This window comes from Pempheris klunzingeri, chromosome 20, assembly GCF_042242105.1.
Source record: "Pempheris klunzingeri isolate RE-2024b chromosome 20, fPemKlu1.hap1, whole genome shotgun sequence".
NCBI lineage: Eukaryota > Metazoa > Chordata > Actinopteri > Acropomatiformes > Pempheridae > Pempheris > Pempheris klunzingeri.
This window is the reverse complement of record NC_092031.1, coordinates 8878281-9166638: the sequence shown is the minus strand read 5'-3', so window position 1 is coordinate 9166638 and position 288358 is coordinate 8878281. Positions and strand designations below refer to the sequence as shown.

The window sequence follows — 288358 nt, the reverse complement described above, 5'->3', positions numbered from 1 at the left end:
TTATTTAAGCCCTGCTGTCCATTTGTCTGTGTAAAACTTCATTAGTTACTGGGAAAAAGAACTTGTTGGGCAACAAATGGTGCAAAATATTGAGTTAAAAAGAAAAAAAAACTGATGCAGAAGAATAATGAAAGCTTGCTCAAGAAACAGACTACTCCCATAATGTGATATACTATTTCATCATCATCATGCACTTGATGTGGACAAGGCTTCCACCCAAAACTGTCAACAGCTGTGAAAAAATATTGTGAACCGGTCCCTCAAGTAGTATTATCTTAGCTATTGCTGATGTGGGAATTTTTTGGTAGTCACTGACCTTAAATTGCACATTTGTATGAGATTCTGACTTTTACAATGTTTGCATATTACATATTCAAGTGTATACATCATCTCTAACTACATAAAATCAAAATAAATATAAAATTTATGACCAGGACAAAAACGTGGGGTATTGGAAAAAGAGATTTTTCAAAATGAAAAATGTACAGTTGATACAAGCAAAGCAGGAGAGGAGAAATAATTTACAGTTAATGCCCCTGACTTGTTGCTCGTTAGTGTATAAAATATTCCCCTCCTGTTTAAACAGCTATTAACAATTTAAATAACCCTGGCCCAGAGGCCTTGCTCTGACTCACTTGTTAAAAAGATCCCCATCCCCCAAGGTCCATTTAACAAGCCCATTATTCCATTACATTACACTCACACCAGCACCACAGCGCCTTAATTTAACTCATTCCTCTAATGTAACCGTAGAAAAGAATTAGTATAGAAAAGTTGAAGGCACAAATTAGATTGAGGGGGAAATAGGAATTAGACACACTATTGACATAGAGTAGTAGATTTCAGCTCTACTTTATTCCAGCACAACTCTTCACCATTTTGCTAGTAATGATAAGGTGGACGGAAAATATATTTACCGGACAATTAACTTTACTAGTGCATGCAGTAATGTAATCTGTAACACTAGAACAAGCACAATACAATGAGCCAGACAAAGTTGGAGCAACACATTTCTGCTCTGACTCTTTAGTAGAACTGTGGTCAATCAACAGAAAACTAATCAGCAACTATTCTGATAATCAATTGGTTATTTTTCAGCAAAAATGCAAAACTTTCCCCAGTTCCAGCAAACTGAATTGTGAGAATTTGGTGCCATCGTCCTTCTTTTCTTCTTTATTTTGTTGTCTTACGCGAAAGTAAATTGTACATTTTTGCACTGTATGAAGTTGATCAAACAACACAAGCTATTTGATGACATCATCTTAGGCTTTATGAGGCTGTTGGGCAGTTTTTCACCATTTTTGGACATTTAACAGATGGAAAAAATGGATCAGGAAAATGAGTGGCAGATTAATGTAAATAGTTGTTAGTTGCAGTCCTACTCTTGATTAGTGCCAACAACAGGAAGATTCACTTATTTCTTCTAAAGAAAGGGCTCAGGTAATATCATAAACTGCCCATGTTTGACCAGCCTGGCTCAGGACAAAACAGGTCAGAAAGCCAACCATTCTGGTCCCATCCAAGCCTCCATAGCCTTCAACTCTCTCCAGTCCATGGACACCTTTAATTGGAGGCATCATCAATTTTACAGGAGCTGTTTCAGAGCAGTTACACACTGTCTAAGGGCTCTGTCTCTCTTTCTGTGTTTCATTTTTGCCTTGCTCCCTGTGTCCCCAGAGCTGAAAGGGTACAAGACCTGACAGTGGTGTGCTCTGAGGCTCGGCACAGCTCCTTTTCATTAAGCAGTTGAGACCACTTTTTGAAGGTTACCACACACACTTGTATCCGGACACAAGCCACACACACTCCAACAAACGGGGTACGGGAACCCATGAGAGGGTCAAGGGGAAGTAAGGAGGAGCCTGATAAATGTTAGACCATACATTTTCTTCCTCTCAAGCTCTCTATCACTCACGCACACAGTGCAGCAGTCAAGTTATATGCCTGTGACTCCCAGGTGAATAAAGTTACCTATCTTTGTACACTTCCAGAGAAGCTTTTTTAAGGACTTCTCAAGTCTACAACCGCCTGGTGACACACTTTCATCACCTCCATCAAAGTTGTACCCACAGTGGGATGTATTTGTAATGCTGAGCCCACAGGCCATGAGGCTAACGCCTTCGCACTGAGCTATAGCTCAAAATAAATAGGTGCCAAGCGCTAGGTCATGGGGGGGGGGGGCATGTAGCATCTGGGGGCTCAGCTATGTTATGACAGGTTACTTATAATAACAATAACAATGATAATGATAACTCCATTGCATGGTAATCAGGAACTGTTATTTCGCAGGATGGGCAATTCAAATTTGTGATTTTTCCACCCAGTATATTTAGCATCAATTCCTCTTTCATAGCACGATGTTAGTAGGTGGTTTTTAGATGGTGAACTAACACAGTAGGTGAGGCACTGGTCTGTTCGTGCAAGAGTCAAAGCACTTAGAAGGCTCAAATCAAGTAATATTCTGGGCAGGGAGAAGCGGGGCCATAACAGACCGCACTGACTTAGTCCATGCGTCTGCGCTTTCTTTGCATGTGTATGAGTAGGGGTGGGCAGTCAGAGAGGATTTCTGGGGCCTTTCTTCACTCCGCCAGGCTCTGTTTTATTCATCGCCTGCGCCCTGACCCCGCAGAGCTCCTGTTCTGACAAATCACTTCTGATTAAGACAGATCTCTGTTAGTCAGCCACTCAACTTGGCCTATTCATCATTCCATAGAAAATATCGCTCTCTTCTCCCCCGTCCCTCCTCCTCCGGGCTCGTTTGCCTGTCCGTCAGACCGAAGCAAGGCGCAAAAGAAATTTCCGCTACTGTTTTAAATGGCTGATTATAGACAATTGGTGGATGGAGGGATGTAAGAGTGTCTTATAGGTGATAAGACGCAAGTTTAATGGGTATAAATGACCGGGCCTGTAGGAGAGCAGGTGGTAATAGAACCATTTGTTTAAAGCTGAACCGGGGTGGAGAGAATTGAAAGCTGCATTTTCCTTCTATTTGAGCTCCCCCTCCTCTTTTCCCTTCACCTCAGACTCAAAGTCAAATTCTCAGATCACTAGATTTACATTTCTTTTAAACAGCAAATCCCCCTTCACCCTCATTCAATGAGAATTGATGAGGCTTGGAAAGGAATAGTTTGTTTTACATTTATGAAATTACCCATACCTACAGTCCCTGTGGACTTAGCTGCAGATACGCTGATGTGGTCACTCATATATCACATTGCTTTCTATGGGTAAGTAACAATGTAATCAGAACATTTATTGTAATTACCAATACAGTCAGATGTCTTAGAGCATTCTGATGCAAAGTTATGCCATAATAAACTACAGCAAAGTCCTTATACTGTGCCAAGGCATCTAAACAGGCACAAAGCTATTGTGTTAAAATTTCTAACAAACCAGATTAAATTAACCTGAACGTCAACCCTGCTGGTAGCAGAGGGCTGAGAAGCAGGAGGGGTGAGTGGAGAATGAGGGTTCCTACAAGCAAATTGCTTGGACTTAATCAACCAGTCTTACTGAACCATCCAAATGAAAACTAATGGACTTGGGTGTTTGCTGTGATTGCCCCACATGCAACAATGTGTGGGCAAGAGCATTGCTTTCTGAGGTCTTCAATTAAAAAACAGGGAATTTCTACAGACGGCTGGTCAGCCTATACACCTATTCTACATGTATCCCGATTGGTCAATTGTGAAGCTCATTCAGAGCAGACTTATTAATTCCATTTCCTGAGCTGGGAAAATTATTTTTTTATGTGTTGATTAAACTTGGTCAAAATCGTAAAAAATGTATGAAGTGAAGAATTAAAACTCATATCCGAATGAGCTAATTTGTGTATGCATTATTCATAGTGCTGACATTTGTGTCACACAATTGTGGGACCACACTGCCACTAAAATATAAAAATATTAATAGTACATGAATAAAAAAATAACAAACACTAGTACATCAAACTTTATTCAACCATAGTCAACCTAAATAATAATACTAGAGTTAAAGTGCTTAATCTACAACTTAAATAATTTGATTTTATAATCAACTGAGTAGCTGTATAAATTATGGTGCCATCGCGTATGAGCATTGTAATAACATAATAACCATATCTAAGCTGAAGGTCAAAGTTATGTAAAAATACAAAAGACCAAATAGAGGCACATTCTGTTGGATTTGGAAGATTGGTCAAATTTGAGCTCTACCAATGATGAAGACTAGAGACGCTTAAATGTAGGAGAAAACAACATGTCAGTTGGTCCTAATCAAATACAACATCTGATTTAACAACCCCTGGTGGAACTGACTGTAGAGAAAAGTTTGCCAATTTGTCGGAAATGGACTCAGGGAGAGATTTATGGAGGAGGAGGGAAGAAGAAAGAGAAAACTTGACGTTCCTCTGGTTCGTTTTCAACAGTTTAGGAGCGTTAATCATCACATTACTGTTGATTAAAGGCTTTTACGTCTCTAATCAGAATGTTGACAGGCAGATCAAAGAGCGAAACACAAATTTCTTGCCTTTTAATTATCTGTACAACACCACACCTCGGGCAGCTCTTCCCTGCCTATCTCCTCAAACTCAGTGAAGGACTGCGTAAGGAGATCTAACATTCTACAACAGTTCATTATCCAATAAAATGGGAGATGGGGGAGAAAAAATACACACAAAATCACACACGTACACACATGTACACACACGTACACACACACACACACACACACAAGAACACAAAGATTTAAGACTTTATGATTAGTGAAGACCTGGGGGAGGCCTGCAGTCTTCTTTATTAACATGTCCCGAATTGGAACTCCTTAATTATGTTTGTCAAAATCGGACTTGGCGTTAAGCTCATTTGCATGTTTTGACAAGGCCTGTTGGGAGCCTCCTTCTTTTTTTCTTCAGAGCGTGTAAGGAGTATTTAGCACTTTTCAACACCTACTGATAATGGGTTTTTGTTGCTAAATGAATGAAATAACCTGTTAAATGTGCTTGTTGGATTTGCCCACCCATCCCCAATGTTTGTGAGTTAGAACTGACGCAAACACTGAGTGAAGTACACACAAAGGAGCCTCTAGACTGTCTTGATCAATGCTTGATCACCACGGCTGATGAGGATGTGATGCCTTCCACAGCCTGACTGTTCCTGCCAAGCTGTTCCCTGTCAAATGGTTTGGAAATGAGAAATCTGTACTACTTTTAGAAAAGATCTGGCACCACTTTGGAGGTTCTCAAAAGTCCTACATGTTCTTTAGCTCATTCAGCGCTACAACAGATTGCTACCTGACTTGTGATCACATCCCATTTGAATATAAGAAAGCAACAGACCACTCCCTCCCTTCCCCCATTAACAGCTCACTAAATTAATCCTCGTTACGTCGATGATATGTAAAACAAGCATGGTCGAAAACAAACAAACAATCTGTGGGGACACAGGACTGTCGACAGCAATTTAGCAATGGAGAAAAAGGAGGGCATGAAAGCAAGACATCAAACATTAGCCTGAATGGAAGGCGCAGACCATTAGAAGTGGTTGCACTGACAGGATCTGACAGTTGGAAACACTTAAAGATTATTTTCTTCAAACTTTGAATTCATTAATACTCATGAGCCGAGGAAGGGCTCCAAAAACACAGCAATAAAGGAGAGAGTTGGGCTAAGTGTTGAAGCTGGCTGTAGAGTGACAGGTTGCACCACTGAGGCCAGTTAAGTCTCTGTGAATGAAGCTCATTTTCTTGGTACCAATTAGAATTTTAACTAGTTTCCTGGTTACGTCTGTTCTGCTTCATCTCCTCTCAATGAAATCGGATGTTGGAACATAAAGCCCAGTTTGCCAACACTGTTCCTTCAAGATTTAGTACATCAATTAACTATCAACTGATGATTTTCCAAGAGAAAATGAGAGTTAATTATGAACCGAGCCAATGTAACAATACATTCCTACAGTGAAGGTAAAGGTCAGATTAATAATCAAAATGCCTACATTAAAGGCAACCTGTTTAGCGCCCTCTAAAGAAAACATCTCTACCTTTGTCTGGTGACTCCAACAGGTCTTTTGTGGGTCTTGAGAATGTCTGGACTGGGAATGGACTTTTTGACCAAATTTTAATGCATTTCCCTTAATTACCATGCCCTACCATGATTCAAACTAAAGGTTTATGCTGAGAAATTGTTCAAGAACTTTCTCATCACTCTAAAGGACTTGTATGTTTCCATATCACCCAGACTGCAGGTACTAAGTTGTTGAGTAACTACAACTGCTAATACTACTTGCCATGTAGTGGTGAACTGAATATAAATCGCTCCTTTATTGTATCACAGGTCATCTTCAGTATTTCATGGTAATTTTGGTGGCATGCATTCAATCTTTTAACAATTCACTGCAACAGGCATCGTTGCCCTCTTGTGCACAGATGATATATCAAATTCTCTTTAGCAAATCTAAGGTGCTCTGACAATTACATTTGACTAAGCAACAGTTGGAGCCTGTTATCAGAACACTGTGTCATTGTGTCTGCTCTGACAGACAGGACAAACACAAGTTTGTGTTTTACTTTAGGGTAACACCATTACACTTTCCTGCTCTGGTAAAAGGAAAATAATACTGCTATTATAGGGGGAATACGAGGCACAGAGGGGACTCACAAAAGAGAGACACATCATGCGTCTCATTTAACAATGACCGGAGCCACAGAGTTGAAGGCAGATTATTGTCTGTGAATACATGCAACGTGGCACGGCATGTCAGGGTATGTCAAAGCTCTTGAGTACAGTGTACATTGTTTATTTGTGCTTATTTGACATCGCTCCTTTACAACAAACAGTCATTTCCAAGGAACAATTTCGAAGAATTCAGTCTTTTAGGCGCTCTCATTGAAACCCTAACCTTAGGAAGTTAATGGAAATTCTGTAAAATATAAGGCTTTACTTATAACAGTAATGCCTTCAATGATTAACAGAGAGAACATTGCAAAGCACTAAAAAAAGACAGATCAGAGCAACATATCTCAATGAGCACAGTAACCATAATGATTTTCTGCAATACATAGGCCTACATATGGTCTTGCTTCCAGTGGCTTATACACAGAAGAAACAACACATGTAGAATTCCTGAATTTGTCTGTTAAATGACATAAAGGTTGCTTAAAACTGCATCACAGCTGGGGCGACAAGGTGTCTCCTGTTCCTCATCATGAACTAAAACAGGCTAAAATGAATACCCAACACGCCTGCCACAATCTTCCACACTAATGAAGCATGTCTAAGTTTTAAGACATGGCAGAACTAATTTAATCTACTTTCTAAGGGGCTTTAGCACCATCAAATTAATTATTCATAAAGGACATGATATTATAACTCAATTGTCAACTCAGTAGCTGGCCCTTTTTTAACCTTCCCCTGCCTGTCGCTTTCTTTTGTCTTAGACTCTCTTTCTTTTAAAACAAGTCCTTTGCTTTTAATCTATAACTGGGCAATACACATTGTCATTTTAGCAGCTGAACGAAATCATTTCCTTTTTTTGTTTTTTCTGAGTTTGCCGATGAAGGTGACAATAGGGTAGGGGAGAGTTTTTACAATTACTGCAGTTCCCTGTGGGTTTTACAGTATTCTGATGGGGCCAGCTTCACCATAGAGAAAAAAGAAAGACGCATAGAGAGAGTCATCAAGTCTGTAATAACACAACCTTAGATACATTTTTTTGTTCCTCTCATGAATAATGTATGCCATCTGGCAATGCTAATCTTGCCATAATGTTGCTAGACAGGTTGGCCACCAGGAGGTGGGACAATTTCTTTTACACACAGTGGTTCTTTTAGCCAGGTGTCATTTTCGTTTCATGGGTAGGATGATGGTATGCGACCCTGTCATGACTGACAGGAACAGCAGCAGCCAGGCATGGCTACAACACCCTATAGAGAGAAACTAATACTAATATGCTGATTCCTCATATAAGTATGTGGATTCTCTGTGCAGATCAGCATGGGGTCCACACAGCCAGGCAACCAAAAGAAAAAATAACCGAGAACATCTCTTGTTCTATTCTTTCAGGATATTTATTGTGACAGAGTATCCATGTGCAAGTACAAACTTGCACACAAGATGCCACAAGATCAATCCACCCCACAGAACACTTGTATATACATATTATATTTGCACCTCTGCCCCATAAATACACATGAAGACACACATACACACCACATGACTGTAGCGGCTCTGCAGCTAGTCACAAAAGAAGATTCAGTTTTCACAATACAAGGCTGGAAGGACAATAACCAAGTACTCTCACAAACACAGCCTTATACCGTTTGAACTGCACTGGTTGGAAACATTTTTGGATAAACCAGCAGGTGGCAGTAGTCACAGTTAGCATCCACCCAAACTGTTTTTGCTGTCTCTTGAATAGCAAGCCTATTTTGTTAGAAACAAGCTAGTGAAAGTCAAGGCATTTGATACCTAATGGCATGAACTGAACTGTACAACATTAAATGTGTACGTAGGCAGCTAATGAAGCACCTGGCCAAAGTTCCAATTCAAGTCATTTTTAACCACTTGAGGTAGAAAGAAAATCATAGTCCTCATGCAGCTAAACTACCGACAGTTTTATTATATATGAGTAGTGGATGGGAGTGGTGAGACACAAAAAAAAAACGTTCATTTGCAAGCTAGAGAAACAAAACCCATTCACACATCTCACTGAATGCTAGACTTAAAAAAAATATATCACTGGTTTCATATTCTGCCAAACAATGGTTGGTGGCGGATATCACTCAAAGAAGCATAGTGATGCACCAACAAAGGCAAGGATGACTCATGTAGGAAATATAATTAAAATACCAAAAAAATATATAAACATAACTTTTGTCTTCAAGAAAAATCTACAGACTACTCTTAACTTAAATATAGACAATTTTAATGAAAGTAGACAACTACAGTATGTGGGCTATATCTAGGTTAGCCCGCATGGGAATAATTATGACAAACATCAGAAACCAGCATGCTTTAATTTAAAGTTATCTGCTATGGTTTTATCACATACAGTATGACACCCCACCTATCGTAAGTACACTTAATCTAATAAAATACATTTAACAAGAGCAAACAACTTGAAGAACTGGAAAGCAACCATGACGTTAAGTGGAGATCAAATCTTTTGAATAGTTATCAAAACACAACAGTATGTATTTCAAAAGTTAAGATTTTGAAATAAAATGTTGTCAATTTTGAACACTAATCAAATATTAACTGCATAGGTGCAAATGTAAGGTTCTCTAGGTTGAAAGAAGAATAACTGCAAAACGAAGAGAAATTCCCAATGGCAGTACAACATCATCCGCCTGGGAGATGGGATATGATACAGTGCAACGGCAATATAAGCCGTGACAGTGGGCAGCCTTTGCATGCACCATCCCCTGATTGTAATTGAGGCCGACGCGTGACAGCCCCCTATGTGCCCTCTCTGCAGTGGCCTGGGGCATAGGGCGTGCTGACAGAGGAGGCACCGGAGACAGTGGCACAGGGTCCCGGCCTGGCACGGCCATGGCATGGTACCCTTAGGGGCGCTGACCCTCCCCCTCTCAACCCACCGCAACTTTCGCTGCCTCACCTCTGTCACCAGGCATCTCGGAGGCTAACGAGAGGGCAGCCGAGACTGCTTAACAATTCCACCACATCCGTTGGCTGGGTATGCAAGCAGCTCTTTTTTCCTCTCTTCCCTCAGTGTTCCTCCTCCCCCCTCCGCTCTGAGACCTTTGGTGAAATAAGTGTCAGCCTGAGGAGACAGGCACTCATCAACACTTTATACCTGGGAGGTATATTAATGCTGTGATGGTTTCCTGGAAGAGGAAAGAAAAAAAGCTTTGTCCTCGTAGAGAGAGATAAAGGACAAAGCCTTGGACAACTTTTGAGGATGTTAACTCCGGCAGTGTTTTTGTGGACATTATGTGAAGATATAAAAGCACAAGGCAGAGGCAGGGAGTGAAATTGATCGTATGTATAGTGGTATCTCCAAAGACACTGGAAATACTAATACTCAGTCATGTGTTTTTAAAAGATGCTATATCTATATAAAGTTTCTCTTGATCAATGAAGCATCCAAGATAGGAATAACATGATGTTGGAGAGAGAGAGCAAGGGATTTCAGGGAGAGAACAAGAGTAATAGAAAGAACGAGAAAATGTGTTAGTTTCTCTGCACAGATCCTCCCCACCAGGATCCAAGTTACAAATGAAACTTCACTTCCACAAGTTGAGCTGGAAGCCCACAGGGGCCTTCTGGTATCCAGTTGGAGTTAAATACATACTGTAATTAAAAGAACATGGAGAGGGAGCATGTTATTACCAATGTTTTCATTAGGCCAAGTTAACACATTGGTCTCCCTCAAGACCCACGGACAACAGGCAAGGATGGGATGGAATAGGATGCTGCCTATTGGGGTCTCGTGCTCTGTTCAAGAACTGCTCATATTAGTGCTGGTTCTGCATCTCTCCATTCTGACTAGAACACTACTCTATAAAAACATTTAATTTTGACATCAGAAATATGAAAAAGCTGCTTTTTTCATGATATTTTTACTCTTTTCCCCAACATCCAGGCTTAAATTAGCCAGGATTTTTAAGATCAGGGGCTGTTTTTTAGGCTATGAAAAATGGATTAAATGAAGAGGAAGTCTGGCCTAATGAGCTCCCTGGGCTATGGAGCAGCAGGGACTGTGAGGGGAAAGAAGGGAGACGAGGCAAGCCTTTGAGGAAGAAGGGGCCGCAGCCATGCCCAAAGTGTGCCAGCTTCTCCTCGCTTTAGCGCCAATGGCACAGACGGCACCTGGGCAAAGCCTGGCCACCCTTGGTCTGTGCCAAAGGAGAAGAGAGGCAGAGGAGCAACTTTGTGCTGAACCTGAAAAGTTCTATTGGCCATCTTGTTTTTCTTTGAGGAACTTTTATATTTGTATTTTGGCCTTTTTTTTTGCTCGTGGCTAAGTCCTTGAGTGTTTATTGTATTGTATCTATATTGTATCAGTGTATATACTGTATGTAATTTCATTAGGAACACTGTAACAAGCAAACTTGGGATCTTCAAAATAAGAAATGTCTGCAGTAGCACTCTCGCTGAAAACGGCTCAAGAGAGTTTTGAGTCAAATGGGTCAAATACAACATGAACATGATAACAATAGTGCAGCACAGAGGACAGACCCTCACAGAGTTAGTGTGAAGTTGTTTCTTAACCAACTTTTATGGGTTTTTTTTTTTTCAGATATTCTCTTCTGAGTCTGATGTTCATGACCTGATCTCTTTTGTCTCTTTAGCCAAACAATGTGGAATTTAGGCTACACTCCAGCTGTGAGTCATCCACAACCGAGACACAGTGCTGCTGGAATCCTATTATTAACTGCAGCCAAAAAATGTCTCAAAATGAGACATATTTTTAAGACAGTCATCCTGAGTACAACCTTAAGTTCCCATTAATGGTAAAAGAAAGTAGAGTTTGGTTCCTCTACACCCTCAGAGATTGCCATGGCCTTAGTTTGAATATAGTTGAATGAATCTTTTGGCACAGTCTGAACAAAAAAGTGAACACTAAGATCAAAACCTGTGACATTTATTGTAGAACTGTAATGGCTGCATTGTATTGCACAGGTGTCTACCTGTTGTAGAATACTTTATATGTATCTGCTGTTTGGTACAAAAATGTTTTTTTTTCTTAAAATGTATTGACATTACAGCCTTGTGTCACTGTGGTCATACCACACAAAAGCAGCTGATGACAATGAACTTAAACTGTAAACTGAACTGAAATGTATTTTTATTATTTTCATATTCTTGTCTGGTGGCCATGAAGATGAAAACCCCTTGGCCTACATGACAGGAGTCACCTCATGGCGTATCAAAACCTCTGACACAACTCGGAGATAAATTTAAACATTCATCTCTCATATCTCTCATGATAGAAATGATTGTACATTTCTTTATGTGACATATGATAGTTTAAGAACAGAATGCATCAGGGTCTCATGTCATGAAAATGATTTGCGTACTACAAGAGGAAAGTCATGGAAGTTCTCTAAAAGTTCATCAAAGTCCTATTTTCACGGCAATACAACATTTTGAATCCTCTCATTTATCATATATTGTCCGAATTGCTTTCACTAAACCAGGCAAGTTGCCAATGGCCATTGGACACACAGCGACGGGCCAAGTCTTTGCCCAAGGAATGTCGACAACTGTCCACAGCAGTGGAAAAGAGGAGGTGGGGTCTATGGAAGGGGAACAGAAAGGGGGGAAGAAAGAGGAAGGAATTACACTGGCAGGTAGTGGCTCCTGGATACCAGCCAAAATAAAGAAAGAGGGGAAGAGAAAACAAAATAGGAGGAGACAGAGATCCTTTACTCACCTTTAAGAGGCAAAAGTCAAAAGGAGCAGACAGAGAGACAGGGGAGAACAGCAGCTCTGGAAGAGGACAGGAAGGGGAGGGAGGTGTAGCTGGCACATTCTTCAGCTACTTTTCCTGACAGCGATTAGAACCTGTCAGAGCCTCTCAACCTGCCACTCCTCTACACTCATAGGAGGCCTGTCATTACAAATAGCCCAGATTAAAATACCACACTCCTGGGGCACAGGCCTTGACCCCCAACTACCCCACATTGCCACATGTCTACCCACACAGTCACCCAGGCTGTCGAAAGGGAGGGAGGAGAGCAAGAGTGAGAAAGGCTGGCAAGGCTGAGAGGTGCTAAAAGAGAAAAATGGATAAAGAGTAATGGGACTTTTTTTTAGGAATAGATAAGCCAACCTACATAAAAACAAAATATGAGAAGAAGGGAGAAAAGAAAAAGGGTAAAGAAGTCACAAAGAAAACAAAATGAACATTACAAGTTGAAGACTGGCATTAAATATATGTCTAAGTTCTTGCACTGAAATCTGGGATCAGTCCCGCATGTGCTTTCTCTTCTGGGACCCCCTATGCACTCATCCTTCCTACCAAGTATAGAGAATGTCTCTCACACTGTTAAGTCTGTTGTATTTGTTTACAGGGTGTAAGTTTTTGAATTTCTGTCAGATTTCCATGTTAGTTAGTCTCCATAAAACAGCAGAACAGAAAAAAAAAAATCAACATACAGCTCTTGATTTGTGTGGATAGTTCTTTCACATTTGTATTGCACCTAAGATGCACAGCAATGCAGCTTGATTAGGCTAATGGTAACAAAGCACTGAGAAGTGCTGCAGGTTTTCAGCTCAAGCCTTCTGTACACGTCGACTTGTATTTCTGTATGAAGCAGACATATGCAAACAGAGAATAATGAGTCCAACGTGTCCCGGAACTATCTGGTGCCAACGTGAATCGTCTGTCCTGACACTGAAAAATGACCTATCTCGGCAAGATTTAGAGGGGGGCCGGTGTGTGTGACAGTCACCAGCACCGCGCTGACAGCCCAATAGAATAGAGGAGGAAGGCATCATTAGGATCACACAAACACAAATATACGAATACACACATCAACGCACAAATATTCATGTACAGAATACTCGCATAAGCTTCACCAGGCATGTGAGATTGTGTGCATGCCTGCTTGCACAGACAAAGGAAAGAAAACATCTCTTGACTGATATTTTCTACCTCAAACAGAGCATGACTTTGTGGCCGCTGTCATGTCAGAGTGGCATGCACACTGTGGCAGAGCCAGACGAGTCTAAACACAACCAAAACAGACAGGAGAAACAGATTATATGACATACCACATCTTAGTTGTACGTCGCCTTAATATACACGTAAACACATGACTGAGCATAACTCCACGGGGCATGACATAACGTAATACAAACATCATTGCCAGAGTTTATTAAAATAGATTAGCCTGAAATTACCTGACAGTCTTGCAAGCTAAAAATCAATGTCCATATGGTGTCATAAAGAGAAGCACCTGCAGTGGGTTAGAAACCTCTGGGGGCTCTAACAAAAGACAGAAATGAAAAAATTAACCCACAGGGACTGATGCCAAATACATAAAATTAGATTTTGTCCTAAAACTCCTCCTTTATTTTTTTTTAACTCTAAATAGAAGCAAAATAATCTTTGATACATGAACAGCATGTGAGAAGACAGGCCTGACAACAGCATTCGCTCACCATGATGAATTTAAATGAGCAAACTTGTGTAGACAGACAAGTTTTGTCTCCTGAGAGGAGACGACAACTGAATGATGGGCAATTAGGCCCATCTCTTGTTTAATTGTCCAAACAAGGGCTGAAGGAGACAAACAACAGGGATAAAAGCAAACCAACAAGGAAACGTTTTACATAAATGCTTCTACAAAGTCAGTGATAAGAAAAAATTACTGCAAGACCAACCAGTAAACTAAAGGACTGCACAACTGCCATTCAACAAAACCTTTTCTGAGACATTTTCACCCCCCAACAAGCACCAATTTAGTTAGAAAGATTTTAATGTCTAGAATGATTTTTTGTTGGGCTGCAGTCTTTTATTATTCTTGCCAAATACAGTGAGAAACTTGGATTTCTGTGTAAGCTTTTTTTTTTTTTTTTTCAGAAATAGCTTGGGTTTCTATCCTGTTGGCTTGTTCTGTATTCCTCATTACAGAGGAGGAAGCAAGGTGTGAACAGAAGGAAGGAGGGATACAGGGAGGTGACAGAGAAAGACAGAGATCTCCAGTGACATGTTGAGACATAAACAGCTGATAGTTATCTGTGCACCAAGCCCAGGTTATGTTGCTGAGAGTTAGGCTTACAGCAACTATGTCTGAGATGGGGAAAAACAAAATCCAAATACATTTTATGACAGACAACCAGACAACCTTCACTCTGCTACAAAGTTGCCAGGTGGCCACAGCCAAGGAGTGGGGCATTTGATTGCTGACCTTTAGCTAACAACTTGTAGCATACTTATTTCTAAGAATATGTCCCATACAGCGAATATTATATCATGTTTATCACTGGACAAAACAGCTTAAATTGCCCGAAGCATTTGTTAAAAGTTGTTTTACCACTTTGAAACTGACAATATTCCAAAAGGACCAAAATGGTGGTTACTAAATCCAAAAGTAACATGACCTGAAAAGAGGTGTGTCTCAGTTTGCAAGTCAGATTACCTCAAGACAGTGGGAACACAGCAACACTTCCTACACCCTCTTTTCTCCACTCGGGTCATGCTCTCCAAAGAAGTACAAAAAAAGCCCCCCACCTAATTAAAATAACAAACAAAAAACACTGGCTGCCAGCTGCACAGTATTCATACAGTATATCATACCTAGACGGAACAAGCATATAATGTATAATGTATAGCCCACTCGCCCACCACACGTGAAAAATATGTACATATTCCAAAACAATGAGGTGGTACACAAGTGCAAGTGGCAAGAGGGAGAGTGTGTGTGTGTGTTTGTGTGTCTGTGTGAGTGTGAGTCTATGAGCGCAGACAAACTCCTGATAGTGACCCCATACCTCATCTCTGGGGCATAAATAAACATGTGTGTGTGAGCGCGCCTGTGGATTATAATCAGAGAGAAAAGGGAATCAAATTTATTCTGCAGCTGTCATTAATATTTCAGGGCTGTTACTGTAGCCCATGTGAAAGAGCATGAATGATTAATTTAGACATCACCTCTGTCACAATCCCTTACCAGGCCCAGCCCGTGATCCACCTTTTGAGAATAGTAAACAAAAGGTGGGTTCTCCCTCGTTTTTGTTGTGGTCTGGTTTGGGCTGTTCCTGTCTGGCAAGTAAGGGACAGCAAGGTACTGTGTTGTGTCGTTGGACAAGTTGGCTGCCTTTGTGGTTCGCTTGTGACATTCAGGTGTTAAGCTAACAGCAGTTGCAAGGTGTGCGGGACAGCGCCACGACCGGAAGGAAAAGTTATTGTAGGATCATGCATGAGTAAGAATTTATGTGCATAACAGTGAGCGTGCATGTTTGACTGTAGCGGAGGGTGATGGCTGGTTTCTTAGCCACTACGACCATCTCTGCCACTTAGTCCAATAAGTCTGCTTTTGTGTGCTGATCCAAAGAAGATCAACTATGTTTGTGTTACTCTTCTCCTACAGTGAACATTGAGACAAATAGTACAGAACTCTGGCCATTCCAAAACTACTATTAATGGCCTGTTTGTGTTTCTCACTGACAACAAAGCTCAAAACATAACAGCCCTAACAGCACAAACCAAACACAAGTGTAAAACCCATTAGTCTGCAAACCAGATACATCAATAGCCCAAACACTCTGACAGCCCCACCGTAACACCCTCATTCCAAGTCAATGGATGAGCATCTTAGATGCTGATGGATGGGGAGGCATCCGCGAGGTCCTATCAAACTGACATGTGCCCCATACCTGTGTTTTTGATTTGTGTTTGGGCTTTGTGTGACGCTTGTCTGACAAGTGGAGATCACAAGGAGACAGGATCCATCTATCAGACCGCTGATGCCACTACTGCCGTCTCCAGGGCCCGAGGGCGTGGTACATATACGTGTGTGTGTGTGTGTGTGTGCGCAAGAGTGAAAGTAAGTTTGTGTAGTCTATATTTGTCTATCAGAAAACTACTGACTGTGTGTTTTTTCATGAGATTTACGTATGTTTTATAATATTATGTAGTAAGTGCTATTGTTTGTGTGTGTGTGTGTGTGTGTGTGTGTGTGTGTGTGTGTGTGTGTGTGTGAGTGTGTGTGTGTGTGTGTGTGTGTGTGTGTGTGAGTGTGTGTGTGAGTGTGTGCGTGCGTGCGTGAGTGTGTGCGTGAGTGTGTGCGTGGCTACCTGCTGAGCAGTGAGCCCACAGGGGCAAAGCGAGGAAGGATGACACTGATGCGATGTGTTGGCATGTGCCCTCGGGTGGTTTTGGTGTGGTTGTCATTTTGTTGTTTTCGTACAGCTCCCCCTTCGTCATACCCCGCATTATTCAAATAACGCGCTTTAAAGTTCCATAAATAAATAATGAACTCACAACTAGATGGATTGATGAACAGTGATGGAGAAGTATTTGGTTTTTGGGTTTTTTTCCACAGATTTCTTGTTGTTTGGACAAAGTCTTTGACAGGCGCTTGTCCCTTGGGAGATTGAGCTTATCAGAAAAAAAAGTGCTGGGTTAGAAGGATGCTGTCTCGCTGAGCTGTGCCTGTGTGTGTGTGCCTGTGCAGGTCTATTCTAATTCAAACCATGGCTTAGCTTTTTAAAAATAAAGAAGTTCCACTCTCTAAAATAGTTATCTGGATAAACTGGCTGTGTCGGTCAATAACTTGAAAGAAACAACCAAGTGTGTCAAGAGGTCAAACTCAACAACAAGAGCCGAACGACACATTATACATAATAATACAATGGTGCACAAAAACACACTGTCTCTCTTTCTGTCAAACACATACACAAAAACACACACACACAGAGCGGAAATTAATGATAGAAGATTACGTATGGGAACATAGACTCTTGAACTTTTTTCTAACACATGTACACGTTACAACTCCCCACCCCTTTCTCTAAACAAATCTCCATAGCTTATGGGACCCAAGGAGGTCAACATGCATCTAAAAACTTCCTTGTCTTTCCCCAGAAAAAAATGTGTGGGACTTAAAAGCAGCGGCAACTCGCTGACTCTCTTCTCTATAGTTCCTAAAGCCAATGCAGATCAATACGCAGCCATACATACCACAACTGGAACAACTCCTGTCAAAGGTTACTCCTTTTTCTCTGTGTTTCTCTCTTCATTGTAGCCGGGCGGAGGAGGATGAGGAGACGGAAAGAGAACAAATGAGAGGGGGAGACGGCTGCGGAGAAGTAAGAGGAGAGCAAGAAAGATAAACCTAAAATGATCCCTCTCTATAGTTGCGGAACGCTGTGCTAATGGGTTTTGACACATCGCCAGCAGGCCAAAGAGAGAGGGGGCTGGGGGTGAGTCGATAGTGGTGCACGGCGGTGGCCAGAGGCTAGCAGCAGCGGCTAGGCCAAACCCCTGATACTAGCATGGGCTGGGGGCCTGACCGCTAATCATTAGAAAGTCAATGAGTCCTCTAGCGCTTGCAGCTACACTAGCCTTCCCAGGGAGCCACACCACCTAGTGAGGGCCCTATTGTGAACATTCATGTACACACATACACACACTGTAATACTATATATACTGTATATCCTGCTTACGTGCCAAAAACAAAAGTGTTACTCACACACAACTCCTCATAGGTACACATAACTGGGCACACATACATGTGACACCACAATGTAAACTTGCATAGAAATAAAGTGCACAGACAAAAAAAACTTGACACACACACACTGGAAAACACACACACACACACACACGTTTCATGATGTATGCCATGTCAGCCATCAGTAGTCTAGAGCCTTTGATGCTGTGGCTCTATTATAAGCGCGGTCCCTTCTCGTGCCCTACACTGGACACAGCCTCTCCTGAGACGCCACTCAAACTGCTCCCAGGTCACACTGGGGCTCAGGCACCTCACCTGCACCCCATGCATTTTTAAATGCCTCAAACTGATCCTGACACGCAGCTTCAGACTAGACTACTAAATGAGTTTCTCTAATTGGCAAAGACTTAATTTACAGAAAAGTTAACATGTATGTATGTAACATGTATGAATGTAAAAAAGTGTGTTTGTTTAGTGTGCTGTGTTTATATCTCATCTATGATTGAGTGTGTACACTTGTATGTTAATGTATATGTAATTATGTGTGTGATGGATGACACTTTGTGACAATCTGTGCTTGAGACATCCGTCTTCTCTACCAACCTATAATGATGGTTAAGTAAGTGACAATAACCAAGGCAAGATGCAGGCTCTTGTTGTTCCAATAAGTGCTAAGTGGTAGCTTTGCTGCTGGGCTGGGTGATAAAGCCTTGGCACACATAGCAGGCCACTTCCTGGTCTAAAAGTGCCTTAAATGATGACCGTGAAGGGTTGCATGCAACGGCACTGTAACAGTCTCAGCTTAAAATATATAAAGTAATATGTAAAGAACGAACTGTAGACTGAAAGTCAATGCAGGTGAATTGATGATTATCACAATACTTTTTCATGTCAGAGGACATCAACATGCACTACCGGTTGGGGCACTCTCCCCATGCATACAGTATGTAACACTGACATTTTCAAATGCTAGATCTATAATGTAATTAACAGATTAAGATTTCACACTGGCATTGCGTGTGTGCGTCTAAACCAGTGAGCGTATTCCATCCAAACATGTAGACGAATGAAATGAGCTAAAACAGCGCAAATCCAAAATAAAATCAATAGCCTTACAGCTTCTTAGCCTCACTCTGATCAATATGCATGCAGTCAAACTTTTGGCCAGCATTACCTCCACCACTATGCCCATCGATTGAGTCCATTGATCCCTATGCTCAACCTCCTTTTAGGAACGGAAGGTATGGATGTTTAGCACTTGAGACCCCATCTGGCCATCTTTGTGAACTTTGACCTTTGTGTTAATCCTCAAACAAAAGATAGAACTTATTGGGACCTATATAGTCTGACCTGGAATCGTCCCAGGAGCTTAGACTCAAGCAGCAGGGTGCCTAATCTGACTATAAAACTCAGACCAATGCCCCCTTCTGGGGCCCAGGCTCTACTGCAATAACTGCAACCTGACAAAAATTTGAGTTTTGTAACACGTAGGCTTTGTTATTTGTGTGATTTGGAAATAAGGAGATTCAGTTTCACTTCGGAGCAAGTTTGTCTAGACAGTCAATTGAAACATTGGTTGAACATGACAGATAAGATCAAGGACAAAAGACATGAAGACAGAGCAGGACAGGGAGAAAGAGAGAGTGACGGTGGGTCAATGAGGGTGGGGCAGCCAGAACCAGGGTCTAGCGGGAGATTGGCGTTCACTGAGGCTTCTCACTGATGTGCCGCCAGGCCCTTTGAAGGGATTATTAACACATTTTGATTACTCTGGTCCAGTTGTCACAGAAAATATAACCTCCATCAGGACTATAAAATGAGTCGCCCTTTTCTTCTCTAGCCTCCCCAATGTTGTTGCTTCCTACACTCCCCAAAGTCCCTCCCTTCGCCCTGAGCTGGCCTCACTCAAAGCAATCCACTAATTACAGTCTTAGACATCTTGAAGAATGGACTGAAACACTATTAGTCTGATAGAGTCTCTTCAACACACATATCAGCAGACACATACACTTATAACCTGTATTGGAACTGCACCTGACGTTTAAGAACATACAGTGTGTGGGTCTGTACAGATATGCATTAATAAGGAAGGTGAGAAATAACTGAATGATGACCTTTAAGTTCTACATAAAAGGGGCTTTACCAATACTATCAGATCAATTTTAACATTTAACAGGTTTCAGTCTCTATAACTCTATAAAGCCCAAGGAGACTGATGGCTGAATTACCACAATGCTGCAGTGTGATGGGGTGTGAGGGGGGAACTTTCTATAGAAACCATTAAATCTGAGACATCCACTGTGTCCCATTAATTACCAGGATGCCCATGCCACCAGTAACAATGGTGGGTCATATCCTGCTACACCTATTAAGACCAGTTTGGATCAATTAGGTGTTAGTGTTGACCATTGACAACACCAAGCCAGTCTTAACTTTCCAGTAGGTCAACAAGTGCTTGTTCAGAGGAGAAGAAACCAACACACTGATTAGAGGAAGGTAAATCACTGTAATGCAGAGTATACCACCTTGGTATACTCTGCATTACAGTGATTTACCTTATAGAGTCAATGCTTGTGTGTGCTGTCCTTTTCCCAAAAGGCAAAGTGCTCAAAATAAAGGGTTGACAACTTCAAAGGTATTTTATTACCAATTGTCTTTTACAACTAGAGCTGATAAATGATCAAAATGCAGGCACTCCAATGTCATGATCAATTTGAAAAACTATTTTAGTGTTTAAATGATAATGGTGCTGGACCTTTGTATGAAATATTACAGTTAGGTTTAGTTTACTCAATTGTCAATTCTGCATTTGAATATGAATTTGAGGCTTTTTGCACATACTTAAAGTGCCTGGCATGGGAATCCAAAACCTGATGACACAGGTTACCACTTGTGTCCCTTAATGGCAGTTTTATAAATCTGCTTACACGCAAAGAAACTATACAAAGAGGGGCTGACAAGAAACTGCCATAATACAAACTAATAGAACTGAGTGTAGGAAACTTGAGGTGACTTCATCCAGGGCGTGCTCTCCTCGCAATATGATGATGATGTTGCACAGCTGTGGTTGCAAAAGATGACCAAAAATAAAAAGCCAGTAAATATGTCAGGAACTGTGTTGAGCGACAAATGCAGTATTGCAAGTTGCTAAGATGGGGAGGTGCTGCCGTAGCTAAATATTGAGGGTGGACTTCATTTTCATCAACACTTCACCTAAAACTTCAGTCTAACACTATCAATAAATGTATTCTTCTAGCAAATATTTGTATGTTGTTACAACCTTTTCAATTCATAACATACTGTATTTGTAATAAAAACCTTAAAAAAGACAAAGAATACCAAAGATTCCAGTAATATTGGCGGTAACTTCACAGTTCAAGACTGAATTTCACTATCAAGAAATAAAGTATTGTCTATTTTTCTGTTTGGATCAAAGCTCAAGTCCTTCCATCTGAACCAATGTGGACTGAGTGCTTCTCTGTAGCTAAAGCCAAAGTCTTATCTCTAGGATTCTCTGAAATCTGCTATGATACATTTACATCATGGGCTAAAATCCTCTCATACAGCGCCAAACTGACCAGAGAAATATGAATCCAGTTGATTTTGAGTTGATTTTACCTTCAAAAATAAAGCAGCCAACTTGGTGTCTTGTTAGTGTTTGTGCTTTTGACTTCTGAGATGCACACGCCTACCCAGCTTCACACCCTGTCACTTCAATACTAAATGAAAAAGATGCTAACAGACAAGCAAACACACATTTCCTCCCTGAATTAAGTCTCTTTTCTAGGAACTGAGTTGGGAGATTCGTATGAAAAAAAAAACAACAACAACAAAGGGAAACAAACTCAGCAGTGAGTGAAAAAGAAAGGGGAATCAAGTAAACGGAAGAGCGGTTTTCACTGCGAACCTTAGCATCATTTACTGTGATAAGCACAGCTAATACATGAGAGAGAATGCTTCTCTTTGTAGACCATTAACTACATATCCTGTTTGTGAAATGTATATTCATAAACAGACTGAGGATTGAGCAAAGGGGCCATTTCCAAACATACACATGATCTGTGGAAAAGGCCAATATAGTCGACATCAAAGGGTCCAGAGTGGGAGAGGTAAAAGTAGGCCAGGCCATGGCCTGGGAGAGAAGCAGCGAGGATACCGAGGGTAGAGAAAGAAAGAGGGAGAAGAGGCTGTATGGATGGAGAGAGGAAGAGAGAGAGAGAGTGTGTGTGTGTGTGTGAGAGAGAGAGAGAGGGGTTGGTCCCAGGCTGGGAGGAGCTCAGGTGTGAGTTGTGAGGAGGCACCTTCTGTTCGTGGCTCTGAGGCCCCACTGCCCAGACAGACATGGGCCTCTCTTGTTTGGCCCAAATAAATCCAGGTGGCTCAAGACAAATGCCCTTGTCACTCAAAACAACTTCACCCCCCACAAACACGCACGCACACACGTGATGACATGTACACACTGAAAGACACTTGTGCATGTGCAGTTTACTGAAATTTGATCATTTTTAAAAGGCGTCCTGAGCATGGCTGACAATATCTGTTTTGCAGGAGATGAAAAGGCCATCGGAGAGTTTAGGATGTATCAAGTTAACTTACGTTTAATCAAACATAAATGAATTCTATCGATTCATTTAAAAATACTTACAAAGCCATCCAATGGCAAATTTTCTAGCTATATTATTATCTGAATGTTGTTAGTTTTTAACATTATAAGTCACTTTAATGCACTTGTTTTGTTTTTGTGTATTGCACTGATGTGTTCATTTCACTGCAGTAAAGTGGTTCCTCACTTTTTTTTTTTTTTTTACAAAACAGATGCAACATCCAAGCTTAAGGTGTTGCAGAGGCAGTAAAAACATCAAAGACAAGAGCAAACAATAGATACACTGTACTTGAATCTCATCAAGAAAAAAGCCCAACTAAAAAATGTCCACATTTACACTAAAGCCCAGCCCACGGAAGGTCCAACGCAGACATTAAACATATTGAAATGCAAGATTTGCTTGTACAGTGACCACCTTCCTAACAGTTTTGTATCAGAGGGCTCTTTGATTTCTGTTCTGCTGTTGACATTTATGATCACTGTACAACAAGCAGGCCTGGGCAGATGGATTGTGCTACTGTCCTCTGCTACTGTTTAGAGACCCGAGTACACTGCGGTAACACGTGCCCACCCTGATGACTGTGAGTTTTCTGAAGGGCTACACTGTAGCTGACATACAGCGGTAGAGGAAGCTCTTTTTATGGAGGACATTCAAGCACAAAAACAATACAGTGCAGATTATGTGAAATATGATAAAAGATAGCAACTTTTTTTTTTTAGTTTAAAATGTGACAGAAATGACCTGCATCCCTCTGAAGATCATCTTGACAGATATACCAAAATTTCAACTTCTCCACAAGAAATATGCTCAAACCACTTAAATCAATTACATCAAAGATGGAGCTCACACATCGAGACTTGTTAAGTTAACTGTAGTCATATTGCAAAGGTAGGGTGCCGAAGCCATTGCTGTCACTTGACAACGCTTGTGTCTAAATTGGGAGTGAAGGCCTCCCCAGGAGAGATGGGTGAACCTGTCACAGAAGACTGAGGGAGCAGAAACGTTCAAAAAAAAAAAAAAAGTCACAGCCACACATAGACGTACACACACAAACACTAAATCAACACACTATCTCCATATGCTTATGATCTTAATCATCATCACCCTCATCTGTTCTGTCCTTTTAGTGTGTGTGTGTGTGTGTTTTACATGAAAGAAGGACATCTGGAATACAATTATTCTTGGACACCCTCACTCAAACACACACACACACACACTTTCCCTTTGCTCTAAATTTGCATGAATTCCATACATCTGGCCTTTAAGAGGCAATAACAATTATTCATTGAGCTGGTTGTTACAGCCCAAATGCAACCGGCCACTAGTCTAAACAGCTCATTAAAATAGTACAATACCTCACTTCAAGCACACATGAAAATTGGCATGCAACTCTATCACTGCAATATCGTATAGTTCTGAATGTCCATTCTGGATAATATAATGAATTCTGAGTAGCTTTGTGAATGAAAAGTGAATGTACTGTATATTTCTTTTTGATTCTCTAGAACTGATTTCTTGCACTGCCTTCTTTGTCTGCTTCCTCCGTCCATATCGTCTGAAATTTAGGCTTCGCATTTTTCAGGTAAGCCTCAGTCTGGATGAGGTAAATTTGGTGAGAACATTCGGAACAGTGCATCATCAGCAAAAGATTTTGCATGTATATTTCTCAGACAGACCTTCCCTGTAGCAGAAATTACATTTTCTTATGATAATGAAAAATTATTCAAAATACACACTGGTATGAGGTAACAAAGAGTGGAATTTGTCATACTTTTAACAAACGCTATTTCAAATAAATGCTTAGTTGGGTAATTCACTACGTAGCAAGGAAATAATACATATAAACTATTGGGTATAAAAACAAAAGTTTCTACTCTCTGAAATAATGTTTTTTACTTCCTCTTCTTGTTTATTTGCCATTCCTGGATTATGCAGTTGAAGATTGAAAATTACAGCAGGAAAACATCCAACAAATTACTGAAGAAATACTGAAAAAAAAATCCACGAAATTTTTTAAAAATGACATCCCTACTATCAGGTGGCCCTCACCAAACACTCTCAAAAAGTCTACATCAATGAGTCGACTCTGTTCTGTATGTAGTCATAACTACGCCCATATTCACATCAAACCTGAGATGGGCCAGACCAAGGAAAGTGTCCCTTAGGCCATCTTAGCCAGTCCTTCACAACTGAGCTTTAAAAGATGGGCGACAGTACAGTACGCCGCAGTTGGCCTTGATTGATGATTGAGTAACCCAAGATCATAGATGTGCTCAGAGAGGACTTGCCGGTGCAGAGCTGTGCATACATCAGCCCTTCAGGACTAGCACTACAGTACATACATCATGTGGTGAGACTGACTGATGTGAGCATGGGGACTATGTAGACCACTTAAGGGAAGCTTTCTACATGGCAGTCAACAGTCAAAGTTGACTAAAAATGATTACAGCACAGGAAAGGGATGACTTTGTTGTTATAAATCACATTTTATCTGAGTCTGAAACTACTGAGGTGCAAAGCATGTGCAACATGCACATGTTACTAGAAGGCACACATACATACAGACACAAACACACACACACACACACACACACACACACACACACACACACAAAGGCACACATATTAACTTGTGCTGATATCCTTGACAGGAACAACTACAAAAGCATAACTCAGTGGTAAATAAATAAGTTCATGCTGTCTGCGTGCATTTTCTTTTTAGGAACTCTTGGGCTCACATAGACCCGTCCAAAGGATTATGTACGTGCATTCGTGCGTGCACAGAGGCCCCCTTTCAGCACCTTCTTGCCGAGCGAGAACAAGCGGTGCCTCCCTCCTAAAGCAGCTCAAGGGCGCGGCCTATCTACCGAACGATAGAATGCATGAGTGAATTTGTGCTGCATTTCAACCAGCCGGCCAGCCTCCATCCACTCGGTGCCTTGGTTCATTTATATGGGAGTCAAACTGTTTGTACTGTCAAGGTTATGTTATTTAACAGGGGAACAGGAAAAGGATAGAGACATGTTCCAGGCAATTTAAAATTCTGATGAGTGCTCTACCAACTGTGGTACCCATAAGAAGTGAGCAGATCTGAAATGAGACCAATTAACTTCAAACCAGCCGAGGACAATTCTTTGAGACCTAAACATTTTATTCCCTTGAAATCTCTGCCCTTCAAAATTTGTTATCGCAGACACAGCAGTTATTTTGCCCTGATCTGACGACAGAGAATCCAAACTCAAATTTTGGTCAAAATGTGACAATCGTATGTGCACATATAAATTAAAAGGAGAATGTCAGCATGTTGTTTGTGGCTAGCTTTCCTCAAAACTGTGATGCAGGGTCTCCTGTCCCAAAGCAACACGCACACATGCATGTGCACAAACACGCTTGAGCAGCACACAGAGCACTCCTAAGGTTACCCCCCAGGAAAAAAGCTTTACCATCCCACTGACTGGCAGATGGGGCAACCAGCTGACATCTCGGCCCGACTCTGTTTCATGTTCCCTGGGTGTCTTAAACGGGCGGGCACCCTGTCTGATGGGCACAGGACAGCCAAGGAGGAAGCTCCTTTGACAGGGGAGGGGGGTTGTGCTCCTTGGGGCCACCATTGAGGAAAAGAGGAGCAAGGACAGACGGAGATGGCTAATGTGCTTCACTGTGTTTGTACAGTATAATTGTGTGTCTTGCAGGGTGGGAGGCTCAGAGAACTTCTACAGAAGATGCAGATTAATAAAGAGCTAATGACGGCATTTAGCTCGATATGGTTTTCTAACACAGGATCAAATATTTTTCTCAAGGCTAGAGCCAACACTTACTGTTGCAGGGTTCATGAGCAGTTGTACTCTTTTTTTTAGGTTTAGACCAAGTAATCTAAATCTAACGAATCGAAAGCATGAATCTTGCTTATTGTAACACAAAAGGTTCCACATAGCAGTTTGCAGGCGTAAGGCTACAGGGTCCCTATCTGTGCAACTGAAAAACATCTGTGTGAATATACGAGAAGTGACACACGGTGCATTCACTAAATGACTCCGGCAACAAAGCACCAGCTACACCATCTTAAGGTAAAAAGGAGTCGTCGTTGTTTGGTTGTTCCTTCACAGACCTTTGGATGCAGTCCTCAGCTGATAAAGTTGCTTTCAAAATATCTACAAATAACTTCTTTAAAAGTAATAATAATAGAATAAGCATCAAAATGCTCTAGATTACTCGAAACCGGTAATCTTATGACCTAAAATATATTCGCACTTATATCAAAACACATTAACAGATGTAATGTCACTCTTGTTATTGCTATCTATTACTCAGCTATGTTTCCACAGGTGTAAAACTTTTATCTACAATGTAACAAACAAAATGCGTCACGTCAATTTTTCATTTCATTTCATTTAACAATGAATTATTTTATCATTCATAACTCCCCAGTCTGCATTTCAAATACCAGTATGTGAATGATGGGATTATGAGAATCCTAAATAAAATAAATGTACTGTGTTAACACTGGCATTGCAATGAATTCTGTTTCTGTGTATGATAACTAATGTAAATGCAAAAGTCACTGATTATTTTTTTGAGGGGACAAAATAAACATAAAAACAAATCTTGAGTTAAAAAAAAAATGCATGTTAAGCATCGCAAACAGTAAAATAAACATAAAATCAAATCTTGGGTAAAAAAAAAATACATGTGTGCTGTATGTAAATTTAAAGTTATATTTACTGTTAAAAGTGACCAATTAGTGAAAACTGAAAAAGAAGAATATTAAAAATTGTTAATTTAGAGTAAGGGCAATGGCAAGAGAAGATGACTGATTTAAAAACCTCATTTATCCTATGTTTTGGTGAACTAAGTTTATTATTTCTTACTTATTTCCATGTATTGAATAGCTTATTTTACTGTGACAGTAAGACATAGGCCTAAATATACATTTTGCAAACTCTAACTTTTATGTAGCTATCTAGAGTAGGTGAAGCACAGCAGATTACTTACATTAAAATGGCATCAGCAGTCAGCTGGGTAGCAAGCTACTATTACTAACTTTGCCTTTGACTGTCTGCTTACTACTGCTAAATCTGACACGCAGTTTCACCTGCACTGGGAATGTGATTAAGATCTTTATTTTTATTTTTTTTTGAAAGATTTAATGTTTGAAAACTGAAGTTCATTCTTGTGTCAGTATGAGGTAAGTATTCTTAATCTGATAAAAGTTCATACTGGCTGACAGTCATCGATGAATTACATATTGGTTCCTCACTTCTGTCAGTTTTCCCTTCATCAGAATGTGCTATCTGTTATAAATATCATTTCACTTGAGAACAAACAAAATTAAGTAATTTATTACATTCAATAAACGCTGTTGCTGTTGTAGGATCTATTTAAAGCATATGTGCAAAAGGTTATCGCCGTGATGTATCACAGGTACGTGGCTAAAATACACAGATTTTATTTTACACCTAAGATTGCCATTTTACAAAACTATGAGCAAAGCAAAGAAGCAGTAATAGCACTACTTTCTCCTTTACAATTACAACCCTTAAAGCTCTGTTGGATCTGTATTAAAAAATTGCTAATTTATGTCGGCCAGCTTGACAGAAGACTCACTGTGAGCACACACTGCTAATGGTAGTTGTCATTACTCAAGTCTTTTGTAGTGGCTTGCCTCTCGCCTCTTTTTAAATTATTTGGTTGTCACTTTACTACATTGTAAATAAGAACATATGTTGGGGAGGAGATTTTTTATTGTAAACAAATGAAAAATGTAAAAAAACAAACAAAAAAAAACATTTTAACTGGTTGTTTTGAATACGGTCATCTCCCTCCCAACATCTCTGTCTCTTGTTCCTTTACAGCAGCCTATCCGCACTCGCTCTGATAAAAGTCTCTTCATTTTTTAGTCCTTTTAGGGTTTTAACTGACATCAATCCTCTTGTCATCCAGTGCGTCATTCTCATCACTGAATTAATATTTTTGATATACGTCCTCGGGTGACAAGGTGGCACAATTCTCTCTCACTGCCGCTCCTTTACTTTATTTCTCTATTTCAATTTTTTATTTATTTTTTTGGTCCTCCCTTTCTGTTTTTAATATTTCAACGCCTCAGATGTAGCGGCTCTTTAAAGCGCCCATGGGGGCTCCAAGTCCTCGCTTTTGTCTCCCATTTCCTTCTGAAACAGTTTTTCTTTAACCCTATGCGGCTCTTCACAGTTGTTGTCTTAGCTCTCTCCACTCTGTCGCGCTTTCTGCTGCTTTCTTTTTCTTTACCCCCCCCCCCTCCCTCCCTCAGCTTCTCTGTGTCAGCCAGAGGTCAATGCTACACTTTTTTCTTCTGCATGCAAGATGGCAGGGGGTATCTTTTTAGTTATTGTAACCTAAAAATAGAAAAAAAAAATCTGATTTAAGGTTGGGACGAAGGTGTCTTTTAAGATTTAGTGGCGTACCACTATCTAGCTATTGGAGGGTGTTTCATATCTTGAGATAAGGATTAGATTATATCAATAAATGATCTGGATGAGGTTTGATCGAGAATTCAGACCAATTTCCAAACTGTGACAAAATGACTTAATTTTCAGGGTTATTACTAAGTGACACTGAGCATCATTCAAAGCTGAAATCAGCAATATTTTTTTTATTCAGTACTTTGTTACTATGTTGATGTGTAGTGTAGTGGACATCGTTACATTGGGGACGTCACATCGTCATGATCTGCTATTGAGAAATGTCGATCAAGTCGTTGGGTCACACGTGTTCAGTTAAAAATTCTAATGTCGTTGGCTCACTACTTGTACTGTCTTGTACTGCACTGTTATCTGGTCAATTTCGGGAAGTTTTTAGTACAATCGCAATGACATAAAGCAGTAGTTTTAAATGTGCGGAAACATATGGATGACGCTTTAAACCCATTTAAATATTTGACTGTTTGATTAAAACAGAACAAAGTTTTTTCTTGAATTTAAAATCAAGCTTACAAAGTTTAGTTTAACAACGTAATAATGTACATATGCGATCATTTCAAAATGGAAAACCAACATTTTTCCTAGCAATGTTGCCTCAAGTTTTACTAAGCCTGACAGCTCCAATGAGCTCTCTAGTCAGATCATTACTTCCAAGAGTCTCATTATGTTGAGAGCCTTGTTGAAGCTAATAACTGACTAAGGGTCTAATTATTAAATTTTCCCATAATTTTATTAATGCTAGCTAACTAATGCAGACCTACCAGAGGGACACGAGGATGCTAATAGTTGCTGTAGTAGATGGTGGACTCAACTGAAGACTGAAGACTTCAGTCAGGAAATCTTGATAGGCAACTCCCTTTGCTGTGAGGTTCATTTAATTGTACACAAACGTGCCACTTCTTGCTATCTTTGTAGCTCAAATTAAGCTAATATTTGGGTATTTGCGACAACACCTGTCGATACAGAGGGAAACACAGCCTGCCCACACACAGGGAACCAGGCGGACACACACAAACACATACTCGAGTCTGTTGGTTCAGCTCTTCCATTGAGGGTACGTATGCTAGCTGGCCATTGTGCACGTAAGGCCTTTTGTCTGTGCAGCCTGAAACTGGTGATTGCACCTTAGCTACCGCAGTTCAAGCGTAAACAGTGTTTTCATGCCCTACGATATACACTGTTGCCAGTGGACCCCTAAATCCCTGGAACAGCTGAGTCCTAGGGTGTCAAAGATAATGGCGATTTATTGCAGTGCGAGGCTTTCTCATTGCCCCTCCCGCCCCCCTTTCCAATCGTCCCTCCACCCCTCCCCCTCCCTCAAACAGATTAAAATTAAGCCTTAAACATGTGAGGATGGAATTAACACATTTAGCGAGTCTCCTCTTCCCACATCCCATTTTCGCTCCAGAGCGGCTGATCCCCGCTGCCGAACGCGGGTGCAATTTTAATGACTCGCAACGTTTTTGAAGTCCACATGAAAAAAGCGTCGCTCGCCGTTTGTGGCGGCGCTAGATATGGCTGGGCCACGGCCGGCCATGATTGGGGGGGACACACGCCGCCGACTCGGACTCCAGGCTCTTCGATAGGATCGGTGTCATTTTCCTCTCCACGATAAGACGCCTTGCTGACAAGGTCCGATTAGGAGAGAAAAAATCATTATTGCTATGCCTTTCATCCACCAGGGGTTTACCGATAAACAGCTCACCCATGGCTAGATTTTCTGAGAGCGAGATGTTATGCGTTGAAGCATATATATTTAGGAAATATGGTTTCAAGCGAAATTTTGTGAGGGTTTTCAATAATTATTTTCTTTTCAAATAGCTATAGTAAAACACACTTTTCCTTTACAATGTTTTTTTTTTTTTTTTTCAAAAAAGGCCTGCTTTCTCCTTAGCTGAAAACTCAAGCTGTGAAATATTTAAGTCCTAGCTTTCAGCTCCAGTAATCAAACAATTATCAAATAACTTCATATTCTTTTTGAACACAATACAACATGCTGATTGTATCAGCCTATAATAATGTCATTTATTATGCTATACCTAAAGGAAATCCACTTTAGCAAACTGTCTTTTTTAAAAGAGAAAAGAAAAGGAGATGCTTAAAATATTCAAACTACACTGTAGAACAGAGAGAATAAACTAAAAATAAAAGTAACAAAAGATTTGGCTACATGTGAATAAGAAAAAGATTTAGATTGCATATATACTGTATATAATTCTACAAATCATTCATGTAGTGAGTATAACAGAATCACTCACAGCAAATATCAAGTTGTGGTGTATTAGCAGGTCACACAAAATTTTAAATTAATAATATAAAGTTCATTTAAAATCAATCTGTTTAAAAATACTGAAATAAACAATAATAACTAAATACTGCTTAAATTAGTTAAGGTGACTACATTCATGCCTTTTCTGACAGTTTCTAAAAAACATTTAATTTTTCACTTTTTAATTTGTAGGAATTTGCAGTAATGTCTTTCATTAACATGATTCAAAAAATGTTTTTATATTGCTCTAAATTAACCAAATATTGTTAAATATGAAAGAAATGACAAGCTAATAATAGCATCTGGTAAAAAAAAAAAAGAAACACCACTTGAGCTTCATGAATGTAACTGATTATGTCATTTGCTAAGTGTTTGCTTATGGATTTGAGGAGCGAGCACCACTTTGGTGGCCGAGCACCAAAAGAATGATCGAGTCTGATCTTTAGAGGGAACAGGGAGAAATAAAGCGAGTGGGAGAGAAACAGAAAGAGACGAAGATGGAGGGGGAGAGATAGAGAGTCGGGACAAACGTGTGCTGTGTTACTGGGCCACTCTAGCGCCCATGGACTCTCAGCAAGACTCAAAGCCACACTCTGCTTCAAAAGGGAGCCATGAAGATTTTTTTTTTATGTTTACAAAAACATATTTATTTATTTCTCGTCACTCTGTCATTTATCTATTTATTTCTCGCTGTCCCAGCACCCCTTGCTCTGCCACTGGAATCATGTTCGATGACGCCGACACGCTCGCCCTCCCTCCTTTTACCCCCTCTCTTTTAATACCACTGCAGTTGAAAATCAAACTGCTCTAAAACAAATTGATGTACTCTTTAATATAGTCGTCACATCATCACAGGGTCCCCACGCGTCTGCCTTGGTGACAACTGCAGGGCTGCTTAGCTTAGCCCAGCGATGGCTGCCACTTTGTTGGTCGCTTCAATGATTTATCACAAAAAAGAGAGGGAGATTGTGAGAGTGGGAAGAGAGAGAAAATGGGAGAGACGGAAAGAAAAGTCCCCTGGATCATGATTGAGTCACTGGCACCTTTGATTGACATTGTCTAATCAGCTTATCTCCATCCTAATAAAGTTGATAGCCTGCGGTGCTGCTCTCTACCTGGCATGGTGTGAACTTTGGGCTAGGCTGGGGCCCCTGGGGGCCGGCCCCAGCCATCTCTGCTTATCTAAACGGGACTGAAATCAATCCCTAATGAGCTGTTTTCATTTCGCAGGATTGATTACAGGCCCCTAAACACCAAGAACACTTGCCTAAGAAGTGTTCTCAGCCTCTTGCTGGCCACCTTTAAAATGCAGAGTAGCGACTCTTTTGTCTGTCTCTGTCTTTGTTTCAGGCAGCTCATTTTGCTGGCATTGCTAAGTTATTTGTGTCAACTGAACAAGTATAAAGGGGAATGAATTTTCAAAGTAAATTCATTCCACATTTGCTGGTTGCTTTATTGAATTGTACAGTTTTTAAATATTGCCTTCATTCGTGAATGATGGTAAGAAATTCAAAGCCTTTACATTTCATGTTAAAATTCAATCCAAAAAATTTGAATTGGATTAAAACTGCACAAGTCATGTCTCTACTAGCAAACTACAGAGGCTTCAAGCAACCATAAAACTATTGCTGCTACAATGACCCATAATTCAAGTTAAAATTTTACCTTTAAGTTTACAGTTATTTTAAATGTCCTAAAACGACTGCACATTTACAGTAGCATCAGCAAAGGCTATTCTATGTTGACACAACAAAGCCAACTCAATTTAAAGCATTTCATCATTAGAGTAGTCAGTAAACAATTTTTCTAACCATGTCTTGTACGAACTGTCGATCACCATGACTCAACTCTCTTCCCCTCATTGAATAATAATCAAAAAGGTGGAATAGCTAATCATTGCAACTTAGATGTGGTATCTGACATGCTATTTATTTCTAAACAAGCAATCATAAATCATTCAAAATCTTTTCAACTGTGGAGGGAAGGACTAAAATCTGGCATGTCTTTGATTTAACATCAGTCAAGCCTCCACATTTGGGCATTTCAAATGCCCCTGACTCAAATGTCTTTAAATTGGCTAACTGCATGCCCTCCCTCTTTATTTAGGGCCCACTTTAACTGGGCTAGCCCCCGTGTCTGCTTGTTGCAATGCCTGGGCTTTTAAGTCGATGCTCTTCACTAATGAAGTTCTATACTTTATTTATGAGACAAACAGAGGACCCTGGTTCTTGAGGGTGCGTGTGGTAAATAGCTCTGCATGTCCAAAGACTCTCCTCTATATCCCTCTGAGGGCTCTCACTGCTTTTGGCAAGCCTTTGTTTTCCCTAAATACACTGGAGACATTGAGAATGGAAGAAAAAAAATGCTAAAATCTGATAAAATGGTACTGTGTGAAGATTCACTTTTTCTTAGAACTAAGAGTCCTCTTTTTCCCTTAAATGTGACCTAGAAGCATCCTGGCTTTTTTGTTCCTGGTCATTAAGAGATATATTGTCGACGCTGAAGAGAAAAGGGGGCAAAGCTGAGTTTCTACGCCATTTCTTTGTTCAGGATCCATCTCTTTGAAATAAAATGTCTTTTAGCTCCACTTCCCCCATTGGTCAATTACAGTTCTTAAGGGCTACTGTGTCATTGTCGATGGAGAATGCAACTTTGAATTACTGCAAAATAACAACGCTAAACTGCTCTTCATAGAAAATGCTGCTTAGATGTCTGAGGAGAGTTGAGGTTTGTGGCAAGAAAAGTATTTACAGTATGACTAGAGAGTGTCTGATTGGAGAAACACTTAACGCTCTAATTATTCTTGTTTAACGTCTATGGGTGTCACACCTTCGTGTTTTAAAACTCAAAGCTTATTCCTCAACAATTGCCAATGCCATTTTCATAATGTGCATGAATAAAGTGCACTTCCTGCATTTCTATTTCATTCTTTTGTGTTTATTGGTGTGAAAGAAGGAACTACAATAAATGGTGCTTTTGTTGGACTATAAAAATACACAGTTTAGTGTTAACAAAAAGACAAGTCCCAGTCCATAGTGCAATGTGTCTGAATACTCTAAGAACTATGGCAGGACTATGATCTAAACAGTGCAGGATTTTATGAAGATGTCTGGTAAGTGTTGTGACGGCCATTGTGGAACCACAAAGATGAATATATAGTTTGATATGGATGAACAACACTAAATTAAAGACTACAGTGGATCAGATGGTGAACCCTGTCAAACCTTAAAAACCACTGGATAAATATGGCTACCTAATGTTTGTGCCCAGTGTGTTTGTGAAATTTGAGAGCTTGGCATAAATAGTAATTAGTCTGGTGGAGGAGTCCATATTCCCTGTGTATCTATGTTCTTTGTGCAGATGTACTCCCTGTTTGACCCAGAGACACTGCCATTTCAGGTTGTGCATCTGAGCGGAGGGTTGGTATCGACAGTGGTGTAAAGGAAGGGGTCATGGATTAAAGACGCAGGGCGAAGCTTCCCCACCAAACCACAAATACAACCCCAGCTGGTGTGGACCAAGCCAAGTGTGTGGGACCAAGGCAGGATAAACGAGCATTGTTCTTAGCTAGCCGCACACACAGTGGATAAGACGGCCACCAGTGACACAAGGTCAAGGGGCATGTGGCCGACTACGGCAGGAGAAGCCGTCGGGCCCAGTAGGTACTGAACACTGTTAAGCCATGGCCCACTTCTTTAACACCAACCAAGCTGTGAGGGAAAACATCAAAAAACGAGCCACTCTAGTGCATGGTATGACTGGGGAGAATTAAAAACCTGTCGGCTGTCGCAGAATTTGACACAGTCGAGAAACTCGGATAACGGTAGGATCATTTGAGGCATTTGAATCAACATTTTTAAGCAGAGAATGTGGATTGTATTTATGAATTTGTGAATGCAAGTTACAGAGAACATCAAAAGCTGGTGGTCTGCATGCGAACCTTCCTTGACTTGAATTATTAAATCTGTCGGTGTCGCACACGCCAGCCACCCCACGATTATAGTGTAAATTGACAAACTTTTTCAAAACTACAACGGAAGCCACAGAAAGCTGGTTGATACTTCAAGAATGAGCTTTGATACATCTCTGAGGAATACACTCTGCCTCAATAATGTGGTGACTGTCAGGAAGGAAGACAGGAAGAAAAAAAAAATGCTAACTGGTTAAATCTATTTAAGATCCCAATGAGCTTTTTTCCTATTTTAAGATAAAAACCATCCTTGATAATGAGGAAAAAAAGGAGTTTGTGTGTTTTTTTTGGATGGTTTATTTAGAAAGTGATATTATGTTTTTTTTCTTCCTTCTGCACTCCTGAATTAAGAACTTCAGGAGGAACGCTGACGTTGTTTATTTTCATAGACCCCCTGTCTGTTCGTGTAAAAAAAAACACACCACCACCCACCCAACACACACACACACACACAACGCACACAGCCATAGCGATGCACGAATTTTCTTCGGGAGCAGAGCAAGGAGAAGCGGCACCCGATCTGTCGCCTGTACACCTCTCTCTCCCTCCCTGGCTCAGCTTTGATGTGCTCCCGAAAATGTCATCAGGCGTCAAGGAAAGAGGTTTTTTTTTTTCTTTTCCGACCCCCCCTTTCCCTCCACCCCCCAAACACACACAAACACACATATCCACCCACCTCGCATATGAGCAAGACAATTTGCTGTCGCTCACTCATCCTCACCACTATCTTGAACCCCCGCCCAACACCACCCCGCTCCTTCCAAACCCAATCCAAAACAGAATATGTACCAGTTTCTACTGCTATCTGGTAGCCGGCCTCCAGTCTCCGTGATGACCTTTCCAGTTTCTCTGTGTTGTCCAACAGATGCGCTCTCTGCAACAAATGGAGAAAAAAAAAAATAAAGTCAGAGAAACAAACACAAAAAAAAATTGATTGAGAGGGCTGGGACCCATTTCAAAGAAACACATCAACACCGTCACCCAAACAGACAGACCACATCCACAGCGACAACATAATACAGCCAGGCAATAACCTTCATGGATGACAATGTTGTTATATGCTGATGGAATATCAAGCATATGCATGTTGAGGCTGACAATATAAGAGGTGCTGCTCCCTCATCTTGGACATAAAAACAAGAACGACTTTGAGGTTTGTTGCGTCCTCGTACCATTTCACAGCACAGCCTTCTGCTGCGCACAGAGAAAAGTTAAGGCAGGGAGGTGGAGTGAATTAAAACACAAAAAAAAATGTATTTGAAGGCTTCCAGTTAAAAGAAAATCCTGTCCAGGTGATAGCTTCCAAATGGAGGAGAAATTTAAGCCGAAATCAACAATTACCTAATAAGTTTTGAATCGCAATACAACAAATAAAATGTAAGGTGATGATAATTATAATAACAACGTATTATTATCATTACTATCATTATTATTATTAAAGACTTTTCAGATTAAATACTGTCATACACGTATACACAATTAACATCATTTTAGAGGTGTGAAATGTTATTATTATTATACATAAAAGCATCAAATTTGTTTTCTGCTTCTTGTTTATCCACATTAGACCAAAACAGTATTCATGATGTATGAGTTTCTGCGCTCTCCGTTGGCTTACTCACAGCTATCAACAATTGACAAGGCTGCCCACTGAAAGCATGGGGTTCACACAGCATATCAAGAAAAGATGTGTTTCATAAATAATTAAGTAAGCAACTTGATCATTTTTTCAAAGTGGATGTTTATGAGTATCAAGGTGTTAGCTGGGGCTTGAGCATCATGCGCACACATATCAATTGATAGTGTTCCTTAGATACCTAGAAAACCAGTGATTTTGGTTTCTTCTCTATAGCTAAAAATTCATGTCTGACTAGCAAGGCAAGAAAAGATCTGATCTGTTGACTGATGGCCTTGAGTTCAATCTTAGGGGCTCTTTCAAATGATATGTCAACAAAATGAAATAAAACCATAACGGTGGTTGGAATCCACCATTATGGTTTTATTTCATTTTGTTGACATTCAATTAATGCACCCCGTATTAACAGATATACTTATGACTAAACTTATGGAATATATATTTATATATATGCAGTTCTATGGAAAAGGACAAAGGGTATTTTGTTAGCTTGTTAAACATTTTCTTCTATCCAAATAAAAATAATGAGGAATCAATTCTTGTTATCTATTTACATTTAAATGCTTACAGTGCTGACAGTGCATGATGATCTATACCAGACAATTTGTGTAGCTGGAGTGGGATTTTTGTAAGTTTTGTACACATGTTGTGAGTTGATGTTACTCGACAACGTCTGAAATGTTTTCCTGTTTGGTTTAAACATCATTATTTCCACTGGCACCATCAGGGGACCATGAATTTCAACTCAACCAACAGCTACAGGTAGTCAATTTGTCAATGAGTACTGAAAACCATTTTTTAAGAAAGCAGAAAAACTCTAGCAGGGAATACCTACTTTAATGCTTTAGAATCAGTGTACAAACCAGGCTCACCAGTAATGTCTGATCTCACTTGCTTTGGTTGTGGTTGCGATAATGGCCTCAAAATGACAATATTAGATAATGGCATTTTTTTACCAACGTTTTCCCATGGAGGTTCCACTCCACTTCTTAATCATGTGTCTATGTTTTGGACAGTCATGTAAGATTTTCTTCAGAGAGGATTGTACAGTTGACCTGTAACTGTCCAAGGGAAACCATGACTGTGACCTTGTGTATGTGTTTTCAAAATGATTTCAAAGATCTACTGAGCTATGTCTCTCATCAAAAAACTCTTGTGTTTGACTTTGTTTGGCGTGATGCCTTAATCAAGTTTTGTTTGTTGTCTATATAAGTTTTCCTTACTAGTCAATACCATTGTGCAGAGGCATGGTGTAATTTCTGTAAAGTCTATCGTTGTCTATGTTAGTTCAGTGCAGTTTCAACCACCTGTCTAACGTACAAACACAGCTTCAAACAACATATACAGCATATATATATGTATATATGCATGCCCACTGTACAGACACCCTTTATGTGGAAGTCCAAACTAAGACCAAGCTTTCATTAAATCTAAACTGCATTCAGTAGGGATCATAAAAGAGCATAAACATGGAAGATTTAAATGTTTACTCGAATGTTGTTGGTTTTGATGGCCTTTCTAATATGCTATGTTAAGAAACTGATCAGATGTAACATATTTGACACTCAAAAACAACCTGACGAATGACATCCGCCTCTCTGACAAGGGTTTATGCCCATCATATGAGCGAAGAGGACAGGGGGAGAAGTGAAATCTCTAGTTTTGGTTAGGCTGTCAAAATGTGTACCAGCTAATCACTCAGAGGAAATGAAAAACGTGGAAGAAAAAAAAAAAAAAAGCCAACGACACACTTTTCAAAGTTTGACAATAAGAGGGATGGGAGAAGAGCAGGGAGGAGAAAACTCCCTCTGAACTCTTTTCTCTCCCTCGCTTCCTTTTTCTTCGTGCCGCTGACAGATGTCATTTAAAATTGCAGAGATACTTTTTAATAGTTAAAGGGAGGGCAGGGGGAGGATGGAGGGATGGGAGAATGGGTGGGTGGATGGGTGGTAAAATGGGCTGCTGGTAGGAGGAAAGCGATCAGGAGATGGTGAGTGGGACAGAATGCAAGGTGTGGTGTGTTTTTGGCGAAGGGTGTGGTAGGGGGTTTCAGGGAGGGGTTACATGGGTGTGGAAGTGGTAGTGGCACCAGCAAAGATGGTGGCAGTGTGTACGTGGGAGAAAATGGATACCAAGCTTGGGCTATAATGAGCCCCTATGGATCAGAGGGGATGTATTGACATGCAATACTTAAGCTAATACACCTAGACCATGGCTGCAGTGTCTGTGTGTGCCTGGGAGCATGAGGCAGCCAGGGATACTGACAGAGTAGCACACTCCCTGGGTTCTTCAAAGAACTCAAGTGATTAGTATGTTATCATTACCATTCGAAACGTGATTTTCCTATTCCCTCTCGGCAAAGGTGACACGTCTCGGGGAGACGGCCGGTAGACTCACTGCGATGGAAAGCCACTTCAAAGCTTTCTCCTCCTGAATTTCTCTCACTCTCTCTCTCTCTCTCCCTCCCTCTCTCTCTCCTCTCCCTCGTTCTGTCTTCTTTTACGGCCGGGGGGAGGGGAGGGAGAGTGTGGGTGGGTGTGCGAGTTGGGAGGGGGGTGCTGGGGGGTAGTGGTGGCAGTGGCGCTGTATATGTGTGTGTGATCATTAGAATAATGCGCCCTGAGTTTGACGGTGACAGAACCTGAAGGAAAGGGTGAGAGTTCAGCCACTAAGAATCCAGTAATGGCACACTGTGATGGCCCTAATAATGAAACAATCCAGCCACAGACACAAGATGATACCATGGAAAATAATGAAAAGGAACATGTACAATTAAAACAAAACATCCTAGACGACGCAGTCACAGTCGAGGCTGGTAGGGAGATGGCGTCAACAAACTTATTCTAAAATGAGGTGATTGAAAAGCAATTTTGTTCCAATATTTGAATTTCACACAACAACCACAAAAATGTGAATGTATCGAAGTGCTCAGCTACGGTTTTATTCTGCAGTTAGCAAGCAAAATCCAAGACATCCTTGTCAGCATTTTTGTCGAAGGAAATGTAAAGTGGCTGCCAACCCCTACCGTGCTACAACGTCCCATATCAAGGCTTGACCCCTGTGGTTCTGATATAACCATCGTGAAACCTTCAGAATAAAGCGAAGATACACATACCCTAACATCTATTCAAGCTCAAATGCTGGCTTGCATTCAGATCTGCCATTAAACTAAGGATCTCATCAAAATCACGTCCTATCGTCTCATGGAGCCTTCTAGCAGGGATTTAAATACAATATATGATAAATATTGTGCATCTCTGAGTGCACTGATGCACCCTCCACCACCACCACCATCATTTCTGCCTATGCATGTATGCCTTTTCATCTGACACCTACATTTTGAACAAAGATCTTCTTAGGAACCACGAAAATGGTGTTTTTTTGTTGTGCTTTTTTGCGTCAAGAAACACTCTTCAGTTGTAAGTTATTAACAGGGAGCCCCAGAACAATGCAGCTGTAGCTCAAAAGAAATCTCTCCCCTCTTCTTTCGCTCTCCTGCCTTTTTTCAATATCAAACACAGACGGTTACTATCACCATTTTCCAAAGTTCAGATGATTTCCTTATTATTTCAATAAGGGTGGGGGAGAGTCAAAGTGAATAATGATGACAGCTGTGATTCAGACTGACTGTGTGATCTTCTGTGCCGTTTGTTTGGGACTTGTAAGACGAGGAATTACAAGTGTCAAACAGCTGTGAATATGGGTGCTAAATATTTAAACATGTTTTTCAGCTGAAGAAAAAAAGTATAGTTTTTTTAAAAGCAAGGCTTAAGTGTGTATAAGCTGTACCAGCCTTTGATTCAAATGCAGGAAGAGCAGAGGGGTAAAAGACTGCAATGGAGAAGTGCAGTGGCGAAGAGGGCGCAGAATCAAACCTGATTACATAGATCTGGCCATTCCAAAAGAGGTAGACAGGTGAGGTAACTCATGATGTCTTCTGAACCTCAGGCCAAGAGGAAATGTACAGAAATGTGAGAAGAAGAGGAGGAAACAAAAGTACAGCTAAATAAAAGAAACGTGTGATAACATGGCATCTGGGCCAGGTTGCCATTCTAAATTATGGATAGGTGTGAATGGTGAGGCTTTGATAGGAATTGAATTACTCTGCTTCAGCAGAAGCCCTCTTGAACAAAGCTTCACTCAAAGGCACATTTAACAACATATTGTAAGTACCTCAGTTATGCTTCAAAGCATGTAATGTTAACTACAAAATCGGAAGATTCTGAAAATCTGAGTCAATTGGAGGTAAATAAACTTTCTCTAAAATCTGATCTATGGTTGTAAAGTGTGTATTTGATATTTACTGAGCAGTCCAGTGTTATCAAAAACTGACATTACGCTTAAAATATGATAGCATTTGAGCTAATATTGGCAATATTGCTGGACGTTCAAAAACCAAACGCTGAAGTTTAAAATATAAAGGGCTGTTTGTGTTTTATGCAAGTTTACATGCTGCTTTTGCATCTAACTTAATAAATCACAGGATTTTTTCAACTGATGATTTGAATTATCATGCTTGCCTCATGACTTCATGACTAAATGATGTTTGGAGTAGAAGTTTCAGTCATAAACGAATCTCGATAAATGGATAGTTTGTCATGGCAACGCAATATCATATTTGAAAGATACATTTACAAAGTCCATTTGTATTTAATTAGGAGTGGAGCAACTCAATTAGAGTATCTGTATTAGAATTAGAGCTAACACAGATAGTACAATGACATAAAAGTGGATGGAGCCACAATTTTACTCCAACATTTTATTTGCCACCTAAAAGAGATAAAGTAATAGTGAAGACAGTAAAGCCAACTGTTGCTAATAGAGGTGGACACAAGAAACTTCTGTGAAAAGTTATAGGAATAGTGAAACAATCATTAATACCAAATAGCTTAGTTTCGTACATGGTAGCAATAAATTCACAAAACAATATGGTAGCATTCCTAGTTAGGTAAGCTAATCAGCTAAGTAAAAAGCTATGATTCTTCTGATGGCAATGTATTGTAGTTAACTTTATATGCCAAACCAGAATAAAATGTTTTGCATGTTCATAAATTGGTGTACTGGGGAAGAGTTGTGCAGCATGTTTTCATTAACTAACATGATGATGTATAGGGCAGCAATAAATGTACAGTACCTGACAGTTGTAAGAACTGTTTCTTGACAGTTGTTTGTTTGAGCTGATTTCCAACAATAAAAGTGAGCACCAACAATAACACTTGAGACAGCACATCATATTGCATAGTGTGCATGGTAGCTTACACTGTACATTATATAGTATAACCCATGAAATACATAAAAATGTCATGAGTTGAGTTCAGTAATCTTTGACAATGGTGGTGATGTTGATGCAGTGGTGAACGACAAAACAATGTCTACCTTACAGTCGGTCATCACGCGTAGCCTAAACACAAATCACTAATGATAACCTCAATCCGACTTATGACAAAGGACAGAAAGTAACTAATATGGCCCCATTCATGAAAATTAAGAGGGAGTAAATCTTACAAGCAGCAGTTCCTTCTTGAAAGTGAGAAGTTGATCAAATTCTGAACTGTGAGGAGCCCAATAACCAAGCTACTCTGAGCCTTGCTTCATTCCCCAATATTTATCTTCAAAAAGGCATATCAGACATAATATCTTATCTTTACTTTCTGATATTTAAGGTAGGGGAAATGGGAGGAACTGGTCTTCAGTGAATAAATTACCTTCGGCTTGGCCTGTAAGCTGTTCAATCAGCCATGGAAAAAAATGTGTCCAAATGAACGAAATTTAATTTTCTATGAGAGAGAAGAGGGCAAATTGAAATTTTAGTGGGAAAGCAGAATTTAAATTGTTAGAGCAGAGAAGCACTTACCTCTTCACGTAACTTTATCAACTGCATCATGAGAGCAAAAGAGAGAAAGATAGAGAGAGTGAAGGAGAATTAAAAAAAAGCAGAAACATGGCAGGAAGAAGATCAGTCATGTGGCTTGATACAGAATTAACCTTGACGATTTTTCTGTTTGCATGTTTAGCATTTGGAAATCACAAGACAAAAACATTAAACGAAGCTAAACACGCCGCTCGGGCTGACTTTTTTGAACAAACAAAGATCAAGTCCTGGTGCTGTCACATTAAACAAAAAGGAGGGAATGGATCGCACCACTTGCAATATCAGCTAACATTATCAAGGAAGTCACATCACAAAAGCTGCTATAGCAAGAGAGAAGGAAACATGAGTAAAATATAGTCTGCACTGTTAGAGTTTTAAATGTTGAGGAAAATATTTTGTATCTGTCATTTTGCTGAATTCTCTGGAAAAGGATAAAAAGAAATGTGTGCCCTTTGGAACCAAGTTGGAGAAATGCTGAGCCACTCCATTTGTACCGCTGTTTATCAATGCTGATATGCTGTCAATATTTCATGTAGCTTATGCATCTCAGTAAAAAGGTACGTGCTGTTTAGATTATGTACAGAAAGCCATGTGAGGCTACATCTGTATATACATATGGTACAGCTTATTATTGGGACAGCAACAGATCATGAAAAATGAATCTTAGCATAGCAATACATTTTTGATGAAAGAGAATAACAGATTTAAAGTGATGTAAATAAGAAATGCTATTCCTATTCCCTGTCCTGGAAAACTTTGGATCCATTTGAGGAAGGGAAACAATCTCATTTTCCATCAATTATACTTAATCACAATTAACAAGGTTATTTCCTTGGTCTGTTCTTGAGTGAGGGCTGTAGAGAAGGGAAGAGAAGGGCTGGGGCACATCGTGGGAAAGCAACACGTTTGGCTGAAAAAAGGGGAAGTGCACATTTCTTGATTTGCGAACCTTTTAGAGGTGTTAGGTTTTCTTTTTCATGGCCAACATTAAAGATTAGCAGATCTTAAGGGAGGCTCAGGGCCACTATTACTTTGTTGTTTATTCAGAGTTTTGTCTGTATTATTTTGTATCATACAAGCAGAGATTTTTCACATCTTACACTACAAACTCAATTGCTAACTTTAAGATGAAAAATGACATCTTCATGTTTGATTAATTGAAAATAAGTGATGAAGAAGAGATAATGAAGCATCAGCTCCTTCTACCAGCTCTTATAAATATTTAGAATTCGCACTTTTTATACTGAAATCCTAAACAACAAGTGTACTGCATATATTTACCTCTATTTATATTACACCACAAGTTAACCCACTCTAAGAAATTTGTCTTACAATGATAAATAAATGAAGGAGGAATCTATACTACATTAAACACAAACAAAAATACCAGGTTCTTCACACTTTCCAATCTTGCATTTGTCACAGCACTTCCCCCTGTAATTTTAGAAGCATTATAAAAATAGTTCCTGTGTCACTGTGTTTTTTCCAACAATCAAAAAATATACTTTCAACAGTTCACTGCATTATTGCAAATATAAAAAATATTGTCAATATCTGTAATGTGGGGAGGTAAACAAGTATAATTGCATGTTTTTCTGAAGAGCTCTTTTCCTTGAAAATGTCGGCAGCATCAAGACGCACATAAGAGTGGAAACTGTCTTTTCTAACTTAAGCGACAACTCCCCACTAAGAATGCATTATTGAAGAGGCCAAAGTTTAAAACTACACTGTGGATGTGGTTATTTGAGGCTTGAAAAAACCCCAGCAAATCCTGGGATCTCTCACCCCAGCTCTGCCATCAGTCAATGGGTACCAAACAAAACTTGTTCTAGCTCATTTGTGCTGCCTGACTGATTGCAAGTCCTCGTGGAGGATTTGTTAAAACTATACGGGAGACATGTTGAGCTGTGTTTCTTGTTTCTTCCTCTTTAGCCTTATTTTTCTTTGGCATCCATTCTTTAGTACAGCCAACGATGCTCGCGTTGCTCAAGAGATATAGAGCAGTAAATACAGAATATTGTAAATGTTATAATTACTCCTGCATGAGCGCCTTTCCTTGTGTTTTTGTGATGCCAGCCAGTATTCAAAATTGCACTGCTGCAATTTTTCTGTTATGATAATCAGCAATTTTTTTTCAAACAAAAGATTTTTTTTATCCAATACGGAATTCGATACAAGTGGTAATCTGCTTCCTTTGTAGCCTGTAAAATCTGGTCCATGCCGGCTCAAACCAGCACAATCTCTTGTGGCCAAGCCTTCTGCTGTGACTGAAATCGAAACTATTCCGTATAGTGTTCGTGTGTAAAAAATGTGTGTGCATTTGCTGCTTTGTGTGTGGTGACTGTGTGTGTGTGTGTGTGTGTGTGTGCCCCAACATTTGTGCGTGTGTTGCAGGCAGAGGAAACAGAAAGAAAAAATGTGCAATAGTAGCCTACCACATTATTAAAAAAACGAGCGATAGTGCCAATTCAGTCTCTGTCCGCATACAGATAACGAATAAATGCCGAACTCTATTAAATCGTCCTTTAGCCATTATCGCAGGGCCAACACGCCATTTTCAGAACTTTTGACGGTTCCCTATTTACTTAGCTATAAATCCTTGCCATGTAACCAACAGATTTGTGACTGGTAATGATCTGCTCAGCCAGGGCTATATGAAATGATCCTGACCTCTTTCAGATCGTCAGGAATTAAATTGACCGACTTGCCCCGGCCCCCACCATCTTTTCCCCTCTCCTATCACCGCCGTCTCGTTAGATAAAAAACCCTGAAGTTCCGAGTACTCCACTCACAGCAAGACCAAGACAAGTATTATCTCCACAAGTTTTAAAATGAAAATGAGGTAAATACTGCACCTGGGAGAAAAAGGGAAAACGTATATCATCTATTTACTTTACTTTTGCCCCCAGCATGAACTCTTTCTAAGGGTTTGTATGTGCGTTATAAATATACTGCATTATTACATTTTATTTTGTTTCCACATACATTTTCAAGTTTCACATGAGACATTATTATTGCTAATTATTGCTGTGTTTTTCACAATTCAATAAATTATAATGTATGTTTTACGTTCCTGCTGATCTTTTTGCCAAATAGAAACTGGGAGAATAAAACAAAGACTGACAACAAAAAAGGAATATGTGACTTACTATAGCTTAGAGTTTTTGTTTTGTAAGTGCATCATATTTCGACTAAATTCCCAAAGATAAATAAGTTTTAAGGTAAATATATTTTATACCCTTTAACATAACTTGTGATTGTAGTGTTAGATTACATTTCATAATTTAATTGACAATTAAGAATCTCTATTTTTCCAGACATGTGTGCATGCATGGATTAAAGAACCACAACATTTTACTATTTGTCATTTAGTGATACAATCTCTTCACGTACAAATATGATAATTATTGTCAAGAAAAATACATTTTAAAAATAATAATTACAACAATAAACAGCAATTTCCTAAATTTAGAATATAAGTGTTCATTCCAAATCATTCCATAATATTAATTCTACACTGATACATTTACTTTTTTCTAATTTTCTTTGAGATGTCGGAATTCTAGATTTATAAATATTACTTTTGAATATTTTTGGATACATTTTTAATGAAAGGGAAATAAGATTTGAAACGAAATATGATACGTTTTTTTTTTTTTTTTCAGCTGTTCCTTGACAGGATTCTGATAGAACTCATCAGAGTCGCAAACGTGACATTTCTGACAGCAAATCTCCTTCCAACTTCTGCATAAAATGTCAGAGTCACTTTTGTGTCTCACTAATTTGCCAGGAATATGCATTTCAATTACACATCGTGGCTAGTGATACATATGTTTCTAAGATGTGCGGTTCATGGGTCATCATTGAAATGGTAATAAGAAAACGTTCAAAAAAAAAAAAAAAAAACACACACACACAGGCAACTTTATTTAGCTTTGCTTAGCTGTGAATCATCTAAATATACTCACATAAAGCACTGTGGGACTAAATGGGCAAATATGCATTTGAGTATTCATCTTTGTCTTTTTTTCTTTTTTCAGTGTGCACCTTTGTAAATGCAAAGTATTTATTTGCATGTGAGTGCATGTGATTATGTGTGCCTTGAGACACAGTAACCCCTCCAAGTTGACAGCCGATTCTAAAGGCAATATATAATTAGTCAAAAGACAGCTGGTCATAGTTGAGAGTGGCTGTGAATGAGTGGCAGCTGTGCAGGTAAGCAATAGATAAGTGCATCTTAAATGTTAAACTGGGTTCTCTGAATCCGTTGATGTATGACTGTTTTGATGCAGTTCTACATTTCTTCAAAACAACTTACGTTTTAAATAACATGTGGCATATTTTGGCCAATTAAGATCACAATTCTAGGTAATTGTTTTTTGTCTTCATTGCCACTTTCATTACTGCTGTGAATGAATCTTTTTTAGACATTATTGGCAATGAATGAAAATTGCTAATGTGGTCTTTATCTGTTGTTTACATCCCTCCAATTCAACAGGCTGAACACTGATATTCAAACAAAATGTTACTCATTGTCTTTAAATAAGCAATACACCAATTGTGACTATGTTGATAGATAATAAATCAAAACCATTAAGAAGTCGAACAGAATTTCAGATTTTAGATTAAAGGCTGATATTGGCTAAAGGCTGATAATAAATAAAACTGTTTGGGGGCTAAAAGATCATTAATGTGACGTACTGCACCAAAACATTTCAGAGATTTTTTATTTTATATCACTTGTCGACAGATGAGAACCTGCACTCATATTAAGTTTGAGTATCTGCGTTATGCATGGCCGCCACCCTTGGAGCTTAAAGAAAGACCAGAGAACAAGATTTAGCAATTCTGCGTGTGCGCCTGTGTGTGTGTGTGTGTGTGTGTATGTAGACCTTGATGGAGGATGGAGGATCTATTATTGGCCTAAGTCCACACCCGGCTGGAGAACAGCTGTGGGATGGTTCGAGTGGGGAGCCCGGGATTTCGGATTGAGATTTGTGTTGGATTGTGCGTTTGTGTCAGGCGTGTATGTGTGCGTGGGTAACAATCTGGCTTTGGCCAGACACTGGTCCCATGCCCTGAGCCCACTCACTGGCAGCCCAGCTTTGCATTAAACAGTGTTCCTTCCACATGACTTGGTGACAATACCATGGTTTCAGCTCTCGATGGCCCCTATGAGGGGCCCACCCTCTCACCCTGGGGGCCAGTCAGCCACCCACACTGGTGTCGTCTGGGCCCCTGATTAGCACCTCACCTGGCTCTCCGAGGAACCGGCGTCATCCCCCAGGAGCTCGTTGCGCACCTCATCACTGTAGGCAATACGTGACCTTTTCTGCAGGGGGAGGAGGATGAGGAAGAAGGACAAAAAGAAGAAAAGAAGGGAGAAAGAGAGGAGAAAAAGAGAAAACAAGTGGGGAAATATGGCTTAGTACTGTTGTTGATGCAAAAACACAACAGGCATTCCTTAAGCACGAGAGCCCCCTAATGGAACTCGGTGACAAGTCATACACATGCAGGTTGTCTGTATGTGTGCGAGTGTGTCTTTGTGTGTGTGTGTGTGTACCCTTACAACACATGTACTGAAAACAAGTATGTCTGGGTTCGTGCCCATGCCTCCCCACTAAGGTGATCTACTGTACCTAGTGCACTTGTGCCACAGAAGTGGTGGCAAAGAGCCCCCCCACCTTACCCACTTAAACAAATATAAGTTGAGGGATAAAAACCCTCATCTTGTGTGCATGGAGAGGATGTGGAACAGGGGGACAGGGGAGAGGGCCAGGGAGATGTATTATGAGGAAGTATCACTTGTCAGCACTAAATCTTTTCTGGGGGCTGTCACTGCTGTCATCCTAGTGCAGTGGCAGGCTCTGTGATAACACCAATGCTGAGACTCAGACAGGGAATAATTCATCACCCATTGGCGCCCATCGGATTTGGGGTTGCCTCTCTCTCTCGCTCTCTCTCTCTCTCTCACACACACACACACACACACACACACACACACACACACACACACACACACACAAACCCTCTCTCACTCTCTCTCTTTCTCTGTCTCCAGATAGGCTGGAATAAGAGGGAATGCCATGTCCAAAAAAAAGAAAAAAAAAAGACAAACACTCAGACACACACATTTCATACACACTTCAGAGTGTGCCACCTCCGATTGTCGAAGAGTGGGCTGCCGTTGTACCGCTTGTTTACAGACGCCCGACCCATGGAAAAACAGCCTCTTGGCATGCCCTCTAAACTAAATACACACCAGCAGCAGACACAGAAAGTGTTTACTAAGCCTCCTTCGCTTTCTCTCCCTGCCTTGACAGGGTTTCTAGGTGGGCTGCAGGAGGTGGGCAAAATCAAAGACAAACACCAGCATAGGAATGAAAATATCACTTTTTCTCAACATGAATTCTTTCTATTTTCAATATTTACTTAGTTCTCGACTCTAAATAAATAAAACAAAGTAAGAGAATCAGTGAAGGAACACCAATTACCTGGTGGGGACATTTTCTTCCTCAAATACAGTATCCTCTTCCAGTATCTTTCTATTATCAGTAAAAGTTTGAAGAAGCTATTGCACAAAGTACTTTGATGTTACCTTCCATAAGAAAAGCACAAATCAAACTTGAAAAAGCCAATTCTAACCTCAAGAGTGATGATATCAAGTTCCTTGATTGAAATAACTTTGGAACCAATCACAATTGAGCCAGTTGATTTTTTTTTTGTCTCTCCTCATAATCTGGAGCACTGAGTGGAAAGTCATGGCTGATGTGATTTGGTTGTTATTATCGTGATGGTGAGGGCCACAGTTCTCTGGAGTAATTACTGACTAGACGGAGGGCCTGATTGACCCAGACCACAAAAACCCATTAGATAAAGAGCGCACCCAAACAATACTCAACCACAGGGACCTTAGCTAACCACAGAACGCCTACTGTGGGGAAAAGAGAAGATCGGCAGCACTGACTCAAATAAAACATTCCCCCAATCCCATTACACAGGAGCACTATGTCAAAATGTGCTGTTTAAGATGTTTTTGTAATCGTTTTGTGATTGCACCATACAACACTTAGCTTAATTATCAACTTTTAAGTTTGTAATAATCGTTACAATTTCAAAATATCTAGAAAAAAACATGTGAAATCTAGAACAAGTATGATGGATTCATGGATCACATGTGATTTTTTAACCACACATATCACTTTGCAATCTCAGCTCTCATATGGCACTCCATTGTAAATATAGGTGACTCAAAACGTACATAATACATTAATTACTGCTTTTTTTCTTACTTAAGAAACGCATCCTTTGTTGAAATGTCTACAGAAAATGTATATGTGTATTGCAAAACTGTCAATATAGATCATATTTTGATTATCTAAAAATTCAATTAATGTTTATCTTTTTATTTCAATTAAATGTCAGGATTTGAGCCCCATCCTCCCTTCAGGGGTAAGTAAGCGGTCACTGTGCTGCTGTCAGGACATTAAACAGGAATTTGAGATTTGAGTAAAACCAGAAAGACAATAAGCATCAATTTGAAGACAGCATGAACACTTGTACACAAGGCGCACACACACACACAATAGTTGCCAGGAAAACACCCACATATTCCATTTAAGTCGAGTTTCATCTTAAAGAGCTGCACTGCAACTTAGGGGGAAAGACAACTTCACCAGTAATTGAGATGAGGAAGCCTGGGAGAAGCATTGATTTGAATGTTAAGGCTTACGTCGCCTTCAAACCATATGCAGGGTTTTTTGGTATTTCTAAATAGCTGTCTGTTACAGATGAATGTATGAAGCGTTTCTGCAATGAGAGCAGCGTAGATAACAAAGAAAGTATAAAGAATGAAAAACGTCATTGAAATGAAAGTGTTGCCGCTACTTCCCCTGTACCTACAGTATACACTCCAGTTTTCGGATTCCCCCTCTGGAGAACAACAGATTCCTGAATGATTACTGCCTTCCCATTTGATGTAAAACATAAACAGCTGTGCAATATTGACTGCTTCATACAGTAACAGATTTTGATTATAAGTTCAGGGTTCAGGATGTTCAGCAAAAAATTTCTCGGTGACTACAGGATCACTGTTGAGGTCAGGAAAGCAGATATCAGACACCGGTTTCATAGTAAAATCTTCTAGAAGGAAAAATGCACTGAAACTCTCTCATTCTGGTTACAGTATGTAAAGACTGAGCTCCGCATCTTAAGACGTAACCAACTAATCAGGCTTTGTAATCTAAAAAAGAATGAGCGCTTTCAGAAGATACCTTATTGCTCAGAAAAGAAAAAAGGAGCTTTTTTTAATCCTTTTGAAAGGTCTATCTTTTGTCACTTTTTTAATCTTGGGTGAGAATTTGCTTCTATTCCCGGAAGCACAGAAGAAAAGTACAAAGGTACATCTTAACTTTATGCAAAGTGGCCTGCCTTTAAAACTCTACGCATCCCGTCAAATGCACCGATGGAGGTGCTGGTGTCCTGTCAAAAACACACGTTTTACCTCTGTTGACATGGATAGCAGACAAAAAAAAAAAAGCTATTCTTCTTTACCCATCAAAATGTAATTACATATGCATGCATAACAATTCATATCAGATATGCTAATCAGTTCGGTATAATCCTCTGAGCAGCAAATGATATTTATTTAATTACAGCAAATATAAGGATCATTCCTTTGTGTACAATTTCTTTCTAGTATATGGGCACGCATGGGTATATATCGTCAAAATTAACATGATGATTTTTTCCTACAAGAAAGAAAAAGAGAATCTTAAAAACACCGATTTATAGAAAATGTATTAACAGTTATAAAACAATGACCTTTCCTAAATTTCAAGCAGTATACAATAATGGTCTTTGTAATGTAATAGAAAAGTTCCCCATCTACAAAAACAAAAATCATTATAATTAAAATCAAATAAAGTGAGATTCATATACACATTTCAATGCCCTCCAACTCTCCCCCTTGCTTTTTGCCCAGTGCAACGAGTGATACAAGCGCAAATTATTGTGGCGCCTGGAAAGCTGCAAAATGTAAACAGTTCATTAGATGGGAAATAAAAGGCGTAAAAATACCCAGGGGCAGGGTGTAATGAGGGGCCCTGAAGTTCCTCTGCAGATGCTTTTTCCCTCCTCTTTCCCAAGCTTTTCCTTTTCGCTCTGCACACGCAACTGGAGGGATAGCATGAAGAGTAATTAACCATATTCAATTTACAATACTATGTTCCATTACAGGCTTTTTTGCCAGTAGGAGAGCGGCTGGGCATTTCCAAATTTAGACCTAATAACACTTAGGTCCAGCTCCATGTGCTTCCTATGAAACTGGCATTTAACCTTTTATTTTCCCAACTGTCAGAGCTGCTCTGTGAATATGGAAATATATCAAAACCACCATTTTACAAACAACTTTCAGGTGGGCATAAAAAAAGAATACATACACAGAATTTAACATTTTCCCTGAGTTTAATATCCTTGGATATCAAATAAAAACTGAAAAATAAAAAAGTTTAAAGTAACAGTGACTTGACAATAAAGTGGGGTAATAAAGTGTCTCTATATTCACGAGAATGGAAGCTAAACTCAAAGGTTATCTATACCACTTCCTTTCCTCCACCTGCTGTGATATTTTCCCAGGTGATGTGTGGACCAGTGGCAGCAGGTCCCACTCTGGTTCCCCCCACAAGTGGGGGCAGAGGTGAACTGATGCGGCACGGCGTTAAAAGGAAGCTGAGACCTTTAAGCAGGCACAAGTATCACAACAGCATCTTAAATAATGCATCTCTGCTTGGCAGGGGGTTAACACACACACAAAGGAAAACACACACACACACACACAAATTGTTGTCTAGCGTCTTCGACTCTCCTTTAACACAAACAAATCGGTAGAGGTGGTTCAATTAAGTAACTGCTCTTTTTAATGCATTTGATATATTATCAGACAAAGGCGAGTAGCTCCTATTGGATTGTCACAGGAGGGTGTCATTTGTGCCTTTGTTTTATTGTGGTCTTTGGTGCCATCGAATCCCCCACTTCTGACTGGTGTGTGTGTGAGAGTGTGTGTGAGAGTGTGTGTGTGTGTGTGTGTGTGTGTGTGTGTGTGTGTGTGTGTGTGTGTGTGTGTGTGTGTGTGTGTGTGTGCGTGCGTACGCGCGCAGGAGGGCTACTGTATGAGAGACAGAGGCTTCTGCGAGCCTTTGCATCCCAGGGAAACCTCCTTTAGAGAACGTACGCACGCAACATATGTGAACGGTAGCCCGGTGTGTGTTCTCTCCCCTAATAGAAGTGCAGCAGTGGTAGAGAAGCCGGAGCCTTAGATAACAGCATGGGGCCTCTCATTAGCTCACAGGTTGGTGCTTTGGTGGCTTCTACGCACACGGCATTGTGTTCCACATCCATGAAAAACCTGAAGGAGTCTCACAGAAGCGGTTGTCGAAAACACAAATAAAGGTTAATGATCAACCAAGGCAAGGTAATAAATGAGCCTGCGACATATCTAAACAGGTATGAGGTGAAGAGACTTTTTTAGGGTGACAGAGTGTATCTGCTTCAAAAAGATCTTATGTCACAAAAAAAGTCAGACAACTGTATTAAAAAAAAAAAAACTTCTCTTTATTAGTTTAATTCAATAAAATGCTAATTCCTATTTTAACACTGAATCACTAAATCTATCAATTTCTTTTATATTAGACCACAAGTAAACAGGATTTTATCTCTGGGGAAAAAGACTTGGCCCTTTCCTGGTGAAAGAGTATATTATTCTGATAGGGGCCTTTCATGCTTGTACCTCTGTGATACCGGTGGTGTATTTCCCTGTCAAAGTCATTTCTATTGCTAAGTACAGCCGAGATCAGTCAATAAGCCTAACGACTGTACCCACAAAGCGAGAGGCCGAGAGGCGGCAAGAGAAGAGAGGAGGGGGGAAAAGGATTGCAAGTGAACTCCAAACAAAAGAGCAAATTTGAGGAGGGCTTTGATTGAAGAAGCGCCATATACTTTTTGAAGGCCGAGGGATCATCTCTCAATGGTTATTTCTTTAAGGCATGAGGGCCCGATTAAACCCAATATTAAAATATGGAGGCGCTTCTAATGAAAAATCAAAGACCCTGTTTCCCCTCTCACACACCCATCCTTCCATCTCTCTTTCCCCCCTTCTCTAATGTTCTGTCAGGTTTTCTTCCCTAGCCCATGGTTGTGTAGGAGGGGACAGGAAGAAAGACAGAAAGGAAGTATGAAAAGAAAGAAAGAACAGAGCAAGAGAAGGAAAGAGAGAAAATGGGGGAAGAGGGAGGGTTAGAGAGATGAGGGACCTAGGTGCTGGTGGTGCAAAACAGAGACAGACAGCATTGGTTGGAGGAGTAAATCAATAGAGCAGAGCCGTCGGGGAGGCGGGCAGCCAGGGCAAGGAGAGAGGAGAGGAGAGGGGGAACCAGCACAGGGGCTCGGGCTCCGATCACAACGCTGGCTTCTGGCGTGCAGTGGGGAATAAAGCGGGCCTCCCTGGGTCAGCACCAGAGAAAAAGGTGAGATTAGAGGAAAGTGGAGGAGGGATTTTCACAGAGTGAAGGTGGGAGAGGTGGGTGTTGGAGGATGACGAGGAGAGAAAAAGTGTGTGTGGAGAAGGGGGGGTGGGAGAGTGGAGGGGGGGTGTTAGGAGATGTGCATTGCAGGATACCTGGCAAGCCAGGGACCAACCGGCCCATTAGCCTGTGGCTACCTACATATGGTTCACTGAACCCTCTGCTGAGAAGAGCTCCTCTCCTATCAGTCTTCCCATCTTTTTTAAAGAAAGAAATACCTTCACTTTTAACCCTTTCTCTGCTTTGGAAAGAGGTTCACTCCTGACCTCGATTTATGATTCATTTTTGTTTGATGTCTATTCTTGGAGTGTTATCTAAAATTGAAAAATGTAATAAAAAAAAAAAAAAAACCCTAGACACAAAGGGAGAGGAGTCGGGCCTGCTGAGCATGTGCGTGTGCACGTCCATCAGTGGACATGCACAGAAGACTATCTCCTTCAGTGCTTTGCCTTTTCTTCTAATGTGACCATTGTTGGTGCTGAATAGCCCACTCATTAGCATAAGAATACAGCAGCACATATAGGGACTTAGCCAGATCATTATCTCTATATATTTATGTATACTTTGTTATTTCACTTGCCAGAACACATTCAAATGCTGATGAGGCCAGTAAGGCCCCCATCCAAAGCCCTTCCAACATGTGCCCTCCTGAACTTCCTAATACACTTACCAGTTTCCTGGGAGCCTGCAGGTTTTGTACTGGAATTTACAACAGCAGTTCAAAAATTATGAGAAACAGCCAACTGAAGTCTAGACCTGCTTACTCCTCTGTATTGCTATATTCAAGCCAGGAATAAATGGCGAAGTTGGAAAAACAACAAACAACAGTGAAAAACCATTATCTGCCGTTCATTCTTTAAAGGAAAAGTGGGAGAATACAAAAACGGACCACTGCAAAGTAAATAACAACAATAAATAACAATTTAATAAGCTGTTTGATATTTATGGTTTTTTGAGATTTTTTTTCTCCTACAGGGAATTCTTTGCCATTTGATACAATCACTTAAAGTAGAGAATGTTTTATATAAAATAGACCATCTCTGAATAAAAATGTACAAAGACAAAAATTTACAAAAAGTTTGACAATGCAGAACAAACAAGTGCTCTTTGGTGATGGGGGAACAAAACTAAAGAGTTTAGTCTCACTGCAGGAGTAGGCTGATGCTCTAATGGTGGCCAACCTCCGGGATAATTGAAAAAAAAAAAAAAGAAAAAGCCTAATTCATCTTCCACAATGTAATTCTGATCAAGGCCACAGCCAGATTCCACTGCAGGCTTCAAAAACACCAGAGAAAAGGCAAAATTGTTGGTCGCTGAGAGCAAAACACTTTCCTTTTCTTTCTGGCACGCTCCCTCATTAGAAACACTTAGGATGAGAGGAAGAAACTAAGTTTAATTGTGTGTCTGCGTGTGTGCATGAAGGGGGTGTGAGCAGGGGTTAAAGCATTTGTAAACACGGAGCTTTAACTATGAAGAAACACCACTAAAGATGCAATGTAAAGAATCCTTCCACTATTTACCCCTTTCCTTATTCTCGCCTTCTCTGAGGCTTACTTATTAAAAAGCAAATGCCACTGCCTAAAATACAGAGGAAAAACACAGACCCAATGATTCATAATATATTTCATAAATACTTCATGAATCCCTTCACCATACTTAAGCCAGTCTGACAAAAAAAGAAAACATTGTCACCTATTCTAGTACCCGCTTGTCAGCACATCACTGGGGAGTGGGTGTCACATGTCACTTCTGGTTTACACTACTGCGTGGGACAGGCTCAGTGCATGGAAATCAGGGGTAGGACAGAAAGAAGAACAGAAGGAAAAGTGAAGGGGAGGTGGAAAGGGGAGTAAAGAGAGGGAGGAGGGGAAGGAGGAGGAAGGGGGTGTTATCATATCATCGCCCTATGTCTTTATATTTTCCCCCTTATTATCTTTGGCCCCCACTCACTCCAGTCACTCAATCACACAAGCCCTGAGGACAGCGAGGGGACCTGGGAGGGCCTTCGCTTCATGGCAGGCTCAGCCAGACAAGCGTCTGAAAGCTATACTGATCGCTGTCAGTGTGTGTGGAAGTACGGCGACTTTGGAGGGGCCAGGAGAGATAAGCGAGAGAGGAAACGATCGCGTGGAAGGATAACGGCCGAATTTGCACACTGCCAAACAAAACCTGTGCTCCAGGCATAATGCAGATACCCCATCCATACAGACAAGTGTTAACATAAAGAGATAGAGAGGGAGTAGTGGGTGATCTGCTTACAAATTATAGGCTATGTGGTTTCTGAGACTCGACTACTGACAGGACCTCATCTTGTTAATGACCGAAAAAACGGAAGGATGACAGTAAAGCAAATGACCCCAAAACGTATTCCTGCTTCTCTATCTGGGACACTCTACTTAACATTGTATCTATGAAGTGGTTGCCAAACATATTTCACAGATGATTTTTCACTTGTATTTCCTGTAACTTCAATGTCAGGTCTGATCAAAATAATATGCCACACCGGGGTCAAGGCTTGCTGTTTTTCCAGCAGCATTTTGGTCTTGTCTGTGTAATTCCTGTAATGCTTATTAATAGTGCTAACTTACATAATTGCTTTAAATTGTTAGGTTGAAAATAAACTATAATAGTGGCAGTGGAAAATGGAGATGAAGACTGTCAGTCCCCTATAAAGGCTTAACTACCACCACATCTGGTTGACAGCTCTGTTATGCTATTCAAGTCATGGAGTGAAACTGATTATTACAATGACTTATTAATGATTATTCACTGTGTAGGAATGAGCATATGAACCACCACCTTTCAGTGTGGCTGGTTAGATATCTGTGTTTTCTATGCTTTAAACATGTAAATCATAACATATCCATACATTTTTAATCACAAAAAGTATTTAAAAGAATTCCGGTATGAGTCTGCCGCGCATTTTTCTGATAATGAAATATGAACACGGCACTTCTGGACAACACGTCTTTTTGTCCTTATTGTGACACTGTCCTTCAACCCTGATTTGACCCACTGCTGCCATTACTCCATCAAACCCATAAAAATGGTTTCAGCATGAGTGACAAAAGGCTAATCCACAAATGAATTCCATCTTCGTTTCCATAAAGAGGACACGGAAAAGCCTCCAATGCCACAAATCCACAAAGAGCTTGAGGAAGACACACTGTGCACAACAACTTCCAAATTAAAGACATTATTCATAAGTACAGAAGAAGATCTATTTGTTTACATCTTAAATCTGCACTCATCTCAGAGGAAATATACAGAAAAAATCCCTGTCAATAGAGGGACTCTTTTTAAAACCGGTTATGAGTGATTAGACTTTGGTGTCATTGATGGCTTGTTAAGCAACAAACCATGAAAAGAGTCAATCTGCCTTTACTGCTCTGTGTTTAATAACAACAAGTAAGCCAAGGCAACCTAAGGCGATTTAAAGTGTCTTACATCCAACTAATGTTGGTCTGTCATGTTGTCTGTTTGCAACAGTCACTATAACGAGGACAGGGGGCAAACAACACGAACCCTTCAAGATGGATTACAACAATGCTAATCTATAATCACTACTAGTGTAGTTCTAGTGTGGGAAGAACAGTGGTGTGAAAATCTCCCATCAAAACCTATATCTCAACATAATTATCACCATCTGGTTTGTAAAATGACATTTATGTGACATTTATGATGTCAGAGCTTCTTAAGACGAATAAACAACTTTCTTTTAAATGACTTTGCAAACTCTTTCCATTTAGGTTGCTAATTGTAACAAACATAATGAGTTTATGGCCACCATCAGCTAAAGTTGTATAGTCCCCCACAACCTTGAATTGTCCATGACCACTAATTAAAACATTCAACATGAACATTCATATAGCACATAAATGAAGGACACCCTCATCTTTATCTATTTGGCTTGGTTATATCTGGGGTGCTCTCTAAATAAATACCAATATATTAGTATGCTTAGAGTGAGGAGTAAATAACAGTTCACAGACTACTGACTCCATCTCAGATCAGAGAGAATTCACATAGAAACAATACCCTATACTTTATATGGCATTTGAAAACCCTGGAAAAATGTTAACTCATTGCCAATGATGGACGACGATCATGGACGACCCTCAGATGCACACGCAACAAATAGCTCTGGGGTTTGGAACCAGGAAAAGAGGCTTATGGAAAACTTCTGATAGCATTACTGGTAACTGAAACATCTAGCCTGAGCTGTGTGTGGCAAGAGTCATTCCATTTATTCTGATAATAGGGCCAAAATAAAAAAAGAGTTACAGTGGTTTGCCTTGGCCTCATCTCAGTAGTGTTCACATTTGATACACACACGATTTGATCATTAACTGATTATTTGTATTTCCATATTTCAATCAAACCATTTCCCCTCATGTACAAGTTGTTCTTAAAAGGTAACTGTGCCACTTCATTAAACACAGGTCTCAATGATTTCCCCAACTGAAAGCTTAATTTCAAGCTTTCTCTAGAAGGTCACGGATGAGCACTTATGAAACTGATATATCGAGGTAAATAAAAATCAAGAAATAAAAAGAGGAATCAGTATCAACGGCTTTTTCATTCCATTCACCTCGGTGTACCTGGCAAATAAACTGTTCAATATTTCAAGGTTGGCTGACTCTTTGGAAATGCGTTAATTATCTCCCTGGGCAGACACTAGGAGGCATTCCATCTAAAAGGTTTTTATTAAAGGAAAAGGCAGTCCATCATACTTGACCGTGACTGTAACTCCAAACAATACCCCATTAGAAAATCATAAATTAGGAAGGGATAGTTGCATGCCTGAGACAGTTGGCCTCGTGATTCAGTATTAGAAATCATAGGCAAGAGAAACTATCACAATGTTCACAATGAAAAAAGCTAGGAGCTAAGAGACAGAGGAAAAACAGTCCATCATAATTTTAGTAACTGAGCGGGCCTCTTTGGAAATTTAGTATTGTACTTCAGGTGAATCAAAACTGATATTATCAATTTTTCACAACTTGTAATAACTTGCATTGTGTACTGAGGCAACATATTTACCAATCTCATATAAAGAAGTGATATTCCTTTCAAAAGCAACACTGACGCTTGCTAATCAATGACATCTTCATGGTCCTTGATGAAATTGTATACAGTTTATTATGTCAACAATAGTGTTCTATTCAGAATTGGGGTTGATCTAACGATATAAATGCTCCTGCAAAAGAATTACCCAGTGACTCGAAAGCCATCGACGAAACTGCCTTGACCATTAATGGCACCCACTTCCACTTGAAAACACTGAGAATTCAACAATAAAACTCAGTCAGAGCTTGATATCCAATGACTACTAATTAACCTTTATCAGAGTCAAGGATGCTTATACACAAAGCCTCTCACATTTAGACCTCAAGTGTTTTTGCTATTGAAGAGACAAAACAACATTTAAAGAGTAAACTGACCTCCTTAAACCCAACTTAAGGAAATATAACATTAGGAGCAACACCTAATGTCATACAGATGAAATGGGAGAGGAGATGTGAGAGTTACAGTTCGAATTGTTGACAATATCATTTCAAAATTCCACTTTCCTAAGGAAGCACTAATTCATTCATGTTTTGTTTTGCCTTCTTAATTAACTTCCACAGAATGCCTGGGCAGAGGCACACTAAAGAAAATACATAAAGTTGGAAGCCTGACTACTATAAGGCACTTTGTATTAAATGGGGTTTTACCACAAGGACATTTTGGTGACATTATTTTCAATCTCTATTACAAAGCATAAAGGATGAGGTCAGGCTTAGTAATAAGTGGACGGATTTATCATAGCAAGTCCACTCATACATCAGAAAGGCAAAGTAATTGGTAAATGTGCACAATATTGTCCTTGTCATATACCTTAAGTAGAGGGAAATTCTTAGAGCAATACCGCCATCTGCTGCAAAAAGAGCTCAACAACCACAGCAGCTGGTGCAAAAGTAAAAGCAACACGCTCTGTATTATCTGTGAACCACAAATGAAGAAGCACCTCAGAACACTACAGATTAAAAAAATATGCAAATTGAGAAATATGATGCAGAAGACTGATTAACATTAAGAGGTACTCGAAACTATGTATTAAACAGGCTGTTTCAGTTCTGTTTTACCAACAATATCATGATGTTTAAAACCAGTTAAGAGACACTGTTAACTGTGGGTTGCCTGACATCTGTGTCTGCATTCCTAATTACTAAAACATATTTAGGAACTGACTTGTAAAACACAACTTGGAACTGCTTTAAAAAGGGGAAAGACTATTTTAAGTATGCACTGACAACAACACGAGTTTCCAGGACTGACAAAATCACCTCCAAGTCTCTGAGCCTGTGTTGCTTTATGACAGCTTATGGCTGACATCTCATCATGCCCGTGTCAGAGGCATCACACATTTACAATTAGCATGGTACATAATTTGAGTCACATCCTCAAAAGTGGATTGTGTTTTATGAGACACAGCAGACATCTGCAGACCCCCGCCTTCCCTACTGGGACGGACGAAACGTGGCCCTTTGAAGATGATGGCTCTGTTTACCTGATAGATTTCATTAAATTAAGCTTACGTTAGGCCTCTTCTTTGCCTGATCAAAGCCACTCCTGAGAGCCATGCCACCCTGCTTCCCCTGACTTGAACAAGCCGGCTGCATCAAATAGGATTCATTGTCCTTTTCATTTTTTTCACTCTGACTTGCTCTTTTTTGGTCAGGCCGGCATCCCCTTTAGCTGCCGTAATGCGTATTTGCCGTGACCCAGCACCTTTAAGAGCCCCACTGTCCTCTCTATTATCGCAATGAAGCTGTCAGCCAACCCAACAAAGCCACATCTCATATATACACCTTTGGGATGGCCGTTTGATAAGTTGTCTTCCTGGATGAAATGGCTGGGTTACTGAGGTCGACTCCGGCCCTGTGTGGAAAGGAGCAGGAATGAGGTCTCAAGCTGGCACACCGGTGGTAGGAAGACTTCAAACCACGGGTGAATGGGAGGATGAGAGAGCAGGTTAAGGGGGGAGACACCCGTGGGAGACCAGTAGGGGGTGGGGTTGGGGGGAGATTGGGTAGTGAGGGAGTGGAAAGGCCTTGATATCCACGGAAAGCACAACAAAGCCGAAGCTTTTTACATTAAAAAGAAAGGAGATTGCCTTTTTTCCACTAGATGCCTTTTCGAGCAGAGTGTCATGTCCTCCCTAGGCCTGCAGGAAGTGAGAGGCTGAGCCTGGCTATAGCATTTGGCACATCTGAGGCACATCTGAGGGGGCTGAAGTTCTTGCCTTGCATCAGATTTACGGGAGACCAGAAATACTAGATGTTACTGTGTGAGGTTGGTGATCCTGGTTTAAATGTACACTGATCTGACCACACCACACACAGAGGTGCAAAAATGAAAATTAATCTAACAAACTGGTGAGTCACAGTTACAAGCAGGCCAATGCTCTTTTATTCTTTATCCACTAGGACTATCCTACTGCTACCTTCTGCTTTGCATTTCAGTACTGTGGGCCTTGACACATACAGTTTAAGTATGGCGGTAATCATGTTGAGTTTATGTACTGTGCTTGCATGGTTTGGCTTTATAAAGTGGATGAAGGGATGGCAACTTTTTCCAGGTTAAAGAAGCACATTTTCCCACAAATGCCCCAAAAGACAGGCATGAAAATGCAAGTGATTAAAATTAGCACCAATATCAGCCACAGCAGGTGTTAACTGCTTGATGATTAAGCGCGGTAAGTGTGGGGAGAAGAAAAGCTAAAGATTAATCGCCAGCCAATTAAATGCCCATGGTGAGGAAAGTAAACTGTCTTGGCACGGAGATCTCCTCTGTGATCTCAGTTAGCACATCTCTGTGGTGTGCTCACAGATCACTAGCACATGATATCTCCATCAAAATGGGTTGTTTATGCATGTTTACTTGTTTGTTCTGCCTTTGGAATTGTGATGGACTGGGGACCCAAATTTAATTCAATATGGATTTTGAAAAGCATTTTACAGTGAATGAAATTAGATATTGTGCGAGTGGTTGAGATAACAATTAAGGTGAAATATGAGCAGGTTTTGATTCAGATTATGGGATGTGGTAGTACAAGGCACAAGATGTTAAGTTACAGATATGTTATATGTCGTCATTCACAGTGTTATTCTATATACTATTTATAAGACCATTCAAAATATCGAGTTTCTCATATATTAGTACATTTTTGTTTAAACTTCATTCTCACAACTTTCATTTCATTTCAGTAACTGCAGTGCGGTGGCACCAGTGATACCAATATCTCCGAAACTCCTTTCTCTCAAGCATCGGTAACAACAACAAAAAATGCACCATTTAAGTAAAGAAAAAGTTCAGATCTGACTGGAGAGCTACCTCCAATTCATTTCAAGGTTTTGAGAAAGGTTTGTTGATTATTTTGCCAAAATCTAAAGGGAACAAAACTTCAGTGGAGCCGCATTAACAACAAGATTCAATGTTGCGTCTACTACAGGCCAGCCTTTTGTGAAACAATTCCAAAGTTCTTTAATGCTCAGTTCACTACTTACATTTTCCAACCTATGCTGAGGTTGTGGGTTTATTTCACATCACATTTGATTTGTGGATGGACTCGTCTGCTCTCCAGCTCAAGGTCAGTTGCATTTCCACTAAGGGTTTATTATCTTGTTGTTAGCACCAGCACAACAAAACTGATAACAGAAAACAATAACAGACAACAGATGTAACAAAGATATCATTAAAGATACATATTTTTGCAAGGTAAAGATCTGAATACAAATAATGAATTAGTGATACTTTCCAAACCGCAAGAAAGAGGAAAAGCTACAAAGGTACCAAACAAACAAGCAATGGAACATTAAATTATTGCTCATTTCTATCATATTATTGATTAAGTGAAATACTTTGAGTTATATTGGTAGCCAACAATGTGGACTAAAAGCAAGGGCCTCACAAGACTGGGCTGTTCATTAAGCTTTGATAGAGGCTAGAGATCAAGTCAAGACATACAGTGATTTATGAATTACTAAACAAGGCCAGAATCTGCAGCAACAACACAAACACACATAACCTGTACTCGAGAGAGAGAGAGAGAGAGAGAGAGAGAGAGAGAGACAGAGAGACAGAGAGCCAGAGAGACAGAGAGAGAGTTTGGATGAGGGGGTAAACAATGGATGTGTGTATAAACCACTAAGGATTTGAGAAGGTGACGGATTATAACTACCGTATGTCACTTGAATAAATAGTATATTCTTATATAGATGCACATGAAAAACAGGACTTGCTAAATGTGGACGATTATATTTGCAATATTCAAATAACCACTAACAAAGATTTAAGAAGGCGTTACAGTACTTACAAAGTCCTTCTCGAGCTTCTCCATCTCCTGCTTGTAGCTCTTCAGTCTGCTGTTGTACATGGCCCGGCTCTGGATGGGGATCTCCCGAACCTCCAGGTCCATCTGCTCCAGCTAAAACCCAGTTAACAAACATTTCAAACATGTTCTCCTGGCTAACACTTTAAAATCAATCTCACAACTAAGAAATAATTCAGAATATGAAACATTACAAAACTGATGAGTTTAGACTCTGTTCAGATCCAAATTTACATCATTATATTAAGGCGCCAACCTTGGGAAAAGTGCACTTTTAATTATAGTCAAGGCCGCCCTATCCTCTAATGGTCATCTACATATTTCTGTAAATGTTGTATTGCTAAGGATTATACATATGGCTAAAGTTCCTCAAGATAGGAAAATTGTGACAACTCTGAAAAAATTAAACTTTCTGAAACTAGTAACTTCAGCGGCATTAACTTTAATATGTTCCAATGTTGATTGTAAAAAGAAAATGCCTCCCGCTCATGTCACTCTGCTGTGATGAAAGTTGCAACAGAGGAAAGCTGTTCTGTAAATAAATACACAATCAAATATGAGGGCCCCTTCATTGCAGCGACATGCACAGGCCCAACAATGTCACCGCGAATGAAGTAAAAGTACATTTGATGCGCGGTTAGACAGGTCTCTGTGTGGTGGATTTGGAGGAAACTAATCACTGTGACATAACAAGACAACTGCAACAACAATTTGTCTCTGTCAGGTGACTTTGCTCATTTTTAAACAGCAACATGAAGACTTCCACCTCAAGATAATGGCTTGAAATGTGTCATAGGGGTGTCACTTAAAAGCAGATTACTGGAAAGTAATCATGTGAGGAGGAAGCCTCCTTTTCACCATGTGAGGTGTGTGTGTGCGTGTGTGTGTCTGCAAGTGTGTGTCTGCATGTCATGTCACCACTAGGATAATACAGGTGCTGTTGTCTGGTGCCAGTGAAAATTGTCCCCTCCCTCTTTCCACAAATTCATTATTTAGGAAATGGGAAGAGGAGAAAATTACTGATCAAAGACATACCAACTCTCTGACTTCTTCAAGCTGTTTGTCGACATTTAGAACCAGCTGTGTCTTCTCCTCTGAAAGGGAAAAAAACAGCAACATATTGATCAGCCGACAGAGGAACAGCGCTTCATGACAACAACCTAACTCCCCCGCAACGGGGGAAGAGAGGGGGAGAGAGAAAGAAAGAGACTGGGAGAAAACAACACACGAGGACACATTTGAAGATATATTTACACATTCTCTCTACACGACGAGCCAACATTTGATGTCTCTTAGTTATTGGCGTCTATGAGGCCTTTGTTGGTTTCTGTTGAGGAGCAGTGAGACACCTCGTGCCAACTCAAAGGGAAGGGAGGTGTCAGCTTTGCTCACTTGCCAGAAGTATGAGTCCCACTCAGAATGACTAACGCACCGTTGTGCTCCTCACCCCATGGCTGCTCTTCCACATTTACCCATTGAAACTCATTACAACTTGCGAGAGTTCCAAAGAGGCATGTAAACTACAGTGCATCCCATTGTTATTTAAAGCAACAACATCACCACTTAATTTCTGTACATATCAGAACTGGTCTTTGTTCTGAAATTAGCTCTTTGCCATGAAAGCGAACCACGTGAAATGTAGAGGTCTGGTTGTTGTTTTTTTTAGCAATCAAGCATCATTAAATGTTCATAATTAACGCCGCTTATTTTAATGGAGACAAACAAAGAAAGATGATTGAAAAAAAAACGTTGTAATATATAACAAAATGTATTTGAAAACCTCCATTTTAGGTATAGTCACATAATAATAACAAAATCATTATTAAAGCTATAAATTGAGAGTTTTTTGACAGTTGGGTCAGACAGAATTAGCTATTTTAAGAAATCAGCTGGAGCTCTGGTAGCATGTGGTGGGCTTATGTCATTATTTTGAGATGATGATTAACCAATTAATAAAAGAAATGACTATATATTAATATGATAAGTCACAGCTCTGGAGCAGAGTTTACAGTAGTAATACTAAACATTTTATAGTCTTACACTAGTGTTTAGATGTTATTATCCAAAATGCTCTCAACAAGGAATGGGATATTGTAATAATGGATAGACCTTTTTCAAAGCAGATATTTTGACATGTTACAGTCACAGGTGTGACTAATAACATGAACGATGGCTCTGTTCTACTAAAGCGTCCCAGTAAGCCATGAGTTTCTGCGTGTCCCAAATTCATACTATGCAGCACATGCTACACACTTATTGGCTTAGTAAACTAATTAAGCAGTGAGTGTACAAAAAGAAAAAAAATTAACAAACTTTACTATTTCACTTGAACAAAAAATGATCCAACATACTGTATGTAACAGGTCAGTCAAACTGTGACTTTGGAAAGTGGCTGCTAATTAGACCTCACAAGTCAAAGCGAAGTGTCTCTCTTAAGATTTAATATGCTTAATTAATTCCAGCTATGAGCAGCTCCATTATTTCCGATGTTCATTGCATTGTGTGAGAATAGTGCCAATCGACAGCACACTCAAAAAGCATTTACCATATTTAGCATGTATGCTTTGTGTTTTAGCTATGCTTCCATGAGTCACTTTTCCAGTGTAGGAATTTGGGAGTCCAACAGTGAACCAATCTGGACCCTCAAACCAAAGCAGCAAAGTGGAATTCAGACATCATTTATTCTATTATTTACGCTTTTCCTACTGTGAAAATGTCTTTTGTAAAAGAGGCCCGCTGAGTATCTCTGATGGTCTCTGAAGTCTTGCAAAGACTCCGAAAAGCTGTGGCATTATCTGTGTGTACATTTTACTCTCTAGGGGCATTAGTCACGAACCAAGGTTCACCTAGTCACTCCTATCACACCAAAAAATCCTAACTTATATTACATGAAAAATAGAAAGCAGCCTTTTGCAAGAATATTACAGCTGGAAGTATCCATTTCTCCTCTGAGCCATCCTTTTGCAGGAGTCCCTGAAGTACGGCAATCCTAAACAACACATTGTTATAAGAATAACTACAACTACATTTTCTCCACTTTCTGATCACGGTCATCAGGTAAAAAAGAAGCTAGAAAGCACTAAACATCTCAGAGAAGACAGTCAATCTTAGTAAATTAGTTTTGCCATCTTTTGGAGAGGATTATCTCACTTATATAAGCAGAAAAGAGATTATCTGAGACAGCATAAAACCTCACAGATCTCAATTTTCTTTCTCAAAAAACATTCAACAAGTCATTCCAAAAACTTCAACAGTGATCAATTCAAATTTTTCTTTTAGATTGTAATTTTCAGTTCAAATATATTCATATAACTGAAAATGGGTTTCATTCAGCTAAATCAATAATCATTAGTAGAACCTTTAACATGACACAGAATTTTAAATAACTGAAATACAAAATCAACAAATCTTCAATTTCCAAAATAAATCACAAGGCTATAGGTTAAGCTAAGCCAGCCCCTTCATTTCTCAGGCACCTTGGGCCAACATTACCTTTTGCCAGTCCTCAAATTCATTTTTAAAACCTGTGTCCAGCCCCACAACCTACACAGTAAACAGCCAGAGGCGATTCTCTGAAAGGTGAGATGGAGCTTTCTTGCTCAAACTCAGGCCCGAGCAGGACGACTGTGAAATATGTATGGATATTTACCGAGACTAGAACATGCTGATGGACGGATGCGGAGTGTTATACACAATGGTAAGTCAAATAAAGAAAAACTAGGGCTTCGCAAATATTTCTTTACTTGAAAAAAATTTTCCATATTTGAGCTATAATGATTGGCAGGCAATCTCTTTCCATAAAAACTCAAAAGTGGGAAAAAAAATGATATTCATGTTTCATGGAACAAGGCCTAACACTTCATTGTATTCTTATTTAAATATTCCTTGAACCTTGTGTTTTGGGGGATGGTAACAAATAAATATATAAACACACATTCATTTGATTGCTACAGGAATGAAGACATTCAAGGACATTTTTTCCACATGCCCTGGTCATTATCAGCAAATGTGCACATGTGAAATGGAGAGATACAACAACAGCGATGACAAAAGCTCTTTGTCTGGAGCTATATTAATGTATTAAATAGAGGGCTGTCAAACCACGGGCAAAATTCAGCCACTTCAGGAAGAAGTGCCAGAGAGACTTAAGAAATGGGGAAAAAAAGAAACCTTAATGAGAAGGGAGAGAATTGAAATTCAACTGTAAACTATTCTGTTGGTGGCAGAGACATTGAACAACTACTTATGGTTGTAATGCGTTTCCTGGCTTTGTACATATTCATATGGGCTTACACTGACACAGTCAACAGATGGCGAGAGGAAGCAATGTGGAATTACACTGCGGAATGGGCTGCCATGAATCTTCAAAGATGCCAATTCCAAACCAGAAATATTCAGTCAGGCGATGTTTTGCGAGAGGCAGTGCCCTTTGAAAAACACATGAGTGAGTCCGCGTCCAAGTCCACAGAAAGAGACAAACGCTCCAAGTAGGGGTTGGAGGCAGTTTTAGCAGTCAAAAACAACCTACCAGCAGCAGTCAACTAGTTGTGGACAACGCAAGTGGACGGCAGCACCACTGCATTTACAGTAGTAAAGTAAATAATACTTATGCTTATTTGTATTTATCATATCTTTTTTGGGTTTTGCTCCACTGTTAATTCAAGCAGAGTATTTCACACTGCAAAATACCAGTTAAATTTAAAATTAATATTTCACCTCCTCCTCTTATTGTGACTGTATTATATTCACCAACCTATAGCAACTCAAATGTATATATAGTAGTGTGTGCAAAACCAGCGTTTAAGTTGTGTAAATAAGGACAGGTCTTCACACACCTACGTGAAACAAAGAGCGATAGTGGCACAGAGATGGCTCACTGATGATGTCTGTTGTGTAGACGGTAAAACGAGTCATGTGTTCGACTGTGAGAATATAGCGTCCCAGTAAAAATATACCGTGACTCTTATTTCCCATTTGTGTCCTAAATGTAAACAAATACATACTCAGTGGCAAGTTTACTAGCTACACCAAGCTAATACTAATGCAGTTTAAAGCAACAGCCCTGCAATAATTCCTCCCTTCAAGAAGGTTATAATGTTCAGCTTTTTGTTAAACAGTGTTTCTTTTAACTCTGTATAATGAAATGCAGTTCAACAGCACTAAAAGTACATCCTCCAAAATTATCATACACTTAAATTTACACCTCTCTGGGGCAGTTTCAACAAACACTGAACATTATAATGTACATAGAAGTAGGACTTGTTGCAGGGCTTTGCCTTGGTGTACCAAATAAACTGGCAACCCAGTGTAGCGGGATGGACCAGAAATTATGCTTTATAATAGAAAAAAGGAAACAATTCTCAGCTCTAAAGCCTTTTTTGCTCTCTGGCAGATTAAAGCTTATCACACTAGGTTCCTACTTGTGATTAGAGCAACACTACAAGTGTGTGATCTATCAAATCATCTTTACCCTGCATACAAAAGCTGCTTCCTATTGCCACCCATTTACAAATCCATTTTGCGGCCTCATAGTGTGTGCTTTGGTCAATACATTTATTCAAACAAATACACCATCAGACGAATAAATTCTGAGTGGGACTCAAAACATGTCATCAGGTCGCAAACTTCAATTCAGACTGATCATCACTGCTGCATGCCAGCCCCACTTTTCACACTGTATATGGACTAAATAAAAAGCTGTCACTGAAAGATATTACTATACAAGACAATCGTTGCAAAGTACTTGAATTGAATATTTATCCAGTCCATCAAGCAAATAATATACACCTTGAGCGAATTGCCTATACCTGGCAGCCACTCCGAGGCAAAGTTAGATAAGATAAGATAGATAAGATAAGATCAACTTTATTGACCCCGAAGGAAATTACTTCTATATGCTGTAAATCAGGTCCGGCAGTGACTATTGCAATCTATATGGAGAATACAAGAAATTGGTCTCATTTTAACACTTAATGGTCATTTGGCTGGCATTAAATGTTTAATAATGTCAACCATACTTCTATCAATTTATCTATTTTCATTTTTATTTCTAATTTCTAAGAACCTGTTGGGCAGAAGGCAGTCCACAGCAAAAACGACAGAGAAAGACACATCTATGAACGAGACCGTGACTAATTCACCTGACCTACTTGCCAAATCCACACAAGTTTGACATCCAAATCCAGGTGTGACCTTTTGTTGTAAGAGTGCTTACGATCCTATGTTTGACAATGTTGTCATGGAAACACAGATAGCTGCTGTGCTGCCATGGTGATTTCCAAACTCCCAGTAATGTCCATTCAATGAAATTAATTAATCAACATTAATTTTAAAAAATTAGTGTTATAATCTAATTAAACATTTTGTTTTCATCAACAAAACTCAGTGTATTGAAGCTGTGTGAGATACACCACAGGATATAAATGTGATACCAGTTAGAAGTTCACTTCCAAGCCATTAATTTCTATAATATCAAATCTATATAATAGAAGCAGTAGAAAAGCATACAAACATTAACTACTGGAAAACACAAGATCTTATTTGCCACTAAGCTCTATGATACACTTTTTCAAACAGGCTAAACCCATTAAATGACTGAGTGGTGTCTCATTTTATGTAACAGCCAAGAACACATTGGAACTGTGTTTCGCCATTTAGGGTCATAAATAACCAGGAAATAATATTGCACATTGATAAAATAACACTACAACGACTGTAATCTACACCTGCTACCAGTTAGCTTCTCAGCTAAGAAATGCCAGCTAACTGATAGCTAGTTGTAGCTCAGCGAGTCCAGCTAATATATTCAAGTAACTTACCACCACTTAGTTTAGGAACTCTGCCAATTTTGTTAGTTATTTCTGCTGTAATGGTCCCAAAGTCCTGCTCGTAGGTCTCAAAGTCTGAAGACATTTTGACGGTTAAATTTAAAACAGGTGGCTTTCTGCTTGACAGTTAGCTCAGAGTAATAACAACAAGGCTCGAATGGAGTCACTTCCTTGAGTCGCAGTATAATGTGCTCGACAAGGAACTGGACTTTATTTTATGTTTTTCCGACAGTGAAAATGCTCCAGCTTGTGGATATAAAAATGTCAGCCCCGTTTTTAGTTTGCCGAATTTAAATGCATAAATTATTTTTACAAGTCTGTGGTGTTTGAGTAATAGATTGCTTATATTACAAAATGTCCACAAGGCGTTGAGAGCAATAGTTTCTGAGACACCATGAGGAAGGTTCCTCCCTGTACACACAAGAAATTTAAGGAAAAAAACCAAGGAAGTGTCCAGGTTTGTAATTTAAAGTGACAGTTTTTCCTCCATTCATAAATACTGTGCATATACGTCTACTGGTAAGCATACCTTAAGTCTTTAAGATGCAATATTATTCTCTTTAATTATTATGGCTGTAGTACAGCCTGATACGTTAGTCTTGCCAGTCTGGCTAACAAGCTAGCTAACCAGCTAACTGCTATAACGTTAGCCCCTGATCTGAACCGATTTTTGCCAAAGCAAAATTATTTATGCAGTGTTCATTTTCTTTGTCAAGGTGGTCTCAATTGTCTGGCTTGTGAATACGATGGACAAGGCGTACGCTCACATATCATGTCTCAAAGCACTGTATTTTCTTGATGCGAATTAGCTAAGCTAGCTTGGTAACATAGGCTAATTAGTGAACATTAGGTCGCTGTTGAGTAAATGCTGTGGCTTTGCATCCTGTAAGTCACTGTCCACTGTGGTGTTTTGTATTTTACGTTTAGTGTGCTTGCTCGTTCCTTGTTAAAGATAGCTATTTCTGATCGACAATATGGCAGTGATGGCCAAGGTGTGAAAGCTAGAAAAAAAATTGCAGTAAAAATAATAGTAATAGTGGGAGAAATAAAACATACGTTATGTTCACCTCATTTATGTTTGTGAGGTTAGGTCGCATATCAGCACCATAAACTACAGCCTCCCAACAAAAACTGAACATTTGTCCTCATGAAGGTATGATTTATTCCAGAGTTGTTGCAAATGCAAAAGGAAAGAAAGTAGAAAGTTCAACAAAGTATATCTAAATATCTATCGATATTTAAGCAAAAGAAAAGAGGCATAACTACTGTAGTGTGACCGTTAATACAGATAATAGCAGTAACTGCTGACTAATGATCACATGAATGTCACTATTGCGCAGTTAAACACATATTTAATGAAATGTAGCGGTTCTGGTTTTGATGCTTTAACATTTTTCCCCCCTCTCTTCTCTTAGATGGGGAATTTGAGTCTGTCACAAGGATAGTGTGCTCCGAAGATTGTCAGGAGAGGATGCTGCTCTTTGCTTGGGCAAGGAACTATGGGACGCAAAGAGCCCCAGTGACCCAAAATCAGGCCAGTTGCTGGGTACTCAGAAGACGAGAAGAAATATGTGCATCATCTGCACCGCTGACTTTGCAAGATAGTAGAGGAAAAAAGTAACACATTGAAGCTCGGTCGATACATTTCAGGAACTCAACAGCCTAAACATTTGTGTTAACCTTGTGGCGAAAAGATGAACTTCCTATCAACCTTTGTGACATTTGAGAACCTCCATGAGGTTCGGAGATTGTGCCACTGGGGTCCGGTCATAGCCCTGTCTGTCATTGCTATATGCTCCACCATGGCAGTTCTGGACTCCATTATCTGGTACTGGCCGCTAGACACTACAGGAGGCAGCATTAACTTTATCATGCTCATCAACTGGACTGTCCTCATCCTCTACAACTACTTTAATGCTATGTTTGTTGGTCCTGGATACATCCCTCTTGGCTGGAAAGCAGTAAGGACCCTCAAATGGGCTTATGGCATTTTTTCATGTGTATGTGTAAAAAACATGTTGCAACCTTGTCTGCGAAATTGCCACATAAAGATGTAATATAGTGAAACCACTGAATCACAGGAAAAATGTTGTATCAGACATATGGCTTATTTGTTTGTCCCAAAACAGGAGAGTCAACAGGAAACCCAGTACCTACAGTACTGCAGAGTGTGCCAAGGTTACAAGGCCCCCAGATCCCACCATTGTCGCAAGTGTAACAGGTAGCTACATTTATTACCAAGGTTTTCTCTCACCTGCGTGATATGGACTTATAGAAGAGCACTGGGACAGGGCTAATATAGCTAGAAAATTACCAAGCTATTTCCAGCACACCGAACTAGAGCTGGCTTGTGCGTGTTTGTGGATTGTCCGTGTTATTAGTCGACCCATATATATGTAAGGTGTCAGTGCAACCTTACAGCATCACATAATCGATTTAGGTGATGTTAAATAGATTAACATCATATTCCTGTGGTGTTGATCTATTTTTTGAACAAAGATGCAGTGTGACTCGCTGATGAACCTGTCACTCTATGTCCTCCCAAACAACCAGTCAATTCCCCCAGCACTCCTCTCCTCCTCTGCCTCCCCTCCCCTAGGTGCGTGATGAAGATGGACCACCACTGCCCTTGGATCAACAACTGCTGCGGCCATCTGAACCACGCCTACTTCACCAGCTTCCTGCTGCTGGCTCCACTGGGATGCTCACACGCTGCCATCATCTTCATTATGACCATGTACACGCAGCTGTATGAGAGGGTCAGTAGTCTCCTGACTCCACTACACCATGCTTTTGATTATGGCCTATTATCACCACAGTTTTTCTCTTGGCAGTTGCCTCATTTTTTTCATACTGATGTTACCACACATGTCAAGCTGTTTTCTTTTTCCTCACTGTAGATATCATTCGGCTGGAGTACTGTGAAGATTGATATGAGTGCTGTTCGTCAGTTCCAGCCCCTCATGCCCTTCAGTGTGCCTGCCTTTGCTGCCACACTCTTCGCTTTAGGCTTGGCACTGGGCACCACTATCGCCGTTGGCATGCTTTTCGTCATACAGGTAAGAGTTTCATAAGGTTTTCATTGAGGTGTACAATTTGATGGAATGTGATATTTAGTATGATCATTTTCACATTAATCTTGCAATGTCAGACTACCGGTAAACTCACTTTTCACTAGAGAACAAAAGTAGTTTTGTAAAATATCTTGTGAAACTCTGCATAATATGACAAGTATTTAGACTATGAGGTGACTTTCAAAATTCCCATATTTAAATTAGTTGTATCAGATTTAAACATGCTGCATGGTTCTACAAATGCACGGCAAATTGAGAACAAATTATAGATCCAAAGTGAAATGAATAAAGACACAGAACATAGCGCAGAAACAAACAAAAACATTGATTAATAAATGTGAGTCAGACAAATTTGAAATTTACAAACTGACTGAAATGACAGCTGTCCTAAGGAAATGCTTTCCTTCTGAAAGTCACAGAAGTCACAGGAGAAATCAGTGATACAATAATAAAGTTATTTATTGAAGAAAATATAAGTTGGCTCTGATAATGAAATAGTCTGTCCTTTTCAGATGAAAGTCATCTTTCGAAATAAGACCTCGATCGAGTCATGGATCGAGGAAAAGGTCAGGATGTCTCTTTGATAGCCAATTACTTTGTTTTGTGATGACATTTAGTGTTGTTGGTGTAATTTAAGATTCATGAATTTTTGTTTTTTTTTACTTGTTTAATCTACAAACAATGTAAGATGTCAAACCACTTTTTTTAAATTACCACTGTGGAAGGATTTTTAGTCAATATTGTCAACATTTCATTGTCACAGTTCTTTTGAATTAAAAATGTCAATTTATAACTAATGCATGCAAGTTCCAGGATCATCTCTCACAACAATATAGTGCGCTGATGATGGAAACTTGACACCACTCCGATCCCAGTGACACAAACACTACCACTCCCTGTCTCTTTTCCACTAGGCCAAAGACAGAATACAGCACTACCAAACCGGGGAGGAGTTCATCTTCCCGTATGACCTCGGCAGCCGCTGGCTGAACTTCAAACAAGTGTTCACGTGGTCAGGGACGCCCAAGGGTGATGGCGTTGTATGGCCAGTCCATCCCAAGTGTCACCAGCACACCTTAACTGTAGGTTCAGTTTGTTCGTTATGTTGAGTAATGCATGCAATGCTGTTGTTGATTCCTATGTTCTTATGTACATAAAAATATCTTGCATGTTAAATGTTTCTTTAATTGTAGATTGTATAAAAGCAGTTTAGGCAGTATGTATAATAGTAAACCCTACTCATGAAACATGTTCTCTTGAACAGGGCGATAAAAGCGACATTGTTGAACAATAGTGACTGTAATTGTCGTATTCCTCTTGTAACAGATTGAGCAACTGAAACAGAAAGCTGATAAACGAGTGAGAAGTGTAAGTACCTGCCAAATCCAAACTGTGGCATCTGTGTGATGTTGATATAATTAAGTACCATGACTTTTTAAACACGTAGCTGTAACTTGTCTGAATTTAGGTTGTGGTCAGAACAGTAGAATAACCACACATCTTGTATACCTTGGCCAGCAGGTCCAGTACCGAGCAGTAGAGGACTATAACGGAGCTTGCTGCCCTCTGAGCAAAGGTCTCCAAACCTTCTTCAGAACCCCCTGCACAGAGGAGCCCAGGATCCCCCTCAGGAAGAGGGATACCATCCTGGCCACTCGCGGCACCAAGTGAGTTCATTCAATTCAGTTCAGTTCAACAGCAATCATCACGGTTACTTGTGTAGAAGTCTGGATGGTTAGGCATCCAATTAAAAGTTTATTTTGAATCAATGAGTAATGGACCACAACTATGTCTATGTGAATCTGCCTAATGAATGTTTCTTTTCTCTTTAGGTGGTGGATGTATGGAGACAAAGTTTTGAGCGAGGAGCAAATGAGAGGTGGGATGAGATGAGATGCTGCTTTTTGTTTGTATTTTTTTTAATCACAGCAACAAATATGTAACTGTGTCCTTTCTGTCTGTTTTGGCTTTCAGCGGGAGAGCGCATAAGGGGATGGTTTCCAAGGCGATGTGTGGAGAAGTGCCATTATGACACAGCTGCCAGTGATAGCACCAGCGATAAGAAAGTAAATTAAAATATCTGAGCAGGCTTTATGTAGAGCAGGGGAGTTAAACTGAACAAAAGGTGTCCGTGTTCATAAACAAACATCCACTGAAGATGTCACGCCTGATGCTGCAGGCTCACCATCAAGAATTTCATACTTTGATTAAAATTTGTCACAGATTTCAATACCAACTTGAATTTTTTAAAGGACACATAGTTCTGTAAGTCTTACTGAGCACCTTGCTGTCAAATAATGTCTTGAAGAGGACTTCAGAGTCCATGAGAGGACCTGGTCCCAAGGGTTCAGTTTGACTCCTCTGACCAAAAGTGAAACCCAGCACCTGTCTTAATTTCCAAGAATCGCCACCAGGCTTTAATGTGACTGCATTGTGATTACATGACTTTTTACTTGAATCTGTTGTTTTTACTTGTGTTGATGTCCTTTTTTGCTAATTATGCAATGCCTCTGCCCAGCTTACCCCGGGGCTTCGTCATGCAACTCTTTCTACAGTATGGAGATAACACTTCATTTCTTTTTATTATTTTTGTAAAAACAAATTGTTGGCCTCAAACTATAGATTGAAAATTAAAAAATCTTCCACAAGAGTTATTGTTTGCCTCCATCTTTTTGATTGCTCTGAGTGCTAATGTTCATTCATTCTGAAGTGCTTTGGGCTTAATGTAAAACAGTAATTCTGCTTTTGTATACTGTTGGTGTCACACAAAAGAAAAACGGCTAAGTTAAGCCTTGACAACAATCTAGTTATTTTGTTTGCAATATTCATTATATTTACGTCATAGTTACAGGAAAAGCGAAATAAGATTGATGATGAGAACTCATCGTCAATTCATCATTGACGGAAGAAGCATTCAGACAAATAAATGTCAAATCTCAAGTAAAAGTTGGACATATTAGCATCGAAATATACTTGAAGTGCCAAAAGTCAAAGTGCTCATGCAGAATGGCCAATTTCAAATCATATGAATTATATCAATGGGTTATAAAGTGATGCATAATTAGGTGTGTTATTTTAACATTTAACTTAGCTGCTAAAAGTGGGGCTAATTTTAATTACTTTGTACATTATATGTTATATTATCGTTGGGTGTCTGAGTCTTAGATAATATCACAATTTGTACATGGATTTTCTATTAAGATTAATCTGCAAAGTAACTTAATTAATCAATTAAATGTCATGTAGTGAGTGAAACATTTGCCTCCAAAATGCAGTAGAGTAGACATATAAAGCAGTATGAATTGGAAATACTGAGGTAAAGTACAACAACTTCAAAAGTACGACAGTAAATATACATTTCACCACTGCTATTCTGCTATTCATAAATATCACTGCTTTAAGAGCCTCTCTTTGGTATCGACCTTTCAGGTGCTAATAGACTAAATAAGAACACAATAGGAAGAGCTGTAGGATAAACATTTAGGTATATTGTGTACTGTATTATGTATATTGTGTGTAGACTTTATGATATTGTGTCTGGTTATCTGACAGTGGCTCTTATGTAGTTACATGACTACATGTCCCAAAGGCCACCGCTTCTTTTCCCCTCAACCAATCAGGCTGCATGTAAAATATCACGTGATTATCCAGCTCTTTTCATGTGTGAGTGACTTCCACTAGTGGGTGCTCAGCTATTTGGACTTCAGTGGGCTGGAGAGGACAGATTCCCCGTTGAAAATTATCAGGAAAACGAAGTATTCATCGGACATGAGGACAGGTTTGCTCATAAAGTGCACGATTCATCCGTTGGTCTTCACGTCGCGTTAGATTTGTGCCACACAGGTAAGTAACCGTCATGCTAAATTAGCCGGACTGTCAACAATTTCTCTTAATGTGGGCCGCAAATGTCGCTAAAAACAAAATACAGACAGCTCCGTTATTGCTTGCTCTTAAATAACATCACCAAAGTTATTCTTGAGTATTATTTTGACCCTGCAGGGGTTTTTTTTTTTCTTTTTGTGGTTTTCAGTCAATGTAATGTTAGCACTAGATAGCTAGCTAGCTACATCCTTGAGAGTACACACACAGAAGTTCACCTCAACTAACTAAATGACATTGTTTCAGATTTTACGGCTGTCAAACATTGTGTGAACAGTTGTTCTGTTTCCCTCTTGACAGCAGCTAGCCAAAAGGAAGTCACAGTAGGTAAACATTGACCAGCTTGCAGCTCATGTCCTTGTTATGTGCAGGATTATCGTGCTCAAAGTGCGACCCAATAGTGTTACAGGTTTAGGGTCCATGCAGAAATGAGATATTCAATTCATGCATGTCAAACACGTCGGGAAGTCACAATGTAAGCAATGAATGTTTCAACATCAGCACTAAGGGACGTTTTTTTTTTAACAAGAGAGCTATTGTCAACTTTAGTGAATCATTCAACAACCCATTACATCTGTTAAACATAACAGAGGGCCTATAGAGACTCTGCAAGTATGTTGATAATATTAACTCTAATTTAGACATTATTTGACTATTCCCTTGTTTAGACCATGGAGCTTATAACTTACTATAAACAATGAAATGCACACAGCCGTGTTAGTAGACTAAAGCATTAAAAATTATCAGGATGTAAAAATTGAATTACTAATACAATGAATGTATTTGTAACTATATATATTTTTTAAAAAGTATTATATGTATTATTATATGTATAAAATGTATTTCCTCTATATTTTCATACCAGCGTTGCAAAGAAATAACCAGCATTGTTTCAGAAAGTGTGCAGTTAGCATTGTAATTCCATTGTAGTTCTAACATAATTCAAAACTAAAAACTTTTAACATCACAGGTTTAACTACTACTGTTTTTGGCTTGTCTTTCCAGTGTTTACCCACCCCCTGACAGTGACTCCTCAGATACTGTGTCGACTGTGATCCCCTGCGATATCGGCCAGTAACATGTCCATGTTCAGCACGGGCATCCTTGTGCTGACGTCTCCTCTCCACACCCTACCCCTGCGCATCGCTCCAGTGCTCAGCTCAGCTGCTCAGCTTGTAGAGCGCACGCTGTATGTCCACCTCCACCCTGGGCTGAACCTGGGCAGTGGGAGCCAACCGCGACCAGTTTTTATTCCACCGGTAGTGGATCTGTCTACGCTCATCTCCCGCCTTTACAGCAATGCGGCTGATGTGTGCGGGCACCTGGATGTTCGTGTTCTTCTGACCAATGTTCGCACTCAGTCAGCTGCCTGCAGCGGAACCGCGATCCCAAACTGCCCGTTTCCCACACCACAATCTCTGTCGCACTCCCCGGAGGTGGTGCTAACAGACTTTCCTCTGCAGGACCCAGGTCAGTCTCATCAGGTAACGCAGTGTCTGCAGAGGTACACAGGCCACTGCTACGTCTGCAGCCCCAGCCTGCCCTCAGTGCTGCTCCACCCACAGCTAATGAAGCTGCAGGAGAAAGAGGAAGGGCTTAAAGAGCCTGAGGAAAAGGCAGAACCCTTGGAGACATACAGTGACGTGGTGGTAGGGGGGACGTTTGACCGCCTCCATGGGGCCCACAGGACACTACTGAACATCTCATGCCTGCTAGCCAATAGAAGGTTCCTTATCGGTGTGTGTGACCAAGCAATGCTGAAAAGTGAGTTCTTCATTTTCATGTAATATTTCTGAGGCTAATGTCTCATATTTCGATGATCTGTGAAAACAACGATCAGAAGGCGCTCACATCCTTTTCTTCCCAACTTTAGGAAAAGTGCTGAAGGAGCTGGTTGAGCCTTACTCTCTGCGGGTCCAGAGACTAGAGGAGTTCCTGCAAGACATCAAACCCTCACTGCAGGTGGAGATCGTGCCCCTCGACGACCCTTTTGGAGTGTCTGTGGTGGACCCCTTGCTGCAGTGCATCGTGGTTAGCGAGGAGACTAGAAAAGGAGGCGAGGCTGTCAACAAGAAACGCATTGAGAATGTAAGTTCGGAAATACCTCTACATCTCTTCAGGAATGTCTACCTGCTGGCTGCTCACAGTTAAACACTGAAATTATACAAAATGAGCAAATGGTCATTTTGATCCACCGTTTTTTTAATGCAGGAATGTCACATGACCCATAGAAGAAACAATGGACTAGGACACAACTCAAATTTCTTCCCCCACCAAAATATTCTTTTTGAATTGATAAAATACTGTACACTGGAAAAGTGATCAAATTAAAGAATACTTTACCAGCATGTCCAATTGTATGCCACAGCTGATTCTTTAACATCTGTCAATATCATGCTACCTTAGTAATTTTCCTCTACATGTTCATTTTTTCATCTATTCATATGTTTATTACATGACTGTCATCAACCATGTCTGAGTCACTGAGCGTTACTGCTAACGATTGCAGGCTGTCCATTGGTTTTTGTGTCACTGTGAGCTGAAAGAAAACTGTGCGCACATATTTGATGTTTTGTGTTCTCTGCTTCCTAAATCAGGGCCTTCCAGCTCTTGTCCTGCATGAGATCCAGCTGCTCAAAGACGCCCACCACACTGAGACAGAAGAGGAGAAGATCAGCTCCTCGAGTCTGCGCTCTCGTCTGCTGGGCACCCTCCTCACCCCGCCTAAGGTAGTTCATGTTTAAAAATGTTTACATTTGAATAAGAGATGTCACTGCAGGATAAAGGATACTAGTTAACAAAAGACCATCAGTGGAAGTCAAATTAATTCTGACTTTAATGAAATGCCTCCCCAGTTTGTGCTCCCAAGTGCATTTATTTTATGTTCACTCGCTGAAACAAAACATTTCACTCTGCTGGCTTTTTCTCACAGCATTTCATTATGTGAGGAACAGTTTTCTCATTTTATAACATGGATCAAACTTTAAAGATCAGTCCTTGGAAACTTAAAAAAAACTTAAAGAGCTGTCTTATTTTAAAAAAAGGTTAGTGGCAAATAAACATGATTTGAGTTCACTGAGTTGACTCTGTGTGTCTCTGGATATATAGATTATTATTACTATGTTATCAGAGAGGCAGTGAACTCCCCTGCAGCAGGGGTGGAGATCTTTGAACAGGCCTGACTTGTTTCAGAAGCTATTTGTGTTACATGCCACCATAAATATACAGCTTTGTTCTGTTATCACCTCCACCCATTGAATCTTCATGCTTTCATGTGCCACGCTACTATATTCTTCCATTAAGAAATATCAACTTTAATTTCCATAATTTTTTTTTCTTGTATCTCCTGCTTCTTCTTGACTAGGACACATCCCGCCTCCCTCCCGTCCCGTATGTGATTGGCCTGACAGGAGGCAGCGGCAGTGGAAAAAGCTCCATCGCCAGGCAGCTGGAGGCTTTGGGTGCAGTTCGGATCGACTGTGACAAGCTGGGCCACGAGGTGTACCAGCCCGGCACAGCAGCCTATCACAGAGTGCTTGAAGAGTTTGGGTCAGGTGAGGAGGGTTTGGCTGTGGTTAGAGATGTGTCATCCACCCCCCTGTGGTATCTGCCATTGTTTTTTCAATATTTAAACACTGTGATTGAAACATTGTGATTCACATAAATGAGTGCAGTGTAGTGAGTAAAGGTCAGTTATGATGAGACACAGCTGATTTGATTTTGATGAGAGTTGACTGGGTGACTTCTGGCTTTTACAATTTGGAATGGCCCAATGAGTAGCTATATTATGAAGTCAAAATGTAACATTTTGAAAGGCCATGTCTCCTGCATTACAACAAAAATGTTCTATTTTTTTACAGCATATGCTTATTTTAAGATCTAAGAAGAAAGAGAGAGGGTTCAGTGAATGTCTGAAAAGCTTATTCTCAAACATGATTTCTCTGACACCAATTTTTGACTTTGCTTTAAAGACACATTTTCACCTTAAGACCTTATCCCGCTAGACTTGAGGGAGGGATAAGTGGTAAAAATGAAATGTTGAAATCTGAAACTTCTCTTAAAAAAAATCCCTGAATGCCCTCTGGGTTGTGTCATATGTAGTTGATAAAATAATGATTAAAAGAAGATTCAATATCTTGGCAGCACAGTATCTGGATTTTGGCATAATTCTGGAGTTGTACAAATTACACTGATTCGCTGATCATTAGTATCTGAGATATGAGCATGACAAACTAAAGAATCCACCATCAACAGATTTACTTTACACAATGCAAGAATTCAGTAGCAGAATCGACTGATTAACTACAGCAAACGGAGGTTCCCCAAAAGCTTGATTTTCATGCTGACTTGCAAATGAATGCCCATGTGTTGCAGCGCAATGATGACCTGTCACCATCACTTTTAGATCTCCTGAATGAAGATAAAACCATCAACAGACGTGCATTAGGAAGCAAAGTATTTGGAAACAAGGTAATATGGCGAGCATGAATAATGTTTCAGGATATTGTGATGTTACGAAGGACATGACATCACTGTGCGTCGACAAATTTACCAGAGATGCTGTTTTTCATGCAGGAGCGGTTAAAGGCCCTAACAGACATTGTGTGGAATGAGATTGCACTTCTGGTGAAGAACATAATCAGCCAGGCCAGAGAGGAAGGTATTGTATGGATTTACATGTATTGATCTTAGTCCTGTAGAGCTGTATGTCGGTAAAGATGTTTTTTGTGAGTATAGGGTGTCGAAGATGAAGAGTTTTCTGTTTTGTGTAGCCATTAGAATGACTTTACGTTCATACACAAGGACGTTTATTTTTCCCAAAAAGTCTGTCAAATAGACTGCCCTTCTTCCTTTGGTTAGGCTCATGCACTGAGCTACACGGGTAATAAAGAAAAGGTGCCCTTGTTTTGCATCAGAAGACATTTCCCCGGTGTTCATGTGAGCCTTTGCTCTTTGCAGGTAAACAGGTCTGTGTGGTGGACGCAGCAGTTCTTCTGGAGGCTGGCTGGACAGACATGGTCCACGAGGTCTGGGTCACCATCATCCCTGAGGAGGAGGTAATGTCCCTTCACAGAATGTAAATAGCTTATTTATGTCCATAGTTCTAATTAGTAAGTGAATAGATAAATGCAGTTGTTTCTTGATGCACTAGTCCACTAGTCGAAGATAGAAAAGGCTGTGGGTTGGAGTGTTTTTTTTAAACTGCCACTGGAGGGCGCCAAAGTCAGACATTTTGAAACTCTGCACACACACACAGTGGCTTTAAACAAAAGCCTTGTTAACCCTAACCCACCTGCCTCCCCTTGTTTCCCCTCCTCTCCCAGGCAGTGTCAAGGATAACCGAGCGAGATGGTGTGACCTCAGAAGATGCCCTGCGTCGGCTACAGAGCCAGTGGTCCAACGGCAAGCAAGTAGAGCACGCCAACGTAGTGCTCAGCACACTGTGGGAGCCAGAGGTCACTCGGAAACAGGTCACACACCCATCATGCCATCAGTACAGGGTCTACACATCTGCATTACTTAGAATAATTTGATTCTGTAATATAAGAAAATGTTACTTTTTTCATTATTTCCCCATTGTCTTGTATGTTAAAGGTGCTGAAGGCCTGGAATCTTCTTCAGAAGAGAATCCGACAGAGGCAAGACGGACAGTAGGAACACGTGTGGGACGCTACATCATCTCAGCTGTGACCCGTGTATACAGAGCAGGCATGTGTCATGCGCAGCCACATGTGCACACAAATGACTGATCCATATAAGGAAACTCTGCCTTAGAAAGAAAAGTGAGAACGGTTACTGTGCCACTCCTGCATACCCAACAAGCTCCCTCACTTCTTTTGACCAAGACTCAGTGCCTGATTGACTTTCCACTGGTTTTTAAATTCTAGTTTTATTGTAAGATGCATAGTTGAGAGATGGATGGATGAATGAATGAATGAATGGATGGATGGATGGAAAAAGAGCAACTATGTAAATGATCCCCAGCTAAATAATTTGAAATTTGCATGCTGGAAATCATATTTGGGATTAATAAAGTGTTATTTTATCCCAAGAACTGTAGGTCCAAAGATGATTTTGTCTTTAAATGAATGCTGTTGTTTAAATTATGTGCTGCATAATTTCAAGACCATACCAGCAAATCATCAGCAAAGTCAAATATTTTGGGCACCTTGTTAACTGTAGAATAAGTTATTATTCTTCTAAGAATAATTAATATGAATGTAACTTAGAAAACCAGCTAATGGTAAGGGAAAGGTGAGATAAACAACATATTGCAAGACTGTGTTATCGCCACTGTTAAATCATGGAATTAAATGTTGTGTTCATCTTTGTGGTGTCAGGGTTGGAAGAATATGGTAGCATATTCACTATTATCCAATGAGGAATTATAAATTACCAAAAATGGTACATTGTATTGTAGAAATATGTGCAATAGAAGAGGATATTTAGAATTATTATCAGTCTAGTTGTTGAGGGTGACATGATGAAACTAAAAGGGTTTAAAGATTGATCAATAAAGGAAAACAAAAATACATAGCTAACTTGAAAATACATTTTGATTGCATGATCTTGCCACAAACTCGCCTGAAAACTCAAATACTGAAGGGACAGCAGAGCGGAAACTAAAGTCATGACGTGTTTATCTTATGGTCACGTCGCCAGATCCCATAATATGATTAGAAACCAGTGTTTTCCTACCAGGAATAAAATACCCTGTCGTTACTGTAGCCTTACCCTCAGTGTTACAGGGATTGTCCAATGAAATCAGTAAAGTGTCATTTGCTCGTACAGATGGTGAGAAATTTGCAGTGTCTTCGATTTTGTCGTCTTGCATGTCATCTGGAAAGTCTTTAACAAATTAGCATTAAATTTAATGTTTTCAACCCATGAGTGGTCTTAGGGTGGTTTTCTTTTTTAGTTTTAAGGCATAGGCTTTGAATTTATGGACCAAATTTCTTTTTATTTGATTTGAGGGGTCCTGGGTGTGTATCATGTCTTATAATCCAACAGACAAGGGTGCAGTTCCATTTATACGTGGGCTAATCTCTAAATTAGACTGCCCTAGTAGTTGTACCGCATGGGAGCATCGGGAAGGGAATTGAGGCTACAATTTTGGAAAGAATTCACTCCTATGTGCGCACAACGCCCTCTGATTCAATTTTAAGTGGTGCATCAGGTGCATCTCTTCAAATCTAAACTAGCTAAGATATACCCACAAGTTAACCCTATACGTGATAGATGTAAGTCTGTGGATGCAACACTTGATTCACATCTTCTGGCTTTGTCCCAACTTGGAAGGGTACTGGAAGGCTATTTTCGAAGCTCTCTCTTTAGTCTTAACATTTAAAATTGATCCAAGCCCTCTTATGTCACCGTTTGGAATTATTCCTGAAGGGATGCAACTACCTGCAGCGGGCCATAAAGTCGTTGCCTTCACTACCTTCTTGGCACGCCACCTGATAATTTTGAGGTGGAAGGAGGCCGCTTCGCCCTCATTCTCCCACTGGATAAGGGATGTGCGGTCTAACCTGAAGCTTGGAAAAATTCAAATATAGACTAAAGGGTTTTTAACACAATTTCGTGTGGAGATCTCTCGTCATTCTTTGACAAACCCTTCACACAAGTACAGGAATAAATACTCAATGTGGTTTATGATATTTTAGACCTGGACGTGTTGTTTCTGCTTGACCTCTCGTGATCTCACGATTTTAATTTCTCAATTTCACATCACATTACGAACTGTCGTATTAACTATGGTCTTTCATTGTGTACACCTTGAAATACATGCATGCCGCCTTGTACTTTCCTGTATAAAGTGGAGCAAGTCTAACACCACTGGGTGACAGCAGGGTGTAGGAGATATTCACTGTGAGGTGGGAATGGAGTTATTTTTGCAAATGTAAATTGCAAATTCAATAGAAAAGAACGGTAAAAGAATGAAAAGTTTGTTTGAAAGTTTATTGGAGTCTCTATGCTCTTTCATAAAATAATCCAAAATAACATGGACATTTTTATTTCAGTCTTACTGCTTTTTTGGATGTGAAAAGAATCCCTTTCAATAACTATTTATAACATTCACTTTCAACATTCATTTAGTTTCCTAAAATGTAATCTTTACTGTGAACAATATTTAAATGTGCAGAATGTACAATTTTCATGTGAGCATAATATTACCTTATTTCAGTACAACTAAACTTTGTGCATTGGTAGTTGAACATGTTAACATAATAAGAATAAAAAACAACAGATTTAGTAAGTGCACTAGTAACTGGTCACGTGTGGAAAAAAGGGCTCTGGGTATGAGTGTCCAAACCTTATTATCCCCTTGATGATACAAGACTGCAACACACCCTTTTTGCCTTGAAATTTCTGTGTAAACAATGTTTTGTAGCAGTAAATAAACTGTCCATCCTCTTTCCAAATAAAGGAAATCACATCTCCACTTTCAGTTTAGCAGAGCTAATTGCTTCCCCTAGCTTGTTGCAGGCCCGGCACACATAAACCCCAGAGTCAGAGGACTCCAGATCAGCCACAAGCAGGGAACAGAGCCCGTCTTCATTTTGCTCCATGGTCACTCTGTGCGATTCAGACACTGGCTGCTCATTCTGAAGCCACTTCACCTCCGGCTGTGGGTAACCTACAATTGAGACAGTAGGACATTACTGCAGAATCAAGAATATAAAAATGACACAGGACTGAACAAATATATATATACACACATACATACACAAGCCTAAATGATTTGTATTAAAGCTGGTCTTTGTGCAACAGAGGTCATTATATATAACAAAAAGGAGAAATTCATGTTTTCTTATTCAAGATAGCTAAAGTCTGTTGGCAGTTAAGATGTTAAATAAATCTGTTCTAAAAGTTTTAAGTTTAAAAAAGGTATAGTTCGACATTTTGGGAAATACACTTATTCACTTACAGTAAACATCATCACTCAGCCAGCAGATGGTTAGCTTAGCACAAAGACTACAAAAGGGGAGAAAATAGCCCGGCTCTGTCAAAATGCAACAAAGGACTTCCTGTCAGTTTGAGGGTGTTGGGAAACCAGCTGAGGTCCGCTCACAGTGAAGAAGTAGTTTGGCACATAACGCCCAATAAAACCACAATGTGTTGTTTTTAACAACAGCAGATTTAACAGGTAAATTAGTGAAATTTTAACACGTGGTGATGGGAGGATTAATGTACCTTTAGACAGAGCCAGGCTAGCTGTTCAAAACAATTAAGTTGCTGACCGTGAAATTAAAACAATGAGCTAAAAGATGGTGAAACGCTCCACGGAGCTGATGGCAACAGCAGAGCTGGGTAACAATTATCTGTGGGTTCATCCCCACAAGCAATCTCTCTTCAAAACACGTTGTAATTTGATCTATAGTTGAAAGAAAACTTTTTTTTAATTTTTTTTTTTTGTTCTTGCCCTTGTAGAATGTGGTGGGGCATTATTTAATGAAGTTCCTCACAGTTGAGGCACTCTACCATTGACAAGGCATGTTAGCTGAGCAGTTGCTCCTTTGGGAAGGGTGGTGTCCTTAAGGGCCTGCTGGAAGCGAGGTTCACTCTGAAGCTGCTTATCCAGCGACTGGATGGCCTCCTCTGCCTCTTGGCTCCAGCCTGGCTCTGGATGAGAGGGAGGATGGTGACGAATAAAACAGAAACAAGGCTTTACTGATCACAAAGGGGTAAACTTGAAGTGACAATCGCAAACTGTGAATCATCCACCATATGTGTGCAGCTCTAGGACATGGGAGGGCTTTGTGCGCATATATATCTATGCGTTTGTGTGTGTGTGTGCCTGTGTGTGTGTCTTTTTATCGGTCTTACCCTCTGCTGAGGAGCTGCCAGGAGAGTCTGGCCTGTTGGAGAGGTTAGCCATCCGCTGTAGGGCCAAAACAGCCTTGCCAGTTTTCTAGAAGTTTAAAGGACAAATACCACTGGATGACAAAGTACACTCATAACCAAGCTTCAGGTCTATATGGGGCAATGGATTAAAAAGGTCATCACACGGAGGCACCGATAAGAGAATTGTACATCTGTCCTCTGCTGCACTGTCATCATTTTTCAGCGGCGTTACCTTCCACTTGCGCTTGGCCAGAAAGCGTCTCATCTTCCCCTTATTGAGGGACTTGGTGGGTCTGCGATTCAGAGGGGTAAAAGAGACCATCCAGGGGTGGGCGAGGGCCTCGGTACATGGCAATCTGCATCTAGAGTGCAGGTGGATGAAGAGGGAGAAGCAAAAGCTGTCAAATGCTGCCATTAGTCTGCTGAACTCACTGGATTACCTGCTGCATAAATAAGACAAAATATAAATGAACTAAATAATATCCAGATGTTGCTAAATAGTTTGCAAACATGCATATTCTATGCAAATAGTTGCAGATGCAACAAGGAATATGTTGCTCATGTGAATTTTCTTTTCTCTTGTAGCTACGTAGACGCTAAGCTAGAAACTTTCTGAATGCATCACAAGGACGTGCTTGAGTCTGAGCAGAGAGTACAGCGATCATGTAGGTGACCATGGCTTTGGTATTTGCTATGGGCCATGATCATAAAACTAGACCAACCTCCGGTCTTTTTTCAGCAGGGAGCTGATAAAGTCCTTAGCTTGATCAGAGATGTCCTCAAAACTCTCCTGGTCAAACTCGTAGCGTGCAGCAGTCACAAGAGCAAAGGTCTCAGCATCGCTGTTCCCCTGGAAGGGAGATTCTCCACTGAGCCTGGGACACAAAACAATAAAACTATGAATGAAACATGCACACAGCCCCATGCAAGCCTACAGGTTTACCAGGGTTCTGCTCAGACTGCATATCCTCATCTGTGTACCCATTAAAAAGGGAAATATTATTCAGCATTGACCTGAGGGTAAATTTATAGTCTTGAACTTGTGGTTTCCTTCAGCTTCTTCTGGTTTTGGTTGAAGCTATGCACACTAGAGCTGTACCACTACTGCCATGTCACAAAGGACTGTAGTAACGCAACTTCACCAGGTGATGGTGCCAAAGCTGCATTTATAGAATATATGGACACATTTTTCATTTTACATATGTCATTTCAACTCTTCTCAGTTTAAGTTTAACTGTAGTTATATTTTAAAAACCACCACAGCCTTTATTCAACTTACAAGATGAAGCAGATGACTCCGATGCTCCACATGTCCGTCTCCAGGCTCACAGGCTCATAGCTGATCACCTCAGGGGCCACAAACTCTGGCGTGCCGTGCATCACCATCAGAGGTTTACCCTCCTCTGAAGAGCAGGACGAGAGTAAGAAGAAATGCAGTCCAAACTTCAAAATGTCACCCTGAATGTTTTGTATTTGTCGGTTTGTATCAGTCTATTTACAGATGGCTCTAGTCAGCTCTAAATAGACCACCCAGTGTGGAGCAGCAGCGTCTAGAGCGTCACCAAATTTTCTGCCTCAATTGGCTTAACAGGCTTTGTTGCATTTCAGTTGAGGTATTTGTCTATTTAAGGAGCTTTTATTGCGTAATTCGCATTGTAGACATCTAGGAATTTCAAAACAGCTCTCCTTGATGTTATGTTGGGTTATTTTTGGCAAGCATTAAAATGAGTGATCCTGCGTAGACATTGCTGTGCTGTCAGGATAAAATATGGTTATATGGAATATTTCTGTATCGACTAAATAAATTGTATATTTCAATAAATAAATAAAAAAACAATTAAAATTGTAAATTTCCCCATTGCGGGACTAATAAAGGTATCTTATCATTAACTTTTCTTTCTTCATTTTGATGTTATTAAGTGAGCCATCACAGGAAGCATTTTATTGTGCATGCTGACGGCATCAAGTTGAGCTGCACAACATTGACTGCTGCTGCCTTATAAGGACACTCTGATTTCCCTGTATTGTAACTTCTACCAAAATACACACAGGATTTTACATTCAGTAGAATAAACACAGGGGTCTTCGTTCACTGTCCCTCGTGAGTGACTGTAAAAGTAAAAATCTGCTGTATACAAGAGAATTACTCTCTCACAATGGTCCTTTTTAGTTTGTGATTCTAGCTTAATGTGTGCCATATTAGGACACAAGATCCCAGTGAGATCATTATGAGACTGTTTGCACAAATCCAGCAAACTCACCCAGTTTTCTAGCCAAGCCAAAGTCAATGATCTTGATCCGTGTACCAGTTGTATCTACACAGACGATGTTCTCTGGTTTGAGGTCCAGGTGGACGATGTTCTGCTTGTGAACGTACTGCATGCCCTCGAGGATCTGCTGCACGTAGCGGGCACTGGTGGGCTCTGTGTGCTCAAAGTTGTCATCCACGATGCGTTCAAAGAGCTCCCCACCTGCAATACTGGGCAAATAAATAACACCAGTCAGGTCCATGCTTCAACTAATGTAGCTCTCACCAGTTATTCAATGATTTTACCGGATTAAAGTCACTTTTCTAGTCCACAGTTACTTACTACTCCATGACCATGACCATCTCTGAGCGTGTGTCATAGGCAGCCACACACTGGACCAGTTTTGGGTGGTGAAGACAGTTCATGAGTTCGATCTCTTTGCGAGCAGCCTCCTTCTCCTTAGAGGTTCGCGCTCGGTAGAACTTCCCAGCAGACTCCTGACCCGTCTCTTTGTTGGACAATCGGTACACCTCACCAAACTTCCCACTACAAAAGTTATATCCAAAACAAATAAGAGACAGTCCGTTTTCAGTTGGCAAGATACAGGAGAATTATCTGAACTGTATTGAAAGCCTAATGTTTGTTTTCCATGCTTACACTCCCAGCTTCTCATGCACATTGTAGTGGTCCTTGATCTTGTGTTTGGTGTCAATGGTCACCGTGATGTACGGCACAGACTCTTCCTTCTTTTCTTCTTCAAAACACAAATAATGAGTTGGCAAACAAGACGTAAAACCTCAAACATTTTCCAAATTCACCATATTACCTACTTGCAGTTGCCATCTTGATACACTTAGACTCCCGGCTTGGTTCGCTGACCCCTGCTGAGTTGTAGGCACGGACGCGAAAGTGGTACTGCCCCTGAGGCTGCAGGCCTGAGCGGATGTGGTAGGATGTGTTTTTACAACGGCTTGCTACTTCAGTCCAGCTCCCAGGCTTGTCCTCCAGGCCCTGTTGTTTGACCTCCACGATGTAGCCCAACACAGCTGTGCCTCCGTCGTAGCTGGGACCCGTCCAGGACAGGACCAGGGACTGAGTGGAAAGCTGGGAAACAACAGGCTGGGATGCCGGTGGGTCGGGCCGGTCTGAGGTGAAATTCAAGAACGAAACACCTTTAGTCAAATCCTTAAACATGAGGCAACAGGTGCACTTTCCAACAAGAACAGAAGTACTGATTGGACATATCTGAGCAAATATTTAAGGGACGAATACCAGTGTTGGGTCATTTCAAATCACTGCAGAACCAAAGTGAGTCTCACCTATGACACTGAGGGAGACGGTGTGCTGTGCAGAGCCTTTACTATTTCGCACTATGACAGTGTACGAGCCTGTGTCTTCTGGACAGGCCTGAGAGATCTCCACGCTGCTTTGTGTTTCACTGCTCCTCACAGACGTCCTCGGCCTACCTGACACCACCTGAAGAGAAGGAGACAAGGAGGAAGCAAACACGCAGAACTTTACTGCCACAGAATTTCAAAGTGACACATAAAGTAATGGATCAAACTGCTGCACACTAAAAGCCACTGGGACTCCTGTCGTTGTTACCTTGTCTCTGTTGTAAATCCAGCAGCAGGCCACAGGGATGGAGCTGCTCCTGAACTCGCAGTGTAGCCGGGCCTGCTCTCCTAAACGCGCATCCACCTGCTCTGGTGGGTCTAGAAACTCCACAGGAGGTCCTGAGGGGAAGCAGAGTTTACTCATTCAACAAAACCACAACTGTAACCTTTGCTAGTGGAGACTTTTCTTTGTGAAGGTTGATATCACTGATATCTGTGGAGACTGAGGAAGTAGGTGGACTTACAGGTGAGTGTGCTACGACAGGCAGATTTAAGAAGCATTTAACCAATCACATGCGAGCAGTCATGCTTGGTTGCAGTGGCACTGACGGTAGTTTTTGGACATTATATGCATTTGAATGTTCAGCTAATGGAAATGTTATTGTGTGAGTGGGTAGATGGCGCCAGGCCAACTGAGTGAAGTTTAAAACAAAATCATTTTTTATTTTTCGTTTTATTCACGAAACAAATTTTACTTGCCACTATGCCGCACTAACTTTGTTGCTGCTTCCCTGCCCTCTATTATCAGCAAATTTATTATCAATTTGCTTTATTTCTACATAAGAATGAGGTGGGTAAGATTTTATGGGTGTGTGAGAATAAAACAGACTTTTTTATATAAGGTTTTAGTCTACCTTGCTCTTCCTCTTCTTCTTCCCTGTGTTGGTTTTTCCCTTTAGAAGGTGATTGGGTGCTTTCAGGTGACGCAGCCTTGAATGTGACCTCACTATGCAGCTCATGGTTGCTTAATCTGGAGATTTCCTTTGGTGCTGTTTGAGAGTGAGACAGCTTTACGTCAGTATGGTTAATTTAGGAACAGGTTATACTGTATTCGATGTTTGTGCTGAATTTTTAACCCATCACTTTGCTCCTGCTTTACTTAACCATACCTGTGATTTGTAACACAGCACTGCTTGACTGTTTCCCAGCAATATTCTCAGCTACGCAGGTATACGTCCCAGCATCTCCGGCTGAACACCGAGTCAAAGCCAGACTGGCAACACCATTTTTGAAGGTAGACTTACTTGAATGCAGCCTCTCACCTAAATGACAAAATAAAAACATGCTTTTACGGTAGGTGATAATCATTGATACAGGATGTTGTGGCCTTGAAGTTCCTTATAAGAACTTTGGCTAACATATTCTCATTCATCATTTACCAAGGTATGGTAATCGGTCATTTACCATTGTGCTGCCAGGAAACATTCAGAGGCCGACTTCCTGCGATAACACCTTCAAAAGTAGCATCACTTCCTTCACGGACTGAACAGTCACTGAGCAGTTGTTTGAAGTGAGGCTTTTCTTGTGTCTGGACGGGTGTCAGTCTGGAGTCTTAGCAGAGAAGAGAGATGAAGGACAATGGTTTTTGTTTTCAGATATGCTTGACTGGAATGCAAACCAGTGTTTCCTCTACCACTGACCATTCAGGGTGGGCCAACCTATTCAAAACTCTGTTTCTGTGCAGAGTTGTTATGTGATGCAAAACATTTCTTTTCAGTTGCCTTTGGATCCTGGCCCTAATGTAACTGATCAAACTGTGGATGAACTTTGAATGCACAGTGTGCTAGTTGCAAATGTGAATAGGAAACAGAAAACAGAAGTTGGTGTAGGGTATTTATTTGTTTTGCCTCCAGTCAGAGCAGCTCATAAGCTACCTTCTGCTGCACCTACTGTCGTATGTTACAGCTGTGCGTCCAAGTGTGGGTAGTTTGCCATCGTGTTTACAAGACTTTCTCACCACATGTGTGTTTGCACATGTGCATTTTGGTGTTGGAATGTCCAGCAGGATGTAGAGGTTTGTGGGAGTGGGGGGGGGGCAGGTTGTATGTCAGTCATATATACTCTGAGAGCCTGAGGACATTTCTGACTACAATATCACAGTGACTACAAAAACAACACATCTCATATTAATAATGTTACATGTATATAGAGCTGTACCCTAACCGCTGTTACGAGAAGTAGCAAACTAGCTGCAGGGGAGCTAATCATACATATGTAATCTAACAGATTCCAGTATTCCTGGGTTCCCTGACAGGCCTCTGCAATGTCACCATGCAAAGGATTAAAGTTTAAGAAGCTGAAATTAAAACATGAAGCACCCGCGGGGGAAGCAGGGGCCTGAGGCTCGGGGTGGGGTATATTTGTGGTAAATGTAAAGAATGTATTCCAGTTATTGAAAGTGACACATTCAAAGGTCTGCAAGTCAGCTGTTTAGCTATTTTACTAGTTACTGGTCTTTACCTGTTGCAGATGAGACTCCCAGTTTGTTGCTTCCCTTTAACATCCTGTTGGTGGCTTCCAGTCCATCCTCTTTTTGCCTCTCCACACGGAAAGGTCTGGTTTGAGGCTTGATGGCCAGCCGGAAAGTAGACACAAAGGTCTTGGGCTTCCTACCATCTTTGTCCATCCTTGATCAGAAATGATAACCAGAGTTTCAAATAGTCACTCATCAATCAGGCCTCCTCTTCTTCTCTTGTTTTGCTGTGTGTTGTGCTCAGTACACACGTACAGTGTGAAGCTAGTGTGTTGAACTTTCGTCCTATTTCACACATCCTCAGTGATGCTAACAGGAGGAGCCTCTGCTTTCAGACTGCCCCTGAAATCACTACCCCACAGTTCTCAGGAAACAGCCTTGTTTGATCGGACGGCCAATTAAAAACACACATGTCCAACCCCCACCGTCCCCCTGCACCGAGAGCAGAGGCAGAGAGAGTGAAACACATGTGCTAGAAAACAAAAGAGATAGTATGAAAGAGTAGGAAATGTGTGGGAGAGACCAAACATTCAAACTGAAGAGAAACAGAGAGCAATGAGGTGGATAGTGATAAGAGAAACACACACTGGCAAAGTACAAAAACATATTTTACCTGATGGTTCTCTTCATAGAAACTACCTCTTCTCCCAGAGCATGATTACATGATTACACTTTGTTGTTCCCTGTAAACACCTTTTCCCTGTAACCGCTCCGTCACTCAGTGTGTAAGTTGAGTCACACAGCCAGAGCGACCACAGGAATCAAGAAGAGCCAGAAGGGCAACTTAGTGTGTGCAATGACTCCGCTTGGTGACAGACAGCATGTAGAAAATCATTGAAGTGACTCTTTCAAACCGTGGATTTCCAGGGTAGAGTTATTTTGAATGAAAGTGGAGAAGTGGGACCATGTGACCACAGACAATAGATGCCATGCTTTTTATTCTATTGATATGGGAATAGGCAGGGCTGCTGGTTGGGTGTGTCTCCAAGGCAGCTCTCATTTACCCTTTGTTGAATGGCTGTGAAGCACAGACTCTTATCCATATTCAAAGCCTGTGATAGCTAGTTGACGGCCATTAGGGTTTGCTGAAAAGCATTTTCATTGAAGGTCGCTGGTTTGGATTTTATTCCACTTACAGCTTCTGCAGGTATTTTGAAGGTTGTTGCTCTTTTATTGTTTTAATATACATTTTCAAAGAATTGCACATTATGAACCAATAAAGTGCTTTTCACTTTTACTCATTACACAATGTTTTGCCTGTCAGTGCACTAAGCCTATGAATCATTATGACTTGTCTAGATACACCTCGTACTGATATGGGACTGTACAAGAATACTGACGTATTCCTTTAGTATGGAAATATGTAATTTACATGAGAAAACTGATGCATCTGTGTCTGATTAAGACAAACACAGAATGACTCTTGTGCAGCAACAATGGTTGCAAAATACTTTTTCTAAAAGCTTCCCTCACATTTATGAGTAAGTATGTTGTGGGTTTAAATGGATGTATTTCACTCGAATTCAGTGGTCAGCACAAGAATGTAAGGAAACAGTTACACAGATTGGTATGCATAAGTAGTACCATATGGTGGGAGGCACATAATTTACTTAAGACTACAAACATGTCCCCCTGCAGCTAAAAGCAGGTTGATTGATGGACCAGATATCAACAGAGGCTTAACTGTTTACTGACAGACAGCACCGCTCTACCCACTTCTAAGCTCTCTGATATAAAAAAAACTCACAAAATGTGCTTAACACACACACACAAGCGCAAGCATTTTCATTTTTTCCTCAACGAACACAGTTTACACAGATGTAGCTGAAGAAATAAAGAAGCCACATGAAAGACAAAGAACAGTGAAACAGTGAAATTGAGAAAAAAGAGTCAGAAGTTTCAAGTCTTAGCCAAACTGACACATATATAAGTTATAAAACCTTAATTTTATTCATTTTTAGGTTAACAATTAATGAAAAAAATTAGATACCGTGCCCTATGTTTGGACAATAAAGGTAGCAGGGACGACACAGTAAACGCATTGAAAAATAACAAGTAAGTATTTTAAGCTGAGGTCTCTCATTTCTAAATTTAAATGCTAATTATTGTTTTTTTAGATTATTTTCTTGTTTTTGTCTTTTTTTTCCTTTACTTTCCTTGTTTCTTTCCTCTTTTGACCATTTTTGACTTGTATATTATAAAAACTGAGTCAAATCTGATTATTTTTTTAAATGTGTAAAGATAATAAATGTAAGAATATGGTATAAGCATAGGTCCTAAATGGTTTGGCCCATTCTTTAGAAGAAGCCATATAAGGTAAGAATATACCACAGAAGCTGAATAAGGTTTAGTGTATTCTTTTCTCACCATAAATGGATCTTTACATTATATAATAATGTCACTACTTTACAAAGAGCTTAGGTCCGAATATTCCATCGAGTAAATAGCTCAGCCCCACCGCCCCACCTCTTTCCTCCACAATTATCCTTATCAGAAGGAAATCGTGCAAGGTTTTGGCCAAGTCTTAAGGAATTCAAAACAGGAAAAGCAGAGAGGGGGAAAACAGACTCTCTCTGTGTCTGACTACTCCAACTATGGTAATAATTTTACTTCCTGTTCCCATGAAGTCCTTCAAAGACATGCAGGCTCCTTATTTTCCCGTTCCCACAAACTTCTTCAAACACATGCCTACTCGATCACTCCATTAAATTAAAGTGATGGAAGCCCAAATGTCAGTGAAGTGGGCATGTGACTGGCTGATAACGGTTTGAATGCCTCTTTAAAAAAAGTGGAATGGGGCCCTCCGGTGGTTGTACATCTCACATTGCAGAAATGTGACCAACAATGTGGCCATACAGGAGATGGTCAAACCGAAATCAGCAAAGTCTATTAAAGTCCTCGATCAAACTTTAAAAACAATGAAGTAAATACATTGTATTTAACACTGTGAGAACCGATGCAGCTTCAGTCATCTAAAATATTCTTCTTTATCTCTTCAGCCTGAATAACTTTGCAGGCAAATAAGAAGAAGTAGATAAGGCTTCATAGACAGAGAGTCAATGATGAGCAGAAGAAAGATGAAACCACACACTCTGACTTGCCCTCTAACAGATAAACTATTCTCTTGCCATTCAGACAAGCCTCTGTATGCCCTTCTAATAATTACAGTTTTTTTTTAGGTACATCCTCACAAGGATCAACCTACAGCTGACTCTGTTTTGTCATGCTCTTCCCCTCATATACATTCAAAGAGCCTGCTGTGATTCCGCTGCGCTAATGAGGACAGAGTAAAGAACAGAAGTTCTGATGTTATGTCTGAAATTAGAAAGCAGCAGGATGCTTCACAGGCTGATGCGCTCTGGCTTCAGCTCTGAGAGAGCAGAGAAGGGGGAGAGGAAAAACAGTGAGGAGATGGAGGCAAAAAAAAAGACATGAATGGATAGAGAGAGGTTGTGAAGAACAGAGGACACCCTGGCAGTGTGTCACAAGCATCCCGGCCGCTCACTCCACTGTGACGAGGATTATTGTGCTGCAGCCAGAGGCCTCGGCCCTTTTCCAGCCCGTGGAGTCGGGTCAGTTTTCCTCCAGCTGCTCCATATGTTGGCTGGAGAAGCTCTGGGGAAGAGCTCGGTCCTCAAAAGGATGGAAGGAGCCCCGAAGCAAAGTCCAGTTGTCATACAGCTCGATGTACTCAGACACTTTAAGCTGTGACAGAAAGAAACTGCATTTCGGCATTTCTTTAAGAACAAATATTCATTCATCACTTATTTGTTTATAAATGTCGCAGCTAATGTAGAAGTAGAAGAATGGCTCATAAGGTTCTCTAAAGTGGATTTATATTGGAATTAAATTTCTCAAATAAAGTATGCATTTGGAAAAGACTTTCTCGTTGCCATCTTTTCATCATATCGTATTATCATATTACTCGCAGAGGGAAAGAAACTATTCAAATAGTCCAACAGGGATGTTTTCATGTCATCAATGTCAATTTAAATTTTGCCACCTTATCTGTTCATTTTCATAAGGTCACATGACAAACTCACTACTGAATTAGGTTCGGATGGCCAGCCCGTGTCTCTCCACTCTTAGGCTGAGGAAGCTCTGCCATTTTCTCTCTGTTTGCAGTTTTCTTTTTTGGATTTCCCGCATCAATCCTCACAATGTGCAAGTTTTGCAGCATCAAATGCTGGTTCATTTTCTTCAATGCGCTCTTCTTGGTGAGTAATGTGAGCAATTCAGAGAATTGACATATTGACATGACATATCTTTTTATTATTAGCAGCTGTACAAGTGGTACAAACAAACATACAAGCTACTACCTCCTGTTAATGATTTTTCAATTAAACTGCTGCTGCAGTTTTTATTTTAAGCCACAACGAATTCATCACACTACCACGAAAAGGTCCCACCTAAATCCTCCAGCAAATGATTGACAAAAACTATATAACTCTCAGGACAATACATGGCTGTCTATTATCTTTGAAGAAGCACAGAATGTCTGCTGTGACTGTAATCCTTCATTTGTCTGATATTGTTAATGCATGCAAGGGAATGCAAAAGAAGACGCAGGAGAGTGGAAGCAATTTGTAGCATCATTTGAAAGAGAATTCATTTGTTCTTCCAACGGTATCAAACACATTCATATTAGATGGTCTCAGGGGTCTCAGTGGAAACACCGACGAGAGGGAGCAGTAACAAATGTGGAAGATAATCAGTCCGACTCACGGCCAGATGCAGCGGCAGGGGGTCTTGGGTGAGCGCGCAGGAGCTCAGCATGCTAGTGAGCTCCTCCATGTGCAAAATGAAAATTAATAACAGTCTTGGTTATTAACTGATGTCGGTAAAAAAAAAAAAGTAACCCACTTGCACAGAATATATAACCCAGGCTTTTCATATTTTCATTTTAGAGAGGACTATTTCATAACTTATTAAATCTTTTTTTAAAGTGATGATGATGTTTTAGTGAGCAAATCTGGCCATTTAAGAGGATTTTAAGTCAACATGCAGGTTGGCAGTAGACTGGCATGAACTCACCAGCAGAACTGTGTTCACTGAGTTTAATGTTGATGCATAAAGCACTGCTTTAATATCCACTTGTTACATTTGTTTCACAGGCCTCTGGGGTTGCCCTCATCACTATCGGAGCGCTGCAGTACTCAACCTACTCAAATTTGGCCACTTTTGCAGGGAGAGGCCTGTTTAAGATCGCTATAGTCCTCATCGCAGTCGGCGTCACCATAGCCTTCATCTCCCTCATGGGCCACGTTGGAGCATTCATCAATAATTCTTCTATGGTGGCTTGTGTAAGTAACATAATGCTCCATAATGAGTTTGAGGTGGTTTCTTTATAGTATTCATTAAGAACGTGCCTGTGGGACAGTCTTGGGAGGGTGTTGGATGTCAGTAGTTTGGTTCTGGATTTTTGTGGAGCAGATTAAATGAATAAAATGTTCTAGGATGGTCACCAGAGATGTTTCAATAGATATGCAAATTTCCTCATTTTGCAACAGAGAAGTGATTATGACTCAGGAGGCTTGTTGTAAGGTTTTTGTTCAAGGGATACATGACTGACCTCTAACGCTGCTCACCTTGTTTCTTCATTAAATAGTTCATCTGTCTGCTGATAGTGATAATCCTTATGGAGATAGTCGCAGGAGCTGCTCTTTACATGTTCCGCAGCGGGGTGAGACACTTAAGTCCTGGCCTGAAGAAATGATCGTGATCCAAACGCTACCAATACTTGAAAATGATTCAAATAAATGAATCTCATCATCTCTGTAGACTTCCCTCCTACAGATGAACAGTGCTATCAACACCAAAGCACGCGGGATGATCTATGAGTACAGTCAGGAGAACAGACACGCCATCAACAGGATTCAGGAAAAGGTGACATGCAGAGATTTATGCTTTGTATCTGCAAGAGGCGCTTGATAGACTGGAGAGAATGTATAGTACGTGATAATGTGCAGGGCCAAATAACACACTAGAAGGCACAATAGAAACTGAAATGATAGAGTCTTAAAACTTTTTTGATTTTAAAAGTAGAATAACAACTATAATTAAAAAAAAAAAAAAAAGGGCGACTTTAAAGGACAAATACATGATTTTTCAATTCAGTCTTAGTTTTTGGTCCCTTCTGTCTTTACTGGCCATGAAGAGATGTCTTCCTGATATAGAATAATGTAAAAGATGAGGAAAAAATCCACTGGATTCATTGGATTTTACAGTGCACCATGTACAGACAGATCAACAAACAGCAGAGGCAGAGCGTTCTGTGTGATCTTCATGTTTTATAAACCGTGTTACAGTTCAGCTGCTGTGGTGCGGACAGCTACACAGACTGGTCCAGGAGTGTGGGCTGGGAAAACCACGACGCCCTGCCAGATTCCTGCTGCGTGGTGAGGAGTGAGGGTTGCGGACAGAACATGGAGAAAGTACACAAAAAGGTCTGCTGGGAAATCTCACTTCAAGTTGCCACTCATTACATCTGATCTCTGATGGCACAGTGTTTTATGACCGCACACTCCTCCTCAGGGTTGTATCTGGGCCATCAAGCTCTTTCTGCTGAGGAACCTGGTGTGGGTCGGTGCTGTTTGCATCGCCCTCGGAGTCACAGAGGTAAACTTGTCTCATGTATGAGAATTTAATGTAAAAGAAAAAAAACATGTTATTCTGTCATGGGCCTGTTAAATGTGAAATGTAAAGGTGCTGTAGGTTGTTCCCCTCTCTCTGCCATCAAGTAGTTTAGTTTAATCGACTACTTAATGATCAAAAAGGCCAAAAGGCTAATTGTTTTCCGTTGTGATTGGCAAGAATTCAAAATTTTACCTTTGAGTGGTTTGATAGAATTAGAAATGCCTTAAATATATCTTTAGAAAAACAGAAAAGCACATGTAACTCCCTGTATGATTTATTTTAAACACTTATTTATATGCACTTTCCATCTATTTGCATAAGAAAATGTTCATGTAAGCAAGGGCATTGCAGACATTTGAAAAGTGAGTGGAGGATGACATGAATGATAATCAAGCCTATCTCATCCTGTTTGCCTCCGGTAGAGAAATCCAGAATTAATTTGAGTTTACGGAGAGAGAAAAAAACCCTTTTTGACCTGTTGTTGAGTTCATTTGCTGCCAGTAACTTCTAAGTAATATAACTTATAGAAACTTTTTTCTTTTTTTACAGGTTTTTGGAGTGTTAATCGGCGTGTGCTTGTGTCTCAACATCAAACGAAAAAGCTATGAAAACCTCAGCTGATGCATCATCGTATGATCACATCCAATCACACATCAGTGACATTTAAAAAAATAATAATAATCCATTTTGTTTGCTTTTCCAGTTTATTCTTTCTAGACTATGCTTCATTGTTTCCAAACTGTCAGATTTCTAAAATGTGACATGTATAACAATGTAGTTCATCCGCTCATGTCATTGATATGTTTGAAAAAACTGAAAAATACTCTCTTGCTGTTTTAATGTTTGTTATCTGACATATAGATTTTTTGTTTTGTCCACTACTGTCTATAGCATTTAAAAAGCCCTGCTATGTGATAGTCTCATGTTTAGATAGCATGCCTACTCTGAGTATTTTCAATAAATGTGTGATACATTCTGGTTAAGTGGTCGTGTGGTTCAATTGCATATGAGCTAAGAACTTTTGAAAAGATTTTCTTTTGTGATAATTTTGAGTGAGGTTTGTGAGTTACAGATTTTCAGATGAGTTTAAGATTTCTTTTTCTATTGAACCAGAAGGTCGACCACGGTGATGCAGCCCTGCAGACATTAAAACTCCTCTCGTCTAGTTTTAGAATCTGGTCTTCAAATTCAGTGTATCTCTACTTTTCAGCCAAACGGCATTTTTTCTCTTCTTTCCTTTTCACAGGTATCCAACCTTTTCTAAAAGAAAATCTATTAAATGAAATATAAAAACAAAGAAGAAAGTATCAAGTAACACCCTTTTTTTTTTTTACACACTGTATCCTAGCCTAAAACAATACATTTGCACTATGGACTTAATCAACCAACGCTGAGCAACGTAGTAGTAAACTACATTTCCCAGAAGCCCTCTACAGGAAGTGCTTCCGCTCTCAAAAGTGGTCCGCCTGTAACAAAACTGCATGGAAAGTAACGTGTGCGCTGGCGATACAGAAAACTCGCTGAAAAATATAAATTTACCAGCTACAGTGAGACTAAAATCGCAGGTAAAGATAAAGTGTTATTGTGGTATTATTTACAACCACTGCCGGTTTAAATATGCCTTTGTTGTTAACGTTTTCACCCGAGCTAACAGACTGTAGCGTTTAGCCTACAAACACACTGCAGAGTTAACGGTAAACAAACGTATAATTTACGCTGCGTTACTTAATTTGACACTAATGTAAATAAATGATTAAACATCTATCTAACGATGTGTGTGTTAATGCATTAACCGACAGTGGTGCACATTATGTTTAATATTTAAGTTATACATAGTATAAATAGTCTCTCCTCGCTTATTTATCAAGCAGCATGTCAGAGGCTCTAAACCAGCGGATAAAGGAGCTGGAGGCAGAGCTTGAGAAGCTCAAGTCCCAGCTGAAGGAGAGGAGTGAAGCTGGAGACGACATGGAGAAAATGTCCAATCCACCTCCTAATGGAAACACCAACAGCAGTAAAAAGGGCAAGAAAGCAGGCAAAGAGCGACCGTTTGACTTCTCTGCTCACCCTCGGCGCCATGTTGCTCTGCGGCTGGCCTACCTGGGATGGGCCTACCAGGGGTTTGCAGTCCAGGAGAACACAGACAACACTGTGGAGGCCAGACTCTTTGAAGCTTTGCTAAAGACGCGCCTGATTCAGGACCGACAGACCTCCAGCTACCACCGCTGTGGTCGCACCGATAAAGGAGTCAGTGCCTTTTCTCAAGTGAGTTCACTGAGACTCAAAGTGTAAAGTATTGTGTGTATTTTACTAATAGAAATCAGTCATGTCTGATGTCTGAAACGACATAATGGCTCACATGCTCCTCGTCTCCTCTCCACAGGTCATAACCATCGATCTGCGCTCCACACAGTTTTGTGAAGGACTCGGCATCACGCTCCCTGAAAATATTGATGTCAGTACCAAGAACAAGGCTGCTGGCTCTGAGCTTCCATATGTGAAGATGCTGAACAGAGTCCTGCCCCCGGACATCAGGATCCTGGACTGGGCACCAGCAGCAGACGGCTTCAGCGCACGGTTTGATTGTCAGTCCCGCACCTACCGGTACTACTTCCCCCGAGGATCCCTGGATGTGGCGTTGATGGCAGACGCTGCAAAAAGGTGGGTGAAGACGTAAAGTGATAAACACTGACGTCACCAACCTGAAATCATGGTTCTGATTTGAGGACTTCTTGGCGCCCAACAGATACGAAGGCACGCATGACTTTCGCAACCTGTGCAAAATGGATGTGGGCAATGGAGTCCTGCAGTTTGAGAGGAGCATCTTGTCGGCATCAGTCAAGCCTGTGCAGCCTCAGCACACCTCCAGAACAGACCAGTATGACCTCTTCGTGTTTGAAATCAAAGGGCTGGCTTTCCTTTATCATCAGGTATCAAGAGACACTCATGACTTTTTTTTATTGCAGTTTTACAGCTCTACTCAACAATAACTCATGTTAATTTCAAACTATTGTATCCATATAAATTAGGCCTTTTTCAGTAATAATAGATCAATGCAAAGTTTCATTAACAGCGTGGCTTGTTTGGATTTTTGTGTTTTAGATATTCTTATGGAGCTAATGTCTCTCATTGCATTGAATTGTGTTTTGTGTGCAGGTGCGATGCATGATGGCAGTGCTTCTCCTGATAGGGCAGAAACTGGAGGCCCCAGAGATAATTAATCACCTCCTGGATGTTCAGAGTAATCCCAGGAAGCCCCAGTACAGGTGAACCAACTGCTGCTGAACTGATGTCTTTTTCCCAGTCGTCAAAATCAAAGTTCTCAAATCCCTACACAAGTATAAATAAATAAATAAATAAAAACTCTTCAGTGCAAGCAACAGTTGCACAACAATTGCATCAGTGTGAATCATTCTTTAACATTTCCCCTGTTGCCTCTAGCATGGCAGTAGACTACCCGCTGGTGCTGTACGACTGCCACTTTGAAGGTTTGAGCTGGAAGCAGGAGAATGAAGAGGTGAACTACGCCCTGTCTGTGCTACAACAACACTGGACCCAGAGTGCAGTCAAGAGCCACGTCCTCCACGGGATGATCCAGGGTTTGGAGGCCATCGGTGAGATGTTCAGTTGGATGAACAGACCCTGACAAACCCTCATGTTTTCAACTTTTTAGTCTGTGATATTTCAACATAAATCTGATTTATAATAATTATAATAACACTGATTTTGAAATAGACCTTATGAGTGAGATAATAATTCAGGCCAGGAATCTATCAGACCATAACAGGCTACATATGCTGTAACTGTTATGCTGAAATATGTTTTACTGTTTACTCTTTTTTTCAAACAGTATATCCTTTAGTTTTAAATCCAAACTATTTAAAAACAGCCAAGTGTCTTCAATTTGATGATTTACCCAGTTGCACCTCTATAGGCTGCATGAGTAAATATTCATATGTAGAATTTTTGTGCTCTTTTTGGGTGTTTTGTTTTGTTCCTGGTGTTTCCTCAGAGCTTTAACTGTTGATAATCATGAAGCTCTGGTAGCTCTGAGTAACTGGAGGTACTTCCATGTGACTATAAAGATAAGACTCAGTATCATAATCAGCAGGAATGATGTGGATTTTAGACACCACAAGGAGAAATAGTTTTAGCCTATCATGCCTGAAAGAGTGCTGTCTGTAGAGAACAAAAACAAAAGTGTGCTCTTGCATGTCACCGTATATGTCACCATATATGACACCCGGGGTATGATTTTCATGTATTTTCACCACATACTGCAAAGCTTAATTTGGTTATAAATGTCCTCAACACTGACAGACTCACAGCCTTATGCATCCTTTCAATATTCTACTGAATCCTAATCTATTGTACACATCAAAAGGCCAAGCGGGTATTGATTGTTTCTCTTCTCTCCATCCACAGGTGGAGTTTCCTCCAAACATTGCTTGCTAATAGAGGGCAGCAGGCAGAAAAACTATCGGCCCCTGCTGGAGCGTCCGTGCTGCGAGAGCCTGGAGTCCAGGATAAACCATTTTGTCAAAAGGGGCAGGCTGGAGCGGGAGGAAGGGGAGAATGGAGGTGAAATGGTCCACAGAGGGAAGAGGTCCAAAAATTCCCACAATTCCCCCAGCCTGCCCGTTTCTTCAGAGTCGTCAAAACAAAGTACAGATCAAAATGCCAAAGATTAATGTTTTCTCACAGGAGAATGGACTTGCTAAGGTATATTTTATGGTAATTTTTGTTAATGCGAGAACATTGTATTTACATTTTATTTCAGAAAAGAAAACATTGGATTCACCTTTTTTATTTAAAAAAAACACAGAATATACATCTTCATTTATGGAATATTTGTTTCGCTTTGAAATAAACATATTTTGGAGAAAAGTGAGCCTGAGTTTGGTTTAGTGCACAGCTGTAGTAACTCAATTTGAACGGGAACATTAAAGTAGCTCGTCGGAACCAACGTGAAGTAGTAAGGAACGTGGGAGGACTTTTGAGGTGGCGCTTGACAAGCTAAGAAGCTACGTCGTTAGCAGTCAGTTTAGTTTCATGCCAGAGTTGCAGACCAAAGTATCCACTAATACGACTGTGTCCAACCAGTTCGTCTGGCTTCATATTTGACAGGACGGAGTGGAAATGGCGGCGCCTTCGTTTAATGTCGCATTTGTGGTCGTTCTGACCTAAACACGACTTGTGCTAGCGTTAGCTTGTTAGCTTTAGCTTGTTAGCAACCCTGGTTGTTTACTGCACCACTGTGGCTCTGCACGGATCCCCACTGTACACTCATTTGGTTTAAGGACTATCACCCGTTTACGAGGTAACACAAAAATTCATAACAGGAGTGTTTGTGGATAAAACTAACAAAATAACAGGAAACAACCAGTTGTATCTTTTATAGAGTTGAGTTTATTCCACCGTGGAGGAGCTGTGAAGTCTGGTCAGGGTTTATCTTGGCGTTGGGTCAAAAATAACTTCAAAGCTGACCCTCTGACCAAATTTGACTCCCATGTTGGGTGCTAAGCCAAGTAGCACATAAAGTGAGTGTAGCTCAGCACCTCCACAGCAGGGGGCGTGTTATTAAACCTCATAACAGCTTCAGAAAGACTTTACAATACTCGATTTAATCTAGAAAAAAGCTGAAATTATTTGAGCTGACAGTGAGGCCTCTCCTGGACGGGTATACACACCTAGAGCACTTTTATGTGTGTAGAACTTTGACATTTGTCAGGTTAAAATTGTAATAATTACCCGTATACTGTCCCTGTGTGTGTGTGTGTGTGTGTGTGTGTAATTTTACTGTTTAACTCATGTGTAGTGTTTATTTGTCAGCCTTTATTTCCTCATGTGCTTTCTCTTGTGGTGCCCTGAAACTCCTAAGTTTCATATTTCCTTGTGTTGTCATTCTATTTTATGCCAATGTAACAATTATTTTAAAATTCTGTGTAGTCTCTGAGTCACTTAAGCAGTCGCTGACATCTCTTGGCTACATCTGTCTGTGTCATAGCTTTAAGATGTTCCTGGTGGGGCTGACGGGAGGCATTTCCTCAGGGAAAAGCACAGTGTCTTCAATGCTGCGGGAGCTTGGGTGCCCCATTATTGATGCCGATGTGGTAGCCAGGAAAGGTAGGTGAATATCCCTCCCCTGCAAACTTTTCAGTTTTACAACATGAACTTGGCTGAATTACCTGTCAACACACTCACCTGGCTCAACTTTCCTCCGAGAGAGAGTCTCAAAAAACCACTGATTTGAGAATAAGGATTCACCTACATGTCCTTCACTGACTGAACTATGCTTGGTGTAATAATGTTTATTATCTTACTGAACCGGACATTACGAGCTTGAGCCTGTAGGAAGATAATTAAGACACTTGGAGAGCATGAATCATGACAGCTGTCTGCTTACTGCGGGGATGATGTTTTAGTTATGTGATGAAGATAAAAAAGGTCAAGTAGAATAATGCACAGCTGCATGTCGTAGAAAATAGAAGGCCTATATACAGTATACGTGTCAAACAATCATCCAAGATATAGATACAATTTGTATCTTTGGCTGGTGTACTGTTTTTCAACGTCTTAACTGGTTTTGTCTATATGAGATAATGAAAAACACCCAACATTACTGCCGTTTCTTGAACAGTTGTGGAGCCGCACACTTCTGCCTATTCCCGCATCGTCTACCACTTTGGGCCAGAGATCCTACTCGAGAACGGGGAGATCGATCGGCAGAAGCTGGGTCAGCTCATCTTCGCCAGTGAGGAAAAGAGGAAGCTGCTGAACTCCATCACCCATCCAGAGATCCATAAAGCAATGCTCAAAGAGATCGTGTTCTACTTTCTCAGAGGTGAGGAAGGCGTTTAGTTTGGCTCAGTTACTGGTTAACAGGCAAAAGGTGAAAAGTCTGCTGAAACTGAGCCAAAGCTGTTTTGCAGTGCAGCGATGGGCATTAGGGTTTTTGGCTGTTTCTCACAAAGCGTCAGCAGAATTCTCTCAACGCTTTATGAGGTAGAAGGTGAAGGTAGCTGAGAGAAAAGTAGTAGTTGTTGCGTTCAGGTCTTTTACTGTAAATATTTCAAACTGTAAATAATAACATAAATAAATGGTGCATAATGGGGGGAAAATGAGAGGAGGAAGATTTTTGTTTTTTTTTTAACTTATTTTGCTTTTCAAAAATAAATTTTGCAAATTAAGGGGAGGAAGATATATAGGCATAAGGAGAAAGAACGAGAGAATTGTTTTTTTATTTTGCATTTTGAGAATAAAATTGAAATACTCGACTTCTCAACATTTTGGCTTCATTCTCAAAATGAAAAAAATCTCTACTCATTTTTTCTCCTTATGCAACAGGCATGACCTCCACTCGCCACATGAATTCTGTAGCAAATCAAACAAGTGCCTTAGAATTAAGTTCTCATTCACCACTTGTATGTTATTAAAAAGTAATTGATTGAATTGTGTTACCGACGTTTTCACAGTGTTACAGTGGAAAAGTGTTGGCACTGATTGATTCTGTTTCACAATGCTTGTCCTGCTCTTCCGTCTCCAAAGGGTACCGCTACGTGGTGCTGGACGTGCCGCTGCTCTTTGAAACCAGACGTCTCACTCAGTTTCTAAACCACACTGTGGTAGTTTACTGGTAAGACCACTGCCCAGTTTTCCTGATGAGTTTTACTTTTAGACCGTTTTTTTTTTTTACAAGTTTCAAATTTTAAATCATTAAATATTCTGAGGTCTGTTTTTGACAGACTGTCTGGCCATTAAGCCCAATGTTGTGAGTTATTGGTTACCTCTCTCCAGCTCTGTCTTATTAGCATGACTCACCGCCTCTGGATTTTTTAACAAGGCACCCCGGCTGCACCATAAATAACCTCCATTGTCTGTTCCTTTTCAGTGACCCTGCCACTCAGCTGTTGCGCCTGATGCAGAGGGACGGCCTGACCCAGGAGCAGGCCGAGCAGCGCGTGGCTGCACAGATGCCGCTCAATGAAAAGCGCGGCTTGGCCAATCATGTTATTGAGAACTCAGGCAGCCGAGAGGACACCCACCGGCAGGTCCTACGGTTGCACACAAAGCTGGAGGACTCCATGGACTTCCTTTTAGTGAGGGTCATTGTTATTGCCGCCACCGCCGGCCTGGGTGGGATACTGCTGTATGCAGCCAAGATACTTTTATCCTAACAGAGGACAGACGAGGGGAGGAAGAGGGGGTCTGGACCAGGATATAGTCAGATGTGAGGTTGTGAATAGGAGAAGGCACGTCAGGGCGCCGATGCAATTTACTGTGAGATTAGTTTTACAGCACCCACCGCTTCTGCTCAGAAGTGTGACGTGCTTTGTTGGCAATTAACACGGACTTACATTACTGACACAACATGCACTGACAAATGTGGTTTGGTGTGAAGGGTTTCTATGTGCAATTTCAGTTGGTTTTACTCAGTGACATTAAAAACATAAAGGCGATACCGTAAAGGCTCAGTAGCTGCACAGGCTGGTTGCAGTTTGGAGCCTATAAAACTGGTTAAACCTTTTATTTTGGTGCAACAGTCAACTCATAGCAGACACTAGCAAAAAACACAATAGTTGTACAAACTAAGATTTTATTTTTTATGAAATTTCCAAATTAGACATTTTGGGTGATTGCATTGATTTTAAATACAAACACCAGACAATGGAGAGAGCAAATTAAAGTACGATGCAGTGCATTCTAGATGTGCAGAAGTCACTGCAGTTTCTGTACTTCACCAGTCACCAGTTTTTAGCACAAAATGCGTGTTGTATTCCCACTCGTGAATATGTTTTAAATTGGATGCGGTACTGCGTATGAAAAACAAGTACAGAATGGGAATGATCCGATGCCTAGAGAAGATGTTATGATTGTATATTAATGACCTGTATAATGAAGATATATGACAGAATGTATTTGACAATCCATTTTTAAGGGGAACAGTGTGGATTTAGATGAATTAACAGACTTTATATTTATCACTGTATTTTCTTACACTTGAAACTGTTCTCTGTAAATACTAAGTCTATGATTTTAGTGTTTTCTGTTCACATTCACGTGTAACTAAAGCACCATTTGTAACATTAGCTGCTTAACTGAAATATAAACGATCCAACACTACTGTTTTAAAGTAACAGATGGTGTCAGATGGTGTTAGCTTTTCAATTTTCTTGTTATTTTAGCTGAGTGCTCTTTCATAACTTTTCAAGTCCCCTTTCACTCAAAATTGTGTTTATTTTTAACAAGTTTTCATGAGATAATTCAACTTTTTTGGTGAAATTCATATCCGACTGAAATTATTATTTAAAGCAGAGTATTTTTATACTTTTAAGCTTTACTCAAGTGAAGTTGTTTCAGCGAGTGAAGAAATTAAAGGGGAGTTAATGAGTTACTCCAATGATAAAGTATGGACCCTCATTAAGTTAAGGGACTCAGAAGAGACAGATTTAAAAAAGAAATGGTAAAAACTTAAACAACACAGGACGAGATATCCTGTCAAACTCCCAAAACACTGGATCCTACATTTCCCATAATGCAACTCAGTGGATGCAAATAGCATTTATTTTCATCATTTAATCCATTAAGCAATGTAATATTACACAAAATAGTTGCTGAATAATTTTCAGTTGATCAACTAATTAATCTATTCATTACCTCCTATAATAATGAATCTATATCATATAAATATTGAACTGCATCAACTTGTAAGTAAATATTCCTTGCAAAAGACATTGATGTAATTAGGTCCTACAGGAAAATGTGTTAGTGACAGGACTTCAGGAGAAGAAAATAATGAACGTGTGTTAATGGTCAGTTGTGATGTCCTTGCTCGTGTCCACATTAGAGTTTAGGCATGAAAATTCAGGCCCACAGGCAGACGTGGTGACATCATCTTGGCACTGAGGTCCCACTAGCCCGCGTGGCTCACTTGGCTCCGTCTAAAGCCCCTACTGGTCTGCTCTGTGTTTTTATCAAGCCGCTGCAGAATTAATGCAAAGTGACGTGGGCTGTGGTGGGCAGGAGGGAGGGGGGGGACAGTGAACCAAGGCTGCGTGGCTACACTTCTGGATGCATATGTAAGACACAAAATCACACAAGGCAATGTTTTACACACATGCGACATACAGCTGTTTATGTAGTACACAAAGTCACGCAGAAACATAATCATAATATCCGCCATTCAGACCCATGATGGTGAACATGATCTCTTTTTTTTCTTTTAAACCTCTGTCCACTGTGATCCAGGAGGTAGCGTGCTTTACTCGGCAGCCAGCTGTTCAGCATAGATTTTAAAGAGTGTCTTTTCTCAGTCTCTTTCTCAGACACAGACAGAGGCCAGATGCAGAGCATGGAAGGAAGACTATATCTGTACCAGCAAGTGTGAATGCCCCGGGCAGAGAAGGGTGGCGAAGTCTCAGTCTGAATATAAATTGGGTTTAATTCTGAGGGTGTCAAGCTAAAAGGTGAAAGTCTCAAGTTGCCTTGTTAAACTTTGAAAAAAGTGCATGGATGCAGGCGCAACCCGCCGCTTTATTGTGTGTTTTGGGTCCTCTCCTGGAGCAGAGCAAATAATTTTGTGATGGCAGGGGGTAAAGACTTCTATAATCTCACCATCATGTTCAGAGAGTTGGCCTACGGCACCACAGTGTGTCGACATTTTGGAATCTCCTGTCTGAGTGGTTTTTCATCATTCCCCCCGCCTACTGCCGTCAGGGAAGGTAAAACAGCTTGGGCAAAGGCAAACAGAATAAATAGATTTGCACCAAACTGGACCGCAACTCTGGATAATTGAAAGTCAAAACTAATTTTCAGTAAGTTTTGCATCACTCAGTGTTCTTTGAGTCTGAATTGTTCACTCAAGGGGCTCATTTTTTATCATCACAATGACGGTACCTAGAGGGTAATAGGCTTTCAGTATTCAACAGGGGTTGTTGAAAGCAATTCAGTTGTGCCATTTTAGTGAATTATCAACTCATACAAGACATTCGCAGTCAGACACATTTCATTATTTATGCGTGTGGGTGTGGGTGTGGGTGTGGGTGACTAGTGTGTCAGCATTGCTGAGGAACCACATCAGGTTTGGAGCTTAATGTTAAAGCCCCTATACATTGGAGTTGATTCAAAAAAGCCAAGTTTATTTATCTAGCGTGTTTGATATGACAGGTATAGACTCAATCTGCAAGAAAATAAAAGCAAAGAAAAACAGGCAAAAGATTATACACAACCTTTAAACCTAACTAAAAGCTTGCAAAATAGATATGTGTCTTATCTGCTTACCTCAGTTCATCTGCTAGAGAGTTAGAGAGAGTAGGAACATAATGCCCAAAGGCATCATAAACTGATGTCTAATTTATTCTTGGTTTAGTGAGGAAACCTTTACCTGATGATCTAAGAGACCTGTCCAGTCAGCGTGCATTCAGTCTTCAAGCTGAAAAGACCTCAATCTTATAAAATGACTCCTAAAATCCTTTTCCCTTCTTGTTTTACAATGTAGTTAGAACATTTTCAAGCTATTTTTAAATCAATCAAAAGTTGATTAAAAAAATTCAATTCTTTGAAGAAATGAATTTGCTTTGAAAACACTTTTTCACTTTTCATAAGAAAAATAAACTCTCTGGATTAATTACAAGCAGATCATATGTAAAATTTGCATCTGAAATTGTACTTTAGGTGTACTGAGATGGATCTAACATAACATAGCATAGCATAATATAGTCTAGTCTAGTGTAGTCTAGTGTAGTGTAGTGTAGTGTAGTGTAGTGTAGTGTAGTCTAGTCTAGTCTAGTCTAGTCTAGTCTAGTGTAGTGTAGTGTAGTGTAGTGTAGTCTAGTCTAGTCTAGTCTAGTCTAGTCTAGTGTAGTGTAGTGTAGTGTAGTGTAGTGTAGTGTAGTGTAGTCTAGTCTAGTCTAGTCTAGTCTAGTCTAGTCTAGTCTAGTCTAGTCTAGTGTAGTGTAGTGTAGTGTAGTGTAGTGTAGTGTAGTGTAGTCTAGTCTAGTCTAGTCTAGTCTAGTCTAGTCTAGTCTAGTCTAGTCTAGTCTAGTCTAGTGTAGTGTAGTGTAGTGTAGTGTAGTGTAGTCTAGTCTAGTCTAGTCTAGTCTAGTCTAGTCTAGTCTAGTCTAGTCTAGTCTAGTCTAGTGTAGTGTAGTGTAGTCTAGTCTAGTCTAGTCTAGTCTAGTCTAGTCTAGTCTAGTCTAGTCTAGTGTAGAATAGTACAATATTAGTTACATGCTTTTCCTTCTATGAAAAGTCAAAATGTCTGCTATGAGAAAGGCCAGTTGTGCTAATCGTTCAAGTATTAGCTCTTTCTGCTTTCTGGTTCTTCTGACTGACTAAAGGAAGGAAACCTTTTGATCATTTTAGACAGAAATGTGGGTTGTTAGAAGCACTTTAGTTTAGTCTCCGACCCTGTAATAGATTATTTCCTCATAAACACTCCGAATTAGAAAAGAAGAAGAAACAGATATCCAAATTAAGTTGCTATACTACGTTACACTGAAACCACAATTTCAGCGCAAGAAATTCTGCAGCTATGTGGCCCCCTGATGAAACCTTGTCTGTCCCGCTCAACAAATAACCATGACATGATTTTGCATGATTATTTATGGGTTGGCAATCAGGACCAATTCCTGCAGAGTCACCAGCTGCTGAGACTGGTGGGGCAGACAGATGCCTGGTCGATTTTGAAAATTGGATTCAGCTTTTTTAAACAAGTGGTCTGATTTAGTTAGTGGAAGTGATTGAGCAGGGAGGTGATTTATGAACAAAGCACTGATGGCTGCAGACACCAGCCAGCAGGTCAGGATGATTTGAAGGAAAAAGACACCTAACGATACTTCAACTAAAGTCCGAGCCATGCTAGTGAGGCTGTTCTTAGAGTCACAGCGGTGCTTTGAGCTGAAAGCTAACACTAGCATGGCTGAGGTGTTTGTTTTCATTTCTTCTAAACTCACCAATTTGCACAGATAATTATACTCATACTGTGAAATAACCCACATAGGGGATAGGATAGGATAGGATGGGATAGAAAATGTTGCCTAAAGAGGTTTCATCTCTGGGAAAAATCTAACTGAAAGAGAGATGGGTACAGGAACAACGTAATAACACTAAAATATAAAACACTTGAAATGCTGTGTCTCCTTGAATGCAGAATATCGGGCATCTAAGACTGCTGATCTCTGGGGAGGATTCGTCTTTTGAATCTCTTCAATTTTCCGACTTATTGTTGGTGCACAAATCGACAAAAAGAGCAATAATGAAAACTGAACAGAGCCACCAATTCTCCATAAGTACAACAGGTCACAAATGCAGCTCGACACCAGCGGGTAGAATAAACTGGCCAGAGCGACTGTAACAACTGTAGTGTTCTTGAACTCTGGCATCTGGTGTCATGCTGAGGAAGGGGCTCTTGCAGCGCCTCCGTAGCCCGTTGTCAGGCTGCATCCACGAGACTGTGGTGAGGTGAAGAGACAGGCAACACGCCAGCGGAGCGTCCCCAGCCACATGACTCAACCTGTCCTTATGTGTTAGCCCCGGCTCAGTCAGGGCCATGAGGCAACAAGGACGTTGGTATTGAGTCACTGACACACTGGACAGTCCCCAGATTAAGCATGATGTTGGGGAAGAAAGTGGGGGATGCATGTTGTCATGCTCTCCCAAGGAGCGCTAGGACAAAGGGTAAAGCACCCATGCGTGATTATCGATGGCAGTGCAGGATGATTTTTGAGCATACATTTCCATCCTACATCCTCTACTTTGAGTATTCATACCACACAAGTTATATCTGTTCACAATATTAGATTTGGACCACAGATTAACAGGGGCTCTTTGGAAGTAAACAAACAGAAGTTTGATGTGTATTCTTGAGCTCTAAAAATATCATGAATGCATTTCCTTCCTCATAAAACATTTGCAAAGCAGATTTCTTAAGTATTTCAAGTATTGTTCACATCCATGTTTAACAGCTTGCAGTCTTCCTCTTCCTTTGCTGGCATGTTGCTGCATATCTTGGCATGTTTGTGACTGTAGATCAGTGGGTCAGTGTTTAACCTGTCCCCAGTGTGGCTCAGGAGGCAGAGCGAGGTAAGATCAGCAGTTTGACCGTGTCAAAGAGAGTTGGCGCCTTGCATGACGAAAGTGAATGCGAATGTTAATGCATGAATGTGGTGTAAAAGCACTTTGAGTGATCAGACGACAAAATACCATTTACGATACACTCTAGGTGCACTCTAGGTTCTTCAAGCTTCGTACCCCAAAACTTCATCGCTGTACCCTGAAACTGACAAGTACCCCTGGTGTCATTTAGAGACATATCAACTTTCCTAAAACTACAGTTTTGTTTCTCACTACCTAGTAGCTGCCAGTTTTTTTTTTACAAAAATACTCAGGTTCAGACATTTGCATGTTATGTAACTATCTGGTAAATCATATCAAATCAGCTCCCAAGCTTTGGCAGGAGAACTTACACTTAAAAAACACAACAGGGGGGGGGGGTTATTATGAATGCATATCTCCCCTCTAGCTTTGCCGACCATTCTGCCTTAAAGCTGAGAAAACGGATGAAAATGTAGCAGATACTGATGATAGCATTGTCCTTTTGACAATACAGGCAAGATTTAAGATCAGTCACCTCCTTATAATCAAGCCCTTTATTGTATTCATTGAGATTTTGAGGACATGTAGCATGTGTACTAGGCTTCCATGTTAACAGAGCCAGAACTTACGCAGGCATGGACAAGGAATCTGTTAACCTACCTTGTTCAACGATGTATAAACATACCACTGTTGATCATGTAAGTTGACTCTTGAAAAAGATTGACATTTATTGATAATAGTGAACATATAGGTGTTATAAGTTTGCTGAATTTCAGAATCAAGATTTAAGATGTGTATTGTCACTCCGGTTGTACAAGTACACTCGTGTGAAATTCTTTGGCTGGGAGCTCTGTTACAGAAAAGCTATGTATATACGATGAGGAAATAAAATAACGGTATGGGGCAAATTAATATGAAAATATGAGGAAATAAGGTATAACAGCTGTAAAAGATATAAATGCAATAAAGATATATATATAAGGCCTATAATTAGAAAAAAAACCCCATCTAAAAACAACCATATTCCCTGATATGAAATAAAAACAATAAACTTCTACAATTGTATTGTGGCTTCAAAGACGAACTCAGCTACTGTGCACTTAATACTTACTGTGTATTTTTTAGTGTTCAAGGTGATACATACAGGCTACTGGTGACCTTTTAGATAACAGGTCTGAAGATGATGGCAGAGCAGCCAGAAAGACGCAGTTCAATGTCAGTGGTTATTGACAGCCAGACAGTGCTGAACAGACAATGATTTTGAGGAGACACTGATTTTAGTGGCATGGCTTTAGGGTTGTCAATGTCAGCCTGACAGTCGGCCTGTCGATCCACCACTTTGGTCCAAAGTGAAATATCTCAACAACTACTTGATTGAATCCTAATGACTTTTGGGATGAAAACCACTAGCAGGTCAAACTCTTCATTGTTATCTGGTGAAATATCTCAACATCTACCAGATAGATTGGCAGAAAGGTTTGTACAGACATTCACTACTGGATGGATTACTGTGAAATTATGTACAGACATTAATGTCCCCCTTATCAAAACTCAACCCTGATCCAAGATGGTGAACATGGTGTGCATTATAGTTACCTCATACCAGCGTGTTAGCAAAGCACCGCTCAGACTGCATCACTGACGACTCTGTTCATTTTATTGTGGCGCAAGACAAATATTATAAAATATCTGTATGAAAGTTAACTCACTCAGGGGCTGGTGAGCTTATTAATTTTATTATTATTATAATTTTTAAAGATCTTTATTTCTTGTACACGTGGTTCAACGATTGATAGATAAGATTAGTGTTGTGTAAACAGTTGTTTACACAGAACAGGATCAAATGAGAATGAGTTGGATCAGGGTCACCAGGAGCTTGTTGAACATTTACAGTAAATCTGGATAAAAGAAGAAAAAAAACAGACATTTAAGATGTGAGTGCTGCAAAGTGACTGATACTGAAATCTGGCTCTTGATTTTGTAGTTGGGGTTTCCCTAAACCTTGTCTGACCTAAAAGACTTTACCTAAAAGATAATCTTAACATATCTGAGCACAAGAAAGGTGCAAATAATATAAAATGGTGACTTTAGAACAGCTGAATATTCGTTTGTTTTGGTACTAGCAGCAGTACTGACTGGATGCAGACAGTTTAGAGTATAGAAATCTCTTTCACAGCTTAATAATTAATAAGTTTATTGATGATGTTGGACATGTTAATCAAGTTAGGCCAAGACCAAAGAAGAGTTTAGATAGACAGGATGGCAGGATAATGATACGCAAGACTTCTGTGATTGAACCACATTAAAAATGAATTAGCTTTTTTATTGGTTGCTGTCTTGAATGTCATTCAGTGTTTTTCTTTGCCCATGTAAAGCCCTTTGAATTGCCTTTGTGCTTGAAATGTGCTACATAAATAAAGCTGCTTTCATTGCCTGTTGACACAATTTGTTCCACCAGGTAGAATTTTTTTTTTGTGGGCTTTGAGTGAAGATCTAAGAAAACATCATCTCAGGCGCACACTCACACAAGTGAAACCGCTTGTGCATGTGAGTGTGGGGTTGTGGCTGCACATTTAGAGGGAGAAAGTTTACAGGAGCATAAAGGGCAATTTAGCTTGACAATTAAAGTATCTCTGATTTGGATCTCCCCCGGTGAGTTAAGTGGGGGCGCTCAAGATAACAGCACCAAGGGCTCATTAATGTCACTTCAGACATTTCGGTGGAGATCCTCTCTCCAAGCCTACCATTCTCCTGTCTCAGTGACACTAAAGACACATGCAGGGACACACACGCACGCTGACCCGAACACTGACCCGAACACACGCACACACAACCAGACCCACAAACGTGCACACGCACTCTGCAGTGGCCTGATAAGCCTCACGCCTTACCAATTGGCCCCTGCAAATGTCAAGCTGAAGCTGAAACAGTTTACTGATAGGGAGTGGAAGTGAATGAATCAAAATTTCCCTCAGTTGCGTTTGCATATGCAGGAGATTACCTCAATTAAAACAAGTCTGCAGTAGAGTCCTAATCTTTCAAATCCCTCAATTTATACATGATGAAAAGAGGTACAGTAGAAAATCTCAAAATATCCCCACAGCAAAGTCCAAGAGACGAAGCTTATGTCAACAAAAAGCAGCTTACAGCACGTCTCGCAGGAATATTTATCTTCAAACCCCGAACCTGCTTAAAGTCAGGGAGAAAAAATGTGAGTCAAAGGTTCCAGCGTCACATACAGTCCAGATGCTGTTTCATCACAAATTAAAACACTGGCCACAGAGTGTCCTGTTGGGTAGGTTGTTCGGCTGAAGTCACAGTGAAAACCAAACACCCTTGAGGAGGAGGGGTTTGTGTCACTTGCACAAGCATAATAACTTAAGTAAGGATCACCCACTTTTGCAGGATGAGGCAGAGATGATGCCTGCCAAGAGAATCTATGTTTTACACAGAGGTTTCCACACATGGTTTGTGGCTTAACTTTGCTGCCCGTGTGACTCTGACCTCGATAAATAGCTCACGGGTAGATGGCTAGATAGGGGGTTCCTTTTTGCAGTGCGATGCAACAGTTAGTTTTATTTGCTAATGTGATGGCGCAAATAGAGTACTTAATGTTCGGGGAAAGAAGACATAAACAGAAAGCAAAAACAAACTGCCTAAGATTGAATTGAGGTGCATTTTCATTTCAGTCTATTCACTAACCTCTGGCTCAATCTTCAAGGTCTCTTAAGCGTTTTTATATAAGAACGGTTTTGGTGCGTTTGTGTTTCTCCCTGAAGACGTCAGGAAAAGTACAGATGTTGCAGACTCTCAGGCAATGTTGACTTCCAGTGGTTACAGCAGTGAAAGCTGTTTCTCGCAGTCCGGGGGCGTTTGTCTTTGACATTGTGACATGAAGTCTCTAATTTGACGATGTGCTCATACACCCTGCAAGGAGAAAACAGCCTGTGCTAGTGCTCAGCTGCCCCGTGGCTCGGGTGACCTCTGCTTAGGCACGGACCCTCGGTCTTAATTGTGTCTGGAGGAATTCTGCTGTCTTGAGACAAGCTTAGGTTTAGACCAGAGGGCTTCCTGGCTTTTACTGCATCAGTGCAATGCACTCTCATTGTCATTCATCAGCTGTGTACTATTAAACCAATTAAAAGCTCACAAAAATTCTGAATTTAATTGAGCCACAAGTGGCATTTTGAGAGGTAACATTGGGCTGACATTCAGTTTCATTAGCTTCAGTGGATGAGTAAATGTGCATTTTACCATAGTGTTCATATTTTTTGACACAAGAACTTCTGTTCTTGAGCTCCTAACTTGGTGTTTCAAACTATATGAGAGACAGTTGTGGACCCTACATGGCCCGTGTCAAAGGCGAATTATGTCCAAAGAATTTCACAACATCAAAGTGAGCTCTTAAGAAAACAGAAAAATATATTGGTTTTTACAGTTTAGGCCTGGAAGCTATTTTCTTGTCTCTGACACTTGTGTCGCCGTCACAGCAGATCCTAATTTGCCCTGGATTACTTTCCGACACTGATCTAAGCTTCGTCATGATATGTTCTAGCACCCATCCCCTGACTTTCTCCCGCTACATCTCAGCGTCTCCACACCCATCACATGGAAAAAACACATGTCTCCTTTGTGAAATACAATCATCTCCCGCTTCATTTGGCATTTAAACAGCTGTGATTTCCTCTCCCCTTTCCCTCAGTGATCATCTCTGCGCTGATTGCCTCTTGCTGCGCTGGTGGGGACTAAAAGCTGGTTTCACTGGAAAAATGAGAACTCAGAACAGCTGATCAACAAATAGGTGCGGTGAGTGGCATTAATCACATGATGTGTGAGGAGATGCAAAAAACCCATTTTTAATGAAAAATCATGGACATTGGAAGTCAAATCTTAGCAACAGATGCTCCTTAAGCCCACACCTGGCAATTTAAACTTTGTTTAAAATCACTGTACTTCTCTTTATCATTTGTCAAAACATACAGAACATTTTAACAGGTGTTGCATGCATCAACTAAGTGAATAAATCTTTATAAATGAGCACATTAACCATTACATGATATAATTGCACATCTATCAACAGCTATAATTTTTAATAGACACACAATATGGTGTATGTACACTACTTTGACTGTGTTCAGACATCAAGATTTAATATCAAATTTACAGTTTATACACTAACAATATGCCAAAAATAATGGGCTGATATGGCATGATTTTCCAAATCATCACACTGAAACGCACTACATTTTGTGACACTGTTTGCTTTTCAATACTAATTTTAGCGTCCAATTTTTGATAATTTTGCATTTCTCGGGACAGAATATATCTCCTCAGTCATTTAAACACAACATCTTATCATAAAAAATAATGTTAACAAAAATCTAAACAGCACATTTACAAACACAGCAGTGGCCACAACTGTTGGACCTCCAGACTGGAATTTGACATGACAGCTCAGAAATGATGGCGAGGCGTCACTGTCATAATTGTTACTGCACCTCAGCATGACACATGGCGGTGACTGTCACTGTTACATTGCTCGCGTCCATAGGCCCCCTGTATACAATGGAACGTATGGACGAGGAGGCAGGCAATTACCAATAACCACAGATCCACAGACGTAAACTCTGTATCAGTGCTGACGTTAAACACCTGCAGTAACAATCTGACTGCAGATCTGTGGCTATGGGCAATGTTAACCTTACTGCGAGAGCCAAGTCAAAGTCCTTTGGCTGTGACCTTTCACCTCTGAGCCCACGTCCTGTCCACTCTTCAGTCGGCATAGAGGATGAACCCTGAGAAGGTGCTATATTTGTTGCTGTTGCCCCCGTGAGCCTTGCCCCCATCCAATTTTATGAAAACCTCATCGCCCGCATCTAAATGAAGGATGACACTGTTGCTGGCGTAGTCATAACTCTGGTCCTGGTCTTGGGCAATGGCGCTGGCCCTGACCTGGAATTTGACACACACGCACAGACAAGGACAGAAGAAGAGAAGAAATGTAAATGGTGCAGTGCTGAGGGAGGAGATTTACAGTGAGGAATTGTTATAATGCATCACTGAAATAACAGAAATTGGCAAAATGCATTCACAAAATGCAAATTATCTTAATTGTGTTCATTTTTATTGATAAAGCCTAAACAATCATATTGATATTACATTACTGAAGTCGACAGTGATATTAATACAAGTGCTTAATTTGATGCACACAAACATTACATTAGTTGTTGACTTGAGACACATATGAGATGACCAATAAGATCTTATTTTAAGAAAAGAATATTTAAAATGTGGACTGAATTTGAGACTTTAAGTGCATCCCCTGTGGTGAATATCTTATTTTCCTCTCATGACTCAACTGAAAGGGTCAGGATTGACTCAGTCTGCCTCTGAGGAAGGATGGCAGTGCGTACTATCCCTTTTTGCCTCCGTTCTACTCTTACAGTGCATCTACCTTTCTCTGGGTGGAGTACTGATAATGCAATGTTTTCCCGAATATAAGCATCATCGTGACAACACAGGGTAATTACTGAGGGTGTTAGAAGTCCCTTTGCATGTACAGCTGGCCACTGAGAGACATATCCCCTCTAAGCTTTAGCTAATGTATAATGATTTGGGTTGCCAGGTTGGCTGTTACGCTGCAACTTCACCGGACCAACGATGAAAGCGTAATCCCTGCTTCAACCAGATTGTGGCCAGCTTGTGAGCTAAGTTAGACCCAAAAGGGGAACATTGAGGTGTAATTATTGCCTATGGAGTCTGAGAGGAGAGGTTGAGCCACAAATGACAGCATAATGAGGGCAATGTGGCCTAAACTCCCCTCCCTCCCTGCGTCCACACTCAGCTCTCCCTCAGCAGCATCATGACCGCTTGACACCACTTAGCCTTCTGTGGATGGACCAAATAGATAGGTTACTTACAATCATATTGTTATTGTTAAGCTGCTAATTAATTCCTCTGCACCCTTTCTTTTCTTTATGTGTGAATAAACAACGCACAAGATTGTATCGTTATCTAGGTGATTTAATCTTATAGTTGATTTGCATGAAGTTTGCATGACTGCTTTGCTCTTAATTGGTCCTGGATACTTTAATTTCCAGAAATATTCCACCCCAACTAAAGATGTTATCTGTTAGTGGTTTAATCATGTTTCATTAGAAATCCTGGAGCTCATAGTTGCACCAGACTGTGTTAGACTCTAATAGATACATTTCCGACTGTAGTAAATTAAGGTAAATGTAGCTCTATATGTGAAACTTCATATCTGGTGTTGCACACACCGTCATTGCCTTCTACAGAAAGCAGACAGAGGCAGAGAGGTTAAGAGCCGGAGGAGGCAGCTTGAGGAAGTCTTTACACGGTAATCGTCAGCCAACAGGTGAATCATGATGATTAAAATATCTAGCCACCAGCTCTGTTTCCACAATATGTCTCCAGTGTTCATATTTGTCTTTTGTTAAAGTTAAAAGTAAGCAGGTTTTATGGAATGAAAATCTAATATTCATTTTATAAAAACCTCTCTGTTATCTTTTTACTGCTTATTTTTTAAATTTAACCAGTTTTTTGTGCATTTTTGTGGAAGTGGAGAATTAAATTGTTTGTAGTGAAAAGTGACGAATGTCTGTTTGGACCCTTGGTGTAGTGTAAAAACATCACAATGAGGTGTGGGGAAGGGTGGGGGCACCCTTGTTTTAATTTAGCTTGATATGTCTGTGCACACACCTGGTTGTAACTCTTATTCACAAGAAGCCTACCGTAGCAATGCTTAAGTGGTAGAGGGTATGATAACAAAAACCATGGTCACAGAGTTGAATCTACTGTTCTGTGAAACAGTATCTGTATGAAATTGATCTCTACTGAGGGGCCATTGTTCTGGATTGCATTACAATGTACAGGTGTCTGTGTTATTGTGTCTACTCTCTGCACATTGTGTTGCAGCCTGGCTGAGATGTTAAGAGGAAAAAGCAGAGGCTCAGATTTACACGGAGTTTAATCAGTGCCATCACCTGGGGCTTGAAAGACATTACAAAATTATCCATGAATATAGCAAATATCCCAATTTGATATTGCTACTCCTGGGCCTGACAGGCAGTCTGATAACGCATACTAGCACATCATGGTTCTGTGGAGTTTGTTGTATTTCAAAGGGCACCAGCTTTGAACTAGCCACAACCCCAGGCTATGTTTTGATGTGTGCAGAGTTGAGATAGTGCCGCACTCCTTCCACTCACTTCAACATGTACATCATTGGATGTGTAATATGCACAGATACACAATCTGGCAGTGTGCCACTGTGCATTGTCATTTACTGGACTATAACACAAGACCAAGACCTAAAATCACCATCCACGTGAATGCATGACTACTCAATTTAGACTGCCAGAACCCTGGCTACACTGTTCCCTGAGCATTTTGATGTCAGTTCATCTCAGTGTATGATTTAGAGTTTTTAACAAATAATGTCTGTGAATGAATGATTCTCTACTATGCTCTGCTTCTGGAAATTGTGCTTTCTCCATCTGTTAAAGTAACCAATGAATTACAAAACATCAGGAGGTGTTAAAGGTGTTTGAAAGGTGTTAATAAGTGTTACCCACCAGCCCGTTCTTGATCAGGTCAGCCCACATGCTGGTGCCATCTCCTCCCCTCATCAGCACATTGTAGATGAAAAAGTAGGTGCCGGGAATCTTACAGGTGAACTTGCCCGTTGAGCCCTCAAAGTTACCACCAATATTAGTCACCACATCATCGAATCGTAGAATATCGTAACCTTCTTGAGGGTTTCGTAGTCCGGCGTAAAATGCCACCCGAGGGGTAGTGTTGTAGGTGGTTGTACTGACTGCACCTTTGCCCCCCAGACCTAGAACCCCGGTCCGAACAATGTCCACACCATCTCCTGGTGGCCCCTTAGGTCCTGGAGGGCCTGGCTCTCCAGGTGGTCCTGGGGGTCCAGGCTTCCCTGGACGTCCTGGTTTACCTTGTGGGCCATGAGCACTGTAAGTAGGCAGCGGTGGGCCGATGCTGTGATCACTCAGATCTGCCTCGTTGTCTACCTGTAGGCCTGTGGTCACTGTATCTGTTCCCGTGTTGACACCTGTTCCCGAAGTGCCTGTGCTGGGGAAGGGGTCACAAACCATGCGGCAAGTACCCAGCATCTCAAAGTGGCTCGCGCTGTCATCTACGCCACCTGTGCCAACGGAGCTGACAAGCACAGGGATGAGGACCACCAGAACCAGGACCAGCATGACCCCCACAGCAGCTGCCACCAGGGTCTTCCGCCCGATGCTCAGCCGGGGAAGAGGCTGCGCAGCCACCGTGGAACTCTCCGGGGTGGAAATGGTGACTGTGGTTAGTGCGTCCACCTGGCAAAACGCAGACACAATGAGGCTCCCCGATGGTGGAGATGATGCCCAGGGAGAGCTGTTATGAGTGTGTGAGTGAGTGACAGAGCAGTGTAGGAGTAAGGGAGAGGGAGAGGAGCAAGGGACCGAAGTGATCAAAAAGAGAGAGAGATTGAGAGAATGTGGAGAGAGAGTAAGAAGAGAGGAGGAGGGAGAGAGTAAGACAGCTTGAGAGGGAAAAAAATAAAAGAAGCAAGGGGAGGAGAGAGTGAGCAACATACACTTGCTAACCCTCTGAGTCAGGGCTGAGGTGGGCACTTTCCTACTGACAGATAGGAAAAGCCAGGGAGGACATAAAGAAGGTGTGTGATATATAGAGCATAGAAAATCGTTGTATTCATTCAATTCGTGTTCACTGGATGATTAAGACAGAGATGGAGAAAAAAGATCTGAGGGAAGCTCGTTCAGATGAGAAGGATCTAAATTTTAGGAATGGTCATTTATGTTCTAACACTCCATTCTTGTATCCATATTAAACAGTTAGCATTGATTTTGTGCACAAGCGTAAAATATTTTAATTTCAGTTCCAGAAGAACTTATGTGAGACATTTAATAGTCAGCAGCCAGGTATAGATTTAGATATAGATTTAGATTTAGCCTGACGTAGTTTTATTAGTTTGATATGAGACCATAATTATATCAAGGTCAGAATGTGTGTATCTGCCTACGTGTTGGTGTGTGTGTGTGTGTGTGTGTGTGTGTGTGTAGCGGGAGTTCTTATATACTGGAATGATTCCAGGTATCTGTGGTCAGGCTGTGACCTTCACAAAATCAGCAAAGTTTTAAAGGGGCAGGTCACAATTTTTAAGTAACTCTGTGTTGTATTGCAACATTGGTCTTATGATTCCTATTGACTATGATAGGAATTCACTCAATTAATTAATTGCTGAGACCTGGGCTTGTGGCCAGCAGAGCAGGTGACACAATTAAACACCCAAATCCTACAGTACTTCTGAAATCAGAGGTGATCATTAAAACATTATACAAACCTGGCTTTAAAATGTCACAGGAAGCCATGATAGTGAGCATGGATTCACAAGAGGAGGGACCTGGAACTGGCACACTTCAACAGAAAGAAGCTAGTAGAAATATTTATAATTACACCTGTGGTTTTCCGGCCATGACATGTGAAATGTCGACTCCTATAATAATTTAGCAGCTGTAGCAGTTAGTGTGCAATAAATATGTAAATGCTGTGTAACAAGTATAAAGGTTATTAATACATACAGGGAAAAGATTAGCTCAGGCAAACTTACCTGCAGGCAAACTTTCTCTTCCAGTCGGCTCGGTCAAATTTCATATTCATTTGGTAAATTACAGCAGTCGTGATGACTTTTGCCTGAGCCTACAAGCTACAGCAGTTCAAGCACACAAATGGAGTTGTCTCTACTGGCCCGACATCTATCAAATGCACTTTTAGCACCAACCTGCTACAACTGCTGGAACACTTGTTGCTGCCACTGCTGCCCCTCATTAACAATCTAAGTGAACATGTCATTTTTTAGGAAGATTCAGCGGACATGCTACTGTTTGCTGTAATTCACCACAGGGTTTTCCTCTCCTACAGCTTGTGAGCAGGGAGCAGGGACTTTTCCTCTGATATGTCAGGGATCACTGCTGCCCTCCACCAGCCAAGCAAAGTATTTGTTGCTTAAGCTGGTTGATGATCTCTGTTCTTATGCTGTCATCTACTTACTGTATGTTGATATTTACATTGGTATTGACTGCTGATTTAATTCTTGCAGTGGCTGAGCTTTTTTTTTCCTTCATTTGTCTCATGATCATGCTCATCATTTGCATGGTGTTGAGATATAAAAATATATTATGAGCGTTATATTAGTTTAGCACACATTTCAGGTTGATGTCTTTGGAGATTCAAATAAACACTCATAGGGGTAACACCGTTTTGGCCACAGGGATATAAACTTTGGTGGGTCTTGCACGCAATCCACTCACATAATCAGTGTAACTATTTCTGTAATATTGGCTGCATAGGAAATTCTGCATATATTTGTTACATACAAGATAGATAGACAAATTTAGATTTGCTGCATATTAAACATATACATATATATATATATATATATATATATATATATATATATATATATATATATATATATATATATATCATGTATGCTTATGAATGCTGCTGTATAACATTATATAAGCAAAGATTGTCTGCTCCAAGCCATAGTTTTTAAGTTAATAATTATATCTGCATAGCTGATGAGTATACGTTTGCTGACATACAGAAGTTCAGGAGAACTACCAGGTTTACATGTGTATCAGTCTCATTTGTAACATGGTATGTATTTTGTTTTAGAGCGGCCACGTGGAGGCTGCTGTCTCGATGTAGTCGATAACATAACACCTGGTATTGGGCTCTGTAATAAATGCAGTTACATCTTTTAGACTTGACTGTGCTTGACTTGGTGTATACTTGTGGGAAATGATGATGTCGAAGCCTACGCGCTAATTATAAATTCAGTACATATTCTTATTAACAAAATAAATCCGTTCCACATGAGGTGGCTGAGTAAACTCGTGCCCAAACTCAGTGTGCTGGCAGAGAAGGCTCTGCATGATTCAGGAATCTTTGCCAGCAGTCTGTTCAGTCATTTTTTAAAACTAAGTTGAGGTACTAATCTGATTTACAATATATTAATGTGTCTGAATAATTTCCCTTGATGACTGACTTAAAATTCCTAATGTGCACAAAGGCATTGTTCAAACCTTCACAATATTTGTAAAACATTCTCATCAAGATCCCGCTGTTCCACTGATACTAAATATGTCATGCTGAAATATGAGACAACGTGTTTTAAAGGATGTCCAAGACATCTAGATGTTTCAACTTGATGCAATTTAGAAGTCAAAATCATTTTGGTTTGTTTCCATGAAGGCACGGTGTAACCTCAATGAAGGACTGAACATAATGTTTGTGTTTTTAACCTCTTAAGACCCAAGCTCTCGTTTGATATGCATTTTTTATTACTCCTTGCTATTTGGGCTTATTGGACCCTGATATAAAACCTAAGCATAATCTTTTTACATGGTGTAGTTTTAGAGAAACATTATGTCCACATATGTGGACAATCGGTCTTAATTTCCAGAAAACACAATAAAGTCACCTTTGTGCAAAACTCTTTATTTCCACCCTGAACATAGCAGTTTTTTTTCCTGACTGCTTTTGCATGTATTTATAACACATACAAAACATATTTTGAACATGTTTTGAAAATCACGGTGCAAAAAAAACAATATGAAATATCAACAATTTTGCCCACATACATGTCCATACGGCCCCAGCTAAGCAGAATTAACTGCTATGGTAATATAACCCAAAATGTGATGTCCACGCATGTGTACGCCAGGTCTTTGAAGGTTAAGTTACAATGTACTCACCTGTCTGCTATACAATGTAAACCTTGCACATCACCTCAGAAGATAACCACCAACAACAACCAAGTTATACTGAAGCCAGTTACATGCACATGGCTACAGTATGACTGCAAACCTTGAAGTCATCCAGTGATATTTGATTTTCATGACAGAAGTAAGCAGAGAGCGGTTTTGTGCCCCCCCCCCCGTCCACATTTTTGATGCTGCTGTCACAGGATGCAACAATGGTGCTGAGTCAGACACCTCGAGTGGTGCTTTCTTGCTGAATCTCTCTATCTGATGACAATACACACTAAACCAGAGAGATGTCCACAAAGTCAGTATTCTACATACAATACTCCATAGACAATTTTAGGTTTATCACATGTGAAGTCAAGAGAGACTTTACCTTTGTTACAAACACAAAGGTAATGGTAAAAAATAGTAATAATAGTAAAGATGATAGCACCATAAACAAATTGTAAGTTCAGTTCTAAGACATTTATGAGCACTTATAAGACACTTGTTAACACTTTATAGACTGTTTAAGAATGTTATTAAAAGCCTTATATTAAGTTAATGATAGCACTACAAACACATTTATTGAGTCTTTACTAACTTCCTTATTATATCAATGTTAAACCTTCACTAGTTACTTTACCCACTTAAGATTAATACATACTTTATAATGCATTTATTAGCAGTTAACTATGCACTTATTAACAGTTAAGTATGGCTTTTCTGAGATGCTTTCCAACAGCGAGACGTCTCCTAATCTAAGAATAAATGTGTTTATGATGCTATTAGTAACACTTACAGTATATAGTCTTATTAACGCATAATAACGTTAATAAGAATCTTATCAGGACTTATAGGGCCTTACCACCCATTAACTAACACTTATTACAAGGAGCTTAATATTAAGCTTAACTGAACAAACACACATGTAGGAGTGATGGTGGAGTAACCACACCAAGCCACACTGTGCAAACACCTGCCACCCCCAAGCACAAGTCAAAACAGTGACCAACAAAAGATGCACACTCTTGTGCTTTAAAACCTGTACATTTCTAAACTTGAAATACATTGTATTTGTCTCTGAAACGGTACATATGCTATAAATATATGTCAGCCTTCTTTAAAATATGCTGCTAAAAGACTATTTACAGACTTTGTTGCCCTCGTGTGGTCTTTTAACATACTACAAAAATGTCATCCGCACATAGCAGTTCCATTCTCTCTAACAATCATGAGGGGGACATCATTTCATGGCAATAGATCCATCAGAGACAGAGACACTCACTCAGATCCACAAGTGTCAGTCTCATGGTGTTGCTTGAGAAAAATGTGAAGCGATCACCAGAGACATTAAGATACAGTGTCTGGGGGCCATGAATGCCTTTACAAAATTTTGTCCCAATCCATCTTGTAGATCTCTCACGGGACAAGTGACCTGCTGTCAGGGGATCATAAAAGTCAGTAGGATTCGTCCTCTGGGCACCATGGATATCTGTATCAAATTTCATCGCAATCCATCTGATAGTTGTTGAAATATTTCACTAAAAATATAAGCCTCATAGTGACTGCAGAGAAAGGACCAAAGTGGTAGACTGATAAGCCAACAGACTGACACTGCCATTCCTTGTTAGCAGGATTAAAAACTAAAATACAAGCACAGTAACTAGGCAATTTGATTCTTAGACTAGTTGTGAAATTAGTTACTGAACCAGAACAGCATGTCCAGTGAAATAGGCGGAATACATGCCAGCTCCATGTCCATATTTAACTCAGACGCATGAAATTGCTACTGATCTTCTCATCTCACTCTCACAAAGAAAACAAATACACCATATTTCCCAAAATTTTGAACTATTCCTTTAAAACCTGCTCATGTTTCTTGTCCCATCTGACGTTAATATGTTTTGGAAAAATATCATGATGCACGGATTACTTTCAGTGGCTGCTTGACATACCTGTCTCGGGTATTTAGCACAAGCAATTGGGCCTTCTTGTGGATTGGAGGGATTAAAGGATCTCCTCTGCAGGAAGTCTATGCAGCATCAGGAGCTGGCTACTATATTCGAGTTTCGTTGACTGTGTCATGGCAAAAAATGTGGGAAAGGAGTGCAGTGCAACTCATCAACAACCATAGCAGGCAGGCCAGCTGTATGTTAATAAATTCAAACAGGAACCTTAAATAAAATTGTACATCTCTATGGTCGGATCTGGAATGACGACTTTTGCCCAATCAGCAATGTCCCATCGAGTGTCCTCATCCACTCTGACAGGAAATATATCTGTTGTGACATCACTAGTTAGAGCATTTGAAGTCATGAACATTTCAAGTCAGAGAAATCAGTGTAGCTAATGGCCATTTGTGCCTCTGTGAATCTGTGCTGATTTTCCCATTTTTGCTGTAATTTCTCACAACTTCCTGCAGAATGAAAAATGACCCTCAGCCAAAACTAATTTAGTGCGTCATTATTTCCCTGCATGCAATATTGATGTGCACAGTTTGAAATGATCCCTGTGTTCCCATTTCTCTGACTGCATTTGCTTCTTTTAACCAGAGGATGGCGCCCACTGCTCACTCTTGTAGAGATTAAAAAAGAAAAGGAAAAGAGTATTCAGACACTAACTGGGCCACAAAGCAACAACTGGCTGCAACATTTAAACCTCTTTTCTTTCTGATGTGTTTTGAAGCATCCAATAAACAGGACAGTCTATTTCAGCATGTTTTGTGCACAACAAATTCAAGATTTATGGTGCTGAGTACACGCTCTGTTTTCAGCACAATAGCCCACCTCCATGGAGCAGCAGGAACCTGTCTTATCAGCGCTACGCTAGGGGAGGATGTAGACCACCCATCTTGAGCAGCCCTGCTCACATTCCAGTGTGGACACCATGATGGCCTTGTCAGTAACTGGAGAGCTGAGGAAATGTCAGGCCACTGATGTCTATATTCAGGATGGTCTCTGCTGGATAGTGCATTTATCTGACTTTTTCAAGTTGCTGAGTGAAATATATGTGGTGCAAATGTCCATTATTCTGTTTTTTATCAATGTATGAGTAGGTTATGTACAAAAACGATATATTTTTGAGGTGAAAAATTGCATCTTGTACTGAGGTTTCACCTTTGAAGCCATGCTTACATATAAACATAATATAGAATCGTTTGGTTAACAAAATTAAATGTCTGTGGTGGAGATAATAAGTCAAACATCAAAGTGAAGATAATGTGGGCATCCTGATATCTTTAATGTCATTATCTTTCATTGACATTTGGTATAATAATGAAAGTGTATCAGCCCCTTGTATGTTTACACAAGGGTTCAAACAGAGTAACTTCCTTGATTCTTTCTCTTTGGACTCTTCCTTTTTAGGCAATGGCCCGCTGCCTCGCAGGCCCTCTTGGGATTCTGTGGGAATTCCTTAGCTGGTTTGCTTGGCAGTTGTTTTTCAATCCTCAAATATTGTTATTTCAGGGTGTGAGGTTCAGATGGGGAAGGAATTGAAAAAATGTAACATGTTGCCCTGAACCGCTCTTGACAAAACTCTGCTCAAGGTTTGTAAACAATCGTGTGTGGTTGGTGTCATCTATAAGAAGTGACAAAGTGTCTAATTTTGAAAAACCACAACCACTGGGCATCTGCAGGTCTGTGATGTAACACTGATGCTTGCACACCCCTCTCATGTTGGGTTTTTTTTAATTCCATTGCATCCTGAGTGACTTCCTTCCCCTGAGGGGAGTAACAAAGACGTGTGTAGATGGTGTGTTATGTTTATGCTGATGTCATAAGTCGACAGGAATGCCTCTCTACCAGATTACACTGCAGTAATACGTGAGATAACAGTTAATGAATCAGTGTTCATACAATTTTGGTCATCATGTGAGTAAAACTTTTGACTTGTACCCAAGATAATAATTCTTTACCCAATCATGTATTTTCATAATCAGATGCAACTACTAATAGTCAAGTGATCTGTGCGTAAAATTGAACAGGGTCACTGAAAATGCATACACACCACTTCATATTCTAGATGCACACTGCATTGATGCAAATTTGCAGAGTAAAAGTTGAAGACATCATCTAAACATTGCAATAGTTCTTGAAGCACTATTTATTTTACCATAACAATGAATTAACAATGAATTAAAAGGTATTGCCTGCAATGATGAACCCACAGAGAGTTAACAGCCAACTCCTCTGCTGCTCTATGGCACTTTTTAGCCCCTATTAGCTTATTTTGGGGGGTTTACGTTTACTTTCAATACTCAAATCCATTGCATCCTATGTGACAGATGACAAAAATAGTCCTGAAAGACCGTTTCATTATCCTTTGGCAGGGGTGCATTGGGAGGGATCCCTGTGAAGTTTATGAGCAATATATCCTGTTCTATCCTGTTTGGTGTCAGAGAGGTTTACAGTCTGATCTGCTTTCAGTCGCAGCTCTAGTTTATGTGCAGGAGGTGCCAAACGCTTCCTGTCTGACTGGTTAATTTACAGCTGGAATCTACTCCTCACAAACAGTAGACACATATTTCCCTTTTTAGGGCATGAGAATCTATTACGTAATTTAGGGAGCACTCGGATCTCGAGCAAACCCGACTGTGTTGAAGCGGGAGGCGCTGATACAGATTGACACTCGTATCGACCAATCAGACGCCACGGAACTTGGCCTCTCGCTCGCTGATTGGTTGGAGGGCGGGGAATGCTGGTGACGTTCAGGCTCAGTCTCTGGCTGGGAGTTTTTCACGTTGACGGCTTCACGGGAGTAGTTGTGGTCTTCATACCGGAGGGTTGAAACTGTCCTGGAAAAAAGGGATTATTTTAGGCTTTCGTAGCGGGAGTTTGGGAGAGCGCTGCCTTAGGTGGTAGGAGATTTACTTGTTTTCTTCTCGGATAGTGGTCCAAAGTTGTCACCATGCCGGTGTTTCACACGAAAACGATAGAAAGTATCCTGGAGCCGGTGGCTCAGCAGATATCCCATCTGGTGATAATGCACGAAGAAGGTGAAGTTGACGGGAAAGCTATACCAGACCTGACCGCCCCGGTGGCTGCCGTGCAGGCGGCTGTCAGCAACCTTGTTCGTGTGAGTAACTTTCTCACTTTATGTGAAATTATCCCTCGTGAAGTGTGCCTGAACTCGGCGGGTGCTGTCGGCTACCTGTCGCTCTTTGTCCCACACCGTCCGCTCTCAGTTTAACTCACTTGAAGGTTTAAGCACAACTCTCACAACCACACCAGTGTAGCTAGCTGCTTGTCTTCAGTGTTTAGGAGCAGAGAAGATGAATGCATGCTAATACATTTTCTTGAAGTTGTTTGACTCGGGGCAAAGGGCAGTGACGCCCTTTTCCCCTTGAAAATATGTCCTGCCTCCTCCGTAGCCGACTGCCATATCTTGACGTAGGCACCAGCAGGATACAGTGTGGTAACTTTAAAAAAAAAAAATCTAATCCAAGTAATCAGAAATAACACTTATAATGGTTGACTCTGAATATGAATGAATCTCATATACAGGCTGTTAGATTTCCAGTTCACTGAGCCACAGAGTAGGTGGGGCAGGTCATGCCATTTGTAACCAAAACTCTCAAGCAGAGCTTCCATGTAGACTACAGTCCTGCATGGGACAGCTGAAGAAATGGTTGATCACTCATGCAAAGTCTTAATATTTCAGCTGTCAGTGCCCTGGTAAGATAGCCACGTACACGGGACTAAGAGGCACCAACAAACGTTCACCAAAGCTGCACAGTTATGTGTCAGTCTTGGCCATATTCATGTGGATTTGGTGTAAATCTGTGCCTTCTGTGACACATCAGGTTGTGTGATCTGATCAGGAATTTCAGCTACGTTCCCTCTCCAAAAACTTTTCTTTTACTTTGGTCGTATACAGTGTTTGGATACCTGCTAACAAAGGCTGTGACACCATAAGCTGGCACACATTTTCATAGCTGTGATAGCAAAAAAATCAAAATGAACATGAACTGATCCCTTGTTTATTTTACCTTTGGCCTCGAAATGTGAGATGCAACCAGATTTTCTTTGCTTGTTTTATGAGAGGACCTGCCAACTAACAAACAAGCACTCTGAACTAAAAATATAACCCCCATGTTTGGGCTACAGTAGCTATAATTTTGTCTCGCTCTTGACGCACTATAGCAAGTGCTCATACATTATCATATCTAGTCGGTGCCCATGAAGTATTTCTACCCACACAGAGCAATTAAAATATCTTTGGGGCTATTAATTATGCGTTTGCACACAGTATTTCAAAATCGTTAGATTAAGTGCACCCCTTGACCAGATGCAGCTGTGGTTTCAAGTATATTTAGAATCAAAAGGGACCTAACCACAATGGTGTTCCTCAGAGCCACAAAGTGACTATCATGGCTAAAGTAAGGAACTGACGATGTCGTTTCCACAAATTTTAGCCTGAAAAACAAACCAAAGCATGGAACGTTTCTTAGAAAGGAAACAAGGAGATATGAGGAGGCTGTCAGATATTGTGGCTTGTAAAGAGATGAAGGGGTCGGAAGTAAAGTCAGGCAGACTTGGTTCCTGTGTTCTCCCTGTCAGCCTGGTGAAGCACACGGCCCCTGGCAGTTGTGGGGTGATAAATTTGGACAATTTCTGTGGTGTCGCCTGTCAACAAAAGAATTCTTCATTTACAGGAATTGCCTACCATTGGTCCCCCCAATTTATTTAGTAGTTTTTATGGCCTATAACCATTTCAAACTAGCTCACTTCATTCCAGGCCTTTGTTTTTCCTCAATGCCCACTCCCAAAATATAGGTCTGTACCCCATTGTGTGGATTACTATGTCTACACCAAAAAGCTTCCTTCCTCTGAGGGGAGAAATAGAGAGGTGTTTAGACGGTGTGTTACGTTTATATCAATGTCATAAGTCGACAGACCCACCCCCTTTCTCTACCAGATTACACTGCAGCAGTACCTTGGATAACAGTTTTCAAACAATTCTGGTCACACTTAATGTCAGTAAAGTGTTTGACCTTTACCCATGGTAATAATTCCAATCATGTTTTTTTTGTTTTATAATCACATGCAACTACTAATAGTCAAGTGATCTGCATGTGAAATTGAACAGGGTCACTGAAGATGCATGCTGAATAATTAGACACACCACTTCATATTCTAGATTCATAATGCACCGAACCAAAGTTGATGAATGCGCAGTTAAACAAAGTTGAACACATCATCTAAACATTGCAACGGTTCTTCGATTCTACTAATAGGTATTTATTTTATATTAACAATGAATTGATAGGTGTTGCCTGCAATGATGAACCCCAGTTTTAGCCTCTTTTAGCTTATTTTTGGGGCTTACATTTACTTTGTACACTCTTGTTTTAAAGTTTTTCTGCCCCCAAGTTGCAAAAAATCAATGAATACAGCTTTAAACATAGAAGCATTACATTGTTACTGATTAATTTAACATGAATGCAGCGCTTGTCAGCATTTCCTAACACATGAAGTGTCCTGTCTAACCTCTACTAGCTGGGGGTGAAGTGATCCAGGCTCTCTGGACATTCTGAATTGTGATCAGATGTTTCCAACAGTGGCATGAATGAATGAATAGGCCTGTAATTATTTCCAGTTGCCGTAGCAACATTACAACATGAACAGTGTTATGATTTCGTTGAAGTTAAAGATCAGATGTTCTTCTGGTTTCAGTCTCATCAGTCCTGTAAGTCCCATGAGGACTGCAAAGCTCACATGAGAGAATAAACATACTGTGAGGCTCTTATCTTTGTCTTCTTTGTTACGATGCCAATGGATACTTTTAGGAAACAGGACTGTGTTTTATTTACTTATTTACTGTCCAGGTGTTGCCACTTTGACCACACAAGTTTAATCGTTCTCTTGATCTGTACCATTGTCAGTTATTGCACCCATTGTAAGTCACTCACTTTAAGTGAGTCAGTTACACAAAGCCAACATCTAACTTCAGAGTAAATTACTGTTGTGTTAAGGATCATCCTTGGAAGCTAATTTCTCTAGACATTCTCAGGGCGGGGCTGTGTCAAAGGAAAGCATTTACCTCATTGTCTGTGTTGCCCAGAAAACCACATGTTGTGCAGACTTCCTCCTTCCTGAATTCTCTTCCAAATCTCTTGAGCCAGATGCTGAAACATGTAATTAATCAAGGAATTTTGGATGGCCTGAAATTGGGTTGTAGATAATTGAACCTTTCAAATGACATTCTGACATAGTCTGATGTGATGATGGTCGCATCTGGTTACTTCCCATTGCCAGTGAAAGAAAAGGAAGATGAGCTTTTAAGATGCTCTTGGATGCTTAAGCCTGTCTGAGGAGATCTGGTGCATCCACTGTGATAAGTGTGTAGACCTTTAAATCATTAATTTGTAAGGATCTAATCTTATTATTCCAGATGCATGGAGATAAAACTGCAGCTTTTGTGAACTGACCCAGTATTTCAAAGTGTAACCAGACCACAAACCAGTCAAATATTTTCTGGTCCAACCATGACCCTTCACTCGTGCTCAGCATCTTTGACTTCAGTGCTTTCTGATTGAGACAATGAGCCAGACCTCAATTAGATACAAATGTGAGGAATGTGAAGAATTCCCAGCAAGCAGGAATGCATCCATGCTCAGAGGGGGGTTGAGCTGGTCCTTTGAATGAACCATTTTACTGAAATATTTGGTAAGATTATCAATTAACAAGGCTCCCCTGAGAGAAGCCACACAACCGTTCATACAGCCGTTAATGTCAGCTTCATCTTTGTCTGTGGTATCTGGGTTTGACCCAGCATTATATGGCTAACAGCAGTCAGTGAAATGTAAGTGGTGTATGTGGAATAGTGTCACAGAAGATGTGCTCAATGCTTGTGCAATAAGCAAGCCTTGAGCTTATTGCACAAATGGATTATGCAACGATAACATAAAGTAAGAGAAATAACTAACTTGACGGCATTGCACAAAACCTGCTAAGCTGAACCAACTCCAGTGTTTGCTCTCTAACTGTATGCAGCTCTGGTTTTTGGAGGATCATGCTAGTTTTGTCTTATGTTTCTAAGGCTAAGAAATGTTTGAATATGATAACTAAAACATTTGGGGTAAAATTATATTTGCAGTGGACATCACAGCTGAATAGAGCAAATATTCTTATTGTGTAGTATTTAGTATTAGAACAGTGGTAAATGGAGCAGTATGCTTCTCTGTGTCAGCAGTCATTCTTTGGAGGTGACTATACGGTCCCATTTTACTTCAGGCTTGTTGTACTATTTATTTTTTATAGCTCCTGTTTTATAGGCGTGGGATAAAGAGAAGAATGACGTAGGGTCCTGGAACGGATAAAGTTGTAAGTGTTAGTCTTCCTGTTTGCACAGATCACAAGGCGCACATGACTTGCAGAGATGCTCCCGTGCAGATCACTCTATGGTTGTAGAGCCAGCCATTGGATAAAAAAAAATACCGCTCACAATGTTTCTGTGGTTGCAAAACACCACAGCGCTTTATGCAGCAATACCAAAGAAACGCAGATAGTGGAAGTTGGTGTCAGTGGTAGTTGTGTCAAGATGACTTGAAATAAATATGACCCCATACATTACACTTGGAGGTCTTGACAGTCTTAATTTTCTTAAACTTTTACAGAAATACTGAAAATGATGGAGGTTTTAAACACTAAACTTTGGTTAGATCAGTATTTGATGAGGTCTTGAACAGTCAATTTAATCACCTACTTCTATAATCCTTTACAGATGGGGAAACAAACGAGATCATTAACTTAAGTGCTTAAAGGCATACAAAAGAGCTTCCTCTTACCTGGTACTCCAGCTTCCTGCAATCTGTCAAGGAAAATCATTTCATACTGCTCACCATTTGATTCTGTCATCTCGGCAACAATTCAAAGAGTTTGAAATGTTTGCATTGAAAAGAGCTGATATAGTCTTCACAGATACACATTGTTGTCATGGATTCATACTGCACCTGCAGTCTATTATTTTCATCCGTCAGATGAAAATTTTCAGGATACGGAGGAGTGTTGAATTGATGAGGAAATGCAAGAAGCCAAGTCAGGAAGACGTGGCAGCTGTTGGCCCACTTAGGAACAGGAGTGTGAGCCAGGGAAGGGAAACCCCTCTCCCTGGACAATGAGATGTTAATGGCTGCAGACCATGACAAAGGATATGATGCAGTAGGGCTCTCACTTTTTCCAAAATAATCAAGTTTGAATGATTGAGAATAGACACTTATTTTGTTGGAATTTATTGTTGTGCAACCCATGTAGCTTTTTCCTTACAACTATGTTATATTTATATATATATATATATATATATATATATATATATATTACCGTATTTTAGGCCACTGATAATGTGCAAGAAGTATTAATATTAGGGTATGTATTACTAATTTGTAATGTGAAATACTAAGCAGAGGTCGAATGATAGTGGATTTTTAACGGCCGCTATAATAACAATAACAATAACAATAGTTAGGAGCAGGAAAGAGCTGATTAATTGGCTGAAATCAGCCTCTAACACCAGTGCATACCCTGCTACATACACACTTGTGCATGCATACAGTGTCAGAAAATTACCATGCTTTAACAAACACGTTACAAAATCATAGCATCTTTTATAGAGGTAGCCCAAAAATACTCAGAGAATACTCAAAGAAAACTAAACACAAGTTATGCCTCTTGCCGCTAATAAACAAGCTTTTGTGTGAACACTGGAGTTAAACCCATAATCCAGCGGTGCGCTGCAGCCTGCTCCTGGGGATGGGCAGCCTGGGAGCTGGAAGGTTTGCAGCTGGGTTTTCGGAGTGGAGGATGAAATTGTTGGAGGGTAAAACGTTAAACGACTGACTTTTTGGCTCGATGCCAGGTGTTAGCAAGCTAAGCTGTCACGGACTGCTCTTCTTCTCTCCATGCAAACGGTGATGTACATCCCTGTGTGACCAGTGGGCCCTGCACAGCCATCAGCCACTATTGAAGCCAAGTTCCACTGATAACAAGGAGCCGATTAATTGGCCAAACAGATTCAACGGCCAACCTCTAATCACTCATTGTGATTCATCTACACAAATTGTCACAAAATTAGCCCCAGTACCTGCCAGGTTGTACAAACCAATTATTGACAGAGGATTTCAGAGGGAGGAGCATAAATGTAAATTTTTATCCAGCATTCTGGCTGAACTGGACTTCATATTGGACCTTATGTGGCAGCTACTCTCCTCTGATTTTTTTTTTTTTTTTGAGCAGGAAGCAGGCCAATGGTGATAGTATCATGTGTATCTACAATTATCAGAAAGTGGAAAATGTTTTAAATATTTCAAAAGCAAAGTCACAGTCTTACACTGCATTGAAAGATTGATCCAATAGAAAGCGACAAATAGGTTTATGGTTCATTGGATCACCTGATTGGATGGCTGGATATGATGTTGCCCTTTCCTCTCCAACCCTTATTAGCTGCAATAAAAGTATCTCTTGTTATCTCTGTTCTTTTGGTAATCCTTGTTCTGGTGTAAAATGACAGCTCATCTGTGACGAGCTCTGTATCGACTCACTCTTCTATTTAAGAGAAGGATTCACACTGATGAGTGCCGCTCCCTAGTAACACTGTATGAGCTGCTAAGCTCCTGTAACATGAGATAGATAGTTATGATATATTCTCACTGGCTGTAAAGCCTGTTTTGCCACAGCCAAACAGCCTGCTTGATTTGTGACTTTCATCGCCTTGAACATCCAATGTGTGGCAACTTCCTGAACCAAATTAATAAAAAGCCCTGTTACACACCACTTGACAGATGCTTGATAAAGGTGTTGACCTTCAGGGTGACTTCTATGCTCCCCCTCTGAGTCATTGTTATTCAAAAGTAATTTGATATCTCAGAATGCGGCCCTTCCTGGTTCTGAGACTATTGATCAAGAGGAGGTAATGGAGTGCTGCGCCATCAGTTTTCGTGCCTCATCAGATTGCAGCACAAAGTCACCGAGTGGGAATCAGTGTCTGAGTTGCACATTGAGGAACTAAATCTCTGTGCAGAATAACACACAGTTTATTTCTAGGACATTGCTAAGGGCAGCGGTGACAACGCTTGCCAGAATTTTGCGATCATACATCTTTGTGGTCGCCATGACTAACACAGCATTGTGCTAAAACTACCCAACATGTGAAAGGCAGGCTGTGTCTTGGCAGCCTTGAGGCTTTCAGAGTGGCCTTTCTTCTCCCGGCAGAGCGATGGGCTGCTGTCAACAAAGCGAAGTCTGTTCTAAAGGAGCAGCCACTTTATCAAGCTACTTCACAGCACAGGGTTTCCACACAGCGCTCTTGGATGGTAAAACCAGTGTCAGTGTTTCCACTCCAGACACAAATGGTAAATGAGACTGTCAGCCAGTAGTGTGGTATGTGACAGCTTGGAAGTGGATGACACTGAATCGGTGAAAGGTTTTAAAAAGAAGGCGGAAGTGAACAACTGCCCTTCCACAACTAGAATGTATTCAAGGAACAGGAAATTTGTGTTGTGGTTTGCCTGTGGCTCTCCACTCCCATTAAGAATGAATTGAAACTGGACGTCTTCACGTCATCCTTTTTTCACTCCTCTGTGTTTCCTGTCTTCACTATCAAATAGAGGCAAAATGCCAACAATTAAAACATTTAATTTCACAATTGATAAATTGACAAAAAATAATGGACAACAGTTTTAATGATTAATAGTTTAAGTCATTTATCAGGCAAAAATACCAAGTTAACTGTTTCATCGTTCTCCAAATGCTTTAAGCTTTTCAGTCAGAGAAAACACTCGGTTTGATGGTGTCATCCTGGTCATCGGGTACTAGAGATGCTTTGGGGTAAACTATTAATCTTTTAAGACAAAAACCCAATAATAGCGAATCTAATCTCAAGTTGCCGCCCTGAGTCGCAGTGGTCAGTGTTGGTATCATAAGAATGCGATCTAATATTCGGGCAGAGGCTCAAAATAGCAAAAGAGGCCAGGCACGATGAACTGCTTGACAACAACAGTTATAAACTTGGGTCACAGTTCTATTTTTGCGGCGAATTGTTTGGATCGCTGTTGGGCTGCAAACTGATTTTGAACTTCAGACAGCAGGAAGAGGCTGCGCAGGGAGGAGGAAAAGGAAGACCATGATGACCTGTTGTACACAACAACAAGAGCCTAAACTCTGCTTGGTGTCAGATACTCCTGCAGGAAACATAGAGGAAAATATGACTCAGGACTCATTAAATACAGTATGTGCTCAGCTTTTGGCCTCCACATTGCTGGCATATAGCATCATCTTTCTTCTCTCTTTTGTTCAGTTTAGGTCATGTCTAAACTTGACTTGATCTCATATAAATCATAGTCCTGTGTTAACAATTCCCAGTTACCCAAGCAAGTTTTTCAGAAATGTCCTTCAAGGTCAGAATGCTATTGATTAATGGCAGCAACTACATATTTTCATTATGAGTAATTTTGAAAAACTATTACATTTATCTATTTATCAGGTCTTGCATCTATAAAATGTCAAAATATGACACTGGCTCAGTGTGTCCAAAAAGTTTCATATTTTGCCCAACCAACCAGTTATCAGATGGTTTTACTGCTGATCAACAAATGAATTTATGAAGTGGCTCTTTTAGACAAATGTTTTTAAACTTAAATCCCAGTAGAATTTCAGTTTACTGTAGATTTTTGTGATTTGTGTTTTTGCTGATGTGTAAATTGAGGGGTGATGATGCTGTAGCTTTACATGGGATAAGATGAGATACAATTAAATGAACGGGTAAACTGCTTCCCCTGGGCAGGCACATTTTTTAAATATCACCACTAAGTGCAAGTTTTCTTGCAACCCAAAACAAAAGAAAATTGCAAATTGGTTAGAAGTATTGGCAACACTGTTAGCTTGTACATTAGTACTCACAATGCAGGAGTGTCACTTCTTAGAGGAGGTGACAGTGGTGGCAATATTGTAAGGTGTTTGTTCCTTCCTCCCTCCTAACTTATGTTTACTGCTCTGTCAGTGCCCTATGTATCTAGTCTGTAGCCCTCCTGCCCTTTAGCTGAACGGGACAGAACAGCTTTAGTTGTTGCTGTTGGCTTTTGTTCAGAGCGACTCATTGGTGGAATGTCAGGCTGGCATCACCACTACTCTGCTAAGCTCCAGTTTTAGTTTGGCACAACCTTTGGCCCTATTTTATAACCCTTCAGTCACTCAGAGTCCCTCTAGTGCAGTAAAAAGAGAGTGATGAGATGTGTGTCTGCTCTGCTCCATTACATCCTCCACGTCAACCACCTGGAATGGCTCTGCTACTGCTTGTAGTCATGTTGACGAGCTCTCTGGGAAAGCTCACCACAGTGTCAAGACAACATAAGTCACCCAAATATATAGAATTTCTAATGATATGAAATGACTTCAGCTTGTTTAATACATGACTTTAACAGTTCATCATCAGAATTGTTTTTACATGCGATTGTTTCAGTACTTTTTTACACCTTGTATCGGTTGCCTTCAATGGATATCAGCTAAACTTTAACTAGCTTATTGCCCATCACTAAGAAGATATGAGATTGTGCAGTGAAGTTCAACACAGAGAAACATGTTGAAAATGTTATATGTTGCTAAATTATGTGAATGACGGTGAGGTAATCGCTTGTGTAGTTTATATTTGTTACCATAATGATGGAAAAGAAAAGGTTTAACATCTCTCGTTGGGCAGGGATGCAGCACATTTAACCCGTCAGTGTGATCTGTGTCCCGGTATGAACGCGTGTGATCTTTCACCCATGGCAGCTCGACGTGGGTGAGTCGTGTCTCCCTACAGAGCTTAGGTCATGACTGGGGGAGGTGAGTCATTTTGGCATTTGCAGGAGAGGAGGCGTTCAGCTGCTTTACACATTATAACTGTGCTGAGGCCTGGCGTCCCCCCAGCAGCTGCTTTGTTGAAATAATAGTTTGCCGGGCAAGTAACGGGACATCATTCCGGAAAACTGCATGATTAAAGACAAAAGTTCCTTCGGGGGAAAGTTGTGGTAACAGTTTTTACTCATGCATATGTCATGCTATTGAAGTATAACATTTAGGCTCAAGTTATACAAAAGCTGTAGAATATATCTGAAAATGTAATATTTCTGAGCCAGCACCAACTCCTCTGAAACTTAGTGCCAGAGCTTTAAGTGCTGACTGATATCAAATCCTCGTGACTGATGATCTAGTCATAAGGCTGAGGCCAGGGTGGGGGGTGTTTCCTGTCTCTCCTCGCGACTGTTTGACCACTATTGGTGCCACCTTTACCAGTTGCCAGATATGATACAATAGCTAATCGGCGTAGCATTAATATGTACATATTTTATATATACAGTGTATATATTATTATACTATGCTATACTATACTATTATAAGTTAAGTCATAATTCATGACAAGGGATTTAATATGAGTTAATGGAAAAAACGGGGAAAAGAACTTAATTCTCTGAGTTTGTTTGTTGTCAAATTAGCCCATGATTGAATTAGAATGACAAGAGCAAGTGTGAAGCATTAGAGCTGTTACTATAGTTACTGCAGTGTAACCTTGTGGCTGACACTGCCCAACGAACCAAAAACGATCAAATTCTGTGGCAATATATTATGCAGTAATTTCATCAGCACTGTCTGCGGACACTGCTCTGATTAGACATCCAAAGAAATAAAACGTGATTAACAGATGCCTGTGTATTAGACAAGACTGAAAACCTGATTCAGCTAAATACATTTTCAGTCAATAGTTGATGATAATACGATAATATAATAAAATGTTTAGCCACGATATGCAGTAGGTGATCAGAATGTCCTGCATTCAGATCAAGACAAAAAAGGTCAAAAGTGTCTCAAGAATAATCTTGTAAATATCAAACTATTTATAGTAATTACTGTAAGGGGATGCCGTATGGTGGCCCAGATATAAGCTTTGTCACTATATAATTAAGAGTTTAATCCCAACTCCTTTTTTCTGGATTGTCACTATGTTCACCTGTGTTACCTATCAGAGTCGTCCCATGACTTTAAATCATTGTATGAAAGTGACTGTGATTGTACAGCATCTGTGTTGACACTGTAAGGGAACAATGATCCACAGAGGGTGTCTTCAACCTGTGCCAAGTGCATGCTGGGACAGGCTCCGGCCCCCTGTGACCCTACCAGAGATGAAACAAAAAAGAGTGAATGACAACTGTGTGAAGTCATTTTGAAACTTACTGAATAAGACAAACTGAGCACCTGCCTTAGAAAACAAGTTCACATTAAATTACTTGAATTCAACATGTTATGAATTATGACATTTTGTAATAAGAAACAGGTTCAGAATCGACAGCTAATAAAAGATTATGCATCCAAGGCTTTCAAATTTAGAATCAATGGGTTACAAATTTCGTATTGTGCATGCAGAACTGCACATCACGTGTTTGATGTATGTTATGTTAAATCATTGTGTGGAAATGTGCGTTTTGTGTCTCAGTGATTTCCTTTAAAATGTTTTGCTCCATTAAATCATAGTTGATAGATTTTTGCTCATAAGGAATTTTTGTTTTCCAGGTGGGGAAGGAGACTGTACAAACCACAGAGGACCAGATCATGAAAAGGGACATGCCACCAGCTTTTATCAAGTAAGCACAGTGGGATTTCTCAGCAGACCTCAATGTCGTACAGTGACAAACCTCTCAAATGTATTTGGATGAAACAGTTCTCTCTCTACAGTATATGGAACCCACTGGCCTCTCTTTGGCTCTCTTTCTCTCTTTATCTGTTGCAGTAATGACTGGTTGTGCCCAAGCAAAGGTCAGACATGGCATGTTAAGTGCCTCAGAATCTTGCCCTGGTGTAACATAAATACTTTTTTTCACACAGAGTTCCTTTAACCTAAAGGAGAAGGAACACAAACTTGTACATGTCCTCATACAGAAGAGCAACTGGCTGCTGCTGCTGCTTTTGGTTTAAGTTAGAACGTAAAACACACAAAAAAGGTTTACACGTTGATGTCATAACGGAGCAATGTACATATTTAATCAATGTATTTGTTTTCGTAGCTCACTCTACATCAGCTAAATCATTAACTTGTGCTCAGCTGCTGTCCGTCGATATCACAGTCTTTCACTGGTCCGTATTACATGAGAGGCTGCAGTTGAGGGAGTGGGAGGCGGGCCCCCAAGGTCAGGGATGAAACGCATTGGCAGGCGCAGGTCATCAGGCTCAACACATTTGGCGCCTCGAAGTCACATCGTCACCCTGTCGTCATCCATCAGCACATGTGCTGGAATGCGTCTCCTTCACTAAATATAGTGTCTGTCGGGGTCCGGTTAATGCATGGCTGTTTCTCGCTACTGCACGCTGAAGGACACTGCTGGCTGGCTCTGCAAAGACACACACACACACACACACACACACACACTCACACTCACACTCACACTCATTCACTCATATCAGCCTTGATGTCATGCACATACATTAGCCTGTATCCTTGCTCCTTCAGAAGAACTGAGCTCCTCTTGTTTGGCCCCTTCACATTGCCCACAAATGTGGAAAAATAGCAAGAATTATTATTACCGTGGCAACCTTCAGACGGCACACTGTGGGAACTAGAACATGTGTCAGCCCTTGGCTTGTTGCCTGTTTCAGTGTGCAATACGGCTGCTATGATAATATGCAGGTGGCATGTATGACGCTGAATCAAAAGACTGAAGCGGCAGATTGTGCTCTGGAGTTCACAGGGTGCATCACACCCAGGAGGCAACTATAAATCATTTACATTTCTGTGGAAACGGCCTAAGTTGGGTCCCAGCCAGCCAGAACCAAAATCGCATCCTGTGAGAACAAGCTAACTTGAACAAATCTTAAAGCCCAGTTTATCGGGCTATTTCGTACTCTGTTCACTCTGTGGAAATGTTGTTTTTCATGCTTTAATAAGTAAACTAATCTATTGAAAAGTTTCCAAAAAAATTATTAAAAGTACTGCAAAGTTATACTTTACTCTCTTTGATGTATTTTCACTTCCACGTTTTCTCAATAGGAACTTCTCAATGTCACTCTGATTCTTTAAAAGTGTGTCTACATAATCTGCTCACTAAAGAACAAAGTCTGATGGAACTATACAATTATTAGTGTCCGCTGTGCTGCAGCTTGTTGTGAATGGGGTATGTTTACGCACAAAGTTCTAATCGCACACATTCAGCTTGTGGTAGAGGAAGGAAACTACTGACAGTAGCATTATGATGAGTGAGATTACAGTAAGAAGTAAGTTTGTATTTCTTTTTTCTTTCATTTACAGTAAAACCTCATCAGGTTAGAATAAATTGAATCTCAAAATTTATGACTGGCTATTTCCTAATTCCCAATTTAACCCATGTATTAATGATTATATAAAAAGTGTTAGTACACATTAGTATCTGCTTGAAATGTAATGGAAAGCATATAGGAAGAGGAAATGAAACAAGGTCAAGCTTTGATAGCAGCTGCTGTATGTCATGGCTAGCTGTATCCCAAAGCTTCCGTCTGTTTTTGCTGTTTCCATGCGTGATGTCCATCTGGCTTCTGAAGGGCTTCGTATCATCAGCATGACTTGTTTTGGAGGATTTTTTTTTCCTGTACTTGTCTTCAAATCAATCATCTTCTGCTTTCCACAGAGTGGAGAATGCGTGCACTAAGCTGGTGCAGGCTGCCTCCATGCTGAAAGCCGATCCGTACTCTGTTCCTGCTCGGGATTACCTCATCGATGGCTCCCGGGGCATCCTCTCAGGGACCTCTGACCTGCTCCTGACATTTGATGAGGCTGAGGTATTCATTCATTCATTCTTTATTTCATTTCAAAATATCTATTATATCTGTTAACCAGCTTTTTGCTGAACAAAGAGGTCAAAATACAGATTTTGTTTCATGAAAGAAATCAGGTGACACAGTTGGATATATATACAGTTTCAGAGGTGTTGTGTATTCTGGCACACCTCATCCATGTAGTGATTCCCTACATTTTTCAGGATATGGTTGTGTCCCATATGTCAGAAACATGTGAATTTAATAATGTTTTATTGAGACACCTGATGGTGGAGGAATTGATTTCTCTGCCTCTTGTGCTCTGGAGTTCTCCCAGCGCATTAATAAAGCAGCGGGGCAAAATAGCGTGCGCTTACATGTGCTTTGATTTTCTTTTTCCTTTTTTTTCTCCGTCAGATATTTACAGATAATGTTTGAGATTACTGAAAATACGTCAATATGACATCACTTATTCTGTGCTTGGCTGGTTGTAAACGTAAATGAAAGCAGGAAGCAGAATGAAAACGATGATAAAACGCCAATCCTGCATGAGAGTCAGCTGCACCACGAAGGGAGACAGATATGTGCTAAACAAAGCTACCAGAGTAAAATATAGATCTTGACCATGCAGAGACCCTCTGGTACAGTGTAAGGACAGTATCCATTCCTGCCTTCCCCTTCGGTAGTGTAATGTTTATAAGGAGCAACAGAGGGGTCTCACCATATTTCTTACACAAACGCCTCATAAATCGAAGCAGGCAGGAGTATCATCTATCAGGCCCATCCTTCTTTTCCTCTCAGGGATGGAGAGTAAAATAAAAAGTTGCAGATCAGCTCTCTGGAGCAGACATCAGGCATCCCATTGCTGTCTGCAGCAGTCAGCAGGAGTCATCAGTCAGTGGTGCCATCATGCTTTCCAATGCAGCTCAGGGATTGCTCTGTATAGCGGAGTGGTGACTCCAGCAGTCTGCATAAAGCTGGATGGAAGCAGGACAAAGAGGCTGGAATGTCAGTAGGCAGCATTATCAGAGTGTAATTAGAGAGAATGTGAATGAGCAGAGGAGGCTGTGTTTGCATAATCACTTAACTCTGGGAATGCAACGTTGTTTTTGAATTAGCTTTTGTTGTTGTTTTTTTATTGCTCCACCATCACAGGTCCGCAAAATAATCCGCGTGTGCAAAGGCATCCTGGAGTATCTGACAGTGGCAGAGGTGGTGGAGTCTATGGAGGACTTGATCACATACACAAAGAACCTGGGGCCAGGTCAGTCTGCGGACATTACTTTGCTGTCTTGATGGTATCTCAGAGGTTTTCCGTGTTGGTGGACAGATTCAAGGTGTATTTGCTGTTCATCAACATCTTCATTTGTTGCACTGCTGAAAGTAGAACTCAAACTCTCTACTTAAGTAAAATCAGTCATTCACTAATGCAAAAGTACACTATTGCAAGTAAAAGCCCTGTATTCAAACTTTTGTAGTAGTTAATAAAAAGTTGCATACACCAAATGTTAAATATCAAAATTAAATCAGTCATTCGGTAAAACTGTCCCTGTGTAATTGTGGAATCATTTATGCATCAGTAATCACCAATTTCAAGGGTTTTTATGTTTTCAGATTAGATGGAGATTTACACGCCCCTCCACATGATGATTAGATCCTCTAGAGCTCTTTGGTGAATGTCTAAAATCATCATCAGGCTAAAACAGTCTGTTTTTCAGTTCCTGAAAAGTTTATAGTTTGGAGACACAACAGTTTTACTTCACTAGAGCCATTATGTCTCATATTCCTTTCTCACGCTGAATGTATAATTTGAGTCTGAAAATTAACAAGTAATTCCACCTGCCATATACATCTATTAGAATGAGAAATACTCCTGTACCATTACCTTGAAATTAAACTTAAAGTATGTTATTTTAGTAAATGTACTCTTCGCTTCTTTTCACCTCTGGTTTGTTGCCTGTGTCCAGGGATGACAAAGATGGCAAAGATGATCGATGAGCGACAGCAGGAGCTGACACACCAGGAGCACCGTGTGATGTTAGTCAACTCCATGAACACAGTCAAAGAGCTGCTGCCCATCCTCATCTCAGGTAATCAGTCACCCCCCCCCCCATGAAGAGGGGATTCCTATACAGTTCAAGTATACATTGACTACCTTCCTTTCCTTTTTTTATAAAGCCATTACACTTACCAATGGAATATGTTTATTGTAAGTACTGTTTTTTTATTTCAGGTATTAAAATCTTTGTAACAACCAAGACATCTGGCAGCCAGGGTGTGGAGGAGGCCTTGAAAAACCGCAACTTCACTTTTGAGAAGATGAGTGCCGAGATAAACGAGATCATCAGAGTGCTGCAGCTTACGTCCTGGGACGAGGATGCCTGGGCCAACAAGGTACGCACAATAGATTACATGCTTTTACCTCAGTTTGTCTATGGCCATCAAAGTCACATGCGCACACTGTTACTATGAAGACACCCGAGGAACAGCAGACTGCTTTGCTCTTTGAGTGTTTAAACTTTGTTTTTCTGCATTCTTTGCGGATCACAACTGGAAGCAGCGTTTTGTCAGCTACCCACTGTGCTCTCACACACTCCCAGAATGCCTTTGGCTGGAGGCTGCAGACCGGAGATATTATGAAGTGATGTTATTCTCATTTGGTGCATTTCTTTCTTGATAAGGCGTGAACTTTGTTTCATCAGGATGACCTTATTCCAAGGTTGGCAGGTGTGAAAAATGCTTTTGCTATATTTGAATCTTTCACACGGATAGTAATTCAAGTAGGAATGCTTTAACTTTCTATGTGTCTCTATGTAGCTGTTTTTAAATGTATTTCTGCTCTGCACGCTCTGCTTCTTTCCTATTGCGACACTCTCCAATGGCTCTATCCTGTGCCACTTTTTTTCTTTGACACTTTTTTTTGTTGCTGTCAGTTGGTATGTCCAGTTCAACATTTGTATTTATGTCATTCTTCCTTTCTTTTTACCGTTTCTTTGTCCCTTCACCCCCTGTAGAAGGTAAGCCTTACCTCTCTCGCCCCCTGGTTGTGCAGCAGCATGTCTGACAGATGTGTGTGCTGTCTTTGTGCTTTGTGGTGCCATTGTGTGCTTATCAGTAATGGGGCAGTTGTGAGGTTAAACTGTCGACTATTAGTAGAGCAAAATTAGCAGTGTGAATATTTTGTGCTGCTAATGGAATGGTGTTTATTGAACAAGAGTTAAGCAGGTTGAATTACTGAAATGTTGGTCTATACATTGCTTCTTTTTTCCCTTTTTGAATTTGTTTTGCTTCATAACATGACATTTTATCACCATCTATGTGTCCTCCTCCTGTGTCATTTAAACCTCAACATATGCATGTCCTCAACCTGTCTGATTATTGATTGACCTGACTCATGCAGTATTGATTTGGGTGTCACTAAGGACAATTCTCTTAACATTCATCTCCCTTTAACATGATGAAAGTGTTTTTCCTGCCTTTACTTCTGTTTATAGGAGGATAACGCATAGAAAAGCTGATGTAGATTTAGTTGTATGAATGGCAAATTTATAGTTTTATTCGAACACATCTTTGCTCACAAATCTTATTTCCATGAACACTAAATGTGCCCTCTCACTTTACACAATCCCTATACAATCCCTATAACTATATCTAATTTTTGAGTAATACCATTCTCTGTTTGATTTCGAGCTGTAATGAATCGGTGTTTGCATTTGATATGAGTGCAAAGAGCCTCTATCTATATGTGTTTCGCTTTACTTCCATGGCTTTTTAACTCGCATACACAAGTGGTTACTAACAGAACAGCAGCTGCACAAGTTTGAACAATAAAACAATCCACCCACGCAGCTCTGGTAACATCACTTCACACCTTTGTACTTCCTGTTTTTTTTTCCCTTCTCTTATTCAGTCCTGCTCCCACACTCCAAGTTATTCGAACAAACATGCTGGTTGTTCTCTTTTATTTTGACAAAGGGATTATTGTGAGGGCTCAGACATATTTTGAGATGAATATCTTTAAAAGAAGCAGTGGAGGTTTGTTCTTTTTCAGCTTAATTCGCTATGAAACTCTTATTAAACTCTGTGATGAAGATTCAAGCTCCATTATGAGGAATAGTAACACGTTTTTTTCTGAATCTCTATTATTGTACCATAAAAAGTTCATTTTAACCGCTCATTCATCTGCTCCAGTCTCCTGCTTTGCTCCGTGTCCTACAGGACTCTGCTTTGTTTTGCAGACCTCGGCAATGAGTGGACTCATTGTCGAGTCAGTCGGACTGTTGGACAGATTGTTGTATTTCCATCCACTCTGATTGAGATACAATGGAGAGTCGTTTGGCTTTCATAACATGACACGCTCATTATTGATGATGTAAAAGAATAATGGAAACGGCATGCGCTATTTAGTTGTGCCTGACAGATGTTAGTGATGCTGCACATGGACTTTGTTGTATGTTTCTTTTCCTGGAATAACTAAACCACTGGGATTGATCATAATGAAGATGAGAGCCTGGAGCCTTCCTTGACCATGTAACTTGCTCAGGAAAATCTGTGAATGAGAGAAAATACAACTCCAAGCTCCAAGTCATGACCTTACTTCTAAATAGGAATATAATTATATGGCATCACATTTCACCTTCATTCACAGACAAAGTGCTATTTACAGCAATATTGACTTGAAATTAAAATGAAACCTCAGTGTATACATGGAATGACTAAGGGCATTGATTGACTCCTTTTTTTAGTTTTCTTTGGTTGCGCTGATTCCCTTTAAGTTATTCATTTATTCTGTCTTTCAAACCCAAAGGACACAGAGGCCATGAAGAGGGCTCTGGGGCTTATCGACTCAAAGATGGCTCAGGCCAAGAACTGGCTGAGGGATCCAAACGCTCAACCAGGTAATACACATCCATGTCCTCTACGTCCTGCCGTTAATCGTGTCCTCAGGCTAATAATGTACTTGTATCTAGCGATGTTATCGACATGTCTGACTATGTTGTGCTTCTAGGGGATGCAGGCGAGCAGGCCATCCGCCAGATCCTTGATGAAGCAGGGAAAGTTGGTGAACTGTGTGCTGGAAAGGAGCGCAGAGAGATCCTGGGCACGGCCAAGACCCTGGGCCAGATGACAGACCAGGTGTCTGAGATGAGGGCCAGGTACACTTTTCACCAAAAAAAAGTCATTGCTTTAACTGTCTGTCACAACTATTGCATAGTCTCATGTTGTGTTGCTGTGTGTTTCCTAGATAATCAAATTGTCATTGGATATATTTATTGATAAATCCTTTTATACATAAGTGTCATTTTCCATTCTTAGGGTACAGTGAAAGGCAGTAAGCATAGTAGAGGGGATTGTAGTGTGTAAGAGAGGAAGTGCGATCTATGTGATCTGATTGTCATCAGGGACCCTGAGTCACGCTAAACTGAAAGCAGCTGTCTGGTATTAATCCGTAATCTACTTTAACCCTTAGTTGAGTCACTCTTCTGAAAACTGATAGAAGCCTCTAAACCTCGCCTAGAAATGGAGGCATTAAGTTGGGAAATGCTACTCTTAAACAGGAGTACCACCAAAGCTTAAACTTTTGAGTAAACAAACAGAGAAATGTGCGCATGTGGTCTTTCAAGGCATAGCAGCGTTGAAGTTTATGGTATCCATATGTTTACTTTGTCCACCCCAGAGGTCAGGGCGCGTCCCCAGCCGCCATGCAGAAGGCTCAGCAGGTTTCTCAGGGGCTCGATGTGCTAACTGGCAAGGTGGAAAATGCTGCTCGCAAGCTGGAGGCCATGACTAACTCCAAGCAGGCCATCGCCAAAAGGATTGATGCAGCACAGGTGAGTCGTTAAACCTATTTGCCTTTATGAAACATAGATTCAGGCCTCTAAATGCAAGTGTTTAATGGTGCTTTATGCATCTCCTGCAGAACTGGCTGGCTGACCCTAACAGCGGCCCAGAGGGAGAAGAGAACATCAAGGCTCTGCTTACTGAGGCCAAAAAGATTGCAGACATGTGTGAGGATCCCAAAGAAAGAGATGACATCTTGCGCTCTATTGGGGAGATCGCTGCCATGACTGCCAAGCTGTCTGATCTCAGAAGGCAGTAAGTTGCTGACTGCTAGAAGCGCTGCACCGTTTTATGCTGTGTTTGTTATTTTCAGTCTGAGCCAGGCTTTTATTGCCCCTTCTTCTTAACACCATCGGTCTGCTTTTGCCCTTAAATCTGGTTATCCAGGCGCTTTAATTCAACACATCAAATCACATCTGTTTCTCACTGTTGCTGGGAAGTAAAGTTTGTTTTTACATATGCAGGAAAATGAAAGAAATCACTATTCAGTAATGTATATGAACTTTGGCTTGATAGTTATTCTCTGCACATAGATCAGTGAGGTATTGTATCTCTTCCCTTCTCCCTATGATAATTCTCTTCTTAAATTATTGGTGTAACACACATACATTGTTATTCGTCCTGTGGGAGTACAGATTTCTTACTATAATTTGACAATTTTCCATTCTCATTCCACCTTGGAAAAGTAGATTGGATGGTAGGTTTTTGTTCTGTGGTAAGAAATATGAAAATCAATGATTTTACTACATTTTTAGGTGAAGTACTCCAGACTTGGACTGGCAGTGTGAAAGTGATTGATAGTTATTTGCTCTCTAACTATATCTGGCCATTTACAGACCTAATGGCAGTAATATCTGTATGATAAAACACCACCTCAGACCTTTTGGCTGTTTTTATTTCCTTATAGGGGTAAAGGTGACACTCCTGAGGCCAGAGCTTTGGCTAAACAGATCGCAACAGCTCTGCAGAACCTGCAGTCCAAGACCAACAAAGCTGTGGCCAACAGCAGGCCTGCAAAGGCAGCTGTTCACTTGGAAGGAAAGATTGAGCAGGCGCAGCGCTGGATTGACAATCCCACCATGGATGACAACGGTGTGGGTGAGTCTGGCTCTCATCCTCCACAACCTACTTATCTCTCTATCTTCCTCTCACACTCCTTCACATTCCCTCCACTGCTCCTCTGGCTAAATTGCGGACCAGGCACTTTGTGTACATGTCGCTTTCTACTGTACTCGACATTCCACAGCACTCTCCCAACACTGTTCTTTTTCTTTGGTTTTGGTTTCCTCTCAAATGTGGACATGTTTACAATAGAACTGAGGGCTGGCTGCTCTAAGAATGATCGTATAACAGAGGCAGTGGTTACCTAAAAGAAACAGAAGACAATGTGGCTTTCTTTGCCCTCTAGTGTTGATACAAGCACCCAGTTAGAAAAATCAAAACTGCTGCTTTACAATTAAGAGCATCAAGCAAAAAGTAGCAGAGATTCTCTGGTTCCATATTCTCAAGTGTGAGCATTTGCCTCTCTTTATGTCTTTATACATTTTTGTGTGCTTGATTTTGGGATATTGGGCATACATATTGGATGTCATTTGAAAATGGCCCCCTGAGAATTGTGATGGACAGTTTTCACAATTTATAGGATTTTGTAGATGATTGATCAGTTACTCAAAAACAGAAATTCATCTCAACAAAAATTTTGCCAAATTTGATGCCATTGATGCACCTGAATGTAATAACAGAACATCGATTAGCAGTTCACAAGCAGAATGTTGGGTTTTTTTTGCGAATATATATATATATCTATGTGTGTGTGTATTCAGGCCAGGCTGCCATCCGCGGGCTGGTGGCAGAGGGGCGCAGGCTGGCCAACGCTCTCCCAGGCCCATACAGGCAGGAGATGCTGGGTAAATGCGAGCAGGTGGAGCAGCTCATGGCCCAGCTGGCCGACCTGGCCGCCCGCGGTGAAGGGGACTCCCCTCAGGCACGTGCTGTGGCTCAGCAGCTCCAGGAGGCTTTGAAAGTAAGACTGCCCACACTCGCTCTCATTCAGACCTCTAGCCTCACTGTGATAGAATCAGGATTCATACACAGAAACAGAGAAACAACTCCCTCTGCTGGTCATCAGTGGTGGAAGACATACAATAATCTCAAATAGTATGACCACTATGGGCTAAATACTAAAAGTCATGCTGACAAAATTAAATATAAGTTAGTATTAGTACTAGTGGTACAAGTGTCAATAGTAGTACGCATTGTGAAGAATGTACTCTGTAATAATAACACGCAATTTTTCAAAGATAGAAATTGGCCAAATTGGAGATGACACAATGACATAAAAAAAAAAAGAGAAATAACAGAAATTTCACTTAGACAATTTTATGGTTTTCATGCTTTCACATGAGTTGAACGATTACAAGCTGTGAAAGTAAAATGTTTCTAAGTTTATAAGTCAAGTTCTTCATTAGACGTCTGCATTTTGTAGAAGCCATGTTTTTAGTTTATGTTGGCCAAACTGAAACTAGGCTGTAAAGCTGCAGGATGTGTAGCGAGAGCAGCCATCAGCTGTAATATTCTCACTGAAATGTTCTGGAGTTAAAGTATGAATTCCATCAACGGAAACATTCAAGGAAAACCTCAAAACTACACTTTCTTGCTTTCTGTACCCTGCTGGTTCTACAGAATACGAATGCAATACTGTTCTCGGTTTTAGTGAAATGAACTGAAACAGTTCCTGGTTATCATGAGTCTATGAATTAATCAGAAAGATCAGTTAGTTGCAGTCCTAATCATATTCTTTAGTTTATCAGAAGGTATTGAAGCACAGCAAGAATTCAGACTTTAATCAAAAAGACCATTAAAATGTACCTGGACAAACCTCTCCTGGTGTAACGCGTTTGTATCTGTGATCTCTGTGAGTCATCATTAATGTAGTGAGAGTGGCTGTAATATCTCCTTGTCCTCCTCTCAGGACCTGAAAGGAAAGATGCAAGAAGCAATGACTCAGGAGGTGTCCGACATCTTCAGTGACACCACCACCCCCATCAAGTTACTGGCAGTGGCTGCTACCGCCCCTCTGGACGCCCCCAACAGAGATGAGGTCAGTGGTACAGTCACTCTGCTCCTCACTATGATCTCACTGCATTGAGCCTTCGTCACTGGTGTATTATTTCGAACAACCCTTGTGGATAATTGTTTTATTTGATCATGTGTAGGTCTTTGATGAAAGGGCTGCCAACTTTGAGAACCACGCCAATAAGCTTGGCACCACAGCAGAGAAGGCTGCTGCTGTCGGCACTGCCAACAAGAGCACAGTGGAGGGAATCCAGGCTGCCGTCAAGTCAACAAGAGACTTAACACCACAAGTATGTCACGGTTTAGTGTTTATATCTGTTTCCGTTTGTGTCTGCCCTCCACGCTGCATGAAGAGTCACAGAGCTTAAGTGTTTGTCACTTCCTGAGCCAAGTCTTAAGCAGTTGTCACTGGACTGACAATTAATGGCTCGGATTGACTTTCAGGTTGTGTCTGCTGCCCGTATTCTGCTGAGAAATCCGGGCAACCAAGCTGCATATGAACATTTTGAAACCATGAAGAATCAGTGGATTGACAATGTGGAGAAAATGACAGGTGGGAGGCCGCAGACATGTTGTAAAGCCCCTGCTTGCAGGTGATCTTTATTCCATACCTCCTAGTGTAATTCCCCATATTAACATGCTATGGATGTTTAGGTTTGGTGGACGAGGCCATCGATACCAAATCTCTGCTGGATGCCTCAGAGGAGGCCATCAAGAAGGACCTGGATAAGTGCCGTGTGGCCATGGCCAACCACCAGCCTCAGATGCTGGTCGCCGGCGCCACCAGCATCGCCCGCAGAGCCAACCGTATCCTCCTGGTGGCGAAGCGAGAGGTGGAGAACTCTGAGGATCCTAAATTCAGGGAGGTGGTGAAGGCTGCATCTGATGAACTGAGCCAGACAATTTCTCCTATGGTGATGGATGCGAAGGCGGTGGCTGGAAATATCCAGGATCCAAGTAAGCTGATGTTGCTAACAGATGTGAGCATTATATTTTATGCGTATATGGAACCTTCTGATAGGTGATAAACTCTGCCACATTTGTTTTGTGATTGCCAGGTCTTCAGAAGGGCTTTCTGGACTCAGGTTATAAGATTCTTGATGCTGTGGCAAAGGTCAGGGAGGCATTCCAGCCTCAGGAGCCAGACTTCCCACCACCTCCTCCTGAACTGGATCAGCTTAATGTGAGTCCTCAGATAAGCACAACTTTGAATTTGGCAAACCATTTGAAACTGCTTTGGTTTAGTGTCCAAAACAACTGCCAAACCATAATTACTTCAACTTGTTCTTGTAGCTTAACGATGAGGCAGCACCACCCAAACCTCCTCTTCCTGAGGGTGAGGTTCCTCCCCCCAGGCCTCCTCCCCCAGAGGAGAAAGACGAGGAGTTCCCTGAGCAGACTGGTGATATGGTGAACGAGCCCATGATGGTGGCTGCCAGGCAGCTCCACGATGAAGCCCGCAAATGGTCCAGCAAAGTAAGTGAACAGTGTAAACAAGATCTTTTACTTTGAAATCCTATGCTTTCAGATTGATTACCGTCCTGTTGTACCTCATAGGGAAATGACATCATTGGTGCTGCCAAACGAATGGCCTTGCTCATGGCTGAGATGTCACGTCTGGTGCGTGGAGGCAGCGGAAACAAGCGCGCCCTCATCCAGTGCGCCAAGGACATCGCCAAGGCTTCTGACGAGGTCACACGGCTGGCCAAGGAGGTGGCCAAGCAGTGTACTGACAAGCGTATCCGGACCAACCTGCTCCAGGTCAGTTCAGTGGCTTTCACTGTGGAAGAACTTTTATTGTTTTGTTATCAAAGATTTTGACATCACCTCACTTTCTGGCCTTGTTTCAGGTGTGCGAGCGCATTCCCACCATCAGCACTCAGCTCAAAATCCTGTCCACAGTCAAGGCCACCATGTTGGGTCGCACCAACATCAGTGAAGAGGAGTCAGAGCAGGTGAGTCTTTCACAAGATGCCTTTTATTTTCCTAAAACAGGCCCTACAAAGGAGTATTACAGTCTCATCACTGTATCTTTTGCTTTGTCTTCTCCGACAGGCTACTGAGATGTTGGTCCACAATGCTCAGAACCTGATGCAGTCCGTGAAGGAGACGGTCAGGGAGGCAGAGGCAGCTTCCATTAAGATCCGAACAGATGCAGGTTTCACCCTCCACTGGGTCAGAAAGACCCCCTGGTACCAGTAAGAGAGGGGCCACTGCTGCTCTGTTTCATGCTGGCTCTATCCAGCCGTCCAGGAGGACTTTGAATGGACAGATACCTTATCAGAGCTACGATATCAGTGCCCCTCACCCTAATATGGGCAAAGATTCTCTATTAGTCTCACATCCTGTCTGTCACAGTTGCTGTTCTGGTAGAATGTAAACGATGGGACTGTCAGTGCGAGTTATGGGTTAGATTCTTTATTTCTGAAGTGTGTAAAAAAAAATTTGCTTTAAAGCTTATTTTGACAAATCCCAGGAATATATACATATGTTTTGATTGGAGGTTGGACTTCACAGAATGCAAGGTTGTTTTTGGCCTCTTCTAGACACAAACCTTAAGTTAAATTTAAATAACTAGATTTTCTCAAGAGACGTTTTTGTATCTTAGTACTGATAATTTTACTATCACTACCATTCATTCACCTTTGCTAGGATAAGCACATGAACTTGAGGAGTTGTTACAAGTACAGTATAGGCCTACGCTCAGCACATGCAAAATATATTCAGTGGTATTGTGCCTGTTTACACTATTCTATATTATCACAAATGAAAGACAAACACTGTTCAATATTTTACATATTGCAATGCAATTGTAGCAATCTTTATTTTCTTAAGAGTTCTGCCAAAGACATTCTGCCATCATTTTTGAAAGTATTTGTCCTTCTTTGGTCACAATACATATTTTGAGTTTTAAGGGCTAATTTTTAAGACAAGCTAATTTAAAAAAAAAAAACAGTAACTAGAATTTTTACCAACAGCAGGTAAAGCTGAAAAGTGCTTGCAAGCTCACATTCGACTCTTTCAGCTCTTTCTAGACATGTTCTATGTTTCACATGTTGCATTGAGATTACATGTAACAAACCGGCTTGCGCTACAGTATAATACCTTTACAGCTAAAAATGATTACTTTAAAAGCTCACAGCAAGCTAACAAAGCTCACTCTTCTCCAGAGAGGCTCGTCTTACTGCTGTTTTTCTAAACACACTGCGCACAGTTCACGTGTACGTCTCCTGTTGTCTTGTCGTGCACAATCAACCTTTTTTATGGTGTGTGAATTGCACACTGCTCCTAGGTAGTCAAGGGAATGACCAGAGTTTAGAGATGAAGCACAGTGACCTCTGCAGCTGGCGAAATCTTCATTTTATGTTAGCACATTTGTCTCCACACGTCTTGATACGCTAAACACAACTGGCCACTGTTTTGTGGCAACTGTAGTTGCTATTTTGAAATGTCTGAAGCCCGTTGTTGTGAATGTGTCTTTTTAAGTATCTAATACCAACTAATGTGCCTTGCGAAAGAAACTTTATTTGCAATTGATACAGTTTTCATTTATAGATGTTTTGTATCATTTGTACAAGGTATGATGGTGTTGATTGCTGTACATGATTCTTCTTTAAAGTTGCATCTGCTTCATGACTTTAACTTCAAGTCAAATTATGCTTTATGCAAACCCTGAGAAAGTTTCAAAAGATATCACAATTATGCAACATAGTTAGGTTTAAATGGGTCTGAACAACATTTTGCTGAGGCATCGTTCACAATTTTGTAATAAATCATTTTATAGCACTTTGAGGTGTGTTTGCTCTGTAATTTCTCTTCATCTACTACTGTATGCTTACCAATACCTGTATTGTAAGTAAGTTGAAGTTGTTACAGCAGAACTTTGATTATTTCCCTTTTTATTTATATTGGGAAACATTTGCCTAAAGTGATTCCCCCTTATCTTCATAAAAACATTAGTAATGTGAAAATATCTACATGCAAAAATCTGCCACAATTTACACTGAAAACTGCCAGTGAGAATGTGCTCAGTGGATATAAACAGCCAGTTGTATATATTAGAGTGTGCATGTAATGTAATACTGAATAGCTAAATATGCTGCATCTCTGACTTCTTCCTGATTTCTGCTGCACCTCCCGGATCGGCCCGCTGGTTTTGTGCTGATGTCTCAGGTCTGCATCATGTAAAGGCTCAGCTTGTTCTCAGCTTTGCCCATTAGACTCAGGTATTGTCTATGGACACAGATTAATTGACCCCCAAAGTTGCATTTACCATCGCTGAATCAACTCACTTGGAGGTTCTGGGACACAATTAAGCTGTTGTGGTCTCTGTTGACTTCTTGTTCTTTGCATTTTATCACTGTCAATAGGACTTGCCCATACAGAACAGTCCATACAGCAAACCACACACTGCAGCATCATTATATTTTGCCTGGAGCCCCAGAAACCAACCAATTAATTTACCTGCCCTTCGATTTGCACCAGTTTGTGAGTAGAACACAAAATAATTTGGGTTTGTGAACCATATAAGCACAATGTCAACAAAATTAAATAGTGATAAAACTACATTTTGACAGAATCAAATACAGAACTTTGCTATATTTCAGTTTTGTGCTTTAGAGGAGCATATTGCCACAAACAAAGCGATAGGCAATGAACCTTTGTCCAGTCACTGATCCAAGCTCGGCATAATCAAAACCATCACATTTGAATCTATAAATGAAGTCTGGTGGTATTCTTAGCCAGCGAGCAAGATCCAGATTTCATGCTTTATGAGGAAAGTTTGGTGTGGTGTCGTATTAAGGCAGATGAGCATGGTTAAAAACATGAATCGCCATCATTGATATGTAAACAATGATGTTTTGCTGGCTTCTTTAAAGGTGCAGTCCACGCAAATTACAAAGAAACTCACTAGCTGACTTCTTGTTGTATCTAGCCATGCTGATGATATTCTTATTCTTGGATTTGCATGATGCCATTTCTTGCATTCGTGCCGTGAATAGAGGTGCCCTATTGCCCCCTGTTCTGAATAATTTGTTCACACACAAATTTATTAACTTTATTAACTTAAATTTTGAACAAGAAGATGAACGCAGTGATGCAGAGTGTAAACATGCTGGGAGAGATACAGAATGTTCACCGATTACATAAATGAGGTCGGTGGAAATTAATCTATACAATATACAGTTTATATAATGTGCTCAGGTTTTTGTGTGAATTTGCAATCAGTTAAATTAGTCCTAACCATTCTTTGAATATGGGGCCCTCTGGGAGGCCTTTTGGGGGCCGTGTGATACTCCAACCTTGAAGGTGTCAGTGGTGCATAAAAGCAGCCATCATGATACATTTTAGGGCTGTTAATCTCAAAGGATGGCATGAATGCAACAACATCCCATAAACAGGGATAAAAGCAAGAAATAATTCTGAGCCAGGAGGAAATATGCACAACGCAGTGAATCAGTTATAATATTAACTTAAAACTGCTCCGTGCCTGAAATCAAAGTGTCTGGGAACTTGAAGTGTAAATAATGCTGAGGACCAGCACACTCGTAGGACTTAGTAGGACTAAACAGGTTTTGTCTGCTGTTTGAAGTGTGCAAACTGTGAGGTTGATCAAGGTGAGTCAGGTGAAGGGTGAAAGCACCGAGGTGACTCTACCTGTTTCTCCACTACATGCGAGGCAAACACACATTGGCTCTGCCAGGAGAATGAATCTATCTAACACTGATCCTCCCCTGAACACAACCATTACATTTCTCCTCAGGCTTGCATGCTGCTGGCCAATTTCTCCATCACCACCACCACCACCATCATCACCACCATCATCATCATCATCATCATCACCTTCATCGGCTGTGGGTTGAGGAAGCTGCAGCCTCTCTTTACTACTCTTCCCCCGGCAGAGAGCAGCGGCTGCACAGCCTCAAGACCACCGCTGCCGATTTCAAAAAAAAAAAATTGACGAAGAAGCAAATATGTCGACAGGGAGGAAAGCAGCGTTGAGGTAAAAAAAAAATAAATATGTGTGTCATCTGATGCTCGGTGCTGTGTGTGTGTGTGTGTGTGTGTTTAGCCGCCGTGGCTAGCTGTTGCTCCATGCTAACGCAGTGAGGTGTTGTGGCAGCAGGCTGTCAGCAGGACGAACAGGGTGATTAAAGCGGTTTGGACATTTGAACGTCACATCAAGTGTTGAGGTGAATCCGCTGTTAGCATCCAGACGCTGATTGTTCCGGTTTAACGATGCTAACCGCAGCTAGCAGCGGAGATGGTGGCTTCAGCGCCGGACTGGGAGACAAGAAGTGCCCGATCCGACCTGCACTTCTCCTTTGTTAATTAAATGAGAATATAAACGGTTACAGCTTGTGGGCAAATTAGTCACATCACCTCGGGAAAGGTGTTGTTTTTACAGGATTTGTCAAGCGTGAGAGAAACTTTAACGTTAGCTAAGAAGTTAAATATCAATGAGTGACCATGAAATGTAAGGATTTTGATTTTGTTTATTTGATTTTTTTTTTTTAGATGTTTTTCCGAACTTAAAAAAAAAAACTGCTGGCTTGACGTTATTAACATTCAACGCACACACAGTAACTTAAGCAGTGGGAAACATGCAGCAGCAGTAGTATTATTATATGCGAATAGCGCAGTCAAATGTATCCTGGGTGTTTTAATTACAACATCAGTCCAGAGAGTTAAAATCCTGTCTGTTTCAGGTGAGTCAGCCGAGATCAAGCTCACCAGCTGGGGTCCTGTTTACATTCTGCGTAATGTTAAGTGAACTGTGCTGCGTTCACTTGACTTGAGAAAAAACTTTTCCATATTGTCCAGGTTTCTGAGTAAATGTTTAAAGGCAGTGAAAAAACGGATAAAGAAAATTTTCTTTGCAGACTTGTTATGGGTAACTGCTTTACAGTGTAGATGTTTTTTGTTTTGTTTTTTTTAAAAAAAGGTCAAAAAGAAAGAGGACAAGAGACAGCAAAAAAAAAAAAAACGTAATGCTTCACAAGTAAGATGGGAGAAGGTAAGGTTAAGACAACGAGTAAAAGCATCAGTAAAGCGAGTTAAACACAAGGAAGGGAAAAGGCCTTTCTCCACAGAGATCATTTCGTCGTGTCACTTAGATGAGCACACAAAAATCACTGATGCTACCGATTATGTTGCTGCTCCAGTTTCAGGGTCCTGCTATTGTGCATGCTGGCTCACTGTCACACCACCATGGCTTACTGGGACACTTGAAACTCACTGATGACGCCTGTGCTTTTCCTACTATGACTTAGTGAAAAAGAGAGACTTGCATGGTTTTTTGGATGGCTTTTGAGAAAGCCGTGCTTTCTGTTCCTGCACTCAGGAACAGACAGGAGCTCTGTGGCGTAAGCAGGGGTGAAGCCATTTAGCATTTAGTCCAACAAACGACAAAAATTTGAAATGGAAAGCCGGTGGGTGGAGGACAGAACTGGAGTAACATGCTCCCTCTTGTTTGACCTTTGTTAAGCCTTTACACTTTTTATGGTGAACAAAAGTTTGCAGTGCCCTTATTAACTCTACGTTTATTGTAGTTTAGTTGACATTATGAGCAACGGGACATTAAATCACTCACAGCTACAAAAATACCAACGGCACATTATAGTCCAAGAGCGCTATATATTGCTTGTTGTTGGCCTTTCATGTAAAGATAGCAAGTGACCTAAACACAATAAATACTTTTCATCATCAGTAAAATCACTCCAAGTCACACATAAATAAACATAATGTTAAACATTTCCATACAAATTCTGACTTGGATGATAAGGTGACAGATTTAGGCCTAAATTGATTATTAGTACCAATATTCTGTTACACACAATTCCTGAAGATGGAATAAAATGGCATAAAATAATTCATCCTAAATGTTAACAAAAGTGCTGCCCCACCAACATTAAAAAAGTGGATTAGAAATTGCTATTGCTCCCTTTAAGATTGTATGTAATGCACATTTTAGATATAGAAGAGCACCAAAATCTAAGCTATTCATATTTTTTCATGCTGTGAAAAGTTTACTGGGCAATATTTTCAATGTTTTGTCATTTTTTTCTATGCACAACTCAAACATTTGCATTACATTCAAATAAAAAACTGTAATGTGTATAGTTAAAAAAAAAAATACAGATTAGTTCTTTAAATGACTTCCCTTTTTTTTTATTCCTGGTATCGGTGTTCACCACAGGGTGCACCTTCTTTCCCATTGGCCCCAAATGCAGCATTGAAAGCTTTACAATAATTGGAGCATGTACAGCCAATCATATGCCTAGAAGATGCTAAAGCCCGCCCACTTCCTTCACCAACCAGTCAGCGTTTCCCAAAGTGCAGCTACAGTTCCTGTAGTCAAAAAGCACATTGCTTTGACAGAGAGGAGGAAGCTGCTGAACATTTACTCATCACGCTGCTCAGTTTTCTGACATAATGCCAACTACCAGGTATGATCCAAATGATAATATCCTCCAGTGTGTCCAGAGGATGCATTTCTTCTGTTGTGATCGTCTTTTATAAAAATAAGTACTGTCAGTGGGTTGATTCAAAACTTGTAAGAAAGCTTTTAATCTCAAACTTTTAGACTGATGCTTTAAGTCTTTTAGGCTGATGTATGTAAGTTTGGATGGCAGCAGTTATTTTTCCTCTCTGTGATCTTAACCAGGCGTCTGGTAAGTTTTGTGTCTTGTGTTTTATGAAAGTTGGATAACCTGTTGTGAAGACTCTTGTCAGGAGTAGACTTTGACCACTATGGTATCTTGTTGCTGAAATTTTCTAGATGAAAAGGTCATGTGGGGGGGAAAAAAAAGAAGTAAAGTTTAAAGCAGTTTTCCCTGCTCTGACACATCAACATCAGTCCAAACATGCATTTTCCTGAAGCTTTTGAATGACACATAAACTGTTCATATCCACAGTGATCTTTTCAGTGTGCTGGAGGGTGTGCCTCCATCTGATGAGGCAAAAAGAAACTCTCAATGGCAGTTTTGCATTTCTCAGTGCAAGCTGAGGAGCCATGAAATAGAAGTCTGCTACGAGCTCATAACTTTGCAATTGTTGACGCATCTGCAGCTGTATTTTCTCATGTGTCGTGCACATGTTGCCTGTAGAGAGACGGTCAGGTTACTATCCCTCATCAAAGTTTCAGTCATTCAATTCAACAAATCTGAAACAGATGATTTTCCGAATCACAGCAGATTGATTGTGTCCTCTGTTCGTGCAAATCTGGTGAGTGGGAGTCTGCATAATACAATATGTTTTTGTCTCCCCACAGTGAAAACACACTCTTTGGGATGGGAAATCCCTTGCTCGACATTTCAGCTGTTGTTGACAAAGATTTCCTTGACAAGTAAGTCTAAACAGCTCATTTGTTTTCACTAATGTCTTCATTTTCCTGCGTCTTTCCTGCAACCAAGACATTCTTTTTCTATTCTTTCCTAAAGGTTTGGACTGAAGCCTAATGACCAGATCCTCGCTGAAGACAAACACAAAGCCTTGTGAGTCAAAACTTACCCGGGGCACCACGTGCTTCAGTAGCGTAACGCAAAGTGTTAAAATTACGTGGAACCAAATAAGGGATGCACTGGTCATTCACAGCCACTACTACCATCTTGACACTGAAGCTGTGCTCAAAATAGCCAAGTTATAAATCACCCCTCTGTAACTGGGAGCCTCACAGCTTGACACGCCTACATTTTTCCCATACTGAATTTGTGCCAAACTATACCAAGATGCCTCTGAATTTACTACTGTTTTGCACTCACTAGTAGATCTGCGTAGATGTTTAACTACATGCCATTAGACTGACACGAAATGAATGCTATTATTTATTCAGAGAGGGTTTTTTTTTCTCATGCTCCCCTTCCAGACACTCCCTCCTTCGTATGGCAAGTGGATGCAACAGTAATATTATAGCCTTCCTAGAAAACATGGTCGCATGTCCCTGAAGCTAGCGCTCAGCTCTTTTTTTTTAACGCACCTGGAGGTAAACATAGACTTGAAACTAACCGCAATTAAAACAGAACTGAGCCTTTATTAGTGACCGACCTCGCACTGCCCTCTTTTCTCTGCGTGACAGAGCACAGACGGCGTTAGTCGCAGTGTGGACATAAAAAGTTCACCGTCAGTAAGCAAGATGATGGTCAGAGGCAGATGTTTGAGTTCAGTTTTCACATTGACCATATTTGGGATATGTTTATGTGCCTGCCTCTTCTCAATGAGAGTGAGACTGTTTGATTCATGTAAAAAATGATGATTGAATGATCTCTACTAATTACCTTGGAAGGAAAAGACACAAGACTATCTGGAGCTTGAAAGTGCCAGTGTGTTTACATCGCATACACACAGCAACATGTGTATGTGATGTATGACTGCAATTCAAACCCTTCTTTTGATTTTCTTTTAGAGATGAGCTCTGTAACTGTAAGACTGGCCTTTTCATTAAAAATAAGTGCAGTCGTTTGTGAGAAAACTGGAAGATACTGGGAAAAAAAAACGCCATATGTTACAATGTTGAGAAAACCTTTAAAAAAAATTCCTGGATATAAGAAAATAAGATGATAAGATAAACACCGGGACAGAAATAAGCTCTTTAGTGGATAAATCAGTCAGTTCAGTTATTTTGTCAGTTAATATATATATTTTTTTTTAAAAAAAAGTTTTGTTACAATGATACATTTCTCCTTTTCTGATCGCAGAATTTCATTTAGTCATGAATCCCAGTTTATTTATGTCAGTCCTGCAGCCTCCATGGTGACTCATGACTCATGGCTTCACTGATGGGGTCCCTGAGCTTGTTCATACTGCTCATGATGGACCTCACTAGACATTGTATGTAATATTCAGACGTAGCCTGTAGCTGAACCGCTTGCCTCCACTTGGCCCGCTGTTACTAGAGTGCAACAAATGGCTTTTGTAGGCCTTTCTTTAACCAGGGTCACTGAGCACTAATGCTCTGCCACAGGAGCTCGTTGCTCCGCACTCGCAGCCCAGTACAACCACAGCCTTATCTGTTGGATGTAAGATAACCGAATAGCTTTTATCTGCCGGTCGCTGAGCAGCTCCACTTGAGTAGTTTGGTGTTAAGTATCTTGCTCAAGGGCACCTCAGTGGTGGTAATGAGGAGGGAGGGACAAGTGCTGTTCTTTCACTCTCTAAACCCAAATTCATGCTGCTGGTCTGGAGGTTGAGCCCAACAGCCCAAAGCAACCTTTTTTTTTTCTTTTTTTTTTTTTTTTTAACAATGTCTCCTGTTTGGTTTGCCACCTGTTGTTTGTTTTTGGCTTCTCATACTGTCTTGACATTACATTTTTGTCAATATACTCATATGATCTGGACCATTTGAGATTTGTAACTACATACAAATGTTTTACAAAACTATGTACAAGAAAGCCTAGAAATTGGAGCTGATTCACTGCTGTATCCGAAAATGAGGTCTCTCCTTTCATTGTCAATCAGTATTCAGAATATGCAGATGAGATGTTCCCACTACAGTTACTTCAATTGCATATTCTTGATTTTCATGTACAATAGCATGGCTTAAAGCTGTCAAATTCCTATGTTGGTAGTATTAGATATGAGAGCCTCTGCTTTTACATGTGCCAAAGATGTCTGTGTTTATTAGCAAAAAAATTACACGTTATTTCAATGAAGTTTGGTGAAACGTGTTTGATCGGGAATCAAATTATTTTAAGATTTTTCTTTAACGTGATTTGGTGAAGTTTTGAACATTTTAGCTGTTTAATATATTACCCTGGCAAACTGTTCCATGATTATATTTCGCTGCTTCCACTTTGATGCAGATTTGGATGCAGACGCAGATCAAACGTTTGTAAACATTCTCTGTTTTTAAAATGGCACATTTAAGGGATTATGCAGCCTTGGCAGAAGTCTCTGCCCTCTGAGTACTTTTTAGTTTGATGGTGTCTAATTTTAGCAGAGTGCATGTTGATTTAACAATTTCAAACTCGAAAAAAGTGATGAATTCTGTTTTAGCGTCTCGTGTGTGAATTTTAAGTGAGCGACTGTGCAGCAGCTGTAAAATCATGAAGCACCAGAGTAATGCATCCACAATATAAAGACAGATCAGTACATCGGACCGCCTGTACCTTACAATAGGCTACCTTGTCAGGTCTTGTTACTTGACAAAGGGACACATGTGACCTTGGGCGGCAGCAGCAGCACAAAGCAGCATCATCAGCAGTGTTGTTCTCCTCCAGCACAAAGGCAGCGGTGTTATCTTTAGCCCCACAGACACTGTTCCCTCCACATTCTGCACAAGGTCAGGGCAGGATTAACATGCGGCTTTGGGGGTTTATTCCCAGCACAATGCATTTCAACGTATGTCCTCTCACATACCACACACACTAGCATACTTGCCCTTATTGTCCATCAATTTATATCTCGATGTACATTTTTTTTCTTCTTTTTATCACATCATCTATTAACTCATAGCAGCAAAGGTGATGAAAAACTTGAATGCTGGGATATGAGTGCAGTGGTCCTACTAAGGATGGTGGGTGAGTTGTACTCAATTAGACTACAAAGTGCAGTGAGGTCATTCACAGGCTCATTGGACCATGGACAAAGGAGAACTTGGCTGAAGTGTTGTGACAAATAACATCATTACTTAAAAGGCCACAACAGACTTACAAGTCTAGTCGACTAACACTATTGTTGTGCCTCTGAATCTACAGAGTGTAACACGATTCATTTTTTTCCCTCCGCATCACCCTGGTGGGAGAGAGATCATTGGATGCAGTGCACTGTGGCCATGCCTGAATTCAATTATCTAGTCACAGCAGAGCCCATATAATCCTGTTGTGGCTGAGAAATTGCCTGCTATAGAAACCATCAACATCCCTGTTAGTACTGGCTGGGGACTTAATGCTTTTTTTTTTTTTTTCCCTGAACAAGCCTCAACTGTGACTTCTGATGCCTTTTTTTCATTTCACTTCAAATGTGTTACAATTAATTCCCAGTTTTCATTCAAAACTTTTTAGGTTGTTACTTAAGGAAGTTTGAAAATTGCACGATCACAATTGTCTGTCATTTATCAAGCAGCAATGTCAAAACGTTGCTGGTTCTAGCTTCCCAAATGTGAAGATTTGCTTCTTGTCCCTACTTTATACCATTATAAATTGAATATCTTTGGATTTAGGATGGCCACCTTAGGTTCTGGAAACGCGTGATAGGAGCTGAAACGACTAATGGATTAGTTGCTCATCATAGAATAAACACGCAACAATTTATTAATTGTTAGTGCCAAAAAATGTTCTGGGGCTGACTTCTCTAAGGTGAATATTAATGGTTTTCTTAGCTTGTAAATTGAATGTTGTGTTTTGGACTGTTGGTCTGAAAAAACAAGCAATTTGAAGAGCGACTTATTAAGAAGATAATCATCAGATGACATAATACTTAACTGAAACAATAGTTGACTAGATTATCATTTGAGTAATTGAAGATTTAAGCAGGAGCTACAGTAAAATGTTAATGAAAGTAATCAGTTCTGCTGCGCTGCTGAAAACCCCCCCCACTAACTTCCTGGGTGTCCTGGTGGCGTAGATGCATACCATGCAACCGCAGTGTCCTGGTTCACTTCCGGCCATGAGTGTCTCTTGCATTTCATACCGCTTTCTCTCCCCCCATGTGTCCTGTCTGTGTCTATACTTTCTCCTGTCTAATAAAGGAAAAAAAAAAATCATGTAGTGCAATCTCAAACACTGCTAGAATCACATACCATCATCCCTCTCTCCTCTATATATATACGGCAGCTCCTGCCTCTCAACGCTTTATACAAAGTTTACAGTGGGGTGTTTAGTGAGTCATGTTGACTCGTCCGGACCTTGTATCGCATCTGCTTTCTTTTCCACTGTTGTTTTTGAACTGTAGCTGTTCACACTAGATGCTAGTTTTTCTCACAGGGTGCCTTGAGTCTTTTAAAATTGAGGCATGAGAGGAAACCAACTAACCAAAACAGTGGGTTTGACTTCCTCTCTGACTGCCTTCACGTACATGAATGTACATTTCAGTGGAAGACACAGTCAAATGCGGTGCTGTAGGTCCTTTTGTAGTCACTGCTGCCATCCTGTGGCTTAATGGGCACATCCGGTATCTGTACGGCAGCTAATGCCTTTTTATAACATTTATAAGGTTTGTTGTACATATTGTCTGTATCTCAGATGATCAAATTAAAAAAAAAAAGTAAAAATAAGAATAAGAAGTTGTACTATTAATTTAAGTGTTGCCTTTTTTAGATTTTACTGTTGCATTTTGTTTTTGAATGCAGACCTTTTAGATGTTGTTAGCAGTCAGTTGGTATTTTATTTGAACTGTAACGTAATTTCTTTGCTCATTATGGAATTGCAGTTAAAGGGCATGTGCCTTTTCCGTCCAGCAGGGGGCAACAGTAGTCTGCTGTTTTTACCCCAAGGAGTCTCCATAGGAAATAACATGTCAACATAATGAAAACACGCCTCTTTCTGCAGGAGATTATAATGTGGGCAAATAGACATTTTATTCCAGGATAACTAGGCATTACAGGTTGTTTAGAACACGCAGCGTTTCATGACTTACCATCCACCCAAACCCTCTTGGGCTTGTTAACCATATCGTATTAGAGCTAATGATTATTAGTGTGTCAAATGAGTGAGTCATTGTTACAGTGTATTGTCACCTCCGAGCAGGGAAAAAAAAAGATCAGTTGGCTCCTGAATATTAGTCCCATTCAAACATTTGTTTTATGACTCCCTCTGTCCAATGATAATTAATTGTTTACTTTCTCATCTCTGGATGATGGCGTGACTCTTTTCAGAGGTTGTTTGCTCACAGCAATTAAGTTCATCAGTGCTCATCCTCCCTCCTCCTCCTCCTCCTCCCTCTCTCTACCCCCTTCTCTCCTTTTCTCTGTGCTAAATGCAGATTAGCAGCGTCACAATCGCATCCAGAATGAGAGTAAACTCCTCATTATGCCGTGTGACCCTCTGCTGCATGAATAATTCAGGGCTGCAGCGTTAGTGGCTGGCTGTTATTAGCATTCCGGATGGCAAAGGGAAGAGAGAAAGAGGGAGAGAGAGGGTGGGAGGCTCATATCACTGACAGGGCTGACTCAGGGGGATCAGCCCTGGATTGAGACACACATCACACACACATCATCATACGACACAGGAGATCAGTGGAGGTGCCTCTCCACTCACACACCCCGCTGTCTGTGTACATCTTACACACCCCTGCTGCTGCCGTGCAGCTCAATCTGCTTACTGGGAGGAAAACAACAAAGGCCCCTCTCACTGAGTACATGCTAAACACTCTGGCTCCTGGGTGTGTGTGTGTGATAGATTCTGCTCTGTAAACACACTTGACTCTGCTCCTCTTTTTTTTTTTTTTTTTTTCTATTTCTATTTTTTTTTTAATACATAACGAAGCAAAATGTGAGTGCTAGAAACCCCCAGCGGAGCTATCCTGGTGTGTCAGGAGGAGAAACACTTCCCCATGTGTGTGTGTGTGTGTGTGTGTGTGTGTGTGTGTGTTTGTGTGCTCACATGCAAGCATGCGTGCAGAAGCTGCATGTGCTTGCCATGGTGCCACTTCAGTGGATGCACTCATGCTTGACTGAGTGTAGACACATTACAACCCCCTCCTTTTTACTTCCCAGCTCTCTTGTCTGTTGCTGAGGCTGAGTGCTGTACTACAGTACTTAAACTCACCTCCGCCAGCCCGCTGGGGGGGGGTCAGAACATCCGGCTCCCCCTGCTGCTGAGGGCAAAGGTCGCGGGCCTGCATCCATCAGCTGGCCTCTGAGCCAAAGAGAGAGAGCAGAGATTAATGGCACTCAACTGGTAATTGAGACATCAGAAACATGTTCAGCCGTCAGCCGAGCCGCACTTGATGTTTTATTGATATGCATGAGTCTGACGATTTGGGGCGCTTGCATATAATCTGACATACTCGCTACGGGCTGTACTCAACTGTAAGAAATGTGGATCTAGACCTTTTGAATTATAAAACAAGTAAACTTTTCAAATAATGGCGATAAAGAAGCCTCACATCTTCTTTTGCTGTAGTTTTCTTTCCTCTCTTTTGAGGAAATAGGTTAGCACACTGCGATGCAGGGTGGTTGCTCTGCATTTATAAAGCATACATGCTGCATCATGAGAGATGGCTGATGCAATCATAATTAAGGCTCGTCCTCGCCGAAGCTGCAAATACCTCCCTCTTGTTGATGGTGGCTGCCAGCAGGTGGTGCCAGAAGGAAACATCACAAGTCAGAGGGAGTGTAACAAATATAATCCACATCTCTGTGCATGTGGGCGTCCCCCCCCTCCTCCCCTCCTCTCTCTCCAACTCCCCCTTTTAAAGAGCGTTTTATAATTAAAATGTGGGCGTCTCAGCCAGTACATACAGCATGTTCAGTTCAGAAAAGCATGCTCAGGGCTATTTTTAGTCATCTTTGATCCCCAGCAGTCACACAGGAAAAGCCACTGATGGCAGCAGCCCTTATACATGTAGGCTAGTTAGTATACTATCTGTGTTGATCATTTCTCTACACCTAGACTGTGTGGGGGTAGAGATGGGAGGCCTGACTGGTGAGCAGCAACACTCCCCGTGTGTTTAAAGTTCACACTGGGCCATATGGTCCCCGCAGTAGGGGGTGTTGGTGAAATTATTCACACAGAGCGCTCTGAATCACCGAGATCCTGGTATCAACCTCCAAGATAAGGGGAATGTCTCAAAGGCTTTGTGCTCCGGCTTCAAATCTCAATCCTCAAGAGAATGCCAGAAGCCCCATCCTTGCTTACACACTCCGTCTTCCCACTCTCTCCCTCGATGTGTCCCTCTTTCTCTCTCTTTCATGTCCTCACAAACACACACTCACTCTCACACTCCCTCTCCCACATCCACACAGTACAGTGTGACAAACAACGCCACCCTCTGCAGCGCGAAGCCAAAAACCTGTGACATTTTAGAGGAAATAATATGAACTCATCCTCCATGACCAGATTTTGCCCCGGCCGCCTAATCCTTGAGTGTAGCCTAATTAAGTACAAACAGCAGTTCTCGGTTAATGCCAACAAATGGGCTGCTGCTGCTGCTGGATCGGCCGTTTATTAAAGGGATGCACATTTGTTGTTTCTGCATTCTAATGCAATTACTCACCCATTATGACCATGTAATTGTGCAGCCATTAATTGTGCATCCAGTCTATAATGCAAAAAAGGCTGATCGCGGCTTGAGTCGCTGCGTTTTTCTGTACTGAGGGACTTGAGGCAGGTTTTCTCAGCTGAATAGGGATTTACACAAATGGACTGATATACCTGAAAGAAGGAGATATCGTAATGCTTTTGTGCAAATCAGCATTCATCCCTTACTGTAGTGTATTAGTAGATGTCAGAGGACGGGAACAAGGCCTCGCTCGCTGTTTGAATCATGACTCATTTGTGTTCAGTACTTTTATGCGCCTCATTCTTCGCCATCTATTCCCATCCTGCCCTAATGTTCCACTGATAAGAATGTCCTATTCATTCTGCGTTCTTCACCAGTTGCTACTGAGAGAGAGAGAGAGAGAGACTCTACAGGCATTGAATGAAAAGCACATCCATTTCTGAGGGGGAGCGTGAGCACGGTAGAAGATAATTATTGATTTGAAATAAGAAAAGATAAGGCTCAACCTTGAGCAGCCCGGCGATAGCGTGCAGAACAGAATAATTAATGGGCCTGTCTTGTGTCGGGACAAGCTTTCACACTGAGACGAGCGTATTGATTTTAAACAGATAAACTGCGTAACCCTTTGTGAAGGGTTTGACAAACAATTTAATTGGGGGAAAAAACAACAATATTCCTCACCCTTTCCATCTCCCTTTCATCACGTCCCCGAGCTGTTTTTCCTCTGCCTGACCTATGGAAACAATTACTGTGCATCAGGCCTTGTACTGCCTCCAGACTACCAAGGAAGGCTGGTGTAGGATGCACACACTGATTGGGGAATCTAATCAATGGAGGAACCTGTCTCCACTCCAGATGCCTGTGTTGAAACTGGGATTACCGAAGCCTTTTAGTTGTATTGCCCCCTCTCTGCTTCTGTCAGAGAGAGAGAAAAGATGGATATGCCTGTTTAAATGTACCTGCCTGCTATAGCTGAAGCAGAGATAATTTACTGTTCCTGTACAGCTCTCCTCCTTCCTAATCCCCAGGGAGAGCAGCAAAGAAGCCCCAGTCCTCTCACTTCTTCCCTTGCCCTCCCCTGATTAGTGATAGGGGCTGTTTGATCATGTTTCCCTCCCTGTCCTTGTGATTTGTAAGCTGTTTAAACGTGAACGAGGCAATTAAATAAGGACGAACGGAGGAGAGTGGGTGCCGCGGTGATCATTAGCGATGAATTACCCCGGTGTGCACTCAAACACTCGGGAGGACTTTCATGCGGACCACTCCCGAGGATCCAGATCCAATCTAGCCATTGATTAACAGAGACTTGTTCTTCCTGTGAAATCACTCGACGGGGATTTTAGGGCACTCATCCGGTCTTATCGAGATAGGCTAACATCAAAGGCGAATGAAGAGGGATTGGGTAAATGTGCTCGCCTCGCCCTCCATGTAAGAGACTTAGAGGAGCAAATCTTGAATTATTGCCTCATGTAAATAATCTACTTGGCTCGTTTTTTGGGGAGGTGAGAGAGGAACTCATGAGTCACTCGGGGCAGAGAACACTCATAGTACTTTGCAAGCTCTCATATTTCCCTTGATGGGAAACAACGGTGGGGGCTCCATCCCCAGGAATGTAAACAACACGATGTTCCTGACTTGTGTGATCTGCCCCGACAATTTGGATGAGTTAAGCCAAAGAGATGTAGAGGTATTATTTTTTGGAGGAGGACTCTCATATCCTCTGAATACAAATATTCCACTCAGTAGCCTAATTTCCCTAATTTGATTTAAAGCTGACTAAATAAGTGTCTCTATTGGTCTCAAATTGGAAAGTATGAAATTGAAAAGCAGCACAGTGCCTTTAGTTAAGTGTAGTATTTAACCAGAGTGTCAGGGGCAGTCTCTTGTAAAGCATGTGTTATATAACGCAGTCTGTCCATACATTAGTGGAATGCATGGCATAGTTGGAATTGCTCCTCCATTGAGCAACAGCAGTGGGCTTTAGAAGCAGAGGTTACTGGCTGAGGACATTTTGTTCAAAACAATTTCTTTCTCTCTGCTCCCTCCCATCAGAGTGAGCTTAGACTGCTGTAGATGGAATGGGATTTTCTCTTCCTAAATGGCCAAGGGGGCCGTTTACGGTGTCACTACTATGGGATCACATGATGTTTGAGGGTGTAAAGGTCTCGAGGCAGCTGCTCCTTTTCGGATGGGATTTTCGAGGCATCCAAGAGCAGGGCCCCATGCTGTCTGCACTGAAAGGTGGAGCAAATACTTCTAGGAAGAAAAAAAAAAAAAAAAAAGCTGAAATCCTCAGAAGCTGTGTGTCTATTTGAAATGGGTTCTGGAGTCCCTCGGCTGCCTTCATGTTATAAACACCCACAGTGCTCAAATTCTTCCTTTGTCAAGGAGTCATAACAGGTGTCTCAGGAAGGATTTTTTTCCCGGTTAGCATATTTTCCACTTGCATGGAAAGTTTTTTTTCTTTATTAGGAACATTCTGCCCTGGGTAGACCCCTTGCCTTGAGACATGATATGCAGACTTTCTTTGAAGCAGTAAAGGTTACTTTCACACCCGCTCAAAATTTGGCCATGCCTAGTTAAACCAGGTTGCGCTGAAGTATTGAACACCTCTGGCTGACATATGTTGGTAAGCCATGATGCACTTTGCATACATATTAGTTCTGTCTGCGGTGAGTATATGCAACAGACATGACACATATCCGGGTTCAACTTTAGAATTCAAGTTAGCTCCCCCAAAACATGCAACCTTTGACCTCCCCTGAAAATGTTTTTTTAATCCTTAAAAGGGAATGCATCAGCACTCAGTAGCAGAGCCTTTACATAACCAACACCACTCTGGGATTACGCTCAAGTATTTTCTCAACAACTCCAGTTAATTTAAGGTGGAATTACACATGACAGCAGTGGGAATGGTATGGTGCACCTTGATCTATTTACCATATCATTGGATTTTTTTCCCCCTAAATACACTTATTAATAGACAGTCATCAATTTACAGTTGAGGAATAAAAAGTCAAGGACCTCCTAATGTGGTGTATCGTCTTGACTGCAGTTAGGTCAATTTCCTTAGCAGGGTGGACACGTTTATATAGCCAGCCCCCCCTGGGAGGCTGTTTGTGTGAACGATGTGGAGGATACGCATTATTCATGTTCTCAGCTCTATCTCACAGTGTAGCCCAGCTTTGCATCACGTTACGCCTAAACACTGAAGCTATTGATGTCTGAAATGGCAGTATGATGGGAAAATACAAAAATGATAGAACTGCCTTCAGTTTCTCACTGTAGACCCAAGGGTGCTCCTGTGGTTTATGTTTGAAAACTCAGCAATTGTTTACTCCCCATTCCCCAATGTCACGTCTGTTTTCTTGACTCAGTGTGTTTAGTCTGTTACAGTCACTTCTAAACGTTGCTGTATGGTTCATACATCAAACATTTAATCAGATGTGGTCTCTCTTGAAACAAGTCATCTGTCTGTGAGGGTGTTGTACACAAGGAAATTGTAAAACTTGTTTTTCTAATTGCTCTGAAAGCATCACCTATGAAATACAAAAAAGTCGATTGAAAGCTGAATAGTTTCTTTTATTTCTTGCGTGCCTATTAGGAAGCAGTTCAAGTTCCTCAGAAATAACTTTCTCTGCTCATCTTGCTTTAATACTGTATGGCTAACTATAACCATATGTGGACAATGTTCGTCTTTAGCTTTTATCAAGCTGACATTTAGACCCTCACTGCCTCTTTTCAGCTCCAGCAACATTTGTGGTCAAGTATACCTTTTAACAAAATCCAGAATTTGCTTGATGCTTCTTTGTGTCTCTTTTTCTTTTTAAGCAGTTGATATAAACAGCTTGCACCTTGAATGTCACAGTTGAAGGATGGCAAAAAAAATGTATGCTTCTTTCAAGTTTATTATATTTTAGTGTTGACATACTGCAGTTTTTTTACAGTCAGTCATACTTTATCCCAGTGATTTCCATGATGTACTGTAGATTAGCTCAATTTGAAAATATCAAAACTGTGTTTTGAACACTAAATCTTGTGGTTAGTAGTTAGCTCAAAGTAATATGTGCATATGTGATTATATTAATAAGTAACTAAAAACTGCTCAAACTGGATAAAAAGTAAAAGGTTGAAATAGTTTTCTAAAAATAATGGGTAAAAGGTTGAAGTAGTCAGCTAAAAGTAATGCGATGAATAATTAAAATAACTGAATGTGTCAGATGGTTGAAATGCAAATGCAGACTGGACTTAACTAACCCAAACATTGGCTGTTAATTCTATATATTAAATATTAGTGTGTATGTAATTAACAGGGTGAAAAAATATGCAGTGTTAAATCGTTTCAGTTGAACACATTTCATGGTTTCAGTGTAGGGGCACTGAGTTTATCTGGCAAAGCTATGGGGGTGTACCAGACAAACCCCCCCAAAAAATATCTAAAAATATATTACTCGTTTACCACTATACCAGTCTCAATTGTCCTATTAATTATCTTAATGCCAATGTTGGCGTGATAGCACGATAATGTTAATCATTAATGCCTTGTAGAAACAGAGCAACGTTACCATTCATTTTGGAATTGTGTTTGTGCCCGTCGTGAATGTAAATCCAATCATCAGTTTCCTTTTAGCTCTATTTTGGTCTCCACCAGCTCCTGAGAGAAATATTTGACTATTTAGCTGCAAAATGCTCCACTATGTCCACCAGCTAGCCACTAACTTTGTCTGTTGTCATTCTATCTTTAGTATGTTAGCATGTAGGCATGTTATGTGAGCATACTAAAATGTCTTTAAAGTGTTTAACATTTTACTAGGTTGTGATGCTAGCGTTCGTATTTCAGCATGATATGTTTACAGCTGCCCTTTAACTGTACCTCTCCTAATGGATTTTTTGTTGACTTATTTGTGGCGCTTAAGAAACACAATTTCACCTTACTCCTCCTAAACATGTAATGTGACGTGTTGACAAACCCGCAGTCGTCATTGTATCGCGTGTTTACACCAAGACTTTACCAGCAGGTCTGGTCTAATTTAATCTGTGGTTAATCTCGTGTTTTGTAACAACTCTTGTACTTATCTTTATTTCAGGTTTGCAGAAATTGTCCAGAGGAACAAAGTTGAATACCATGCTGGTGGTTCGACCCAAAACTCAGTGAAAATTGCTCAGGTTAGTCTTCTCTGGCCCTCTGCAGTGTGCCTGAATGTGTTTTGAATATACAGTGGTATGCTTGTAACCTTAGATTTGTCAGCCTGGCAACCCTGGGAATACAGAGAATAGCTGCACAGCATGTAGACACATTACAATTTTAGGTGTTGTGAATTCATCAGACCTGCCTCGGAAAGAGAAAGGCACCGAGGATTCATAATATTTGCAGTGTTATCTAGTTGGCCTAATTTCCTGAGACATATCAAACATCAATTAGAGTGAATTACAAGTAGATGCAATTAACATGTCACAACAAATTATATCAAACAAATGCTGATCTTCTCCTTGGCTGTTAGACAGATTTGAGCATCTAAAAGAAATTGGTAATTGTCCAAATCTAAAATGGCAATCTGAACTTGAGAAGATTATTCACTGAATCCTTTTTTTTTTTTTTTTAAGTGACTGCAGTAAGTCTGTGAATTTGACATGCAGTGATTAGCTGCTGATAAGGCTTTGGTCTGCTCACAATAAACAAAGAAAAAGCATCCAGCTGAAAAATAATTCTCTTCTGAAGAGAAATGAGCACAGAAGCTAATTGAGAGGCTGATGTTTGTGAAAGCGCAGACTCTTTCTTGTGTGTGGGTTTTTTTTGTTTATACATGTCAATACAATGTGTAGAGTTTGTATTTATACACATGTGTTTGTGTGTGTGCATTTTAATGTGTGTCTGTGTGTATTTAGCACAAGATAGATACAGAGAAGGGGGGGGGGGGGGGGGGGGGGGCAGGCAGGCCCTCAGGCTGCCACCATCTCCATGCTTTGGAGACGGTAAGCATCCTTTAAAAAGAGACGCAGAGCTATGCACCTCCATACAAACACTCTTTAATTATCAAGATCAGACGCATTTACATAAACCTCAGTCACTCACAGGCATTCAGCGCCAAGTTGTTTTTATTCTTTGGGCAACATCTCCCCCTGTTTTTAAAAAAAATATCTTTTGTGCTTGATGCCACCAGTTTTAAAATTGTTGGACTCACTTTTCCACTTGAGCCACTGCCAAGTTTGAAAATCGAAATCGAGATCATTTCCTCCTTTCCTATCATTACACTGGCTAAAGTCATAGATTTAGCTTGATCTGCCTCAGTTAAGACATAAACCCTGACAAGGGTTTTTCATGTTTTATTTTAGAAGACGCTGAAGAAGGCCCCAAGTTGCGTGTCAAATCCCTTGTGAGATCAGATGGAGAAGGAGGTTTTTATTGCTGGCCTTTGCTGGAGAAAGAGCCGTCATGGCCCCTGTGCCCTCTGAGAAGCGTTCAGTCAACTAAATTATTCTGTGTTATAATGGCATGGCAGACCCCAGTCAAATGTTATTCTACTCTGTTTATTTGGATATTTACCCCCTTCTGAGGGAAGATGTAGAGCTGATTCTGAAATGCTCAAGATAACAAGAGTGTTTTCGTCCCACACCCAGAAGTCTCAGAAACAGTTTCTGTCAATATATACCTTGAAGCGCTGACTTTTCCACATTTCACTTTCAGGTGATGGTGTTCTTTTATGAAAAATGTATAATGCATAACCGGCTCCCAGATTATCACATTGTAGCACTTGCAATATGTGAAACTTCAAACCCTGCTGTATTGTGGAAGCTGAACCTTCAAACACGAATGATATGCACTGCAGCACTGAATCCACATCAAAGGGCCCAGTGACTAAATGAGATGCTCGATCCAGGGCAGGTTTGCTCAGGAGCACCATCACTGCTGGAGGAGAGAGAGGAGTGTTCAGAGGCTTTGCACAGGAATCGCTGCGCACGCTGGGAAAACCCAGGGTGTGGGAGGATCAATGCCTTTGCCAGCAGAACTCGTACTTTCCTCCAAAACCCGACCGCTTCATCGGAGGCTGTAATAGGTTAAATACTGCCGCTTCATCCGAGTTACGATTTCTGCACTATCAAGGAAAACCTAAACCTCGGCCTTAAGAAGATGCGGAATCGATGGTAATTGGATTTAGTCAAATGAGAATTGACCAAGCCGAAGCTTAGATGGATAAGTATTGCTTCCCCTCTAACCACCGTCCCTGACCCACTCTTTGATCGAAATCATCCATTGCAGTGTTTGGTAGTGGTCGATTGGTTGCACTCAGTGCTATCTTTAGCACTGACATTACTTTTGTGATAAACTTTAAGTCCCAAGATAGATGTATCAACACATTTCTGCTTCCTTAGCAGCGCCCCAGTGCTCCTCAATAAGCCATAGATCTTGTTTGGATCAAGTCAGTGAAGTTGCAAGCTTGTATGCAGAGCTCTTTGGCTCTGATTCCAAAGAAGAAAAAAAAAATGCAATGATTGAAACGGGTTGGAGGTTGTTGCCTTTGCCCAGCTCTAACAAACACCATGCCCTGAAGGGGCGTCCAACATAAAGGCTCACCTACTGGATGTTGCAGGGCTGTAAGGTAACAAAAACCAGCCCAGCGTTGCTTGCTCAAATACAGCCTCACACATCAAAGGGCTTCTGCTCAGATAGGGCACGGCGGGAAACAACAATCATATTTTTTTCAGTCATTTACAAAGTTGAAGGGGGGGAAAAAAACGGTGGCCTTTCTGAGCATGTGATCCAGAATTTGCGACCGCCGAGTGCGCATGGTGTTTATCACAGGTGACAGAATCAGTGGGGGGAGTCAGTTGACTGGAGGGCTGTATCAAGAAGCACAGTCAATTCATTTAGACAGAACATCAAAGTCCTCCAACAGCTCCTTAGGGCCCAGAGATTGAAGTCTGAGCAGAGACAGGCTCATAGGGAGTTATTGCTGCTGCCAGGGAAGTAGATCCTACTCAGAGTGCCTCGTGTAAACCGTGCATTCTCATTATGATCCTCACAAATCAACAGCATTGACATATTTTATTTCTTTGCAGTGTAAACAGGATTTGTACCCATTCACCAAAGGGACAAATTGTTATGTTTAAGTGCCCTAGCTGTGAACGCGTCACAAAAAGTTATGATTAAGCGTGTTCCCTTTTCTCTATTTAGATTTTGTGCGATGTTTGCAGTCTATATCATCAATTCACTGTGATGTCTTAATTATTGTTTAGAAAGTGAAGGCTTTTGAAAAATCTGCCGTCTCTGTTATGGTTATGATGCCTGTTTAACATTTCCTCAGACTTGGTCAATCGTGGAAGGGGTGAATGGGGCCCAGGCTTGGATGTTGGCTCTGGGCTCTTAATTGGAAACGCATGTGCACCACACTGTCGAGAGTTGTATTTAAAAAACAGAAAAATCCCACAGCACTACTTGAGTTCGAAAAGGGTCCTCACCAGCTCATATTTTGTAGGGGGATACTTAAACTCGGTTTGATGTCTCATTGAAGGCATTGACTTATTTCTCGGGTTGAAAATATTCCATGACCTAATGTTTGGCTTTTACAGCTCGTTTTGTTAAATAAATAAAGAACAGCGACTTGCCTCCATTTGAACGGGCTAAATGAAGAAATGCCTACGTCTGGTTCCACTTAGAGAAAAGAGGACAGTTAAGGAGAAAGAGTGGAGCTTTTGTGTTCAAACTATGTGACTGAACCTTCAGGAGGATGTGCACTCGCGTTGAAATGCACATTCAAGATTTTACTGTTGCTTTCTGTTTTGACTTACATTCCTCTCACATTTTATTATTAGTGTTAAGACAAATATTATTCATCTGTGAAGAGACTTGGGTGGGCTTTTGAGACATTCAGTGGTGATTTCGTTCTTTAGCTGGGATAAGCTCTACATAAGAGCTTTGACTTTTTTGTTTTGGTTTTTGATCACATTGAGTGAGGTTGTAGTTGCATAGATCTCAGCGCAGCTGTGCTGAAATGAGCACGCTAATGACAGATTAAAACCTGAACCCTGGTGGGCCTTTGAGTGTCACGCTGCAGAAATCAAACCTCTCAAGTATGCGCCTGTTGTTAAAGCAAAAGCCTCTTGTTTGTTTTAAGACAGGTTAATTGCAGAACCACTGTTAGCACCCGCTCTGAGCCGTTTTATGGCACCAGGGTCTCGCCATTTCCTTCCCATTACGAAGCAGTGGAAGGTCACAGTCTGTTAAGCTTCTTGTGAGAGATGCATGAAACCAAATGGATTTTTTCCCCCCTTTCATTCCCATCTCTACTCATTCTAGACATTCCAGGTGTGCAAGTGCGCACTTGAGGGGGGGCTGCTATTGTTTTCCACGGCAAAAGCAGCGGAAGCAAAGAACGCCTCATTCGCTTTGATGAGCGATGTGTTCATGCGTGGGCTTCAATGTCACCCGCCATGAGGCAGCTGTGAAGTGCAGCTCACGTCTGTGATGCCATTTACTCAATGATGAAGTGGGGAGATCTCTGTTGGTTCCACATCCACCTCCCCTTTACACACACGTACGTACACACACTGTCTGAGCATGTGTCCCTCCCACCTCAACTGTATTGTGATTGTATGTCACAGCTAATACCAGCACGCACTAAATCTCAAGCTCTGTGATCACAATGATAAAGGTTGACTGGGCCATTATGCAAGGCTTTGTCATCAGAGGGATTTGTTAACAGCTGATGGCCCCGCCGCGTGGCGCCGTCTTTCTTGTGCTTCCTCGAATTTGACTTTCACACCAAAATAATTTGTTTGATTTAATTTTCCTCTCAGATGCACAAGATTTGTGTTGCCCTGGCAAGAAATGGCACGTATCGCTGTATAGGTGACATATTACAGTCCCTGTTGAAGTTAATTTGCCGTCAAATTTGTGACTTAATTTAAGATGCCAAAGGGAAGACGTGGGGAGTAGATTGTAACTCATAAGTATGCATTGGAAAGAGTGTTGATTAACATTGAGGGCTCAAGAGACAGACACACTCGATGTGTATCATCTGGCCTCAGAGGCTGGCAGTGGGATTGAATGTGATATCTTGCATAACGTGTCCTTGCTTTAAGTCCTTGGTTCCAGGCTCAGGAAGAAAGGCTGCACCATGGGCTTGTTTGCTTTTTGCTTGGCTGTTGTACAGTTGCCCGGGCTCCAGGCGAGCTCAGAGTGAAATCTAAAAGGACTTGTGAAACAGACAGTAGTCTACATATCTGGCAGCATTTTCATGTCAAATTACAGAATGATATTTTGCACAGGACACTCAGTTCGCCTGCCATGTCGCTGTATTCTGCATGTAGAAGCAGGCACTCGCATGTTTGGTTTACAGGCCATGAAAAAAAATCTGCTCACATGGCTGTGGAATGGTCTGAGAGCCTTTCAGACTGTCAACAATGGTTCATTAAACCAACTATTGCTAGGAATCATCTGTTGACACAGGTCAAGTAACTGATGAATGAAAGGATGATTGTGAGTTTTACACAACTGTTCTACGTTTTCATATGATTGTGATTGAGCGATGCCCCTCTCTCATATTTCCCCGCAGAATGTCTGTGGCAGTAGCATTTATTTGGCACATTCTCAGCATGCTCCCACTCTTGCGGTTGAAGTGTTGCATAGCAACTGAGAAAAACAGCTTTAAATATTTTGGTTAAAAAGGTTTTAAGAAAATAAAGAACAGCCTGCAATTACTGTTCATTTCTCCCGAGTTCATAAGTTTAAGGAGCTGTGGTATTGCGCCAAGTAATAAATGAAATACCAAATTAGGCTTTGTGTTTGCTTGGAAAAACTGAGAAACGGTATGTCTAGTATATTGCATCCCCTCGTGCCAATTCAGTTATTCATCTATAGCTATTTTGTTTATCGAATAAATGCTGGCAGCTGTCTGCACCGTCACTAATTCACAACTGTTTTGAAACAAAACTCAGTAGTTTTCAGAGTGCAGCTTGGCTCAGTTTTCAAGCCGACTGAGTATATCTGTGACAGGATGGAAAATGTGTAGGTGAGTGCAAATTTGAAGTGATGTGCCTCAGGAAAACGGATGGGGATGGAGCGACAGGGTTGTGGGGGGGGGGGGCGCATGTGGAGAGAGAGAAGGCTGGATGACGCACAGCAGGTGACAGACAGACACTAATAGTAATGGCTCTTATCAGTGCTTCGCTCGCTCCCTCTTTTCACATGGGCTCTGACATCCTCCTCCTACTCCACCCCCTCCATCTAGCAGGGGGTGCTGGGAGCTCGCTGGGTTGTGCAGCCCGCTCAGACGGAAAGAGCCTGCCAAACACCGGTCCCCTCACATATAAATTGCATCATTAACATCGCCTAGATTATTCCAAGCTCTCCCACCGGGTTTATGGCAGCACCGGCTCAACTTAACTATTTGACTCACCGAAGACATTCAGGTTTCCTGTGTGAGTTGTGCTCAGATCTGTGGTGAAATGCGCCAGTTCTATTCTCTCTTAAAGTTTTAAACAAATCCAGAGGAAATCTGTCTGTTTTTTTTTCACTCAGAGAGGCATATTATAGAGTCTAATGTTCTTTACTGTATTTTCTACCTTGAGTTGTCAAAACTTGAGTTGTGTGTTGTCACGCACACACCAAAGGAAGGCTGGTTACTATTAGGGCGGGGTAATATCTGTTGAAATCTGTTTCACATCTTTATAATCTCAATGTCACAAATAAAACAAGGTAAATTAGAGTTTAATGCAAGATATTAACATGTACAACACATTCGTTGTCTGTTACTTTTGTTACTATTTTTATCATCATTATTATTATTACTATCTAAAAACAATACACAATCTGCTCATTTAATCTTGCATATTGATGTTCATTACAATGAACTGTGTTCAAAACAAAAACTTCAGTAACTGTTGTTTTGAATTACTGCCCTGTGAATGACTGGCGAAATATGATGTAATGCCATCAGATATGATTCAGTGCTGCAACAATTGGTGGAATAACAGATTAATGAACAAAAAAAAGTGTCAAACAATCCCAAGTTCCAGCTTCTTAAGTGTTGAGATTTCCTGCTTTTCCATGTTTTATAACAAAAACAAAATATGTTTTGGTTTTGAACTAAAGAAACGAATCAAATAAATTCAAAAGAAAATGTGTTAGTTGAACTTCTAATATGATTCCACTGAAAGTTGACAGATAATGATATTAAATTACTGGCCAGCTGTAGTTGGTATAGTCTTTAACACCAAACACTACTTGACCCTATACTGCTAATTGTCTTTTTTTAAAATTATGCAAGGCAGTCCGTGATCTGTTGCACCCCAGAAGGAGGCTCTTAAGCCCAATTGACTTCTGCAGTGAAGCTGGATGGAGCTTCCTCCTCAGATCAGTTGGCAATTAACTCTGTAATTACTATTTGAGGTCAGGGTTAAGCTCAGAGTTAAAGGTTGGAGCAGCAAACATTTTTATATGATCCTCTTACTCTATTATCCTTTCTCCCTGCTACAAGGTTTTACCTCATGGGGAGAATACATTACATAAAGCCCCTTGGCAATTACTCCTCACTGAATATCCTCTGGTGGTGTATAGTCCATATGATTAATCTGGAATCCCCTCTGCCCCTGTCCAACCGCAGGCCTGGCTCTGCTTACCATGCAAGTTTCATTTTCACCTGAACAAATGGCTTCTTTAGACAAAAAGTGCCAACCTTTTACTTTTACTGGCTGCTTGGGAGAAAAAAAGTGAGAGAACAAGAGAGGGAGAGCACAACCTCCTGCAGTATACAGATATTCAAACAAGGAGAAAAAGGAGAGGTGGGGTCAGGGTGGTTGGTGGTGGGGAGTTTTTTTTTTTTTGGAAGGGGGGGTGTGCTTAATAGTGTTGAATAAAGGAACATTTATTTTTGTGCTTCGGTCTGTAACAGCCTCAGGAAATAGCTCAGTCTCTTGATCGGGAGCAAATCCTATTAACTTACAGTGCTCTCACTCAGGGTAATGGGCTCCACCTTGAGACTTGGGAGAGCACTTTTCCCTCTGACACATTGATACCGGTGTCTGGAGGGCTTGGCGTTGGGTAGTCTAACACTCGGGCAGAGACTAATCAAGTCAAACAATCTGCCGGGCTGGAGCAACACGGAGTGAGGATGTTGATATCCAGCGCGCTCATTCAACAGGCCCCTTCACACGTTCTTAACCCAATACCAAAGGATCAGTGCGCGGGATCAGTTCAAGATCAGGTTATTCGAGCCCCTGAGAATTGTAAAGCGATCCCTGAGCAGCTTTTGCTTTCTCAGGAGTGATCAGAGCTGTCGGCTCTGTTATAGACTGCTAGGGCCAGGGCCAAAGGGAACTCCTGGGGTCTCCATTTATTTCTGTCCAGCAAGGGGAGAACTGTGTGTCTGTGAAGTGTTTGCACTGTATGTGTGTGTTTGTGGGAGAAAGTGAGAAAGAGAAACTCAATTTACAGTATGTGGGTAACCACCATCCCAAAGCCAATTGGTAGAGCAACTCCAATATCTTTTAGTGAAAACAAAGGGTACCTCTAGTTTATTATTTTCTGTCAGGAGTCTGATGTTTTCAAAAATGGCTGTAGTTAGTTTAAAGCTGCCACATACTGTTATTAACCTACTGCAAGAACCTCTAGAGAATTGGGAGCTCTCTATCAAAGCATAACTACTCCAATTAAGAGACTGCACTAGATTTGTAGATGGCAACAGACTTCTCCTCTCCTAAAAAGCAGCAAATTACTTGTTTCCCAACACACTCCACGTTTTTTTTAAGTATTGGCACCCTGTGCAACTCTCTAAATCCTCATCTAAACGTGTCCTAAACCTGACCACGTTTGATGCTATGTGACACCACTGATGGATCGCTTCAGTCTGGACCTGCTCATAAATCCGTGTTCAATGGCATGTTCTTCTCCTTTCACCATTACCCCTTGTGCCTGCTGTCATCTGGCTGTCTTATGTCTGCAGAGTTACAGTGTGCACCTGTCAGATACAATTTATGGCAAGCAATTTGTTGTGTACCATGGGAGATGCAGTTTCTTGAACTTTCTTTTTTGTGTTTTTCTTATATTTGTTGCACATTAGATATGGATGTTTCTCTTGCAGCGTTTCTGTCCAAGAGTGGAAATTTTTGTGCAGTTTCGTGTTCAGATAAGTTGAAAGATTCCAAACCTTCTTTAGGGTTTCAGATCATCTAAAAACTGCATTGTCACTAAGACACGGCTGTTTTTCCTACCTCCTGTCTGGAGGTACACGGTTTTCTCCAGACAGCAGCATTAGTTGACTTGCGATGAGCTGTCACCAGCTTTGTTTGATACAATAAAAGAAAATGAATGCACAGCAATTAGATGTTTGTTCTGCCTTATTGTTGCACAACTGCGCCTCTGCTGCTTGTGCTCTCAGCTAGGATTATCGCCCCTAAGAGGGGGAAGCATTACAAAATGACAGCCTCTCATGTCGAACAAGTCAAGCTGATTCAGTGAATATTGAAGAGTTTCCCACCACATGTTCTCCTGCATGTTAAGGGAGCGGCGTTAACCTTGTTTTGATTTGCATCTCCTTAGCAATTAAGATAATATGTCGTAATTAGAATTTTAATGTACCGCTGTGAGATTTTTGATAATTATACAGAATTCTCCGCGGTGATTTTCGCTTGCCTGCTTGTCTTCACAGATGAATTCATGGCTGATTAGATCACTGCTCTAATCAGATTTGAGTTACATTGTAAGATATCTTCCCACATGTCTCTGTCAAGCTGAGTAACTCGATGTAACTGTGAAACACTTAATGTGACAACACATATGTTCCATAGGCGAGTTTACAAATTGTACTTTTTCAAGTAGCAGGTTGCTCCGTAACAACGGATAGAAAGCTGAGGTGGAACTTCAGTCTGCCTGACCCATATAATTAAGTATAAAGGCTGGTTAGATGAATACAGGGTTGAAGAAATGCCTTGTGCTGTGTCTTAAATCACTCCCTCCTTCGCTCATGCAACGTTCTTTACATAATAAGAACTCTGTTGTGCTGTTATTCTGAGCAACGGATTGAGATTCAGGACATCACTGTGTATTGTGTTATATTAATTAAAATGTAGACACTCGGATAAAACGGCAGAACGTAACTGTTGTAGTAAAATCATAGAGTAAATAGAAAGCGATTTCTGATGCACCATTGATATTTGATTGTGTCTCAAGAGCATCTTATTCTTATGTTTCATACCTGCCTTGGTCTTAGCTGCTAATAGATGATAAATTAACCTATAGACAAGGTAGCATCATAGGTTTAAGGACAGGATTAACAGTCAGTTGGCTAGTCTAAAATAATGACCCACATCAATGTCAGCTAACTGTGTGCATGCTAAATTGCTAATGTTGCCATCTCAGCTAGCATGAAGGTTAACATACAATATACCGTGCTAACATTAGCATATAACATAGCATGCTGAAATTAGCATCTTGGTGTATAGAGCTCTAATGCTGTACATGCTAGTGCCAATACTAGCATTTTAGCTGTTAGCTGTTTTAGCTGTATCAAGTCAAACTACCAAAACATTTTCAACAGCAGTTTACTTTTTATGGCATACATTTTAACCATAAGTTAAGTTATCCATATACAGTTTAAATGTACACCTGCCAACCAATCATAGATGCGTGTTACTGATGCCATGAAATAATACAAATATTAGCCCCTTTACTAAATTCACAAAGTTATATGGTATTGTCACTGTGAAGCGTGACCTCGCAAAACAGGGCAACATTTCTGAAAAGTGGTTCATTGTTTATTTAGCAATTGATCACTTCAACATGAATATATACTGAATCTGGATTTCATTAGTGCTGTTTTATTAAGTCAAACTGGCATTAAAAATGAATGTGAAGGTTTTCTTGGTCAGATTAGTGTATACACCCCAAAAAACACTACGATCATTCCACATAATGCATATTTCATCAGTATACCTAACCTCAATACATTAACTGTGGTTGTTTGTGGTGTGTCTGTCTGTGGTTTCACAGCGCTGTTTCTGAGCTGCTTGTTTTTATTCAGCACAAGACAGCAGCCAATATTCCCCTTGGCCTTTTCACTACAACAGTACAAACCAGTCAATATTGGCAGGAGAATATTTTCCTGCCCCAAGTTGCTACATTATCAATACTTGAGGACGATAACAGGGGAACAGGGACCAGGGTAAATGAACAGAGATCTGCAAAGAAAAACTAAACCTGAGACCTCTTTGTGGTGCGAAATTGGCCACCACAAAGGAATTAATGACGGATCCTTCCAGCATAATTGTCTAATTATGCCGGGCAGATGGGGCACTGCTTTAACTAGGACACATTGTGCTACCTCTCCAGACTCTCCACAACAAAAGGCAAACCAGTGTGACAGTCTCTTCAGCAGTGAGTGGGAGGGAGAGTGAAAGAAAGAAAATGGAGAGAGAGTAGAGGAGAGGAGGGGAAAAAACTGGGTCTGTCACAGAGCCATTCCTCCACTCGATATGTTACCACAGAAACAAATGTATGGTGTAAACACTGCGTGGATCACAGCTCCTGGGAGGTGAATCACTGCAGTGTAATGAGGTTGGTTTACATGCTGCTTCTCAGCTTCCCACCCAGACTAACTCAATACTTAAACCCTCTAATTAAAGAGAATCGGCCACTCGATAATTGATCACATCGGTTGCCTCGGCATACGCCATCCCTGCAAGGCTTCACACCTCTGTTTATTAGAGCTGTCTGCTTGCTTTGTCTCCTGGGAAGGAAGAGAGAAGGACAGTGTCAGAGGGGAGGGGCAGGTAGGGATGAAACAAAGGTAAACATGTAAAGAAATTAAATCTCCATTTCTTGAGAGCTGCTGTTAAAGCAGCAGTGAATATCACGTCAGTTTTTGTCTCAAGGCTCTTTCGGGTATTTCAGCATTATGTGTCACTTGGTGGTAATACTGCCAGTCTTTGGGAGCATTCATTCCTGCATCAAAAACTTATCAAAGGGGCATTAAGCAAACTATGACCTTTTCTTGACCTCTATCTGCAACAATCAACAGGAATTACAACAACACTGAAAAGACTCCATTGTCCCAATTTCATACTACTTTGCTTTTCGAAGCAGGTTTTGAGTAAACGGTGCTTTATTTTATTTTATTTTTTTTTAAGTGTGTTGTTCGTCGTCCTATGAAACAATGCACAAAGGAAATGGAGGAGCTTCTCACAGCTGAAAACATTTTAATCAAATTTCAGATGGTGAGACAGCTACAGGATCACCTCAGAAAACAAAAAGTAAGCATCAAATCTTTGGAAAAACAAATTTTCTTTTTGTTAAGTTTAACAGGGAGCAGTATTCCAAAGATGCACTTTGATTGCAATTGGATGCAAGTTAATTATTGGCTTTTTGTACCTCGTTATTTCCTGTTTGTACATTAATTTCTTGATATGAGAACAGTTCAGGTAGTAGGTAATGAAAACTGGTATGTACAGACTGTGTTATACTAGTGTGTAGTATGAAATGGGGGAGAAAATTCTGGTGCAGCATATTGTCGCCTGTAACTAATAACAGTCATGATTAGCTTAAGCAGGAGAGTGTGTGTTTTTTAATGGTGAAAGATGCCATCAAAAAGTTATTGAGTTTTAGTGAAGTGTTAAAGAATACGTGAAAGGTGCTAATATCATTAAAGTCTTACAAAAATTGGATCATTTCCATTGATTTTTATTGATGGGAATCTTTGCGCGGGTGCATACATTAGAACATTGTATAACAACAACGTGTGTGTATGTATGCATGTTTTGTTTTCCCCACCAAGCTCCTCTTTGCACTTGTTTCTCATCAGATGGTTATTATTGACCTGTGTTTTACCACTGAGGGTCCATCACTGTTTTGAAGCAGGCGTACAGGAAGTGTCAGGACTGACTATTGAGCATCTTCAGGACCTTTGACTTATAGATTTCCCCTGACTCCCTGTGGCATGGGGTAATTGCTGAGTTTCAGAGATTGATTTATGGAAAGTAAATGTATCATCAAGGCTAGGACTTGGACTGAGAGGGGAGGGGATTGACGATGAGGAGACGGGAGAGGAAGAAGGGCTGCGGGGGGAACATAACATACAGTAGCATGTATTTGTGGTAAATGGGTCTGGAGTAAATACCCAGAGTACACCTGCTGAGCAGACATAGCAGGTTATTACAGACAGACCTGAGCAGGTGTGGTGGAGTCGAGGAAGATGTACGACCACAGTCAGTCTGTTGAGCTAATTTCATCTGAAAGGTTTTTGGTGCTTTTGTTTGCTTGACTTTACTTCTTCAAAACACTACAGTCGCCCAGGGCACCGTAGTGCAGTATCATTCTGCTTAACTGTACCAAAATCAGTTATTAGTCATTATAATAAAATATAATATAATTAAGATTACTCCCATGGAAAATTAACATGAAGTATTTGTTTCATGATATTATGCATACCATCATTACCTTGTCAAATGGGCTAATAGGTATGGAAGTGTGAATGTAAAGTCAAATTGCTATAATTAAGACGTATTCATCAAATTACTTTTTGAGTGAAGTCACCATTATTGAATTTGTTCTATAAGTTACATCTCATTTATATTTATAAGCTTAACAGTGACCTGACCTTTGCCTCAGACAAATGATTATAGTTATAGTTTTTTTTTTTACAAATAGTTATAGTTTTTGGCCTGATGTTTTTGTACTGAATGATCTGATCAGTCTGTCATGTCTACATTGGCAGCAACCCATTTGGCCACTCACCAAAGAGAAACATATTATTACAAAGTGGGTGTAACTTCCTTATGCCAATCACAAAGTGCTGGTTTGGCATTTCTGAATTCCTGTGGCTGGCAGCTGTTAGCAATTTCTCTGACAACCTTTTAAAGAAGCCTACCAGGGCTTTCCCGTCATTAACAATTATATATGTATGTAAAAAAAAAAAAAAAGAAAAGCAAGAAAAACCTTCTTCTTGCATGCACACACACACACATACTGTGACCTTACTCTGGGAGACCAGAAAAAAGAAGCCCTCGCACATCAAGGCAAGATGGCTTTGTGACAAAATGTTAACATACTCTTAGAAATCACATCACAAACTAGAGCCTAAAAACACTCCATGAAATTATGCAATAGTGATAACAATTGAAAGCTCAAAAACACTTGCTCTGTCATAGCTGCATAATCCTCTCATCCTAAAATATTGTTATTATTAGATATGATGTTAATAATATATGTTAAATGTGTTGCTAAATGTGTTATTTTACATTCTATCTGCTTCTGTATCAGCATCAATATAGATGTTCGGTCTTGAATTATTAAGGGCTAAGTCCGGTGATGTTCTATAATTTTCTTGTTGTCAATGTAAAGATCAAAACCAACAATTAATTTATACTTCTACATGAGAAAATAAGAAACTTAAGTGAATCCTGAACATGATGGGAAGCCACTTGCAGAAGGTCTAGATATGACTTGGCAGGTGAACAGGGAATCACAGTTGTCTGGCTGGGATGATATAAACATGTAAATGGTAATCTCTTGCTCAGGTTATAAGAAAACAGACCTGAGTTTGGCAATGTTTCTTAAATGGAAGGAAGTGTACGGGTCAACAATTGAATGTGTACAGAGTGGGATCAAATATAACACAGAGATTTCTAAGATTAGACTGTGCAGCTGACAAAAGGGACCCAATTTCGGATGCTATGTTATCTGAAGCAATGATGAGGACCTCAGTCTTATCTGCGTTTAGCTGTAAAAAGTTGGTAGCCATCCATTCCTTAATGGCAGTCAGACAGTTGTGAAAATCAGTGAGTTTGTCAGTGTCACCAGCCTTAAAAGAGGCATTCAGTTGGATATCATTAATGTAACAGTGGTATTGGATACAATGCTTTTTAAATTTGCTAATGATATAATCTCAGGGAAGTGAACCCAAAGCAAATATTATGGGATCAAACACATAACCCTGAAGCACACCACTTGAAAGATATAGGGACACAGAAAAACTCCTATCCAAGAAATATTGGGAGAGCCAGTCCAGTGTGCTCCCAGAGATACTCAGCTACTGGCTAAGCCTTTCAGTCACGATGCTGTGATCCACAGTATCAAAAGCTGTACTAAGATCCAGGAACACCAAAAAAAGAGCATTCATCCACATCAGGAGACATCATTATGTCATTTGAGACTCTGAGAAGAAATTTTTCAGTGGGACACTTCTGTTGGAAACGAGATTAGAAATTATCTTAACTGTTGTGTGCAATCAGGACAGCAGTGAGCTGTTTGGCAACAACTTTTTTTTTTTTTTTTCTAAATATCTTTGAGATAAAAGCCTCCTTTGGGAAAAAAAAAATTAACCTTAATCCATCCCTTCCCAAACACTATAAGCCTGTATCAGATGTGCCTTACAACAACCAAATTCCAGGGAGCTATTTATGATAGAGACCGGGCATGGACCAATAGTTCATTTTTAAGCAGGGATGCCTACCAGATGAATGAGATCTTGCAGGGAAATAGGAGTGAAGCAGTCATTGATAAGGAGAAAAGGAAGTGGAACAAGGGATGATGCCATCCCTAATCTTATCCACAAAGAGAGATAGAAAAAGTTGCTGCAATTCGTATTAAGATAAGATAAGATAAACCTTTATTCGTCCCACATTGGGGAAATTTGCAATTAGATTAATTAATAAGTTCCTGGATATGCACCAAACGAACACTGATTACTACTACTACTTATTATTATTATCATTATTATTATTATTTTTGCATTGATTTACAATGTACAGTACATCAATTCTCATTTTTTGTTGGTTATTAAGCATTAAACTTAAGGTAAACTGTGCTTCAAACATGTTTCTTACTCTCAGGAGGCCACTCAGTGACATTACATTTCTCCTCATTATCATGTTTATGCTGCTTGGATTGAAAGGCACAGTGTTTTGAGATATAATTAATGTTGCAGTGATGGAAATTTCTTTATACACACAGCTGGTATATACTTTATAATGCCATAAAAACAAACACAGCTTGTTAGCATCATGCTTATTTAGTCTTTCTGCAGAGGTTACAAAGTGAAGTTAAGTTTATTGAACTTGGTATCTTTCTGCACTCATTGGATTTTATTTCAAGGGTGTGAGAGAGACACAGCACTTCTCCCTGGCTCTGAACAGATCCTCTGTGCTGTGTTATTGTAGTGGTGACCTTGGTTCTTCTCTAAAAGCCTTCTGTCAGTGCAGATTCTTACAGGCACACAGCCGTGTAGTGTTGGCTGAAAACTCATTGAATCTGCTTCGCCAAAGCCAGCAGGGCAGAAGGGTGCAGGTGCTGCACTGAAATTGGTTTGCTTTTTGCTTAAAAAGTAAAGTGTGCTTCACCCAGAATGGCTCTCTCTAAACAGTCTCTGTTACCAGAATCGGCTCCCTGTGCTCCACTTTGGGGTTATGGTTTCACTGGAATTAAAAACTGTGTTTACACTGTGCGAAACAAATATACACTATGAATTGGATGCTGATACTAGACTGTATATATTTGGGTTATGAAAACTGCTCAGATGGTGATATGTGGCCATTCCAGTAAATATTCAGTGAAGGATGGGAGTTAGGTGAATCAGTCTTGGCCCACATTCCATTTTTAAAGATTATTATGAGACTGTAATTTCAAGGAGAAAATAGACTGAAAGAGATTGAATTCATTTTTTTGGCAGAAGGAAAGGCTTGTTGGCACACAGAACAATATCTAAATAGAAATCACATTTTTCACTCCAGTTAGATTTAACTGGAGTGCATTGTCCTCTTTTCTGGCTCAGAAACTTCGCTGTCTAGAAATGTGAAAGTTGCAGCCGCAGAGTTTCGGTATATTAACATTATTGGCACACAGGGTGTTATATCTGGCAAGGAGAATCCATTTTGAGAGAGTTTGGAAATACTGTATATGTAAAGAGAATCTGCCACAGACCTTAGTTTCTTCTCTTGACCTGCAAAGCGTTAAATAGGTCAGTAATATTTCCCTTCTTTTTGTTGTAAAACGCACAGGATACAGGACCAAATCATTAGCATGGATGGAATCCAGCACGTTAATGGTAACCAGGCAGAGTCGAATGACATTGTTATTGCAGCCGTTCCCGGGAAAGTGAGGGGAGCTCAAAATTTATATTTGATTTATTGCAGGGTTTGAATTTATGTTCCAACTCTCAATAGGAAAGTAAGTGATCTTCGCCCGGCTTCTCACAAGAGAGGGCCCCACAGCATCTGGTGCTGGAAACATCTCTGTATCAAACGGAGTTTCTTCTAGTTTCTCTTTGCACTGCTTAACCACCAAGAATTTACACCTGTAGGGGATATAGTATTACTATGTTTATTGGACTATGTTCAAGTCTGAGCCTTGAGAAATTATCAGATGAGTGAAAAAGGCTGCTCTTTGTGGGAAACGTCGAGCAACAAGTTACAAGACACGCTCTATTTTTGTTGTGTACTAACTGATTATCCACTATTTGCTACTACATTATTCATGACTGTAAAGATGAAGCTAAGTCATTATTTACCTTTTGATTTATTGTGTACTGAATGGTATTTGAAAGCTTGAGTGTCTGCTCAGTATTGCAAGCATTATGACATTGATATAAAGATGTTTAATGTACTCTGCTCAAGTGCAGTTATTTAGTGGGAGTTCTTTTTCCAGCAGCACCTAGATGAGAGCAGAAATATACAGCTCGGTGTCACTGTGAGTGTGCTTTTGGATTCTTGAAACATCGTATCTTTCACATTATTATCTGCTTGAAGTGATGATGTGAATACCATTCTTTATGGTTTGGTAATAACTGCCTTATTTTTCATAGGGACGCACAGCATTATTTATCACTGGCAGTGTTCATGGGGATTAATGATGCATAACTCTGTCGGAGTTGTCTGGCATACAGCACCAGCCGAAGGAATCTGGAAGGTTATCAGAGCAATAAATCCCAAGTTTTTCGCCGTTGTTTGTCACGATGCACTGCAGCAGCCAGTAGTTATGACGGTTCCAGCTTGTTTCCCCCCCTCTTCCTCTCTCTGTAAGCCGTCAGACAAAATAACACAACTTGTTTAAGCTGCCAGTTGATAAGGTGGAATTTGATCGCACAACCTCAAAGTTCAAAGCGGGCAACTGTTCTTAAATCTTCTCCTTATTACGTTGATTCTGTCTGCTTCCAGCTGGATGATGGGGACCAGATAAGGAGCTCACTGCACACTCTCTCCACCTCTGATGTTCGTTCTTGGCAATGAGAACACGAGCACAGTCTGTTCAGTCTTGCATTTTAACTGTTTTGTCAATTGCTGTCATCCAATTCTGTTATGTCTATAAAGTGAAAATTAAATTAGGTGTGCAGACTGTTACACAAGTTCAATCTATACCCTCCCAACAGCAGTATTTCTTTCATCATGGCTTATTTTCTCTGTTTAATTTATTGAATCAATTGCCCCTTTAACTTGCCAAGCAAGAGGAAGCCATCCATGCATTGTCCATGATCCGGGCAGAGAGGAAGATTCAGTCTATTAGTGCAATGATAGGGCCTTTACTGCAGCAAGCTCACTGATTGAATGGCATCCTTCTCAAGGTCAGGCCGGAGCTAAGAGCTATTTTCTGCTTACCTGTGCAGCCAGCCGGCCACAGAATCTGCACACAAACTGCCTTTACACCAGCGAGCTTAGTAAGCGGAGAAGCTCATTACTGATATTTCCAGCTGGTAACATGAAGAGAAACCTCTTTGCCTGCAGAAAAGGACACAAAGGCATGAGTAATATGATAAGTGGGATCTTGCTACAGTGCGTAAAGACATTAGGAATGTTGTTTTTCAATCTGCGCCAAGGGCCGAATCATATCCTCCCATTGTGTCCCTGTCAAAGTAAACCAGTGTGGTAAATGTGAATCGGTTTGTAGCGAAAATGCAGACGGGGTCAGAGGTCAAACTGGGAGCACAGCTGTTTTGTCTGCTTGTTTTTGATGAATGCTGTTACTATACTGGTTTCCTCGAAAACACAAGCATCTAGTTGAAATAATGCAGTATGATCACCATTAACAGAATTTATGGCAGCCATGTTTTAAGCTGCTTATGTTCAGGGACCTACTTTATATATGTCCAAATTACTGTAAAACAATATAGAAGTGTGTCAGTGAGCCAACAATGGATATACTGGGAGATTAGGGTTGATAATGTCTCGCATGGATAGTTTTTGTTGAATAGTCTGGATCATCATTTTGCTGATGGTAAATTATGTCACAAAATGCAGTCATAACGCTCATTACAGCCCACTTCCTCACAGCCGCTAATGTTTTGAAGTGAATTTTACGCACTGCCACATTAGATTTAGCCGGGCCTGACCTGTGCTAAGCCCAACACCGGGGCTGTCATATGGCGTATGTTCAAAAAAAAAAAAAAATCTCTTCGGTAACACGGATCACCCGCGCTGTCACCATAACCAGGGGGGGCGCTGCCACCTCCATGATATCAAAGCACCGTGCAAATCCGCCATACAGCATACAGGGGAGTTATGGGAGGGGGAGGGGGGCAGAACTGATTCACCTGTGCATGGGCCGAGCACAGCTGCACTCCCACCAGCTGGAGCCCATGGACCACAGATAGGATTAGAGGCTTTAGCTGCAAAGGTCCCTCATCATCTCTCCGTCTGAACCTTGTATGGCAACAACCCCCGCAAACACCAAATGCCACTTTATGATCACTTAATAACACCCCCATCTTCGCGCGCACACACACACACACACACAAATACACACACACACACACATGCACACACTGTAAATCGGCTTTTATAGCCACCATTGTCTCTGCAGATAAATAGAACAACCCGGCAGTCTGGGACTCCCAGCCCATGAATCTGGTGTGGAGGCATTTTCTCTCCTCGCCCCCCTCCCCTCAGAAAGGTATCACTGTACGGCCGCCATTGTGAAGCTGCTCCCCGGCTTCTGTATCCGAGCTCAGCCCCTCATGCCTGCCAGGTAAACCTGTCTGCCTCTTTGCTGCTGCGATAGGGGAGTTTGGCTCTGACTGACTGAAACAACATCACCTTGTTTATCCTGTAAATAATTCACCCCTCCCAGGCAACAAAAACAAAATCAAGGTTGTGTGTTTAACAAGGGAGACGAGGAATGAAGAGGAGCCAAAAAAGAAAAAAAATCAGGTGTTTCCTTTTTAGATAAACTTGCTGCCTGGGGACAGCGACACATCCCTGATTCCTATGCAGTGCGAAGATGCTACAGTGAGATGAGTAAGGAGGTGTGTGTGTGTGGTGGGGTTTATTTTGTGAGCTCACTGAACTTGCCCTTTGATAGCTCACTGAAGAGGGTGCAGAGATACTGTCGGGGACATTCTTGTCGTGTTTAACATCAGAACCTATGGAGTCTGTCAGCACGTCATCGAGTTTGATGCTTATCATCGGTCGCTGTTCCTGGGAGCTGTCACCTCCCCGCCAGCCGCCCTGTCTGTGACAAACATGTATGCGGACACGCAAGCTGCCTTCGTTTGTTTTGGCGTTTTGTGTTGTCTAACATCACTCCCCGGAGGAAGCATACCAGTGTCTAGTATAGACAGACTGTTTATTTCCCTCTCAGTTGTAGCATCCTCTGTGTTCTGTTGTTTTTTTGTTATTTGTCGGGCTTTAAACATGGCTGATGTACAGAGCAGTCCATATGCACATAGACAGGAACGCGTTTGTTATTGTGTTGGTTCCCTACTCTAGGACATTGGCTCTGAAATAAAACAATAGGTGTGTTTCCTTCTACCTTTCAAACTGAGGATATAAAAGAAATTTTGAAAGTGTTGCTACATTCACCAGAAAAGCCAGAGTTCTAAAAGAATCAGAGACAGGGTTTTAGGTTTTTTGTTTGTGCATATTCAGGTAATTTAAAACAAAAAGGTGATTTGCTCTGTGGTCTCTCTACTGTCAGGTATCTAATAAAGGCAAAAATAAAAACAAACCACATGCATCTTGCTGCCACTTCCTCTTTAAGCACATGCCTCTTGCAGAAATCTCAGAAAATTAACAATTAAAAAACGCAGAGGTGAAATGTTTATCTGTGAACCTTACATGTTACACCTCCCCCTACTCTCATCTCTAGTGGCTGATTTAGAAATATGCCACAATATGCATGGATCACATGCAAAGATCTCATTCATAATAGAAATGGCATCTTAAGTGGGAATCAGCAATGAAAAGACATCATCAAAGTTACTGGTCCTTGATTAATTATGCAATATTGTTTTGGCCTCCGTTCTATTTGCGTAACAGTAGTTGATGGAAACGCAAATTGATTTGCATTTGCACAATATTTTAATGCAAAATAACTGACTAATGAGGAAATGTATATCCATCCTCACATGGTCGCACTGGCACTAGTTCCTACATAGTTCCCTTGGCGTAGATGTAAACAGTGAACACCTTTAAACACACTTAAAGGTCCCATGAAACTATATCATTATTATTATAAGGATCAAATAATAAACTAATGGGATATCAGGATCCACTTCATTTGATAGGAAAAACTGAAGCATGGGATTGCTCAAAAACTTGTGATGGCCTTAATGTCCGGATTTCATAGTCAAGCCAACTAGTGCAACGAAAATGAACTAACTTCTTGGAGAACGGTTTCCTTCGACAAAATCAAAGTCCCCATTTAATGTGAACTAGCTAGCTGAGACACTTTAACCTCGATTGTTGGTGTTAAATTTCAAATCTAATGCTGAGGTAGAGCCACAACAGTAGGAAATGTGTCAATGTCCAAATACTTGCAGAGAACGTTTCAACAGCACTAGAACATCAGTCAGCTTTATGTTGTCCTGCAGCCAGAGCCTAAAGCTGCACGACAACTGTGAAACAACCATTACAAAAACAGACTTGAGTAGTGATACCCAAGCATCACCCCACCCTGCTGTTGTGTCAGCAAGGGACGAGCCAGGCACTGATCAGAAAACGAGGATCTGGATATTTGAAGCTGATATTGGGCCGGATTCCCATCCGGCTACATGCTATGCCTCCCCTTTGAGTGTTGATTGCAGAGAGGAGAATGCGGTTGACTGATCTGAAAGGAAATTACTGGAGAGAGAGCTTATCCATGCCTTTGACTGATAATCAGCTCATTATCGTGTTGATCATTTACAGCTCTCCTTCTCGCCTGCTCTCTATTCTTTTAGCTGTGTCACTGAAGCAGAGCACAGAGACTTTTAATGGCTTGGCAGGGAGCCCGCTTTGCTGAGGCAGAGTTAAAACAACCATGCTAGCTCTGGCTAGTCTCCACTTTTACACAGTACAGGTCCCCACCCCACTTATCAACCCTCCCAGGGAAGAGAAAAAATTAAAGAAGAACAACAACAGCGACAACAACATATGCAACCCCAACACGAGCAGTGCCCTAGCACCCCAACATGGCTAACTGTGCATGAAATTGAACTGATTGGAGTTATTGACCAGAAGGCTCCAGCCCCTGAGAGGACATGGAGGAGGGTGGGGGGGGTGGTGGCTTGTGTGTTACCTGATTGAGTGAAAAATCCTTGGCCGGTTGCTTTGATGCCCGGCACTTTACAGGAAAGAGTGATTTAATGGAAGCTGCCAGACCTCATCAATGTCAGCGCTCGTGGTGAGGGCCCTCCGCTCCGCCGTGCTTTATATAAAAGCGCTTACCATGACAGGTCCTGATGGACAGATGTTTGCTAGTTGTTTTAACTGTACAGTAAAAAGAAACACGGATATCAGCCTCCACCTTTGGCTCTAAAAGAGAGGCTGTGGAGCAAAAGGAGGCTGTTACAGGCCACCCCGGCGTGCAGCACCCTCGCCCTCTGCTATTTTAGGCCTCTATAAATAGCACTATTGAATTTTTGCCGGGGTTGATAAGCCTATAATTAATGTGACCATCATTAGGCACGGACATGTTCCTCTCAAGAGGACCCCGCTGGTGAGGTGGAGTGAGGAGAATGGAGACTTCTCCTCTGGCCTTGTTTTAAGGATGAGCTGAGCAGTGTGAGAGGGTGGAAAGTGGATTGACAGCCAACCAGCTTCCTGGTGATGTGCAGAAGGTGCCACTTTGTTGTCGAGCGGCAGGATAACACAGAGCGTCATCTATCAACTCCCCACAAAAGCCCTCTGTGCAGCGTCTTCAGTAGATCTGAATTGCATTGGAATTGCATCATTAATAGAGCAGAAATGATTCCCAGCAACTCCCAGAGAATACATTGACCCCTGAGGGAGACTAGAAACAAGACAATGTTTTTACAGGAGGAATATCTAACTAGAGATCCCATTACCACTTCATCAATATACAGCAGCAAGTGAGCGAGGAGACAGAGGAAGGGAGGGGAGCAAAAAAAAAAGAAGAGGGAATGTAATAGCTTATAGTGCTAATGGCAGTCTGAGCGCTCAAGTCCCAAACATTCAGCCGCCTCATCTCATCTGGGCTGTGTAATTGCCCTCCTGGAAGCTGCCACGCGAAGCGGCTGCCTCCGTAGTGAAGAGTGGCAGCTGCTGGATGTTGAGGAGCAGGCCTAGGTCAGCTCCCCAAGTGGGGCTCCTTGCAACCATGAGATGTCATAATTAATAGCTATCTGGGGCCCCCGGGGCCAGTGCAGGGCGGGTGGCGGGGTGAAATTATTTGGGTAAATGGAAGTCAAATAGAAAGAGACGCCAGACTTATTCTCCAGTTAACATAATGTATACTTATCATCACTTTGCCGTTAGCGAGTTCGCCTGTGCGGCATCTTACCCCCTGCTTTTCAGGGATATTTTCCTCACTTGTTTGTATTACGTTTCCCTTCTGTATCTAAACGTACATAGAGATATTTCGCTGTGGTGTATCATGGGAATTTATTAATCTTTGGGGACCAACATTCTCCCTAGTTAAGTAAATATACATGAGCTGCTGTGCAAGATGCAAGCTCCCAGCACCTTCAGAAAAATCTGTTACTTTCAGCTTCCCTCCTCTCTCTCGCTCTCTCCCTCTCTCTCTCTCTCTTTCTCTCCCTCTCTCTCTCTCTCCCTCTCCCTCTCTCTCTAACTCTCTAACATGCCGCCTGGGGGCAAATCTCACTCTGTCTCATCTGCTGCTTAATTTCACTGGAGCGGCCCTCAGTAATGAAGCGCCTTGATGTACATTTGCCAATTTCTGCCTCTGCCACTGCGGTATAATTGGGATGTGACTAAGCATGAATACCCAGCGCAGGGTTGGTTGACCTCTTTGCGACCCCGCGAATAGTGCTTTTGTCATAATGGAGGTATTATCTCATATAATCTGGGAATGGAGAGGGATTGTCTGCAGGGTGCCAGGGATGGAAATGAATTGATATAACTCCCCGCTCCTGTGCACCACTGAGGAAAAAAAAAAAAAAAAAAACCTGCAAGATACATTTTTACATGCTCATAATGAAGACATTTTCTTCTTATCTATTGCTGCTCTGTGTTTATTGGAGTAGGAGAACAGCTTCTGGCAAAAGCAGGGGTGGGTTTTTGAGGAAGGGAGGGAGTTTTGATGCTGTGGCACTAGAGAGGATTTTTCCTTATGCGTGTGTGAGCATATCAGCCTTTTCCCTGCGTGGGTGCACTCTGTACTCATGCACATGTTAGTGTGTATGTGTGTCTGTTAATGACCCTGTAAAATGACAAGCTGAGCTGGCAGTGAGAGTACAGCCGACGGTCAGAGAGAGAGGGGGAGGAGGTGGAGGAGACAGGAGAGTTCAGATGGAGGTGGGGAGGGGTTTGGTTGCGAGGTCGGTGGTTCCACTGTGATTCACCATGTTGTCATCAGAGGGACAGGGGCCCCGGAGTGGCCCTCTGTATTCCCACCTGAGAGGCCTGCAAATGGAGGGGCCGCGCTGTCATTATTTACAGCCCGCAGCTCCTAACCTTGGATTCGGAGCTCATCATGGTGAAGGGAAAATCAGATAGGACTTGACGTGTACCCGAGCCAGTGACCTTGATAAGTGTGAGGTGCCTGCAGCAAGAGGTTAGGGAAGAAGAGCTCACTTCTGCCGGCTTTCGCTGTGTATTTGCGCGTGCGTGTTTTTACATGTATGCGTGTTTCAGCCAGGTGGGGAGGGGTGGGGGCATGGCTGAATGACTGAACCATGACTCAAAATGACACGTGCTAGGCGCACTCATGGGCCAGGATACAGCAGGCATATGTGACATTACTATTGTGCATTTTGCTGGCACCATAGCTGAAAAGATTAGTCAATTAAATGATTAGTCTATTGACAGAAAATCATTTATTTTTATAATGGCTTAATAGTTTGCCACTTAACAAGCAGCATTAGCTGTTTGGAGCTACTTTTAAACGTGACGATTTATCACTACTCTGTGTTGAATATCCCTCTGAATTTAACATTTTTTGGTTTTGGACTGTTGATCATAAAAAAAACATGCAATTTAAAGATATCACCAAGGGCCATGGGAAATTATGAGGGGATTTTTCATCAAAAAACAAAGGGATTAATGGATAGTGAAAATAATCATTATTTGCACCACGGTAAAAGATCCAACACCCTCCCATGTCAGCTGTGTTTGCAAATTGGCAGCCTTGGTTTTAAAACACACCTGACCCTTGCTTAAAGTAATCATTTTTTTTCTTGGGTAATGTTTTTTTTTTCTATTTGATTATTTATTTTTTTCATCTGAACTAGTTACCTGGAGACCAGAAGGGGGAGCGTAAAATAACAGGGAAGAGCATTTCTGGACGGGTGATGAAAATGCATTTTTCTTCCCCCACCGAGATGCTATTTGGTCGTGTGAAATGATTAATTTCACACATATACAGGTCATCCCCAAAAGCAGCAACATCTCATTCACAAGGGGCCCCCGTCAGCAACAAAACAGGAGGCTGCAATAAAATGAGCAAACAGCAGCACGTACTGTACGTCAATAAATCTTTGGAGGTTAAACCTGAGCGCTGTAGAATTTGAGCAGCCCCCCTCTCCTATCAGGTAAAAGTCACTGAGTACATCAGGACTGTCGAGACCAAAAAATGGCCGACGAGCAGTTCGGGGAGTGTCCTGTGGTAGCAGGTACACACGCTCTCACACACAGCGAGTCTGTGTTTGCATAAGTAGAATGGAGCCTTGAATTATGGGGTTTGTGTAAATAAGGAGATGAGACTGTTTTTAGCACACAGGGAAGAAGGAGTGCTTGGATGAGAATAGTGCCTCTATGTGGAGTGGAATTGGTCTTGGGTTGTTTACGACAGCTCGCAGCCCTCATATATCACAAGCAGTATGTTTGCTGTGAAGCTACAGTTTGTATGCCATCTGCCTTAGCTGAACTTGACCCTTCAAACAGACTTATATTTTGTAAACTGAGCTCACTGTAACTGCTGTTTTTATTTTCTCTTTCTTAGTGGATGATCCAGGAACCCAACAAGGTGGCTACCTTCTTCGGGTGCATCGGTACCGACCACTTTGGGGAGATCCTGAAGAAGAAGGCAGAAGAAGCCCACGTTGACGCACATTACTATGAGCAAAACGAGGAGCCGACCGGTACCTGTGCAGCCTGTATCACCGGGGACAATAGGTTAGCCACCTTTCAGTCACCCTTGACCAAGAAATGACCGTCTAGCTTGGCCTTGGAAAATAGTCTTTCTGGTTCATTTTTACATCCTCGGGCAGGCAGTTGACTCCTCGGGGCTGGAAGTCATAACAGAGAATCATAGCTCAGCTCACACATCAAAAGGAAAAAGAACAGCTTGAGTGTGTTTTTTCCAGGCCCCCATTCAGTCTCTGCCGCCCCAGTGGGTTGTCATCCATCTATAGGCTGACAGTAGCAATGTGTTAGAGATGGCTGGGCTATCCCAGCTCTCACCTGTCAGCCTTCTTGGCTTTAAAAGGGGCTTTAGCGTCTCTGGTGACTCTCACGCTAGCATCATCATCAGCACGTCTGAGACAGCAGAGGTCAAAGCCTGCACACACGCACACACACTCACGCACAAATATCACTAACACTGAGGGCTCCAGTTCATGATAGACCAGGTGTGGATCAATAAACTCCTTCTCTAAACACTCCCCTCCTCTGCAGCCCTTCATCCGCTGCTACTGGAGTTGTCAGTCAGTCAGCGGCTGGACCTCAACCGCCCCAGGAGCCGGCCATGCTGAATGGTCTTAGTGGGTTTGTTTGATGTGGGCTCTGACACCTGAAAAGGTCAGGTGCCGTGCTCAGGGAGACGAGCCCTGTAATATTTCTTACAGGTGTTTAACAGACAGCTCAGGAGGCCAGAGGAAAGGTCGCCAGCAGGGCCAGATTGGGAGGGTGATGGCTTTGAAGGATTGGGCGCCAGTATGTCACAACCCGTAGGCTTTGATGAGACGAAGTCTTCAAAGAAAAAAAAAATCTACCTCTACTCAAACTGACAATTTGAGTTGTAATCTGTGAAGATACTGTATGCTGAATAATCACATTTTAGGCATGCTTCCAGGATCACAGATTTTTCATGCAGCCCGAAAACCTGTGATGAATTTTACATAATTTTGGAATATATTGTGTTAATATTTTAAATTCTTAATCATCTCTCTCTATATATGGAAGTTCCACTTAGAGTAAAAGTTGTCACTAGCCTGTGCCGTTAGCTATAAGGCATTTAAAGGTCATTTGTAACTTGTTTTCTCCTGAACTGAGTTTGTAAGGTAACCTTTGTGTTTCCTACTAGGCAGGGGACTATTTTTTTTAAATCCTGCTCCTGCTGTATTTCTGACCATTACACCCCACACCCATGTGTACTACACCTGCCCGCTCCCACAATGTGTGCTTTCCAGACCTCCCTCTCAGCCTGCAGCAAAGTTTAAACCGCCCTCTCCCACTAGACTTGCGTTGGTCCTGGCAGGACGCGGAGGATCCCAATCTAATGCAGACCTGTCTTTAATAGTGTAGAAGAAGTGTAAGAAGACTTGCTTAATGTCCGACTTGTCCTTGCTAGATAAGCCGTAGCAGTTTTTTCAAGACAGTGTTGATCAACGACCGACACATAAAGGCTCTAATTTCGACATAGTGTAAATTGCGCTTCTTATTTGTGTCTAATCTTATCTTTTTTGACCACCCGCTCCTTCAAGATTTGGTTAAGTCCCACTCCCAAAACGGCACTCTACTTCTTATCATGTCATTTAGCACCATTTGCCAACAAGCTCCATGAACCAGATGGTTAGCTCTAACTCTTGATTGGAGGATGTACAGCCTGAGAAGACGTGTTGCAGGAGGCACAAAGTCGTATTCACTGTAGTTTGCTGGTTAGGGTGAGGAAGATTCACTGTGAGGATTGTTGCTCAATGTTTTTTCTCACTGTGTGAGAACAGACATCTTCCTGTCGCAGCACCCTCCTGTCATATGATCAGCTAGCAGTTTTCCCCTAAGTAGCAATGATGGTTGCACTCATTTTGATGGCCGCTCATAAAGAGACAGCACACAAGGACTGGCTAACGAGCTATGTTAAGATAATGCCACCTGCTTCACTTTCCAGCTCCCACCACTCACTACTCAACTCAAGTGTTCATTTAGTAATGCATTTCTGTTGTTTTTCCACCTTTGTTAACAGTGGACCACTTTTCCAGGTGATTTGATGATATGAATAATTTGGAGGTGGGCTCACTGTTGGCCTTGAAAATCCCTCTGTTTATTTAAATCTCTGTTTTTGCGATAACCTTTTTTCAAGAAAAAAGATTTCACCTTGCTTCAGACATTCTGAGACACCATTATCATCCTTTTATATCGTGAAAGAACAAAGGAAAGTCTGGGGCCTGAGTGTTTTTAGGGATGTTTCTGAGACAAAATTAAGATGGATGATAAGCGAGGCAGAAGATTTATGGGGTCTGTCTCGGCAGGTCCCTTGTTGCTAACCTGGCAGCGGCAAACTGCTACAAAAAGGAAAAACACCTGGACTTGGACAGCAACTGGGAGCTGGTGAAGAAAGCCAAGGTCTATTATATTGCGGTAAGTGAGACCCTCTACATTCAAAATGACTGTTCCCCAACTCTATTGCCAGACGAGGACAAAATGTTAAGAGGCTTTATTCAGGAAATGCCTCAGCGCGCCTTCTGCATTGTCAATATATCCATTCATCCTTTGTCGAGTGAAATGAGCTATGTTACCTATTGAGACAATACAGCTCCATTCGCTCTATTTTCTCTTCGTCTTTGTGCATGAAGCGGCAGCACAGTGTGAAATTGTTCTACATGTAATGCATTCATTCATTTCTTTTAACGTGAAGACAAGCCAACAGGTGCTGTGAAAGTGTGAAAATTGATTATTCGAGTTCATTCTGCTTTACCCCCTCCTACACAATCTTCCCCTTACAGACAAATCACACACACACACACACACACACACACACACACAGATTGAGGAGGACAGATGTGCACGTAGACATTCACAAACAGTTAAGCTGCACCACTGAGGTAATGTCTTCACTTACAGCTTCTGGAGTAGGATGGCCTGCCATGCTCATGTTTCACTGCTTGGGATTACATTTAATTCTGGCAGATCAACATTTTCTCTGATCTCAAGTCAAGATGATAGCCCTGAAATTGCACTGCATTCCAAGTTTTTAAGCAGTTCATTATCAGCATAAATCAGCATTACAGCCTCGCCATCAACATACTCCTCGGCTTATTGTCCCAAGTGAAATTCACAATGCTCCCCCTGTTGCCCGCAAGCCCTCTAAACATGAGTGCACTGTAGTCCAATAATGACAGAGGTTTCATAATTAGCCGCCCAGTCTCAGAAACAAACACCAAAAAAAAAAAAAGAGCCGTCGGTGCTTGTGCCAGAAAGCAGATCAGTCAGCCCATCCTCCAGAGTTTGTGTGGTCTCATTTTTAGCCTCTGCTTCGCATTAGCAAACACGGCACATCCTCTGCAAATTGGCAGTTGGGTTTTGCCCACATCCGACAGTCTTGCGCGCAGGGAAAAGCTTCCGTGGGATTTGAGGGGGGATAGAAGGGCCACAAATGGGTGTTTGTCAGTGCTTGGAATCTCAAACATCGTTTTCGGCGTCCCTCCTGGGCCTCTTTGTCAAAACAGGGGGATCATTCGCTTTATTAGAGTCCCATTCGCACTTCTAAAGTACTTAGCCAGATACACTGCCACAGCTATTCCCACTTAATACTGTGTGGCGTGTCTAGACCGGTGTTCACTAAGGCCTCCTCTCTCCATTAACCTTGTCGAGAGCACTCAGATGTATTTACCCAATTTGCAGCCAGATTGTGCATTTTCTCTCTCTCTCTCTCTCTCTCTCTCTCTCTCTCTCTCTCTCTCTCACTCTCTCTCTCTCTCTCTCTCTCTCACACACTGTACCGACCTCTGCTATTTATTAATGTGCTTTGTTGATTTTCATTAAACGACTGCTGGGCGGTATACGCAGTCTTGTACACTCTAATCTGTAAATGTAATTACCGAAAAGTGTGCATGTGTGTATGTTAGCATGTTATTTGCTTGCACGTGCGTCTGTGTTTGTTGGAGCATGTGTGTTAAAGAGGTGATTGATGATTCCTGGCAGAGACTCTCAAGGTGCCTGCTACTATGTGGTGTGATTGGATGAAAACAGAATTATTAGAGGGCTCTTGCAGCCAGTCTGGCTCATCCAGCAGCAGCGGCGGCAGCAGCAGCAGGGCTGGTGGCAGACGCAGAGCAGGGAGGCAGCACTGCCATTTCTCACAAAGAGAGAGAATGTTGAACTCCTGCCAAATGTTTGGTGGCAGGCTGTTGCTAGGAAATCTGGGTCCTTAGGCAAATCATTGCACAAAGACCAATAACAAAGGCGTGAGGGGGAAGAAGGAATGGCTAAACACATTTCAGGCAGAGGATATCTCTTTTTTTGTTGAATGCCATCGCTGCGGCAGTGATGTTTACAGTTATTTCTTTCCCCGACGATTGTAAACATCAGAAATGGAGGGTGATGTATTGTGTGAAGGGGAGATGAGTGACTCTAATTGGTGGGGGTGATGTGTGCGTGCTGGCCCAGTTAGCCTCTTCTCCCCCCTCCTTCCCTTCGCTCCCTCCTTCCTTCCATCCCCATCCCCCTTGGCCCTCTATTGGCACCCCCCCCCCATCCTCCTCCTCCTCCTCCTCCTTTTGCTGTCTCCTTTGCCCCCCCCCTTTTCTCCAGTCTCTCAGACACACATACACTTGCTGCTAAACACACACAGCATGCACGCACACATTCTGCAGCATACCACTGGCTTGTTTTTCTTACCACTGAGCGCTTTGCCCTGTAATTTGATCTCCTCTGCTTGATGCATCCTCCATGATGCCACTTTGAATTAACCTATGGCTCGACAGCTCTCCTTAGCCCTGGCTAATAAAATGGCCTCTCTCAACTGCCATTTACATTCAGGTAAAAAGAAGCACTTGGTCAAGCTCACGGTCATGCGTGGAGAAAGAACCAGAAATGAGGAAGAGGGGAAACGAACAAGACAATTGACTGTGAAAAGGCCTGTTAATGACTGGGCACAGATGGTCAGAAATAACCCAAGGATAGACGGAGGAGACACTCGCCTCTGCCAACTGGCCTGATACACAAAACTCACCCAATGAGACACAAGCTGCAATGCTGTTAGGTCACAAACCTGATCACAGCTGTGGACGCTGTTCGTTTACGCCCTAAGCTAATGGCGCAATCCCCGTTAGGCTGCAAGAGGTTAGCCACGCCCGAGGAAAACAGCTAGCCCACCTTTTTTTATCAAACAGCGCAGCAACTTGAAGTAGAATGCCTCACACTGTTAACACTGGCACACTGCATATAGCATTAATTGGCAGTTGTATTCTTGCCCTCACTGCAGGGGAAAGCTGAGTTCAGCTTCAGTCACCGTAGCATAATATGCAAGAAAAAGAGGCGAAGGGGAGGGCAAAAGTAGAAAAAAAAAGCGCAATACTGGCACCACAAGCAGCACGTCAGCCTGCTTACACTCCAGAGTGGCACACACACACACACACACACACACGCGCACACACGCACACACACATTGTTACTCCGCCCCACCAGCCCCTGCAATTTGCAGCCAAAAAAGCAAAGGGAGAGATTTTCCACACACACACACACACACTAACTAACTGACATCTCATCAGCTAGCCGAAGGGCTGATTAGCACAGAGGTGACTGCGGCTGTGTCTCTGTCCAACTCAGAGGACCACACTGTCCTCACGCTGACCTTGAGCTCCCTCTCTTCCTCTATCCTCCTTTTCTAGCCTACTCTCTGCTGCCACTCTCCCTCTCACCACTGCTCTTTATCTCCAGTATTCTTCCCTTCCTCTGTCTCCATCTTCTCCCTCCTTCCTCCCTCTCCTTTTCTGTCTTTTCTCTCTTTCCTCTCCACTCTGTACTGCACCACTCTGCACTGCCCCTGTCCTTCCACATAGCCAGGGAAGGATCACGAGGCAAAATGCAGGCAGTGGAGAGAAAGAGGGAGGGAAGAGAAGTGGAGGGGGAGAAAAAAACTGGCAGGCTCCCCCTTTGTCTGCAGGCGATCAGTTACAGTCTTGGTTGCCGATGAAATTTAATCCCCACCGCATTTACATGCCAAGTTTGACTTCTGGCAAGCCTTATTAAATAGATTTGTAAATCATTTCATCTTGATTAGAATCTGTTCTCAAGGGATCAACATTTTTTCGCCTTGCTTGTGTTTTGTTATGTGCTCAATCTGTGCCCACTGGTGTTAAAATTTGAAAGTCAACCCTTGCTGGTGTTATTTTTCTGTGTGAGTGAGCGTGAGCAGTGGATTTAGGGGACAAAGAGCGATGGGTGCCAAGTCCCGTCCGTCACCGGCCAAGCCACTGTGTCAGCATGTCTCCCGTCTCTGGAGGTCATGTTGGTGGACGAGCAACTGCTATGATGTGTCTTCTCTTTATTAGGCTGACACCACAGTGTCTTTAGCATGGAACAATGTCATTTCAAATTGTGCTTAATCAGATGGCATTTTGTAATTGCCAGCAAGCATCTTATGAATATGAATTCATAATTGTTCAATTACAAGCCGACTGCATCATATTTATTGGCTTATTTTTTTTTTTCTCCCGCTGGCCTGGGCCAATTATAGGATTTAAATCTTGAGGCAATCAAGTGATAAGGGTGAGGCGTTTAGTGTTTGCTGTCACTATATAATTCTCTCGAATGTTAAACATGCATCTGGGAGGGCTGTATTTGTCAGTAGGCTGTGTGTGGAGGTGCACCTGCCTAATTGAGTGGTAATGAGCTGTCAGGAGTGCGGGCTTGGTGATTGGCTCTCGGCGGGGCGTCCCGTGCCAGTGGGACGTATGGGCTGGCCCGGCCCTGCTGGAGGATCAGCCAGCTCCACAGCCCTGCAGGCCTGAGGGGGCGGAGCGTGGTAAATTAGGGTGGAGAGGCCAAACGACTCTGGCTGCGGAGACATCCTGTGGCTTTCACTCGTCTGTGAGATTTATTTAGGTTGTTTACAATTATCCCTACTCCTGATTTGGTTTTACTTCCTCGCGTCACGTCAAGAAGTTTTTAGATGTTTTGCTGAAGTCAAAGTAATGTAGAATTATTTCAAATTATTCTGATTCAATAAATGTTTGTTTATGGAAAACTGAGACAATCATGTATCTATAATGACTTTCTATTTACTACACTGTGCACTATATGTATGGCTTACCATTTTATTTGAGTGTCTGATTCTGAATTCAGTGTGGAATTAATGCAGTTCATATAGTATCCTCAAACATTCAAACAATGGAATGAAAAATTTGTGTGCATGGCATGCAAGCTGCTATGTGCTAGAAATCCCACAATGCAATGCATCGCATTTTATTTGCGACAAGCGAAAGTCGTATGACTCAACATCAGTCGGTGATGATGCAAAATGATGCTGACATTCAAAATCTAAATTAACTGCTCACAATAACTGATTGAGTGTCCATTATATAGTAAGTAGCGAATGAGGGAACGAGGGAGTGATTTCAGATTCCCATTGGGAGGCACCAAAGTCAGAAATGTTCAAATCCTACATACAATAGCATTAAGTTTAGAATATAGTCAGGAAAATGTACTTCAGCATCAAAAGTAAAAGTGCAAATATGCAGAGTGGTCCTTTCCGAGTGATATATTATTAGAAAGGCATTGTATTATTAAACAAATGAAGTTTTGCAAAAGCATATATGTTTGAAATTGTTGCGGAGAAAGTTTACAGGATGTCGGGGTTCACCTCACTTTGTTATTATGGAGGAGAAGTTCTCATCAAACTGAATGGCATCTATTTTGGTTTAGATTTGTGTATTTGTGCGATTTATTTTTATTTATTTTGTTTGTTAGAAATGTGTGTGGAAATACTTAAAAGTTGGCAGGGCTTTGCTCGTTTTATTTTGGGAGTCTTTATTTCCAGCATCCTAATTTGAACAACAACATGAAAAAAAAAAATGCTTTAATCCACTGTATCTTGAGTAATTGCCTCTTGGGGGGGCACATTTTTGGACTCTGGCAGGCTTCCAGGCTGTAGTCCATATTACTCTGCCAGCATGCAGTGACTTTCTCCTTGTACACCCACGTTACCTTGTAAAAACAGTTTTTCTTCTTCAGCAGGGAAAACACCATGTCCTTTCACCCCGGATTACTGTGTGCATCTGCTCCACCGGCAACAAGTCTGTTTTCCTCTGCCTTGCTGTAAAAGGGATGAAATAGTTCAGACTTAATGATATTTCTACTTTCCATCACCTTGTCCCTTTTGCTCCCTCTGCATCAAAGCACCCGGCGTGTGTGTGTGCGCCTCTTTATTCATGAGCCCGAGTTGTAAAACGTACAATAATGTTTCAGTCCTACACTGGGATGTTGTGGCCATTTGTGCAAGTTCCACAGCTTAATTGAATAGACTGAGTAATTATTTGTCAAGTAATGCTGAGCAGAAAATAAATAGCCACTTTGCGGCTGTGAATTGTGCCTGATGGCCATGTGTTGATACTCTCACCAGGGAGAGTAAAAACCTGCTCTACTGGCTAAGTATCTGATTAAGATTCACATGATGAAGCTGCAGACGCTTTAGGTTAGTGTGTCTCCTGGGCAAAGATAGTGAGTAGAGTTAAGTGTCAGATGCTGTTATATTATCACACCGGAGCATGAAGCATCGACTGAATAAATATTGCTGGAATCTTCTCCTCACCACAAACCTTCCGCAGCACTCGGGTCAACTTGACAGTTCCCGATAGCGGCCTCCAAAGAATCACCACAGATGTACATATCTGTGTAGCAGATGCTGGACACTGTTCTTAGAGAATTGTTTCCTTCTGCAAGGTTTCATTTTTCCCTTTTATGTCGCTGTAATTTGTTTATGGTCTGTAATAAGCCTGTGCATATCTTCCTTCTGCCAGTTTGGCCTGGATCCATTGTAAACTGCCAGTAATTTTTCCCTCTCCCTTTTTAAAGGATACTAATGACTTCTGAGGATAATATAATATTTTGTAATGATTTGATTAATTTCATTTAACTTGTAATCTTTAAGATTTTTATCATATTGCACCTCAGTTTTGATACTTTTTATGGCTGGCATGTTTTCTGCAATAGTCGTTCAATGTATTTGCATTCTGTAATTAACTCTCTATTTAATTGTTTCCGTTGTTATTGGCAGATAATCCGCAGGGGATTCAAATTTGACAAAAAAAAAAAAGATCAGAAGATAAATCTTACATTCTCCCTTAGCAGATGGAGTTTGCTCCATTGTCTTTCAGTCTCTGCTGAAACTGCACAATAATATGAAGACTCCCAAGAAGACGAAAAAATGGTCCCTCCACACATACAACCGCTTTGGTTTTAATAATTAAACAAACAAAAAAGTGTCAATCAGTGAACTTTGGCAGGCTAGCTGTTTCCTACAGTTCCCATTCTTTATGCTAAACTATGCTAACCATCTCATGGCTGTAGATTTATGTATATTATATTCCATCCATTCATATTATCCATTAGTATCCAGATTATTTTTTGTATTAACAAGTTCCCAGAGCCCAAGTTGATGTCAAAATACTTTTGTCGGACCAACAATCGCAAGATATTCAGTTTACAATTATATAAAAAGTAGAAACGCAGCAAAACTTCTAATTTTAAGCGCTGGAATGTGTGAGTATTTGTGTGACCAATGTTGATTTACATGCATCCGGCAAATAGTTTCACTACAGTAGCTAACTGATTTTTGCCTGTTATTCAGTAAACATGTCGGGAGTTAGCACATGCAGTGGGAACGTGTTTATTTTTCATACATGGTCCCACTCAGACATAGGCTAGTACCCTGACCTTATCTATTGTTTCTCAAGTGTATATTGTAAGCAGCTTTGGAGGCTTTATAGAGACTTAGCCGGCAGGGCTGCCGTTGCTCTGGTGGAACATTTGGACCTCTGGCAAGTGTCAGATTTTCAGCAGCACATTAAATCTCTTAACCCAGTTCTTTTTTCCCCTCCCCTTCCTCTCTCTGTCTCTCTCTCTTCCTCTTTCCCTCTCCCCTTGCCATGCTAACAAGCTGGCTGTGATTTATTTTTCATGTGTAGCGTTGTTAGCCTCCGCCATTTTTTTTTTTTTTTATTTTCCCCGGCATCTAAACTCTTGTGCCAGTGGTTAGCCTGGTGCCCAGCCCCCGAGGGGAAAGAGTGGAAATGCAGCCAGAGCAGCTGCACATCCACCCCAACCGGGCAAAGTCCTCCAGTCGCACTGTGATCGGGAGGCCAGAGCCACTTTGATTAGCATGTCCGTCATTATTGGCCAACTTGAATGTCATGCACCGTGAGCCCAGTCGTCTAATGCTTCGGCTGGCCAACGGGGCCGCTCCCTGCAATTACTGATAGGGCTGCTTGTTCCAGTATGGAGGAGAGGCCAGGGAGAGCGCCAAAGTGCCAAATGATTGTCCTCAGTAAATAAAAAGCAGACATCTTCCTTTTTGATGTTCTATATGTGCGTGCCTTATTTTCAGATGCTGTGGCGCAATCACATTTGAAAGCATTTTGCGCTCCCAACATAACAAGGGGGAACCAATCAAAACAATAACTGTGGTTCCTTTTGACAAAGCCCTTGGCTCACAATTGTCAGAAGATGTAAGCTGACTCATCCACACAAGAAGGGCATGTATCCCTGGGAGCGAGGGGCGAAAAGCTATGATGAATCTTCCCCTCTGTGCTCTCCCCTCTCCACTGAGCCTGCATGGATTAATTACATGACTAGTAGCTAGTTTAGTCCCATTATTTATTTTTTCTAATGAATAATTTCACTCTCCCTCTCTGCCTAGATTTTATTCTGCTCAGGCTTTTTCGGCTTCACCCTGTGGAAATAAGAATGCATTGATTATTTTCCATCTAGCAAATATCCCACCAACTGAGGAATAACATGCCTTTCCCCTAATTGGTTTGTTTATCTTGAGCAACAGACTCTGGGTTTGTTTGGACTCTGGCTGGCATCCACACACTGCACCGCTCCTCAGCATGATTACTCACCTTGGGAGGAGGCTGCTGGAGCAAGGTTGATGTTCCCCGCATAGACATCAGGCTGTCATTCTCCCTGCTTATGTGACATCATTTGCCAAGACAGATTTGTTACAGGAAAAATAAATTCAGGCCTAAAAAGGGATTGATTTAAGGACAGGCTGCAAGTGGAAAAAGGCGACAGGAGGGATGGGGGCTCCCAGACACATTTCACCACTGAGAGGGCTCGGGCAGGATCCAAACAAGCTGCCAACAGAAGATGGATTCTGGCTTCATGTATAATTGATAAACTGTATGTTCTAGGTGTCAGCTTTAAAGAGGGAGCTAGGACTATATCAGGAAGCTATTTTTCCTCTCTGAGGCGAGCATCATTTTTATTTTGTCCTCCCCCGTTCTCTGGCTTATCTTCTCAGTTCAGAAAGCCCCGTTGAAAATTATCGTTTTCTTTGAAGACGACGTTGGGGAAGTGCAGCTTTAAAAGCACATCCTGTTCCTGCGCCTATTAGGAGTGCTAGTCCAGGGCAGATAGCCATCTGCAAAGATGACTGTACATCCTGAGTTATCAGGATTAGCCATCTCACTCTTGACACCTAGCACATTAATATTAGCTATGGGAGAGTCTATCCTGCTGAAAGCAGCATAAAAGGATTAATGCAGCGCTTATCCTTTTGGAAATAATGCCCTTTATTGAGCGGATTTGACACTGTAAAGGCTAATGATGACATTGAATGGAGCCAGAATAAGTAATGGTGCATCATCCTGTGTCATGCAGCCAGAGTAGTCACTATTTGCATTCCAACGGCATCAACTGTATTGATTTTGCTGAAGGTGTTCAGTTGTTTTTCCTCTGCAGCAGTAAGAAAGTGTTACTCAATCATCAGCGTCCTGTAGCTAATGACAGTCCTCTCCCTGCAGGCCCAATGACATGCTTTGTTCGTCGTCATGCTGTATGCTACCATCTCACCTCTGAGCACTGTGAGCTGGAGCAATTACTGTACATGAAACACAATAATATGCCAGCATCTCACCCTCCCTGTCTGTCACACAGATGCTGTGGGATTAACGTGGCTTTGCCCACTAACTTTAATAGTGATAAATTTGTATCCTGCCGGTCAGATCTATCAGTTGTACCACTACAGTTTGTAGCACAAAAGTTTAACCATTTTAGTGGATAAGTGGAGGATGGAAAACCAACTTTGTACCCCATAATTTCCCTTTGACACAATATATTTTTTCTTTTGTGTTTTTTATTTTTCTTTCTTTTTTTTACACTTGAAATGCAAGTGGCCTGATCCATGTTATTTTTTTAACATCCTGCACGTACACTTGACTCTGAATGTTGCTGGAAGTAAACAGGAAATGTGCCTGCATGGGGTACTCGGATCCAGCCACACTGTGAGAATTTAAATCAAGCTAGAATAATGTAATTCAGTCTCCTTGACCCCCTAACATGATTTGATTGTAAGAGGTTAAACAACTGTAATAATAAATCTGTCAACTTTTTAATAAGATGTGCCATTTTGTATCGGGCATTATAGCACTGAGGGGCAGACAAGTGGCCATCGGGGCCACCTGAGAACATTCGCTCTGTTCTTTCGGCTAAATTGCTCCTTCCCCTAGGTGCTTTTTTTTAGCTGACAAGATAGTAACCTTATCAATCACAGCTGCTTCCCTCTCTCTCCCAAGGACTTGTGTTGATATGTTCTAAGTGCTCTCTCCTTTGGCTGTTTTAATGGGAATATTGCATGCTCATTTGAGCGATGCCTCCCTGTTTCTTAATGAGCTGATAAAGCCCCAATTATGGAGGCAAATCCTGATTTCTGATTTGCATTACCGACTCTTGTTTCACCACACACAGCGGAAATGTACATGATTGAGGTGCTGAGATGTTGGCCTGCCTTTCCAGAGACTTACAAGGTGTGTGTGTGTGTGTGTGTGTTGATGTGCATGTGTAGGGACGCAGGAGATGGACAGATTAGATTAGATACAGTAGATGCTGCACGGCCCCGGCCGTTTGTGCGTAGAATGTGATTTAGTTGTGAGGTTTGAGGCGGGCTGTGGGGCTGCTCTGGGCTCTGTGATGGGTGAGGGGGCAGACTGACAGTGACAGTGGGGTGGTAATGGCTCTGAATGAGGAGGAATGGCCCCTGTAAGGCCCCTCTCCCAGTGGCAGAGCAGAGCCATGTCCAAATACACTGCAAAATGAATTCTTCTTTACACCTGTGTGGGTTTTTTTCCCCCCACAGAACTAGAAATCGAGGCTATTTATAGCTTCGCCAATCTGAGGAGAAATGGTGAAAGAAATGGAAAACGCTACCCTTAAAGAAATCCAGCCTTCACTTTTATTATGTATCAGCAGCAGAAGCAATGCCACAGCCCATCAGATGTTGAGACATCAGTGGAAGTAAAAAGATGAGAGGATGTTGTATCACATTTGCAGTTTTTTGAACAGGACCCCAATCCAATTGCCAAGAGGGAGGCGCAAGGCCGATCAAAGTCGACCTCTGGACGTGTGATCAGAGATGTGGACACAGTATGAGTGCAATTGCATATGAAATCCCAGGTTTGTTTTCATACAGCCACATATTTGCTTCCCCTGCCCTCCATGCCCCTTTTCGTCTCTGAAACTGAAGCATCATGTCTAGAACTTTGGCTGGGGAGCTCTGCAGTTCATGAAAAATGCATTCCCTCTGCTTTTTTTTCTAACTCTTCGCCTCTGATACCCTTGTCATATCATATCCATGTCATGTCAGTGTGTGTATTAATTATGTAGCAGGCGCAGTTGAGGAGACAATATTGATGCATCTCAACTAGACGTCCTATGTATATTACTCGCTCGTCATTGGGAAATATAAACAAGACTTAATTAAGGATGAGAAGACGCTTTGCTGTTTAGTCTTGTGAGTAAATAATTCTTAGCCAGTGTTTACAGGAAGCATTTTTTTCTTTCTGCTTGCTTCTCCCTCGGGCTCCATTTTATTCTTAGACTCTCACTCTATTCAACCGTTGTGGTCACTTTTTCCGGTTCAACTGAGGTGTTCGACCCGGTCATCCCGTCCAGGGTTTACCTCTCTTTTAGTCTGTGGAGCTCACAGTTGCTCAACATATTGTCGACGATTGCCACCCTTTTTGGAGATGTCCCAAATTGCAAAGGTAATTTATTTTTTTGCAAGCAAAATTATGCATGAGTAAGAGGTCATATTGTAATATGAAGTAGTTCAGCAGTTTCAGACACACCACGTCCTGTTTGGGATTTGTGTTTCTGTTTATGAGTCCTCTCTGTGCTGTAATCTTATGGAACTGTGACAGCACTTGAATATATTCCCCCACCAAATGAATATCATAAGGGAACACAGTTCTGGATGGTTCCTCTTGAAATACAGCTGTTTCCCTCCAATCCTCTTCCTCCTTCAGTAACAAATGGTCTCTCGGGAATTAAAACCACTACAAACACTTCAGAGATATTAATCTTCCACGAATCCTCATCCAAAAGTTGCATTTAAAAGGGGACAAAAAAGATTTTACACACTTGTTATGGGTGATGCGGAGGTGGTTATCTGTGTTCTTTGCAGATATACATTAACTACATCATGCTATGAAAGCATACTTAAGGTTGGTTGTTGCCAACAACTGAGTCAACATTGATCCTGTGCAAGAACGATTGTCTTACAGCCTGGTGATTGCAGCGGTTTGGCAGGAATAATTACAAGTTCAAAGCGTCGATCCGTGAGTGTAGCCTGGGGATAGGTTTCTGGAGAAGCTGACACTTCAGACGTATTATGAAGCCATCACGTCTAATTTGCACAGGCCTCTTTTGTAATTTACCCCCAATTCAGAGGAACAGTCTCCTGCTCTGCAGCACAATGCACACTCTGCTTGCATTGTTCACGCTCATTGGAAGAGACACTGAGTGAATGAGTCTTGGAGCTCAAATAATGTGCAGCACTGTTCCTGTCATATTTGTTGCTGTGTAATGGCTCCTGATTTGTAGTTTCCTGCAGCTCCTTTTCGGTTTGCTGCAGAGCAGACAGTGCTGCACGGTATACAGCAACTGTGTTCTGTGCATCCAGTCCAAGCAACTTGTTTACAACTCGCTGTTGAAGCAACCGTTTGACAGATAAAGGACCTCAGAACGTCGCACCGTCTTTGAGAGGGGGAGGAAACCTCTTCAGAGGAAGGACTGGGGTTTTCCACATGCCGCCCAGACATTCTCACACATATTGAGTTTGTCTGTGTGCATCTTTGAAGATGCAAATGTGTCAACCACATGTAACCAACCACCCAGCGAGAAGCTGAGATGCTCAACTGCCTTTCTCACGGCTCTTAAATGGCTGCCAGTGATCTTCAGCAGCTCTGCGTGTCTGTGAAGCCTGCAGTTCTTTTTTAACGGACAGATTAGTTTTTGTGGGATATTGAATAATTTGTGGACATTTATCATGGAGCTAAAATGTCAGTTTAACCACATTAGAAGACGGAAAAGAGCTTGGCAGTAAAATTTTATGGCTTCTCATGTAGCAAATTGTTACAGTAGATGTGTGTAAGCTTATACTGTACAATGATACAGAAGCCATTAATTGGCCATTAGTGTAAATCAGAAGTTACTAGAGCCAGTAAATTAATTCATTAGTTAAACTTTTCAGATCTATTTTGCATCACAATGCAGACAGATACTTTGCCCTTGCAGGCGCTCCTTAATCAAGAGAATATTTGTACCTCGAACTTGCCAGCCAGCTTTGACGTCTGGTGTAAGAAAAAAAAGGCAGCATATCATAGCTTGGCATATCCTGACAGAGGAGACATTCGTAAATTATTAATGTTTTCCCTTGCACTGTCACCTATCATTACACTATCCTTCTACTCCTTCTTTTGAAATGCAAGAGTAGTAGTCCTGCAGTGTGGCAAGTCATGTTACTGGCTCTCATTTCAATATCTGAAGTGAAAGGTCGGGATGATATATTCTGTCCTGCCACGGTGACAGTGACTTACATGCTACCAGTTCAAGATGGTACACTTTTTACGAGGGCCACCCAGCCTGTCGAGCAAACTGATAATGAATCAATCTGTGTGAAACATTTATGGGTGCCTCCCCCCCCCCAACCCCTCCTCTTGTGTGAGGCCAATTAGAGCATCCTTGGTGGCCCCTGCTGTCTGAGTCAGGGAAGCCCCTTGCATTGTCATATCAATATTCCTCTGTTGATCTCCAGCTGAGGCGAGTCCGGCTGCTCTTTCCACACATGCTAATTTGCATTCGCCAGCATGTGTGGGAGATGGCATGCTGGCTGCCTCTCCTCCTTGTTCCCAAACCTACTGTTGCCTCCCTCTCTCTGTCTTTTTCTACTTTTTTTTTTTTTTTTTTTGTATTTTTTCGAGAGGGAAAGGTTTCTTGATTCCTGGCATGCCAGAGAAGGGCCCTCTGAGGATTACATTGGCTAAGCCCTTATCACTCCAGGAAATTCACTGCCTGCTTAAAAAAGTGGTAGGAGTAGAAAATCAAGGGGAAGTGTTATTCTTTTTAAGTTTCTCCCTATTCCCATGGAAAGTTATTACGGGTTTGAAGAAAAGTCCTTTTTTTGGCACTCAAGTTTTCTCGCAACTGCATTTCATATTTCACCCTTCTTTTTTTCCAAGCGGCTGGTGGAATTTTAGAAGTGGAAAATGTGAAGGCAGGTGCTTGAGAGAGAGGGAGAGAGGGGAGGCTTAGGGAGGGCTGTGCTCACTGGGAAGCGATGTTAAACATCCAGGGGAAATGTTTGTTATTCTAATGGGATACCACCATGGTAACAGCTTTTAGAGACTCCCAAGGCTTTGTGTGGAGTATATGCACGCTTTCATCAATCTCGCCTAATTTCTTTGGGGATTAGCAAATATAATCAGTCCTTTCTCCAAGTCGTCACCTGCTTATCGACATGAATATTATGGGGAAATTTAGCAGAACACAGCCCTGTTGGATGTGGAGAAAGCAATACATGGGCCATTAATATAAATCACAAATTGAAGTGAGTCACTAAATGGATTCAAAAGTCATTAGTATTCCCTTTGTGCTGAGTGACATCCCAGACAGAATAGCTTACATTTTGCACATACTTAACTTGCTTTTTTTTTTTTTAAATCCTAGCTACCGAGACCAAAGCACTTTTGCTCATATTATATCTTCAAGTTAAACATGTTTCAGACAGAGGTAATGAATTATGTTATTTTCAGATTTAATACCTTTTACAGGGGTTTTAAAGGCAATGGAGTGAACTCATTTACAAGACGTAGTGAAAAAAGGAAACCCTGCACGATGAGGAGCCTCCGTGTTTAAAGGACTCCAATAACTCGTAAGCCCCTCTCAGTTTTATACCTTTTTCTCTCCCTCTGCAGATTTCCTTAAGTGGCTTATGTGAATTGCATTTGCCACATTGAAGTCGGGAGTATACAGAATACATTTCTTCCCGGCCGTGACCAGCTAACAGCACGTTGAACTTGTGTGTGTGTGTGGTGATGGAGAGGTTTCACACACAGCACTGCAGCGCCGTGGGAGTATAGCCTGACCTAAAGCTAAGCCCCCAGCCAGAACAGCCTTCCATCAAACTCACAACACTGCTCTGTTATCTACTGGCATTTCTGTCTGATACAAATAGCCAAGACGTGATATAGTTGGCTACATGTCATATCTGGCATTGTACTATGCTCTATCGGCTCCCCCCTTTGTGAAATATAATGCTTTTAACTCACCAGCTTTTTGCCTTGGCTATTTTTTCCGTCTGTAGCAGAGACAGAGACCAGTGTGTTTGCTCGTCTTGGCCAAAGGCCAAAGGCTCTTTCTGATATAATCCCCACCATCGATCAGACTTTGTTTACTCTAACATGGTTTCTCTCCCCTCCAGCAATTAGAAGGCAACCTTCCACCTCCTGCTCCACAGACCAGCTTTATACGTTTATTTTTCCCTTAAGTGGTAATTTTTCATGTTGTGGCTAAGCTCTTAGAAGTGTGGGTGTATATTAAGTAATGGATACTCTTCAACCAGACTGACATGTTCGATACCAAATTTCTGTTAATGTTTCTTTGTCTTTGAAGGGGAGGCTTCTCCTGTCCAATCAGTATTTAGTATTACTCTGTGAGATTCACACAAATCCTGTGTAGCACTCCACATCCTGTGTGTGTTTGACTTAGGCTGTCCCACTTAGAAATCTCAAGCATGTTGAAATTTTAGAAAAATGGATGTGGCTATAGGAGGATGACTCTCCTGTCCATCTGAGAGGCTCTCGTCATAATAGATCAGACAGGAGAGTGACTGGTCGTCTCTTTGGTCGTGGCTCAAGAGCTTTATAATCCACACAGAGAGGATGACATTTTGCTTTATTAGTAAAATTATGATTACAAACATAGTTATGAGCAATTTTAGCTCATGGTTTACTTGGGCTCTCGGAGTTGAGCTAGATGTTGATTTGGGCCTGGCTTCAAGAATGAAAGAGAGTCAGATGTTTAAGTTAATTAGCACAAAGCTCTGTTGTGGTGAAGTTTCAAGCTTAACTTAATGTGAGGATAAATTACAGCTCCGCTATCTCTTTTTGAACTACAGCACTGATTTTACTTTTTATTTTATTTGAGTGATTCTAACTGCAAAACATGAGCGGAGCGTCCAGTCTACACTGACTCAGTACTCCGGAGAGAGCGTCCTGTTTCTGTCAGCAGCAGCTCCTGGGAGCTGAGTGGCCGGTGGCCGGCTAACCTTCCTTCACCAGGCTGACTGGCAGCAGAAAGTTTCTGAGGTTTCAGTGTTAGTTTTCATGTCGGCTCCACAGGAAGAAATCAACAGTGTTTGTATGTAGCCTGTTGATTCATTGATTTTGCTTCTGCCAGTAAAGTTAGTGAAACATACAGCTCACAGACAGCCTGGGAGCCCTGATAAATCAATCTAGACATGGTTAATAAGTTCAAAACACATAAACTGCAGGATATTTGTGTGACCGTAACAGCTGTTTGTGTCATAGCACTAAACATGACAAAAATGGACTCGAAGCATTGAAAATAAAAGTGGGATGTGTCTTACAGAGTCAGTGCTTATTGATTAATTTGATAAAATGGAAGCGTATTTGTTCCATGAGTCTTTTGAGTGATAGACGTCAAAAACGCCTCTAAAAACGCTTCCTATGGGGATTGAAGTGTGGAATACATGCAGTATATAGATGCCTCACAATTATTAAGTCGTGTTAATTGTGTAGAGAACAGTAAATGAGTGAACAGTCTCCATCCACCTGTTTTTATGAACATAAACTGTGATGGCAGTACTTTTTGTTAATGCTACAGTTAGTGTAAGTGACAAAGATGTTCACAAACGGCGTATAAACGTGACGAGATGCAAAGGACAAACACTAATAACACAGCATTGTTTCTACCAAACAACACATTGTGAGCCATGTCATCCTTTGTGTCACGGGTCAACAAATGCCACCGATTGTCACCATGGAAACACTGTCTATATCAGCATGGGGGTAGCGTGACTTCTTTTTTTTTTGTCTTCATTTTGGTAAAAATTTCTACTTTGTGTTAAAATAAGAGTAAAGTAAGACTGGTTCAGCCCGGTAGATAAGCATAACTCATCTTCATGAACCAAGTCCCTCATGTGTATTAGTCATCTTGTCCTACAGAGAGGCAATATTAACCACATTGCAGCTATTAAGTCTTAGAGTCAGAATTGTCAAAGGCAAGCAGCATGCTAATGCCTCTGAACAATTTTGATTCAACATCTAACACATTGCTTCACCCTGCCACTTGTGCTTTTGGCAGACAACCCTGACGCCTACCAGCAGCATCTGAATTTTGTGATTTTTAGGTTTTGTTTGATATTTAAGAAAGACTCATATTTTCTGGCTGTGATTATATCCGTCTCAGCCTGAGATGCTATTCTCAAGTGGGAGAAGCTCTTCGTACACTACACTACTAATGTTTGAATGCTTTGTGGGAGAAAAATGTCTATTTAGTCCAGTGAAGAGCAATAACTTTCACAATAACTCCCAGACAGGATATAAGCAGAGAAACGGTGGCCAACTTTTAATGGTATTATCATGCACTCACTTTAAAAAGTCGAAAGTTCCTTCAATGTCTATCAGTCTCTGCTGTTTTTTTTTCCTTTTGATCACTAAGAGTTTGAAGTCCTGCTGAGGCATTTCCATCAGCTGTGATTAGACGTGCACAGCTAGGGAAGTACTTTTCACTCAGCAGTGAATTGCAAAGGCAATTTTAGTTTCAGTAAAAACTGACCCCTTCTCTTAACAATTAAAATACTACAGCAGCACGAGAGTCTGTACAGAACTTATTCTTGCATTGACGAGACTGGTAAACATTCTGTTGAGTGCACTGTTTCTGCTTTTCCTCTTTGTATGTTTACATCATCTGTGTGCACTCAATATATTTCTCCCTCTTGGCCTGAATAAAAACAAAGACAATGAGAGTTGACATCATCACAGCACAAGGAAGATAAAACATGTGCAGTGAATAAACAAGCTCTAAAGTTTCTTAGCCTTGACGGTATTTCTCACCAGTTGTCATTTTATATAGCTGTGTCATTTTTTGCATAATTCCACGGTGCATTGGCTTGACTTGATTTGATTTAGGACCTCCACTTTCAAGGAAATTGGGCTTAGGGTATGAAAGTTCACACTTCTTGCCTCCAGGCAATTGATTTTTCTGAGCTTGATTTTTAGTGCTGCAGCAATACCAGTTGTGAGTGTTAGCACCATGTTGTGTCAGTGAGGTCCAAAGATACTTTAAACCTCAGTGTGAGCACAGCGTGATTTTATAATTTTAAAGTTAGCAGGCACAACAATAAAGGGAAATGTGTTGATTTAGCTGTAATACAAGTATTAGGTTTGAAAACATGCATTTTAAGGTGTCACCTTGCACGTGCTGACATTGCACCTGGCATTTTTAAGGCCGTTAATGATTATGAAAATAATAGCTGCAGAACTAGTTTGGTTATAGTTCGGTTTTATTAAGATCTTAGGAAGCTTGTGAACTATAATGAGCACAACATTTTGACACTGGAGTTATTTTTTGTGCTTTAAATGTAGAATTGAAGCTAAAATAGATTTTTTTCTGATAGTTTGACGTGGCTGGTAAGTTGTGTTATTTATTTTCCATATTAACCAAGATAGTCTTAAAAATCTTATTTCAAAGAGGCTCTGGCCAACGTAAATAACACAAAATATGTAATGAGATAAGAATTAAAGAGGCCAATTCCACCAATTTTGCTCATGAAGGTCATTTTATGTGCAGTGATGAATACTATTCGGTATGTGAAAAGACTTTATAGTATAATGTCTTCTGTGACTCTGGAGAAGCTTTTCAAGGCCTGTGAAAATAACCCTTAGTGATGTCATCAGGGGTTATCTTCTCAGCTCGGGTTTGGAGGCGACAAATTAACTGAGACTTCAACTGCGTGGGCATGCAGCGGGAACTGGAGTTTGAAAGTCACAGGCACTAACCAGGCAGGCAGGGTTTCATGCAAAAACACTGTTATGTTGCATTATTTTAAGTGTAAGATCTGGGATTTTTGGATCTAGACTCATACTAGCAACTAACTCAGGATATTTCAGCCTCTCCTGCTTCAAATCTGGCCATTCTTTTTAAAAATCTGTCTCTTGTGGGTCCTCCCTACTTTATGAAAGTGCAGTACTTAACTGCTGGTAAGAATCATATAAAACACTCCACCATAGAAACCACCTAACGTAGCACGTTAGAGACACCAGCAGGCATCTGTGCATTTTTGGCAAAAAAAAAATCTATTTTTGTTTGCACTGTAGAATCTGCTGCAACTTTTTATCCTATGTCCTCATTCTGACTTCTAAATTAGCGATTAGGCAAAAAGCTGTTGATTGCTGTTGGTGTTTTCATCCGGGGGCCATCATATTACAGTTTCAATTAGGTGATTTTTTTTTTAAATAAGCATGAATAATTAAAGGTTCTTTTTCTGCCACGTGTTCCTATTTTGCTGGTGCTAAGCGCACATAGTCAGAAGTTATTATTAGACTGAATTCAAGCGGCCCCGTGTCCTCAGCTCTGAGCAGTGGGCACCGAGCTCCTGCATTGAGTTTGACAGCCTTCACACAATATTGTGCAAGGGCGCTCCCTTAGCTTCTCATGCTGGTTAAATGTAATATGGCAGATGGATAGTATTTGCAGGGAGAGCGGGGGTCTCACCCTCCCTCTCACTCTTTTTTTTTTCACCGTCTCTTGCCAGTACCTCAGACATTTCAAGGGGGAGAAATATGTATCAAATTAACTCTTAGCAACAGGGCCTCCAAGCTCCCTGCCCTTGTCTTTTCAGCAATCAGAGCTTTGTTATTTTAGTCTTTCAACCAAAACCAAACTGGATTCAATGGCTTCAGCACTTACCTGTAATTTTCCAACCTGGTGCGCTAGCTTTCAGCAGAGCGACTGTGAACAGTGAAAGATTGTCTCCTCAGTTCCTCATTTTAGTGTTCAAGTTAAGTGCACTAATTCATTTACATCCACAGAGTGGCACATTTGGAAATGTTCACTTCCCAGCAGCAGGAATGTCTGCTGAGATTTGGTTTCTGTCTGTGCACAACCTCCAAGTCACTGAAACTGGAAACCTCTCTGCAGTGTCGACACTCTGACACTGAACCTCTGCTTTATACATCTGACCCATATATTAATATGTTCTTTCAAGCCAGTTCAGAAGACACAACTCTGAAGCCCCGACATCTGTTTTCACATTGCAGACTTTTATCCCATTTTTCCATCGACCCCCACAAACTCTCCTTTCCATTCCCCATCCTGTTCTCAAATCGTGTAAGAATCTACAGGAGCTAAACCTGACTCTGTAAGTGTATATGTGTGTGTTTGTGTGAGTCGGAGTGATGTTTCCCCTTCAGAGGTACTGAAGGAGAGAGAACTGCTTGCACTAAAATGCTAATTAAGTGCAGTGTGGCAGACAAGGACACTTGAGAGTGTATGCATTAGCAAATTTTAACTCCCTGCAAACCAAACAGTTTGTTCTGGGCTAATCTCCCAATGATGGAGGCAAGAACAACACAAGGAACCAGAGAGAGTAGAAATACAGAGTAGCTTTAGAACATGGAGTAGGAGAGAGAGGGAGAGGGAGGCATGGTTTTCTTTTTCATTACCAAGATAACACAGTTTTAGGAGAAGAAAGCATCTCCTCTGGCATCGTTTTTTCGTTTCATCTCCTCACAGAGGTAACATATGGTATCTGTAAGGGAGAGTCGGTTTGTGCTATGCGGTGAATTATTTTGTGGATTAGTATTGGCATTTAAATGCTCTTGGCTTTAAATCTTGTCTGTTTTAGATCTTAAGTACATTCCTTGGCATGCCGCTCTCCCGCTCAGGCTGGCCTCTTCCCCTGGCCAACACATTTTTGAAACTGTAGAGCTTAACAGGAGAGCAAAAGGCAGCCATTTAAAAAGACCCCGAAGCTGATCTCGAATTACTTTTAGTGAGATACCACTCAAATCAAACTAATTCTTCCAATGTTGTGATGCCAACAAACCCTTAACCTCAGGTTGGGGTTAAAAACCTTTTTTGATTTTTTATTTTTTTTTCCATCCATTACTTTACAGCGTGGAGGCGTCTGAGGTTAATGTAATTACGGTCTCTGATGGTTGTACAAATTGCAGGCTGGTAGTGTGACACATGCTCCCCTCAAGTGTTCTGTGGTTGGCTCTAATGTCTTGTTTTATCCACACTCATTAAGATGTCCTTGGCCAGGTATGTTTGGTTATCGCCATGACCTTCTAGTTGAATCTCTGTATTTCAGGTACACCACAAAACATCGGCAAAAAATATCCGCAAGCTTGAAAAGCGGGTAATATTTAAACCAGAGTAAATGTTTTAGAAATAAATACTGCAGCAGTTAGTAAGTGATGTCTCTGCCCAGTTGTTAAATCCAGCATTTGTGGCACATTTATGTTGCCCTAGAGATCCTGGCTGACATGATAGCCCCCTTTCCTCATCTCCAAGCGGCCTTTAAAAGCACAGCCCTCCCTTCTGTTTCCAGTACAGTTGGCCTCCCTCCAGCTCCCGCAGAAGAAGTGGATGAATTCCTAGATGTCTGATAAGCTTCACCAGAACACGATTCTTAATGGAAGAGAGAAGAAGAGGCAGATCCTATCAGCCCAGTTGAATTGCCTTGCAGTCAGATCAAACATCCTAAAAGTGCAGGGAATACTGAATCATGTCGTGAGGTTGTTGCACATTCATCTTCTCTGTTGATTTAATTGAACTTGTTTCTAAATGAAACCAACTGGCCGTTTCAATGCAAACAAAACATCATTAGCATTGTGAAAATCCCAGTTGCTTTGTAGCTTTTTCCCACTCATTTTCCTTTGAAATGAAAAGCCTTAAATGAGCTCTTTTCATCCTTAAAATGTTTTTTTCCCTCCACTCAAGGCACTTTGTGACACCATTAATCACTTACCTCGGTTTGTTTGTCCTCTTTCTTTCTCCTGTTTATCGAGCCAGAGACTGACACAGATTCCCCCACCCCTCATCATGTGTGAAGGTCTTGTTTGTCCCTGTGTGTTTGTGTGTAAAACAGCAGGACCTTCAGGATCGGGGAGTAAAATATATCTCGCAACACCAGCGTAGCGTGCCAGAGGTGTCTTGATGGCGATGGAGTCATACTGAGCTAATGAAGCTCCAAACCTCAGCTATCGATCCACCTCGCAATGGTGCTCTACAGAGATAACTGAGGAGGAGAGCAGTGTGTGGCCTCACGCGCGCTCTGATCTGTGTGACATCTAATTCTGTGTAATGAACCCTGTGCACCAGAGTGCATGATGGGGGGCTGTCTATGGTAATGACAGGGATAGCATGGCCTGGGCGGCTTTTGAAATGCTTTGAAACACTGCTGGTTAGCTCACAGGGCTTTTCCTGACAACAAGGAATACATTACTAGAACAAGTGCCTCTATAAAATTACTTGAGCTGTTCATTGTTTCTCTACTTTGTAACTCCACTATTCTACTTCTCTACAAGCAGCACTTACTTCACACTTGTCCTTTCCAAAAGAGGAATCCCTCCCTTGTTGCCCTTTCTGAGGTTTTCCCCTTTTTTATTCTTCTAAAAGTTTGTGTGTGATGGAAGCTTTTCCTAACCTGAATTTAGGCTCTAAACCTGCAATCACATGAGCCGTCCCTCCATTAAAACCATTGTGAAATAAAGAAAACACTGAAATAAATACTGAGCAGAGAGATCATAAAGTGTGAACAGAGTATCGGAGCGATACGTGGTTTGTGGGCTAGTTGTGTAACAGTGTACATCCTTGAATTCGACAGTCGAACTGGCTTCAATTGAGGTAAATGGAAGCTGCGAAAATATTCGAAGAGATTGGTGACTGCAAACTTTCGGCTGCATTCAGAATGAAAATAGCTCTGCGTTTAAGAAATGCAGTGGGCTGCGTTGGTGTTGCTACAGGTAGAGGTGAGATCTCAGAACATCAATGACCCTGAAATCTAATCAGGCATCACAAACCGAGAGTTTTATGATTCGTATTTGCAAGTATTTTACAACTGGGGAAGTCATCATGTTGACAATCAGCATCTCAACAATCAGTGTACAATATGCGCCTATTTGATTGAACCACGCAGTGCGATGCTGGAATGTGAAGCACACAAACTCCAGAGTTCCCTCTAGGTCAGTACATTGGCTGTGCCAATGCGGCGATTTCAATGAAATGAAAGAGGAGGCTGTGGTTATTGAAGCAGTATTAATATTGGTCTGAACAAACCTTTAAACCTGCATTAACTTTTTCTTTGGCCACTTGGGAGCAGCACAACAAACTGGAAACACAACACTGACATATTATCACATTATAAAGTGGTCATGACAAAATTGACTATTTACACATCCAGCAGACACGGAGAAACATTAGTGTTTATTTGGCACCTGGCAAATGGAACTGCAAAATTCACTTTCGTTTCAATTTTTACTTGGTTTCCTCAAGCCGTCATCAAGTCCTGAGGGAAATTTGTGGCTCTTTGGTTGGTAAATGCTCCTCTATGTTCCCCAGCTAGTCACTAACTTTGTCTAGCTGCCGTTAGGTGCTGAGCAGGTAGGGTACAGTGGGATCATCAGAGCTTTCACACTGAAAACAGCTGTCTCCTCCATCTGGAAGGAACTGTGATGATTGCAGTCAGACTGAACTGAAACAGTTAGGTTTTGTTCTGTGAGACAGAAACAATAAGATGGCAGACACAAAAAGAGCTGAGGGGAACAAAAGAGTCGGCTTATAATTCTCTGTGGATTTATCACTAAGGGGACCATAGGACCCCCTTTCACATTAAACATAGTCATTTCAGCCATTTTTAAAATGAAATATTGAACAGAATATCTTGAAGGATAGAGGGTCTTTAGATTGCAAAGCCCTCAGAGAGAAACTTCTGATTTCTACTTTTTATAAATAAAGGTCTGGGGATTTGATGAAATTCCTTGCAGCGGCCGTAATAACTCCTTCCACTGAGGTGATGATGGTTTACATTCCCACTATCATTCCTGAGTAAAAGGAGGTGTCAAACAAAACCTTCATGACACAGTACTTTGAACACTCCCCCTTTTCCCTGCAGAATTAAAATAGACCTTTAAAAAAAAGCTTTTCCTTTTCCATGACCACCTCTGCTGCTGGTGCAAATGAAAATGCCCTTCCCAAAATAGATCATTTTTACCCTTCAGATGTCCACTTTTATTTTAAGCTCAGTGACACCATGTCATCCATCACACCCAGCGTTTCAGAAGTGAGCAGCCCCCGGGAAAACACTGATACAATGCAGGGAGAGTGTGATAGCGTGCTGCTGTTGTGTAGTTAGAACCTCTATGGTTAGATTACCACTAATTTCATCTCAGAGTAGCATTTAGACATTTTCTTTGTGCGAGTAAAGTGGAAGTCATTCCTCTTTTTTTGGGTAAACGTTGAAAATGGATGCTGTCCTTTTCCAACTCTTCCCTCAAATTACCACTTGACATGGCCAAACATCGCTCCGCATTATTGTCTGCCAGGAAAATGCATTTCTGAATGCTTTATTGAATGTTTTGGCTGGGTGGAAATTGTACGAAGTGTACCCAGTGCTTTGATCATCTTGACCTGGAAATGCGATAGTCACCCCACTTCACAGGGCTCTCTGACACCTGGGAAACAAGATCTGGTATTCTTGATACATGATCTGCACCGCAGCACTAAAGACTTAACTTCTCCTGTTTCGTAGTCGGCAGAGACCACTGATGGGAACTGGAATTTCACATGGCTCAGACTGAGGCTTTTTTTCCCCCCACAAGCCACAGGAGTCACAGCATTTGGAGACTGGTGGAAAAAATGGCCTGTATGATTTTTATGAACGAGATTCCAGCAGCATTAAACACAGAGACTCTCAAAAGGTTTTTCTTTGTGGATCAGATTCTTAATTTTTATGCATCAAAGCTTATGAAGAATTTTTGACATTTTGTATTCAGATACTTTGAGTCATCAATTAGACTTTTGTTATTGTTGTATTTTAGCATTTTGTTATATGGATGTTCATTTTTCAGAATTTGAAAGATTCTTTTGTATTTCTATGGTGCATGTTCTTTTCTTCTCATTTTGAAACCATTCTCACTGGAACATGTTGTGCCCGGGATTGGTAGCAGTGTGTTTTTCAGGGCAGTAAACGCATCACATCAAATCAAATTGGACATTCAAATAAAAAGTATTTAATAAGACTTTTTTTTTTTTTTAGTATTTCATGGATATAATTTGTTCAGAAATCAGTTTATGTGTTGCAGTTCTGAGAAATGTAATGTGATGGCACTGGCAGTCGTAGTGAGGTTAGAAGTAAATTACACAGAGCCAGTGTGTGATTAGAGAAGCTGTGGCATGGCTTTTAAAGTTCACCACCCCTCAGGATATTTGATCGAGCCGCCGGCCTTTGATCAGTGTTAACGTTACGGTAACCATGACAGTTTATTTTCAACTACCAAAAAAAGACCATTTGTGTCAGAAAACAATCTCCCCTTCCTCTGACACTTTGGCACGCCGCAAAAGAAAAATGTCAGGGTCAGTGATGGGCCATTAGCCCAGAGTGAGTTCCTTTTGTGCTCCCAGATCCATTTAAAACACCTTTTTAGTCCTCAACAGATGGTACCGTGACACAGCAAGCACAGGCACTGACCTGGGCCTTAACTTTAAGACATTTCCAAAAAACCACAGGACATGCAACACCGCAGAGGAATGAGAATGTCTGCCCAGAGAGTGAATGACACCATGAATGTGTAATAAAGAATTCACCTGCTTAGCACGGCTGTATTGTAATACCTTGTACATTTGATTGACTACACAGTCACCCTCTATTATCGCCATTATACCCTTTTCTTTTTCATGGAGGTCGCTCCTCTGTTGCTGCAAATGTCATAGTGCTTTAATGAGAACTGCACCGTAGCCCACAATGGAAGCTTTTCAGCCAGATTAAATGTATCAGTGTGCTGAAACTTTCCTTTCCTCTCTCCCCCCTTTGCCCCTATTGTGACACAGTGGTTTTACAGAGCAGCTTGTTGCTGAAAAACAAGGTTAAGAAGATCAGTATCAAAGGAGGAGTGTTTTTGTGTGGCTTGCAGGAGAGTCTCGCCTCAGGTTTCCACCTGAAACACAAAGGTGTTTTCTTACCTGATTTGTATTCATTCACACAATGAGTGGACCTGCCTCTCTTGTTTCCAAGTAAGGAGAGTCCAGACGAGACTTTTGTTCGCCCTATCATCGGATACGTGCACGTTGCTTCCTCCAGTACGAGCCTTGGAGCTCAGCCACAGGCTTTGTCCTGGATGGATTTTTTCCTGCCCTTTTTCCTCTTCTTTGTTGCTCTGTGTTGTATGTTCTATGAAACCATTTCAGATAAATGTTTCTTTTGGCACCTGTATTATTTCAATAATACCAAGCCATGTCACCTTAAAATTGTCTTGTCAGAATCCAGGACCCTCAAATTAGCAGTTTAAAGTGTCCATAAGAGCCTGTAGTTCAGTCCATTCTGGCACATGTTGTGCTATCAAAACACAGATATAGCTGCCTGTACAGTGGGACTGTACAGAGTAATTTGTTTGGTTCAACTGAGGTCAGTCAAACTGCTGAAAACATGATGTAAGTAAATATTATTCCTTTTTTCAGGGTTTTTTCCTGACTGTGTCCCCGGAGTCAATCCTGAAGGTGGCGAAGCACGCTTCAGATAACAACAAAATCTTCTGCATGAACCTCTCAGCACCCTTCATCAGCCAGTTCTTTAAAGAGCCCTTGATGAAGGCCATGCCCTACGTCGACATCTTGTTTGGCAACGAGACGGTAAGTGAATTGAGATACGTGTTCAGGTCTTTTCAGGAGGGACATTCTGTTTGCTAACACATTTTTTTCATTAAGATTTTCAGTCCATCCTTGCAGTCGTATTTGTCTGTTTTGTTTTTTATTGAGTAGGATACCTCAAACACCTCAATGAGAACTTATTTATTAGAATCTTAGTCCATGGGCCAAGAAACAAGTGATTAGTTCATTGGTGGAAAGCCGCATCTGATAGTGCCTCAATGTGGTGATAGTGCTTTATGTTCTGTCTCATCATTTCTGAAAAATAAGTTGTAGAAGCAAAACTCAGTTTTCTTCAAATTTCTTCGCCTATGACAAATCTATCACTATAATCCATGCCCATTTTTGCCATAAAATATGTAACAGCATAATGAATTTCAAGCATAACAAATGAGGTGTTTTTTCAAATTACACTTTTAGTCATGCTAGCGTGTTAGGGAGGGAATCTCACCAGCTATTGCGTGGATTGCCATGATTAGTACACACATTCATGTCCCCCACAGGATGAATTGTAATAACTTTGATGATTCACTGATGTTCTCATCTAGCGACACAACCATGAGCCATAAAGCGAGGTAGAAGGTGAACAGAACCTCACAAAGTTGTATGCAGAACCCAGAACCCAGATGCAGTTTAAATACTTGTGAATATTTTCTATTATTAATGCAACAAATTCAAAGGATTGTGCTGTCTTGGTGGCGTTGCGATCTCTGAGTGCTTTATGTTTTAACACTGTATCCTCTCACCTTGTCTGAAGTAAAATCAGAATGTTATGTCCACTGTTTCATCCCACTCAATGCTCTCATTTCCCCTCAGTATCCATTTAACTTCTCACTTATCACTGCCCTATAAAGAGATGAATAAGAATTAGCCCAGTAATCATTCATCTCAATCGCGTCACCATTTCATGCTGGTTGATCCATTGATTTTTCCTCGGCTCTGTGGAAGTGAGTGGCTGGTTGGAGGTCAAGCTGTGGTCACAGACCGTGGTGCTGCTGGGAAGTATCCTCTAACAGGCCAGCTGAGCTTGACTTCAGGTGGGGAGGAGGGGAGAGGATGATCACTGGACTGAACTCGCCTCCCCACTGCTAAAGCTACTAAACAGAGCCCTGTGTTCGAGTTAGAGATGGGGTCCACAGACCAGGACAGAACTGGAGGAAACTGCTCAGCATTCGAGGATTTATTACTGTTGCTGACTTCAGCTTTTTCCTCTTTTCTTGCCTCTCCCAACATAAGACCTCCCTTTTACATATGCACCTCTCTCTCTTGCTCCCTAATTGCTGTGAGGAACGATTCTGTCTACTAAACCACGGCGTATATTTTGCAAGCGTTATGTATTTTCGGGTGGGTGGTACTGTAACTGTTTGCTTAAGAAGTTTGCTCACACCTCCAGTCATTACACTTTAATGACTCTGGATAATTGCAATGTATGTTTGTTGAAGGAGATTATCTTTTGGAGTCTCTGTCAGGGCTTGCTCTCTGGAATTGAACCCGGCTAAGACCGCCAAAATGAGAGATTCAGTGGGAAACAGAGCAGATATTCACTGCTCAGCTACCCCGGGCAGTGAGGACTTCTAGGGTCGATGTAGGACTAATGCCTGTCCAGTGTGTTTTCACTCCTTTTGGCCTTCCTCCGTGTTGGCTGCTGGGAGGAGGGAGCGGGGAATGACTGCTCATACAGTTGAGGCCTAGACCTCCCATTGTGCACAAGCCAGACAAGGTTGGCGGTCATGCAGTGGTGCATGGTGAGTGACAGGCAACAGGGCTGCCTCGCCCACGCTTGCCCATTCAGCCCCCCTGGCTGTCCTCTCACCCCAACTTCCACCCCCCAAAGTGATGGATCAGCCTCAGCCTGCGATGCTTTCATAACAAGTCAGTGACAGTCAGGATCATGCAGACTGACTCCTATAGCCTTGCAGAATGTGCCATAAGGGGAGGCTAATTTGTCTGCCTGTCTCTGCCTCCCTCTCCCACACTTACTGAGTCACGATACAGAGGTACGCACTCTTGGGTAAACACGTTTAAAGCAGCTGTAAGAGCTCATGTTTTGAAACTGACTAATAATAATTTTTGGCAAGATTGAAGTTTATTAGAATCGAGTGCTGCTTTATTTGTCATGACTGGGATCTTATTTCAGCCATATCACAATTCCCTTTTGATCATTTGAAAGTCCAAAACAGCTGTGCAACACCACAAATGTCAATAGCCTCTTTTTCTTCTCTTGTTTTTGCCTGCGTCTGATGTTGAAATGTGTCTGTGTTTCTGACTGAGTCTACCCTTGGTAATTCTGCTGTAACTCGATCCTGCTGGTACTTGTTTCAAACCTGGCATCAGCAGGCCCTCCCTGGCCTATCGGCAGCCTCGCACTTATATAACTGTCTCCCATCCATCCTGTAATTACTGCCTTTTTGGGGCACAGTGTAGTGTCTGTTCCTTCACTGGTAGGGGGGGTGGAGAGGCTAGCAACGTCGTTTCTGCGTTGCCAGGGATCTCTGAGATGGTGCCGACGGAGCCACATAGACATCAGACGCTACTTCACTTAATTGGCAAACATGTCGTGTGATAACCTGGGAACAGCACAGGCCTAATTGAGTCCTCCTGTGCTGTCCTCCTCTGACTACCTGACATGGAACCCAGGGCATTACATTTCCCTCCATTTAATGGCTGCAGTTAATTAGACCCGAATGAGGGAATCATTACCGCTGGAAAAACCACATGCCAGTGGATTCGCCGATAAAATTAGCCACAATTTGCTTTTGCTATTTGAGCATAAGAGATAAACCACACAATGGGGGGAAAGGATTGGACCATTACTGGCGGATTTGTATTGTGGAATTTTAGACGTATCATAGACAAATGGAACGATTAATCAAGACTGAATTAATCACCCTGACTGATGGTTTTTTTAAGCCCGGATTCATAGCTCTCTCAATTTAGATCATTTTGTGTGTTTGGGCTCTTTTTTTATCTGTGCAAATGGTTTAAAAATGTGCTTCCTTAATAAAACGGTGCAGCAGATGAGGAGCTTAGTTTTTGTGCCCCCCAGTCAATACCCAACAACCTCCTTACTCCTCCGCCATTAGCATTATATACCACCCCCATACAGGAGCTCTTCACGCTTTCCATTGCTGTCCAATACATTCTAGCCTTATACTCAGAGGGAGCTTATTTTTATGGGTCCCAGCCCCGTCTTCCAAACGAGAGACAGCAATTGTAATTGAATACTCAATAGGTGAGCCATTTAACAAAAGTGGAAATGGCATTCGGCTATGTATTAATGTGCTTTGCTGAGGCAAAAGGAGCCATCATCATTTCAATGTTCAAGCTGTTTTAAAAGAGCATTTAGCCTGCCATCTCTCCAGGCCATGAGAGCAAAATGACACGGATTTCTTCCTCCTCTGTACTTTGTGTGAATGTTCCTCGCCTAATATTTTGTATGGTTATCTCGCTTATTTTCCCATCCATCCCTCAGCACCTCTCCCTGATCTAGGTGGAGGGATACAAGCAGCTCTACAGAAGGTTACTGTCATGAAAAGCCCCTCAGGCGTTTTGGCTCTCAGCCCTATTTTTCTCCATCTGCATGCAGTGTGTGTGGGGTGGTGGGGGCTCTAATGATTTTTCCAGGACAGGCTGAAGTGGGTGTACAAGTATATATATGTGTGCCTGTGTGTTTGGATGGAAAAAAAGGCAGGCGGAGGAGATACATGGGCAATATGGCGTCATTTCTTAGCATCTTTCCAGATTCGTCATTTGGCTTTGTTTGTTTGATAGACTGCTTGGAAGCCTTATCTCTGTGGTGAGGCCCGTGGCTGTTTATCACCTCGGTGACGTATGCGGGATCGTGGAAGTGCTTGCTCTCTGCTGTCAGTATGTGTGGATGATGGCAGGTTCACTAAAGGCCCCTTAGGGTATGGGGGGGGTTCTTGAAAAAAAAAAAAAAAAAAAAGAGTGGGAGAAAGAATTTCCCCTTGACAGCTCACCCACGGTGGACTCGAGATGTACTTCTCAACGGTAGCTTGGGGAAAATATCCCATCTCACTGCCTAAAACAAAGAGATGTGAGAGCCAGATTAGCGTATTACCGAAACAGCTTTCCTTTTAGGCTCTTCTCTCTCTCCTCCTGTCAGAGCTGTCTGCAGAGAACAGGGAAGAACATGAGACATTAACCTCCATGTGTTTATTCACAAGGCCCCACAGGCCAACTGGGAGGATGAACACAGAACCATCTCAAAGCTAGCGAAGCAGAACAATCACAATGTGTCATTGGAGAAAAAGACATAAAGTATTAGCTGCTGCTCTCCTTTGTGTCTTTCACAACTGAATTTTAATTGAATGTGCTATTTCTGTGATGAGTCACATGCCTTCCGTTCAGAGTACTTTGACCTTCAGTATGACGTACAGTCAGCGAGTTGTATGATGAGTCATACTGCACATTAGCTGTGATGATTTGCTAAGTGCAATAGCTGCCTTGTTTTTTCTTTTACCATTGTTATTTTTATTCATTTTGCTCAGCAAAGACTGAAAATAACACTTCTGCCCAATAAATTGTTTATTTATTCAGAATTTTCTCTAATCACTCATTAGTTGAATTGCTCGCAACTCATGGACATATGCAGCCCAGACACAAGGACTCACAAGTAAACATTGCTTGGCTTTAAAGCAAGATTGCAAATATTGCTGACATTGAATTTCCAAGATTGTCTTAGTTGATTTAATTTCATCAGTGGTTCCCAACTGGTCAAGCCTTACGGTCCAGAATTTCCATTAGGCATCAGCTCCGGTCCACACATACACCCATATAACACCCCATCAGTTTATTTCCATTTAGCCAATCTTGCAGTGAAGAGTATATGTTTACACGCTATATTACCCATCAATGATATTTCACAGAATATAAACTTATTCTAAAATAACAAAAGTACAACTTAAAGCTCAATGACAGAAGAATCATTGCAGCCGGAGAGTGCCATTGGAGCTTAAAACATTGCAATAACTATTGAGCGTATTCAGGCCAAAAACATATTTTTTCAGATTAACATGTAAACAGCCCTTATAAAAAGAAAAGGGCAATACAACCACTGCTTTGCTCTACTTTTGAACCACTGAATTACATCATTATTGGGCAATCTTACTGAAAGCGAGTGAGAGCCAGCAGGAAGGCATTGTATCAGCCAGAGAATGACCACCCATGCCACCAGCAGGAAAAAACAAACAAAGTCTTCTGAAGAGATTTTTACTTCTTATTTCATTTTCATAATAAAACTATTTGAATGTTTGTCATGCTAAAATGTAGTTAACAGTAGCACTAATGGTAAAGAGTCATAAAGTATGAAGCGATGTCTATCTAAAGTTTGTAATGTTAATCAACCTTAGCACCTATATAAGCTATTGGGCATGCCTAAGTGAGGCTGAAATAGGAAAAAAAAAAGTGTGTTGAATTGAGCAATGATGCATTTTATTGCTTATGAATTTAACTTTCCATTTGTAAGCGGAAGATTATGTTATTTCATCTTCAAAAAGTCACACAGTCTCACTTTAAAGGGTCGTAAGCCAAACAGTTACTAAATCACAAAAACTGTCGCTACACGATGCTGCAACTGCTACAATTAAAACATCAGCCTGTGTGCATACAAGCAGAGAGAGAATTCAGCACAGAAGAAGAATGAGCTCTCCAACATTCCTCTGTTTTTCCTGGCCTGTCTGTTTGCGAGTCATGGTACTTTGGGAGCCAGCATGGCTCCACCAGAGGAGTCCGACTAACCACTGTAATTGTGCCGTGCCGAAGCCGCCTTCCCCAACCCAGGGATTGAACCATGAAATATTCGAAAATGCCGGGGTTAAGAGAGGGGGGTCTTTGGCAGTGCAACTTGAAATGTGAGACCATAGAGCATCTTTAACAAGGAGGCGGATAGAAAGCCAGCCAGCCTGCCAGTCGGGCAGCCAGGGCACATGGTGGAGTCCTCTGAAGGAGAATAATTATGGATGTAAGAGGAGATATTGCGCTGGGGGCAGATCAATAGTGCCCACGTTCTGCTGGCGCTAAGGCCAGTATATTTCTGTCACAGCAGGAGAGAGTGCAGGATATCATCTTGTTGCTGGAGGGACTCGCAGAAGTTGAAGTTGAAGTGAACAACGGCGGGCTTCCCAGATTGCCTTACAACCCTCATGCCTGCCCCCCCCCCCTCCAAAAGCACTGCTGCTGCTCGGAGTTTGGCTGGTTGCTCCCCCCCCCCCCCCCCCCCCATCTCCAATCCCCTTATCCTCACAGAGTTGGCGGGAGGACTGGCCTTTGTCTACTCATGATTGTATTCCCACAGTTCAGGCGATACAGTCATGTTTTCCAGTGTCATTTGGAGGACTCCCCTATTCTCCATGGTTAGAAAATTCTGGATAAGGAAATGACATGATCAACATGCTTAATCTACCCACCAGTAATACCAAATTAATTTGTCTCGTGCCATGGATAATGAAACCTATGGGATTATTTTAGAGATGTTGCCTAGCTCGACCTGCTCGTTGCTCCCAGTTGAACTGAATGAAATGATTGTTTTTATAATGCGTTGTGGGTTTTTTGATTGCACCATGCCAAGTATTTCCTGCTAGAAGAGTCATGTGGTTGTTTCGCTCTCCCTGCAACATCTATCACATGTTGGCTGTGTGCATAAATGTGAAAGGATTTAGCCTTCTTGCTGAAGGGCCCCTGCTCTCCTCACAGCTTTTTAACAGGCAAATGCCCATCTCATGCCACATCAACAGATAACATGTTGGACATCATCTAAATTTTTGTACAGCCAGTATATTCAGACAAAGCTCTTGCCCCTTCTGCACACAAATGGTTTGAATTATTCTGAGAGCTTTTTTTCCTTCCTGGGCTTTTCATTGTCTGAAGCATGTAAGTCCCTCCAGAGCAGATCTTTGTTTCTCATTAGGGGGTAAATAGAGCAGGCCAAATGCTCATATGTTTATTATACACAGGAGGGCATGGTCACTGTTCTCAACAGTTCCTTGCAGGAAAAAAAAGTAGTTTGCTTTCTTGACCTTTGTTTGCAGCGCCGCTAACCAAATGTCTGCTGAATTTACTGGATAATAAGCTGCGAGAAGCTGATGGACCGCAATGAAGTTGGGTTCAACCTTGTCAAAAGTTTTTATAGTGCACTTTTCAACCCACAGTGAAAGATATATTCATGATCATTATCATCATAGCCATTCACATGTCCCTGTTTAAAGCAAAGATTACATCTGACACATCTGCAAATATGCATCGCATATGTTCACACAAAACAGAAATAAAACAATGGAATAACCACACTGACGTACACAGACAGGACAGATGCAAATACCGTAATAGAAGCAATGAACAGCAACCGATAGCTAGGTTTCACTGTTATTATTAGATTAACAGTAGTCAAATCTAAAGTAATCTGGTTCATTAGCACTGTCGGGGAAGCCTTTTGATCAGACTGTGATGTAGATTCTTATATTAGTGCTTTATGTTTTGTGCATTGAAAGACGCAACATCACCTTTTTCTTCCCACTTAAAACCAGAGACAGGAGCCAGTAGTGTTAAGGTTTTGGCAGATAATAGTATGTTTATGTAGAATCCCATCACTGATTAAGAAAATAGGTTTTCAAGGCCTAGCAGCAGTTTGATAACTACAGGGCACTGAGAGCACTTAAACTCCCTACCTTGCTGTTTCACCCAAACACATCATTTCTATTACCTAAATTTTAAGATAAAATGATATCTTGACCCTGAAATTTTGCCTTGAAGAGCTGGAATCAAGATTGCAATTAAGTTGCTTTAATATGTGGGACTAAGAAACAGTAATTTCTTACTGGACTGTGAAAGTCCAGCATCCTGAAAAATTCAGTCAGGTGGACCTTGACCAAACAAACTTCCAGACAATCAATAAAACTTACTGCAGAAAACGTATGAACAAAATGAGTTCACAGTGTTAGCAGCTCGTATTTTCTCAGTTATTCAGGTAAATTTAGGGGCCATCATTCGACTGACTATAATACAAGCAAGAGCTAACCAGTTTATGTTGCAAAAATCTTTAAATTCTAAAATCACCTTGACTTTTAAGTAAAATGAGAGTAGAACTAGTATAAAGCTGGTGCATTAGCTCTAATTGTTGAGCAGACCTCTACCCCGATCTACCATTTTTCCCTCATCCAATGTCGTTCCTTATAGATAGCAAGTCTCTGGCAGTCTGACGTTGTGCGCTGACCCCTTGTTAGAGCCCAGAGGTGAGATGTGTGATAGAGGCCCTCAGTGCTGATAAGGCCATCAGGCTGATAACTAACTCCCTCTAGCACAAAGCTGCTACTGCTGCTGCCACTGCTTCCACTGGCCTCACCAGACCAGCTGAATGCCTCCCTGTTCCCTCCCGCTCTGTCTGAGGTTACATCCTCTGCTCTGAGCCCCTTATGCAAGCCCTGCTTTCCCATGCTGAGATTGCTATCAGCGGAGATATTTATGTACTGCACATGTTTCCGATTGTTTAACCTTTGGACCCATGCTGTAGGTGCCGCTGCCATCCCTGTGGGCTTGCTACAGACCTCTCTCCTGCCCTTGTAGGCAGACTGAGATAGATGGGAGCAGAGGCTGTTGCTAGAGGTGTGTAATGGACTGGCTGGCAAGGGCACTGTTGAAACTGGTCAAATGAAAGCTTAGGTTAACCATGCACTTCCTTTCAAGTTAGAACAAATCTCATCAAAATGGATTTAAAGGGAAATGCTCAACTAATTTTATCTTTTGCCTTGAAACTGGTTTAATTTGCATTATTATCTAATGAAGTAGCACAATTTAACACTACTAATGCTTAGGCATTTGCACACATTCGCTGTATAGCAACACTTTGTAGCAATTCATCTAAACACAACACATCTCCCTTGTGCATGACATCAAATACTTGTAATCGATTATCAAGTTCATGCCTCAAAGGCCAAAAAAAGAAAAGTAATATTTTAGCAGTTATGTTGTTGTGGGGGATGTGACGGTCATGATCTCTACACAAGTCCTTAAATATTGGGTATGTGCTGATCCAGAGTCTGATCTGGTACATATATTTGCTTAAATGTTGATTGCATATGTATCTGACACATTGAAATGACAGCTGCAGGGCACTTGTAATCTGACTCTAATTTTCACTGGCATGCGAGCGAAATGCTGCACTGTACAGCCCGGCTGTCGTAAAGGAGAGCAGCAACACAAGCAGGCTGAGAAGGACGAAAGAGAGTAAAATTCAGGCCTGAGACCGATCCTGACTGAGCAAAGCCCAGTCCATTCACATTGTTTTTGTCAGGAACACTCTAGCTCTCCTTTGAAAACTGCAAATGAACTTCAGTATTTGTTCATGCAAAACAGTTACTTCGCAAAGTATTATAGGAAAACATTATGCAGACTGTTTTCATAATGCAGAGCTATTCAGCCATCAAACATATTTAGTCTTAACATAGACTTGCAGTAAGTATGCATTGTGTAGCTGAAGTATGGAACAAATATACATGTAATTTAAATGCATAATGAATTATTATGAGATCAACAGATGCTCAGTTTCAATGGATTTGCATTTGGGGGCAAAAAAAACATGATGGAGTCGTTGTTATTTCTAAGTAGAAATGACATTGCATTTTATAGCAATGCATGATATAATAAACATGTCCTGAGGCAAGCAGAAAGTTTTGACAGACCATCTTATGCACTGCAGAAGGTATTGCAAATGTAAATGCTCTATCTCACAACAATACACCATCTGGTGAACAGTGGATGAAGTTGTACAAAGTAGAGGGGAAATAGTAGAGTTATTTAAAAAAAACATCTCAATAGCCAGCAGGTGTTTTTTGGTTAGATTTATCATAACTTTGCTTTAAGACATAAGAGAAATGCCAATAAGAAAATGTATTCAAGGTAGTGCATTTGGACGTTATAGGACGCTCTAGTTTAATAAATGGCTAAACTGTGTGCATGGCAGATGTAAATCTGTCAGTAACAAAAAAAAAAAACTGACTTGCAGATTGAACCTGTATGATCACACCCGAGTGTAAGAAAATAACTAGGTAGGGATGAAACATGCCACTTAATGGCGTGGTAAAAGCAAAAGTGAAATGCCATCAGTTGTTGTTGAGTAAATTCCCAGAGGCAGTAAAAGCAACTCCTGCCTCTCTGGAGTGTGTTGCTCGGCGTGTGTTTACCCTCATGTTTGTGGCATGTCATGCTTGAGCAGCATTGCTGCATTCTCCTGGGAGCTTCAGGAGGGCTCGGTACAGGTGATTTATTCCTCCTAATCTGTCCTGCACAGTAACAGGCGGCCGCCTTCCTTCCACCCAGCATGAGTGAGGTTCCATCAGCTAGCGTGATCACTTTATCAGCCCACATATCTTTGAGGTGGCAGCTTCCTGTTCAGCAGCACCTGGACTCGTACTGGGGGCTGACGTCCTGACATCCAGGAAGAGTCATATTTGTGACCATAGGCCAAATCAAAGGCACTAACAATCCCCAATGATGCCATCGCCTTGATTAGTTATTCATTCTCTGCCTCCACCCACCACCCTGTAATGTATGCTGTAGTAATCTGGCTGGAAACGCTTGAGTTGAATGCCAGATGTTGTTTTTACTGGGCATTTATGGAAGCTGTCTGCCTTGCATCAGTGATGTCTTATGCTTACATGCAGCGAACGAGGACAACATGTCCTATGCTATTGTTATATATATCTTTAAGTAGTGATAATTGGCTGAATTATTTGAGATGTCATGACCCAGTCATGCTCAGTTTATTTCAAAAGGCTATTCCAGTAAGTGATTGTCATTTCCAACTGATCTGTCCAGACCTGATAATTTGTTCTTCTCTAGTTTGCACAGTCTGACGACAAAGCCAGTCGGGCTTATTATCATCATATTATTTTTCAAGTTACTTCTACAGTTCTGTAAGTCAGTCCTCCAATAAATGGCCGTAGGCTTACAAGTCTGATGTCTGTGAAATGAGCTCTTATTGAAAACCAGAAAGGAAGAAGAAAACAAGGTATTGTAAATAACTTGTCAAGGCTATACCCTCCTCAGTATCTCGCCCCCCACACATACAATGTCAAATACAATTCAATTTCTGCCTCGGCATCAGCTTAGGCTAACACGGTCAAGCAAATGCCTATTTTCTGAATGGCCTGGGGGAGCTACGCTTTTCAGCTTATCAACTTTTATTAACCTTAGCACTGAGGTTTGCTCTTTGATTTAGATTCTTTGGAAAACACTGAAATTGGATTTTTTTTTCCCCCAACTCTCACTCCTGCTGTGACATATGCTCAGCAACTTGTTACACAGAGGAGAACAAACTAAATGCTTGCTTTGGTTTGTTGCTTGGAATATTTTATGATAAGAACCAATAACTTTTCTAGTTTTATTAATTTCCTCTGCTGTAAGAACATGCATTAAATGTTATGGCTAGTAGGAGACGTCTGTTATAAAAGGATTATTGTTTTGTTACATTAGGTTTTGTCGATTGATTATAAATATATAAAGCAGCTATAATAAATATTTCGTTTTAGTTCAATGTTATGGGGCTCATGGTGTCATTTTTGGCAAAACCCTCTGTACACTACCTGCTCAACACCAAACAGACACAGTTTGTAACTAGCTAGTGAATAAAGCATTTAACAGTTCAATACCTGCATTCAGCAGCTATTTTTCTCAGGTAGGTAGGTAGAGACCAAAATCAGAGCTAAAAAAGTGAATATTTGACTTACATTCCCAAACAGAAGCAAGGCTCCTAATAGACGCTAATGTTGCTCATGTCTGTAGGATGTGTAAATAGGCAACTGTTTGCTAACAAGTTCACCATATCAACTTAAAAGTCATTTGTCAGCATTGTGCTTGTAGCTTGTGGCCAAAAGAATACTTGTGGATCTGAACTAGGCTTTTGTGTCTCAGAGTCTCAGCAGCTCTTAAACAAAGCTGAATATTCAGAATATTTGCACTGCAGCATTACAGTGATGATTTAAACTTTGCGTGTAACGTATTGTAATGTAGCATGTAATGTTTATCTTCCAGTAACATCAGCAGCACAGTCTACCAAATGTTTATGAGAAGTTGTCAGACAAAGTCTGAATGCAGTTTAAGTAATTTAACTTAATTAAAAGAAAGAAAATAAAGTCTATACAGCATGTATAACTTCATAGAGAATATCCACATACTTTGGCTGCACAGGCCGTCTCTAAACCAGGCCTGCTAGGCTCCTGTCACATACAGTGTCAAGGAAAACAAAGTGTGAGGCTTTGAAAACTGCCCTTTGCATGAAGTGTGTACTTCCTCTTTCATTTTGCTTGGCAAGATATTGTAGACTCCCGCCCCCCTTGACTGGGCTCTGGATTATTAGCTTAAGCTCTCTAAAAATATCCCTTTGACTGTTTAAGCCTCTGACAGCAGCAACATCTCACACATTCTGATAGCTTTATACTAACTACGGCTGCAGAGGGCTCATGCACTCAGCCCGCCTTGTTATCTTTTACCTTGTTTGCCCGAGGAGGAGAAGGAGGAGAATTTACGGGCCCCAAAAATCTGCAGCCTTCTCTTTTGGAATCAGACTCGGTGCAGATCATCAAAGGCGAGCGTGCAATCACAGCAATCTCCGAACAAACGAGATGCTTTTTTGAGCACAAGAGGATTTTGCCCAGATGTCACTTGAAGCACTTGTCATTGTTGCGACAGCTGTAGAAGCACATGGACCATCTTTTGAAAACTGTCTACGGCAACATACCAAAACAGCACACGTCAAAAGTGAAACATACACAGCCTGAAACATGAGATTTTTGAATATTAATGCTGTAAGCCCCTTAAGGATTGTGACTTGTATTGCCTATCATTTCAGTTTTATTGGCTTGCTTGTGTAGTCCCAGTAATTGCATATTTACTGCCATACAGTATTTATCATACCAATATATTAGGTTTAGCTGAGCTTATAGTACCAAATATTTTTGATGTTGGCATTCAAAACAGCTCATAGAAATTATTAAATTCCTGAAAGGGATTACACTGCACACATGTGGCTCATAGACATCGCTTCAATTATCTTTTCTTCTTACACCCACACTCTCTCGAAAGGCTTTTCTCACAAATATTATAGCTGCTAACTAGAGAGAGACAGAGGGTGAGATAGAGGCATGTGCCGCTCAACAGCACCATTGTTATTCCAGCCTTCATTCATGTGTCTCCTTTAAATGCTTTGAGATGAAATATCACTGTTTTGACAAGACATTTTCCAAGCTGCTCGTGTCCCTGTGAGATGCTTCATGCTGGTCGGTGATGGAACGTTCCTGAGGAGAAAAGTCAATATGTGGCTGTAAATAAATGAAAACAAATGTGAGACCTAAGCCCTCAATAGATTGAAGAGGCGAGGGGAGAAGAAAAGAAAAGACTACTTACCTTTACTCATTATAAAACTGCATCTCGGCTACAGAAGCTAATTGACTAGCCTCTCAACCCCGGTGTGTGTTTGGAGGTGATGAATTGACATATTGCTGGCACTGTGATGTTGATCCAAGGCAGAGAGCCATGAGGGTTTCCTCTAGGGACCAGTAACCTTATTGTTCCATGTCATCTCCTCCCCTTCTGTTTGAGGACCAGGTTGTCAACCTCTCCCCAAGGTCACGCAACACCAGCCCCCCCCCTGCAGATAATTGGATTATTTAGAATCATAGCATCAATTTATTGCCCCGTCTGGGGTCAAAAGTGAATTTAGTGCATGAGGTTGTCTGCCATGATTTGTGGCATCGTTCTGAACTGACAAGCAACAGCTTCTGTCACCACTTAAAGGGTCGCACCAGTGGTTTTGCATGTTTTTAGCGCACTTACTACAAATCACATATTGGACATCACAGCTAACCATATTTCTGACCATGCTGTCGTTTAGATTTTTGGATGCATTTCCCTGCTATTTTAAGCAACCGTTGGTTCCCATTCATTTCTATACAATGTGAGAAATCAGTTAGCAGACCTTGAAACCAAAAACACTGATACTGTTGTTTTTACTTTTACAACATATCCAAATGCTTCATGTATAGTTTTGTTTTATATACTTTTTTCCTGTCATTCTACGGAGCCATTGGTTTCCACTATTCTGTATGACAAAAAAGGCAGACATAAAATGTGTATAGCTTGTGTTTTGGTTTGTAGTAGTACAGTGTACATTTTGAATGTATTTTTTTTCCAGACAGACATTGGTTTCCATCCTTTTTCAGAAGAAAATCAAATGGAAGAGATCACATTTTTATCATGTGAACTGAAGAGATGTATACATCTCTGCAATACAGAGGTGAATAAACGTAATAAGCCAAAACACTATGTTATGTATTTTCAAAGGCTGGTCAGTAAATTATAACAATAATATGAGTACATAGAGCACACATATAAAGTCACTCAATGTCACTCTGATAAAAGTAAATAAATATACATGCCCAGACGCACATTTACAAATGGAACTTGAGTTGTGTTATCTGGTAAATCAAACTGTAATGTAGTTTCATTGCAGAAGCTGGCACTGATTTACCACTCAGTGATAAAGCAACTTTGCCAGAAATGCAATTAATACAGAGTGCAATTACCTCATAATGCAGACTTGATGTTCGCTGTGATAGTTTAACTCCAGAGTCTAATAATTTTAATATTGCAAGGAACTGAATGGAAGCCAATAGCTGCCTGAAAGAGTAGATAAAGTAGAGAAATACCTCTAAGTATCTATAAAGCTATACAGCATAAATTTGAGTACCATGCCATACATGCTTGAATGGAAACCGACAGCAGCCTGAAAAGGTAAGAAATGCATTTAATGAAAAGACTACAGCATAAATTTGAAAAAGTTAAGCATCAATGTAATGTTTAAATGATTTGTAGTAAAGAAGAAAAAGCTTGTGTAAACACTGGTATGGTTCTTTAAAGTGCACCTGTTTGGAGTCTACAGAAACATATATTGGGTGTTGAATGCACGTAGTGTTGGGGATTCCCACATACCAGCACATATTCATGGTTTCAATGGTGGTTTCATGGCTGGAGGCTGACATGGTGTTATCTCATGCTGCCGTGGTAAGATGAGACGAAGTGGGGCAATAGATTAAATGGGTGGGCTGCATGCCTCTTAAATCAGGAGTTGGCAGAGCCACACTAACTCAGGTTACTTACTCTCAAGTGACATGGCTGCACATGTGAGGAGTGGAGGCAAGCGAGATGTCTTTACCTCACGTCTGGAGTGTGACATTCTGCTCTCTGTTTGTGACTCTGTAATTAACTGCTCATTTGCGTGTCTTTCTCTTTTTTTGTATTCTTTTACAGGAGGCGGCCACATTTGCCAAAGAGCTGGGCTTTGAGGTGAGTTGACCAGCAATTGCACACTAAACAGATCCTAAAGGTTTATTTTTGCTGATAATGAAGTTCTTTTTGGACAGTGATTGATGTGCTATTATACTCTCCAGGCCTTGCAGCAGTTGCTATGGAAACCTGGCAGTCGTCATGGTTTCTTTGTTCAGCCAGCTCTCTGTTATGACGCACTCTGCTAGGTCTGCACCCAACATCGCCTACAGATGTTATTTATTGAATTTTGAAAAGCCTCTTGGGAAGCTGAGAACTTGGGCATGGTTTCAAGCCTTTCTCTGCAGGCTTGGGGCTCATCAGGTTGCCTGGTTAAAAAGCCTCCTCATTATCATCATTGCACTCAGGGATGATACTGTATGTCTTCCCTTCCCTGCCCTAGCATTACACCACAGTGAAACACACTGTAGTCTTTTAATAACCAAATTACAGCCACCTGTGGTTTTAGATTATGGAAATGAAAATTATAGTACTTGTTATCCCATAGAGTGTATTCTATGTGTTTTAAAGTGGGGCTGCCTCTTCAGAGGAAAATGAATGTTCTCTTGGTCTAAATTTTGCTTGTATTTTGCATATTCCTCATGCTGCTTTTTAAATGTGAAATCAAAAACACAAATAGCCGGTGTGTCTGAGTTTTTCAAATGGCGCTCAGGTATTTTAAGTGCCTTCTCTCTTTCAAAGGTAGAGCTGCCTTGAATATGGCTCTGCACTGTGTGAATAATTGTCATCCAGAATCACTAACGGTGTGATCAACGTGACTGGAATAGAAATGCAATCCTGATGGCAGTGACAGGTTTAAGAGAGGAGAAGGGATGAAGGCAGGAAAAGAGAGAGGGGGGGGGTGACTGGTAGTGATGGAGGGGGATTCACATGGGAAAAAAACAAAAAGAAAAACACAAAGGGCAAAGTGTAGACTCTCCTAGTAGTTACAATTCTTTGACATTTTCCATGTCAACCTGATTTGCCAGAACACTGCAAAATTGCATTGGATGATTGTGATTTCTCAGATAATATCAGCTGTGTACTGTACTTGCTGCATTTCTAGATGGTCGTCTTTTTTTCCCTCTTGTCACTTCCTGGTCAGAATTTTACTTGGCCTATACTGTAGTTGTATATTGACAAGTCCTTGAAATATCAACATATACAATATGCAGTAGCCTCCAGACCCTTGTTTAAAGCAGGAAATAACAGTTACATTGTTACAGCAGAACTATTGGAGGAAATTTGTCATTCTCACATACACAGTACACTTGTAATACAAGTGCAGAATAACCGCGGGCGATTCAGTTAAAATCAATATAATTGGTATAATAAGGATATTTTTCCAGTCCCAACGTCACATGTGTGTAAAATCACACAAAATGGCTCCAAAATGCATTACTGTTTGTAGTTTGACAAAAGATTCTTCAGCGCTACTTTATCATCACCAAGAGTCTTTTTGCGTTTTGTCTCATTTGCCAGATTCGACCACCTGTTGTCATGTGACTGAAACTATGTGAAAAAGAAAATAAATAAAATAGATAAGTGAACCATCTCCATGACAACTGAGCAAACTCCATCCTCAGAGGAAAGTAATGAAGTGTGGCTGAAAACTCTGGAAAATGTCCATCAAGTAGATCTTACTGGAATTATTTGTACAATCAAAAGTAAATGTTAAATTCAATTAACTGTCTTCTGTGAATTAGTACGCATTCTATCAACACAAAATGTTTACAAACCCGAGAAACTCTTTTTGACAAATCATTCACAATCAATCATTAATTTTGATGACAGGCTTTTGTGAAAGGATTGTCATCATCAATAATATGATTCCAACATAAGCCAATAAACAAAAACTGAGAATTAACATCTAGTTGTAGAACAGAAAATACTTATTGTTTATATTTTACTGTTTATTGCAGTCAGGTTTATGCTAAACATCTGAAAACAGCGGAAAGAAATAATTGCAGTCAGAAGTCCAGTTAACTGGTCAGTGTGGCACTTTTGAAGAACACTATGATTGGATGTAGTCGCTCCCTTGTTGTCAATATCTGAAACAAAAACACTGCATGATACACTTTTAATGTATTATGAAACGTCGTTATCATCACATTATAGACGACTAACAAAAAATGGTAGGAATACCTCTTCAAGATAAAAAGCCAAAACAGCAATCAGCAGATCTGAGCACAGTCGCCTGATTGTTATCAGTTTCCTTTAAATGTTTAAAGAACTATCTGCCTCGCAGCTTTAATTGAATCTTTCACTGGCTGTGTAGTAGAGACGATCACTTTCTCGCTGGCTTCAACACAGAAACATAATTTAGCACCCTTGTAAAGCTTTTATATTTCATGGTTTGTTGATTTATGCCTGATCAATTGCCGCACAATCGTAAATATTGCCATTTGTCAGCCGTAAACTAAATTGACCATATCGTTTGCCAATTCATTTGTTTTGCACTCATGTTGTTTTTCTGCATTCTTTTGCCGTAGGAACTTGTCAGGTAAGTGTTTTTGCCGGGCAAAAAAAGAGGAAGTTGTGTGTGAACATGTGTGTTGATGTGTGTGTAGCTTGCCCTGTTCGACAGTCATGATGCTTACCCTACCACCTCTGGCCCTTAGAACCTTTTAGCTCCTAAACCTGAGTAGAGTGCCTTTTTTATGTCCGTGAACATAAAACCGAAGGGCGACAATGTGCCGAGGCCTTGTGCGGTTTTGCATTCAGTGTCTGGAGGAGTGCTTGTGGTTACATCCAGTCACAGTGACAAATTGCCTTTTTTTTCGCCATCGCCTGCTAACAGCCTCTGTATTAACCTCACCATTAGCACTTACTTAGAGTGTTACACCCATTTTTTCTCGGCCCAGGGTCTCCCCGGACCTCTCAGGACTGATTAAAGGACATTTGGGAAGCATTTAGAGGTGTAAAAGCTCATTGGTTTGAGTGAGCCAGTGTGGCTGGTGGTATTGGAGCCTATCTCTCTGATTACTCCCATAACCACAGTATTTGCTCGCCCTGAAGGTGCTCGAGTGTTAGCTTTGATACAGATGCTAGAGGCATCTACGACCCTTAATGCTAGCTCCTCAGTGTGCTGTATTACGAAGAGCAGAGTCCACCCCACTGCGAGACTGCGATAAAGACATTCCACCTGCTCATAGTACATCATGATGAGTTAATAATAAAGTAGCACTGACAGGTGTGGGGTTTTTTTTATCCCTCTCATGATCAAAGGCAAGCACTCCGGAGAGTTCTGTCGTCTCCAGGCGAGAATATCCATTCTGTGCAGATGCTGAGGAGAGATGGCCTGTTTCAGGAAGAGAATGATACAGTACACGCACCACCTATCCCTTCAGCTCGCAGAAGTAGCTTTATCTGACAACTGCATATCTTCACATGCTTATTTTCATCTCACTGAGGGAATATGACATTCTAATATTTTACAGCTCTCCTGTAACTGCACGGAAACATCATTGAGCGCTCCTATTGATCTTTTTCGAAGCGGTTTCATAGCCCATCTGGTTTCATTATCACTTGATCCGTCTGCCAGGATTGGAAAAAGCTGACCTCTCTCAGTCACACTTGGGATCTTTGATTAACTCCTCAGAAATTGCTCTTCATGATGCATTCATTCAGCTTCAACACACTCACCTATCGTTCTGGTGTTTTTACAGACCGATGACATTGCAGAGATTGCAAAGAAGACCCAAAACCTCCCCAAGGCCAACACAAAGAGGCAGCGAGTGGTGGTCTTCACCCAGGGCAAGGATGACACTGTTGCAACTGTTGGTAGGCCATTTTTTTTTTCATTTTTGTCTGCTTATCTGCACATTTCCACTTAAGCACCACTCGAAGCCATCCCAACTTTGGCCCCTTTTGGACATTTTTACCCTTCACTGAAGCCTCATATCTCAGAACTGCAGAACACAACCCTAAATAGACAGTAGATCGCTGAGTGAAGAGAGCTGAATGCTATCAGTAATTTCTTTGAAGTTAACCTGCAATATTGACACCAGATGTTAAAAAACAGAATGCTTGCACTACATTCTGTCATTTCAGAGCATAAAAGAAGTGTGGGGGATGCAGAGAGCAGGCATTGATTTGTGAAGTACTTCTAACTTTGTCTTGGACAGACTCCAGGCCAGGCCTCAGCATTTTTTTTTTAATGCTTCATCTCTTACATCCTGCCCTTTTATTTCCTTGCAAAATGCTGGCAGAGTGACCTTGAGGAGAGGTTGACAATGTTGGTCCTGAAATCAATTCAATTTCCTTTGATTCAGGGCACATTTGTTAGTGGGACATTAAAAGGCAGTGTCATCATAACTGAGCAGGGGTTGCAGGTTTAAGCGGTGTGGGGAGAGACGATAGTTTCCGATTACTGCTGGGAGCTTTTGCCTTTGTTTAGAGCCACAGGGTGTCTCTCCTCGTTGCCCTTGCAGTCCAGACTAGTCTTGCACGGGGAGAGATGGCCTCAGGTAAAGACTCCAACATATCACTCATCACTGGGGACTGCAGAGACACGCAGCTACAGCAGGACTGTTAGCACTGCAGGACACTGTCTTGTCCTCAATTTCATACCGCTGGCAAGAGTATTTACAAGCTGAAGCTTTGTACAGTATGTCAGGGATAGCATTATTAATAAATCAATATTTGATTGTCTTTTCTGTATTTTCCGTTGTGATTATAGCCAAAATAATGTGAAAGATGACACTTGTAGTGACGAACCCACAGAATTATTACGGGACTCTGTTGTTCTGGTTTTACGGCCCGCAACTCATCAGTGTTGCTTACAGTCGCAGCAGACGAGCAGCTGTTTTTAGCGATGAGGTTCTGATAAACCTACTATAAACTACCTGCCTAACAGACAAACAAAGATAGCGATTAGCTTGAGAACATAGTGGAGTATTTAGCAGTCGAATAGCCAAATATTTTCCTCAGGAGTTGGTGGAGAACAAAAACAGAGCTAAAAGGATAGCGAATGTTGGACTTGGATGCATCAAGTGGCCACAAACACAACTCAGCATTAACTTAGTTAGCATTAAATGAAAGCTAATGCTGCTTTGTATCTGCTAGATGTGTAAATAAGACAATGTCACTATGATATCTTCTGTTATTAGTTAAGGCTGCAGGATCTGGTTGAAGTTCATTTCACACAGTTTTTTTTCTAATACTAATATATGCTGCAATTGGCCAAATGTATGCAAAATAACATTAAAAAAATCAAACTGACTCTCAGTGCAGTGAACTGTATTCGGCTCCTAAGGGCAACTCGAACCGGCCACATTCATTTTCAAAGTAGAATTCCTGGAAGTACATTTCCTTTCATGAGAATTTGAAAAGAAATCTTTAAGCAGAAGCCTGACAGTTAAAAGAACAAGAATCCATCCATTGTGCCGGAGGTGATGGATAATTCCTGCCTGCCTCTCTCATTGCTCCTGCATGAAGACAGAGTCGTACGCCGCTGTGAACTTTATATAAAATACATGATGAATGCAGGCGGGATGAAAGACAATGTGTTTCAGATGTCATCTACAAAGGCAAACATGATAAATGTCATTGACTGTGCTATCATTGCAGTAGAGCGCAGTTACAGTAGTCGGTGCAGCAGAATTGGTGTGTATATATGTGTGTGTGTGTGTGTGTGTGAACACCGCTCTTCATGCCAGCCAAATAAATGTCAATGTAAAAAGAGAATTAAAGATTTTCATTTCCCAGAGGCGGCGCTCTAATAAACTTGATCTCTCATTTTGTTTGCAATTTGTCCTCCTGTCAGGATTTGATCATTTGCCAGACTCTGCATGTCATGTTAAACCATTTTATAGTGATTAAGGATGGGAGAATGCCTTCCCCCGTGGAATAATTCTCCAAAAAGAGACGTCAATTTGTTATTGTTCTTTTTTTCCCCCTGCCCTTCATTTGGAGCCTTTCATCACACCACCGCTTCAAACGTGCCTTTTAAGAGCTGGGAGCAGGGGAAATGGCCCTTTATTTAGCTGCCACTGACACTGCTGAACTACACAGGGCTTTTGCTTATACACCCATTAAAGCAGTAATTAAGATCATTGTGCCCTGAACCTTAACGGTGAGGAGATCTAATAAACGATCATTCAGCGGGGGTTGCTGCTCTAATCGCTGATAAGGACTTGATAAAGCCTGACTCGGCTCCTCGGCGAGTTTTAGGGCTCTCAGGGGGGCCAAGCAGGCAGAATTCAACTTTGAAAAAAAAAAAAAAAGAGACCTGATCTATACATGTTAATCACGTGAGGCAGACTGAGGAGTGAATACTGACTAGAAGGCAAACAGCTCTTTTCTTTTAGTGTTTTTAAAAGCAGTATTAGATGTCATTCTCCCCCTAAGTTACAGTAGATTAAACGTTGCAGTGTTATTTAAAGATCTACTTGAAGAAACCTTAATAGTCTGTTTAAGAAAAGCAGGATGTGTATGGTCAATACTTCATGATAGACTAAATCAATTAACATTCTGCACTATGAGAAACACTGTCTCTGTTTTCTCTTGGCATCTCATGTTGAAGTGTTTTCTTTCATGTCTCCCTGAAAGGATATTGGTTGGCGATGATCTTTTGCCTGTGGTTACAGTAATTACAGGCATATGCATTTTTTTTTTCCAACTCAATTGTGAACAAAGATGCTGGTTATGATAGGGAAACAGATTGAATGTCAACTTGCTTCTAACCTGTCGTGTTTGCCAAGAAAGCGGTAACGTTGTTTTCCTCTCCGAAGCTCAGAGTTTGGCTGAAATGCAACAGGAAGCGTTCCAGGAGGAGAAGTATTCTTGGGGAAGTTTCTCAAATAAAGACGTTGTACTTAAACTCTGTTTGGTACTTTAGCTCATGCCTTTTAGCTAAATAGTCATGTGTTATTGTCAGTCACTTAGCAGCTCGGCATTTAAAATGATGTATTAATTGTATTACTCGTGTAGATGATACAGTGTGACAGGATCAAAGTTAATTTTAATGACCTGCCAACTGTTTGATCTACCTGCTTTCTGTCAAAGCAACAATAGTGATCGCTGGAACACGACCAAGCGGAGCGTGTAATAATTTCAGAGTCAGAACAACGCTCCATATGCTCATTTTCCAATAAAGCAGAGGTCGTCTTATTTGCATGTACAGTGGCTTTCCTTTTTTTTTACAGGAGAGCATTTTCTCAGTCAGTGTTGTACTGTGAATTGGCATTGTTAAAAAGAATACCCAATAATAAAGGACTTAATTGATACTCATTTCAAAGAGACGCCTGTTGAAAGAATTTCTTAAGTTTAATCACCACCATTCAACAGTCGTAATGAGGGAATTATGAAGAGCGAATTAACAAAATCACACAATTATAGCTTACTCGAAGGAAGTATTTGAGTTCCTTCGATTTTTTTTTTTTTTTTTTCTCCGTATTTTTTTTCTCTCTGTTGCAGGTTACCTGTCAAAGCACAGCCATACTACTCTCCCACGTATTCACCACCAATCTGCTGCTTCACTTATTTTGTCAAACCAAACTCTAGGAACAAGTTAGTGTTTATGAAATGAAAAAAAAATGTACAGCAGAGTTTTATTGATTTAAAATAACATTGCCGATCTCATTAGAGTGAATGTGAAATGAGTTCAGCAAAGCGATGTTTTCAGACATTCTACAAGCCAGTAACAACAAAGTCATAGTATTTTGGCAGGAGCTATTTTTTTCTTTTCTTTTTTTTTCTTGCCATTTTTGCCAATTGGATCTTTGTTGCAGACAGGCTGGGGAATTGTTGGACTGTAACCTGAGTTAACATGTCAGTCAAATTTAATAATTTGCATCATTGAGGTTATGTGAACTTTCCCCTGGCAGCGGAGTACAAACTTTGGCCATGATGATGGAAGGAAGAGAAATGCTGCATGTCTATTGGGCTGTGCCTCTAGAAACAGTGCAAATCAGTCGGAAATGTCAGAGAGTATGTCTTTTAGGTGATGAAATACACATTTACATGTTCACCTCTAAAGGTTAAAAAAAACAAAAAAACATCTGTTTATTGCCATATTCACAAAACTGACCAAAATATCAAGTTCAGGTAGTTCAATGTTCATGTTGAACAGCCCTATTTAGAGGGTCTTTATGATCATGAATATTCTCAGTGCTTTTCAAAGAAAATTTCACAAAATTTTGTTACCATTGTTGTTTTTTTTTCTTCTAATAGATTGCAGTGATCAAGGAGGTTGCACAGAAAACACTGATGATTGCTAAAATTGGCAAAATATCCTAGTTTTCTAGATTTCCTGAAAGGACTGGTTGAGTGAAATAAAAAGAAGAAAGAAAAATAATCTGGAGAGCTACTAATCAGCCACAACAGAGAAACGCACTATCCCACTTGCATGACAGAGTACAGTTAGGGTCCATCAGTTGCAAATGAATTTAAAGGATCCACATCCGGAACTGTTAAGTGCAGCAACGTAGCAACAGGTTCAAAGTCGTTAACTGTATTCTGACTCCTCAGGGTGTAGTCTTACCACAAAGATAAGCATCACTTCGTGTTGGCAGTTACCTGGTTGCAAACTGACTTTCTAATAAGACCTGACTCTTTCTGTACCACCCACGCTGGTGAGATTAACCATGTGCTTTAACCACTGTAAATATATTTACACAGCTAATTGCATTTGATTATTTGGGTCTAAAAAAGCAGAATCTGTGCTGAACAAGTGCAGCAGCTTCAAATTTTACAGCATCCGGTTTTATAACCGCAAAGTGTGTCACATTGGCACGGCTACATCTAACAACTTGAGTTCCTTAACTGTGGAATAAGTGACAAACTGTAATTTATTGTAAGCACATTTTCCTTTGCAGTTAATCGTTTCAAGAGGGAGGAGGATTCATCTGTGGCATTAATTAGGCAGAGTCGTTATGCTGCTAATTAGCTGATCCTGAAAGGATTCTTGTCTTATTGTAATTTATTATCAAAGCGACAATCACCTGCTATTCTTTAAAGAGAAAATGTGTCATTACAAAAACACGATCTATCTCTTTATCTGATACATCTTCGGTACCTGACCTGTAATACAGTCACATTCTGCTCTGTAAGATGTCATTTTCAATCACAACTTGAGTTTCTTTCTGTCGGTGTATTACAGTAATTTCCTTGACATCATGTGTTGAGCATATGCTCGTCTGCAAGTTCTGCACAAGGACAGAAATGTATTACAAAATTAATAAGGTGGGGTGTCTTATCTGCAGCACAGATATTCTTTGAGCCGTTGTTTGATTAGCAGGGAGCCTCATTAAACAACTTTTTTGTAGTTTTTGTTTCTCATGTTCTCCTTAAACTCCTACCTTCTTTTCTCAATAAGAGGTCTGTCAGCCTCCTTGTGTTCCTTTTATCCACATGTCAGTCTTTTGTCTCCTACACCTTTTTGAAGGTTCATGTCGGCACCAGAGCCCTCGGATTGTTTGAAGATTGTGTGTGTGGTTTAGATTGTTCTGACATAAGTTGCTGATTTAATGTCACTCTACACCTCAAGACTTTGTCATCTGGTAGATTTTTGTTTCTTTTTTTTCCCCCCCTCTCCTTTAAACTGGAAGTCTCTTTGAAGTGCATATGCTACTGATAATTGAAGCAATATAATCCACTGAAGATAATAAAGAGACCCTCATTTAATGGATTCCGTTTTGAAGTGAGACGACGCGCAGCAACTGTTCTTGCATTGTTTTTAAGTTATCCGAGCGCTCACCTAAAGCGTGAGAGATGTTGAGAATCAGTGCATTTGATCATCTGTTGCTTTTGGAGCGTTTATTCAAGCTACTGCAGGACGTTACAGTATTAAGTGTCCCTCCGTTTAACATCTAATTTGAACGTAACATTTGTGCTGAAACAGTTGTTAAATTATTAGTTTGTCAGTCTGTTGTCCAGCATTTGCAGGTTTAATGTTTACCGTGTTCACCATCTTAGTTTAGCATGTTAGCATGCTAACATTTGTTAACATATATTTCATATTCATATATTTGTTTTTTTTAGACTCAGTGTGTTTTGAGATCCAACCCTTGTGTGGTTCATGGCTTTCCAAACATTAAAAAGTATTAGGAGATATTCAGCTTTGGTGGCCATAATGATGCTAATTGAAGTTTCCTGGCAAAATGTTTAACTTTGACTTTAGCCTCCAGTTCAATAACCGTTACGAAACACTAATTATATGGTACATGAAGTCATGTCATTATCTGGCCAAAAAATGAAGACTGCGCCATGCTGCAAACATGCTGAAATCATTATAATTATAACAAATCCTTGCTGTGTGAGTTGACCTATGAATTTTTTGATATAAGTTGCAATAAAAGAACATATCACTGGTGTTCAAATTTAATTAACAGTCTTCCTGTGTCCTCACCACAGGTGAGAGGGTGACCATGTTCCCTGTTTTGGACATCGACCAGAACGACATTGTGGACACTAACGGAGCGGGAGACGCCTTTGTGGGAGGTACCGCATTAAAATCATCCGCCACACAGCTTGATTTCTGTGTGCATTCACAATTAACCTTTGATACTGGCCAACTTTGCAACGTAGTAATGTCTCCAGATTATATGAGCGTGACATTTAGCCTGCTGTTTTTACTCTGTACGAGCTTATCATAGCACGGCATAAAGCAGCCATCATTTGAGTCCTGTTGAGGATGAAAGAGCACTGTCCCTTCTTCCAGAGACCATTAGCACCTGGCTCATATTAATGCTAACTGCTCACCAAACAATTTTGGAGGTAATGGATGGTTACAGGTTGGCCTCTGCTCTTCTGCGTACCCAGGATTCCTCTCTGCGTTGGTCCAAGAGCATGGGCTGGAGCAGTGTATCCGGGCCGGACACTACGCCGCCAACGTCATCATCAGACGGGTCGGATGCACCTTCCCAGAGAAGCCTGACTTTCACTGATGCATCCAAAGCACTGCATATTTGTCTTTTCCACGAGATACTTGTATATGTACGCTTCAGGATTTTATGTACATTTTTTCTATTTACAGTAATTGACTGCATGGGACTCCGTGCTGCAGCTTGGATATTTTATCAGGCTTCAATAAGCAACTCAGATCTTTTAATACAATTCAAACAATGTACTAGAATCACATATTGTAGTAATATAGGTATATTTAAAGGAGCAGTCTACTGAAAATTTATCTTTTGAGTATCAAAAACTGAACGCCTGCAGACTTGAAAGCTGGGAGAAAGTGTCAAAATGTGTCACCAAGTATGTAGAAACTGCTCCACCACTGATCCATATGTTCTTTATGTTTCAAACACTCAGGATCTCCACAACAGAGCTACACACTTCTGGGCTTTGAGCAGGCAACAGTGATACATAAGTGGTGTTTTTAGTGCCATTTTTCATGATGCAACAAGCTACAAACTAACAAGTCTTTCAAGGCTGCAAGCAGTGAGTGTTGTGATACTGTGTATTATGAAATATAGTACATCTTCAGTTGAGAATCCCTCTAATATTCAGCTGCCATGCTGCAGATTGTATGGACGGAGCACCACTATGGGTGGTTTTCCATTTCTGAAAGTGACAGTTGTAACAAGACAAAACTGAAACAAATGTTTTTTTTTTGTTATTATACAAATAAAATAATTTAAAAGTCATCCTACACTCATACCAAAACAAAGACATATAAGATTTGTTTTACCAGGAGTTAAAGTTTCTTTAAAGACACCAAAAAACAAAATGCAAAAACGATAGTATAACACACGGGATATGTGTATTTCCCTATTATTTAATGAGCCAGAGGCTCCCATGTGCTAATCACTTTTGGATCGCTCAACACCCTCCATTATGGAGGGGACTGGGGTGGGGGTGGAGGGGGGGGCGTAAGACCAGCCTGGTGTCCTGGCTCTGCTCAGTCATCCCTGCTCACGCCTGTTGGGTCCTAACTGGACTCTCGGGGTCTGGAGCTGCACTGCAGGGCTACAGGAGATCATTTTTCTCAGTTAAGGGATTAGTGGTTGCTCTTCTTGGCGATCATTAGAGGGACCTGAAAATTAGGCTGATCCTTAGTACCCAGCTGTGCTGTCGCGGGGGGTTGGAGACGAGGATCAGAGGGAGGCCCCTCCTCTGCCGCCCTCCTCCCACTGACTGTGGGCCAGCAGAAGTGTTGGGCAGTGTCTCAAGTGTTTTGTGGAAAACAATTCAACACTCATCTGTTCTACAAAGAAGTGTGATTGAGAATAACATTTTTTGTTCCCCCTAAAACAACCTGTTACATCATATTTTCTTTTGTTTTCTCTCAGCATGTCAGGATGAATCCAGTTTTTACACTCCCTCCACAAGAGCTGTGTTTTCCGTAATGAGGCATAGTTTATGCATTTATGCTAATCGGGGGCGTCTAGGTGAAAACATTCTCCAGCCAAAATGTTATTAACAACTTTGAGACACTTTTTTTTTCATCAGCATTTTTTAAGGTTTCACACAGATGCGCTTTGAAAAGGACCACATTTCTGATTGGGCAAGATCACACTCCATGGCAGCTGGTTCATTTGCCTCTCAAGATGACAGATGGCAAAACACAAACACAAAAAGAGGGAGCCATGATCAAGTAATGAGAATGCCTGCCACATTAAGGGAACTACTAAACATACTTTCCTCACTTTTCCTGGTAAACTTTTGCTTTGCTTAATCAATGCAAGGAGAGCAAAACAAACATAAAATCTGCACATTTAATTTACTTTTTACAATACTATGCTATTTTTTTTTGTAAACCAATGAGCCCAAGGCATTTTGAAAATCTTTTATGTCGGTTTTATTGTGTAGCAGCAATCTACACAATCTCTTTTCACTTACTGTTTTAAATTAAATACGCTGTAAACAACTTTAAAGTAGGGAGAGGGAAAAACTTGACTTTGTGATATTTGCCTATAAAAGTGACTTCACGACCAGAATATATTTTTCTGAATGCAGGCAAAGGAGTAACTGGGGCCCTGGCCAGTGTTTTGCCCCGCAGATGGGCAGCAGTGTTTGTGAACACCAGTGTGGCAGTTGGCAGGGATCGAGGAGGGGGATGGGCAGATTGCAATGGCACATGCTCCAATTCAAATTATCCCTGGACCCATGCAGCAGTGGAGGACCTGCTGGGGCCCAGGGTGGCATTCATTATACCCAGACACAGGCAGGTTTGGTCAGTGCCTCCACCATGACACCACTCCTCAACCCATCACATCAGAACCCGCCTTTAATTCGCATTTCACCTGCTTTTATTTCAAAACAACGTCTCGATGGAATAACATTTCATTTGCGTGTATTCACCACAAAGTATCAGCAGGTAGATTGGAATAAATGTCAAGGACTGAACACTGAATTATACAAATGCTGTAAATGGGGAAGAGGTATGTAGGTAAATAGAAAACATCACTGAGGTCTGTAAGATATGACGAGGCTATTAACTCGTGAATTAAACGAGTGCAAATCAAATTACACATCAAATGTGTCTTCTTTTACAAGGGTTAAGTGTTTTCATCGGACATCTCTGTAAAGCAGCGTGTACAGTATGGCATGTGTTTATGATCTGATGGGAAGTTACCAATTATCTCTCTAATTACATCTGTATCACTGCATGGGAAAAAAAAAAGAGCTTTCTGGCATTTGCTATGCTGCTGAGGAGTTGGTGAATGAGCGAAGGGAGCGCAAATCTAAAAGACTGAAAATTTAATGATCTACATTATTGCTAACAACTATTGCTCTTTCCTTGGGCATGGTGGAGTTAATTAACAGATTAGGGTGTTAGTGTATAATATCCCATACTGCCCTGGGTCGTATTGGCCAGTGTATGCAATAGCTCTTTTTTTTTTTTCTTTTTTTATGTTGAATAAAAGCCTGGATTTATGTGTTTATGTCAAAATCAATCTCATATGAGCTTATATCTGCTGCACATCAATGGAAGTTAAAAATGCCCAAGGGGAATAAATGTTAATAGGGGTGTTATGACATAAAAGTGTTATGTAGCCTGCCGAGACTAATCCACCGACAATATGAAGTGTAAAAATGTTCCTCTTGGCTCATCACTGGACATGTTGATGGAGGGGGGGAAAAAGTGAAATTGACAATATCATTGTAGGAGCGCACTAAAGGGGCGACGGTCCGCTCCACTACACTGAAGTAGGGATTTCTACAGTGGAAGAAGAAGAAGGGGGAGGGTACCACTTTGTCACAGGCTGCTATGTAGATTAACCTTTCAATTAGTTGTTATCAGGTCCTCTCCATGTCTCGGCGCAAGCTTTTCAGCCTTCGTTTTAGGAGATCAAATCCCACGAAATCGCTCGGATATGTCGCCGCACATTTATCCTTCGACGATAATGAAGAGGAGTATCCGAGGGGGGGAAAAACTTGAAGAGGTAAACTACCAGCAAATATTTACGGTAGCCTGTGCCCTCGTTTTCTTCCTCTTCTTCCTCTTCTTCTTCTACTTCTTCTTTCATACTAGTTATATGTTCATCCTTGCATGAAACTTGGCGTTAATTTGTTTGTGCCTTGTCGCCCACGGCGGCTGCAGATCGCATAGGTAGGTCTGGTTTGTGTAACATGTAACAAAACGGTGAGAGAGGAAAAAAAAAAAAAAAATCCTAAGGAGGCTGTGTATCATTTCCTAATAAAATATGGAAAGCGAGAGCGGAGCTGAAGCTGAGAAATGGGAGCTAAAGAAACTAGCGATACATATTTGAGAAGCAGTGATGAAGGAGCTACTCTCCCAGCAGCCGTGTTAACTTGTATTCCCCCCTGAACATCTCTTTTTTTTTTTCTCTTCCTTCCTCTCCGGGGCTCTCTATTTCCCCTCATTGGAGATATTTGATAGTTAATGGTGATAAAGAGGTCATGCCATCATTGCACAGCGCAACACAGGACGTTAATAAATTCGCTTGCAGACGTGCAGCGAGCAGAAAAGCCACTTTTTAGCTCAGCGGATCGCTTATTTATCGCCCCCAATTTCACGTCACGTAGTTTAAATGTTAAATATCTGGAGAATTACGGCTCCTCTCGGGGAAATAATGAAAAAGGGAGGAAGATAAAAGAGGAGGAGGAGGAGGAGGAGGAGGGGGGGGGGGAGAAAAGGCGATAGCTTGGACACATTTAGCCTGCAGGAGTCTTGAATGCGCTACCTGAAAAATGTTGTATTAAATGAAACGTGTTCCGCTTTAAACCAGCGCCGGAGCCTCTGCAGGTTTTATGCAAAGAAGTGATAGATTTAACAAACAGCCAATTAAAGTCTAAAATGTTCAAAATCACTTTCAAGTGTAACCAACTGTTTCAAGGAGGAATCTAAGTAAAGGTGGGCCGGTGTTAAACGCGTCGCAAATGAGCTTAAATATTCATCTTATTTAATTGTTGCTCAGCCTGTTTACGCCTTTTTTAGCGTGTTTATTACTGAATAATGTCCCGTGGCTGCGGTTGGAGCTGTAAGTTCAGATATTAGGAGTGTTGGAGGTAAATGATATCAATTCATCACTGAAGGCACCTTAAGAGGCGGGTCAATTGAGTGAAGTGACAGATCATGCAGCCAGTGCCGTGCCTCCCTGAGTGAGCTCATACATAAAGATTGACATGTGCTTTATCAAACCAGAAATCGGATCTTGTCTTTACAGCCAATATTGAAGTTGCTAGGGAGGGCACATTAGTGTAGGTAAGGTTTAATGAGACTCCATTGGATTGTAATCAGCGTCATGTCGGATTCATGTAAACTACAACATTGTAACAAAATGGCGACTGTTTAGGTGACATCAGTAATGCTGGCAACACTGTCATTTATCTGCTCAACTCAGCGGAACACAACTCTAGGTTTGTTACGGAGTTATTACCGGGTTATTCCTCCGTTAAACGGCTCGGTGGGTGTTTGTAGACGTGACTCAAGCGTCTGTCGGCGGCTGTCAGGAAGTATTGATTATCTATCTGTCATTATCGGTGATCAGTTGGTCGCTGCGGACGTCGAGCTGTCAAAAGTGGCGTGCGGAAGATTAACGGTTAAACTTCACGTATCATCGTTTGTTTTTTTGTCGTTTTTATCGGTCGATATTTCCATTTGCTGCTGTGGTGAATGTTAACTTGTGCGGCTTTTTTTTTAGCATTACGGAAAGAAATCTGAAACCGAAAATATTTATCTGTTGAGGTAGACTATTTATACTTTTTCCAGAACTCGGTAGAAGTTTCTAGCTACCCTCCTGACATTGTGTGAAAACTTAATACTTTTTCAATGGACATCTGGTGTGGTGTGTGTGGATTTCTGTGTCACACTGTGGATTAAGTCACTCGAATTCCTTTAGCTACCATGACAGCTCCTGCATCTGTTTTTATCCATCTGTTCCTCATGTTTTAACACATCTTAAAGTCCTGCGTTTCTTGAGCTTAGCCTTCATATTCATTATGCTACATAAGCTAGTCTCTGTGAGTGCCTGAGTATAAGGTTGCAAATGTATTTGACCAATTTGTATTCTTTTTTTTTTCCTTTTAGATTTGATCTGGGATTAAATTAATAAAGCTCCAGGTCAGCTGGTAACATCTGTGGAATTTACTGGTGCCAACTTTTCCTCAAGTTCAATGTCACATACCCAGGATTGAGAAGAAATATGTGGATGCTGGCGTGGAACATAACTTTTTGACCTTATTAAGGATGTGGATGTACCCAGTGTTCAGCAGCAGAAAGGGGGAATCTGTATGGATCACATTTTCGTGAGTCTAATTGTTCAACCATGGTAAAACTTGCAAACCCTCTGTACACGGAGTGGATTCTTGAAGCAATACAGAAAATCAAAAGGCAAAAGCAGAGGCCCTCAGAGGAGAGAATTTGTCATGCGGTGGCCACATCGCATGGACTGGACAAGAAGACCGTCCTTGAGCAGTTGGAATTAAGTGTTCATGATGGCTCTATTCTCAAGGTTACAAATAAAGGGAGCGCCTCCTACAAGGACCCAGGAAATCCCGGGAGAGTTGGATCAATCCCACCTGCAAACGTGTCTGTGCCATCAAAGGAATCTATATGGAATTCAAGCGATCTGCGCCATATTGATTGGAATAAAATACTTAAGAGGGCCATTGAGGGCCTGGATGATACCCATGGCTCCTCGCTAAAGAACATTGAGAGGTATCTGAGGAATCAGGATGACCTCTCAAACATCGTTGATAACCCCGCTTTCCGGCAGAGGTTACGACTGGCGGCCAAGCGGTCAGTTAACAACGGCAGGTTGTTAAAAAATGGCCCGCGGTATAAGCTCAGCCATGGCAGCGTGGAGGGAAGAGGCTCCAGGTGTCCAAGTGCTTCCCCCTTGGTCCTGTCATCAGTGACGCTCCTCCCCCATGAGAGAGACCAGGTACATACACCTCGGCCTCTGCATCCTCACTCTTTCACCCTTTCACGCCTATCCCCATGCTATGCTGGACTTTGGCCTGTTATGTTCTGCTGTCACCCTTAAGGGACATCCTAATGGCCAAAATGTTGTTATTATAGATGTTAACTTTCTTACTTAACTATGTCATGAAGCTTTGTCTTGTAAGAACTTGAGCCTTTTTTGGAACTTAAACAGTCACTTTTCTTTGATATCATTACTAAGGTGAAAGGGTAAAGGTTTGGGCCCCCACAGTGCAAAATTTGCTTGATAGTTTTTACGAATGTGGTCTTAATCTTTGAGGCTCTAGCTTGGCAGGTCAGAAACAACGCCATCTAGAGTGTGTCCTTTTGGGGCTGTGTTGCTGTTGGTCTCCATAATAAGAGAGCTTGGATAATCGGAAAGTCATGCTGACAGTGTGTGGTAGGCAGTCTGCTGTAGGCTTCCCACAGGTTATGTAACTCTAGCCTAATGACCTTAAGGGATGTGGCTGGCTGTCTTGTGAATAGCAAAGCATTAGTGAACAGATATGGGATGTTTTATTGGTAATTTACTAGGGCATGAGCATAAACTAATCTTAACAAATAGTGCAGAGAAATGGCAGCTGAAGTATGTGTGGTTGGACAGACTACATGCTGCTGTTATGACCTTTGTGCTAACTGAGATGCCCCAGAGAGGAAATAAAACCATATAAACAAACTTCCAGGTTGCATTGTTTCCGCTGTTTTTAGCACCCCTGGGGTGGTTTATAGTTTGCAGAGATTGTCTCTCTATTACTGGTTCTTGCTATAACACACACTGCAGACAAATGTCTGTAAAATGACAGCACTTTTGTACTTGCATTGCAATTTTAAGACACTGACAACCACAGGAGAGTGTTTCATGGAAAATAGTTTTCATTTTGTGGCTTTTAAGTGCAGTGTACAGTCTTCTAGATGGTTTGTTGTGAAGGCTTTTTGCAGATCATGTGTTGAGGCATATCGAGACAAAGTGCGGTCTAATAGTTTATGCACGAGCTATGCAGCTGAAGTGGCTAGCAGCATCAGGCTATAGAGATGTCACCCTGCTCCCCACCAGTTTCACAGTGAATAATCAGGAAGCGACACCTTGATACTGCAGCCACAACTGTGACTGTGTCTGTGGTCAGGCCAAAAGTGAAACTGAGAACTGTTTAGAGACACAGTGTCCTGCGATGGTTCTCATAGCTGAGGAGGGCCTGCTGTTTTCCATTTGGAACATTTCAACCTATTGCTCCCGGCCTGATGACATCACCTCGCCCGGTCCAGGTTTACCGTTCACTTCAAAGGATGAGACAGCTCTGCCTGTTCAGTTGTTGAAGCACAAGTGTGTGTGTTGAGAATAAGAGATACTTTGAGGTAAAAAAAAAAAAGAGCAGTCTTGGTTTAGAGTTTATTAGATTCTGAAGAGAGTCTGGCAGGAACAAAGGCAAGGAATGAGTTTTTTTTTCCTGCTGCGTTATGCAACCACTTGAGCTCCCTCACTCTCTCTCTCTACCAGCAGTTTTCTAATAGGACCCCACCCCCTCACTCAGGACAGCCTGCTCTTTTGAAGCAGCATAATTTCCTGTAATGTACTTAATTTAGAATCCCCAAGTAAATCATCAGCATCTCTTCAGCTGTGTTTGTTTCTCTATTTTTCGCATTTTTGTGTTGTGCAGATTGCAAATTGCTATTAGTTTTAATCACCAGGCCTAAGAATATGCCTGATGGAAATTAATTCTCCAGTTTCTGGATTAGACTTCATAGCTCAGTCTGTGGAGACGATGTTATAAAGTAAAGACTTATTTCCAAAAAAAAAAAAAAAAAACTTGTCTGTCAGCTCTGAGCATTTCATCAGCAGTATGCACAGGCTGCATATTAGCATGGATGTCTTCTTAATTTCAAGCTCTTTACACCAATTTTCTTGCTTGTATATAGGAGTATCCTGTATAAATTATACTTGTGATGTTTGTTAGCTCAGAATCAAAGTTTTAAGGCTCTCACAAAATCACTCACTTTATGATTTAAGTTCACATCCGTAGGCAGTATAATAAAAACAGCACACATACACTTTATGTACATAAACATGAAGTAATCACTCTTAAGTAATCACAACACTGAGGCCTTGTTTTCAAATGCCTTTGGCTGCATCTTTTTGCAGTGATAACGTAGAATGGCTTGTGATCAAGGACAAAAGCTAATATTTTTCCATTTATCTCTGCTTTGGGCAAATGTGATTGGAACTTTGATGAGCCCGAAATTGAAAGACTTTTTTGTGTAGTCTAGTTAACAAAACACTGTGATTGTTTTCATTATTGATTCACTCTTTCAATTACCCGTACATAGTCTACAACATGTCTCAAAGTAGTAAAACAGGAACAGCTGATCACATGTTCTAGAAACCAAAGGTCTTGTCTTTGATTTGGTCCTGTTTTCCAACCAGAAGTCTAAAACCCAAACATATTCACGTTACAATGATATAAAAACAGAGAAATCATCTCATTTGAGAAGCTAAAGCCAGAGAGTGTTTTGCATTTCTGCTTAAAAAGTGGCCTAAACGATAAAGCAATCCTCACAATTGTAGGTAATAAATTTGTCAAAGCATTTGGAGTATGAGCGATACTTTTAACTACTTATAAGAAGACTGTTTGAAATTGCAGACCAGACCAACTTAAATCTGAGTAAAATGTGTTTTTACTTTTTATTTTTTTCTCATAACAACAGATTACCTCTGAGCCTCGTAGTGTCATATCCTACAGGTGTAGCCTCATCCCACAGTAGCATTTCAGTGTTTTTATGTCCATAATCACAGCTGTGTTAGCAGCAGTCAGCCTCTAACGCCAGTGCCTGCTTTCAAATATTGACCTGGCAGGTTGGAAAATAGAGTAATCATTGATGTGGCAGTAAACTGCTTCCCCTCTCCGAAACAACTAATTGATACACCAGCCAGGAACAATGACCAAATCCCCACTGTATCCTTGCTGCATTTCCCCCTGGGGTTCCCCTGGATGGTGTGGCAGGTTAAAAGGATGCTCCTGCCATGTGTTTGTTGACCGAAATAAAACAAAAAATCTCCCCTCAATTTCACTTCAGGTCAGGAGGAGGTCAGGGCCAATAGAGATTTGGAGGTTGCAAAATTTTAGTTGAGGTCAGGATGCTGATGTGCGTCATAGAAACCAGGAACTAATTATGGGCATCCCCAGAGTGCCCTTCAAAGCTCCAGTCAATTGACGAGGCCTTAGCGTGTAAACTGATGATGAGGTGGGTTATTTATGGTCACACCCTGTGCGTGTTATTGTCCGTTAAAAACTTCCTCTCAAGCAGCGAAGGAGGCAGCAGTGTGTTTGATGCTTCTCCACAGGCTTTTGTATATGATTTCATATTTTAAGGGAGACTTGATGAAAGACCTATTATGTCTGTTTGAGTTTGGTCTGGTCACGTTTACAGCCCAAAATTGATTACGTTTTGACTGGCTGTTTCATGAGGAGATGACACTTAAGTCATCCCCAGTTTCCTCTGTGAAGTCAGCCTCTTTTCATTGTGAGTGATCAATGGGGAAATCCTCTTAAACCTTGAGCTCATATTTTACTTCTGAACTTAACTGTAAGCCCTTAAATGAGTGTTTGTTCTGAGACTTGCAACATTTACAGTGGATCATGGCAGTAACAATGAGAGCATGTTTTATTATTGAGGTAATTTGATTACATGCTGGTTAATCCTTTCAGACTGGAGTGCAAGCTTTAAGAATTGGATTAAGCCCTTAAACTATGATTACTAAGATCACTAACCCATTCAGATGTAATGGATAAAGGAGGTGGATCTCAAACGCAGCATATCTCTGAGGATGAGATTCATTTATTATTCATTTCTCGTCTGTGAGAAGTCAACTCTTTTTCATTCTCTGAGCTTACGCTTCTGGTTCATATTAACTCACACACTGGCTTTATCGTCTTGCTTTAACCAACAATATGTCTACAGTGATCTCAAAAATCTTGACAAGATAAAATGTCCAAAAATAAACAGACTTTCAAGCACTTCGTACACAGCCTGTGCCCGTTTCTGTTTTTTAAACAGTTTGTCTCTGTTTGTGTTCCCACCCAGCTCCGGGTTGACCCCATCCCAATATGCAGTTTCTGTCTTGGAACGAAAGAGTCAAACCGGGACAAGCGGCCAGAAGAGCTGCTGTCCTGTGCAGACTGTGGGAGCAGTGGTAAGTCGCCTTGTGCAACGCTTCAGTTTTTGGATGTTCTCACAAGCCGTAACATACTGTAGTCTGGACAAAACTGTTGTATGTGCATGCTAGCAAAGGATCACAAGCAGGAGTAAAGGTGGGGGATATGGATATGTTATCATCATAATATTTAGAAGAAAAGTTATTTAATGTATGATTCGCTATATATGTGTGCAAAATCCCATGAAAACTATGTAAAAACAAGATTTTTAGATTTTGTAGCATGAAATCATCATAACAAATGCGATGCTGTGAAAGATGATGTTAATATTGAATGATTGTCCTCTCCTCGTGAGAAATGATGACTTGACTATAGTAGCAAGCAGGGGCAAGCAGAAATTCAGTTGGCCAAATGTTTATAGAACTAGATAAAAATTTAGTTTTTTCCCTAAAATGCCTGAAAAATCATAGTACTTAACAAGAATGACACAAACATCCAAATCCATTGTTTCCACAGACCGTTCCTGCTCATTGATTTGAAAAATAGCCTGCAATCACCCGAGATATGAAAGCCATTTTGCTATAAAGGTTAAAGAATAATCTGTGATCATCTTACAACATACAGCGTACTCGCCCACAGTATCATCCAACCCTGGTAGCAGCACTTCTCAGCATCGGTTAAGCAGATGTCACATTCTTGCTCCACATTTCTCACTTCCCTTTAAGGGATTTAATGGAAGAACAATGTTGAGTGGCTGGAGGGATCCAAATTGCTCGCAACCCTCAGTGGGCTCAAGAAGGGCAGATGCTCCATAAGTGGCCGTTAGAATCTCAAATCACCAAGTCATTTTCGCTCAATTCAGATTCTTCTTATAGAGCACACCCGGCACAGAGGATCAAAGATCAACCCTTTTCCCGCTGCAGATTGGTGGCATTTCCTTTACTGTGCTTTTGTTCCAGACGAAACTGCTAACCCCCCATAAAATTACCTCTGCCAAGGAGTCATTTATGTTTGAACAATTATTTTAAATGCCGTAAGGAATTGTTCTCCTGGTGACATTTTTATAGCTCAAATTTGACTAAGTAGCGTCGAGGTGGTTTTCATTAACCGCTCGTAGTGTACACAAATTGTGCTCTCACTGTAAAACAGCTGTTTTACAACCATGAGAGGGAGCCGGGTGAGGGAGAAGGCAAGCTTTTACATGACTTTCATGGATCGGCTTCCATTAGAATGAGTGCCGCTACTGTTTCTGCCTCATTAAGATCAAATTATCTGTAATTAGCTGCTCAGATGTTTGATCATACTGTTTTTAGACACAACTTGTGGCAGGGGGGAAAAAGTGTTGCGGACATACAGGCGCACCATTGTTTTTGATGATGTAATATGTTAATATTTAACCTCGCTGTGTGAATAAAAGGAAGGCCGCTTCTCTGGCTCTGTGACACCATCAACGCCGGTAAAAATGTGGTATGCTAATATGCATTTTCGATTGCTTCTGAAGGGCATCCATCATGTCTGAAGTTTTCTCCCGAATTAACCTCAAATGTGAAGAGATTACGATGGCAGTGTATTGAATGCAAAACCTGCAGCTCCTGTCGAATACAGGGGAAAAATGCTGTAAGTATATTGTTGCGTTCATCCTAACACACACCATTTTCAGTGCTGACTTGGAGGTAGATCTCATTTTGTGCATCCCTGAGGATTTGTTGGTTTTCCCTCAGATTTGTAAAGCCTCTCTTGTGCACAATTGGGCTTATTTTTCCAAAAGACTTAAAATGACAAGGGGGTGTTACATGTATGCAACAGGGACATCTCTTACACATGCCTGCTGTTCCCTTTCAGGATGAGATGCTATTCTGTGATTCATGCGATCGGGGCTTTCACATGGAATGCTGCGACCCGCCGCTTTCAAGAATGCCAAAAGGTGAGGTGTTTACACTGTCTGGCTTCTCTGTTTCCCTCTCCGCTGTCATTTCAAAGCCTTTTCTTCACAGACGGCCGTTTGGGGCTGTCACTCAGCACACAGAGAGGCAGCGGTGGCTTATTAGGAGCTTTGCATGCATATCAAATTATTCCAGCATCCCTGGGGAGATTTGCTATCTCTGGATTACAGAACTGACCCTACAGCGAGGCTTGTAATGATGGAGCACGTACTGTGGTAGGACATTTGGCAGGCAATTCATACAAGTCACATAGCTTTGCTCAACAAGCTGACACAAAGTCTGTTTCACTGGACAGAGAATTGACCCAATGTTTTTCTTATGGATTTTCGCTTTGTGCTGAGTAATTGATTGTCATTGTGAGCTGGTGGGATTCTTGCCAGCTCTCTGTATTAAAGGAAATGTTTCAAATGAATGTACTGTATGTCCTCTGAATTGATGAACCCACCCCAAACGGTACTCTTTGTGTTTGGACACCCTCCAGGAACCTGGATCTGCCAAGTGTGCAGGCCGAAGGAGAATGGGAAGAAACTGCTGCACAAGAAAGCCGATCAGATCAAACGTCGATATGCAAAGCCAATCGGAAGACCCAGAAATAAGCTCAAACAAAGAATGTAAGTGCCCACTAATCTGAATATTAGCGGTTTCATTTTGTTAAAGGAAATGCCTACTGGTAATAATATTATACTCCAAGTTAATTGCTCAGATCCGGGAACATGGGGACATTGCTGAAAATAAGTCAAATGGGGTACTTTTAAATAAACTCCACGTTAAACTATGGTTATTATTATTAACTAAACCATTTAGTTTCTGCTGCAGCTTTGACCTGCTGTGGTTTCTTTAGTGACTACTTTGTTACGAAACATAAAGATTAAGGTCAAAACTATTGAAATAAGACGCAAGCTGTGATAAACTGGATTATCCTTTACAGAGAATAAGAACAATCCAAGAAAACAATAAGCAAATGCAAGCAACGGTAACTGAATTAGTGTTTAATTACCGCAGCAAATTGAACTTCACAAAACGTGTCGTTCCCAGAAGCAGTTGTCATGCAGAGATCTGGTGAGCAGTGGTGGATAATTTACATAGATGAGCAAAATGTACTCATTATTCAGAATGACCCCTCTGAGCAGTGTACTGTTTTTACATTTCATTGTTGGATTAGTATAACTGATCTTTGAATGTTTAAGCAGCACCTTAGCTGTAGCTACTTCAGGAGAAGCTAGTTTGTGTTGTTGGCAGGTTTAAAGTACTTATTGAATAGAAGTATAAAGTAGATACACCTCAGAATTGAACTTAAGTACACTATTTGAGTAAATGCATTTACTTGCATCTCACTTCTGGCAGTGACCTTGTTTTTCTTGTCTCTGCAGGTCTGTAACCGGTGGTGACGGCTCCATGGTAGCACTTGGAGGAAGGGGGTCACCTGGTAGGGGTCAAAAGATTACCGTCTGTTCCACACCTTCATCTGGTCATGCTGCATCTGTGAAGGACGCCAGAGACAGATTGGCTGTTGCAGACCCCTGTTGTGTGGTCGACGCCACCCAATTCACCACTTCCACCCCCACCACCACTCCCCCCCTCACGCCCACCTCCACCCCAGCTACACTCACCGTTAACAAGAAAACCAAAGGGCTTATCGATGGGCTTTCCAAATTCTTTACCCCTTCACCCGTGGGCCGTCGCTCGCGAGCTGTAACCATAGAGTCGCCCGACCAACAGTTAAGCTCTAGAGACAAAGGTCCGCCCAAACTGTCCAAGCCACCAGAGCCGTTTGCCTTTGCTGCTGACGCATCTCAAAAGATAACGCCCTCGTCCTCTGCACTTCCTCCCGCTCCCACGTTGCCGGGACTTAGCCCCCCTTCGCAGGTTTCCAGCAGCTCCACCTCTGCTAACTCACCACAGAGCTCCTCCAGCCAGTCTAGTGTTCCTTCCCTGAGTAGTCTCTGCAATAGCAGCCAACTTAAGGGACTATTTGACGGACTCTCTCACATTTTTACTACTCAGGGACAGTCGCGGAAAAAGAGACTACATTGCTACGCGCCGCCTAAGCGCATGCACCATAAGCAAGACTCACCCAATGCGTCCAAAACAGGGCCTCAGCACCTTGGAAAGAATGAGTTTAATAAAAATAGGTTACACTCCACATCTGCTGGGCCGGGCCGACCCAGAGGACACCCATTTAAGATGGTCAGTCATTTCAAACGTAACCCCTTCCTTAAAAAGCACAGGACACTAGGCAGACTGAGGTATAAAGTGAGCCCTCAGAAGGGAGCCCCCTCACCAGGAAAGGGAGACTTGACAGACGGAAGAATTAAACCTGAGAATAATCATGGTAAGCAAGGCTCGAAACTCCAGCCAAGACCTGCGTCTCCACACCTTTAAGCTTCTTCTTTATTTTTTTAAAGCTTGACACTCGCAGTTATTTTTTTCCAGACTAGAGCTAATCTTTTCTTTGAAAAGACACCCTCAACATTCTAACAGACTACTAATCTTCTGCCTAATTTGAATTCTTTTAGTTTCTTAACCCAGTTTCGTTGCGTTTTGACTTGGCTGCGGAGTTTACGTGGCATCCATCCTCTCGCCCGTTGGCTTTTTTCATAGTGCATGGCCCACTAACTCCCTCATGTTGCTCCTTGCTCTGTCCTTGACCCTCTGCAGTAGTGCGCACATTGTGATCACTACCTCGTAGAGACTATAGTCACATCAGCGCTCTTCCTCATCCCACCCTCACTCTTGAAATCTCTGTCTCCACTCAACCTCACTTCCAGTGGTCATTAGACACATACAACCCAGTGATTCACCCACCCAAGTTGACTCAGAGCTGACATGATGATTATAGCCAGAAGTGCAGTAACCCTTACATTTCACTGCCTTCTGTAGTGGAGTCACAGTTTTAAAAGAAATAACACGTAGCAAAAACAAATGGACATATGTTTCAAGCAGTTCTAAACAATATACCGTATAAACACTACTTATTCCAACAGCACATTTCCACAAATACAATTACACATATTGTCCACTTGTAACGAGTTCTTGTTTTGGTGGTTAAGTCATGGTGTTGATGTCTTTCACAAAATTACTGCCTGCTTTCCAACATCAGTTGCTTTTCATGTCGACAGTCGCTCCCTTCACTGCATCTGCTTCTTCATTCATGGGAAACTGTCTTGGTGGATGACTAAGCACATGAAAGCGGTTACGCAATTAGAGTGATTTAGTTTCACTTCATTACATTAGGGATTTTCATATAAACATGCAAAGATGATACATTATGAAATTCCTCAGAGACATGGCCTCAAACAGGCTCAGCAGCAGTACTCACAGTATAAGCACATTTGCATAGAATGCATTTATGAGATTATTCAGCCACGGCAGCTTCCAACAGGCTTGTGCTGATGTGCTATCTGATGTGTTGATGTCGTGTTATTGTGCCTGTAACAGGCCACAACGGGGAGCTGCGTGTGAAGCAAGAGGCCCAAGCCAACTTTGCGGCCATGTCCAGAGACCATGTCACAGAGGAGGACATTGAGACGTTCACGCATGTCCAGGAACTCGCCGTGCAGGTGAGACAACTGGGGAATGAATCCTAAACATCAACTGGGATTTTGGGCTCGACTTTATTTTTATTGATATTTTCAAGTTAAACAAGGGTGTTGACATGGGCACAATGACATATCTACTGGGGTTACATAGTATTGGCTCATACATATAATATAGTCAAATCTCTCCAGTATTTTACTTAATTTTCAAATCTCATTCTAAAAAAAGTTTAGTAAAGATAAAGATTTATTTCATTAACAATTGCGTTACAGTTTCCCCTCGTTTGTAAGGTTTACCGGATGGCTTTGTTGCCTGCTGCTTTAAGGATTTAAATGAGATATTCATCCTGTGTAATGCATTTACCCAGATATAATGTAACAAAATGGCAATCAACTTCTCCTCCAAATATTTTTATTATCTCATCAGCAATTTCTGTCCAATATGACAAAATGAAAGGTCAAGTCCAGAAAATAGTCAGAAAATATCATATTATGTTCCTCTAACAGAACTTTTTCTAGCAGGACCATGAGTTTGTAGTCTGGCTTTCCCAATATAATCCCAATCATCCTCAGTTATCTCCAGGACAGACTCTCCTTCCTGTTTCCATTTAGCATGGACACTTGAGTAGTTTCTGGGTAACTGATCTCTCAGCGTTATCCTGATTTACGATACGTACTTAAGTGATCACTGTAACGTAGGACAAAATTGAACTCATGTTCATCCCATATTTTTTTATTTATTGCTATTTCTGAATAGATCCAAAGCTAAGCCAGTTGTCAGCAGAAACCTAAAGATCATATGTTACTGACATATTTAAGATCTCACTCGTGACAGATTTTGTTCAGATTTAACAAATCTTCCATTTAGACGTGAGAACTATGAACCTCACTATTGATTGATTGACCGTTCAATGGATTGTGATTAGTGACATTGTAAGAACACCCACATTTATCCATTTGCTTTTATCTAATCTTTTCACAGAGAACTGGATCTCTGATGAGCTCAGACTCCATGCGATGCCCTGCCGTCATTGAATTTGGGAAGTATGAGATTCAAACCTGGTACTCCTCGCCTTACCCGCCTGAATATTCAAGGTATGCTGCTTTTACAAAAAAAAAAAATAATGCCAGTTTCTTTGTTACTGAGCATGTATTTCATTTCAATGTCCTTTAAAAAAAAAACCTCTCCTGCTGAAGTACAAACGACCGCTCTCCCCTTTGTCTTCGTCAGATTACAAAAGCTTTATCTGTGTGAGTTCTGTCTGAAGTACATGAGGAGCAAAAACATTCTCCAGAGACACACAAAGAAGTGTGGCTGGTTCCACCCACCAGCCAATGAAATCTACAGAAAGGACGACCTTTCCGTATTTGAGGTCAGCTTCCCTTTACAGCAATAAAGCAATAACTGTATGCTGCATGAGATTCCACTGAATGGGTTCAGGGAGGAGGAGGAGGGTAAAATGGGAACTGTTTGAACAGTGAACAGTGACAGTCCTCTTGCTCTTTTTATTCCATGTTTAGGTTGATGGAAATGTCAGCAAACTATTCTGCCAAAACCTCTGCCTGTTAGCCAAGCTTTTCCTGGATCACAAGACCTTGTATTACGATGTGGAGCCTTTCCTCTTCTACATACTTACAAAGAATGATGAGAAAGGCTGTCATCTTGTGGGCTATTTCTCCAAGGTAAGAATTACAGAGTGATTATATGGAAAATGAAGCAACAGCGCACATAATTTCTGAATGGTGGTTCTGATAAAGTAAAATCTTACTGTAATATGGATTTAATTTATCCATAGTAGTCTTTAAATTATGAGTCAATTAATAGATGAGTCAAGCAAAAATGGCAGACATTCATTGGCTTAAGCTTCTAAAGAGTGAGGATTTGATGGTTTTGGCTGTTTTATATCATTGTAAATTGATTTTTCTTAGATTTGAACTGTTGGTCAGACAAGCAATTTAAGGATGAGATTTTGAAAATGTGATGCACATTTTTCACTATTATATGACTTTGTAAATGAAAAGATTAATCAAATAATCAAGAAATACTTGAAAGGAAAAAAAAAGAATCAGCCAACAAAAAGGTAATTATCATTTGCTGTAGCCACAATTCAAAGCAGAGTTGATACTTTTTAGTGAAAGCTCATCACCCTGTGTGCGCAGCGTGCATGTGCACATGCACAGCTTCAGACAAGGACAATGGCAGGTGCAGTAAATTGCCAGCTTCAGCAGAGCTCTGACATACTTGATCTGTTTCTCCTTCCCCCAGGAAAAGCTTTGCCAGCAGAAGTACAATGTCTCCTGCATAATGATCATGCCTCAGTACCAAAGGCAAGGATTTGGAAGGTTCCTTATTGATTTCAGTAAGTTTCTTAATGCTTTTTTAGACCGCTGAACTGAGTTTTTTTTTTTTCATTGGTCTTTACACAAACACTTTCAAATTAAGGGGTGAATTTGTAGCTTGTGGCAAGGTGCTGTTATTTGGTTAAGACTTTGAAGTAGCCTAATCAAGAGCATTCATGTACAGTGCTTAGGCAATCACTGAAGATTAGGAGTGAGAAACATTACATTCTGGCTGCATGCATTATTTGATGGCCAACAGTATTTCACCTAATCATTGCCTGAAGAGCTTTTTCATAGGAAATACACCCATTTCTCTCCCCTTGACGTGTGATGAGATGTAGATACTGCTTTTATGTTTTAGTCCAAGTAAATGCAACACATACAATATTTAAAGCCTTGTGGCCCACTTAGGAAAACAGTTGCTGCCTTGAGTGGATTTCTGTGTTTAGGCTGGCAGGTTTTTTGTCATTATATGCGTTTTATTGTTTTCAAGAGTTGTCTCTTTGCCGAGTTTGTGTGTGATGAAGAGAAGGAAAAGGAGTGAGTGCGGGATGGGCAGGCGGTAATGGAGCATTTGATTTCCTGTTCACTTTGGGAGCCATTGAGACACAGAGATGCAAGAGGATCTGTGATATTGAGAGTGTGCTGATAACAAAGACAGGGATTAAGGGAGATTGAACACAGCTGAGATCTGAGCTCTTTGAAGGCTTTATTGGAAAATGTAGCTTTGGAGCTGGAAGTTGTTTAGATTAAGATTTTCTGTTATATTGGATTGTATTAGAGGAACACTTTGTCTCAGGTAGCTCTGAGAGCAGAGCATTAGTGAGCGCCTGTGTGAAACACGCTCTCTTTCAAATCATAATTCAAAGGACGCAGAGCAGCTCTTTTGTATTGGTTTATTAATGATATGCACTATAATGACACGGAATGAAATATGACTTTTTCAATTAATTTATTTGAATATTCATCGCTAAGTGTTTGTTATCACAAGCTCTTCTTCTTAGCTTTAGTAATGAATATTGTCATGATTACTGGAATATTATGTGTTCACTGTTTGGTGATTAGATTTGCTTGTTTGGTTCTCGGTAGTGGGTGCACATTAAAAGGCATTAATTAATTTCATGCTGCTCATAATGGATGACCCTTGACAGGGCCGCTATAAAACTAATTACACACAGATACATATTAGTATTGGGGTTTTTTTCTTGTTCGTTATCTCTCCTAAGTGCAGTCTCTTGTGAGCAATGACATCCAGCTGCTTCTCTGTTTTGCTCTGTCGCTTTGTTTCCTCTTTACTCCCCTCTTTTAGCCTCCTTTGTTGCCCTTGCCAGCATGTATCATAGCTTCTGACAGAGGTTGAAGGAAAGGAAAACTGATTGCCTTGCCTCCCTTTATACTGTTTGAAGGTGAAATCCCAACCGGGGTTCGGTGTCACATCCTTACATGAATATGTAATCCATAAGGGAGGGGGGTGTAGGGACTGAATTGCATTCCGAAATAACCCAGCATCTGCTACTGGCTTGACTAAAGCATTTTGTTTTTGTTTAAATCTTGTCTTTTTAGGTTACCTTCTCACCAGGCAAGAAGGACAAGCCGGCTCCCCGGAGAAGCCGCTGTCAGATCTGGGTCGCTTATCCTACCTGGCATATTGGAAAAGTGTCATACTGGAGTACCTTTATAAGCACCCAGATAAACACATCAGTGTTAAAGGAATAAGCAGGGCCACTGGGATGTGTCCGCATGACATCGCCGCTACTCTCCAGCAGCTCGGCATGATTGACAGACAGGATGGCAGGTCAGTTTCCGAGCCGCAGTCTCCTTCAGCCTGTGCTGCCGTTTCTGTATGCTGTCTGACTTATCCAGGCCAGTGGGTATTTTTAACAGCATATCCATTAATGCCGCTGAATATTGACAGAAGTAAGTCAGGTTAAGCACCCCCAAGGACATGGAGCACCTGCTGTCCCAAAGAGCTGCTTTGTGCTCATATTTAACCACACATCACCTTCTGTCTACCTTCTGTCTGTGCTTCACATGAACTCATGGGCTTTTCTCACTGTGACCTAGGATTGTGTTGATCAGAAGAGAGCGATTGATTCAGAGGCACATGGAGAACCTGAGGGCTAACCCACGCCGGAATGAGGTAGACCCCGACGGCCTACGCTGGACGCCCTCCACGACTCTCAATGCCGTCCTGTCTGAGGAAGAGAGGGAGGCAGAGATGGATGTAGGTGTCTGTGTTTATTCAGGAGACGCCAGTAATTTGTTTACAGTTGCCTACAATGCTATTATTAGATGTTTGTTAGATTAGCTGGAGAGTTCAAATAGAGGCCATTAATGAGAAAAGCATTGCCACTGTCAGCAGGCATCTAATGTTGTGCAAAATTGCCCTAAATCAGTTCACTACATAATTGATAGTGCTGAATATTCCATGAAATGCAATCTTTCCACGGTTGCTTAACGGAAATGTTTCCGACATGACGGGCAGACATCCAATCAGAACACTGTTCTGATTATCAGGAGAAACCTGCAGTGATTCATTTGTCATGATGTTAATTCCAATCTCTTGTTTTCCTATTAGCCTCATTGCTCAGATGTTGGAGCCACGCGTGCGCCTTTCCCAGAGATAATGCGTCTTGTCTGTTTAATTACCAGGCTGAGCGGCTGAAGGAGCAGGCCAGTTGCTGGGAGAAAGAGGAGAGAGAGGGCTACATGATGACTCACGGTAGCAGGCAGCCTCTCACCAAGGTCCACTGTAAGGTTCCCTACAGGACCTACGAGCGCCGACCTGCGCTGTCCTGGACCAGGCGCATCCAGCAGTCGGAGGAAGTGAGTGATGACGGGGCTGATGACGACGACGATGACGATGATGACTCAGACGGCTCACCGCCCATCCTAACAAAAGCCCATGCAATGCTCGCAGCCAAGAGAAAGGTGACTTTTATTGTTTGTTGTTGTGAATCATGCTTCTTTTACATCACCACGAGTCTGCTTCTTTTCCCAGTGTGCTTATCTCATTGATTATCTTGAGTCTTACTCTAGGACAAAGTGGATTTGAATGTATATGATTAGATATTTTCCATCATTAGGGACCATGTTGTGTACTCTGGTGAGATGGAAAGGTTTGATAAATATTCATGAATTCAGTGGAGGGTTCAGTGGCTTCCTCCTGTCATCTGGAGCCTCCCTGTGTGCCTGCAGCTGTAGATAATAGATTGTGTTTTCACTGCCGGTGTCGAGACTGTGCAGGCTAAACCTTGTACTATTGTCAATGGTCATGGTTAATTTACTGCCCTCCTCTGTGCTTTTCACATCTGTTCTGTTTATATGGCACTGCCCCCTTGTGCTGGAGATAATATTACAGCCCGCTGCATGATGTCAGGGAGACTTTTTCATCAAAAAAAAGTATGGAAATCAAAAAGAATGATGCTGGCTTGTGGAGTTTATTTAGTGCATTAGTTACAGTATTGATTTCACATTCTTCTTGTGGAGGATTTCGGAGAGGAAAGCGGCTGAGTCATAGGCAGCCGGTGGGAAACAACTGGAGAATGTAAAATATAGACTGTGGTTTGTGCTTATTCGGCCTGTCTCATTTGTGGTTTTCCACACCAGGCTGCATTGCTCAAGCATTTAGTCTCACAGTGTAGTTTTAACATTTTTCATTTAGCACAAAAGCCTGAATGAATGTCTGCCATATCGTCATGAAGGTCGTCCACCTAGTGCCCTAGTTTTCAGTCTTTACAAAACTGCTCTTCTCTGATGGAGGTTTTATTCTGTTTTCATGCATTCCTCGTTTATTTGTGTTTCAGAGAACCATTGTGCTCAAGAAGAGAGGGCGTAAAAGAAAGAGAATAAACAGCAGCGTAACAACAGAAACCATCTCTGAGACAACGGAGGTGCTGAATGAGCCGTTCGATAACTCAGAGGATGAGCGTCCTATGCCCCTGCTGGAGCGCACCTGCAGAGTGGGCGAGATGGTGGAAGAAGAAGAGGAGGAGGAGGAGCAGGAGGACAAGACACCGATTACACCAATGAAACGACGGAGAGGTCGCCCGAGGCTGGAGAAAAATGCACAGAAAGACAATCTTGTACACTGGAATGAAGGTATTTGCATTGTTATTGTCATAAAAATACTCTACTACATTATTTCTAATAAAATGGTTTTATAGCAGATTTTTCTATCCTCTGGCAGAACAGTAAAATGTTTTTCCCCTTTTATGTGTAGGAGCTGACGTCCTCTCTAAGAGACCCAGCAGACCCCGTCCGGTGAAGCGAAAGAAAGGCTGGCCGAAAGGAGTGAAACGTGGACCTCCGAAATGGAGGCTAAAGAACGAACGAAAGATGGGCTTCAAGCTCAACCTCTACACACCCCCTGAAACCCCAATGGAGGCAGAGCAGCACCACATTCAGACTGAAGAAGCAAAAGAGGAACCAGACCAGGATATTGTCAGCGCAGACGAGGGCAGCAAAGCAGGCAGAGGCTCAGCTAGTCCAGATATGACGCTAGAGAGGCTCCCGTCTGAGCCCCCAAGTCCCGCTGACCATGGCTCCCAGAAGTCGAGCTCCCCAGAAGGCTCGCCAATGGCTTCTCCAGTGTGCTCGCCTGCCGCCTCACCTGGCGTCATGTCCCCCAGGGCCGAGGACAGAGGCGATTCCCCAGAACCGCCTGAGGAAGACCAGCAAGCGAGTGAACAGGGGCAGGACTCCCCAGCCAAAGACGTGGAACACGGCACAGTGGGTGCTGTATCACTGGAGAATGACAATGAGGAAGACGATGAGGAGGACGAGCAAAGAACTCGAATTGAGGACCAGGATGCAGATGACGAAGATGACAGTCACAGCAAAACGGCCGAACCCGAGAGAAGCAAAGCAGAGTTGGAACAGAGTTCAAAAGAGATACCAGAGTGCACTCCAGCTTTTTTAGGTCCAAAAGAAGACAATGACTCTGAGTTGAGTCAGCAGGTTTCCACAGCGCCGTGCAGTGAAGAGGAACCAGCTATCGGTGCAGAAAGCGTCCAGGAGGCGGTGACAGAAACGACGGAAGCAACACCACCACCTGAAGCAGTAGCAGTTGCTTCAGTAGCAGCTGTAGACTCTGATAACCCTGTAGACTCTGAGTCAGAGGAAGAGAGCACGCCCAGTCCTTGTCAGGATCACCCACCTCCTCAGCCTGCAGAGAGGCCAACGCTCAGTCCCGTGCTGAGGGAGAATCCCCCGATCTGCACAGAGATTGACTCAGAGACAGCCCAAGCTGTTCAGTCCCTGACGCAGGAGGCTGAGCAGGAAAATGTTTTCCAGGACTGTGTGGAGACCCAGGAGCCCTGCAGGAGCTTGCAGACCTATGCCCACGTTGCCCAGAGCCCCCAGGTCACCTCGCTGGATGACTGCCCCCAGTCAGACCACAGCAGTCCCCTCTCCTCCGCGCAGTCCCATCCCAGTCAGTCGGTACGCTCTGTTAACAGCCCGGCTGTCTCCATCCTGGAGAGCGGCTACACTCAGATCAGCCCTGACCACAGTGCCATCTCAGTGCCCTCGCTCCACAACATGGAGACGAGCCCCATGATGGATGTGCCATCGGTGTCGGATCACTCGCAGCAGGTGGTGGACAGCGGCTTCAGCGATCTGGGTAGCATTGAAAGCACCACTGAGAACTACGAGAATCCCAGCAGCTACGACTCCACCATGGGGGGCAGCATCTGTGGGGCAGGCCCCTCCCAGAACAGCTGCTCCTATGGCAGTATCCCCCCCAGTGGCCTGGCTCAGAGCAGCTGTGCCGTGAGCCAGCAAATGGCTGCTGTTAACCCTGGCAGCTGCGGGATGATTCAGCAGAACAGCCTCAGCTCGCCGCCGCACTGCAACGTCAAGTCGCCACAGGGCTGCGTCGTGGTGGAAAGGCCTCCTAGCAACAGCCAGCACAGCCAGCACAGTCAACACAGCCAGCGCAGCCAACACAGCCAACACAGTCAACACAACTCCCACAGCAGGCACGGCCCACACAATCAGCACAGCCAACACAATCAGCACGGTCCACACAATCAGCTAAGCCAGCACAGTCAACACAATCCCCACAACCAGCATAGTCACCACCACAATCACCACCTGCAGCACAATCAGCTCAGCCAGCACAATCAGCACGCTCAGCATAGTCTTCACAATCAACACAGTCAGCACAGCCAGCAGCAGTCCATGGCACAGTGTGCCATACCCACCAATTTCACCACCACCATGCAGCTGGCAGACATTCCTGAATCTGGCAACCCAAACTTCGCCCTCTATGAGAGGATCAACCACCAGGGGGAGTACGGCAGTGGGCACTACTCTCAGTCATCTGGCCTCAGTCTGGCCAAACTGCAGCAGTTCACCAACACGTTCATCGACCACCCTCACTCGCTGCCTTTCAACCACTCGGCCTCACACCCCATCACATCTTATGCAAACACCCCTTCGCTGTCATCTCAGCACTCCAGCCTGGTCTCCTTGTCCCAGACCCCACATCGAGTCCCCAACCCACAGGTGCAGGCCACCATGACCCCGCCCCCGAATCTCAGCTCCCCGCCGCCCATGATGCTACAGCGTAACATGGGCATCCCGCCCTCGCAGCGGATCCAGCCCCAAATGGCCTCCAAGAGTCACATCTCCGCACGCTCCAAGTCAGCCCCGCTGTCGCACCACCAGCAGCAGATGTACGCCCGGCCACCGCAGACTGTGGCCATGCAGGCGCCATCCAGGACGCTGGCCACCATGCCGCGCATGAACATGAGCGTGAACATCATGCCGGCACCAGCCTACAATGTCAACTCCATGAACATGCCCTCCCTTAACGCCATGAACGGCTACAGCATGAGCCAGCCCATGATGAACAGCGGCTACCATGGCAACCATGCCTATATGAACCAGTCACCCCAGTACTCTATGCAGATGGGCATGATGGGAACACAGCCATACCCCCAGCAGCCCATGCAGGCTCCACCACATGGCAACATGGTGTACACTCCAGCTGGTCACCATGGTTACATGAACACAGGCATGTCCAAGCAGTCCCTGAAAGGGCCTTTCATCAGGCGGTAACTCTCCGCAGGACTGAGCTGTTTTCTTCTCACGTGCATTTTGCTGTTCAGAGATGCACTGATCTGGCCTTTTTTGTTTTTCTTTTTGTTTTTTTTTTGGTGTCTTTTTGTTATTGTTTATTACTTAAAAACCAGCAGCAGCACTTGGAAAGAATGCAAAAATTTTCATCAATGAGTAAACTTTGAAGCTAATGTTAAAAAGTATTTTTGTTTCTCCAAATGGGAAGCCTTACATCATTACGATGAAAATCTATTTAATTAGTGTTAGTGTCTCTGATGTGTCTTTAGAGCAGGCAGGTTCAGAGCTCAGAGGTAGAGATTTCATCAGTGGTCTTGCAGTCGTGTAGCAGCCTCAAATGAAGCCATTTAATGTGCCTGCTACAAGTGGAGTTAGTGGCTGTTTGAACCTGTTCAGTGTACCTGTCTAACAGTGCTGACAATTAGTTTGTACTATACTCATGCCTTTGTATATTTAAATTATTGTACTTATTTTGTAAAGTGACAACTAGCATGCTTCAGTCTCTGTTAGTGACAGTGCATTGAGTAGTACTGTACAAGTGTTGTGCTTAATAGCAAGCCATTTTAAAGATATCTGGCCTTTATTAGGTTTCCCTCCACAGGGAGAAAGATGAAACTATATTTTGTTAATTCTAATAATGTAAAAAAATGTAAACTTAGTCCTGTTTTCTGTTCGGTTTGAGAGGTTTTATTGCTATGTATGTATAATTCTGAAGTCTTTTGTAACAGATCTCCTTGAGGCAGCTTTCTGTTTAATAAAGCAGACTGATTTCTGTCAAAATAACAAAGCATATCTCAGTGTTTGTACCCTGAAAATTCTAAAACATTTCAAAATGTCCAGAAGTGTGGCAGAATTTAAAAGAACTAAATGATTATAATGATGAATAACAATAAAGAAAATATAAATTTAGTCCAAAGTTGATATTTTACATAATGCCTTTAAAGCTACGTTTTCATTCCATCTGTAGATTTGTTTTCTATCTTTATAAAATGTTGGATTTATATTTTACCGAAGTGTAGAAGAATAGAGCCTGTGAATAGACCAAACTAAGCTAATGGATTGCATGTAAAACGCAACTTGTACTTGTGTTTTTGTTTATATTGCTCTTTTGTAGCCTTTGTACCTGTACAGAGTTGCTGGTAAGAACAGGAGGGAAATACCTGGCTATGTGCACAAAAATCGGACAGAATGACATTCTTGTATTTATGACTTTTCTCCTTTTGTCAGTTACTTAAAATGCTGTACATTTTAGCATAAGAATAAATTATGATTGACCATGTACTTGGTTGTTCTCTTTTAATTTGAAACATTTACTCAGCACAGAATGAGAATGATAGATTTTGCATTGGCAGCAGAAAATCATTTTAAAATAAAAAAGAAGCGAAAAAGGAAACTGGACATCGACTGGGCTGCTCCGACGCTTGATTCTCTTGAGACGTGACCCTCTAAAAACAGCTTGATGTGAAACTTCAAAGCAGGAACATTGATGTCTCAAGTTTTCACCTGCTTAAATCCCAGATGAGAGAAAAAGAAAAAAAACAAACAAATGGGACACCAACAGGGAGGCTTCAGTGTTTGATTATTAACCATCTGCAATAAGAGGAATTGGTTTCAGTCATTATGTAAGAACATGGTTAACACAACTTAAAGGTAAACTGTTTAAATACTAAGTCCTTTTCATGGGCAGCCTTCAGAGAAATACTATATTTTCACTTATGACATGGCTTTAACTTCGCCTCCAAGACTTGAGGACTTGGACTTGTCTCAAATTTTTTGTTACCTGCTGTAAATTTGACTTATTTTGAATGACTTGACCAGAACATGTTTCGCATTACTTGAGAGTTGCTTTGATAGGCTGATAGACTTGACTAGAACTTCTTTCAAATTACTTGAGACTCGACTTCGACTCGTCTTCAATGACCTGAGATGTGGCTCGACTTGGAGGCTTGAGGCCTGGCGAGTCCTACATTCAGCTCTGCTCTGCGGAGCCTTCCCTCTTCTCCTGGAGGTGCATGTCCAGCTCTCGCAGCTGTTTCAGGAAGCCCCAGTTGGGGATGATCCGCCTGCGGTTTTTCACGTGCTCGATGGCGTCCACCACCGTCATGTGCTCACAGATCATGAGGTAGGCGAGGAAAAGCGTGGCGGACCGACTCCTTCCCATCACGCAGTGAACCAGCAGTTTATCTGGAGATACATGAATCACACAATCAGGGAGAAGCTACACAACATGCCTATTTCTTGGCAGTTTAAAGGGAGATTTCACCCAACTCACTTTGCTACTAGCGGAATCTAACCATGCGTAGTTTCGGGGATTTCTCACACCAAATAAATTAGTAATTGGTGATCCTCAAAGAACAGCAGCATCTCCAAAAACAAGGTCTCTGACTGCAAACCCTGTGAAAAATATCAACAGCAAATCCTGTGGATAATACCTAGAAACCAGTATATTGTTCTTAAAAATTTTTTTTCAAATATAGTTTATTCTTTGCACTCCACAAACAAGAAAGTTCACTAGCTCACTTAGCTCGCTACAAGGAAGGTGAATCAAATTTGAGCGGTGGTTCTCAAAGCATTAAAAAAGTCAATTTGAGCACCACAATTGAAATCACCCCACGTAATCAGATGGTTAGATTCCACCATGTCATTTCTTTGATATGGCTGAAATGACCCTTTAACAATGCGTCGTCTTACTCTGAGGATCGCTCAGTGTTCCTTCAATAAATTGGGCAGCGGAGAAGAAATACTGGCTTAGGTCAAAGGTTGTGACGTCTTCTGCTACCACGCCGTAGTAGACGATGTCCATGTCACTGTAGTAACCAGCTCCGGTGTCCACATTATTCCACGTCCCCTCTGCTGCATTCAAGATGTGTGTAATCCCCAACTTCTTGAGATTATACTTGTCCTTTGCAGTCTGCCTGCAGAAATCCGGTGTGAATATTATTTAAATCCGCTATTATTTGATTCAGTTTAGTAATTTAATACTTTATTACTTACTCGTCCCCGATGTAGACATTAGGCCAGACCTCGTTGACATGAGTGTAAGCCACACTCCCACGGTTGAGGATTTTCTCCAGCTCATAGCCCCCAGGTGTAACATATTCATCCACTGGACTGGATTCTTCTGCTGCCTTTGTAACATTTATCTTGGTGCCACTCTTTGACTTGTGAGAAGCCATTTTCTCGCTGTGGCTTTCTTTCACACATGATTTATTAGCTTAAGGGGGAACAGAAATACCACACTCGCTATTTTTCGTCCACTTTTCTCCCTCTGCAATCATGAAAAAGTACAGTTGTGTTTTTTTTTTTTTGTTTGTTTCGTTTTCCTTTTCTTTTTTTTTTACATGCATCTCCAGTATCACTCACCAAGAGATTGAAGTCCTTTGTTTTCCTGCTTGAAAATTTTGTTTTCATCATTCTGGCAGCTTGTTGTGAAGCAGTCCTTAAAGGCAGAACATGGTAAGGTTTAATTCTGGCAGGCTCAAGTCAGGGCACAGATTGTATAACCGCTCTGTGACGGGCATCAAATGCAGAGGATATTTTTAGGGCTGTGATGTGGCAGGCCCCTGACCTTAGCTGCCATGTTCGCTGCCTGTGGGGAAAACTTCCACCCAGCCAGTCCCTGCCATCCACTTCTAAACACACAACTTTAATCTCCACTGCTGGCAGGAAGCCGTGCTTATCCAAACTTTGCAATTGCCAAAGGATACCCATATTCACTGGAGTGAACAGGACACTCGGAGCTTTTGCTCAGCCGTATGAGCGACTCCTTGAAATTGTGTCAGTCTCTCTTAGCCTTTCTGCATATCTTCAGACGCTGGGAGAAACCGTGTAAGCACTGCCTCACAACACCCGTTAAGGATGTTCTGCATTTTCTGGAGCCTCTTGGGGGCCAAAAGAGAACTGAAATGTGTCAGACTGTTAGACAGATGAGGTTTTTCACAGGATGGC

General features: G+C 41.3%; 12 protein-coding genes across 26 annotated transcripts in view; 8 read left to right on the top strand and 4 right to left on the bottom strand.

The window, feature by feature from the left end:
- The window catches only part of vti1a (vesicle transport through interaction with t-SNAREs 1A), a 114492-nt gene extending 43627 nt beyond the window's left edge, over positions 1 to 70865 (bottom strand). For both annotated transcript variants that reach the window (XM_070851614.1, XM_070851612.1), the window contains exons 1-5: positions 70700 to 70865; positions 64917 to 64975; positions 63867 to 63977; positions 48181 to 48258; positions 36208 to 36292 (exon numbers count right to left, since the gene is read on the bottom strand). In XM_070851614.1, the coding sequence (XP_070707715.1) occupies positions 36208 to 36292; positions 48181 to 48258; positions 63867 to 63977; positions 64917 to 64975; positions 70700 to 70793 (427 nt within the window). In that variant the 5' untranslated portion in view covers positions 70794 to 70865. The remainder of the gene's footprint in view (positions 1 to 36207; positions 36293 to 48180; positions 48259 to 63866; positions 63978 to 64916; positions 64976 to 70699) is intronic.
- A 207-nt stretch (positions 70866 to 71072) lies between these two features.
- LOC139219774 (palmitoyltransferase ZDHHC6-like) lies at positions 71073 to 76432 on the top strand. Of its 4 annotated transcripts, none has more exons than XM_070851731.1 (11): positions 71073 to 71165; positions 72124 to 72669; positions 72838 to 72929; positions 73308 to 73467; positions 73609 to 73767; positions 74295 to 74348; positions 74697 to 74864; positions 75109 to 75150; positions 75304 to 75449; positions 75615 to 75661; positions 75757 to 76432. In XM_070851731.1, the coding sequence occupies exons 2-11, from the start codon at positions 72403 to 72405 to the stop codon at positions 75855 to 75857; spliced, it is 1236 nt and encodes a 411-aa protein (XP_070707832.1). In that variant the 5' UTR covers positions 71073 to 71165; positions 72124 to 72402; the 3' UTR covers positions 75858 to 76432. The 4 variants fall into 4 exon arrangements, with proteins under 4 accessions (XP_070707832.1, XP_070707829.1, XP_070707831.1 ...); XM_070851728.1 differs by having other exon boundaries at positions 75301 to 75449; XM_070851730.1 differs by having other exon boundaries at positions 71105 to 71179; positions 75301 to 75449.
- A 1038-nt stretch (positions 76433 to 77470) lies between these two features.
- On the top strand, positions 77471 to 84196 carry LOC139219726 (bifunctional coenzyme A synthase-like). 2 transcript variants are annotated; one of them, XM_070851669.1, is made up of 10 exons: positions 77471 to 77625; positions 78667 to 79425; positions 79535 to 79749; positions 80259 to 80390; positions 81026 to 81215; positions 82067 to 82131; positions 82237 to 82321; positions 82621 to 82718; positions 82986 to 83132; positions 83257 to 84196. In XM_070851669.1, exons 2-10 carry the CDS (start codon positions 78741 to 78743, stop codon positions 83314 to 83316), a joined length of 1677 nt encoding a protein of 558 aa, XP_070707770.1. In that variant the 5' UTR covers positions 77471 to 77625; positions 78667 to 78740; the 3' UTR covers positions 83317 to 84196. The 2 variants fall into 2 exon arrangements, with proteins under 2 accessions (XP_070707770.1, XP_070707769.1); XM_070851668.1 differs by lacking the exon at positions 83257 to 84196 and having other exon boundaries at positions 82986 to 83195.
- Positions 84197 to 85700: 1504 nt separating this feature from the next.
- Positions 85701 to 90274, bottom strand: LOC139220026 (myosin light chain kinase, smooth muscle-like). The gene is made up of 8 exons (XM_070852066.1): positions 90099 to 90274; positions 89769 to 89986; positions 88787 to 88910; positions 88230 to 88382; positions 87740 to 87869; positions 87490 to 87574; positions 87145 to 87285; positions 85701 to 86299 (listed from the first exon to the last, which is right to left on the bottom strand). Exons 1-8 carry the CDS (start codon positions 90179 to 90181, stop codon positions 86094 to 86096), a joined length of 1140 nt encoding a protein of 379 aa, XP_070708167.1. The 5' UTR covers positions 90182 to 90274; the 3' UTR covers positions 85701 to 86093.
- A 7512-nt stretch (positions 90275 to 97786) lies between these two features.
- On the top strand, positions 97787 to 100883 carry LOC139219374 (CD63 antigen-like). Its single transcript, XM_070851199.1, has 7 exons — positions 97787 to 97843; positions 98741 to 98929; positions 99235 to 99309; positions 99408 to 99512; positions 99935 to 100072; positions 100161 to 100244; positions 100812 to 100883. Exons 1-7 carry the CDS (start codon positions 97787 to 97789, stop codon positions 100881 to 100883), a joined length of 720 nt encoding a protein of 239 aa, XP_070707300.1.
- An 889-nt stretch (positions 100884 to 101772) lies between these two features.
- LOC139220097 (tRNA pseudouridine(38/39) synthase-like) lies at positions 101773 to 105077 on the top strand. Of its 2 annotated transcripts, none has more exons than XM_070852168.1 (7): positions 101773 to 101827; positions 102134 to 102527; positions 102646 to 102923; positions 103009 to 103192; positions 103419 to 103528; positions 103704 to 103876; positions 104688 to 105077. In XM_070852168.1, exons 2-7 carry the CDS (start codon positions 102135 to 102137, stop codon positions 104951 to 104953), a joined length of 1404 nt encoding a protein of 467 aa, XP_070708269.1. In that variant the 5' UTR covers positions 101773 to 101827; position 102134; the 3' UTR covers positions 104954 to 105077. The 2 variants fall into 2 exon arrangements, with proteins under 2 accessions (XP_070708269.1, XP_070708267.1); XM_070852166.1 differs by having other exon boundaries at positions 102131 to 102527.
- A 197-nt stretch (positions 105078 to 105274) lies between these two features.
- LOC139220017 (dephospho-CoA kinase domain-containing protein-like) lies at positions 105275 to 109383 on the top strand. Its single transcript, XM_070852053.1, has 5 exons — positions 105275 to 105582; positions 106270 to 106388; positions 106903 to 107106; positions 107811 to 107898; positions 108154 to 109383. The coding sequence occupies exons 2-5, from the start codon at positions 106277 to 106279 to the stop codon at positions 108437 to 108439; spliced, it is 690 nt and encodes a 229-aa protein (XP_070708154.1). The 5' UTR covers positions 105275 to 105582; positions 106270 to 106276; the 3' UTR covers positions 108440 to 109383.
- A 10745-nt stretch (positions 109384 to 120128) lies between these two features.
- On the bottom strand, positions 120129 to 123619 carry LOC139219953 (C1q-related factor-like). Its single transcript, XM_070851970.1, has 2 exons — positions 122954 to 123619; positions 120129 to 120308 (listed from the first exon to the last, which is right to left on the bottom strand). The coding sequence occupies exons 1-2, from the start codon at positions 123599 to 123601 to the stop codon at positions 120129 to 120131; spliced, it is 828 nt and encodes a 275-aa protein (XP_070708071.1). The 5' UTR covers positions 123602 to 123619.
- Positions 123620 to 131937: 8318 nt separating this feature from the next.
- Positions 131938 to 158608, top strand: LOC139219692 (vinculin). The gene is made up of 21 exons (XM_070851626.1): positions 131938 to 132235; positions 143701 to 143771; positions 145785 to 145935; positions 147067 to 147175; positions 147879 to 148001; positions 148145 to 148305; positions 150719 to 150809; positions 150920 to 151067; positions 151589 to 151742; positions 151832 to 152007; positions 152660 to 152850; positions 153576 to 153775; positions 154724 to 154852; positions 154968 to 155117; positions 155272 to 155380; positions 155482 to 155784; positions 155886 to 156010; positions 156121 to 156303; positions 156385 to 156588; positions 156678 to 156782; positions 156883 to 158608. Exons 1-21 carry the CDS (start codon positions 132068 to 132070, stop codon positions 157027 to 157029), a joined length of 3198 nt encoding a protein of 1065 aa, XP_070707727.1. The 5' UTR covers positions 131938 to 132067; the 3' UTR covers positions 157030 to 158608.
- Positions 158609 to 160636: 2028 nt separating this feature from the next.
- On the top strand, positions 160637 to 259616 carry LOC139219763 (adenosine kinase-like). Of its 2 annotated transcripts, none has more exons than XM_070851714.1 (11): positions 160637 to 160831; positions 164102 to 164176; positions 164271 to 164324; positions 177075 to 177153; positions 203306 to 203478; positions 205773 to 205881; positions 232504 to 232674; positions 248008 to 248043; positions 251691 to 251805; positions 258379 to 258465; positions 258787 to 259616. In XM_070851714.1, the coding sequence occupies exons 1-11, from the start codon at positions 160803 to 160805 to the stop codon at positions 258909 to 258911; spliced, it is 1053 nt and encodes a 350-aa protein (XP_070707815.1). In that variant the 5' UTR covers positions 160637 to 160802; the 3' UTR covers positions 258912 to 259616. The 2 variants fall into 2 exon arrangements, with proteins under 2 accessions (XP_070707815.1, XP_070707816.1); XM_070851715.1 differs by lacking the exon at positions 160637 to 160831 and adding an exon at positions 163210 to 163277.
- A 2585-nt stretch (positions 259617 to 262201) lies between these two features.
- On the top strand, positions 262202 to 285689 carry kat6b (K(lysine) acetyltransferase 6B). 5 transcript variants are annotated; one of them, XM_070852094.1, is made up of 17 exons: positions 262202 to 262358; positions 264467 to 265322; positions 269438 to 269546; positions 271010 to 271125; positions 271351 to 271432; positions 271933 to 272062; positions 272822 to 273783; positions 274890 to 275011; positions 275970 to 276082; positions 276219 to 276360; positions 276509 to 276670; positions 277254 to 277347; positions 278891 to 279122; positions 279392 to 279551; positions 279980 to 280258; positions 281134 to 281428; positions 281550 to 285689. In XM_070852094.1, exons 2-17 carry the CDS (start codon positions 264705 to 264707, stop codon positions 284390 to 284392), a joined length of 6459 nt encoding a protein of 2152 aa, XP_070708195.1. In that variant the 5' UTR covers positions 262202 to 262358; positions 264467 to 264704; the 3' UTR covers positions 284393 to 285689. The 5 variants fall into 5 exon arrangements, with proteins under 5 accessions (XP_070708195.1, XP_070708198.1, XP_070708194.1 ...); XM_070852097.1 differs by lacking the exon at positions 262202 to 262358 and adding an exon at positions 263689 to 263796 and having other exon boundaries at positions 272822 to 272877; XM_070852093.1 differs by lacking the exon at positions 262202 to 262358 and adding an exon at positions 263689 to 263796.
- A 3-nt stretch (positions 285690 to 285692) lies between these two features.
- Positions 285693 to 287898, bottom strand: LOC139220049 (dual specificity phosphatase 29-like). Of its 4 annotated transcripts, none has more exons than XR_011585747.1 (5): positions 287774 to 287898; positions 287405 to 287624; positions 287102 to 287325; positions 286300 to 286594; positions 285693 to 286000 (listed from the first exon to the last, which is right to left on the bottom strand). XR_011585747.1 is itself a non-coding variant. In XM_070852100.1 (5 exons), exons 2-4 carry the CDS (start codon positions 287584 to 287586, stop codon positions 286380 to 286382), a joined length of 621 nt encoding a protein of 206 aa, XP_070708201.1. In that variant the 5' UTR covers positions 287587 to 287678; positions 287774 to 287898; the 3' UTR covers positions 285693 to 286000; positions 286332 to 286379. The 4 variants fall into 4 exon arrangements, 3 of the variants coding, with proteins under 3 accessions (XP_070708201.1, XP_070708200.1, XP_070708202.1); XM_070852100.1 differs by having other exon boundaries at positions 286332 to 286594; positions 287405 to 287678; XM_070852099.1 differs by having other exon boundaries at positions 286332 to 286594.
- Between the last annotated feature and the right edge of the window lie 460 nt (positions 287899 to 288358).

Excerpts from the sequence above, each read along its gene's own strand:
- LOC139219774 (XM_070851728.1), top strand. The coding sequence starts at position 72,403 with ATGAACTTCCTATCAACCTTTGTGACATTTGAGAACCTCCATGAGGTT. Across the intron at positions 72,670-72,837 it reads TCCCTCTTGGCTGGAAAGCA|GAGAGTCAACAGGAAACCCA; the intron begins GTAAGGACCCTC and ends GTCCCAAAACAG. Across the intron at positions 74,865-75,108 it reads GTCACCAGCACACCTTAACT|ATTGAGCAACTGAAACAGAA; the intron begins GTAGGTTCAGTT and ends CTCTTGTAACAG.
- LOC139219726 (XM_070851668.1), top strand. The coding sequence starts at position 78,741 with ATGTCCATGTTCAGCACGGGCATCCTTGTGCTGACGTCTCCTCTCCAC. Across the intron at positions 82,132-82,236 it reads GCAAAGTATTTGGAAACAAG|GAGCGGTTAAAGGCCCTAAC; the intron begins GTAATATGGCGA and ends TTTTTCATGCAG. Across the intron at positions 82,719-82,985 it reads CCATCATCCCTGAGGAGGAG|GCAGTGTCAAGGATAACCGA; the intron begins GTAATGTCCCTT and ends CTCCTCTCCCAG.
- LOC139220026 (XM_070852066.1), bottom strand. The coding sequence starts at position 90,181 with ATGAACTGTCTTCACCACCCAAAACTGGTCCAGTGTGTGGCTGCCTAT. Across the intron at positions 87,870-88,229 it reads CTGCTGAAAAAAGACCGGAG|ATGCAGATTGCCATGTACCG; the intron begins GTTGGTCTAGTT and ends CCTGCACTCTAG. Across the intron at positions 87,286-87,489 it reads TGGCAGCTCCTCAGCAGAGG|AGCCAGGCTGGAGCCAAGAG; the intron begins GTAAGACCGATA and ends CCTCTCATCCAG.
- LOC139219374 (XM_070851199.1), top strand. The coding sequence starts at position 97,787 with ATGTGCAAGTTTTGCAGCATCAAATGCTGGTTCATTTTCTTCAATGCG. Across the intron at positions 97,844-98,740 it reads TCTTCAATGCGCTCTTCTTG|GCCTCTGGGGTTGCCCTCAT; the intron begins GTGAGTAATGTG and ends TTTGTTTCACAG. Across the intron at positions 99,310-99,407 it reads TTTACATGTTCCGCAGCGGG|ACTTCCCTCCTACAGATGAA; the intron begins GTGAGACACTTA and ends TCATCTCTGTAG.
- LOC139220097 (XM_070852168.1), top strand. The coding sequence starts at position 102,135 with ATGTCAGAGGCTCTAAACCAGCGGATAAAGGAGCTGGAGGCAGAGCTT. Across the intron at positions 103,193-103,418 it reads TGGCTTTCCTTTATCATCAG|GTGCGATGCATGATGGCAGT; the intron begins GTATCAAGAGAC and ends TTTTGTGTGCAG. Across the intron at positions 103,529-103,703 it reads CCCAGGAAGCCCCAGTACAG|CATGGCAGTAGACTACCCGC; the intron begins GTGAACCAACTG and ends TGTTGCCTCTAG.
- LOC139220017 (XM_070852053.1), top strand. The coding sequence starts at position 106,277 with ATGTTCCTGGTGGGGCTGACGGGAGGCATTTCCTCAGGGAAAAGCACA. Across the intron at positions 106,389-106,902 it reads CGATGTGGTAGCCAGGAAAG|TTGTGGAGCCGCACACTTCT; the intron begins GTAGGTGAATAT and ends TTTCTTGAACAG. Across the intron at positions 107,899-108,153 it reads CACACTGTGGTAGTTTACTG|TGACCCTGCCACTCAGCTGT; the intron begins GTAAGACCACTG and ends GTTCCTTTTCAG.
- LOC139219953 (XM_070851970.1), bottom strand. The coding sequence starts at position 123,601 with ATGCTGGTCCTGGTTCTGGTGGTCCTCATCCCTGTGCTTGTCAGCTCC. Across the intron at positions 120,309-122,953 it reads ACCTGATCAAGAACGGGCTG|GTCAGGGCCAGCGCCATTGC; the intron begins GTGGGTAACACT and ends GTCAAATTCCAG.
- LOC139219692 (XM_070851626.1), top strand. The coding sequence starts at position 132,068 with ATGCCGGTGTTTCACACGAAAACGATAGAAAGTATCCTGGAGCCGGTG. Across the intron at positions 143,772-145,784 it reads ATGCCACCAGCTTTTATCAA|AGTGGAGAATGCGTGCACTA; the intron begins GTAAGCACAGTG and ends TGCTTTCCACAG. Across the intron at positions 145,936-147,066 it reads TGACATTTGATGAGGCTGAG|GTCCGCAAAATAATCCGCGT; the intron begins GTATTCATTCAT and ends CCACCATCACAG.
- LOC139219763 (XM_070851714.1), top strand. The coding sequence starts at position 160,803 with ATGTCGACAGGGAGGAAAGCAGCGTTGAG. Across the intron at positions 164,325-177,074 it reads GAAGACAAACACAAAGCCTT|GTTTGCAGAAATTGTCCAGA; the intron begins GTGAGTCAAAAC and ends TCTTTATTTCAG. Across the intron at positions 177,154-203,305 it reads ACTCAGTGAAAATTGCTCAG|TGGATGATCCAGGAACCCAA; the intron begins GTTAGTCTTCTC and ends TCTCTTTCTTAG.
- kat6b (XM_070852094.1), top strand. The coding sequence starts at position 264,705 with ATGGTAAAACTTGCAAACCCTCTGTACACGGAGTGGATTCTTGAAGCA. Across the intron at positions 271,126-271,350 it reads GAATACAGGGGAAAAATGCT|GATGAGATGCTATTCTGTGA; the intron begins GTAAGTATATTG and ends GTTCCCTTTCAG. Across the intron at positions 280,259-281,133 it reads TGCTCGCAGCCAAGAGAAAG|AGAACCATTGTGCTCAAGAA; the intron begins GTGACTTTTATT and ends TTTGTGTTTCAG.
- LOC139220049 (XM_070852100.1), bottom strand. The coding sequence starts at position 287,586 with ATGGCTTCTCACAAGTCAAAGAGTGGCACCAAGATAAATGTTACAAAG. Across the intron at positions 287,326-287,404 it reads AATGTCTACATCGGGGACGA|GCAGACTGCAAAGGACAAGT; the intron begins GTAAGTAATAAA and ends GGATTTCTGCAG. Across the intron at positions 286,595-287,101 it reads AACACTGAGCGATCCTCAGA|ATAAACTGCTGGTTCACTGC; the intron begins GTAAGACGACGC and ends ATGTATCTCCAG.